Consider the following 243,793-nt stretch of genomic DNA (forward strand, 5'->3'; position numbering starts at 1 on the left):
GGATTTGAACCAATGCCATGTAGGATCCTGGCAGTTGCAAAGCAAAGATTTAGATTTACAAACTGTTTTTAGAAAGATGGTCTGGAGATCAATGTGTTTGAAAACGGTATTTTCTCAGATGTCCTCTTCTGGCAATAATAGTCAATTTTAGGTGTTTCTGGAAGGGAGTGACACCATCTCACTGGCAGCATGTACACTTCCTAGTGGAGAAGAAACTGAGGCGTTACTTTTTTTTTTTTCTTTTCTTTTAAAAAGGTTGACTTCAAGGATAAAGAGAGAAAAGGAGGCCAAAGGCAAGCAGAGATCCAGGAGGTGAGGTTTCTGGCTACAGATTTGCCTGGATGGAGTTCAGGTTTCAGATATAGAAGGGGCAAAGCTGGGGTGGCTTCCAAGCTGCGACTTGTGAGAAGAAGGCGGAGAAAGGGACATGTGTTACAGAGAGAAAGGGAAATGAAAACATTCCTGTGGGTCAGGAAAGGAGCAGCATAACTGGGCAGTCGCTGCTCACCCTAACTTCAGCCAGGACTTGGCACAGTTTCCAACACGTGGCTTTTTTTTTTTTCAAGATAATCAGTGGAAGAAAATTGAGGCAACTGTTCAAGCCAAAAAGAGATTGAGGGGAAACCCAATGAGCTGAAACACAGCAGAGAAGTCTGGGCATTATGACCTTGTACAGAACTTAGCTACTCAGCAGATCCTGGGAAGATCTGTCATTGAAAGGCTTTGTTGGATTCTGATGTTTGTTTGGAAAAAAAAAAATAGAGTAAAAAGAAGAAACTGAAGGGGAAAAAAACACTACTTCTCTACTTATTGAGTTGTTATTTTATATTCCTAGGGATCAAGAAACTGGTGAGTAGGAGGCAAAAGAGTCAGTCTAATTTACCCAGATAGTTCAGTCAGAAATGTTAGTAGCGGTTATGTAACATGCTCCTGATTTTCCAAATCACATTATAAAACATGTTTAGACTTTCTTTACTTTAGTATTTCCCTGTGTAAAAGAGAATTCAAAATATATTTGTTCCATTTTCCTTAAGCATCATGGGAGTATAAAGTGCAGTGCTGAATAATCACTTATAAAAATACTGTGACGTGTTACTTTTTAGTATTCTTGGGGGAAAAAAAAATCTGGTACCCGCTCCCTCCTGGTGAGTAACAGTTTATTTTGAGTGAAGCAAAGAGTAGCAAGCATTTATTTATAGTAATTTGCTGTTATTATAGGAGTCCCTTACTTGCCTCTTTGTTTTCCCTCCTCCTCTGCTGTCTAAAGCTCAAAATCTGCCGAATGCTCCTTTGACACTCTGATAGTGGTAGAATAAAATAGAAAGTGCTGTACAACAGCTTCAGTTTTGTGTTTAGTAGTGTTCATTTCAAAGGCCACCTTGGAGAAGACAGTTGAAACTACAGAAGAAGAAATCCTGGGTTATTTGTGAATTTAACTAATTTAAACTATCATTAACCAACAACAGTGCCATATGCCACCCTTAGATCCAGTTACAATATATGATGGGATGGAGAGTGGAGTTGTAGAAGTAGAATCTAGGATTTGGGGACTCTGTTTTATTTGTAATAATGTAGATGAGTTAAGACTGTTTTCATATTCCCACAAAATATATTGATGTTAATTTTCAGCCTTCTGAAATCCAAATGTTCAAAAACATTTAAAAGCCTAATGTATTCTAGTTATGTGATAAATTATAGATAAATAATGCTGTCCCAACCTGGCAAAGTTCAAGCTCCAAAATAAAAATAAGCAAAAATGTTAAAGTTAGTTCTTTTAATATAAAAATGGTGCATTTCATTATATTTTTATAAGGGAAAAGGAAGAAACTTAAAGAAAGAAATGAAACGTCACCCTTGATCTTTAACACCCAATTTAACTTTTTTATGCATGTGTATATACACACATTTAAGAGTAGTAATTTTGAAATTCTGTAAAATTAATTTTGTAAATTGCTTTTCCCCAGGAATATTTTTCTTGCTAAAGTTTTTATGAATACCTGCATACTTTGAAGGTATTTTAATTTATGATACCATAATATAGCCAGAAACTTTAGAACCTGAGTTTATGCAACATTTCTAATGATTCTGAGAATATGGAGTACAAGTGACCCATTTTTATAACCACTGCTCTGTAGTATGTCTTGAGGTCTGGAATTGTGATTCCTCCAGTTTGATTTCTATTTTTCAGGATAGCTTTAGCTATTCGTGGTCTTTTGTGATTCCAGATGAACTTTTGTATCATCTTTTCTATTTCTGAGAAGAATGTTGTTGGGATTTTGATTGGGATTGCGTTGAATCTGTATATTGCTTTTGGTAATATGGTCATTTTGATAATGTTGATCCTGCCAATCCAAGAACATGGTAAGGTTCTCCATTTTTCAAGGTCTTCTATTTCCTTTTTAAGTGATTTATAGTTTTCATCATAGAGTTCTTTCACATCTTTAGTTAGCTTAATTCCTAGGTATTTAAGATTCATCTCCTCTATTTTAAAGGGAACTGTACTTACAATTTCTTTCTCAGCCATGGAATTATTTGTGTACACTAATGCCATCGATTTGTGTTTATTAGTTTTGTATCCTGCTGCTCTGCAATAGTCTCTTATGAGTTCCAATAGTCTCTCTCTTTTTTTTTTTTAAAGATTTATTCATTTTATTACAGCCAGATATACACAGAGGAGGAGACACAGAGAGGAAGATCTTCCGTCTGATGATTCACTCCCCAAGTGAGCTGCAACGGGCCTTGCTGCGCGCCGATCCGAAGCCGGGAACCTGGAACCTCTTCCGGGTCTCCCACGCGGGTGCAGGGTCCCAATGCACTGGGCCGTCCTCAACTGCTTTCCCAGGCCACAAGCAGGGAGCTGGATGGGAAGTGGAGCTGCCGGGATTAGAACCAGCGCCCATATGGGATCCTGGGGCTTTCAAGGCGAGGACTTTAGCCACTAGGCCACGCCGCTGGGCCCTGAGTTCCAATAGTCTCTTGACTGAGTCTTTTGGTTCTGCTATGTAGAGAATCATGTCATCTGCGAATAGCGATAATTTCAATTCCTCATTTCCAATTTGTATTCCTTTAATTGCTTTTTCTTGCCTAATAGCTCTGACAAGGACTTCCAAAACTATATTGAAGAGTAGCGGTGAGAGTGGACATCCCTGTCTAGTTCCAGATTTTAGCGGGAAGGCTTCAAATCTTTCCCCATTTAGTATGATGCTGGCATTGGGGTTTTAGTAAATTGCTTTGATTGTGTTGTAGAATGTTCCTTCTATGCCTATCTTGTTTAGGATTTTTAACATGAAGTGGTGTTCGATTTGATCAAATGCCTTCTCTGCATCTATTGAGAGGATCATATGGTTTTTATTTTTCAATTTGTTGATGTGATGTATCACATTTATTGTTTTGCGAATGTTGAACCATCCCTGCATGGCTGGGATGAATCCCACCTGGTCCGGGTGAATGATCTGCCTGATGTGTTGTTGGATCCTGTTGGCCAGTATTTTATTGAGGATCTTTGCATTGATGTTCATCAAGGATATCGGTCTTTCGTTCTCTTTTTCTGTTGTTTCTCTCTCTGGCTTTGGTATTAAGGTGACATTAGCTTCATAGAAAGAGCTTGGAAGGATTGCCTCTTTTTCTATTGTTTGAAAAAGCTTGTGTAAGATTGGGGTAAGTTCCTCTTGGAACGTTTGGTAGAATTCAGCAGTGAAGCCATCTGGTCCAGGACTTTTCTTGGTTGGGAGGGCTTTGATTACTGATTCAATCTCAGTGCATTTTATTGGGCTGTTTAGATTGTTAATTGCTTCTTGATTCAATTTTGGTGGATTGTATGTGTTCAGAAATCTATCCATCTCCTCTAGGTTTTCTGATTTGATCACATGGAGTTGCTTGTAATAGTTCCTGATGATTCTTTGTATTTCTGAGGTATCTGTTGTTACATCTCCTTTCTCATCTCTGATACTATTGATGTGTATTTTCTCCCTCCTTTTTTTGATTAGTCGAGCTAGTGGGGAGTCAATTTTGTTGATTTTCTCAAAGAACCAGCTCTTTGATTGATTGATCATATGTATAGTTCTCTTGGTCTCTATTTGGTTGATTTCCTCCCTTTTTTTTTTTTTTTAAGATTTATTTATTACAAAGTCAGATATACAGAGAAGAGAGACAGAGAGGAAGATCTTCCGTCCGATGGTTCACTCCCCAAGTGACCGCAACGGGCCGGTGCTGCACCAGTCCAAAGCTGGGAACCAGGCACCTCTTCTGGGTCTCCCACATGGGTGCAGGGTCCCAAGGCTTTGGGCCATCCTCGGCTGCTTTCCCAGGCCACAAGCAGGGAGCTGGATGGGAAGTGGAGCTGCCGGGATTAGAACCGGCGCCCATATGGGATCCCGGGGCTTTCAAGACGAGGACTTTAGCCGCTAGGCCACTGTGCCAGGCCCGTTTCCTCCCTTACTTTGATGATTTCTTTTTTCCTACTAATCTTGGGATTGCTTTGTTGTTGTGTTTCTAGTTCTTTCAGCTGTAAGGTTAGCTGATTTACTTGGAGCTTTTCTAGTTTCTTGACATAAGCACTGATTGAAATGAACTTTCCTCGTAGCACTGCCTTGATTGTGAAGTGACCCATTTTTAAGTTCCCTTCCTGTGACTCACCTAGCCATTCCACTGAAGCAAGGTAAAACCTTTGTTCAACTTGAATTTAACTATTTCTATATGCTAGGAAAGACTACGAAGGCCAGTAATAGCAGGAAACTCTTGCTCAGACTGTATGTGATGGTAAAATTCAGGTGTCTTTCTATGCTAAGTTGACTTTGAATACGTGAATGCATCTAGTCTCCTTCACTCCAAGATGCTAAGAATAAACTTGTGACAGGTGACCCCGGTAACCTATAAGGGGCTGGTTTTCATGCTTTTTTCTAATCTCCTCATCTTGAGTGTATGTGGGTCTCATGATTTGCTTCTGTCTAACAGAAAATGGTAAAGGTGTCAGGATGCATGCAAAAATGGATCTGGGATTACATTACATGAGAATGTAATGGTTCCTGTTTCTTTGTTGGCTTTGAGGAAACAGGTTGCAAGTACTTATGTGCAAAGTAGAAAGTGGGTGTGACAAGCGTGGTTATGCTGAGATTTCCAGGCAAAGTGTTGAAAGTGCTGCCTGGCTGCTTTTTGGTACTTAAAGCAAAATAATAGTAAAAAGGAGGCAAAATGATTAAGGAGTGACTAAATATATTAGAATCAAAACTTTATGGTTTTGACAGTTCTCAGCCTTTCCAATTGGCAAAAAAATGTTGAAATAAAGAAATGACCTCATTCCTGTGCTGAGCCAGCTTGGGGCTAGGGTAGTGTTGGCTTGTGGGGGTCTGAGGATGCAGGTTTGCAATGAGGCTAGGGGCATGTGGGGACTTGGGAGCTTGCTTCTAGGCAGGTGAAGTGAACCTGGGGATTTCCTCATGTGTTTGGTCCTGGGCAAAGTGAGGAGAGGGTAGAAGAGAGTCCCAGGTCAGCATGCTGCCCTGGTGTGCTGATGGACCAGGCCTGGAGAACTTTAATGGGCCTGGATATTGGATGTGTGGAGGGGTAAGACGCCAAGCCAACACATGCGCCAGAAACTTGGGACTCTGGTGGGCAGGCAGAGCCCTGGACCAGCACACCATCCCATTGGACTTCTGAAGGCTTGGCTGGAGAACCCATGCGCTCTTGGGCACATGGATTGTGGACTGATTAGGGAAAAGGGCAAGAGGATATGGGGGAGTTAGGACCACTGTGGGAGTATGTTGCAGATAAGGAATGACTCCTGAGGGACTCCCAATAACAAGGCCACTGTACTTGCAGGTAAGCAAGGGGGCTGGGACCTGGTGGTTTGGAGGGGAGAGGCTAGAGGAACTTTATGGGTTGGATTGATGTACCAGGCTACATGGGAGACCTGAGCTGGGCACATTTGCATGGAACATTGCTGACCACCACACACCAGTCCACACGAAAGCTAAGGCTGGAGGCCTGTCTGGCAGGGCAGGATCACAGTACCCACCCGTGAATGTTGGAATAGGGGATAGGTAATGTTAGGATAGGCCATGATGCTAACCAGCATACAAGAATCTGAGAATCTATTCCCAGGTCTGGGGATAGATTCTGTGGGGGAATATGTGGGCCTAACTGTAGAACTGCAAGTCCCACTGGTTAGCTTAAGAGTTGGGGTATTGATGGGCCAAGCTAGGTGTGACCATGGAACCCACTGACACATGGATACTGGGATTGGGAATTGGCTGGGCAGGTCCAGGATATAGCACCCATGTGGGCACCCTCAAATAGGGTGTGTGGCAAGCTGGGCCATAACATCTACTAGCTCATACAAAGGCCGGGACGGATGGGACAGCTATGCTGGGTAAAGACTTAGCACCTGCTGGCACATGTGAGATCTGGGTCTGGGAGTGGGCCTGTTGGGGGAACTTGAGAAACTCCTCTGGTGGGCCACAGCTCCCACTGGTGAGCATGTGGATCAGGCCTGGGTGTTGGTCAGGCCAGGAAAGATAGTTCTACCCATTGGAGAATGTGGGTTGGTTTTGGAAAAGGGCAGACTGGGCAGAACCAAGCAAACCTTGGCCCATCAGAATATGCAGCAGCCAGGCTGGAGTGCAGGTCACGCTGGGCTAAGCTATCACACCTGCTGGTTTGCATGAATCAGGGATGGGAGGTGGACTAAGCAAGGCCAGGTTGCAATACCCTCCAATGAACGTTAGGACTGGTGGCTGGCCAATCAGATTAGGTGTAGCATCTAAAGGCAAAGGCAAGGGCAAAGACAGGTGAGGGACTGTGCCAAGCTGGGGCAAAACAATCACTGGCACACGTGATATCTGTGGCTGTTAACAGGTCTGGTTGGGAGCTAAGGGGACACCTCGGCAGGGTTGTGATTCCCACTGGTGAGTGCGAGGCCTGGAACTGGAGCTGCAATCTGGTCTGGACATGACTGTAGTGTCCCTTGGCATGGATATGGACTGGGTCTGGGGTGTGTTAGACTGGGCTAGACTCCAGCGTTCACTGGTGCTCATGAGAACCAGGGTGGGTGTAGGATAGTCTGGGCTAAGTCTCTGTCTCTGCTGAGTCCTAGCGAGCTGTGTCTGGGTTTGGACCAGGCTAGGCTTGACTGTAGCACCCAACAATAAGAATCAGAATGGGTGTGGGATGGTCAGGAAAGGCCACTGTTCCTGCTAGAACAGGGGGCAGATTAAGTAGGGCTGGCCCATGGACCTCTGATGTGTGCTAGATTTGGCATTGGGAGAGTTTCTGATGGAGGAGCTTGGGGAACTCCACTGTTGGGACACAGTCCCTGAAGGTGAGCGCAAGAACGAAGGCAAGAAACAGCCTTGTCTTGACAGCTTAAACCAGGCCAGGCTACACTACCCACTGGCATACAGATGGCTCAGGTCTTGGGGTGAGCCAAGCTGGGCCAGTTCTTGGCAGATCTAAGAACCAGGATGGGGTGTAGGACAAGCTGGGTTGGGCTGCCACACTAGCCGGTTCACATTAAAACTGGTGTGGGGGCTGGCTGGGCTGGGATAGGGTGTAGCCCTCACCATTGTGAGCTGGAATTGGGGGTGGGCCGGGGTGGGTCAGGCTCCCACTGGCAAATGCCAAGGTGGAGTGGGCTGTGTCAGACTGGATCACAGCACCCACCTAGTACACGTGAGATCTGGGGCAGGAAGGGGGAGATGCAAGCTAAGTAGGCAAACTGCGGGAGTCCTCCTGCTGGGCCACTACTCCCACTAGTGAGCATGAGAGCTGGGATCAGGGGCAGACCAAGCTGGACAGAGCTACAACATTTGTTGGCCTGCATGTGAGCTGGATTGAGGAAGGGAAAGCTAGGCCGGACTGACTATACCCAGTGGTGCGTGCATAAGCAAGAGTAGGTGCAGGTTGGTTGGGTTTTACTGCAGCATCAGCTTGCAGGTGCTGGCACCAGGGGCAAATTCTGTCAAGCTAAACTGCAGTACCACCTGGAGAGCGCAAGATTTGGGAGTTGGAGTGGGCCCATTGGGGAAACTATGGGCAACTCTTTTGGGTTGCCACTGCCCCTGGTGAGATGAGAACCAGGACTGGGGCAGGCATGGCTAGTCAGAGTGGCACCCACCAGCATAAGTGTGGACGGGATAGTGGGACTGGTTGGTAGAACTAGACTTCAGTGCCCATTTACATGTGCAAGAGCTGAATGGGATGTGGGATGGACTGACCAGTCTGCTGTATATACTGGCAAGCCTGGGAACCAGGGCAGGGGACAGGCCTGGTGGAGTTATTGGGGCTCAATCCAACTATGCTCCAGCTCCTGCTGTTTTACGTGAAGATTGAGTGTGTGGTGTGCAGTATTGGGCTTGGCTGAAACACCTTTGGTTTGTGCAGAAGACAGGGCTGGAGACAAAACTGACTCAGTAATTGCCACCACCAGTGTGTGCGTAGGCTGATGTGGGTGGCAAACTGAGCTGGACTCTCTATTGGCAAGCACACACAAGAATCAGGTGTGGGATCACCTCAAATGAGGTTTCTTTGAGGATTCCCCCCTACTGAATTACTGGACTCAGGACCTCAACCATGGGGAGAATTGCAGGTTCCATGGTCTGATTATGGAGTACATGTGTCAGAGCTGGGCCTCCTCAGTGGCTTAAAGCAATGGTCAGCATATCCAGATGTGCATGGAGGCTATAGCAGTCCATTGGAGTCTGCAGATGACACCTGGTACCCTAACAGAGGACAGAGGATGGAACAAATTGATTAACTACCCCAACCAGGTGTTGGCAGTGAATATCTGGTAAGATGAAGACTCTAAGATGGACTATGTCAGCCAGTGGATCATGGAGAGATTTCATCATGCTTAGAGCAGCGAGATCACCAGCAATTCAGAACTGTTGAACTATCAAAATCACTTGAGCAAGACCCTTGGAGCATGCCCCACATTGGGGACCCTGGGATGACACTGGGTGGTTGTCCTCCATCCTAAGGTATGGAAGTATTTGGGAGGCTGAGTGTAGCTTCTGCTCTTATATTCACCCTTTCCCTAGATACAGGAAGACAAAAAAAAGTGGAAACAATGGTCTCACCCACTTTCCTCTAACTCTTGACTCTTCCCGCCTGTATCAACTGTGTAAACATCATCAAAAGTAAAATTAAGGAAAAAAAAAAAAAAGAAATGGCTTCTATCAGATGCACTTCTATCTGAGCACTTTCAGAAATATGTGTTCTAAACAGAAAGCCTAGGGTGTTAAGGTATAATGTTTTGTTAAGACCACAGAAAGAGTATAGGATCAATGTGGTCACAGAAGTGCTTTCAAGCGATGAAGGATATGCCTCAAGGAGCATTTCAATGGAAAGAGATCCTCTAAGAAGCCTGAGAGAGCTATTCTTGGGGTTGCTGTTTTTGCATACTGGGTAAAGCTGCCACTTGTGACAATAGCATCTCAAATTCAAATTCAGCTTCCTGATGGTGATCTGGAAAAAGCAGCAGCAGATGACCCAAGTGTTTGGGCACTTGTAAACAAAGGGGGTGGGGGAAAGTCCCGGATTAAGCTCCTGGCTCCTGATTTTTGCCTGACCTGCTCTTATCATTGGGCCACCTGGTGAGTGAGCCAGAGGATGAAAGATCTTTCCTCTCTCTCTCTTTCTCTCTCCAAGTCTGACTTACAGATAAATAAATAAATCGCTTTATGTTTGTTTTAAAAAGTGCTGTTTTTCAGCAGAACCTTATGCTGGAATTTTCAACAGGTCTTTTGAACATGGCTTTTATCCGACTGAGAACTTAGAAAAAAATCAAAGGAAATCCACACAGATTTTGAAAACATTAACTCAGCTAAAGCATTGCCAGTTTCAACGGAAAAGGACAGCATTGAAAATGAAAGAATGTCAGCAACACCCCCCACACCCCTGCTGCCCATTCTATTAATAGGAAGCAGACTGTATAATCATTCCATTGCAAACACATGTTGCTTTTCTTGAAAAAATGATCGACTCAGGATAGAAACAAGAATCCAATGGGCACAACCAAATTATTCTCAGGCCTTGAATCGTAAGCAAGGACCTTCCAATCTTTGCCAGACTAGATTGCAGAATTTCTATGGGCAACTAACTCTTTTTTATTTCCTATTTTCCCTGTTTTTAAATAGGAACACTTATAGCTGTCATATGTGTGTACCACCATTTTTAAAATGTTTGTTTTTTATTTTTCTAAAAGGCAGAGAGAGAAAGGTTGGGGGCAGGGGAGCAGTGGGTGGGATATCGATTTTTTTTTTAATCCACTGGCCCACATTTCAAATATCTGGTTAGCCTAGGCTGAACCCAGGAGCCAGAAACTATTCAGTTCTTCCATGGCAGTGGCAGAGACGAATGTACCTGCGCTATCATTTGCTCTCTCCCTGAGCCCAAATTAGCAGGAAGCTGGATTGGAAGTGGAGGCAGAGCTTGGTGTCAAGTACTCTGATGTGGAATTTCAGTATCCCTAATAATGGTCCACCCCAAATCACCGTTTAAATTTTTTTATTTATTTAAATTTCATTTGAAAGGCAGAGAGAGAGAGAGAGAGAGAAAGAGAAACATGTGCCATCTTCCCTAAGCTTGTTTGCTCCCTAGATGCCCACAAGAATAGAGGTGGGTCAGTTCAAAGCAAGCAGCTTGGAGCTCAAATTGGGCCTCCCATGTGGGTGTACCAGGGATTCAAGTATTTACACCACCATCTGCTGCCTCCCAGGATTTGTATTACTAGGAAGCTAGATCAAAAGTGGAGGAACTTGGACCAGGCATTCTGGTTTGGAACATAGGTGTCCCAAGTGGCAACTTAAGCACTACTTGAAACTGATTGCCCCTGTACCCTTATGTTAGGTGAACATGGAGACCTGGATGTGAGCAGACTCCTCTGAGAAACTAAGCTTTCTGAGGAATGTTTGTGGAGCATGACTAACCACAGTGCTCAGGATGACTCTCGGCAGTATTGATAAGGAATTATGAAAGTGGAATACCAAAGTAAACCTAATGTGTAAATATTCATACATAGAGAATAACTAATGAATGCCTACAAAAGTAGGATGAAGTATAACAGCTGTAGTTTTAACTCTAAATAGGTAAAGCTGAAAATTCAATAGACTGTTCTTTAGTAGTTACCTGGTTTTTTTTTTGTTTTCCACTTTCATGTTTGTTTCTGTTGTTTTTAAAATAAACTTAACTAGTATGTTCCTTTGAATTTTCACACCTTTCTGCAATAGCTTCTGTAAATTTATAGATTGATAAATGGAGCAGAACTAAAAACCCAGAAGTCCCCTCTGCATCTGGCTCTCATTTTGATGAGAGTTTGACTGTAAAGCAATGAAATTCTTAAGTTTTTACAGAAGGGTAAATGTCTGTTAACAAGGAAGACACATGAATCACTCACTGGAAGCCAGAGGGCAGACTGTGGCAAAGAATGACTCTAAAGAATGAACCCATAAACCGTGCCTCATCTGTGTATGCCTTTGTGTACTCCCATCCCTTGAGTGTGGGCAGGATCTGTAACTTGATTCTGATTTGCAAAATATAGCCAAGGTGATGGGAATATGTGTGGTTACATGTAGATGAGGATATTACACGCGTTTGTAATACCACTCTCACTGACTTTGAAAAAAACTAGTGATGGGAACATTTATGCATGTGGAACTAAGAGAGCCTTCAGTCACCAGTAAGAAACTGAGACCCTCCACGAAATCATCCACAAGAAACCAAGTCCTGCAAACAGGGCATGAGCTTAGAAGCAGGTCTCTTCTCAGAGTGACTTCAGATGACACCTCAATTCAAGTTTTGGGGAATTCTAAAGCAGAGGACCCAGCCTACTTATGTCTGGAGTCCTAAACCACAGAAACTGTAGACAAAAAATATGTGTGGTTGAAATTTTATTCAATTATTTGAAAGGCAAGGAGACAGACAGAAAGAGCATCTCATCTGCTGGTTCACTTCCCAAATGCCTGAGACAGACAGGGCTAAGTGTGGCTGAAACCAGGAGCTGGAAACAGAATCTCCCAGTGAACCTCGATATTCCAACACGGACAACAGGCATTTCAGACACTAGCCTACCTGCCTGCACCTGATGTGTGTGGTTAATGTTCACTAAAATATTGTTATATAACAGAATATAATTAATACGAAGCTCAGTAACGCCTCGGGCCTTTACTGATCCTGTGGTATGAGAAATGGAAAAAAACAAAACGAAGAATCTGTCCATGATCCTCAATGGGACTGTTAACCTATCCACTTCTAGATTAATAACCAAAGAAGAAAACATAGCTTTAGCTTTCATTACATAAAGAGTAACTACCAACTTGAGTAATCCACTGTCAGACCAGAGCCCCAGTGAGGCAACAAAGGATACATCTTACTCAAGAAGAACGATTACCCAATAAGGGGGAATATAAGTCAAACTAACAAAACACATGTCTATCAAGAGAACTGCTGGAGGAAGACAGATATCATCTTAAATTTTAAAAATAATAAAGTCTAACTTCCATTAATGGCATAGTAGATTGGTTTGACTTACACTATCACTTATAAAAATCCTAAAATGTTCACTTATACTGTTACATAATGAAAATCATAAAACATTCACAAAATAGGGCCCAGTGTTATAGCCTAGTGGCTAAATTCTCACCTTGCAACCATCACTATTCCATGTGGGTGTCAGTTCATATCCCGACTGTTCGACTTCTCTTGCAGCTCCCTGCTTGTGGCTTGGGAAAGCAGTGCAGGATGGCCCAAAGCCTTGGGACTCCACCTGCATGGGAGATCTGGGAGAAGCTTTTGGCTCTTGGTTTCAGACTGGCTCAGCTCCAGCCGTTGCAGCCACTTGGGGAGTTCTTGGGGGTCCCTCTAGTGGGGATCAAGACTGCGCCGACAAGAATCGGGACATAGGGGATGCAAAGTTGAGATGAACCAATGCATACCTTATTTAGTTTTTCTGGACAGCGTTATGCTAAGATTTTTGCAGAGCAGGGCAGGCAGATAAAAGTTGCTAAAAGTTGCTAGCTAACTGAACAATAGCATTCAAAGCCACTCACAAGGAATTTGGGGAACAATCACCAGATTTCAGAAAACAGTATAAGCAAACATGAGTTACAGGAACCAATACCGGTAAACAAACATCTAACAAGAAAAGGAACGTCATAAAATTTTGTACTCAGATACTCTTAGGCCACAATCACTAAAAGAAGGAAAGATAGTGGGATGCCTTACACCTCCTCAGGCACGCTTCACCAGCAAGACTGCCCGTGTGCCCAGCAGGAAGTCTGCTTCCTGCAGCGTTCTCAGTCAGCCAAGAACAGTTGAGGCTTGGATTCCTGGGGTCTCGTGGTCTGGTTTAGGGGGCAAATCTCCAGAGGGAGTGAACCAGTGAATGGAAGATCCTTGTCTCTGTCTCTCTGTAAATTTGACTTTTCATTAAAAATAAAATGAATCTTTTTAAGAAAAATCACAGAAAGTAATAAGTATCAGTAACTAGAGAATGGTCCAAAGTGGACAGACATTAAGGAGAAGCTGACTCTCGCATAGTGAGCTTTGCCTTAGTCATTTCTCTTCATGGGACCCAAGCCCCCCTCTTTTTTTATGTATTCATTCTCAGTCAGAAATCATGCAGAGTCCCTTGAACTTCTGGGCTTGGGATTGGTTAGTCCCACCCTATGTCCTGCCTTAGCCTGAGTCTTCGTTTCTCTGTGGAGCCAGGATCTCAGTGCTCCTGTCCCATTAGCCAAATCTCTGGCCCAGGAATGTGTCATCTCATCCTCTCCATGGTTGAGTTCTTCTTTGTTTTCAGGGCTGCATCATGTTGTTTTTCTTCTTATTATTTTATAGGATTAATGACAATTTTATTTTTAGCAGCTTTATTGAGATGTCATATAAAAAGTTGTATATACGTAAGGTGTACAGTTTGATATTTTGACATTGTAGTAGGCTACTGCTAGCAAATTCTCAATTACAGCCTTGTTCCTATTTACACCTAAGGAAAGCTTGGTCTGTGGGTAGCACTATCCTGAATTAGTAGAGCCCTACATCATATTGTAGGTCAATGACCTAGTAGGCCCTTCTTTGCCATATGTCCCTTTAACCTCCTCTCCTATTTCTGTCTTTCTGCTTCAACCTCAGCCACACTTGTTTCTCAGCTGTTCATGTTTTTCTCTAACACACAAGAAATTTCTGTTTAAAACTAACAGCCCACCCTCTTTATCATGACACTTCCACTTCCCTTCTCTTAGCAGTCACTATCTAACATGTTTACTGACTTATTTAATTAGCTGATTTGCTTATTCCCCTAACCTAAGATTTAAATGCTATATATACATAGATGGATATCCGAATTTTTCTTCTCTATTGTTTGGAACAATGACTAGCACGTATCATGCATTAAATAATGATTTGTTGGATTTTTCAACTTAACATAAGAGTTTCATTTTCCTATAATAATTTCTCCCATGGAATGACAGGCTAGTACTAAGTTGCAGAGGTGTCTACATGATTCATGATCATGATTTTAATGCTCCAATTCCCTTTGGCTAAAAGAGGCACTTGATCCTAGGTGACAAAGATAGAAAGAAATAGAATATCTAGGACTGCCCCAATGTACCAAGTCATGGATTCCAAATGTTCACTTATATGTTAATTGTTTGGACAGCCTGAATTTATTTTCAGAACACTATTGGGCACAGTTAATTAACTTCAGGGAAGTCTGGGAAGATTGGACAGTGCCAGCACCTGGAACCAGATCTGCCCACTGAAACAGGGCTAGCCCTGGAAGGGCAAGAACAGGTGCACTGAACTCTGAGGGCACTAAGTGTGGTAAGTAGGAGAGGTTTTCCTGAAGGAAGTTTAGGCAGTGGGCAAACTAGAGTGAACCCAGAAAAAAATGGGGTAATCTCACTAGAAAGAAGAGTTTATCACCTGGCAGTGCCTGTGTACTGATGCTTAGGAGATAGGCTTATGAAAAATATTAAGATAAGGCAAAGTTAAGCCACAGAATATATCTAACTCTTATCTCTGATAAGTGATTTGTATCCAGATTATGGAAGTAACTGCTTCAAATCAAAAAGAAAAGACAGACAACCCAATAGACAGCTTTTTGCCCAGACAAGCTAAACTCTAATTCTCACTTCACCATTTACTACCTGGGACCACCTAACTAACGTCTCTGGACCTCTGGATTAATTTTCTCACCTGTTAAAACACATAACACAAAACTTTCAAGGTTTGGCTGGTATATAGAATGATTAATTAATAATGCATTAATAAATATTAATGCATTTTAAAGAATATAAATATTAATATTTTGATAATAATAGTTTTTTTCCCTCAACAGGAGCAAGAAAGATTGGTATCACATGTGTAGAACCCAAACTGGGTCTTAGCACAATGTGAAATGTACTAGGTCAAAGTTGGGGCTGAGCACATTAAACTGAACTCAAATGAGTTCCTGAGTCCTGTGCTAGAGATGGAGGATAGGAGGGTTGCAGATGGTGAGCTGGTCCTGGTGAGATAGTTTATCCATACATATTACGGCTAATAATTGCTCTGTGCATTCTCCTCATATCATGAAGTGGAGTCTATTTTCCTCTCCTTGAATCAGTATTGACCTTGAGACCAATGGGGGTTTTTATTGATTTATTTTATTTGTTTGAGGTACATACACACATACACACACACAGCTTTTCCATCTGCTCACTCACTCCCCAAGTGGCTGCAATGGCTAAGGCTGGTACAAACTGAAGTCGGGAATCTGGAACTCCATCCAAGTCTGTCACAGGGGTAGCAGGGATCCAGGCATTTGACCCATCCTCTGCTGCTCTCCCAGGCACATTAGCAGGGAGCAGCCAGGATTCACACTGCTACTCCTGGACATCCGGCATCCTGGGCGGCAGCTTGACACAGTATACACAGTGCTGGTCCCTATCAGGTCATTTTTCTTTGCTTTTTGGAACTCAGCTGCCATACTGTAAGGAATTCCAAGTTATTCTGCTGGAAAGATAGGTCATATTGAGAGGTCATGGATGAAAGAGCACATGGAAAGAGAAATCCTGTGGAGCAGAACAGGCATGCCAGATCACCAAGGCCCAAGACATGACAGGTCTCTTCCTCCCAGAAACTCACCTACTAGCTGAATTCAACCCCCTGAGTGAGCTTTGGTCAAAAAACATAGAGAATTGTCCCCTCAAACTGCAGATGTATGAGAAATAAATGACCATTGTAATAATTGGGGGCTAGTGTTTCACAGAATCATAGTTAACTGATATTGAAACGGGGACCTCAATGTGAGGTGCTGCTAACAAACCAAATGCTAGTGGCTACAGAATCAGGTGCAGGCTTGAGGGGATGGTGAAACAGCAGCTGGAGGGAGGATGGGGAATGCTGTAAGGTGGCACTAAAACACATGCCTAATGTGCTTGTAGAGTTTGCCAGGGACATTTTCCTTCAGAATATGGAAAGTGCAGTTTATTTTAATGGTAAAGGAAAAGATAGAGATAAGCTAAAGAAAGAGCTGTTTAGTTTTCAAGCAAATTTAGAGGGTTAATTTCTAATCTAGGAAAAGTTGGTTTGGAACACAAAACTTACTCATCCTTAGCACCTGCAACTGAAAAAAAAGTTCTCAAATTAACTAATCTGAAGTGAAAGATCAAATTCAAATGCTTGCAAAACACAACCGTTGGGTGGGATTATAATAAGTGACACTAACAGACCGTTCACTAAAGTCACACAAGGATTAAGATAGGTCCTCATACATCCTTTCACAGAGGGTTTTGAGAACCTTCAGGGAATTATCTTTAAAAGAACAGCAAGTGTGGCTTTTTGTTTGATGAATTGGTTTTGTAATTTGATTTAAAAACTCATAAGGATTTTAAAGGAGCTGTAGCCAGCTGAGAAAAAGGCAAAGAGATTTGGGAGGCTCCGGTTCTGAGCAAGAGCAGAAACAGCTGCAAAAGTTGTTTACTATAGAAAAGGGAAGGCAGTTTAAAGCAGAATTGGGAGCTTGGAGTAGGACCAAGAGCAATGGAGACTACTGAGCCTGTAAACCATATCCAAAGGGCAGACCTGGACTGAAAATAAGGAACTTTCTCTGCCCTGACTTCCCCTGGCACCAGATTGTATTAGTTCATTTCCTTTTTGTTATAATCAAATACCACACACTGATAATTTACAGAGAAGACACGTTTATTTGCTTTCTAGTCCCGGAGCCTGAGAGGTTGTCTGAATCCATTTTGTATGATAACAAATGCCTATGACTGGGGCAGTTATAAAGAGCTGACTCACAATTCTGAATGTGGGAAAGGCCAAGAGCAAGATACCAGCGTAAGGATAGCTTCCGAGTCTAGAAACAGTGCAGGGATCATCACATGGTGAGGAGCATGTCCACAAGACAAAGCCAGACTGGACTTATTACAGATTCCCTCTATGGCGGTCCCAAAGGTCAGAAGCTAAGAGAACAGTGTTGGGCTTGACAACCTTTGGAACAAGGCCTTCCTGTTCTCCCTTCTATTTTCTCACTACAGACACACTGCAGCTTCCTCTTGTCTAATCATTATTGCTGTAAAATTTACTATGAAATAAGATGGCCTTATTTAATTATCTTAAAAAAGAATCTCAGTTCATCCAACTATATGAGGAGCTGTAAATTCATTCAAATAATTTATTGAAATATGTGAGAAGCTGTAAATAGAGCTTATTAAAGGCAGATATTTGGCCAACAATCAAGATGCCCATGTCCCAAATCACAGTACCTGGGTTTCAGGTCTGGCTCCAAGGGCTCCTAATTTGAGCTCTACTAATGCAGACTGGGTGGGAATGGTGATGACTCAGGTAACTGGATCGCTGTCACCATGTGGGAGTCCTAGATTGAGTCCCCAGCTCCTTGCTCCAGTCTAGCCCAGCCCCAGCTGTCATGGGCATTTGAGGAGTGAACCAGCAGGTGAGAACTCCCTTACTGCTACGCAAAATAAGTAAATGAAAGTTGTAAAAGTAGATATTATGATCTAACTCTTTATAATAATTTAACTTAATTTCTAAATTTTGGGGGATTTTTTGTGCTGTTTTTAAAGATTTTGTTGTATATTTTTATTCGAAAGTCAGATTAACAGAGAGAAGGAGAAAGATCTTCTATCCACTGGTTCACTCCCCAAGCGGCCACAATGGCCTGAACTAAGCCAATCCAAAGCCAGGAACAGAGCTTCTTCTGGGTCTTCCATGCAGGGTGCAGGGTTCTAAGACTTTTGGTCATCCTCTACTGCTCCCCCAGGCCACAAGCAGAGAGCTGGAAAGGAAGTGGAACAGCCAGGACATAAACCGGTGCCCATATGGGATTCCAGCATGTGCAAGGCCACTTTAGCCATTAGGCTACAAAGCCGGGTCCTGTTTTTCACTGTTTGTTACACTAGCAGCTATTATCTCTTAAAAAAAGAAGGTTCTAAAATCTTTCTCTGTATTCCAAAATTCTCCCCCCGCCAAAAAAAATTAAAAATACGTCCCTGTGTATACTCCATAATAAATGGCTCTGTTCAGATGTGTATGGCTCATTCATCCATGCACCACCTACTTATTGCTATTCTGAGGTATTTGGGTATATGAACATATGTTTGTATGGATACACATAAAACAACAGTGTGCATGTCGGCCTGCCAGATTATAATCCTTTTTATGGCAGGTTCAATTATTTTCCCCTAAAACATTTATTTATTTTTATTGCCAAGGCAGATCAGATTTACAGAGAGAAGGAAAGGCAGAGAAAAAGAGCCTCCATCCACTAGTTCACACTCCAAATGTCTGCAGCTGAGCCTGAGCTGAGCCACTCCGAATCCAGGAGCTAAGAGCTTGTTCTGGAGCTCCCATTCAGGTGCAGGGTTCCCAGGCTTTGGGCCATTCACTGCTTTCCCAGGATCAGCAGAGGAGCAGCCAGGACATGAACTGGCACCCATATGGGATCCCAGCACTTGGAAGATCAGGATTTAGCCATTGAACCATTGTGCTGGGCCCCAATGTCTGTTTTATCTATGCACATTTACCTGATGTTGGCCTGGTTCCTTGATCATAGTAAGCATCAATTATGTATTTACTGCCTGATACATGTTCTTGGTGTAAATGTTCATGACGAGCACAGAAGCTTTGGAACTGGACAATTTTTTACCAAAATACATTCATTCTTTACCCGTGTAAACTATTTCTTCTTTCAGCTCCCACTTCTACGCATCAGGTTGTGATGAAGTATGCAAGCTTTATTTCATTTTCTCCATGACAAGCAAGCTCAGCTGATGGGGCATTTCAAACAGAGAATAACCCGTAACTGTGTAACATTCTTTGTCCACATTTTCGTCATAAGCACTTAGCCCCGTCCATTCAGCTTATATAGTAGTGGCCGCCAGCACCATCTGAGGTTACAATATCATTCAGGTGTCTCGCATCATCACTTTCCATTCCCTCTGGCTTCTGGAGTCTCCCCTGTTAGCCAAGGGGATCACGCGGCCAGGGTGTCTATAATGTCACTTGTAGAGATAACATTTCTGGTCTGCTCCAACTGTCCAGCGATCCCACTCCAACACCAAGAATCACGTGCTGTGTATGTGATTTAGAATAAGAGGATCTAAGAGGAAGCTTTGCCTGCCACAAGCATTTCCAACAGAAGACGTGAGCAAGACAGTTTGGTGATGTTCAATGAGAAATTTGGCCAAGTTGCCCATTGTAATTATAACCCACATCAAGTACGTGATAATAGAATAAAAAAAATCTTCATGTGAATATCAAAAACTCTAATTATCCTGCAAATCCTCCTTAAATTCTGTCCAGATTGTCATGCAGTCAGTGGAAGTGTGGATTTTAGTAGCCCATGTTTTTCTACCCAAAAGCATGTCTTTATGATCTTTGTTCCATTACACTGTGTTCAGTCCCAGACTGGGGAAATACAGAAATAGAGTCAGACATGCAAGGAATGAAAGCAGTGGAACAAAAATACTTCTTTAAGGATGATACGGATTTTATAGAATTTCCTTTCTTAATAATCCTCAAGATAATCAAAAATAGGTTTTGGCTGTCTTTTTTTTTTTTTTTTTTTTTTGAGTCTTGGATCTTGTAACTTAAACCGTGAGCTGACGAGCAGGGGGTCCTCCACAGAACAGCTGCACATGAACTGTATGAGCTTACATTTGTCAGTCATCTGTTAGTCGGTTGCCAGGTATCTGCAGTGTTAGAATAGTAAACAGTTGCTTCTCAGAAGCAGAGATAGGGTTATCCACAACCTCACATGCTAAATTTAAATTTAATAAAGCTCCTTCCTAACAACTGATATCAGTGATTTTCAGTCAGGGTGAGAAATCCATCTTCGGGGGACTAGGAGAAGGAATCAACAGGTCCTTTGTGAAAACTACCTGTTTGTGACGAGTCTGCATCCCACATCCAAATCACAGCATCTCACTCTCTCTAAGATTTTTTTTTTTTTTTTTTTGGAAAGGCAGATTTTAGAGAGGAGAGGCAGAGAGAAAACAAATTTTCTGTCCGTTGGTTCACTCCCCAGTGACCAGAGCTGCGCCCATCCACAGCTAGGAGCCAACAGCTTCTTCCGGGTCTCCCACATGGGTTCAGAGTACCAAGGATTTGGGCCATCCTTGACTGCTTTCCCAGGCAGGGAGCTGGATGGGAACTGGAGCAGCTGGCACATGAACTGGTGCCCATATGGGATCTTGGCACATACAAAGACAGAATATAGCCACTGGGTCCACAGCATCTCTTCAGGGATCATTGGCACAAGGCTTAGATGCTTTTCCTGCCATTTGCTCACAGTGTTCTTGACATTTTGCAAAGGAACCTCTGAAGCACTCAGGGAAAAATAACACAGGATGTTGTAAATCTTTGGCCACCCTTCACAATGTTGCTCCATGAAGTTTCTCACAGTGATAAGGAAGACACTAAAGAGACTGAAGGGTCTAAGCGGAAAGAGATGGGGATAATTCACTGTTGACGACAGTTGACTGGAAATCTCAGGTTTGACCCAGGGAGTTGCCGAAGATTCACAGCGCGAACTTGGATGTCATCAACCGTGTTGTCCATAATCCTTGCAGAACAGAGATGGCTGTGTAGGCAAATGGCAGTGAAGCCTGGAGCAAAAGACTGAAGTGGAAGCAGCTGTGCTCTTCCTCTGTCCATGTCTCATATACATCCTTCTGCTTAATATCCTGTTCCTAATGCTGTGAGCCTGGGAGAGAGGCTTTATTACTGCAGAAGAGGGAAAGACCAGACATTGTTGATCTGAGTCTTGACCCTACAATCTTTGAAATAAAACAGTAAAGAAGAAAAATCAAAACAAATTTGAGTCTCCAAAATTGTTTGTGATTTTCCGTGTGGCAAGTTATGAAGAATTACACATAACTGTGTAATTTCTTGGTTTGATCATTTCTTGGTTCTGAGACTAACACTCAAACTGGTTGCTCAATGCTACAAATAAAAGACAAAGCCCCAGAATGGAAATGCAGCTATGGGAGATACTATTGCCTAGATAACTCAAGGCTTTGCAAAATACTTATCTGTATCTGTATAAGATCATAGCTACACTGAAGTAGTTCCTAGTGGGATCTGAAGTCTCTTCCAGGTACTCTATGAGGCCAGAACAGTTTTTACAGTAAAAATAAGATGATTTACTTTGTCATTGTTGAAATCTCTTGTGAGTATAGCCAAGTTTTCCTAATAATAATGTCTTAATGAAACAGTTTGCAGGGATACACAGGAAAATTCACCTGTCTAGTATTCTTTGTTGGAAAACACAATCATGTTTCATAAAAATACATCTTTTATGTTAAACTTATGGTTAAATGCAACATGCTTGTTTTATCAAGATGAATTGATACATTATTTTTAAAATATATTCGTTTTTATTTCTAATCTGGTAAATATTGATAAAATGATAAACCCATATTAGTAAAAGCTATTTACGGTTCCCTAATTTTTTGATGGTCCAGAGATTTAAAAAATAGTTTGAGAACTAGTTTGGGAACAGCTGTATCACTCTTTGAGGTTAGACTGAGATTAGCAGAGGGTGGGCTTGGGACTAGAACAACCAGCCTGAGGCTCCACCCAGAGGCCAGGAGGAGGCACTGTTACTGTAGTCTGTGCATCTAACTTGTACCTTGGCATGCCTACAGGCAAGTCAGGGCACCCAACAGCCATTCCCAGTCCCCTTTCTTCTTGCTTGCTTTGTAATGCGAAGAAAACAGATATTTGCTTTTCTGGTCTGCCTTGCAGCTATTAGTGGTTTTGTGTCTTGGCTCTCCTCCAGGAGATCATAAAAAGATGTGGTTGGAGGGTGTTACCAAGATGGTTTTTGCTTTATGAAACCTGCAGCTAGGAAAAATGTGGATGCTGGCATAAGCCATTTCCCTTTCTCTTGCCTTGAACATCAGAGCTGAGACAGCCTTTGGGATGATGGAATATGGGGCCTCTGGATCGTGCAGTGGTAAGATTGACTAACATCCATTGTACAATCTCCACATTCTTTTCGTCATGTCGGAAGAATGAATTCTACTTGTTTGAACCACTGTTAATTCAACTTGTGGTTCTTAGCACTGAAGACCTCTAACAGATAGTTACCTGAGAGGCTCTGATGCCATGATGCTAACTGCTCCATGTAATACAGTCATCCCTCAGCATCCGCAAAGATTGGGTCCTGGACCCCTGATGAAACCAAACTCCTAGGATTTTTGAGTCTTTGTATAAAACAGTGTGATATGCGTATATAACCCATGCAGATTATCTTGTAGTTTAAATATTTTAAAATTTTTATTGGAAAGGTACATTTACAAAGAGAATGAGAGATATCTGTTGTTTCACTCCCAAAGTGACCACAACAGCCTGAGCTGAGCTGATCTGAAGCCAGGAGCCAGAAGCTTCTTCTGGGTCTCCCACCTAGGGGCAGGGTCCTTAGGCTTTGGGCCATCCTCTACTGCTTTCCTAGGCCACAAGCAGGGAGCTGGGTGGGAAGTGGAACAACTGGGATATGAACCAGTGCCCATATGGGATCCCAATGCATGCAAGGTGAGCACTTAAGTCACTAGGCTACTGCACCAGGTCCCATTTCTGTAATTTAAGTCTTCTCTGTACTACTTGTAATACCTAATAAAATGCAAATATTCATTATTCTATATTGTTTAGGAATTATGACAAAAACAGTTCACACATACCTTTTTTTTCTAGAACGCTTTCTTTTTGTGTTTTGTTTTAAAAGGCAGAATCAAAGAGAGGGAGAGACAGAGATAAAGAGATCTTGTATTTGCTGGTTCATTCTCTAAATGGTCACAATAGATAGGGCTGGGCCAGGCAAAAGCCAGGAGTTTCTTCCATGTCTCCCATGTAGGTGCATAGGTCCAAGCACTCGGATCAGCTTCTGCTGCTGTTTTCAGGCCATTAGAAGGGAGCTGGATCAGAAGTGGAGCAGCCAGGACTGGGAATGGTACCCGTTTGGGGTGCTGGCATTGCAGGCAGTGGCTTTACATTTTCATTCCTTGGTTGGTTGAATCTGTGGTCATGGAACCCACCGACATGGGGGCTGACTGCACTGTGAAGAGCTGTCTGTGTGGGCAGCACTTTGCAGTGCTACACTTTGGTTGCCTTAAGAAAAATGTGTTATTATGCATTTTTTTCTTAAATATACTTAAGAGACTGCTGAAAACAAACAAAATGACCATACACACATCAAAATCATGTGCGCATGAAGTGTGTGTGTGTGTGTGTGTGTGTGTGTGTGTGTGTGTTAGTCACTGACTGATGAGTCTGTGGGCTAGAAGCTCAGGGCTTTGCCAAGAACAGTGCTGTCTGGACCCCAAAGGCAGACTGTGCAGCAGCAGAAGGAAAGTGCCTTGTCTGTATTCCACATGCCCAGCCAAATCCTAGTGACCTGGCCATGTGACCTTCCCAATCCAATAACCAACCTTTAAGATGTACTGGTGGGGGCAGTCACTCTACGTAGCCATTCCTCCTCTGTGAACCTCAGTTGTCTTGCTGGAATTTGTGGCTCTGGTTCTGACCTTTAGAACATTGTCTGTGGCTCTAGCTTTTCCAGTTCTGTGTTTGCCCAGGCATATAGAATTCATGGACCTATTACCTTTGCCTTCTCCACTAGCCACTGGACATAAGTTTCTATGAACTTAGGTATAAACCTCTTGATTTCAGCCCTGCCCCAGGAACCTTATAATTCCCTGGAATCTCCGTGGTGATTGTCTAGCTAAGTCAATCTAGCCTACTTGTAAAGGAAGATGGAGGGAATGTGGTCTTCTATGACAAACTAGGGCAACCATTAGAGAAGAATTGATGTGTATGACTAACCAATAACTGAAAACAGAAGCATTCAACTGTTTGTTATCGTTATCATCACAAATTCTGACCTTCAGCAGGTGTCCAGCATTGAACCAGGTGACTGGTGCGCTTGTAATGCTCCAACTCTTTCACATTCCACTCACATCCCTCAGAGTACACACTTTCCTTGGCACCTTTTTTCCCCCATAAGATTGCCCTGAAGCTGACTTTCATTGTGTTTCACCAGTGTAAAAGGCATGTGAGTGAATGCAATGGTACTTCTGCCTTCCCTCAATCACATGCGGTGATCCACATAGCTCTCATTCCGCTTTCTCTTCCCACATGCATACTGAGGAAAAGGTGGGTTAGGTTTAAGGCAGGGAGTTAGTGAAATGCACTGGTTTATATAGAAATTGAGCACAGAATGCTGATCTCAACATCTCTTTGGCCAACCACAATCAGAAATCAGATACCAGGAGTATGCTGAATTTCAGGCCACTGAAATGTCACCTTTGTGTGTCCTACAAAGCTTTCTCTAATTCATTTCTGAGATTAATCTGGACACTGCATAAAGCTATCTTTTATATATAATTTGATATTGATAAAAGGAATTGTTAAAGAAGAAATGATTGGGCAAAAGAAAAAAGATTAAATGATTCCTTCTAGGTTCATGTAAAAGATTGAATAAAAACTAATTCCCGCCCGGTGGCATGGCCTAGCGGCTAAAGTCCTCGCCTTGAACACGCTGGGATCCCATATGGGCACCGGTTCTAATCCCGGCCGCTCCACTTCCCATCCAGCTCCCTGCTTGTGGCGTGGGAAAGCAGTTGAGGACAGCCCAAAGCTTTGGGACCCTGCACCCATGTGGGAGACCTGTAGGAAGCTCCTGGTTCCCGGCTTCGGATCGTCACAGCACCGGCCGTTGCGGTCACTTGGGGAGTGAATCATTGGACGGAAGATCTTTCTCTCTGTCTCTCCTCTCTGTGTATCTGACTTTGTAATAAAAATAAATAAATCTTTTAAAAAAAAACTAATTCCCAAACCTTGGAAAAGATTTTTGTTATTATTATTTTTTTAAAGATGTATTTTTTTTTTTTATTGCAAAGTCAAATATACAGAGGAGGAGAGACAGAGAGGAAGATCTTCTGTCAGATGATTCACTCCTCTAGTGGCCACAATGGCTGGAGCTGCTCCCATCGGAAGCCAGGAGCCTGGAACCTCCTCTGGTCTCCCATGTGGATGCAGGATCCCAAGGCTTTGGGCTGTCCTCAACTGCTTTCCCAGGCCACAAGCAGGGAGCTTGATGGGAAGCGAGGCCTTGGGGATTGGAACTGGTACCCATATGGAATCCCTACATATGCAAGGTTAGGACTTTAGCCACTAGACTACTGCGCCTGGTCCTTTGTCATTATTATTTTGATTATGCACATTTATGGTGTAAAAGCATGATGAATCAATACATGTATTCAGTATATGATAATTGAGTTAGGTTATCATTCCCATGTAAATATTTTTTTATTTGCAAGAATTATAAATATGGAGAATCAAAGAACTTGAAAACTGACTGTTTTGGTTAAAAGTGAAGCAGAAAGGAGGGAGGAAGTGAAGGAAAAGCAAAAGAGCAAAAATAATCAGAAAAGGTAAGAGAAAGCAATGCATCTATTGTGCAGTAAAACCATACTTTAAATATAATCTCTGGGAACACCTCAGACAAAGTTTCTTTTGGGATCTCCCAAATCAAACTGCCAGACTCAGAACCCTAACCATGAAAAGATTGAGGGCAGAACAAGTCAATCAACCACCTCAGCTATATGTTGGCAGTGAAAAACTGGGCAAACGGAGACTCTAAGATGTACTATGTCAATCAGTGGATTCTTCAATGACCTCATCGTGCTCAGAGTGGCAAGACTGGCAGCGATTCATTAACGTTGAACTATGAAAACCACTTGAACAAGGATCTCAGAGCATGCCCCACATCTGGGACCTGGGGTGGATGGGATACTGGGTGGGGCTTCTCCCTTAATATCCCCCTCTACCTCTGATATATGAAGGAAACAATATGGAAATAATAGTCTTACCCACTTTCCTGTAGCCCTTGACCCTTTTTACCCTAATTAACTATGTAAAGATTGTAAAAAATATAATAAAAGTTGGAAAAAGTAAAAAAAAATAAATATAATCAGTCATATGTGGTAATGTGTTATAAATATACATTTGCTTTGGCATGTAATCATAAATGCAATTTATTAGACTATTTGGTGTCTAAATTTAATTAGAAAATATTCAGATCATGTGTATAATTATATGTATTAAGTTAACAATAGCTTTTCTTTTTAAAAATTATTTCCTTTTACTTTATTTAAGAGGGGGAGTGGGGTAGGGTAGAGAGAAAAAGAGAGAGAGAGAGAAAATGAGTTTCCATACACTGGTTCAATCCCTGAAAGCCTACAACTGTTGGGCCTGAGCCATGCTGAAGCTGGGAGCCCAGTCCAAGTCTCCCTTGAGGGTGTCAAGTACCTTACTGTTAAACCGTCACCCGCTGCCTCCCTGGGTACAATAGTAAGAAGCTGAAACTGAGAGCAAATCCAGGACTTGAATCCAGGTGTTCTAATGTGGAATGTGGACATCCTTGCCAGTGGCTCAACTATCAGACCTAACAGTCTTATCAGTAATAGCTTTTAGATATTTATGGAATTAGTAAAAATGTAATTATAAAGATACATCTTTATAATGTGCTATTTGAATATATGAGAATAAGTAAACACCCTGCATTTTTTTCTTCTTTTTAAAAAAATTGTTGTTTGAAAGGCAGAGTTCAGAGAGAAGGAGTGACATGGAGAGAATGAGAGAGAGAGAGAGATTCTCTTGGCTGACTCCCCAAATGACCACAGTGGCTGGAACTGAGCTGATCTGAAGCCAGGAGCTTCTTAGGAGTCCCCCTTGTAAATGTAGGGACCCAAGGACTTGGGTCATCTCTTGCTTCTTTGCCAGATATATTAACAAGGAGTTGGATCAAAAGTGGAGCACCTGGGACTTAAAAGTTCCCGTTTGGGATGCTGCAGTGGGAGTTGAGCTATTATGCCATGGCACTGGCCTCCAAATGGTTCTTCTTTCTAATCTTCTCTCCATTGTTTAGTTAAATTAAGTAAGTTGAGCATTCTGTATTGTCCAACACATAGTACATGCCTTGTAAACATTGACTGTTATGTTTTAAATTAGCCAGTCAGGGCCAATCTCTAACCCACAAGGTTATTTGTAATCTAGTTTGTACATTTAGAGTTGATGCCTTCATCTTCAGTGTTTTCTTCTTATTTTGCCTGACTCCCTAGTGCAATTTTTCTTAAGCAGTTTTCTCTTTTGTTATATGTATGTCTCCCCTAAATTTTTTAAAGATTCATTTTTTATTTGTTTGAAAGGCAGAATTACAGTAAGAGGAGGAAAGAAAGAGAGAATCTTCCATCCACTGGTTCCCTCCCGGAATAGCTGTAATGGTTGGGGCTGGGCAGGAGCCAGGAACTTCTTCCAGGTCTCCTACATGGGCTTGGGAGATCAAGAATTTGGGCCTAAGGGTTTTCATTTATAATAAAAAATGCAAAAGTTGACAAAAAAGCAAGATCAAGATGGAGCTAAATAAGCTTTGGTGCATTATGCTATGGGATACTGTACAGCAACTGAAACGAATGCAATAGTACACCCATATATTATGAAATAGAAAGGCCTTATTATTAACTAACGTTTCCTAAACTTTAAAACTTTTAATAATATTATTTCACTTTTCTACTAACAGGTTCATCTCTAGTCTCTTCTGTTTCTTAAGAGTCCTGAAGTCCTTTCTACACTAGAGCCACAATCTTTTTTACATTTTATTATTATTATTATCATCTTACGATACAATTCCATAGGCTCCTGGCATTTCCCTTATCCCCTCTCCAATTCCCCCTCCCACCTAGTTCCTCTTTATTATTACTAAAATATAGTTCTTCATACACAGTCATATGTCCATCATTGCGGGCATGGACAATGGCAGAGAGTCCAGCCACAATCTTAATTCCAGCCTAAAAACCATGTGCTGAAGTTCTAATCTGTTTTTTCTTCCTTCTCTGCTACTTTATGATAATTCTCCTGGAGATGTGACTTTGCATCCATCATGCCTTTGGTTCACAGTTTTTTTTAAAGCAGTTCCAGTCTTACAGTCTAGTTTTCCATCATTTTATTAGTATTTAAACCAGTTTTGTATGTTCTCTCATTATTGATTTGAGTTACAGTCAGGCTAGGTTTGTAGGATTGTTCTCAATGCTCCAGTCTTACTCCTAGAATTACAGGGATGAGTACCACAGTGGAGGGCACTAGGAATGGAGTTGGAGCCCTTGGCTTCTGTTCTCCATCCACCATTCATTAGCAGAGATGCTGACAGGTGAATCTGTCTCCTTGGGTTCTGCTGCTTCCTGGAGGTGGACAAAGTGAAATCTACTTTGTCAGCCTCCCCAGGTTACCAGATGGAACAAATGATCTGAGTATAATGGTGTTTAGGGAACTATAAAGAATAATAAAGTTGTAAGATTTAATAGCCAAAAGAAATACAGACCAGGGTAGGCCTCCTCAAAGAATCACATCTCAAGCTGTAACAGTCACCTTGTACAAAGTACTTCATTTAACTACCTCATGAAATATTTCTCTCTTTTTAAAGGCTTGTTCATTTTTATTTGGAAGGCATATTTACGGAGTGAGAATCACACACACACATACACACACACACACACACACACACACACAGAGAATCTTCCATTATTGGTATACTCCCTAAATGGCCACAACAGTTGGAACTGGGCACATCTAAAGCCAGCGGCCTAGAGCTTCTTCCAGGTCTCCCTTGTGGGTGCAGGAGCCCAAGGACTCAGGCCGTGTTTACTGCTTTCCCAGGCACATTAGCAGGGAGCTAGTTTGGAAGTGGAGCATCCAGGATTCAACAAATACCTATATTGGATTCTGGTACCACACCCAGAGACTTAGCTTGCGGTGGCACAAAGCCAGTCCCATATTTCTGTTTTCTTTTTTTTTTTTTTTTTTTTTTTGGTAAATATCTTCTCTTCCCATCAAAATTATAGTGTAAGATGTGATTTTTCCCCTTGTTTGTATTCCCAGCCTATAAGACAATCCCTTTCATAGTCCTCTATATAAGGAGTACTCAAATGAATAGGGAAGTTGTCATCAGCATAAACATAAACATTCTCCTTTAATTTTCAAAGTATATACCCCAGTTTGGACTATAAACTATAAATAACTGTAGATTCTGATGATGATAAAAAAAAAGACTCTTTCATGCAAGTTTTCTCTGGATTCTTATTTTTCTCTCTCCCTTCCTTTTTCTGTGTTAAAGTTTGATGTTCATTTTTGAAAGCAAAATGAAACCATTGATCAGTAATTCTTTCCTATGGGAATGTAAATTTATAGTTTTTATTTAAAGTCCAGCAGTAAGTTTGGATAAGATAATCATCTCTGGAAAAACTGCAAAATATTGCTGTTTTCCTGTTGTTTCAGCTGATAAAAGACAAGAACAGAAGATAATTGGCATAAAGATGACCCAGAACAGATTTGACATTCTTTAAGCAACCTGAGCTAACCTTTTGGATCTGGAGGTAAGAACAGTATCAAGTCAGCAGGTGACATGATGAAATAACAATATGGTCTTCTGGTATTTTTAAGCATCATTATAGTAAGTTGCTTAAGGAGGACATATTTTCAGATAGCAATTACTGTTGGTGTCAAAGAGATTAAGAAATTACATTTTTATGTAGTCCCCAAGCAGTCAATTAAGATGTGAGCCACCAAAACAGTTTTAGGATTTAGGTTCTTATTTTGAGTTTTAACAACACAACAGGAGAAATTTCCTTTAAAATAAGCAGGCCCTTTTGACCATAAGCACAGTATATGAAAATTCTCATCTTGGTAGTGATGCAAATCATCTAATCTTCTTCATGCAGAAGTCGAACTGTGACTCCGGCACGTGTTTCAGCACAAGCACCTATGGGTAAAACATTGTTTATCTACATTGTTATGAAGAACATTTATGGCAAACAGTTAGAGGAGTTCTTCCCTTCACCCCCGCCCCACCACACATACCAAGAGATTTCCAATTATCTGTGGACACTAACTAATTGTCCTACAATTTAATTCTGATCTCACATGAATTGGAGTTAGTGCAGACCCCATAGGTTTAGGGCTCAGTCCCACAAAATTTGCCTTTCTTCAGAAGCCAATTGCAAGTCTCAGGTTGTGACTGTCCAGCTGACTAATCAGTTGTAAATGAACCCTTCTTGCTATCCCCTTGATTTGGAAGGCCTGCATCTTCACATTTTATCAAAAGTCACAAAGTCTTACTCCAGTTTGTTAAAAAAAAAAAATCTACCTAAAATGTAGGTGTACTTATAAAATAACAAATAAATATATTGGCCTGGAGAGTTGGAGATCTGCTGGAGAATACAGATCCATTATTTTTTAGTGAATGAAGCTTTCAACACTGGTGCCCTTTTCTCCCTCTCGCTAATACTGCCAGTTCTTCAGTTTCAGCATTTAATTGTGGATCACCCACTCCGTTGTTCTCAGCTCTTACTAGCAGTCTAAGACATTGTACTTGCCAGCAGTCCTTTCGGGTAACTGCTGAGGCTGACTCCTTTCACAATGTTTATGGCTTCTTGAGTTAGATCAGTTTTTTCTGGGTCCTGAGCGTGTGGTTTGTACATAAGCCTCTTATCTGCTGAAACCATATATGGAAATGAAATATTGGCAGAGTTGAGTTCCATAGTTCTTTTTACAGGATCAACCACAGAATGCTTTTGCACATACATTTTGGTTCTTGCTGCACTGATGGGAAACTTCACAATGGAAGGCAGGCCCTACTTGATGCTGAGGAGAGTGTGGCTATTGAGCTTCCCCTAGAGACTATGTGGGTATCCATCGTGTCCACACTGACCACACTTGAGTTCATTGGATTTGGGTATTTCTGCATTGCAGCTGTTATAACGATTTTCAGTGGGTGGCCAAGGACTTGTTATAAGGTTCAGATCTTCAGATCTTCATAGTGTTGGCAGCCTGTGTGTGATGTCAGGAGAGCACCTGGGGACAAGCAGGCAGAGAGGCATCACCTGTTCTGTCATAGCCCCAGTGCTCCATCTAGTCACAGCAAGAACAATTTTTTCATAATCACCAAACTTTAGTTTTGATTGAATTGACACAAATGACTTCATTTTGGTTCTAACAACTTCCACATTCCATTGGCTGTGCATGAGCCTTAATTTCCCACTCACAGAATATTTTTTCTGCTTTTTCCATTCCCTCAAACTTAACTTTTTAGAAAAAGATTTATTTTATTTTTTTATTGGAAAGGCAGAAATATACAGAGAGAAGGAGACAAAGAGAGATAGATTGTCCACTGGTTCACTCCTTACATGGCTGAAACAGGCAGACCTGAACCAATTGAAAACCAGGAGCCAAGTGCTTGTTCCTGGTCTCCCACATGGGTTCAGAGTTCCAAGGCTTTGGGCCAGCTTCCATTATTTTCCCAGGCCACAAGCAGGGAGCTGGACGGAAAGTGGAGCAGCTGGGATACGAACCAGCATCCATGTGGGATCCTACCAGATGTAAGACGAGGATTTAGCCACTAAGCTATTACATTGGTCCCAAATTCAACTTTTCTTTTCCATACACTGTCTTCTACCTCTTAAAAGACTTCTTAGAAAATTATGAAAAGTTTTGACTGAGGCCTTTGGGTTTTTTTGTGCTCTCTTCACATTTTTAAGCAAAATATTTTTTGTTTGAAAGGCAGAGTTATATACAGAGAAATGAGACAGAGAGAGTTCTATCTGCTGGTTACTCCCATATGATTATGTCAACAGAGCTGTACCAGACCAAAGCCAAGAACTTCAATTGGGTCTCCCACGTAAGTGGTAGCATTCCAAGGACTTGGGTCTTTTTCTTTGCATTCCCAAGCCATTAACAGAGAGCTGGGTTGAAACTGGAGTAACTGGGATTTGAACTGATTCCCGTATGGTATGCCAATCTCAAAGGTGGTGGTTCTACTCACTGTGTCGCAATGCTGGTCCTATCTTTCTAAACTTTTCACCAAGAAGGCATAAGTAGACAGATCACTCTTTGTTTTCTTGGGATCACCTCTAGCCATCCTGACTGTGGTACTCATTCATCCAGGCAGCAAAGAGCATGCAACACGTTTCAGTGTTCCTCGGCCTCTCTCAAGCTGTTCTGTGAAAACCCAAGTTGTTTTCTCCTCTAGTCTAATTGTCTTGATGAGCCAATTGAATACAAGTCATGCGGATGGAGCTGTTCTTTGGCAATGTCAGTCTGTGTGGGATATATTAAATGACCAGAGGAAGCAGAATAGCTTTCTGCCTCCCTTCACCGTTGACATGATTACAGGGCATGTTGAAACCCAAGTGCATTTATTAGCTATGACTGGAAGGTAAGCAAGTTCAAGAGGTGTGCCAGTGTAGGAAATCCCATCCTAAAAAAGAAGTGGATGTCTTCCGTGTGTGCTTGGGAATCTCTAGCCTTGACTGTGCTCGTGATCAGCTTGGTGGTAGTATTGGAGTCTTACCTGAGAGTGCTTTCAACTAAGGTACCTAAAGGATTGCTCTCAATGGAGGAAGGGTTGTGTGGCCTCCTAATTGGAGAGTTAGGTTGGGCTGGCTGGGTTCTGTATGCTCTGTTTAGAGAGTGAAAGCCCTTTACCCTCAAAACCTGTGTATATTTATATAATAATGTGGTCGTGAAGGTGTGCTTTGGAATTCAGATATTACTTTGCTGCTAGACATTGCTGGGGGAATCATTAGAATACTTTCACTTGGGGCAGTGAAGGAAGCCCCATCCACTAAAGTGGAGAGAGCAGAAAGAGCAAAAGGAGGAGGTCCTTATAGAGGGAGACAGAAACTGGACCTCACAATGCCCCGGTTGGTCTTAGGATTGCCTGGTTATGTACTGCAGCCTCAACTGCATGGATTAAAAGGCTAATGATGGATTGGCAAGATGTTGTGCCAGTGGTTGAAAGAATAATTTCTAAGCAAACGTTTCTTTGGGTATAGATATAGCTTCAAGCTTCCTTATAGGTTTTTAAGTGTTTTATTTATTATTATTTCCGTAATACAGGTTTTTTTGGAAAAATTAATTTCTTTTTATTTGGTAAGGCAGATCTACAGAGAGAAGTTGAGACAGGGAGAAAGATCTTCCATCCCTTGGTTCACTCCCCAAGTGACCACAATGACCAGACCTGAGCAGATCTGAAGCCAGGAGTTGGGAGTTTTTCTGGATCTGCTATACAGGTGCAGGGTCCCAAGGCTTTGGGCAATCCTGTGCTGCTTTCCCAGGTCACAAGCATGCAGCTGGAAGGGAAGTAGAGCAGCTGGAACATGAACTGGCACCCACATGGGATTTCGGCATGTGCAAGGCAATGTTTAGCTGCTGAGCCATGGCGCTGAGCCTCATGGTACAGTTTTGTAGATATAGGGATTTCTCCCTCCCCGTTCTCCTCCTGCTATTTTCCCCTGCATTATCATAGTAGTACAGTCCTTTAATAGCACAAGTTTAACTTTCTGCTATTTAAGACTTTTGTGGCATTGTATGTGTAGGCAAAGGTAGGATATATAGTATCATACTGCTAAGGTATATTTAACTATTTTACTTTGAAAGTACTTTTATTCAGGAGGAGAGAGACATACTGCAACATATTTTTATATCCTGGTGTGCTAGTCTCCATTATACAGTTCATCTATGAGAATATATGTATATATTTGAGTACCTATATATCTATTTATTTTGTGCTTTTCATGAAGAATGTCTTATAAAAGAGATAACACATGGTATTTGTCCTTTGGGGATTGAGTTTTTTCACTAAGCATAATGATCTGTTGGGACCATTTTGTTGCAAGCAGTAGGTTTTCATTATTTTTTTATGGCTGTGTAGTATTTCATAGGGTAGAAGTACCACAGTTTCTTTATTCAGTCATTAGTTGATGGGCATCTGGATTGTTTCCATGTCTTCATTATTGTGGATTGTGCTGTTATAAATATAGGATTGCTTTCTTGTATGTGGATTTCATTTCATTTTAATATATTCCCTGGAGCGGGACAGCTGGGTCATATGGTAGATCAATTCTCAGTTGCCTGAGTATTCTCCAAATTGACTTCCATAGTGATTGCATTGCTACCAGCAGTGGAGCAGCGTACCTTTCCCCTCATATCTTTGCCAGCAGTTGTTGTTAGTTGATTTACATGTGTAGGCCATTCTCAGTGAAGTCAGGTGGATCCCCGAATTTGCATTTCCCTAATTGCTAGGGAACCTGAGCATTTTTTCATGTTTGTTAGCCATTTGAATATGTTCTTCACAGTAGAGCACTGAAACAAACAGGGGATGCTGGAGAGTGGGAACTGTAGGACTGGATAGGGTGCACATCCATGAAGTAGTCTGGATTATGAATAAGTTTCTTTTGTTGTCTCTCCTTTGGCCAACATTTTTGTACCTGCCATAAACTCATGATTCTCAGAAGTGGTCTTCTGAAGAGGAAACTCAAGCACATCTGAGAACTTGTTAGAAATGCCCAATCCTGAGCCCCTATCTATATCTTAACAAATCCTCCAGGTTATTCTGTCTTGTGTTAGGGGTTGAGAACCACTGCCTGAGGCAAGGACCAAAGTGATCAACTTTAGAACTGAAGCACTTTTAGAAATCATATGATGTACATATGTACATACATTATGATGTCCTTAATAGGAGGAAACTGGGGCAGGGCGAGGCAGAACTACAACTAGAATTCATGTTTGGCTCTCTACTCTGAATATACAGCACCATGTACTCTAACACTTTAATTACTCATAGTCACCTTACCAGTAATGTCAGATCATATTCCAATTTTAAATATGAGGAAATCCAAATACCAGAATTCTTCAATGAGTCCACAAGTGGAACTGGAATTAAAACTAAGGGCTCCTAAATTCCCTATCCGAGGACCTCCACCCAGCCTTCAGGTAATGTGATATAGCCAACAGGTGGGTTAAATTGCATTCCGTTCCTTATTAGCATCCAAAATTAATACTGGCCGGCACAGACAAATCATCCCAGGAAACATGCGATTCGTAGAAATTCAGTCTGCCATTAATGCCAAAGACTTACAGAGTGCTCTTTTTTGTTTTAGGAAGCTAGTATTCTTGAGACACCCTCTATGGACACATTGTGGGTTTCAGCATCCCAACAAACTGACATCCCTGTGTTAACAGTTCTTTAGGAGGCCTGTAATCCGTTGTTCTGTGTCCTCAGGTCTGCCCCGTGCATTCCTGTCATTAAATCACTTTGAAAGCCTTGGCCCTGGCTTATCATTTTTTCCACTCTTAGGCTAAGGCTATTTGTAGTTTCTCCACCTGTCACCATACATGTTAGGCTGCAAAGGCCAAGTGCAGGTTCATTAATAGCATACTACCAGCTCAAGCTCTTTTAGAATACCATGCTTTGTTTCCTTCATGTATCTGAGGTAAAGGGGGATTTTAAGGGAGAAGCCCCACCCACAAACAATGTGGAAATAATAATTGTACCCACTTTCCTGTAGCCCTTCAACCTTTTTACCCTAATTAATTATGTAAAGATTGTCAAAATATAATTAAAAATTAAAAAAAGAATACCAAGCTTCCTTTGAACGTTCCACTTTAGGGACTCTGAGTTTTTATGACTTTTCCATTGTGTGGCCTTCATTGACTTGGATAATACACACTTATTTGCTTATAAAAATTTCGTTATGTAGTTTCATAGACTCAGAGATTTCCCTTTCCACCCTTTCTCTTCTACCCCTCACCCACACATTGATTGCCCCCTAAATACTTGCCGTTATGTATCTCTTAAGTGAGATTTTTTTGAGCTTAAGTGATTCCCATTTTTAAATGAGAAATCTTTGATAATTTACTAACTGCATAATATGTTTGTCATTAAAGAATTCATTATATTTGTCCAAGCAATTAAAATGTCCAAGCAAACTCTAATAGAAGAAGTATCTATGAAAAGGAAACAGAAAATGAGAGGAAACCTTATTTGCAGCTTATGGTGCAAAATAGATTATAAATGCAATAATTAAAATGAAAAATTGGAAAGACTGGGTACAGAAAGGAAATGGGATATGCCATAGATCTAAATATAAAACACAGAACTGTAAAATTCATAGAAGATAAAATAATAGGAAATTTAGATAATCTTGAGTTCAATAATTAGTTTTTAGATTGAAGACTAAATGTTCAGTCTATTAAAGACAAAAAATAATTTGGTTTTTATCAAAATTTAAAGCCTCTTGTTGGATGAAAGATAGCATTAAGAAATGAAAAGACATTCTATAGACCAGAAGAAATAAAGGACTGGTTTCCAAAATGTACAAAATATAAGTGAGCAGAAAATCTGAACACACACCTTAAGGGAATACATAGTTGATAAACAATCATATGAAAAGATATTATTAGAATGGCTAACATACAAAATACATAACAAAATACTAATGACTAACATTCAAATCATTGACAACATTAAATTGTGGTGAGAATGTGGGCCCAGGAGCATTTATTCAAAATGGTACAATCACAATGGAAGACAGTTTGTCAATTTGCTACGAAACTCCCTGCCTGGCCAGGTGATTTGACAGCAGCACTCCTTGTGGTATTTATTCAAGGGCTTCAAAGAGTTATGCCCATACAAATATCTACACAAGAACATATATGGCAGTTTTATTAGTTGTTTTCTGAAGTTAGAGGTATCCAAGATATCTTTCTATAAAGGAATAAATTGTTGTACTTGCATGTAATCAAATATACTTATTCAGTGTTGAAAAAGAAAATAGCTATCAAGTTATGAAAAGATATTGATGGAGTTAAAATACATATTATTAAGTAAAAGAAGTCAACTAAAAATGCCTAATAGTAGATGATTCTGATTTCATGAAATTCTGGAAAAGACAAAATTGTGGAGACTGCAAAAGCTTGTCAGTGGCCAGGGTGTAGGAAAGGATGAATAGGAGGAGTGCAGAGGATTTGGGGCAGTGAATCTACTCTGTCCAACCTCCGAGAACTCTGTAACATATGATGAACTCTATTGGAAACTATAGACTTCAGTTAATGATACATTAATGTGGGACCGTCAGTAATAACAGATGTACTCTATTAATGCAGGAAGTTGCTAATAGGGAAACTTGGAAAGGGCCCATAATGAGAGTGGTACAAAGGAACTTTGTTAGATTTTCTTGTCATCCTAAAACTGCTAAATAATTAGAGTAATAAACTTTAAGAAATGCATATAAGTGAGTTTTCATAATTTTACACCTCCACAAGTTCTCCAAAAATATTAGTGGAATGCTTTAAAGGAGTCTGACACTCTTGTTTTGCACATGGGTGTTGCACATTTGAGCTGGTCACTGGGTTAAAGATGAAGTCCTATTCAGTGGGTATAGTTTCATTTTTGGAAGGAAGCATTTCAGAGAAGGAAGATGGTAATGAATATCCAACAGTGTGAATGCACAAGATGTGACTGAACTGCCCATTTAAAAATGGATATGATGGTCAATTTGTTAGGAGTATTGTGACACAGTATTTAAAAAAAAAAAAGAAGACCACTAATGCTAGATAATTGGAAGTCAGTATTTCTGTAGAATTTTATTTTTATTGTAAAGGCATATTTACAGAGAGAAAGCTCTTTCATCTTCTGGTTCACTCCCCAAGTGGCCGCTATGGCTAGAATTGAGCCGTTCTGAAGCCAGGAGCTAGGAGCTTCTTCTGGGTCTTCCATGTGGGTGCAGGACCCCAAGGCTTTGGGCCATTGTCCACTGCTTTCCCAGGCCACAAGCAGGGAACTGGATTGGGAAGTAGAGCATCAGGGACACAAACCAGCACCCATACAGATGCCAGAGCATGCAAGTTGAGGATTTAGCTACTGGAACAGTGTGCTGGGCCCTAAAACAACCTTCTATTCTTTGAATTAATCCTATGATATGTTCTCCTTTGTACGTATTATTATGTTTGATTTGCTGCAGTTTATCTTAGGATTTTTGAAACTAGTTTACAAAAGATATGTTTTTCATTTCTTGTAATGACTGATTTGAATATAAAATAACAATAACCCTACAAAATGAGTTGAAAAGGTACAGTTTTCTGCAAGAGTTTATATAGAATTGGTGTTTTTGATAGACTTCACCAGTTTGCCCATCTGCATCTAGATTTCTTCTTTGTGACATGTTTTTTTTTTAAAGATTTATTTATTTTTCTTGGAAAGGCAAATTTACAAAGAGAAGTAGAGACACAGAGAGATCTTCTGCCTACTGATTCACTCCCCAAGTGGCCACTACAGCCAGAGCCAAGCCAATCTGAAGCCAGAAACTTCTGGGTCTTCCAGGTGGGTGCAGAGTCGACTTTGGGCTATCATCAGCTGCTCTCCCAGACCACAAGCAGGGAGCTGGATGTAAAAAGGAGTAGCCAGGACTTTAACCGGTATCCATATAGAATCCTAGCATATGCAAGGCCAGGACTTTAGCCACTAGGCTACCATGCCTGGCCCTGTAAAAATGATCTTAAATTGATTTAAGATATTGAAAAGTCTTAATCAGGCCTTTCAGGACATATGATTCTCCCCCAAAGACATTGATATCTTTCAGTACATTTGCCCATTTTATCTGAGTTGCCAGATTTTTGAAATATACTGTTTCATAATTTGCTTGATCATCCTTCCTTATTTATAGAAACTAGCATTCAGGAAACCAATGAGAAAATACAAATTAAGTGGTTACTGCTATTGATATGTGTAACAAAGTCCTTTGTCTCTGACTCAGAAGTCATGTCTTTTGCTAGCATCTCTGAGATGGTAGGTTAATAATTTGCAAATGAATTAAACATTTTCCTCACTTTAATTCTTGGTCCTTTACTTTTGACTTTATTGTGACCTTAAATATTAATTACACTTATTTTAGATAATATCTAGTTGAGTCTCACTTCTTTGTCTAGTCTGATCATTTCTGCCTGCTAAGTGGGAAGTTAAGACCATTTATATGTAATGTGATTAATATGATTAGGTTTAAGGCTGTCATCTTCATTGTTTTCTATTTCTTCCATCCCATTTTTTTTTACTCACTTTTAATATATTCTGCTGAAGCAATTGAATTTCTTGAATTATTCCAATTAACCTCTTCCATTGGTGTTTCATGTCTAATTCATCACTTTATTATTTTAAAGATTTATTTATTTTTATTTGAAAGCAGATTTTATAGAAAGAAAAGGAGAGATAGAAGGTCTTCTATCCACTGGTTCACTCCCCAAATGACCAATGGCACAAGTTGAGCTGATCTGAAGCCATGAGCTAGGACCTTCTTCCTGGTGTCCATGCAGATGCAGGACCCCAAGGACCTGAGCCATCCCGCTGTTTTTCCAGGCTGTAAGTGGAGAGCTGGACTGGAAGTGCAGCACTGGACATGAACCAACACTCATATGGGGTGCTGGTGCCACAGGGTAGAGGATTACCCTGCTCCACCATGACTCAACCTCCAGTTTATTTTAGTGGTTGCTTTAAAGCTTGTTGTACAAAGGTTTTTCAAAATGTAATGTAAAGTTCATATATTGAAAAAGGACTATGCACAGATTTGAAAGTTTTTTTGTCAAAATGAGTTTATACTTATTATAATATGTCTGAACAGGATATAATTTGAGACAGTAATAAGGATAAGACATCAATTAGAAAAGCATTATCAATCCAGCTAAAATTGGAGCAAGGAGACAGATCAAATTTGTTAATAAATAATTGATAGTTTATGAAAAATTTGCTGAGACAGGACCCCCCAAAATCAGCACTTTACAAATGGGTAGATGATGTTAAAGAGGAAGCCTAGTATTCTTGTTTGTGCCCTAATTGAAGGAGACTGATGTTTAGCAGCAGGAACAATAGCAAATATTATGTACAACTCAATTGGTAGTCACATGCTTTAGTTTCCCATATGTGATATGACATTGTTATTTTTCTAGCTTGTTCATTGCTTTTAAAAAGATTTCAATAAAAAAAAGAAAAAATATTTACTCATATTGTAATCTTTCTATAGATTTTAAATTCTTTATGTAGATCCAATTTTCTATCTGGCATTCTGCTTGAAGAACTTAATTCTTGTCAGAGATTCAGTTATTTATTTGAAAGGCAGAAAGAGAGAGGGAAAATGAATCTTCCCCCAACTGTTTCATTCACCAGATGAGGCCTGTGAGGGCCAAAGCCAGGAGCCTGGAACTTCATCCAAGTCCTTTATGGGTGGCAGGGATCCAAGTACTTGGGCCATCTTCTGGTGCTTTGTCAAACACATTTGCAGGGAGCTGGGTTACCACCTAACGCCAGTAAGACTGGCCCACATGAATAAAAGCACCAACAACACTTGCTGGCGAGGTTGCGGGGAAAAGGGAACCCTACTCCACTGCTGGTGGAGCTGCAGGCTGGTACAGCCTCTATGGAAATCAGTATGGAGAATATTCAAACAACTCAAATTCAACATACCGTATGATCCAGCAATAGCACTCCTAGGAATATATCCAGAACACTTGTTTTATGAGAAACCAACATGCACTCCTATGTTCATAGCAGCACAATCAGTAATTGCAAAAACATGGAAGCAACCAAAATGCCCATCAACAGAGGATTGGATAAGAAAGCTATGGTTCATCTACTCCATGGAATGCTACTCAGCTATTAAAAAAAACAAAATGCAGTTCTTTGTGGCCAAATGGGCCAAACTGGAAACCATAATGCTAAGGGAAATGAGCCAATCCCAAAAGGTTAAATACCACATGTTTGCCTTAATTTAAGATGATATGATGTTATGTATAACATGTTATGTTTTGAATGTTATATGTTGTGTATAAACTAAAATTGAAGTGTAGGTGAGGTGGTCACAGAAGGTGGCTGGGAACTCGCATTTATCTTTAACATATTGGTTATTCATTACTATGTCAATTAATTCCATAATGATGTAAATTTTTGCTGATGGTATGTTGGAGCTTTCAATTGACTGGGATGATACTCTGCTGGCTCTGTCTTCAGACCAGAGAGGGTATACCTAAGAAGCCGTTGAACTTGACTGGACAATAAGATGTTGGACTCTATGTTTGGTATACGCTTGCAATGGGGGAATCTCAACTGAACTTGAGCTGTGGTTATGCAACAAGGTGGAGGAATCCACCATGGTGGGAGGGTTTGGGGAGGGGTGGGGAGAACCCAAGTATCTATGTAACTGTGTCACATAATACAATGTAATTAATGAAGTTAAATAATAAATAATTAAAAAAAAATTCTTTGGAGAAAAAAAAAAAAAAAGTAGAGCAGCCAGCTGTGAACCAGTGCTCTGAGGTAGAATGCCAGTATTACAAGTGGTAATTTATGTGGCTGCACAACATTGTCCCTTCAAGGACTCAGTTAATACTTTTTGTTAGTGGTGAATTCCTTTAGCTTTTATATGCCTAGGAAAATATCTACCTTTACTTTGAAAGATGTTTTGGCTGAGTACAGAATTTTAAGTTTATAAAGTTTTTCAATACTTGAAGGTGGTATTGCACTGCCTCTTGGCTTGCACTGGTTCTAGTGAGAAATCTGTTGGAATCGCAATCTGTTTATAACCAGTGGATTTTTTTTTCTTTGTGTATATCTCATTCGCTCACCCAATTTCTTAAGGTTGAAATGTGATCCATTGTTTGCATGCTCATAGCTCCTACTTGTACTTTTGCCTTCTGGGTATTTCTTCCTTATTTCTTGCTTACCTGTGCATTTATGAAAATGTTTACAAATATTTCCTCAGTATTTTAATTTACTTATTTTGTTGAGCTTCCTTCAGTTCCTAAACTATCAGATAAGTTTTGACATTGCCCAAATGAGACAATGGATGGTGGAAGCATGTGAGAAGACTTCCCATTATCTCATAAATCTCACGGTACAGGTAATTATCTCTTTAAACCAAACCTTTCAACTTCTCAAAGTATTTTCTATTATCTGTAGTGTCAGAGCTATCCTCCCTATAAAACATTGCTGTTCTTCGGTAGTGAACATTTATAAAATTATTTTGCCTATACCATTTCATTTATTTTTTATAGTATTTCTTGTGAAGGTAGAAATTATTTCTATTTTGCAGTTGGGAATCTGAAGCTTAGGGGATAATGTTTCCAAGATCACAAAGATACTAGTGGTAGCTCTGATTTTTTTTAAAAAAAGGATTTATTTTATTTTTAATGCAAAGTCAGATATACAGAGAGAAGGAGAGACAGAGAGGAAGATCTTCCATCAGATGATTCACTTCCCAAGTGACTGTAATGACTGGAACTTTGCCAATCTGAAGCCAGGAGCCAGGAGCTTCCTACAGGTCTCCCACATGGGTGCAGGGTCCCAAGGCTTTGGGCCGTCCTCAACTGCTTTCCCAGGCCACAAGCAGGGAGCTGGATGGGAAGCGGGGTCGCCGGGATTAGAACCAACACCCAAATGGGATCCTGGTGCACTCAAGGTGAGGACTTTAGCTTCCAGGCCACTGCGCCAGACCTAACATTGATTTTTTAATTTAAATTCTTAACACCTGTTCATGTATTTATTAGATTATTTATATATCTGACTATCCAATCTATATTTTTTAATGCTTAAAAACAGACTAGTTAGTATAATTAGAGGTTTTATGATCGATATTGTAGTACAGTGGTAACCTTGTTAAAATGGATTCTGAGTTCCTAAGCTGTGCTGTGTAAAACCTTCCAAATGAAGCTGTAGATCTGCAGATGACAGCATTTGAAGTTATACGGATTCAGTAGGTTTTAGCCAAATAAACAAGGAGTTACAGTGTGAGGGAGAGTGAACTGTGGTTAAAAATGTGCTGAACCAGGTAAGGACAAGATAACAATAGGCACTGATTTTAAAAACAAACAAACAATCAAGCAAACAATAACACTGGTAGGATGGCTGGAACTTGAGGTGACAGAATATTTTGAACCTGAGCCCAGCATGATGACTCAATGGCTAAATATTCACATTGCGTGTGCCAGGATCCCATATGGATTCCTATTCATATCCCAGCTGCTTCGCTTCCCATCCAGCTCCCTGCTTGTGGCCCAGGAAAGCAGTAGAGGACGGCCCAAAATCTTGGGACCCTTCATTCACATGGGAAACATGGAAGAAACTCTTGGCTCCTGGTTCCTGGCTTCAGATCAGTTCAGCTCCAACCACTGCGGCCACTTGAGGGGTACCCTTATCTGTAAATCTGCTTTTCCAAAAATAAATTAAAATAAATCTGTAAAAAGAGAGAAAAAAGACATTTCAACCTATGTTTTTCCTTTTTAACATGTATGGAAATGTAACCAAAAGGTAAGGAGAACTGCCTGGGGTTTCATAATAAACAGGAACATAAATTGAGTCAACCTGGCTCCAAGGCTACAACTGTTGTGTCACTGACATTAGTGACAGTGCTGGGGCTACCCTGTTCATTTCTCAACCTCAGTATCTTCAAGATGAGAGAGTTGAACATCTCCACTAAGATTACTCCAATACTTGCTGCAAGTTATGCCTCCTTAATTTCCCCAATTGGAGAAGAGTAGAAGATGATGAAATGTGTTCTTGTGCTGCTATAGACCTTGACATCTAAAGAGCTTACCCAAGCACAAACTGGTTTACAAAATAAAATGTCGATTGGGAAATGTACCCTGTTCATAGTTATAAGAGCTCTCCACTTCTCAGACTCTATCAAATGAGAAAATTCTATGGCCCTTAATGTGTGGCACCTGTCTTATTTTTGGCTGAGATGCTGCCAGGACAATTGTAGGCGAACTTGGAATGTAGCTTCTTTTCTGTAATAAAAAGACTGAACCAACTAAAACTCATCATCAAATGCTTTTATCATGGTCAAATGGCCCAGGAGAAATTTTAATAGCTCTTTTATAGTGGTCTTTTCTTTCCCCAAAGCCTGACTTGCTCCTATTTAGACCCTGAGACCCATTAGGAAAAGTTAAAAAAGAGATAGTGTGGAATTGATCTTTGGGAGATATGTTTGAAAATGCCTTACCTTGGATAAAGGAAATAAACCTTCCTAGTGATTTTGGAGTTTTCCATAAATCGAGTGCTTCTGTATGAACATTCGTAAAACAAAGAAAGGGAAAGTATGTTACCCAGTACTATATACAAAATAGAGAAAGCAGAAGACTAAAATAAAACAGTAAAGATTCAGGCTTTCTGTTAAACAATAACAACTAAACTTCCAGTGGATTCAGTAGGTCTGTGCATCATAATTACAATTTCAAAATACAGGTAGCTATTTTTAATCCCCACTCATTAGTGTTTGTCCTCCCAGCGGGCTTTGTCCTGCGTAGAACTTCATCTATGCAGTCAGGCTTGAGTAGTGCATTCTCAGTGAACAGTCTCATTCATTCCACTTTTCGCTTTCCCACCAGATCACTCTCCTTGCTGCAGATTTAATGATTGACGATGTCCCTAAGCTCCATTTGCCATCTTTCCTGCACCTTCTCCATCTTCCTAGACAGTTCCTTCTGCTCTGTTGTCTCCAAGCCGTTATACCCAGTCACTAGCCAGATCAGGAACCTAAGAAAAAGGCCAAAGTTCTCTTTTTCTCAATCTTCATAACACATTTTTTCCCCCTAAAAGTTCCCTGTATCCACTTCCTCTGTTTGTTTCCCTACTGGCACTGACCTAGCTCCCTCCTTATTCTTTGCGTATTAGGATTACATTTACAAACAGTCCAATCATGTGTACTTGAGCAGATACTCCAAGTCTGTTTTTGAGTTTTGGGACAAATATGCACTGTTCAGTGTGGCCCACCGTGCTTCTCATGGCTTGCAGTAGCTTCTGTGCCAGTGTTTCTTATTTCATGCTGTAGCCCACTCTGCCACCTCGTATTAGACGTTCAAGCTCAGGGCTCTTTGAGGCCTTCATGCCTTTGCATGGGAGTCTCCTTCTTCCTAAATACCGACCCAGTTTAAGAAGCTGGGAACTCCTATGCTCTCTCGTATCTCAACTCAAACCCCACCTGCTCCGTGAAAAAAAAAAAAAAAAAAGAAGCCTTCCTGTCTCACCTAATCAGACCTGAGTCTTATGTTTCCATACACCCTCATACTTGAATATCCTTCTTGTATAGCTACGAAATGGTAGTTCTAGAGCTCTTAATCTGAGTGAATGTTTCTCTCTTCATTGGCCTGGTAGCTCCTTGCAGGTGAAAACAGTTCACTTTCATCTTTATATCACCAGTACCTGCCATGGTGCTTAGTAGTTAGAGTATCCTTAACAGTATTTACTGAATAGAGAAACGATTCTACAATAATTGATATGCATCTTTAGCACTCCCTTTAAAATTTATAATTGATTTATTTATGTGAGAGGCAGAGAGACAGAGAGACAGTGAAATGGATGAGAAACAGTGCTTCAATCAATCGATTTAACTCTCTCCTCCCCACCCCCATGCCTATAATGGGCTGGGCTGAAAACAAAATCAGAACTAGAAATGCAATCCAGGTTTCCTATGTGGGTGACAAAAATGTGATTACACTACTACCTCTAGGGGTCTGCAGTAGCAAGGAGCTGGAGTCAGAAGCCAGAGTCAGGTAAAAAACCCCAGGTACTCTGATATGGGATATGGACACTGTAACTGGTACCTTAACCATTGGGCTGCCCCTAGCACCGTTTGTCTAAACTGAGACAGATGGGATTTGAGGAAAGTTTTAGTAATTTTCCATTTTAATATGGAAATATCTCTGTTGGAATGGCCCAGAGAGGTGAGTCATTCAGGAATAAGAATTGAACCTACATTCCCCTGTGCATGAGTTTGGAAGAGAATCATTGCATTAAATTAAAAAATTGCATCTGGGGATATTTGATTAATGTACATCAGAATTAGTCAACTAAAATTCGATAGACTGATATTACTGCCTTTGAGATAAACTTTAATTTGACAATTTTTTTAAGTGGCCTTCTGTGTCCCAGGCCTTGTTTTAGATTTGGGAATAATGAGATCTAACATTAAGAAAGCAATTAACACTTGCCTGATAAATATCATGACTTCAACATGTGGTAGATATTATTAGCAATTTCTGATATCCATAATTTAAGTGTTGCTATTCCAAGGAACCATAATACATACCAGTAAGATAAGAGATGTTTTAAAGGAAATAATTCCAGCCTCTATCTTTGCGCCAGGCAAAATTCTGAAATATATGAAAGTCTTCACTCAACTCATTCACTTTCTGCTTCTCTTCTAGCATTGTGTTCTCTCCTTTATCTTCTAACATCCTGCATCCCACCCTCCATTTTTTTTTCAGAAGTTCCTATTAGATCCTTTTACCTGGAACTCAGACTCAGATTTATCAAATCCATCCCAAACATTGCCTTAATAAAACAGTTGGCATAAATGGATGTTGATAAGTGACCAAATCTTACCATGTGTGTCATTTAACCTCTCAATCCCGACATGAGTGTCAGAGTGCTCTCCTGTATACATCCATCTGACAGCAACATTAGAAACCCAGGGGGAACCTAGATGCTCTCACTGCCTTCCTGTACTTCCATCTATTCAGTTACATTATCCTGTTCTTTTCCCATCTAGTTGAGGGTAGATCCTAAAGGACAAAACTAGTAGAAACCTGAAGGTTCATGGTTTCCCAAAATGGACCATATGGAAGGTGGAGTCATGGAGAAGGGAAGGAGTCCAAAGACATTGCTGGAAAATGAACAAAGAATTGAGGCAGATACTGAGATGGAGTGAAAAACCAAGGATGGAGGAACTGGGGAGTTCATATTACAGTCTAGGGGAACTGAGCTACTGAGAGGAGGCTGTCAATAATTGAGTGAGTCCTGCTGCTCAAGTGCTTATTGGGCTGTGATGGGAAGGTCCTTTCCAGAAATAGCCACATTCTAAATTAAGACTTTGCTAGTCCAAGTGGCCCCCAATTAGTTCAATGATTGGAACCTAATTTTTGAGCAGACTTCCAGTATACGTTGTTTCCTGAAATTTCAAGGGATCCATAGCCTCCCTCTCTTTCCCTTCCTGCCACCCTTCTAACTACAAAATGCAATGGTCCAGAAGTCAATCAGCATTGCTGAGTCAGTACTGCCTTTAGTGAACGACCTGCACTGGGACTGGCACCATGGTGTATAGAGTTAAGCCTCCACTTGCAGCGCCTGCATCCCATAAAAGCACTGGTTCATGCCTGGCTGCCCCACTTCTGATCCAGCTCCCTGTTTATAACCTGAGAAAAGAGCAGAAAATGGCCCAAGGCCTTGGGCCTCTGCACGCACATGGAGACCTCAAAAAAGCTCCTGGCTCCTGGCTTCAGATTGACTCAGCTCCATCCGTTGTTTTGTCTGTTTACTTGGGGAGTGAAATAGCTGATGGAAAATATCTTTATCTGTCTCTCCTTCTCTCTGTAACTCTGCTTTTCAAGTAACGATAAAATCAATCTTTAAAAAAAAGCTGCGTGCACTGATTTAGAAAGATACCAAACATAGTGTCACTAGTGTCACATAAAAAATGAAATTGCATAATAGTTTATACAGTATAATTCTATTTTTTTTTTTACAAAAATAATACTTTTATGTGAATGCACATAAAAATTCTGTCATGGTTTACAAGAACCTCTTTAACTTTGGTTGTGTAGAAGATTAGGGAAAAGTACTAGGCTTATAAGTGTGTATTTAAAAAAAAATAGAGTTGAACATCCATAAACACTATTAAATAGTTGTATTTGCATGCTGCTCACCTATACTTTTACACATTTGAAAGAGGCTCTGAACCCAGTGGCAACTCAAGAAGGCCATAAACATCATCACAATAACAAAGAGAATGTGGGTTGATGTGAGCATGAGTGGTGAAAATGTCAAGCATTTCCTGTTGCTCTAAATCTGTTCTTAACAACAATAATAATTGGATTGAATTTTATCTTTTATTATTTTACCCACGCTGTTGTTCTCTGTAAAAAAGATCTAGGTGTCTTAAGCGACAGCTAGTTCAATAGACGCTACTGTAGGCGGACAAAAAAATCCAATGCAGGATTGAATTGCATTAATAGAGGTGATGTTCAGTTGTTGAAATGTTTCGTTCTTTGTGTTGGTAAGAACACAGCTGGAGTAATAAAAGGCATCATATATTATAAACATAAAATGTACCCACTGTAAAAAAACAAATAGTTGGAAATCCTGTGAAAAACGTAGCGGATGTTGCTCTATCTTCCCACTCCTATAACTGTTAGTAATGGTTCTCTGAACAACATGGAATATTTTATTCTGAATACAAACATTTTTACAAGCAAATATTATTTTCTTGTACAAAAGAAATCATTTTTGCAATAAGCTTTTCATTTCTAAATTGCAGCCATTCAAAGAGATGTTCCATAGCTTTCTTAGCCACTCCTTTACCCATGGGCACATGTCTGTATCTGTATAGTAGTTTAAAAAATCTAAATTTCTGGGTCAAAGGACTATCATTACAACTGTTAATAAGTAATAACCATTTATTTATGAATATGTTACATGAGAATCACATTTTAGAAATTCTGCTTCAGGGCCCAGCACGGTAGCTTAATAGCTAAAGTCCTCACCTTGTACACTCCAGGATCCCACATGGGCATCAGCTCTAATCCTGGTTACCCCGCTTCCCATCTAGCTCCCTGCTTGTGGCCTGGAAAAGTAGCCTTGGGACCCTGCACCCACGTGGGAGACATGGAAGGGCCTCTGGGCTTCAGATAGGCTCAACTTCGGTCATTGCAGCCACTTGGGGAGTGAATCAGCGGACAGAAGATATTCCCCTCTGTCTCTCCTCCTCTCTGTATATCTCACTTTCCAATAAAAATGAATAAATCTTTAAAAAAATGCTGATATAGTAGTATGTCCAGAAATAATTAGGAAGAAAATACTACGCAGCTGTTAATTGTATGGATTTTGGAATTATCTGCCTCATATTTGAACCGTATGATGTTGTTTTGTCATCTCTTCGTATCTGAACTCCCTTATTTGAGATATTTGTAAGAAATAGCATTCTTCCCTCCACAGTGATTGTGCAGATTAAATGAGATAATTTAGGTAACATGATTATCGCTGTGTTGGCTACATATTAAGAGGTCTTAATAGGTGGTGAGCAATCTGGAAAACAGATTGTCTTAAAATGTTTAAATCACAGTAGACATCTCTGGAGCTCCAGAAGACAAAAGGAGCTACTGATAGGCAGAAGTTATAACACTTCTTCTAAAACCAAGATGGCCTCAGGGTCTAAAATTATTCAGTTTGGTGGGATTTGCTTAAGAAAAGAGGATAAAAAATTATAAACTCTATATTTGCTGCAGTCTAGGCAAGGGCCATGCGAGTGTCTGAAACTTGAGCTTTAGTAAATTCAGATCAATGTTTTGTGAGACAATGAACCCCTGATGCAAAGTTATATTCTATTTTTTGTAAAGCCATCTGTCATGGCCATAACACCCATGACAGATGTCTGAAAAGAATAATAATAAACATTTTTTAAGGAAAATTTAATTATAGTCTTTACTATGTAACATTTAATAGTTCTTAAATTTCTGAGTTACCCTGAAATTATTCATATATAACAAAACACCTTAAATATGTATTTTTTTTTAAAGAGTTGTTTATTTTTATTGGAAAGTCAGATTTACAGAGAGGAGGGGAGACAGAAAGATCTTCCATCCACTGGTTTACTCCCCAAGTGGCCACAATGGCTGAAACAGCTGATCTGAAACCAGGAGCCAGGAGCTTCTTCCAGGTTTCCCATGAGGGTACAGGGTCCCAGGGCTTTGGGCCATCCTCAACTGCTTTCTCAGGCCACAAGCAGGGAACTGGATGGGAAGCGGGGCGACCTGGATTAGAACTGGTGCCCATATGGGATCCTGACACATGCAAAGCAAGGACTGTAGCCACTAGGCTACAGTGCCGGGCCCTAAAATATGTTTTTTTTTTTTTTTTTAAAGGAGAGCAAGTAATTTACAACAGGAATCATTATTCCTTAAATAATCAATAGTTCTAAAGACTAAAGTTTCTTTGAGGAATGAGAAATGGGCCAAAATAATGCAGTGGCAGACTGGAAAGGGAGTTTAGAGGCCCCGAGGAAAGATGAAAAGAAGCCTGAATATAGGTAAAGTAGAAGGAAGGCTGCTAGAGGTCAGCAGTCAAGGATGGGTCATCTCTGACATGGAGGGGTCTCATAGACAGGCAAGAATACTTCAGAAACATGGAGAGATTCTGACTTTTTATATCTGACTTTCCAATATAAATACATAAATAAATAAATAAATAAACAAACAAATGAATCTTAAAAACAACAGCCCTGGGTTCAAGTTCTGAGTTTTACTAACTTTTCAGTTGCAATGCTGATGTTGGGCAAGTTAATCTCTCTAATCTTTTTTCTTCATTGTAAATGGGATGGTTATGTGAATTCCAGTTCTATATCCTCATTAACACTTGATATGTTCTGACTTTTAGGTTCCAGGCTTTTTTTTTTTAAGGTTTGTTTATTTGCTTGCAAGTCAATGATAGAGCAAGAGGGAAAGGCAGAAAGAAAGAGAGAATCTCTCATTTGCTGGTGTACTCCCCAAATAGTTGCAATCGCTGAGGTTAGGCCAGACTGAAGTGATGAGCCAGGAGCTTCATCCAAGTTTCCCTCATGGGTTGCAAGGGCTCAAGTACTGGGCCATTTTCTGCTGCTTTTCCACAGACCAGATTGAAAGTGGAACAGCCAGGACTCAAATCGGTGCCTGTATGGGATGTACCAGTGTCAAAGATGGCAGCTTTAGAAGCTAAACCACAGCACTGGCCCCAGATTTAGTTATTTCTAGAAGTAAATCATGATATCTCATTATGGCTTTAATTTGTATTTTCATAATGACTAATAATATTCATACATATTGCTGTGGGACTATATTAATTAGCATTAAACATTTCCCTATGGTTTCTGGCACAAAATAAGAGTTTAATGAATATATTGGCTATATTTACTATTTATCTGTATTTGTTTTTGTAGTTTTATTTATTTTTATTTGAAAAACAGATTTATAGAAAGAAGTTTTATTTTAGTTAGGCACTTTTTTGCACCAATTGTAATGAGGACTCAATTGTTTAAGATCTTTGTTTTCCAAGAGTGTTTCACTTACTAGGGAAAATAATGTATAAATATTTATAATTCATGGCAGTAGTTTAGTGACGTATAACTGGTATACTAAAAGTTTCTAGAATATGGAAATGAGTCACTTCTAGTTGGAATTATAAGAAATTGATTTAGAGGAGAAGACATTTCAGATGGACCTGTAAAAATGAGAAGAAAATTAAAAAATTGAAATTTAGGCAGTGTACTAAAAGAGCTGCCATCTGTGAGTGTTAAGCCAGTCCAAATTGTTAGGGCAACAAAGAAATACATAACAAATTAAAAAAATTTTTAGACACTCACACAGAATGAAAGAGCATGTATGCTTCTGTCTGCCAGCTCCTCACATCTCCACAGTGGCCACTGCCTCCGGCTAACACTGGAGCTTGGAGTTGAGTCCTGGTCTCCCATGGGGGAGCCATAAACCCAGTTCCTTGAGGTGTTACTGCTGTTTCTCAGAGCTTACAGTAACAGAAGCTGGAATGAGGAGCTGGAGGTGGGCATCAAACTGGACATTTTAGTGTCTGGACCATACACTCGCTCCCACAGTTAATTTTTCAACTGTTTTGTTGAAATATAATTCACATAAAATGGACTGTGTATGTTTAAATGTATAATTTGATTGTGAAGTGTGCATACATCTGCAAAAACTAACTGCAATCAGGATAATGTTTCGGGTAGTCTGCAAAGAATGAGGCATTCTTGGTTCTAATGTTACACAAAAGAAGAATTTATGTTGATAATTCAGTGATCAAAGCGAGATATTTTAGGTCAGAAACCTCCTGCCACAGTGGTCAGGAATGGGGGACCAGATCGGTGGTGGGAGGGGGTGTGATTCAGAGAGAAAGACTGGAAAATGTACTTGAAGTAGAGTCTTTAAAAAAAAATTATTTCTTTTTATTGGAAAGGCAGATTTACGGAGAGATAAGGAGATAAAGAGAGAAGGATCTTGCGCCCGCTAGTTCACTCCCCAAGTAGCCTCAACTGCCACGGCTGAGCTCATCTGAAGCCAGAAGTCAGGAGCTTTTTTCAGGTCCCCCACACAGGTGCAGGGTCCCGTGACATTGGACTATCCTCTACTGCTTTCCAAGGCCACAAACAGGGAGCAGCCAGGACACAAACTGGCGCCCATATTGCATCTTGGCGTGTGCAAGTTGAGAATTTAGCCATTGAGCCATCATGCTGAAGTAGAGTCTTTTAAGCACAATTTTTTGGAGAAAAATTGAAAAGCAGCTAACAATCAGCTAAAACTCATCCAAGGACTAGAATTGGTAATCTTATCTAGCTTGTTCAAATCAAAGGCATCATAAGGGGTGATAGAGCTGAAAACTCAGACACTGGTTTCCTTGCTACTCCTTGATAAAACTGGCAACTCACAGGAGTAGGATTCACATTTTGAAAGTTGCCTATCAGTTGTATTCTCATGGTAAAACTAGAAACTCAGAGGAATGACATTTTGATCTTGCTAAATGCAGCTTTTGGGGAGAAATATGCATTTTGTACACTTTTAAAGAAACTCCCCATTCTCATTCCATCAGGAACCTGTTCCTGTCTGCCTATTAGCCAGTCTAACTCCTTACAATGATGAATATACCCGTCATCAGAAAAACTTTCTTATAACACTTACATTATAATATCTGGATTTTTAAGAAACCATGAGACTGTTTTCTAAAGATGTATCATTTTATAGTTCCATCAATAATGTATGTTGTAGATGTATGCACAAATTTATGGACTCTAATCTGTCCCATTGATCCACATGTCTAATTATATGCCAATACCACTGTTTGAATTATACTTGCTCTGTAACATGTCTTAAAATTTGATATTGTGCTACCTCTAGCTTTGTTTTTGTAATTTGAAATTGCTTTAGCTATTCAGGGTCTCTTATGTTTCCATATGAATTTTAGCATCATTTTTCTATATCTGAGAAGAATGCCTTTGGTATTTTGGTTGGGATCACACTGAATCTGTAAAGTTCTTAGGGTAGTATGGATATTTTGATAACAGTAATTTTAATATATGAACATGGGAGTTTGGGGGGTTTGGCTTAATTTTTTCTCTAGGTCTTTGATATACATTACTAGATCATTTATTTGATTCCTTCATAATTTATTGATGTAGATGCTTTTCTGCTATGAACTTTTCTGTTAACTTCGCTTTTGCTGTATCCCATAAGTTTTGATGAATTGTCTTCTTTATTTGCTTCTAGAGATTTTTTATTTTCCTTTTGATTTCTTCCATGGCCACTGTCCATTCAGGAGCATGTTATTCAGTGTTTGTACATTTTCTACAGTTTCTTATGTTGGAAATTATTCCAGTTTTATTTCATTGTTAAAAAAACACAGGATGATTTCTTTTTTTTTTTAATTACTCGAAACATGCTTCACAGCCTACTGTATGGTCTATTCTAGAGAAAGTTTTTTGTCTTATTATTATATTATTTCAAAGTCAAAGTTAGAGGAGAGAAAGAGAGATCTAGTGATTCACTTCGTAGATGACTGCAATGGTGAGCAATGTGCCGGGCTAAAGTCAGAAGCCAGAAACTTCATCTGCGTCTCCCAAATAGCTAGGACACGTGTTGCAGAGCTGAACCACTGAGGCATGTTGGCCTAGTCTTTGATGTAGACTGGAAGAACGGTATCTGGGTCTATAAAAGAGCCAGTTTGATTAGCCTGATTTGCCAGTATATATGGATCTCATAACTTTGAAAAGTTGTTGTATCCTTTCTTGCCTTTTGGAGAGGCATTTGAGGTCTTCTCTTGGTTCTGTGGAGTAAGAAGGCTTATCTTTTGTTTGTATCTGAGTGTGTTCCTCTCCTTTTCACAAGAGTCTGTAAAGGTGGTGGCCCCACATGCCACGGTGTTAGTTGAGGTCAAGGCAGACACGCACAGGCTATGATCCCTGGGATCATAGATTCCAAGGTGTCCAAAGCCAGCTGAATGTGAAAGCATGGGCTACCTGCCAATGCCAAAGACCATCAGTGGAATTGAGAGCAAATCTGATAAAGGCAGGAGTTCCTGGAGGGCTCAGATGATCAGACTCTGGGGCTTGGAGTAGATACAGGGAGCAACATCTCTGTACGACTCCTGCTCACACACAGCTCAGGCAGTCCACTGGCCAGGTCAGCCAGGTCAGCAGGGCCATGAGAACTATGGCCTTCATGTGACACCAAGGTGCCAGGAACTCCCCTAGTCTTGTTAGCCTCTGTATACAGTCCAGGCCATTTCTTGCTCTTGGTCAGGATATATATAGAGAAAGGCAGGCAGAAAGGAAGGAAAGAAATAAAGGAAAGAAGGAAGGATGGAAGGAAGGAAGGAAGGCAGGCAGGCAGGCAAGCAGGCTGGTTGGCCAGTTTTTGTCTTAAAATCTGTTTTGTCTGATATTAGGATAGCTATTCCTGCTTGTTTTTTATGAAAAGATTTAACAACAAATTAAGTTGAGGTAAACGAATGAATATTCAAACTGAAGGCAAAACTTTGGAAACACCTCAACCCAACAAACAAAACAAAGAAAAATTCAAAACAGAGTTTACTACTTATGGGATACCATCAAATAACCCAGTATATGGGTCTTAGGAGTTCTTGAAGAAATGGAAAAACAAAATGGCTTAGAAGATTAATTCAGTTAAATAAATTACCATGACACATATTGATCAAACTTTCAAAGGTTAAACATCCTAAGAAGAGAGCAATGTCAGATTACCTTTAAAGGACCTCCGATTAGATTGGCAGCATATTTCTCTCTCTGTAGGCTTGGAGAGAATGGAGAGATCATATCTAAATGCTAAACAAGAAAATTGTCAACCCAGAATATTACAATCAGTGAAGCTTTCATTTATAAGTGAGGATTAAATAAAGGCCTTCTAAAACACAGAAATTGAATTTGTCACCACCCAACCAACTTTACAAATGATACTTAAGTGTATGCTAAACATAGAAACAGAGAAGGATAATCAGCATCATGAAAGAATGTGAGGGCAGAAAACCTCTCAATAAAAGGACAGAGAAGATCCATTACAAGCAACAGGAATAGTTATGAAAAAAATAGCAGGACCAAGTTGTTTTTCGTCAGTGATAACCTTGAATTTAAATGAACTAAATTCTCCAGTTAAATATGTAGACTAGCTGAATAGATTTAAAAATAAACCATTCTATATACTGCCAATAGGAAACAAACCACGTCAGCAAACACATACAAAGTGAAAGGATAGAGAGCTGAATTTTAGAAAACAGTCTTATTTATTTATTTTTACTTATTTGAATGAGAGAAAGAGGAGAAAAGGAGAGAGAGAGGAGAAAAGGAGAGAGGGAGAGAAAGTCAACGAGAATATTTCTATCTGTTGGTTCCTTTCCCAAATGCTGGCAATTGTCAGGGTTGAGCCACTCTGAATCTGGCAGGTGGGAACTCCATCCAGGTCTTGCTTTTGCTTGTTTTGAAAGAGTTAATATTATTTCATGTGAATTTCACATCAATACAAATAAATTTCAAGGGAAAAATTAGTGCAAAAAATATCTCAACAAAAAAGAAAAAGAAAAAAATGACATCTAAAGGGTTTTATATTTATTTACTTATTTATTTGAAAGAGTTACAGATATAAGGAGAGGCAAAGAGAGGAAGACCTTCCATGTTAAGTTCACTCCCAAGTGAAACAACCCTGGTTGTAATAGATAGAGCTGAGCCAATCCAAAACCAGGAGTCAGTAGCTGCTTCTGGGTGCCACATGGGCACAGGGTTCCAAGGCTTTGGGCCGTCTTACACTATTTTCCCAGGCCACAAGCAGGGAACTGGATGGGAAGTGAGGCAGTTGGGACACAAACTGGTGCCCATATTGGATATGGGCAGCTCTTGGAGGTATAGAATTAGCCGGTTGAGCCATCACACTGGCCCCTAAAGTTGTTCTCAAACAGTTTGAAGAGGGAGCTAGCTGTTTTTGAGAGTCTGAGAGCCCAGTATTGTGGCACATTGGATTGTGCTACTGTCTGCGACCCTGGCATGGATATCAGTTTGAGTTATGGCTGCTTTGTTTCCAATCCAGTTCCCTGGTAATGTGCCTTGGCAAAGCAGCAGATGGCATGTGTATTTGGGCCTTTGCCACCTGCATGGGAGACCGGGATGGAGTTCTTAGCTCCTGGCTTCAGTCTAGGCCAGCCCTGTGTCATTTAGGAAATAAACCAGGAGATGAAAGATTTCTTTTTTCACACTCTCTCTGTAACTCTGTCTTGTGAATAAATTTTTTGAGAATCCCATCACATTCACCTCTAGCTGTCTCTAGTTAAACCACACTTGATTATCCTTCTACTTGATAACTGGAAAGTTCTTACAATGCTGGGTTCTCAACACTGAACACAAATTCTGGACTGTAGAATTAACTGTAATTTCCCTTCCCTGGCAATTTCACTTCAAGTTGGAGCATTATGGGTTCAAGGACCATATTTATGAACTAAAATTTAACTCATTCTCTGTTAATTTCCTAAAGACAGAGATTGTGCTAAAAAAAAAATGCAAGATATTTGGTGTTGAAACTACAGTCCTCTAATGGACCCTATTACTCATGGGATTAAAAGACTTCAGCTCCAGCATTTTCTTCTTTTTATTAATTTTTTTTACTAAAATAATTCAGATCCAGTGAACTCGTTAGGGAAGGGCATTATCGAATCTGACTAAATCTGACTCAGGTGCGACACTGAAAATCTCTAGCGTTTGCTGCCCCTCTTTGGCCCTCTTCTCTGGGTACTGTCATAGGAATACTAACTACTTTGTGCCATCTAATTCTGAACATGATCTCAACCCAGGTAGTCCTCCAGTCCTCAATGCTGTGATCTGGAAATTCAAGGATTAAGCCAGGCAACACCAGAAATTCCCTCTTTGGTTTCCGTCCCACAAGATCAGTGCTTGTCACTACTGAGATCCAGCACTTTAAAAACTGTTGTCTCATGTACATACATACATATATCCATATATGTAATGTATTCTGTCCATATATACATATATAAATAATTACTCCTTCGGTAGAGAGGTTTATTCTGGTTCCAATTACTCCTTCATGGCTGGAAGTGGAGGTTCTCTTACTGATTTCTTTACATTGGATGATGCTTCCTCAAGTATTTGTTCTGTTCTCCTGTGTCAGGAAGTCTAGTTAAACACTATGAAGCTTCTTGAAGGTTTCCCATGGCTTACTTCTTTTTTCTCTTTATCTAGTTGTTTTTCCTATTGCTGTATCTTTAAGTTTACTCATCTTATGCAATGTCTACTCTATAGTTAAGCACATTTAGAATATTTTTAGTCTCAGGCATTGTAATTTTCATGTCTAGATATTCACATTGATTTTTTTTTTAAATCTTCCACATCTCTTAACTTGTTCAGGGGCTCTTCTGGTTTCCTAAGTATAGAGAAGACAGTGGTAATTTTCCTTTTAATGTTCCTTTCTGCTGGTACTATCCTCTGTCAGTTCGGGATCAGTTTTGGCTTACTGTTCTCCACATTATGGGTCATACTTGCTTGCTTCTTTGTACACCTGGTAATATTTGATAGGTGAACTCTTTCTGTAGAAATTGTAGATGTTAGTTTGAGGGTGTTTGGGACTTCTAAATTACCCAGAACCAGTTTTAACCTTCAGGACTTGCTTTTGAGGTTCTACTGGCAGGACCAGCACAACATTGCATGAACAGCTCATTTCTCCCCTCTTGTTGAGTTCTCAGATGCTCTGTGAATCATGAGCATTCCACCCCAGTTGATAGAAACAGGACCATTTCTCGACCTTGTATGAGCTCCAAGGACTATCGATTCTAGTTCGTTTAGGGGCTGCTTCCCTTGGCCTTGGGTATTTTTCTTACATGCATTCACTGACTGGATTCCAAGGGCACACTGCAGATTTCCAGGATTCTGTCTCCCACAAACAACTCTCTCTTCTCCTGTAACTGGCCTTGCAAATTATAGATGCTTTGATCTCTGAACTTCCAGTTTAGGACACCATTAGCTATACCTAGTTTCTTGTTCATGCTATTGCCTCTTAAAATATTTCTGCAGGCAGTAGAGCAACCATCACATTTACACAATTTATTTCTTGCCTCTCAGACCCTATTGTGCTTCCTTGCCTGACTGCCATATTTTGAAAACTTGTGTTTCAGGGATTGGCATCATAGTGCAGCCTAGGCTACTGCCTGTAGCGCTAGCATCCCACATGGGCAGCAAGTAACTCGTGTTCTGGCTGTTCCACTTCTGATCCCAGTCTTTGAGCCCCCAAACCTACATGGGAGACCCAAGTGGAGTTCCTGGCTCCTGGTTTCCTCCTAGCTCTGCCAAAGTTATGGCAGAAGTAAGCCCATAGATGTGATCTCTCTCTCTCTCTCTCTCTCTTCCTCTCTAATTCTGCCTTTCAAATAAATAAATAAATAAAATATCTTAAAATAGAAAACTTCTGTTGCAGATATCCCCCCAACCCTGATTTTAGTTGCCCTGAGCAAGATGCTAGATCTGGTGTCATTTATTCCATCTTATCTGGAACTTGAAATCCTCACTGTTATTTTTGAACACTGTAGTACTTTTTGGCAATAGTCTGTAATAGCTAACATTTATTAAAGAACTTGTTCAGAAAGGATGATTTTTAACCCCAAATGTCAAAATGTATCTTTAAATTTTACATTTAAATCCAACCAAATTAATTTCCAAGGATACGTCTTCCTTCAACTAGTTGAGCACTTTACTATGCAGTAGAAACACTTTTAGCTGCTAAGGATGATAGTTGTGAAAAAGTCCTGCCCTCCTGGCAGTTCATATCTAGTGAGAATGTCCCCAGACAATAAAAGGAAACAGTGTTAAAAATTCTAAATTTCAATTCAAGTATGCCAACATATTAGTAGCCCTGAGTCACGATCTTGTAGCATTAGTGGATAATTTGTATTCAGTTCAGATGCACACTTCAAGGGAGACAGGGATCCCATCAACTCTGCTTTGTAGCCAGGCACTGAATACCGGTTTGATTTACAAAAAAAAAAAAAAAAAAAAAAAAAGTCATTCTGCATGTCCCAAAGATCCTTGCTTTGCTGGCCTGAGAGGCCTGAGGGGAACAGCAGGAGAGGTATGAAAAGTGGAAGAAGATACAACAGGGGAGGACCACATGGAAATGTGATCTGAAGCTGACTGCCTGTCCTCCATTGTCAAGTTCCTTAAATTTATGACTGGCAGCTGAGAGCTGACACTTCCTGCCTTTGGTCTGGTTCCTGACATTTTCTTCCAGTTGGTTCAAGTTCTTTGCCTTCATTGCCCTGGAAGACAGAAGGCAGGAGTGTATTTTGCAATTTTAAACTTTATTCGTGTGTGTGTGTGTGTGAACGAGCCATGAAAAAGGGAGAAAACGTGGAAAACGTGACTGTACGAATGGTATCTGGAAAACTTGGCTGTGTCTGAGGTGGGAAGCGACCCGGGCCCGCTAAGGGGTCGCTCCCGAGGCCCACGTGCACCGATCACGAATGCGCCCGCAGGTTGCCCCCACCTTCAGCCATAAGGGAGCAGAGTGGGTGGGAACGGGGACTGCACCGGCATGCAGCACTGGGCGCTTTCTCAGCGGCCTCTGCGCGCGTCCTAAGGGCAGTTTGGGGGCAGCAGAGACCATGGCACGCGGGGAGGCGCCAGGCGCCCCTACTCTAGCACCGCTCTCGGGGTGGCGGGGGCGGGCCGGCCCGAGCGGGCGGGGCGGGGGCGCGGCCCGGCGACCACGTGATAGGCAGCGGGGCTATTAAGCAGCGCGGCAGCGGCTCGCATCCCGAGCTGGTGCTTCGCCCGCGACGCAGCGCCCAGGCTTGACGCCCCTCGTGGAGCCGCGCGAAGGTCATCCCGCCAGCCAGCCCGTCTGTCCCGCATCTCCGCCACACCCGCCGCGCCTCCGTGGGTCTGTCCGTCTTCGCCTCCGAACCCCACGCCCTGCGCCACAAGCCCCGGCCGCCCGAGCACCATGAATCAGATCGAACCCGGTGTGCAGTACAACTATGTCTATGATGAAGATGAATACATGATCCAGGAGGAGGAGTGGGACCGCGACCTACTCCTGGACCCAGCCTGGGAGAAGCAACAGAGGAAGGTCAGCAGGTGCCCTGTGCCGCCGTCCATGGGCCGGGCCACGTGGCTGTGGGTTCCCTGTACTGCTTCCACATCCCCAGCTACCCCAGCCCTTGAGCATCCCGGGTCCTTGGACCTGCCACAGGGTGCTGAATGGAGTTGCTGTGTGATCTTGTGGTCTCGCAGCCCTAGTGGGTGGGGGTGGGTATCAGAAAGGAGAGAACAGGTGCAGGGTGCCAGGACAGGCAGGACGCTGGTCGTCGTGTGTGTGTGAGCGCGCGTATATGGTTAACATGAGGGTTGCAGAATGACAATCGTTAAGGGAAGAGCAGCTGGTTGTTAAGCTTGTTCCTGTTTCCCCCACTGACTAGTGTTAGAAGTGGCTCTGAAAGTCTCAGGTCTGCTGCTGAGGCCACTCTTGGCTCCATGACCTTGCCTACAGAGTTAACGCTTGACTGACCTTAATGTGTGGTCCATGGCCCAACCCAAGTCTCTCCAAATGAAAGAGGTAAAACGACCACCAGGATTTTCCCCCAAGAGTAGTGGAAGGTCATGTGTGGGGCCTTTTTAGCAAGGGATGCTGTATGATCACTGTGTATTCATGATCAAGTAATAATTATTTCACACTCTATTTATAGTTCATTGAGGTAAGCACATAGGGTCGAAAGAGTCAGCCAGCTTCTAAAAGGTCCTGCTGGTTGGCGCTCTCTGGAGGTCCAGTGGAACATTCCACCATTTCGAGATTTCTCCTTGATCCTCTTGGCTAGAACAAATAGGGAATGCTCCCTGGCAGGCTAAATCTGGCCTCCTATTTGACTGGGTTCGGAGCCTGGCTGAGCAGACATGACCACAGAGACCTGCTAACCCAGCCGGAGGATGACAATGTCACGGCAAATGCCAAGTGCCCCATCTTTTGCCTTCTATTTTCATGGGCATAGGGCAAGGTGGATTTCCTTTCCCAGGGCCTGCTTTTAAGTCGGTAACCGCCTGGGAATCTGTGTGTAGCTGCCACTGTGGGTGACTGTGTGATAGTATATGGTGAATGTGTGATAGTGGAAAACACACATCCCATGCTTCTTTCCCAATAGTGTCAGCTGGAAGGACAGAGGTCTCACACTTAGATAATTTTCAAATAACCAAGCACTATTTTTCTATCAGGGTCTCTCACTTCTTGTTTACCCTTTTGGGAATTACCATTTACCAGCAACTGAAAGCTCTGATTCAGTTGCATCTCAGTCTCTGCCTAGCTTCCCAAGGCCTCTGCCTCTCTTGGAAACAAGAGGATAGGAATTACAAAGAGAAGCCGAGTCTGAAGCAAAAATGTCAAACCCTCTCTGATTTTTTAAGGGCTTATTGTGAGGGAAGCACATGGCCTAAGGCTTACGAATGCGACAGCTGAGTGAGCTGATGCATCATCAGACAGCTAGAAACTATAAAGCAACTTCAGTTTTTAGCATGGAATGTTCTTAAAATTTTTCTCCGTGATTTTGGGGACTGCCTTTTTCATAGATGAGCAAAGAATTTCCTTGGTGTTTGTTTCAAATTCTCTTGTATTTTGAGGAAGTTTGACAGACAGGCTCTGTCCAATTCCTGTCTTTCTTTTTCTAAAGCTATGGTGATTTCTATCGATAGTTTTTTTTTAAATACAGTACAATGGCAGGCTAGAACTATCAATTTCCCAGAGGCATATTGACACATATCGCCTGCCATATTTATCCTTGTTGTCCTTTTTTTAGGTTTAAGGAGTCCTATGTGACTGTTTAATCATATGTAAAGCACTTGAATAAACATTATTTTTAAAAGACATCCTGTTCCCAGTTCAACCAACTGCTAAAATGTCTACATTTTTTTTTCTTAAGACTGCTGAGTATTGTAGGTGCTGGGATGCAGGGGAACCTAAAATTTCAGAAGGATGCAGAATTTGAATAGACCCAGAAGATACTCTCTTTCTACTTTTGGTATAGAACCTGCTCGAGTCAGTAAAGTAACGCTGAACTGTGAGCTCAGTACAGCCAGCACAGGGACCTCTATTTATGTCCTATGAGACAAGCTGTTGGAACAGGGCAAGGATAAAATGCCATTGTTTCTATTGTGGGCTACCTTCTCCACATTTGCCATTTCAGTGATATGCTGGGTATGAGATCTGTCAACAGATGCTGGCAGCACATGATGACGTCCGCAGCGTTCTAATGGATGTGGTACCTAATTATATCCCCAGTTCGGGGGCTGTGGAAATCCCTGTCCTCTGGTGTGGAATGCCTTGCTGCAGGCAGACTTAGTAAGAGTATAGTGCCTTCTATAAAAAGAGGCAATCCAGAAGGTATTGGGGTTAGCATGAGGACATACATGTCAGGATGCCTACCTTTCCTTTCAGGGGTGTGTTTAGTTGGGAGATAGAAGCATAGTTGCATTTCCTATAGAGAAGGGTGCGTTTAACTTCATGCACAGCTCATGCATAGAACAACTTCTGCAAAGTTATAGATACTTAACAATGGCATGCTATGAAGACTGCAGTGATGAGGCATCCTCTCCCATATAGGACAGTTCAGGAGAATCAATTTTGAAGAAACTGAGCTTGACTTCAGGGGGCTGTTGAAACTTCTAAGAGCTTCAGTGTCTAAAAACAGGCTCCTTCTTGATCAAGGGACACATTCAGCCATTAGCTCTGCTGAAGCCTAATCTGGAAGTGACTTTTCCAGGCAGCAATGCTGAGCACGTGTACTATCTCGCAAGCACAGCACTCTGTTCTTAACCACACAGGGAGACCAGAACAGGCCTTTTAAGGCAATGAGGTATCCCTGTCAATACCTAAATGGTTCTTTATATCCTAAATCTTTGTGACTTGTTGATCCACACAGTTTTCTTAGAGGAACTTTGATTGTCTTTAGTGATCCTTAAAAAAAAAAGTTCTCTGTTCTCTTCACCTGACTCACCTTGAAGCACTTCTGTCTGACTGACATCAGGGCTAAGATGTCACATCACCAAATGGAATTAGGCCACAAGAAGGGGTGTGTGTGTAGGGGGAGCTACGCACAAGGTAGAGATTCAGTCGAGAACCCGGGAGCCCTCCCTGTCTTCGGGGATTGGGGAAGTAGCTGCTAATGTAAGGGCATGTGGTGAAGACTCATTACCCTGCGTGGTGAAACACGCTCTAGCATGGAATTGCGTAGGAGACAAGAACATCAATTGTTTGCTCCCACCAGGTGAAAAGTGAATTAAAAGCTTGTGAAATTTCTCAGATTCAAGAGATCCAGATGAATCAGCTTTGTTTGCAACTGTATGTGTGCCCACAGTTGAGTCACTAAACTTTTTTGAGCTATCATTTATTCATTTAGAAAATTAAGATAAATTCCTGTCTGTCTTGCTTCACTGATGGGTTTCTGCCAGATGAAATGTTTATACTGGCTTCTGTTGAAGGGAATGTGTACACTGCAAAGTCATCTTTAAATGCTTATATGTCACTATTATCTTGTGATATTGCAGCAAATATTTGTTAATTTTATCAAGTGGTCCAATGAATACTACTGTCAGACTTGTGAAGAATGATGAAGCACAATATTTGATCCTTGGTGACTATCATACTTTTATATTGTAAAATATACATAATCCAAAACATACAGTTTTGACTATTTTTATGTGTACAACCCCATATCATTACTTAAATTCATGTTATTGCACAACCATCAATTGCTTTCTGACTCTTGAACTTTTTCAACCCAAACTGAAATTCTGTGCTCATCAAACACTAGCTTTCCATTTCCCCCTGCTCCCCTGAGTGCTTCTAAAACAGGATTGACACACTGGAACACCTAGAACCTAGAACATAACAACTTGTCTAAGATTAAGTGCCAGATGCTTACATAAAGAATAAGTCATGCTAGGTCAGAGAGGATTATTGTGGGTGGAGAACAATGAAAAAAGACCTGTAGGGAAGTAGAATTGGAGTTTGGTCCTCATTTGAGAACTAGCTATTGGATGATTGGCAAGTTGTAACAAAAAGCAGTTTTGGCTAGCAAAATAGTATGAAAAGCTAGTGTGTGTGTGTGTTTTGGGGGGAGAGGGAAAGAGTGGTAAGTGTAATATTGTGTTAACCTTGCTAGTACTGTCAATGCCCCTCAGATCCACTACTGTGAGACCCTATGGAAGAACAAGTTCAGAGGGAGGAGTATAAAAGATCAAAGTCACCACAGTGGTCCAGGCTGTATCCCTGGTGTGCCTTCTAGGGTATGTCTGTGGCTTATGTTGTGTTTGAGGAAGAGTGAATAGGAAGGGGGCTTCTGAAGCTCAAGATCACGTATTTCAATGTAGAGAGACGTAGAGTAACTACAACAGGGCCAGGTTACAGAGGACTTGGGATGCCAGGCTGAGTATGGACTTGTTTTTTTCAAACGGGACAGAGCTTAATTTTGGAAGAACCAAGCTTGAAATAGTTTATTATTTGCACGATAAATCCTAGTAGGTGAGGCCCTGAGGCTGGGGGGCCAAGGGCAAAAAAAAAATTCACACGAAAAACTCATGATGGAAAAAAAACACATGATGGGACACTATGCAGAAGGTGGTGGGAATTAGAATGTGAGGGCTCACAGAAGCAATTGTGAGGAAGGCATCAATTTGAGAATGATCAGGAGGGATTAGGAATATTAAATAACCACATGACATACGGTAGGCTGGTGTATAAATTCAGTTAAGCAGACATGATCCAAGGCATCAGAGCTCCTGACTAAAAGCTCAGGACAGGGGCACCACAAATGACAAAACTAATGAAAGGAGTGTGTTTATCCACAGGAGATGGTGTTTAGATGGGAAGCTAAATATTTACAAGATATGTCATCACTTGGTGCAGAAAAATGAGTGAGTGATTGTGCTAAAGTGTCTTGTCTGGCATCCAAGAGGCATTGCTCAGAAGGAGAATTGGAGTTTCAGGTAGCATTTGATGGCCAAAGAAAGTTTTTGATGTGCAGGAATGTTAAGGAAGAAAGACTGCCCTAGGAAACTGATGTCCATGAAGGGGCTGTTGTGACAGGTGACATGCTTGGTGGGCAGGGCAGAATCACAGGTGCCGTTGTTAAAAGATGGAAAGATTACTGTTGTCTTTGTATCCCGTCTGGAACACCATGTTCTGTGCAGAATCTGCCTTACCCTTCAGCCACATCTATTGAACAAGAAATTTGAGCCCAAAATAAGGTTTTCCTTGAGTGTGGGAAGAGGAATCTAATTTTTTGCAGGGAAACATAATGAATACAGCCTCAGAAAACTGTCAGAAAGCACTGCGGTCCGTTGCCGCAGCTGGGAGACACCTACAGACTAGGCGCAGTGGGTGGGGGAGTCACTGCGAAGAGCAGAGGAGTTCACGTGAAATACGTTGGAGGACAGTCAGAGTTCCACTGCTGTTTCCTGGGGAACGGGACTCCTGCTTCCAGAAAGAACTGAGAGCCGAAGATCGGGAAGCAAGCTTGTGAAGTAGTCTGCAAGACACATTTCAAACGCAAGAAAATCTTAAGTGCAAGAATATCATCTTTGTAAAGGAGTTTAAGAAGAGCGATTTTTGTATGAACAGCGGAGTAGATTTTTGTTCTGTCTCCCCCACCGCAACCCCCACCTCCTTCCCACTGTTTTCCAGTTCAGAAGCTAGAAGATGTTTTTACCTGCCCAAGTACAACTGATTTTCACTGTCTCATTCATTTGGCAAACTTGTCTCATGGTCCTTCCAAGGGTGAGACAAGAGAATGGTGCTAACATAACCCTGGCCCCTGAAGTGCTTATAGTCTAGTGAGGAAACAGAAAAGCTTGGTGAGAAGCTTGGAGAAGGGACTCTTGGTTAGCTGGGCTGCTGGAAGGAAGCAGAGACTATTCCAAGGTATTCCTCCTGCTTGCTTCTGTGTCAGGCCGACTGAAAGCATCTTCTGAGGCTACTGGGCCAGACACTGGGCAGTTACCTGGGCTCTCTGTGCTACACATCTCAGCCAGTCACTCAGCAGCTCTTGTGGGGGCTGCCTCCGGCATGCCTCCTGCCCCTCGGCTGGGCTGCAGGGACTTCAGGCTTTTCTGGTTTTCCTCCTAGATCAGGGCTGGGGCCTCAGGCTCGTCCGCACCCTTTCTTCCGGGATCCTGGGTAGAATGCCCTTGATAAGACACAGGTCTGGTTGTAGAGTTTCCTGCTCAGAGTATCTCTGAGACTCTTTGGCATTCACTTGGAAAATAAGAACATTGTTGGATTTCATAGAAGCCCAAAGTGTGGCATTTGGAGAGAGTATTTGATATCTAAGGGGAACACCAAGGAGAAGGATGAAGGCTACAAATCCAGGTACAGGAGTGGATCTGCTTATATACACGGTGGCTGAAATTATGAGAGAGAGAAGTGGAAGAGGAGTTACCCAAGAGGCACTAATATGCACTAAGATTAGAGGACTCCAGGAGGCAGTGGTGACTTTGACTGTGGAAGCCTTTGTTTTGCTTTTTTCCTGGATGAAAATGTGCATATACTAGACAGTTTGGAACCACTGGACTGTCAAGACATCATTGGTTTTTCTATTTTTTTTTTCTGGAGAAATCTTCCTCTCTGTATTCTGTTGGAACTTTGCCAAGAAGCCTAAATCTGATCCTTTAGTCAGTCAGCTTGCTGGAACAGAAGCCCAGAGCTTTGGTGCTGTGCAGTGAGATATCTTTTAGCTTGTGAAACAAGTTTTATTTTCAAAGCTGTAAGTAATGATTATTGTGGGGATTGTGCTCACGTTTGTAATATTGAAAAATGTTTTAACACGGAAAGACCAATAATTGATTTTATGGAGGAAAAGGTAATTGAAAATTTGTGAGGATTATCCAAAAAGTAGAATTTACTTGATATGAACATACCAGGTGTAGAATTTAATCCCAAGGTAGGTTTTCCTTTTTTTAAAAAAAAAAAGTTATCATTTTAAACTTAAGACAGTGATTTGAATTGTTAACTTCCTTGAGGTGTTTGGTTTAGTGGAGACTATCAATTGTGAAAATACTAAAGGCCATACACAGAATTGCAGGAAATTTAAACTCACCTACAGAGAATTACACTTTTCTGTTTTGAAACACGTTTTTGAGGAAGGGCATTTCCTGATGACGGACAGGTTGAGCTGGGATGTAGGGAGAGGGCTACCATTTTAAAAATGCAAACCATGTGTTTTATATAGACTGTAACATTTCTATTCTTTTTTTAAAAAGATTTATTCATTTTATTATAGCCAGATATACACAGAGGAGGAGAGACAGAGAGGAAGATCCTCCGTCCGATGATTCACTCCCCAAGTGAGCCGCAACGGCCTGTGCGCGCTGATCCGATGCCGGGAACCTGGAACCTCTTCCGGGTCTTCCACGTGGGTGCAGCGTCCCAATGCATTGGGCCATCCTCGACTGCTTTCCCAGGCCACAAGCAGGGAGATGGATGGGAAGTGGAGCTGCCGGGATTAGAACCGGCGCCCATATGGGATCCCGGGGCTTTTAAGGTGAGGACTTTAGCCGCTAGGCTACGCCGCCGGGCCCAACATTTCTATTCTATTGACCTTTTGTGAAATATAAAATGACTGCTTATTCTATTACATATTTTGGCTTTTGGGATAAGATTTTGGAGCACATAACTTTTTCTTTAAGTAATCAAAGAGGTAATTCTATTCGGACACTATAACTGATATTTTAATTCATTGTTGCAGCAGATTAAAAAAAAGGAGGTGGATTTTGGCATATTACTCCTATTGTCTCATACTAGTCACTGTATAAAGTAGAGAGGCAACTATTAAAATTTCCAGGGACTTTTAAAACCACAAATATCAGTTGGTCTTGACCATTTTGAAAGATAAATATTATTTTTGATTTTTTACATAGTTTTGATTTTTAGATAGTTTTTCAAAAAAAGATTTATTGGAAAGGCAGATCTGCAGAGAAAAGGAGAGACAGAAAAAAAGATCTATCCACTGGTTCATTCCCAAGTGATCACAACGGCTGGAGCTTGGCCAGAGCTAAGCTGGTCTGAAGTCAGGAACCATGAGTTTCTTTCGGGTCTCCCATGTGCGTGCAGGGTCCCAAGGCTTTGGGTCATCCTCTACTGCTTTCCCAGGCCACATACATGGAGTGGAGCAGCAGGGATAGGAACCAGTGCCCGTATGGGATCCCAGCTCATGCAAGGCTAGGATTTAGCCACTAGGCTATTGAACTGGACCCTATCTAGTTTTTAAAAAAACTTTTCCAGTGCTGGTTGAGGTTGTAAAAGTGGTAGGTAGCTGGAAAATTCTTTTGGAAGCAAGGAATGTGTGACTCTAACTCACGATTGAAATTTTGTTAGCTAATTGTTTGGTTGCATATTCTCAGTGAGTGGTAGAGTTGGGTTTCAGATCCAGGCTGTTTAAGGGTAAGGCTTTTTGATACTGTCTCTGTTTTTGTTACCTTCTGCTCAGTTTTGTAGCCTACAGGACTGGGCTTTAGTATTGCTAATTTTTTCACTTATCCATACCCTCATACCTTTGTGGATTGGTATACTTACTCTGACTTTTTAAAAATTTCTAAGGTAGTGAGACTGGGAACATCAAATAAGCCAGTGTGGTAGCCTAGTGGCTACAGTCCTCACCTTGTGTGTGCCAGGATCCCATATGGGCGCCAGTTCATGTCCCCACAGCCTCAGTTCCCATCCAGCTCCCTGCTTGTGGCGTGGGAAAGCAGTCAAAGATGGCCCAAAGCCTTGGAACCCTACACCCCCATTGGAGACCCAGAAGAATTTCCTTGCTCCTGGCTTTGAATCAGCTCAGCTCAGGCCAGTGCGGCCACTTATGGAGTAAAACAGCGGACAAAGCTCTTTCTCTCTGTCTCTCCTCCTCTCTGTATATCTGACTTCTCAATAAAAATAAATCTTTAAAAAATAAATAAGAGTGAGAAAACTCAGTTTTCAAGGAGGAAATGCTTTGCCAGTCAAAGGAATCTGTAGAGGTTAAGCTCCCGTGGTCTCTGTCCTATTGATAGATATTCAGAGCAAGAGAAAAGGGGCACAGGAAGTGGCAAGTGAAGTTCTGAGGGAACTGGGGAGGACATACCAGGAAGGCCACGCCGTTGGAATTCGCGGCTGCAGTGTCTGATTCAGTTCCAAAAGAAGCCGGAGTTCAGGATGCCTAAGCTTCAGGATGAGCCAGCTCTTTGGGGAACAAGAAAATGAGACTTTCCAAGGCAAGAGCACAGATGGAAATCACCCTCCTCCAGGCACCTCCAGGCTTTTGTCCGCTGGACCACTCTATACTTGATCTTAGCCAGAAGATGGAGAAGTGACCCGCTGGATCACTCTAAGATCAGAACTGCATGGGAACTGAGCCTGGCAAGATGAGAATTGGCAGTACCAGGAACTCACTGCATTTTTAAAAATGCTGGTTTAAATTTTAATTTTTGAACTTTTCATGATAGGACTCTTCAAGCCTAGGGAGAGAATATAATGGAGTGCCTGGAGCTCAACTGGCTAAAGCAAAGTCAAGTCTTAATGAATGGGGCGTGTCTGGTTCTCAAAGGAAAAGTTTTCATAATTAATAAATGCTTTATTATGAAAGAAAGTAGCACGTGGCAAAACCACAGCTAGCCCATGAGTCCTGGTTGATAAGTTCTCGCAGTGCCTCAAGTTTCCTGTGCCCACTGAGGCCACTTCCCTTCAGGCTGTCCCCTGGCCCCATCCCTCACCCCAAACACCACCTGAAGTCCCAGAATTCTAATGATTTCCCATGCTCTTGACATCATGTCTGCCTTTTCCTATTAAACAAGATTCCTAGTACCTGCCTTTCTAGGGATCCATGGATAATCATGGAACTTGCCTTTCTCAGTCTGTAACTATGTGATCTGATTGTAGAATTCCAGGCCCAGTGAGAGAGGAGGAGGGATTGTGCTGGAAAAAAAAAAAAAAACCTTTGGCAAAGATGAAGCCTTTTAACATCCGTCAGCATGAGCCCCCACATGTGACGTCAGTACCTGTAGAATTTACCTTGTGGCTAAGGAGCTGCAAACTTAGTTGAACCTGTGCACTGACCCTCATCTCTGACAGCCTTGTTGTCTTGGGGCTCTCCTAGCTCCCCCAACTGCTGCTTCTATTGCTGTGGGTACTGAGCTTGAATTTGAGACAGGAAGTGGGAGCAATGTCTGAATTTGATACTTCTGCATTTTTATGTCCTCCACCACCCCCAGAGGACAGTCAGAGGAGGGAGCCAGACATTGAAAGTGTTCTTCTGCACAGGTTATTTTTAGGTCCTGTCTTGCCAAGACTGCTTCTGCTTTTATTTTGACACAAAGCAGACCCTTACCTTCTCAGGTGAATTTCCAGAGTAACCCCCCAAAACTGATGGGGGTGGGGGACTTCACATACATGAAGATTCTGGGTCAGCTATTCTTTTACAAGACTTATTTTAACCTTAAAAGATGACAGTTGGTGTGAGCAGTAAGGCAGAGGCGCATTCCACTGGGCGTGTGTCAGTTTCCTGGTCTACATACCCATCTCCAGCTAGCTCCAACCCATTCTTGAATAAGGTGTGTCCATACCCTGACCATAGGCCAAGAGTAGCTCAATGTGACCAATATATGGCTTTTCCTGGGGTGGCAATTGTGAGAACCACTCCCATTGTGTGTTGTGTGTAAGCAAAACAACAGTGCCTATTCAGAGCGCTGGGCTGGCAGCGAATCAAGATAATTACTGAGGGCAAGAAGCCAGAACTCCAAGCCAGATATAAGTCCAACTGCGATGTGCTGAGTGGGAACTGCCTATGCCTCCCTAGTCCTGTAACGTGCTGTGCAGCTCCAGTCAGAAAGCCAGTAAGTGGAACTTCTTTCCGCTATGCTGTCTCTCTTGCATTGTAGTGTAAATCTCTGCAATGTACCTTGTCTGGGTTCTACGTTGGCCCGTTGTCAATTCCCGCTACAGGAAAATCAAAGAACCTGGTTTGGTAAAGCAGCACAGTATCCCCACCATTCTGGGCACATCACAGCCTCTCCCAGGATCTCTTTTCTTTATGAGATGAGGAAGGGAGGTGGATAAAATTCAGAGAGAGCGTGGACCCTACATTCCCGTTTGCCCAGAACAGTCTCAGTTTGTAGCTGGTGTCCCAGAGAAATTAAAAATAGCATCTCTTCTGACTCTCCCAAGATGCCCACTTTATACTACAAGCTATGACCACCATGTTTCAAAAAGCTGCACTAGTCAATCTCCTGGATGGGTAAAATGCTATTGGTACAAAATAACTTACATATGCCTGTGGCCTAGTTCTGAACTTTAAGCTTGTTGAACTCATTATTTAGTAGGACCATTAAGCTTTTGACTATAATGTATATTAAAAATATGCATTTCAGGGCCTGGTGCAATGGCTCAATTAGCTAAGCCCCCACCCCTTTTAGCACTGGCATCCCATATGGGTGCCAGTTCATGTCCTGGCTGCTCCACTTCCCAGCCAGCTCGCTGCTTGTGGCCTGGGAAAGCAGCAGAGGAAAGCTCCACTTCCCATCCAGTTCCTTGCTTGTGGCCTGGGAAAGCGTCTGAGGACGGCCCAAAGCCTTGGAACCCTGTACCCGTGTGGGAGACCCGGAAGAAGTTCCTGGCTCCTGGCTTCGGATCGGCAAAGCACTGGCCATTGTGGTCACTTGGGGAAGTGAATCATTGGATGGAAGATCTTCCTCTCTGTCTCTCCTCCTCTGTGTACATGCTCCTTTCCAATAAAACAAATAAATCTTTAAAAAAAAAAAAACCCCAAAATGAACATCTAAACAACATGATGATGAATCCTGTAAGATTTCTTAAATTTTGACAAATGTGTCTTCAGATGTCTGGTGATTTCTGAATATCCTAATTCATGAATCTTTCAGACCACTCACCTTGCTGGAGGCCTCATAAAGGCCAGATTGCCCTCTGTAATGCCATTAAACTTTGATGTTTTGTGTGCTATGTGTATGATTTTATAAATATTGCATACATTTACTTTTCAGACAACTTGATATTAAAAGGGCTATGTGTTTAAGGTTGTTTATATTGTATGTGTAAAAAATTAAGGGTTAAACATTATTTAATTATCTGAACCAATGATCAAAGTAGAGTCTCTGGGTCTACTCTTGTTATAGTGTGTCTTTTCTCAAAATTTTAAGGATTTACTTGTATGTTCACACACTGGAAAATCTGGTGATAATTGTATTTCTTTACTGTGTTTTAAAGTCATGTGTAATTTAAAATTTCCCTCACATCTCTAATGAGACATAGGTGGGACTCTTACCTTTCAAGTCTTTTAAGGACTTGGTAGGGATGCAGGAAAAACAGCGTCAGAAATACCTGGCATGTTACGGTGGCTTCTGTTGCTGCAGCTAGCTTGTGGGTAACTGGATATGAAGGACTCTAAAGGATTTCACTTCTGCCGTCCTAGAACTTGGACAATGTGTACCTTCTCCACTAGGGTTTCAAAATATGATGTCCAAATAGGGATTTCAATGTGGAACTTTAAAAAAATCTTAACATTGCATTTAATTAAGTGATTATGTCAGTCATCTAGTATTCCAGATTATGGTGTTATTCCTCTTACTTAGGAATATAGAGGGTTGATGAAATAAAGCCAAGTAGCATAATTACAGACAAACTGGGAAGGGCAAAGAAAATAGGTCATTCATCTAGCCTAACAACTTGTATATAATTTCCTGAATTATTTAATTTTTAATTTGAGAAGCAGAAAGTTGGAGGCGGAAGGCAGATGAAGAGAAAAAGACATTGTAACAGAAGCAGAGATCTTCTTTCCAGTGATTCACTCCCTAAATGCCCACAACACCTATGGCCCGGTCAGGCCAAAGCTTGAAATTCATTCTGGGTCTCCCATGTGGGTGACAAGGGCTTAAGTACCTGAGCTATCACCTGCTACCTCCCAAGGTATGCATTAGCAAGAAGCTGGAGTTGGTAGCACAGGTGGGACTTGAATCTCCAGTATGGAATGCAGGTGTCCCAAGATGCCAGCCCTCCAAATTACTTTTTTAAAACACATTTTTAAATGATTCATATAAAGAATACATGCTCATTGTTGGACGTGTAGGTAAGAAATAATGAAGTTACAGCCCGGAGACAGTGTTAGCTTTGTCTCATATTGCCTGCTAGTTTGTTTTATGTTGTAATAGGAGAGGACACATTTATGAGTTGCATGAGTAGTATCTGATTGCTTGAAATGGCTCAGAATGCAAAGCTTTTATTGTATCTTTATTATATGTTTTCTTTTTTGAGCAGGAGAGAGAGAGAGGGAGAGAAGGAAAGAGAGAGAGCGAGAGTGAGAGCTCTCCCATTCCCTGGTTGGCCCCCACACATCCACAATTGCTGAAGGTTGCATCTCAGAACTGGAAGCTGCACCCAGGTCTCTTTCTCCCAAGTGCGTAGCAGGAACCCAATACCTAAGCCATCACTGCTGCCTCCCAAAGTGCTTATTAGCAGGAAGCTGTAGTCCAACCCAGAGCACAGAGTCAAGCCTGCTCAACTTGGATGTGGGATATGAATGTCCTATCTGGTATCTTGACTGCTAGGCTCAATGCCTGCCCCTGTTACATATTTTCATGAACGTTTTCCAATCAATATGAGCAAGAGGGAAGAACTTGATGGAAGAGATCCCAGCTGGTTCCCTCTGGTCAGCAGGAAATTTGGAACTGCCTGGCTTCCTGGTTTTTTTCTTCCATATGTTAACTATAGCTCACACATATGTAGAGGAAAGCTATAGAGTGAGATACCAGTGCAGACAAGGAGGTGTGTTACAGAGAGCTGCTTCAGTTTACACCAATGCTTTCATCCCTATGTTTAGGCAGCCATTTATTTGGGTCCTTGAAAATAGTAACAGTATGGTGAACTTGAATATTTATTTTTGCTATCTGTGTGGGACAAGCTGCTTCCCCAGTTGCCGGATGGGCTAAGGAGGAAAAAGCATGGTGTTTTCCTTTAAGCTTGAGTTCCCCTTCAAGAAGAGAATGAGGAATTATGATAAGTGTTGCCATAGCTTAAAGCTAAGGAACACTGGGTATGCCCTGCCACAGAGCCCACACCTTGCACATAATTAGCCAGACTCCAAGGAAACAAGTTATTTCGGGCAGCATAGCTCAGGATCAATCATAGGCTGTTTGTTGGGAACCTTCCTGTGGTTGCTTGCCACAAAGTCCTCAAAGGAATTCTCCACATAGTTTGTGCCAGCTTAGGGGAGGTAGGTGCAACCCGGAGGAGCACCCAGCTTGTGACTTCCAGGCTCCTGGCTCTGAATGTCTTTAAGCTTGGATCTCTCAGGTGATTCTCTTACTGCTTTGAATATTTTTAAATGTATTTTTTTCTTTTTAATGTAAAAATAAATTAGACTTTGAAGATATTTGTTTTTGTTCATTTAACATATGCTTCCAACCCCAAAATAGTTTAAGAATCTGAATATTTTTAGTCTTAACTGCATTGGATTTGACAGTTAAATCAGGAAATTTCATCAAGATAATTTATTAACTCTGCTTTAGAAAAGAGAATGCTGTATTTTTTCAATAATAAAATTTTTGTCTCAGGAATTAAAAAGTCCTTCTTGGAAAAGAGAAAAGCTAGCTCAAGTTGCACAGTAGCCCAGGAATATTTGCTGTGCTGCCTGCATTGCTTAACTTGAACTTGAGGATTATGAAAAGGTAGAGTTGAGTAACTGTAGCTAACAAGTAAGAATGTGGAGAATGATAAAGACTCTGGTTTGTGGTAATAAAATATGTGTGGGGAATTTTCCTGAGCAGGGAGGAAATTAACAGATGGGGATTTGACTTTGACTTCATGATAAATGTAAGATATTTATAAAATAGAAAAATGTGCTAAGTAATTTGACCCATATCCAGGATTATTTATGGTGATCAGGACAAGAAGGAACATTGAGACACAAACAGTGTTAAATGGGGCGTTTGACGTGGAGATGGAATGCATTAAGCCTGGATTTAGGACAGTTGTCCATTTCACAGACAACAGAAGCACACTCTAAGATCAGCAAATGATGGACTTGGGTGAATTTGTTATCATTCTTACAAATTCCTATTTGTCTTCATGATATCAATGAAATTTTGATCAGAACAGTGAATGTTTTAACTTATTCAAATGTTGACTTCTTTTCAGAAGACTAAAAGTATGTACTGAAATGCAATTCTCAAATAGAAATCTCATAAGTATGCATGCTCTTCAGAAAGTTCATGGAAAAAAATCCTAATTTACGAAAAATTACAGACAGATCATACTTTTTTGGCACCAATATAAACTTATCTTTCAGATCCATTTTTCACCAAACTTTCTGAAGTCCCATTGTATAAAGATTGAATATGTGTTAGAAATGTGACTTAAACTCTTTAATGTGAAAATTGGTAAAGCAGCATCACTGTTCCAAAAGACAGTTCAAAGTATGCACACATTTGTTGATTAGGAATTTTGAAATAAATGTCCAAATGAAGACACACTTGTTCTGTGGGAAAATGGAGGTTGTCTCACTGGAGAGACTTCGTAGGCATGTGTGTGGACAGTCATTCTGCCTTGCTGTCAGTTGTCCGTGACTTCGAGTTGTAGAGGAGCCTAGAAAGAGTGCCATGAGCAGTGGCCAAGTTTCCCATGGGAGCACAGCTTTTTCCCTATGTAAAACAGCCCTATTAGCAATTTTCCCCTTTCCAAATGCCATAGCTTTAATCTGTTCCACCCTTTCAGGAAGTTATAGGGAAGATTATATGTAACAGGGAGATCAGTCCTCAAATTGAAATTAGCCTGAGGTAGCTTACTTAGATGAAAAACTGAAAGCATTTACTCTTTTCCTAGCACTTTCCGTTTTGTATTCTGAACAGCCTGTGGACTGAAGAGTTGTATTCTGAACAGTCCATAGAAGACAGTCTGTGAGCCTGAGAGAAAGGCATGGTTCAGAATTTCTGATTAAAACCAGACCTGGATAAGATTATCTTTGCAAGTGCTGAGAGAGCCAGCTTTAACCTATCCACTTAAATTGTCATCCATTTAGTTTGATGCTATTTTTAGACACCCTCCTCAGTGGGTTGCCTGTTATTTTTACAAGGTATCTCCCTCTCTCTTTCTCACTCTGTCTCTGGCAAGATTACCAAATCTTAACATTTAAGGATTCTATAGTTAGGTTTGACATGATAATAATTTTTAAAACTCTGGAACTTGAGCAGAGATCCATTTTTAGCCTCTCAGTCTTTTTAATTTTCCTATCAAGGAAAAAGCTATCTTCCTTACATCTATATCAGAAAGTCTGACACACTATCATATTCAATAGTTATTAAAAATATTTATTTCATTTATTTGAAAGACAGAGCTAGAGAGATCTTCCATTTGTTGATTGACTCCCCAGATAGCTGCAGTGGTTGGTTCTTGACCAGTCAAACCCAGAAAGCTGGAACTCCATCCAGCTCTCCTATGTGAGTAGCAGAGGACCAACCACTTGGGCCATTTCCCACTGCCCTCCCAGACACATTAGCAGGGAACTGGAATAGAAGTGAAACAGCCAGGATTTGAACTGGTACTCATAAAGGATGCCAGTATCACAGGAGTGGTTTAATCTACTGTACCTCAATGCCAGTCCCTAACAGATAGTTATTGAACACCCCTGTGTTCCAAGCACTGTCCAGAAGACCAAAAGTCCTGCTTTCCCTTATATTGCTTTTACCAGCATTTCTTAGAATTTTCAAGTAGTAGTGATAATGGTGCCTTGGAAAACCCTTGAGTTATCTGTGAGCTTTCCTTCTTCTTGAGATTCTTAGGGAGAGTACAGTGGCAGGTATTTCGGGATTTTGTTGGGTATTTATAAGTAGCCCTAGAACTCAAGTTAAAAGCAGTGTTTTATACAGTTGAGGAAGTTCCAGTTTATTTATGACTTAGATCAACACAGTTTAAACTTGGGAGTATTGATACTTTGAATGGATATTAGCTCTGTGTGTGAACGTAGATTCTTACATGCACAAGAATGCTTGTGGGTCCCTATAGAAGTGAAGAAGACAGGATTGGTGGGTATGGCATTTATTTTTGGATCATAATTTTTTATTCATAATGTGTATGTATGCCTGCAGGCACTTAAAGGCCTGAGAAAGCAGTTGTGGGCTTTATTTTACAGTGGAATGCAATGGACTTGCTTTTTTATAGTAGTAAGTTTTAAGATTCTTTACCTGTTGTGTTATGAACCAAGTCCTGGTCAAATGTAGCTCATTGCTTTGTTAGGTTTTAACCACCTTTTATCAATCAGTGTTTTTTGAAAATTGCATGGGTAAAATGTTTTTATACCTTGTTGACACAACCTAATGTTCCGAACACCTTCTACCCTGAGGTATGTAAGATATGCTAACGATGCTCTCCATGCTCTGAACTGTGTGTGAGCACTTGTGACTGACCTGGAAAAGATAAAGACTTCACAGCCCCTGGATTAATGGATCCCAACCCTTCTCACCACCCCTTTATTTCTGTGCAGCAACATGCTATGATTGTGCTAAGCAACAGCAGGTTTAACCTTGGTTATAGGAGGCGGACTATCTTCTGTGCTCCAGTAGGCTTAAACTGTGACCATGGGCTCTCCTTATTTTTCCTGAGCAATCTTGCCTTGAGTGAGCAAAGTTCTGGAATGACTTAATTATTTCCTTTTACACCTTTTTCAATGCTGAAGCCTTGGAATTTTTCAGATCAGATGGTTATTCAGTCCTCATTATCCTGAACAAGTAGCTACCAGGGTAGATGACTTTCCTGAGAACTTCCTTGATGCTAGTGTAGATGTCTGTGGAAAGACCTTGAAAATGTCTGCTGAGAAGGATCTGACTATTTAAATCAAAGGTCATACCACTGGTTTCTGACATGGTTCTGGAGTGGCCTGTTGGTTGGGATTTTGTGTTGTTTATGAGGGTCACCCAGTGTGGATCTTCACATGATGTGTGTGCCTTTAAGGCCTTCCTAGCTGGGATTGTAAAGCTTTGTAGTAAACTAGGCTTTTCTGCTTTTGCCAGATCCAATCCTATGGAATGCAGGAATGGAATTTTTCCCCTTCCAGAGAGCCAGGATACACTACTCTGAGGACAGAATTGCTTTTCTTTTTCTTCCTCTGTCTTCTTCCTTCTTTTCTGATTTGTTTTGTTTATTTGGAAGGCAGAATTAGAGAGAGAGAGAGAGAGAGAGATGGGGGTGGCGGGGAGGCTTCCGTCCGCAAGTTCATCCTCAAATGGCTGCGACAGCTGGATCTGGGCCAGGTCAGAGCCAGGAACCCAAACTTCATCTGGGTCTCTCCTGTAGATACAGGTGCCCAAAGATTTAGACCACCTTCCACTGCTTTCCCATACAGAGTTGGAAGTGGAGCAGCCAGGATTCAAACTGGCACCCTTTTGGGATGCCAACATCACAGGTGTTGCCTTTTCTTGCTATGCTGCAACACAGGCCTCAAATCTCTTCTTACTAAAGCTGAAAGTATTTTAACTTCAGAGAAATGGATCTGGCCTTCCTCTTACGTCAGTAACCTGAGATTGCAAAAAATATGCTGGAGCCATCTCCCAACCTGCTTTTCCAAAATCTAATAAAAACCAGGAAAGTGATTAGAAGTCATCCTGGCAAATTGAAAATTTGTGAAGTAGAAAACACTGTTACGGTGATTATTGTAAATAGAGAAATAAACAGAAAATCAGCTTAATGTAGCTGTGATTCTCAGTGGTTTTACACAAGTGCAACAGTTTAGGTGGTGTTGCTCAAAGAACTTTTGCATTTCTTCTCCACTTGATAACCTGTTGAACTATTTCATAAAGCTGTTTCCCACCATGTCAGTCATTTCTTTATAGCCAGCAGAGCATCAGGACATGAAGGACAAATAATTGCATGGTGTCAGAGGCAGAAATAGAACTTGAGTTCTGAGCCATGACTGCAGGCCAGACCAGGCGTGCATGTCCTCCCTGTTCCCTCCTGGGGAGTCAGTTGTCCCTCCCTGTAGGATCCAGGGCAGGACAAGTATCAGGGTAAGTTCAGTATCAACAGTATGGGCCTCTAAATGTCTTGATTCCCTGAACAGTAAGTGATATGCAACCTAAAAAATTGAAGGTCGCTGAGTGCTCCCGGTTGTTTCTGACCTGACCCATAGTGCCGTATTATAATTGATGGATGTAAACACCGTAGGTTTGTTGGACTGCCTCCTCTTGAGCTTCATCCTGCCACTCTGCCTCAAAGTCCCAGGCCTCCATACACCGCAGCCTGCTTCGTTCAGAGAGAGCCTTGTGTCAATCACGAGTTTCTGTTTTTAGGAAATGTGATCTGAAAGGAGGATATTTTTGTAATTTTTACAGAAAAGACTACTGTGAAAAAAAGCACAATGAAAATGTATTGATGTGTTGTCAACATTTTTGTTGAGAGAAAATGGAAAGGTAAAACTTGAGCTGAGAATCTTTCTGCAATCAGCCTGAACTTAGAACCTGACTGCTAAAGACTTTAGAAACTACATCATATACATAATTAATTTATTTTATTTACTATTGTATTTGTTTGTTTATTTTGGTTCTCATTTGTATACCCAGGTAACAGTCTATTTCCAGATAGATTTGTGCATGTGGTCAGAGAGGTATGATATGATCACAGAATCTTTTCCATCTTCACCCTGTGGGATAGTCTACAATGTAAGTTGCCAGGACTGTAGGCTTAATTGGTTTGTAAAGAAATCAAATAGAGATGTACAGCAGTTGAATAACACCAATTTCTCAATAATTCAGTAAGAACATACATAACTTTCTTTCTATTAAACACATTGTATTGCTTGTCCTATTAAAATACAATTTCACTCAGAAAAAGGCAGAAGTCTTACAGTTCCCATGGAACGTTTACTCTGCTAGTAAGTCATATTATGAAAGATGGGATGAGGCTAATTCCTGCTATTGCATGTTCCTGGGAAGCTCCTCCGAATGATGTTTTTCCCTCACTCATGTTTCATGGGTTGTGGAGAATTTGCCAGGCCTCTAGAGAACGTTCGGGAGTGTAACAGAGGCTGAGACTCCCAGGGGTTGGAGTTGTCTTCAGTTTCAACACATGAAAGTTACAAGTTGCTGGAACATGGACCTCTTCTCCACACCTTGCTTTTCTGCTTCCTCTGCATGGAGAGTTTCCATCTATATCCAGGGAAGGCCTGAACAGGCAAAAGACACCATCCAGTCTTTCTCATCCTGGCACTAGTAACTCAGAAGTTGGGATTTCTGTATTTGGGAAGATGATCCTAATGTTTGCTCTATTTGTCTAAAGAATGTATGTAGTAAGAAAGTGTCTTCCACTGCATTGCTGTCTTTTCTCTCGGCATCTTGAACACTCTTTTCGTTCACTTTATCTATACTTCTTTGGAGAGTGAAAAGGACTAGAGACATCAGTGTTTCCTTTCTGGGGGTGGATGATTTTGTGCTTGCTCACTTTGGTCCTCTTTGTGTGGCTCCGACAATTTGCATGCATGTGTCTTGTTGAGATTTAAACCATCAGAATCTGCCACTAGGTGCAGAGAGACAGAATCAACTGTCTCCCAGAAGTCAGGTAGATGGAGGTCTGCCTGGAAGCAGGAGAGGATACTGGAGGATGATCACGCACCAGATTTGGGGCCAGCTTGGCTTCTGTCCTCCATAGCATGTGTCTGGGTCACAGAGCACCATTGCCCTTTAGAAAGGCTATCTGGGTTGATCGTTTAGTTCTACCCAAGGAGTTTATGTCTAAAATCATGCAGGCCTGTATTCATTACCTTTTGAGTTCTCCAAGGTTTAGATCCTGTGGGCCTTAAAAATGCATGCTGTTCAACCAGCTAGGAAGTCCACAAATTGACCTTCTGATGAAAAGTGTGGGGTTTTGTCACTGCTGTTAGTGTTGTTTTATCTCCTCCAGAACTAGCAAGTGTTTCACAAAATCGGAGAGAAATGCACAGGAACAGTCTCCTTCAATCATAGTAATTAAATCTGTAAATAGAATGAGAATCAAACATTCCAATAAAGCTTAAAATTCCTGCTCAAAGTATACTGGCCTCTTTGCAAGCAGTCGTCATGCAACAGTTGGAGTCCTTCTCTGTGTTTAAGTCGATTATTCACCGCTCTTTTTGGCTCTAAGGAGTACTCGTTAAAGACAGAGAAACTTCATTAGACTTCACTCAGCTAAGTTAAACAGACCTTTTAAATTAAATTTGTTCCCTAGATTTGTACTACTAATTACCTATGGTAAATTGCCTTCATTGTATATATACCTACAAAAAAGTAGTATTAAATGGATCCACAGTATTTGAAAGCCAGGAACAGGAGGTGAGCAGTTTGGTGGCTAAACATAATAAAAAGAGATACTTTTATTAGAAGCGATTAAAATAAGATTGCAACATGTGATGACTTGTAGCAGCAATATATTCCCATTTAAAAATAGGATCTAAATAAAAATGAGTCTATAAAATCTTTATATCATTTTTCTGTCAATTACTTATTATCACAACTTGCTATTCTCTTATGCCTTTTTCAAATCTCAAGTATATAACGTCATGTGAAACAGTGAACAAATATCCCTAAAGTAGTTTTACTTACTGAAACCTGGAATTTTTTTTTACTATAAGAACTTAATTATCTGGAAACAATCTAAATGTCCGTCAATAGAAGATAGTTGCATAGAATAGAACATATAGAATACAATAGAATACTACGTAACTATAAAAGGTGTGATACATACAGGTATGGAATACTCTATGCTATAATTTTTTTAAAGATTTTTTTTTTATTGGAAAGTCAGGTATTCAGAGAGGAGGAGACACAGAGAGGAAGATCTTCCATCTTTTGATTCCCTCCCCAAGTGACCACAACAGCCAGAGCTGCGCTGGTCCAAAGCCAGGAGCCTGGAGCCTCTTCCTAGTCTCCCACGCAGGTGCAGGGTCCCAAGGCTTTGGACCATCCCTTACAGCTTTCCCAGACCACAAACAGTGAACTGGGTGGGAAGCGGGGCCGCTGGGATATGAACTGGTGCCCTTATGGGATCCTGGCACGTGCAAGGTGAGGACTTTAGCTGTTAGGCTACTGTGTCAGGCCCTATAATATTTAAAAGGTTTATTTGAAAGGCATAGTGACAGAGAGTGGGAGGAGTAAAAAAGTGAGAGACAATGAGAAAGCTTGATTTTTCATACTCTTTTTTTAAAAAGATTTATTTATTTTTATAATAAAGGCAGTTTTACAGAGAAAAGGAGAGATAGTGAGAAATATCTTCCATCCTCTGGGTCACTCCCCAAATGGCTTCAATGGCCAGAGTTGAGCCAATCTGAAACCAGGAGCCTCTTCCAGGTCTCCCATACAGGTGCGAGGTCTCAAGGTTTTGGGCTACTCTCCTCTACTTTTCTGGGCCACAGGCAGGAAGCTGGATGGGAAGTAGCGCAGCTGGGACACAAACTGACAGCCATATGAGATCTCGGTGCTTGAATGGGGAGGATTAACCCATCAAGCCATTGCACTGAGCCCCCATACTGTACTTTATGCAACAGCTGGGGCTGAGTCAGGGCCAGGTTGTAAGCCAGAGACCAGGACGTCCATCCAGGTCTTCCACGTGGGTTTAGGGGCCTAAGCACCTGGACCATTTCTGCTGCCTTCCCAGGCATATTAACAGGAAACTGGAATAGAAGCAGAGTAACTGGGTCTTGAACTGGTACTCTTCCATGGGATGCTGACATTTTAAGCAGTAGCTTAACCAGCTACTCCACAACACTGGCCCCTCTGGGTTATAATTTTTCAATAGGTTAAAAAAAATGATGTACAGAATAATGTGTATAGCATTTGTATTAAAAGGAACACCCCCAAAATCTGTGTCTCTGTGTTAATACATGTATGAAAGCTTTTGGAGGGATACATGATATACTGAAGCCCCTTGGTTCTTTCTGGGGCAAGACATTGGATAGATGGGAAACAAGGATAACAGGAAGGCTTTGCATTTTATATAGTTTTGTAAAGCCATTTGGATTTTTAACTGTTTGAACTATATTTTTCTCTTTTAAAAAGTAACTATGAATTTAACATTTAAGTAAATAAATAATAGAGTCCCAAAGGAATGTTACCTTCAGCAAAAAAAAAAAAAAAAAAAAAATCAAACGCAGTGATTTTAAATGGTTCTATCTGGAGCCAGCACAATGGCTCAATTTGCTAATCCTCTGCCTGCAAACACGGCATCCTATATGGGCACCAGCTCATGTCCAAGTTGCTCCACTTCCCGTCCAGCTCCCTGCTAATGCACCTGGAAAAGCAATGGAATATGGCCCAAAGCATTGGGACCTTGCACAGGCATGGAAGACCTAGAGGAGGCTCCTGGCTCCTGGCTTCAGATCAGCTCAGGTCAGGCCATTGTGGCCATTTGGGTAGTGAACTACCTGATGGAAGATCATTCTCTCTGTCTCTCCTTCTCTCTGTGATTTTGCCTTTACAATAAAAATAAATAAATAACACTTAAACACAGTAACCACAGGCACATGTGACTTCTGAGTGCCTGAATGATAGCTGGTACAACTGCAGAGCCAAAAGTTACATATCCTTTCATCTTAATTGATTCCAATAGTTGCTACCAATAGTTCAACAGGGGCTACCATCCATACTGATTATTGATCCAAACTGTATAGAGTATCTTTTCTGTTTAGATCTGTTTTGGTTTAAAGAGTTTATTTCTTTTAGGAAAGACAATTATTATTAAGGCCCTCAGTTATTACTGCAGATACAAGAAAATGCTTGCATTTCCTGCTTGTCTTTAACTTTAATGCCATGACATACTTCTAAAAGTCAGTGACTATTAGTCAGACTTGACAAACCTCTTTATTACCCAGAAGAATCAATTGTTAAGGACACTTTGTCCTATTGTAGTCTTACGTGGGGGCAGTCTTCTCATTTTGAATGAGAATGGTTGGTCTTCTCATTTTGTACACAAACCCAGTTTCTCCAACCCCTGTCCCTCCACCCTGGAGTGTCACGTGACAGACACTTTGTTCTCAAGCCCAGCAGCTGTCGGAAGGCAAAGGGACAGTTTGCATTCTTAGCCAGCAGCTGCTAGAGTAATTTCTAATCTGGTGCTGGCAGGAAATAGTGCACAAGTGGAAGCTGAGTTAAAAGAAGCTTGAAAAATAAACAGAATGACTTTGAATGCCACTTAATATATCATCCATTTACCACTGAAGATTGCTCCCAGTAATTGGTTAACACTGTGTAATTGTGAGCTCTTCTAGGCTAGGACTCCATCTAGTCATGAAGTCCAGATTCCTGTTCAAGGCTTAGGAAATGTGAGTTAGGGTATTGGTGTCATTAAAAAAAAAATCGTGTATTTAAAAAATCAATTCAGTTACAAGTTTAAGGTTATTGATCATCTGAGGTAAACTAGTTGTAGATACTGTTACGTAATGTCAGCCTCCCTATGGTCTAAAGTAAGGCATTTTGAATAACATTCTTTAAATATTATCTATCCATAAGCTTATTTTTGTTGTATGCAGGAAATAAAACCCATGCTAATCTAAGTTTTACTTCCCCACAAGAAGAGAGGTTTTCAGAAATCTGTAGGTTATAGAAACAGTGCTGTTTTTCTTACAGAGCAGAAATTAGATTGGGATAGCAAATAAATGAGATTTGTCTCTACAGAGGAAATTTTGCTAAAATCTTATCTTTGGGTTTTTAGTTCTTCATTCCACCATATTCTGCTTTCTTTTGAAGGCCTGAGCAGCTGCAGACCCATGAAGTATGGTGTGTCAAGTGCCGAGTGTAAGAAAGTAGTTTGACCTCTCATCGGCCTGTGCTAAGTAGAATCTGGTTTTCATTGCAGACCTTCACTGCCTGGTGTAATTCACATCTAAGGAAAGCTGGCACCCAAATTGAAAATATCGAGGAAGACTTCAGGAATGGTCTTAAACTCATGCTACTGTTGGAAGTCATCTCAGGTTGGTGTTACACCCCAAGCACTTCTTTGTGTAATCAGTAGTAAGCCTCTATTCAAAAATGACTGTATAAACATTCCCTTTGAACTTAGCTGGGTGAGAACATGGTATAATTGGTAAAACAAACAAACAAACAAATAAATTTTAAAAAAACCTTTACAAAGAGCAGTTGGCCTGGAATTACCCTATTTAGAATTGACTTATTAAAATGATGTTTAGACCTCCCAACCTCAAGACAATATGAGACTTTTTTTTAAAAAGACGTGTGTATGATCACCAACCGGGCTACTGGCAGTTCAGCTAGTGTATATTCCAAAGTTATTGTGTATCCAAGATGCCACTATATTTTTCAGCAAGACCTGGAACATATGAATTAAAATCTGTTGAGGCTATGATTTACCCTGAGTTTCAGTTGGCTGGTTTAAACTTGGACTAGAGAATGGATCACTGTTGGAGAAGTGTGCCTGGGAAGGATGATAGCAAGTCTGCCCTGATCCATATATCTTCATAATCAGGTGTCTAAGATGAACCTTGGCAGCCAGCTTGGTGATTTGAACTAGGCCATCAAGACTTCCTCCAACAGCTAGTCAGCACCTCCAGGGAAACTAAACAGCTTCTCTCTTTTCATTGGTAAATTGGCCTGTGGGCCAAATCAGACTCTCTGAAGCATATGGCTTATACAGCATGGCTTCCTGTGTGGCCCATTTGATTGTTAGGTTTTTGTTGTTGTTATTGTTAATGTTACCTCCATGCTGTGATTGAGAGGAACTAGGACACAGCAGAAACAGGGAACTGTCTCTGTTTAAGGAGTGTGTGCTCTGAATATTGCTGCCTTTGGACTAACATTTTGTTATGTCTTTACTGTTTTCTTCTTATCCTGTAGGGGAGAGGCTGCCCAAACCTGACCGAGGGAAAATGCGGTTCCACAAAATTGCTAATGTCAACAAAGCTTTGGATTACATAGCAAGCAAAGGGGTGAAACTGGTGTCCATTGGGGCAGAAGGTGAGAAGTGTGAAGGGGTGGCTCTGTCTGTCATACCTGACTCCATATTGCAAGAATGAGGCCTGTAGCTTGAATTTTCTTCTTCCTCCCTCCCTTTCAGCAATACAGAGCTTACCTGGTGTTGGATTCTCTGTTAAAAATTAGAACCATGTTACTGTGACTAGAAAATCAGGTGTGAGAGTTACTTGTAAAAACAGAGTCATCGGGCCCGGCAGCATGGCCTAGCGGCTAAAGTCCTCGCCTTGAATGCCCCGGGATCCCATATGGGCGCCGGTTGTAATCCTGGCAGCTCCACTTCCCATCCAGCTCCCTGCTTGTGGCCTGGGAAAGCAGTCGAGGATGGCCCAAAGCTTTGGGACCCTGCACCCACGTGGGAGACCCGGAAGAGGTTCCAGGTTCCTGGCTTCGGATCAGTGCAGCACTGGCTGTTGTGGTCACTTAGGGAGTGACTCATCGGACGGCAGATCTTCCTCTCTGTCTCTCCTTCTCTCTGTATATCTGACTTTGTAATAAAATAAATAAATCTTTTAAAAAAAAAACCAGAGTCATCTACTACAGCAAGGAAGAATTTATACATTTCAGTGACTCTTAGCAAGAACCCGTTAATATGAAGGAAGTGGCCTCTTTGTTCTGTGTAGGAGGTTGGAATTCTGTCAAGGTTGGCAGGAACTAGGACTGCCTAAATCTGGTAATTCAGCCTTGCTGTCCCCACAGGGAGCGTGTTGAGAAAGACCAGGGCAAAGATGAGGCTGTTCTCCGAATTTTGTTCTTTTTTCTTTTCTGTTTATTTATTTATTATTTATTTTTATTGGAAAGTCAGATATACAGACAGAAGGAGGAACAGAGAAAGATTTTCCATCCTCTGGTTCACCTCCCAAGTGGCTGCAATGGCTGGAGCTAAGCTGATCCAAAGCCAGGAACCTGGAGCTTCTTCTGGGTCTTCCATGCAGGTGCAGGGTCCCTAAGCTTTAGGCCATCCTCTACTGTTTTCCCAGCCCACAAGCAGGAAGTTGGATAGGAAGTGGAGCAGCCTGGACATGAACAGTTGCCCATTATGGGATCCTGGTATATGCAAGGCGAGGACTTACCTACTAGGCTGTTATTTTAGGCCCTGTATTTCATTCTTTAAACACCTTAGTTGATACAGTCAGTCCTAAAGCTTTGGAAACTCTTTAGTAGATTTTCCTGGTAATGCATATGCAAGATTTGTGTTTATTATTAGCTCAGAATTAATTTAAACTGAAGACATTTGGTTATGAATATCATATTTATACTCAAATATACTGTGATGCTCATAAAATATAAACTTGTTTTTTCATATGTATAGTTTCCAGTAGCTTTGAAGTTAAAGTAATAGGAAAAAAATAGGGCAAAAGGCATATGCCAATGATGCTTTTTCTCCATTATCTCACCATTGTTTTTCTTACCTGTAGAAATTGTTGATGGCAACGTGAAAATGACTCTGGGTATGATCTGGACCATCATCCTTCGCTTTGCTATTCAGGATATTTCAGTTGAAGGTAAAACACATGGATAAGAATCTAATTGCATTGGTTTAAAATTTATCTGAAATTATGATTGAATAGCATATCATAAAGATGAACAACTCACCTAAATGATGGGATAAGAGGTATGTAAACCGTCTTTTCCTCAATTTTATATTGGTATGGAGAAAAGATTCCAGCAACGCTGTTTCATTCACGGGGGTGGAATCATTTTGAGAAAGATGAGCACATGTTCAGAACAGAAGTTGCTTTTCAAAATGAGCGTGCACTGAGCTTTGCTGCTTATTACACTAGTAAATTCACCAGGAGGACAGAACTCTAGACTTGCAATGGAAATATTTTCTTTCTTTCAGGTGCAAAAAATAATCCGTTGCCATCCAAGTTTGTTTTCTTTGCCCCCTTCTTCCTTCCCACCTTGCCCCACCTCTCACTCTCCCACCCCGCCTTCTCTTTGTGGTTGCTTTGCCTTCCAGCCTAGCAACAGTTTATCATTGCAATAGACTCATAATTTTTGGCACTGCTACCAAAGATAAAAATCTTTAGTCTCTTACGCCCACTGCAATCCCAAATATTTTGATAATTCAACACTATTGAAAAGTGTCAAACTAACATTTGTAAAATGTCTTTGCCTGGTTTGGCCCATGAGTCACAAAAGATGTAACTGCAGAATGTGTTTCACCCTGCTCTGAATTGTCCAACTAGTCATCCTGCCAACCAGGCATGCAAGTGTAGAGGAATGGGGTCGTTTTTTCTAAGTCTGCCCCCGGTCAGAGCACCCTCTGACTGGTCTTTGTGAGTGGTCTTTAGTTATTCATCAGTCAGCATTCAGAACCACTGTGGTGCCTGTTATTGTTCCAGGTGACACGAAGCCTGTGGTATTTACCCTTAAGAAACTTCTAATTCACTTAAGATTATTCCTTTTCAGCACTGAACACCCATTTATGTCATCTAAAAAGAAAGCTAAGATATGATGGCATTAAAACCTCAATAATTCAAACTCAAGAATGACAGCTTGAATTAAGAAATAGTCTGAATTTGAAAACTTTTATACATCATAATTTTCTTAAAATATATTCTCTATTGTTAATGAAGATGTTTCCTAAATTTTCCATTTCAAACAAATAATAATTTATGGCAACCTTATTCATTTTATAAATTGTTTTGTTTAAATATTACAACAGTATACATTTTCTCTAAAGAACAAATGCTGGGGTTGGTGTTTGGCATGGAACATTCACATCCCCCATCAGAGTGCCTGGGCTGAAGGCCTGGCTCTGCTGTCCAGGTCAGTTTCCTGCTAATGTGAGGACTCAGGTTCTTGAGTCCCTACCAGCCATGTGAGATACCCAGATTGAGTCCCTGGCTCCTGGCTTTGGCCTAGCTCAGCCCTTGCTATTGTGGGTTTTTGAGGAGTGAGCCAGCAAATGGGAGATTCCTCTGTCTCTGTGCCCGTCAAAAGAAATGACATCAAATAAAACAAAATTTAAAAATAAAACAGTTAAAAAGAAAAATGCTAGTTTAATAAAATATTTTCTTACTGTTGCATTTGCTGGAATAGCAAGTCTTTTTCTGCCAATATTATACAGACGAATTTGACTTCAGGCTTTTTTCTGATTGGTTAATTTTATTTTTCCTTTTGAAAGTTATTTATTAAGGAAGAAAAAGAATGTGCATGCATTCCAACATGCTGGTTTACTCCCCAAATGCCTACATTGGCTAGGACTGGACCAGGCTGAAACCAGGAGCTGAGAACTGGATCTAGGTCTCTCGTATGGGTAACAAGAACCCAGTTACTTGAGCCTGCTGCTTAAAGGGGCTTGTGCTAGCAGGAAAATGGAATCAGAAACAGAGCTGGAACTGAAATCCAGCCATCCTAGTGTGGCCTGTGAGTGTCTCAAGTGGAATGTTAATCTATGCCAAATACTTACCCAGTTACAAATTTTTAAAAAATGGTAATATGAATTAAAAATCTAATTGTATTTCAAATGCAGCTAAAAATAACATTGTTCATTGAAATTTACCTCCATATTATCATTGTTGTGCCCAAAATAAGGTGGTCTAATCAGTGTTTTGTAAAATGTTACAATGAAAGGATATATTGATCTACTCTTCAAAAGATTAAGAAATTCAAGATTACTGATTTCAATACAAACCTCCCAAACCTTTTAAAGCATTTATTCTTTAGTGTTTAGATGTTATTTTGCTAACATATTTTTACTTTGTTTTTATACCACTTAGTTTCTATATCCACAAAAAAAATCTTTGTTTTAACGATGTATATTATGCAGAAAAAGACTTCACTTAGAATCAAACTCTTTGAGGACCTTGTTTCCTTCAAAAGAATGATGGGTCCCCTACAGGCAAGAAACTGAGAGATTAATATGCCTGTTGAATGGACAGTTCAAATGTAGATGGGGTTCCTTGGAGTGCTGTGCAGTTTGTGTGATAGAATGACAAATGGCACTGCCAGTTTATAACATGCTTTTTATAAACATGCCAGGATTTTGTGTGAGGACATGAACATATCAGATGGTCACATTTCAGGCTCCCCTACACCTGCACTTGGTACAAACTTGTTAATCTCTTGCTGAAGGTCTAAAAACAAACTTGGGGTTGGAGGACTTGGGTTGCCATTATTGCTCAGATCAGCCCAGTAAGTCACTGAAGCCTCATTCAGTGTCCAGAACCTAGGAGTGTTCAGACATACTCCAGTCAAGACGAGGTGAAATTCATTGACATGTACATCTAAATTTCTGGAGCACTTTAGACATTCTCTCAATCTGCTTTACCTGTGTTTACTTTTCTAACCAAAATTTCATTTAAACTTTAAAAATAGCTCATTATATCTGCCAGATGCACTCTTGTTTATTAACTGCTTAGGTCCAGGCCATGAGGATAGATAGGCAGGCACATAGCTAGCAGAACAACCAGTTATAAGGTTCCATATTTTAGCATCTACATCAATTGATATTTTAATTTAATCTAAGAACTTTGAGTCTTTTTCCCTAACCTGTTTTTCCTAGATAAGACATATGAAGAGAAATCATTCTGGTTATTCCTAAAGCTCATGAAACGTTGGAGTAGTATATATTTCATACAGGTTTTAAGTCAAAGAAAAGTCTGAATTACAGTGAACAGATTAGGTGAATGATTACTTTGATTTGAAAAAAAAAATCAGCTCCACATCCTTCATATAATGGAAGGCTCGGCCGTTACAGCCATTTGGGGGGTGAACCGGACAATGAAAGAGCTTTCTCTATGTCTCTCCTTCTCTCTGTAAATCTGACTTTCTAATAAATAAATAGTAAATCCAAGGTCAGATTTCTGGCATGGTATGGTTCTGGTGAGCTACTTTGTTTTTACATGATGGGTTGCAGGGGTACAGAGAAAGCATTAGCAAGCACTCTGTTGTCTTTTTTAAGATTATGTGCATATCCCATCACAGGGCCCTTCCCTCAGGATCTCCTCTAATCATAATCACTCCCAAGGCTTCCTCTGCAATACCATCACACCAGGGTTTAGAACGTCAATACATGAATGTAGTGATGGTAGTAGAAAGGGAACAATAATATTTAACCCTTAGGAGAAGTATAGTAGATTTCTTGGCAAAAGACCCATAACAGGGTGAAGGGGAAGGAACAGAGGATGGCTGTAAAGTCTTTCAGACCCAAGCTCTAGGCTGATACTGGAACCGAGAAGGGGGCAGGGAGAGGTTTGGAGTACAGGTCTGAGAGGTTGATTCAGCTGTGCTGGTGAGGAGTCCTGTGTCAGCTGAGGCAGGAGAAGCCTCTAGAAGTGTGGCTTCAGTGGCAGCACTGGAGCAGGGATACACCAACGGGCAGCCCTGTACTCCCAGCTGCGGGACATCTCAGCAGCATCTTCATGGCTACCACAGGTTTCTTTTAACCTGCTCAGAGCTCAAATGGACAAATTTGAAGTTTATCGTAAAAATCTTTGGGGGTATTATATAATCACTGGGTATGGAAATAACTTCAGGATATTGTGACCCCCATGAATTCCACCTTGCTGAAAAATCTGGATTATATATGAATTAAGTGACAGGCTGTTGTAACTGCACACAGATGTTTTCTGGTGTGGATTGTACTCTGGACTGCTCTCATTTTTTTCGTGTTTGTGTATTTCATAATTATATGCAATCAACATTAAGCTAATGCAAAGGATGAAGCTGTGCCCAGTTCTAAGCTTTACTAACATGTTAATGATGCCAGAGAGATCCTACTAGTCTGCCAAGCACATCTTTTCACGCATCACAGTCACTGTTCTAGAAAAACAAATGTCCCCAATATTTTCTTACCTAGGAGTGAGCCCACACTTTTAAATTATTGCTTTCATTAAAAGAAAGAGAGAGTGAGAGAGAGGAAGGAAGGAAGAAAGGAAGGAAAGAAAGAAGGAAGGATAAGAAAAGAAGGGGAAGAAGGAAAGAAAGAAAATGGCCAAGTTGCCAGTCACTCTGAAGTCTGGTCTTGTTAGATTTTTGTTTGTTTGTTTAGATTTATTTTAATTGGAAAGACGGATTTACAAAGAAGAGACAGAGAAAGACCTTCCATCTGCTGTTTCACTCCACAATTAGCTGCAATGGCTGGACCTGAGCCGATACAAAGCCAGGAGCCAGAGGCTTCTTCCTGGTCTACTACATGGGTGCAGGACCCAAAAACTTGGACCATCATCCACTGCCTTACCAGGCCACAAGCAGGCAGCTGGATGGGAAATGGAGCAGCCAGGCCATGAACCAGTGCCCTTATGGGATCCTGGTGTGTGGAAGGGGAGGATTAGCCAATTGAGCCATCATGCAGGGCCCAGTACTTTTGTTTCTAAATGTGACTTTGGGCCGCTCCAGCATCATTCTTTTGTAGTCCTCTGAGTGGCTACAGAAGCTAATCAGGGTTGCAGCTCCCAGGCATTTGCAGAGGCCATGGGGAGAGGTGAAGCATTTGGTGCTCAATCTTTCTGGGAGGTCTGCGTGAAAAGCATTGAGGAGTTGGGTGACCTGAGCAGTAAGTATTGCCTATGGACACTGTTCTCGGCTGTCATTCCAGAAACGTCTGCCAAGGAAGGTCTGCTACTTTGGTGTCAGAGGAAGACCGCTCCTTATAGAAATGTGAACATTCAGAACTTCCACACCAGGTGAGCGTATGGGATTCTAGGGGACCTTTGGGTCTCCCTGGGACCAGGGTTGACTGGGAGAATGGTGTTAGTTGAGCACGGTGTTGGCTTCCTCCTGTCTCAGAGGCATTTTATATACACTGGAAAATAAAGGCTAGAGAATTCTAAGAGTCTCTCCAGGGCAAACATTTGACCCAGGCCTAGAATGCTGATGAAACAATTCTGACTGCCTATATGAGAGTGTGCAGGGACAGAGCATGGGGCTAGAGGACTGCACTTGGCCATGACTTTCATGTGGCACTGAGAGAGGATGCAAGAGTGGTCGCTGCTTCTCAGTGAAAGAGACAGGCCCAGTAGAGTCTGCACACTCTCATGGTAGCTACACCATAAGCCCTGGGTCCTGTGGAAAACAGGAGGACACTTAGTCCATCAGCCTTCCTCTGCTGGAGACCCAAGGGAGCTTAGGAAGTAAGATGGATGCAGACCAGGAATTGTGCAGAGGCATGGCGCTGTCACTTACTTCAGTGTTTTGTCCATCCCCAGTGTTTTTGTCACTATTCTAAGTAGCAGAATTGGTTCCATTTTTGTCCTTTGGAGGGGAAGGTGGGTCCCTTACTGGCTGTGGAGAATCAGGAGGAAAGGATGCACTACAGAGACAAATTGAGGAAGTTCTTCCTGTTAACAATATTTTTAAGGTGTTTTGCAAGTGTCAGGGCTCTGGACATGGCCTTTCTTGTCCATGTTACAGACTATTGGGCAGCTGAGAGGAGAGGGACAGCTGAGCCCTTCCACCAGTGTCAAGTCGGAGCTCCCAAACTGGCTTCCAACCTTCTTGCTTTTCTTCCTCTGGTCATGACTGGGCTCACAGCTCCAGCAGTGTGGCCCTGACACTCTCCCCAGGGTCCCTCTGTACCTCTGACTCCTTGAGGAACCTAGCTCACACTGCCGGCTTTCCTTGAAGCTGCTGTCAGGCCCTGGAGTATTGAGTGCTGGCCTCTGTGAAGAAGTAGGCTGGATCACAAGATGCCCTGCTTTTCGTGTGACCTCCCTCATCCTCATGCCTTTGCCTTTTAAAATAAAGAAATAAAGAACTTTAAAATAGAGGCAGGCATGGGAGCTAGCAGTGGTGGCTTTTAATGTGTCTGAAAGACTTTTGGAGAAAGCATGACCCTCACATGGTCAGTGTAGACAGTCACGTGCATGTTCACTGGGCAGACTCAGGACTAAGGGCCTGAATGGGAAACAGGTAGCTTGTCCCTGGGAAGCAAGGATAGCAAGAGAGGGATATCTCCTGGTGAGGCCAGGCATTGTGCTGGCTCTGGTAAGGGGAGAAGCAGAAGGTGGAAGTTCAGAGTAGACCCTAGGAAAACAGATGGGCATTCAAGGGATCACAGACTTTCTTGGGGTACCTGGGAGGGGGAGGGCTTGGGGAGAAGGGAGAAGATACATTCTTGGAGTCATACTGAAGAGAGACCAGCCCAGGCAGAGAGCATGGAGCCTGGCTGCTGCGTTCCTTCCACTAACCCATGTTCCTGTTCCTCTGTACGGCGGTGAAGCTGGAAAGATGGCCTTGGGCTCTGTGCCCTTATCCACAGACACCGGCCTGACCTCATCGACTACTCAAAGCTTAACAAGGTTATTCTGGGTAGCCCGGCATGCCCTATCCCCGCCTGTGTGCACCCCAGCATGCCACCCTGAGAATCAGCACATCAGCACCCAGTGACATAAACCTTGGCACTCCCAGCAGGAAAGACCACTGAGGATAGAAAACAAAAAGACAAAAACAAAATCCACCATGTTCTTCGAGCTCGCCTTTTCATGATGCACATGTGAAGGGTGGCCAGGAAAACACTTGCTTGATAACTTAGGGAGGACAGGAGCACAAGTCTTGCTCAGAATAAACTAGGTTTTTCATGTGGCTGGATTTCTCATGAAGGCTTTACATGTGATTCTGAAGACATTTGACGTTTCTGGATTGTAAATAAGAAAAGTGAAACCTAGGAGAGTGCTTGAAAAGATCCATGGAAACATGGAGTTAAAACTTTATTTTGTTATAGAGTTGTTTTTGGAATCCATGTGTGGTTTCTTCTTTCACATTTTCTGTGAATTTTTGAAGGACCCTTTGTCTTTGGGGGGAAAGGAAGAAAGGTTCAAACACTCCAAAAAGTTTTTAAATTTCTTTTAATCTTGGAAGTTGTAGTTGATAAACTTATTGCTTACATAAGGGATACTTCGTAACTGTTTCATTATTGATGTAAGATATTAGATGTCTATAGTGGGTTTGGTTTTGCTCTCCTTCCCACTGCCTCAGAAAATTCAACTTATACAGCTTATTCCTTTAAACCTAGGCTTTTGTGTGCATACATCTTAGATTGGTACTCAAATTCTTTGTTTTAAGATAGCTAACCTGGTGGCTACGGTACCCATGCCCATGATTAGAGTGCCTGCACATTTGATTCTTGGCTCTGGTTTTTGGCTCCAGCTTCCTGCTGCTGCAGGCAGCAGTGATGGACTCAAATAATTTTTTTATGTCTAGATTGTATTCCTTGCTGTTGGCTTTGGTCCCAGCCCAACCCTGGCTGAGTAATTGGCCTGTGGGAGCACTCTGTCTAGTTCCATCCTGCTTTCAAATATAAAAATGTAGTCAGTGATGGAAAAAAGAAATCAGTGCCCCATTTTAATCTTGTGGTGGATAGTATATGTTGCCTTTGGAGTAATAATGCAAAGCCTGAAGGATGAAGCATGACCCTCCTGTGGTGCCCATTGCCATGGTTCCACAGCATGTGATCTCCCAAGCGCTGGTGTGCTTAGCTGGCTGGTCACATTGTGTTGCTGTGTTTTGGTGAGGAACCTGGTCGTGCTGCATGCTGACTTCACCTGTGTGGCATGGATATCATAGAGAAAGTTCTGGCTTCTTCCACCTATTTAGTGCATCACCTACCCACCTCCCTCTTCCCTAGCCTGTCTCCTTGACTATGGAGCAGCACATGAAGGATTGACATGCATCCTAATGATTATAACATCATGCTATAAAGTTGCCTAAGAAGGTGGGGTGACTGGAGCTACTCAACTTTTCAATGCATGTACTTTCTTACGCTTCAGGTTTCTTTGGAATGTGTCAAACATAAAGACTGTATTTTTTTCCCAATTAATCCTTATTTGCAAAATGAGGATGTTATTCTGAATAAGCCTCGTTTCAACCACAGTTAATAGTGGTCAATTTTTTATAACCTTTGATAATTGGCCATCCAAGATAACTAGGAAAAATGTTAATAATATGATAAAAGCTGATACTCACATAGTACTACATCAGACACACTATTATATATCAACATGTATGTGTATATATGTGTGTGTATCTATGTATACATGTTCATTCACGCTTCACAATACTCAGGAACCCTAGAAAGTAGGTGTGTAATTTTGGTTCTACTTAGGAAGAAAGTAAAAAGCTCAGTAATGCCTCCAGGGTCACACAGCCAGTAGTAGAGCTAGGAAATACTTAATTGCCACATTTTATCTCTTCAAGTTACAATCTCTGTGAGATGGTTTCCACAAAGCCTCAGAATCACCACTCTATGTTTTAAATGTCACAGTCATTCTTGAATACTTAGTTGAGAAAAAAAGCTTCTACTGAGATATTTGGCTTCATAAACACTTGGTATAAAATGCACAGTAAGCTCAATGATATGCTGCTTTCAATCAAATGCAATTTATTAAAATGCTGTTTAAAGTGACTTTTGCTCGAGATAACTGTAGACTCTACAATGCCAGATGGCTTGGGTTTCCTAGTTGAGAGATATGAATGTATTTTTGATCCTGGCACTTTTCAGATATTTCAGTGTCAAGAAGAGTATACCCATTGCTGTTTCCAAAGTGTATCGATGGCTTTGCTATTAAAATCCATGAAAGTCTTCCCTAGATGAATGACACTTTTCCTTATGATTTTTCTGGTTTTTTAAGATTTATTTATTTTTATTGGAAAGGCAGATATACAGAGAGGAAGAGAGATAGAGAGAAAGATCTTCTGTCCGCCGATTCACTCCCCAAGCAGCCACAACAGCTAAAACTACTCCGATCCGAAGCCAGAAGACCAGAGCTTCTTCCAGGTCTCCTACATGGGTGCAGGGTTCCAAGGCTTTGGGCCGTCCTCTACTGCTTTTCCAGACCACAGGCAGGGAGCTGGATGGGAAGTGGGGCTGCCCGGATTAGAACCAGCGCGTTCGAGGCAAGGGCTTTAGTTACTAAGCTACTTCTCCGGGCCTGATATTTCTGTTTTAATTCCCATCCAATTACAGAGTCACAGTATTAAATTTCTGTAATCAAAGTAAAAAATGCTGAATATTTCAGTGTTATCTTTGATGAAATTTCAGAGCACGTGTATTTAGTCAGTTTTATAGGAAATAACTAATTGTGAAACAAAAATTCCTTAATAGTTTACTGAAAATGCTAAGATTAAAAAAAATTCTTCTAGCCTTTCATGATACAGGAACTTAATTGTTATTGTTTTTAGCCATCTCGTAACACCCTTTCATGAGCTACAAATTTCACGTATCTGCACATCTCTTTCATCTCTCTGTCCACCAGCTTTCTTGTACATAACACTCAGGTTTGGGAGTAAATATTCTCCACAATCAACTCCATCCAGACCTGGAAAGTTTTATTTTTAATGTTTTCTTTTAGAAGCATTTTGAGTTGTGTAAAAATAAACTCTGATGTGTCCTTTCTTGACAACAAGAAAATCTCTAACAACTTGCTTCCTGTGTGTAAAACATTTGTTCTGCTAAACCTTTTGCTTCGCTTTTGTGAATTAGAGTGTGCATGGATTGTGTGGCATCTGTGGTTTTGGTGATGGTCTAAACGTTTAAAAAGCACAAGGCCTGGGTCAAAGTATTTTTCTTTAAATTGGTTGTGTTTTTTAAATACAGGATGACCCCATAGGAAATATTAACCTGGCTATGGAAATTGCAGAGAAGCACCTGGATATTCCTAAAATGTTGGATGCTGAAGGTGAGATGAAAAATGTGTTTTTGGAGTTAGAGAAAAGTATGTAGACTATAAGTGCTACAGCTATGTGTGGAAAACTTTAGAGCTATAAAACTTTAGAGCTGGTTTTTTTAAATAGTATGATTTGTAACAAGTTTCTGTCACTGCCCACATGAGTAATAGAGAATTTCATGTGTACCTTGTTGATGCAAAGAAAAATATAAAATTCTGTTCAAAAGCAAGCCAGAAAAACTACAGGGAAAATTGGATTTGGCTAAAAGTTCATATTTGCTTGTAATTTTCAGAAACACTATGCATTGTTTTTACCGATGATAAACAAGTTCAGTAAATTCCTTTGTGACATGCTTAAGGAAAACAAAAATCCTTTCCAGCTAGTAAGTTATAGAATTGAAATCTAGATGGTGGACTAGTCAGCATATGTGTACCTCACAAACATCCACATTTCTTTTAAGTTTCTATTTGTTTTTATTTGAAAGGCAGAGTGACAGAAGCAAGCATAGATCTTCCACCTGCTGATCCATTTTCCAAATGCCAGCCCTGTCTGGGTCAGGCCAAGGCAGGAGCCTAGGTAGGACTCCATCTGGGTCTCCCACATAGGTGGCAGGGACCCAAGTCTTTGTGCCATCATCTTTGTATTCTGGGGTACCCGTTAGTAGGAAATTGAGGAATTGGAAGCAGAGCAGAAACACACACATTAGATATGCTGACATGACAGGTGAGAGCATCTCAAGTGGCATCTTGACCACTATGTTGCATGCCTGTCCCTGAGGTTTATTTTTAATTGCTCTAAATTAAAACTTTGGAAGTGTATTTTGTACTTTATCATTACACATTCTTAGGACTAATTTCAAGTATGTTATACCCTTTTTATGTAGTAAATTATTGTGAATCATCTGACACACCTTTTAAAGCATAGGTAAGACCATTTATTCATTTCACTTATTTCTGATTTACATATCCCTCCACAGAGATATTATATTAAGCACCTACCTATACAAAGCACCTTATTCTTATATGAATAAGACCCTCTGCCAGGTACTGCAGGAGACCTCGATATATATGAGGTGCACATCCTGTTCTCAGGGAACTTGAATTCATTGTATTGCTTCAAAGAACATGACTATCGTCAATCATTTCCCATTTCTCCTCTTCTTTTTTGGTGTCTGTTTAGGGTTACTGGAAGAAATAACCCCAAACGGGGTGGCTTAGAGAGACTGCATTTCTCCTGCATTTCGGGAGCTGCAAATGAAGGTGTTGGCAGGGCCTGCAGCCTCCAGGAGCCCTATTCATTAGCCTATGGCTGCATTAATCCAACTTCTGCCTTGATCTTCACACACCCTTCTTTTCTGTTTGCCAGTGTCTCTCCTCTTCTTTCTTATCAAGGATACCAGTCACATAGGCTTAAAGACCCTTCCTATTCCAACATATTCACATCTTCACTCGATTATATTTATTAAGACCTACCTTCCAAATGTGATCACGTCTACAGGTTAGAAGGACTTCTGCAAATCTTTTTGGAAGAGTTACAGTTCAAACTGTGATGGTGATTTTTTCATTAGGATTCTAATATCGACTATTTGTTCATGTAACCATTTTATTAAACACCTATATAATTGGGTGTTAACTCTTACATACTATTCAGGATTTCCAAAAGCTCTTTAAAAGGGGAAAGCAACAAAAAGAATGAAGTAGAAACATGGAACATTTATTTTCCCCTGTGTCCATCTGTCTTCTCTAAACTAAATTTGTATTTGTATGATCTTTTCTTTGACCTTTCCATACAATAAATAACTACTCAGTTTACCGATTGAATTAATAGCCAGAATTAAAGAGAGGCTAAGCAGCACTGAGTAAATTAATCTTCTGGTTCATTAGTACATTTTTAATATCCTAGACATAAAGATGAGTTTAGTATTCACACACTCATATATGATCTCATCATTGTCACTTTGACCTTGTTAGCATTCTTCTCAGTTCTTCAGTTTTTCTCTTGGTTTCTAAAGCTGGATCTAAGCTTACATTCACTCTTTTTATCCTTTGTGGCTGATGAAATCTGTTAGCAGTGTATTCATTTCCTCCTATCTTCTATTGCATTTCTTCTTGTTTCCTTTTGAATGCTCTTACACTGTGTTGTTGTCTTGGTGGAATCTTCTGGTGAGCAGTTAGAAACTTGGGTGTGGAGCATGATGTGATGTGACTGCCAAACAAGTGTACTGTGCATGTTGCCTTGTAGCTTTGCGACCCACATGTAGACATAGCATCAGTGAAGTATATGTAACCATGGCTCTGACTTCTGCTGTGCTTTCATTGTGATGTTAGGTTTATATCCCCTTCTGTCAGATTGTTACTGCCTCTTCGTGAATCCTTCCTTGCCTTCCTACCTGCTGCTGTTGACCTTAAAGTGGTTCACTGGCCTGTTCACCCAAGAACTGTCATCTGAAATAAAAACTGAGGAAACTTCCTCATCTCCACTGTCTACTGTGCTTTTAAAAGCCTGTAAGGGGAAAAAAAAATGTTTCTCCATGTTGTTTCGTGAACCTTTTCCGAGGTGAATGTTAGCCTTAAATCCGTGGGCTCATGTGTTCTACGTGGACTTGGAGAAAGGATCCTGTTAACCTCGGGATCTTCCCTATACATTGTAACAGAAAGTGCTGGAAATGTGCTGTTGTGTGCATTTTGGAGGCCTCCTTGTGGCCATCAGCATGCCATTCTTGTCGGGCTGTTGTGGGATGGCTGTGCACTCCTGTTTGCAATCCCTTTATGTCCCATGGTGGTGCTCAGAAGTGCACAGAGAGTGATGACATTTCAGGTGTGATTAAAAAAAATGAGACAAAAGTTTACAGCACAAGTGTATCGAGGTAGGGGTGGAGGATTCCTGCCTCTGACTTCTCTGAGGAAGCACTTAGCACAAGCCTGCTGGTAATAGGACATCCAAGCAGTTAACCTTCTTCTCTCCACACAGATTTAGTCTGCACTGCCAGACCTGATGAAAGAGCCATAATGACTTATGTTTCCTGTTACTATCATGCTTTTGCTGGGGCCCAGAAGGTGAGGAAGCAAAGTATGAGTCACTGCTCACCTTTCATATTCTGTGTCTTACTTTCTTTTTCAATGATTTTCCTCTTTATTTCCCTCTTCCCTGTGAGCGAGGAGATCCATCTGGTTCTAAAGAGGTAGCTGTTTGTCTTTCTAGTTTTCTTTGAAACTTCCTTTTCTGTCCATGCAGTGATATGTCATTCATGTTTGTCTTCCAGAAGATTCCATGCAGTTACATAAACCCACATCCTTTCTGTTTCTGGAACCCAGTGACTAGATTTTTACCATACGGAATTATAGTGTATTGTTTCACCTTCATTCTCTCTGTTGACTGACCCAAGAGTGTGAACAGGCTTCAAATAAATTCACCCAAAGTGATGTTACCAAGTTAGAGGGATAAAGGATACATTCCCTCAAGGTTGTATTCCTCTCTTACTCTTCCTAATTTCAACAGCTCAGACAAATGGTTGTAAGAGTCATGATAAGCAAAAAGGATGTAAGTGCTTCTCTGTAGATGTTTTGTTACTCTTTGTGATTTTTTAAGTGTCCTGGTAAGTATGTGTAGAAGGTATTAAGAGACATCTCCTTTAAGGGAAACTGCATTTCTGTACAGTGTAGGAATCCCCAACAGTTAGGAGAGTGGGGAAGGGGAAATAGCAGGACAGATGGTATAGTACATCCTGCTGGTATTTCTAGCATCTCCTAAAATGATACATCGAAAGTTCATGGAAAATACATATTTTAAAACTGTTTTATACCAAGATAAATGTACCTTTTAATTTCATTTTCCATGAACTTTTTGAAGACCCCCTGTATTTCTTATCGGAAAGCTAGGGTGGAGGGGGCAGGGCACCTGAAATAGTCAAAAACGTGGGCCTCATGAGTCACAAGGAAGAAGTTACAGCTCTGATATGAAGTAGTCAGGTTGCTTTATTAACGTATTGGATGCTATTTTAAAACTCATTGAAGGGGTGGGGAACAAAAAAAAGCCCTCAATTTGATTGGGAAAAAAAAAAAACCATGCTGGCTCCAACCATGCTGTTCAGGAATCATTTTAACGCCACAGAATCTCACTGAGGTGCAGGTCTGCGGGCCTTTGAAACACACGGAAGATTGGTCAGCACAAACCAGTGTGTTCTTCCCTTTGTTGACCCTGGTTTCTTCTCTTCATCTATGTGCGTGCATGTGTGTGTGTGTCTGTCCTGTGTTATTTTCCCCACCTCAGACATTGTGAATACTCCCAAACCCGATGAAAGAGCCATCATGACTTACGTATCTTGCTTCTACCACGCTTTTGCGGGAGCAGAGCAGGTATTCAACACTTGTCCATCCAGCTTGCCGTGCCACACTTCTGCACTGATTTTAGTTGCCTGTGCCTATGTGTACCTGGGTGTGTGTTTGTGCGCTTCACATCTTACTTTGAAATCTAAGTGTTTTATAATGATCTAATATGAAAAGTCCCAGATCGTGTGTTTAAAAACAAAAATGACATTAACTTTACACAGTTTTTTGAGAAGTTTTTAATCTACCTTCCTTCTAAAGTTATTTCCTTTATTATATTAGTGAATTACAAGAAACATTTAGGAAAAAACTGGGAGCATGAAAACTTGAAAACATGATGAGAAAAAAATGAATGCCTTTCCAATGCCTAGTTATTCACCTCTGCCTAGAAATTATCTTCATTATTAAGTAGTTTATTCTAACTTCTTTCAAAACTGATCTTACTTTAAGTGAAAGGGATAATAGGGTTATAACCTGCAGGTATTGCCATCCGTTGTGGGAAGATATCCTTAGCTTTCCGCATAGTTGCCTTGTTTCTATTATGTAAAGAATGCTGATAGGCTGGGGTGGACCGATGGGTTTTATCTGTGAGCTCTTTAAAAATCATCGTTAGAGAATGGTGAAAACTGGAAATTGACCTATAATCATGTCTATTACTGCTTTAAAAGTGAGGCTTTGGGACAAGCTATGGTCCCAGAGGTTTCTCTTCTTGATTCATCATATTGTGATTCAAATCACTTTGCTACTCCTGGCCCAAGTTTCCCCCAAAAAAACAATAACAGAAAAGAATTAATCACCTCAGGGACTTTATATGTAGATTAAACAAAGCACAGGCCTGTGGAAGGAATCATTCTAGAAAGCTCCACATATTGGTTGGGCTGCTAGGAGCAGCTCTCTCTCCCTTTCTCCCCCATTTCTCTAAATGCAAGAAGAAAAAAGGAGATTGGAAACAATTGTCTCATCTACTTATTCCCATTCCTCAAATGACTCCACCCTAATCAGTGGTCCACAGGGGCATATACCCTCCTAACTATGTAAACATTCTCAAAAATAAAATAAATTGTTATTTAAAAACAGGAAGCTCCACATATTCATTTCAGACGAGGTCTTTAGTGAATTAAAGTATAAGGATATTTATATAAGAGAAAAAAAGTCTTGGGAAAGTGGAATTAAAAGATGAGTTTATTTTGCTCCCCGCCCCCCAAAAAAATTGCAATCCATGCCTAGACGAGGTCTTCAGAAAGTTCATGAGAAGTATCCTATGAAAAAGCTATGCATGGGTTTCAGACTGATTTTCCATCAAAATAAACTCATTTTTTAAAATCCATTTTTCCATGAACTTTCTGAGGTCCCTTTGTATATTCAATTCCTCGATAATTTTTCATTGATTCTGAAAGGGCTAATGTTGGGATTTTTCACCTATAATCAGGAGATCCATGGACTATTCAAGTAGACCCAAGATATTGGTTTCCTTTACCCATATTTTTATGTTACTAACTTGCTTGATGTTTTCCAAAGCGTGTGTTTTAGACTAATGGTATCTCCGCATTATTCCCTACAGTATATTCAGCCTGCCGTGTAAGTCTGTGTGAAAACTGTAAAAAAGGTGTGAAATGATTCATAGTATTAAAAAGCCGTCCCCTCAATCTTCCACCTTGATCTGGAATTTGCACCATTTACAGCACGCCATCTCTCTCGTCACCTCATCCCCTGCCACGTTCAGTTTCGTGTGTGCACCTCCCCGTCGACAGAGCTGTCCTGTTTACCTATTGTGTTTTACAGGCCGAGACAGCAGCTAACAGGATATGTAAGGTTCTTGCTGTGAATCAAGAGAATGAGAGGCTGATGGAAGAATATGAGAGGCTAGCAAGTGAGGTAAAAGATATTGGTGACCCCAGTTCTGTCCATACTCACCCAGGGGGTGAAGCACAGAGGGTAAAAATGGATCTTTGGTGTTTTCTTTTTGCATTTCTCATCTCAGAGGAGGAAAGTAGGAAAACACACTTGATCTCAGAAGTTGTTCATCCTGTAGCAACAGAGGTATTGGTGCAAAGGTCATGCCCTTGGCCTTCCCAATGATCCCATAGCAGAGAGGTGTTTGTTTGTTTTAAGACTGCAGAATGGGATTCCATTCTCAGTTCTGCAGCCAGGCTGACTCCCCAAGATGGCGTGGCATTACTTGGTTTTTCTTTTCTTTTCTTTTCTTTTCTTTTTTTTTTTCCCGCTTCATTGGCCACCCATCCCACATGGGAACTGTGTCATGTTCAGAAACTTTGTTCCCCAGAGGGAGCCAACCTCATAAGAATGTGTGCAGCCTATTAGGGGAAAGTTGTTTAGCCTGGTGTTCCTGTAGTAGTGCCTTGGGCTAATGATGAGGAGGGTAGAGCACTCAACCTAAGTCATTTGTGTGTGGGTTTTTGTGATGCCTTTCCACAGAGCTTAAGCTAGGTACCTGGTTAAAGTACCAACTTTTCTGTTGCTCCTCTTTTTGTTCCGAGGTGGTCTCTTCATTGCCTCTGCACATTTTTTGCCTAATACAACAATGGACTGTGTAATGCTCACAGCCTCGTGCTTTCAAACACAGTGACACATGTTCAAAACCAAATGATTTTTCCTCTGAATCAGCTAAAATTTAGTCAATACTGGGAAAATATATCAGGTCACTTGGAATAAATCTTCCTAAAGAATGTTTTATTTTTTCAACTTTTGTTTATTTAATTTGAAAGAGACAAAGCTCACATTCCCAAATGCTTGCAGTGACCCAGGATGGGCCATGCTGGACCAGGCCAGGGCCAGGCCGAGGACAGGTGCTTGAAGTTCAAGCCAGGTCTCCATTGTGAGTGTCAGGGAGCCCAAAGGCATAAGCTATCAACGCTGTCTCCCAGAGTCCATATTAGCAGGAAGCTGGAACTGGGAACATAGCTGAGATAAAAAACCCAGGTAATACCATACGGGATGCAGGAATCCCAAGTAGCATCTTGGATATTATGCCAGACACCTTCCCTGAGCAATTTTATTTTAATTTAGTCTAATCATGTGGAATTTATGCTGTTATGCTGTTACCATGGAAAAATTTGATTTGATAGCAGTTATGTCTCTGGGAAATCCCAAGACTGTAGGGTGACCAGAAAAGAAGGACAGGTGATTCTCACTTATTATATCTTTCCTTTTCTTACTTGGTCCTTCATTTCCTCTCCTAAAACCCCGCAGATTATCACCATTTTCACTTTTTTTTTTCTGATTTTCTGTCATCTTCCATGTGATCAGAAGATGTCAGTGCAGGTGATAAAGCTTTTATCAGTTAATTTCTAAGATCTCTAGATAGTAATTCAAGAGAAGGGTATGCACTTTATCCCTAGGAATTCACCACCACCACTTTTGTTTAGGTCATATAGATTTATCTCAAAGCAAAATGAATCCCAGGTTTACCATATACCTGTTAAATAAACAAATTCTGTAGATTTAAACTTATATATACATATATTTTTAAAATGTATTTTAAGTTAAAATCAATTCTTTACTGAATGTACCACACTGCATTTCTGCCACGTCAGGTCTTTTTATTTTTTACTTTTGCATTTGAAAGCTCCATCCAGCATTTGTCTGCTAATGTCTGGTCCCTGAGTTTCTTGTAAATGTCATATTTTTTGTAAAACATGACTTGACGTGCTGACTTCAAGCTTTCTACCTGTGTATGGTATCATTGGGGTGATTGTGCTCATGGGTGGACAATGAAAATGCCATTTGTGCAATTATGTATAGAGGCACCATTCTGTTAAGTCATGGGCATGATAATCACACTTCTGTAATATTAGGAACATTGAGTTAATCCATTCCAAATTATCAAGTGCCTCTATCTTTTTTGTTTTTAACTGGGGACAGTTTGCTGGTATTGTTTAGCAATGTTTTTGTGTCTTGGGAGCAGCTTTTGGAATGGATTCGTCGCACGATCCCGTGGCTGGAGAACCGGACGCCTGAGAAGACCATGCAAGCCATGCAGAAAAAGCTGGAGGACTTCCGGGATTACCGTCGGAAGCACAAGCCTCCCAAGGTGCAGGAGAAATGCCAGCTGGAGATCAACTTCAACACCCTGCAGACCAAGCTGCGGATCAGCAACCGGCCAGCCTTCATGCCTTCCGAGGGCAAGATGGTGTCGGTGAGTAACCCGCTTTCTAAACTAAAGACTTTGATCTAGGTCCCTTCAAGCTGTTGAGAAGGAGGCACTGACTCCTGAATATTTTCAGTTATATGGATATGATTTTGGCTCTATAGCCAGTTTATCTTTGATGTTTTTCTCTTGACCTTCATGCTCTTCTAGATTCCAACAGCCATTGGCATGGTACCTCCCCAAGAGCAGACTTTTAGGAAATCCTGATGTGTAGCTCTTCCTCTCCTTTGCCTGCCCCCACTTCCTCCTGATCATGACCCTGCTCAGATATGTCAAGTGCCCAGATCACATGCCTTTTCCTCACAGCTCTCACTGCCCACCATTTCACATTCTCGGGGTCTGGATCTCACATTTACCTCCCTGTCCTTCGCATCATTATTCCCTCCCCTTTCTCAGTTATGAGCATTGGAATCCCAAAAGCATTCTAGAAGCTGCCAAAGAAAAATCACAGCCTCTCACTACTGGCTCCCTCCATGGCAAATCATCTAGGAATTCTGGCTGCCTTCTCTTTCTCTGTGTAGTCGCTGCTTTGATTCTTCAACCTGCAGGATCCTGGCTTTTGTCTCCTGATCAACCTGAATGTGTTCCCATCAGAATCACTGATGTCTATGTTGGCAAACTGATCAGCACATTTATTTTCACTTCGCTGCATGACTCAGTAGCTTTGACTCTGTTTCCTGTTAGTTCCTTTTTGAAATCCTTCCTAGCGTTCCCTTCTCTTACCCACAAAGTTTTCTCCATCACTACTCAAGGCCTCGATTCCTCTACATATATATCTGTAAATGTTGTGGGCTCCGCATCCTGGCACCTGTTAAGTGATCGAGGCCCTGTAAATACTAATTTTATTAGCACCTGTGATGCTTATGTTTCTGCACTTTTGTGCCTCCAGCTCTCGCTTTTTACCTACTCCAGACCTGTATGTCTCCCTGAATAGCTGAAAAAAGATTTCAAACCAACATATCCAAAAGAGTCCTCCTACAATTTCTTCTATCTCAGTAAATTGTTTGGCCCAAGTTGCCAAAACCCCATCATAATCAGCCTTCACTTTTTACTTTGCTTTTCTGTCACTTTCTCACATCCAGTTCCTTAGCCAGAATCACTGGCTATCCTTCCTGACTACACCTTGAAACAATACTCTGCTTCCACCACCGCTTCCCGAAGCAAAACCTTCCTACCCCTTTTTGGACCGCAAGTAACTCCTAAGTGGCTCCCTTTTTCTCTCTTTTGCCCTTAAAATGCAGCTCTAGAAGAGCAGCATCGTCATCTTTTATAATCCATCAAGTATTTTCTGCTTCCTTCTCCAAACCCAACAGGGACCTCCAAAAGTATTTAGTGTACAGTCCAGGCTCATGACCCTGACCCACAGGATCTGGGAGTCTGACCTTTGCCAACCTTGCTGTTGCACCTGTTTTCCCCTACCCGCAGTTCACTGTGGTGTGGCTGCCCTGATGCACCTTTGCTCTTGCAAGGCTGAGCACATCTGCTTCTCCGGGCTTCGAACCTGTTTCCTTTCCCAGAGTACTCGTTCCCCCACTTCTTTGTGATGGCTTCTTCCATCATTGGGGTTTTAGCCTAAGTGCCATCTCCTCAGACATGTCTCTGAAGAACCTACAGAAGCCACCTCATCTCAATACCATCAACCCCGATTTATTTTTTTCCTTCATGGCATCTATCACTATTTGAAACAAACTTGTTTGTTCCTGAAAATTGTGTAAGGAAACTTACGTGTGTTTTTTACCCTTACTCATTTTCTCACTAGTGGCAGCTGCATGCCAGATACCAAGTCATTATTTGCCTTGCCAACGACTAATGGACTGATTCTTCCAAGTCATTGAATCAGAGTTCTCTTGAATTGAGGGGTTTTGGCATTGTGTCTTTTTGTAGCCTTGAAGTTGTTAAAGTTTTTTTAAGATGTATTCTTACTTATTTGGAAGGTAGAGGTACACAGTGAAAGAGAGACAGACAGATTTTCCACCTGCTGGTTCATTATCGAAATGGCTGTAACAGCCAGGGCTGGGCCAGATGAAAGCTAGGAGCCTGAAGCTTCTTCCTGATCTCCGACATCTGTGCAGGGACTCAAGCCCTTTGACCATCCTCTGCTGCATTCCCAGGCACATTAGCAGGATATTAATCAGAAATAGAGTGGCAGGATCTCAAATCAATGCCCTTACACAATGCTGGTGTTGCGTGTGGCAGCATAACCTCATGTGCCAAAACACCAGCCCCAACAATAAAGTTGAACCTTTGCTCATCTTTGTCCACATCTGGAGAAGTGACAGATTAGCTGATGATCACAACTATGTGCTAAAAGATCCTAGTGATGATTAAGACATTTTAGAAGCCAAATTAGTTGAATGAATGCTTAGTGATGGTGGGGGGACACAGTGAAACACATTATGGAGGGGATTCATAGGAGAACCCAAGGACCTTTGTAGAAGGACTTGTGTGATGAATGTGCCTTAACTTGTCCTTGAACCATTCCAGGATATTGCTGGTGCCTGGCAGAGGCTGGAACAGGCAGAGAAGGGCTATGAGGAATGGCTGCTCAACGAGATACGGAGACTGGAGCGTTTGGAGCACCTGGCAGAGAAGTTCAGGCAGAAGGCCTCAACACATGAAACTTGGGCTTATGGTAAGTGGCCAAGACTTGGATTTGGTTTTTGAAAACTCAGAGTTGAATTGGATGCAGACGCAATGCATCATTATTATCATCTAGGGAGATGCCGTGGGCAGCTGTCTCACTTTTCTCTGCTGTCTTGCGTCAGTGTTAAATTTCTTCAAGAGGGAAGCATGAAGATTAAGGTTGTGCAGATCATGTGGTACTTAACATGTTCTCCATGTACTTACTGCATAAGGTCTGGCCTCCTCCTGTCTATATATACCTACATATAATCAAATATGTAAGTATATTTGATTATACAATTAACTGTTTATTTCTTAATTGTGAGTTAGATATCCCTGAGCCAGCTTCCAGTTTCTGCCAAGAGAATATGTATTAAATGCCACCGAGCAGCATAACATCCTACTTACAGCATCTGAGTTCAGGGGAAGAATGCAACATATTATTTTGTGGAATCTAACTTCCTTATCACACTTTGATTCACTTACTTCTTTCAGATCTTACATAATACCTGTTTTGGTAGTCATCACAATATGAACCCAATATATTTTTTCTTTTTTTCTTTTCGATGATGCTTACATAGTTGATCAGAGTGGAAAGGGTCAAGGATTAGGGGAGAATGGGTGAGACCATTGTTTCCAATTTTTTTCTTCCTCTTGTATCTATGGGAAAGAAGGAAGATAAGGAGAGAAGCCTCACCCAACCTCCCAAACGCCTTAGTACCTGGGGATGAGGAATGGCCACCCAGTATCATCCCAGGGTCCCTGATGTAGAGCATGCTCTCAGGATTCTACTTAAGTAGTTTTGGTAATTTGACCCAATATTCTGTGGCTTTCTACTACTCTAAGTAGCTCTTTTGCCAAGATAGAAGAGCAGAACATCCCCCCATCACATGACAATCTATTTGGAGAGGGATTGGACAATTGCCCTTCATTCTCTGGCTCTCTCTCGCTGTACTAATGCTTGACTTTGAATACTGTGTAGCAGGTAATTAAAGTGTAGGTGCTGGAACCAGGCAGCAGGGAGACCCAGTCTGATGCTTCAGAGCTGAAAGCTTTGGTCATGGTCTTGACCTCTCCTGCCTTCAGGGTCCTCTTCAAGATGGGACCACTCCTTGTAGGACTTAAGTGAAGATTTAATGAGTTCCTCAAGTTTTCAGTCAGTATCTGGCACATCAGTGCAGTGCTGTCATTGTCAAATATATGGACATTTGGTCTCCATTTCCAGCTTTAAAGAATTAAACTCTTATAAGGGGAGAAGCCAGAGATCCATGTGACTTCAGTTAGAACCATGGCAGTTGCTCAAGTGAGAACATTTGGTGGGGAAATACAAATATACATGGATTCCAATTTTTTGCATCAAAATATACTTTTTTGATTTTATTTTTCACAAGATATTTAAAATTAAGTAGAAGTTCAAGAAAGAAAATCCGTACTATTTATTATCAGGGAAGAAAACAATGCTTCTGCTACAATTAACAACAGAATTTTAGCAGCAAGAATTGGAGCCAGAATAGAACAGAGGAGTAGAGTGTTAGCTCACCACCCCAGGTGGCTTTTGGCAGTAATTACTAACCTCCCAGAGTACCCCACTGGGAAGGCAGACACTTCCTACTCGGAGTGATAGAAAGTACAGCTTTACTTTTCTGTGTGCTTTCTCCTCCTTATTTGAAGGCTTTAAACCCCTGGAGCACTGGGGCAGCCTTACAAGCAATTTCACAGAGATGCTTACTTGTGTCTTCAGGTCAGTGGTCCTTGGCCTCTTGCTTCACTGGGGTCTCGATCTTCCCTGCACACTTAGGTGGCACCAAGAAGCCGCTGCATGGCACAGACATATTTATCCTCCATTGCAGGCAAAGAGCAGATTTTGCTACAGAAGGATTACGAGTCGGCGTCCCTGACGGAGGTGCGAGCCCTGCTGAGGAAGCACGAGGCCTTTGAGAGCGACCTGGCGGCACACCAGGACCGCGTGGAGCAGATAGCAGCCATTGCGCAGGAGCTCAAGTATGTGCCACCACTAACCTCTTTCCTACCAGGAGCCTATGAGCCACAGCAGCCATGCGGGCACGGAATGTAGCGGGCAAGTGAAGCTGACCTGTCTGGCCATGCTAGCGTTCTGAATAAGATTCTTATTTCTCTAAATACAAAGACAGATTCTGCTTTGCTTCTCAGGTTTTAGGAGAATCCCCAACCCCAGCACAAGACAACTCTGCTTCCAAGCAGATGAGGCCTGAGGCTGGAAAAGCATGGAAAGGCATCCTCTCCCAGGCTAGGTTGTAGGACATGGAGCCTAAGGCCTTTCAGGAAAATAAAGCACAAAACTGAATTCACTGCCTCACTTCTAAAGGAAAAGATATGAAGACCCTGCTTTTGTTTATCACCCAATCAATAAGTGCTGCTTTACTTCCATGCATTTTGTTTCCTGTGAAGAACTGGCAGCAAGCTCTGCAGACGTCCTCTGGTCCCTGTTCTGTGCCCGGGAAGCCCAGGAGTGGCCACTCCCAGCAGAAACCCCTTAATTAATATGGTTTTCAACCTTGCTCATATAGAAACTGTTTATTATTTGTGATCTTTATATCCAGTTTGCACGCTGTATTGGTGATCTCTACACAGTTTCATTTTTCCTACTTCTTGCATATTGGCTGTTGAGTTCCTCATTAACAGTTATAAGTAAAGGGTTGAGGAAAAACTCAATTTTTTAGTGCTGTAGCATAGCTTCTTGAGTATGTGGAATGATTTTAGAGTGTTACTCATAAAATGTAAGTAATAACTTTGTATTCCTAGCATTGCTGGTACCCATGTATGTACACAGATCAGAGATGACCCACATATAGAATTTGAGGTCTGTGTTAATTCCTAAATACATTTTTGAATGTACAGTTCTCAAAATATAGACCATTGATGCAGTTAGGCCCACCTTATCTCCTGGCGAGCAGACATGTGCAGAACCATCGTGTGCAAGGTGGAGGAGGGGGAGAGGTGTCCTCCTCCACGCTGAGAATTACTGTCCAAGATGAGCATTTCTCTCCAGGACATATCAGTAAGGTTCCTAGAGGGGATTTTGTTTTTGCTTTTATTGAGAAAAAGCCCTTTTAAGCTCTTTTTTTTTTTCCTGTGAAGATTTATTTAGTTTTAGTTTTCTTTGAACAAGCAGGGTTACAGAAAGAAAGATGGGTGGCAGAGAGATCTTATATCCACTGATTCACTCCCGAAAGGGCTACAGCCACTGGGACTGGGGCTGGGTGAGGCTGAAGCCAGGAACCAGGAGCCAGAAGCTTCATTTGGATCTCCCCTGTAGTGCAGGCGCCCAAGGACTTGGGCCATCTTCCACTGCTTTTCCAGTCACATTAGCAGGGTGTTGTATGGGAAGTAGAATAGTTGAAGCTTGAACCAGCATCCATATGATATGCTGGTACTGCAGGCGGTAGCTTAATTTGCTGCAACGCAGTGACAGCCCCTAACTTTCTACTCTTTAATATTAGCATTTTGGAGATCCTGACCTTTTTGATTTTTTATTCTAGTATGTTTTGGTAGTTTGCATTTTTCCCTACTTAGAAAGACTTTTCAGTCTATTAGTGTCTAATATTATTTACATTCAATCTGTGCATATAAGGCAACCCGCTGTTTTGATTCATAGGGAAGTTTTAAGGAGGTGATGGGGAGCTCCTACCGAGAACCACTCATACCTCCTTTGTCTAGTTACAGAGCAAGAATACTTCATAAGCATTAACTAATATTATTCAAGAAAAGAACCAAAGCAATGAACCATCGCTGTCCTAATGTAAGAGAAACAAGCAGAAGCTTCCCAGGAATGGGGGTAGGAGGAGATGTCTTGAAAGTTTTCTTACCCTGGTCTAGTTTTGAACAAGTCCCCAGAAGATATCTTTATACCCTCAGCAGTCTACCTTTCATCTTCATTTCAAAGGTGATTAACTTTTTACGGGATTCAAAGTTTGGTTCCTGAAGATACTGAATTAACTTTCTAGTTACGAATTGGTTTAATGGTAAGTTCAAATTGATTCACAAAGATCACAGCAGGATACATAGATGGGTCTGATGAGGAAAAGTACTTAGCAAGAAATCATTGTATTCTTGCTTGTCACACTGGTGGCCAGAGGCAAGTCAGAGACCGTTGTTGTCCTTAAGCAGCTGAGCTGTGTTCTGCTGCCTTTTGGTGCTAGGCAAGGTCACTGCCTCCTTCTGGACGTGATGCACCACCCAGTGGCCAGATGGGTGCCTTTCCCGGGCAGCCAAGGACACTGTGTGTGCAAGCTGACACCTCCCTTCCCTTTTCACTCATTTTGCGACTCCAGTTGCCATGGTGCAGCCTGGCCCTGAGCACCGTCCTCAGGTCACATTGTTGGCTTCACTTTGCAAGGTTCATTGCCACTTAAACATCATGCCTGGGGGGCAGGGGATGGGGGTGGGATGGTTGAGAGCAGGAAGGTTCAGGGAGAAAAAGAATAGAGAATAAAGTCAGCCAAAATGTTGAGACATCTGGAGACCAGTGTGAGTTTTACTAATTCTCATTACTTATCTGACAAGAGTGATAGTGTTTATGATGGTAGGATAAGCAAAACACCAAAAAACCCTGCCAATCCTCTGATCAGATTTCTGTTTTTAAATCTACCAGTGTCTGCTGAGCCCGTGTGTCCATGTCCCTTGTGTAATCTGGAAAGGTTAATCTTTAATTTCTTGTCCCATTTGACAGTGAACTGGATTATCATGATGCTGTGAATGTCAACGATAGGTGCCAAAAAATCTGTGACCAGTGGGACCGACTGGGAACGCTCACCCAGAAGAGGAGAGAGGCCTTGGAGGTGAAGTCTTGAAGCCACCTTGGCATGATCTTTTTTAACAGAGGTTCTTAAATTAAGTCTTTGGCCCTTGGTATTAATTTTCTGTTGCTCTGTGACCGTTGGTCTATGAAATTACAGATTTTTTGGTTAAAAAAAAAACCTCTAAAGAGAGCTCAAAAAAGTGGAAGTAGATGGGAAATGGAAAATCGGTAGCTTTGTGCTATAATTTACTCATGTAGCGGTGAAACATTCTTTTGGATAAAAACAAAAGCCCAGGGGTAGTGAGATTATGGCATAAAGCCACTTTCCATCAAGTAATAACTACAAAGAGCTTCCCAAAGTCCCCCTGAATGAATACATTTGGTCAGAACAGCAGAAGAAGCCTGATTGAGATGTGCTAATGAAAAAGAGCAACAGATATTGCAGGACATCGTGATATGAAAAAGGATTGGGATGAATTTGGCCTTACCCAAGGGAAAGACTTGGGTAGATGGCGGTAGGTAGCTGGTGTTTAACTGTACCTAGTTTAACTGTCTCTCACCTGTGAAACAGTCATGGGATAGCAAAGAAAGAAACTGTGTTTTAGTTTTTGGAGTCTTTTCACCTTGTTTGTGATCTATCAATTAAAATACATGATCTCAGGCTTCCTAGATGGCCACTGACTGTGACGTAACTACCTAAAGAAAGAAATGTTGAGAGATAGACAAAGGACCAAATGTGTACCAGAAGCAGCATGAGCCTTTTAGAATGGGAGGAAACGTGCATCTAATGGAGGCAAACATAGAGATATGGAATGCTTTCCCTGGCCGCTCCCCTTTGTGCTCACCCTGGGAGACAAGCACAGTATGCTAGTTACTGAAGCCTTGTGCTGTCGTGGAACAGAGAGGTGAGAGAGTGTGTTAAATCCTGAAAAAGATGAAAGGAAATTTACCAATAGGTCCTCCTGTGTTCACCAAATGGATGACTTTGGGGAAGGCATGCAACTTCTCCCTGTACCATTGACTGTAAAATGGCAGAAGATGCCCAGGTGGGGAATCATTTCTCTAGTTACTGTATATTTGAAAAATGTAGTTGCTTTGGCTGTTGTTTAATCCTTTCTTTTTTTTTTTAATTATTTATTATTTAACTTCATTAATTACATTGTATTATGTGACACAGTTACATAGATACTTGGGTTCTCCCCACCCCTCCCCAAACCCTCCCACCATGGTGGATTCCTCCACCTTGTTGCATAACCACAGCTCAAGTTCAGTTGAGATTCTCCCATTGCAAGCGTATACCAAACATAGAGTCCAACATCTTATTGTCCAGTCAAGTTCAACGGCTTCTTAGTTATACCCTCTCTGGTCTGAAGACAGAGCCAGCAGAGTATCATCCCAGTCAATTGAAAGCTCCAACATACCATCAGCAAAAATTTACATCATTATGGAATTAATTGACATAGTAATGAGTAACCAATATGTTAAAAGTAAATGCGAGTTCCCAGCCACCTTCTGTGACCACCTCACCTAAACTTCAATTTTAGTTTATACACAACATATAAGATTCAAAACATGACATGTTATACATAACATCATATCATCTTAAATTAAGGCAAACATGTGGTATTTAACCTTTTGGGATTGGCTCATTTCCCTTAGCATTATGGTTTCCAGTTTGGCCCATTTGGCCACAAAGAACTGCATTTTGTTTTTTTTAATAGCTGAGTAGTATTCCATGGAGTAGATGAACCATAGCTTTCTTATCCAATCCTCTGTTGATGGGCATTTTGGTTGCTTCCATGTTTTTGCAATTACTGATTGTGCTGCTATGAACATAGGAGTGCATGTTGGTTTCTCATAAAACAAGTGTTCTGGATATATTCCTAGGAGTGCTATTGCTGGATCATACGGTATGTTGAATTTGAATTTAATCCTTTCTTAATCCTTAATCCTTTCTTAATCCTGTTTAATCCTTTCTTAATTCAGACGGTACCTCAGAGGCCTGCAGAGCTCAATCTGATCTTCTTGTAAGCATCACACAATCTTTTGCAGGCATCTCCTAAATGTCAGATGCTAGTTTATTATTCCAGAGTACCTGTTTCCATTTGGATATGTTTCAGAGAATTTACTTAATCCATGAAACATCTGTTTCCATTTAACTTCATAATCTTCAGAGAACCGAGAAATTGCTAGAAACCATTGATCAGCTTCACCTGGAGTTTGCCAAGAGAGCTGCTCCTTTTAACAACTGGATGGAAGGTGCTATGGAGGATCTGCAAGATATGTTCATTGTTCACAGCATTGAGGAAATCCAGGTAAACCTGCACTCATGTGGTTTATTTATTTGAAAGGTAGAGAGAGAAAGAGATTGATCTTCAGTCTACTGACTCACTCCCCAAATTACAACAACCACTGGATTGGGCCAGGGTGAAGCTAGAAGGCAGGATGTCCATGCAGGTCCCCATATGGATGTTAGAGCCCAAACACTTAGTGCATCTTCTGATCCTTTCTGAGGCACATTATCAGGAAGCTAGATGAGAAGCATAGTATCTGGGACTCAGATCTGCAGTGCAGTATGGGATGTGGCTATTCCAAGTGGTGGCTTAGCCTGCTGGACCACAGTGCCCACCCCAAACTACTAGTACAACGTTAGAGATTGTTACTTAAACTTAGAATTCTATTTAGGTTTTTGTCATACTTTACATCTGCTTTTATAAGAAAATGTGGTTAGAAAGCCCAAAATTAATCTTTGAATCTTAACTTAAAAATGTATGTGTTGCTCTTGGTTACAACTAAGTTAGTTGCTGAGTTTGAATTGATTATCAATTAATTGTTGGTTTTCAATATGTGTGAAAAGATCTGCTCTTTAAAGACAAGTACTGAATCACTCAGTAAAATCTCCACATATAACATTGAAATTATCCATGCAAAGTTAAGAGTTTGTTGTCTGCTAAGTTAACCACTTTGCAAAGGGTGTGACTATTACTGTTCATTTTTCTACACAAAGTATTGCCAGAGGAAAAATCCTAAGACACCTCAAATTAGTCTAAAATGTCCAGCCTGTAACTTCTGACACTTTACGATTGTAAATAAGGTTTTCATGGGGTGAGGAAAGAGAGAAGAGCCTTTCTTACATAGCATGATTCGATTTATATAGAGACCATCATCCGGGGAATTTGATGTATAAAATGACATAAAGAGAAAATACTTGCAACTTTAATAGATATGCCATCAGTAAGAATCTAGCAAGAAATACTGAAGCCCTACCTTACTGCAAAGGAATTGTCTAGATGGGTTTGTGCCTGGATTGTTGGGGTGGAAGGAGCCATTACTTCCTTGATCATTGCAGTATCAATGAAAGAGGCTTAGGCCATGTTTCTTGGATGGGCCCAGGCTAATACTCTGATTTGTTTCTTTCTTTTTTCTTTTTTTTTTTTTAATAAGTGAAACTTCTAGTTGTGCCTTGAAAGTCACTCTTTGTTTCACAAAGGTCTGTTGGGAGCTGATCTGTTGTAGCATCCAAACTGAACAGTCCAGTTGTACTTAGGGTGGTATACAAAGCAGGGGGCTTATTTGAGCAGCTGGTCCCACAAGGCTGCTATTTTAGACATGAAGGTCAAAAATAGGGTCAGTAAGTACAGATCTTATGAAGCCTTCTAGATAAAGGGAGTTGGTTTCCTTGGCTGTTTGTTTGGTTGTTTTTGAGTAGGAAAGTACTGCCTGCTTTCCCTTGGTACAAAGGCAGCAGATGTCAGATACTCTTTTGTAGGATTACAAAGATAACACTGATTATTTAGAAAGGCAGCTAAGTTCTGTTCATCAGCAGAAAGTGAGACCCGAACAAAGCTGAGGATTGCAAATAATAAAAGAAACATATTTTTTAAAAAAAAATAATTATTTGAAGACTCTGGATGAATAGTTACCAGATAGTCATCATGACACTGGTTTTCTTCCATTTTCAAGGAATATTTTTGTAAACCAGAAAGCTTTTTCTAAAATATACTTTATTTCCCCCTGAGATTCCTGCTACTATAAACCCATTTGCATTTATGAGGAAAGGAACACCAAAACCAGCAAAAGTAACACTAAAATTTACCAGGTTGGATTTTCTTCACTTGTGTCTCTGGTGTAGAGTTTGATCACTGCTCATGAGCAGTTCAAGGCCACACTCCCCGAGGCAGATGGGGAACGCCAGTCCATCATGGCCATCCAGAACGAGGTGGAAAAGGTGATTCAGAGCTACAGCATCAGGATCAGCTCGAGCAACCCGTACAGCACTGTCACCATGGACGAGCTCCGTTCCAAGTGGGACAAGGTGGGTAGTGGGGACCACGTGTGTGAGGAAGGGGGCATCTTTGAAGCAGGGCTCAGAACAGAGGTTAGCAAATTGGGGACCTGGAGTCACTGCCCAATTTGGCATCATGACCAGCATTTACCTGTATCCCAAATGTCACAGGCAAAATGGATTAGATTCTTTAAAAAAAAAAAAAAAAAAAACAACTTATTTATTTGAAAGGTAAAGTGACATAGAGACAGAGGGAGAGAGATCTTCATCCACTCTCCAAAATGGCCACAGTGACCAGGCCAAATCCAGGACCCAGGAATTCCGTTCAGGTCTCCCAAAGTGGGTGACAGGGGTCTAAGCACTTGGGTCATCTTCCTTTGCTTTCTGAGGCATGCTATCAGGAAGCTGAATGAAAAGTGAAGCAGTCAAGACTCGAACACATGCTCCGATATGGGTTGCCAATGCTGCTCAGTAGTAGCTTAACCTAGTGCTCCACAGCTGGACCCTTTGTTACGTTGTTTTCTTAATGTTTTATTTCATTTTCCTTTGAAAGGCAGTTATAGAACAGAGAGGAAACAAAAGAGATCTTCCACCCACTGACTCACTCCCCAAATGGTTGTAGTGGCCAGTAGTAGGCTAGTTCAAAGCCAGGAACCAGGATCAGATTATACTGGGTCTTTCTTGTGGGTGTGAGCCCAAGGGGTTGGGTTCTCCTTTGCTGCCTCCCTGGGAATATTATTAGCTGGGATGTGTGTCAGAAGTGAAACAATTGGTATTCAAGCTGATGTTTTGATATAGGATGCCCATGTTACAAATGGTGACTTAACGTGATACACCATGATGGTAGCCCCAAAGATTGTCTTTAAGCAAAATCTTAACAGATGTTAGCAAAAGCAATGCAAATTATGATACTTGTAAGGGAAACAGTTTTTAAAACCTGAGCTGAAGATTTGAGAAACCAATTTGCTTATAGTACTTCTTAAAAGAATTTTAGGATATAGGATAGACATCTCATCAGTGTGAGTTAGTTGTGTTTTTTTTTGGTTTTTTTTTTTTTTTGGTTTTTTTTTTTGAGTTTGAGACATACATAGAGAAACACAGAGGGTTGGTAGAGGAAGGATGGTCTGCTGGTTCGATCCCCAAATGCCCAGGAGACAAATATAATCCAGGACTTCCCTTTGGGAGACAGGAATTGAATCCCAAGGTCCGTATTAGCCAGAAGCCAGAGCTGGGTATAGGAACCAAGCATTCCAGCGTGGGATGGAGACATTTCAACTCCAGACAAAAATGCCCGCTCCCTATATGAATTGGAAATGCAGAAAAGTCGCTTAGAAAAAATAAATATATCTGGGAAACAAAATGTTTCTACTAACTTTCTGCCGCTTAAATTTTGGGAACTACCCACAAGTTTCATTTTGAATCAAGCAGGATTATTTGTACCCTTTGTCTCATTCTGAAAAGATCATTATTTTCATGTATTAAATTATAGCATAATTCATCATCCCAGTGTGCACATTGAGACTTGAGGTAGCTTTCCATAAAAATATACACATAGTACATTAGTAACAAGCCATAAGCAGAGGAAGAGCTCATTTGGGAAGAAGAATGTTCATCCAGAGATAGTAGTTAGCTAGTGAATTATGGCTTTACATTTAGCTCTGGTCTTCCTGACAGCCAGAGTGATAATGGAAACACACCAGGTTAACGGGTTTTCCTGAAAATGTGGCAGGGAAAGGGAAATAGATAATTTTTTAAAATGAGACAAGCTTTTCTCCCTTGTAGTACATTAGAAAGCAAATTGACTTTTTATTAGGCTTTTATAAAACAGATACTGAATATTTTTTAGCAGCAGCTTTTCAGACGATCAAAAAATAAGGATTTGTGAAATAGTTTTTGTTGTTGTTGTTGAATCAAAGAAAACTAACACATAATATGCAAAGGTAATTGACAAACAGAATTGGAAACATGCAGGGCCAGGCAGAGTATTTCTGAGTGACTCGACACTGTGTAGAGTCAAACTGAAGAAACCAACAAGGCTTCCTCAGTTTTGTGTATCCTGGAGCCCCCAGCAGTCCAGCAAAGCGCACAGTTCCGCAGATCTTTTCTTATAGTGTTTGTGAATGCAAAAGTATGTTGAAGATGGTGAAAGAAACACGTTAGAGTAATATGTAGTGATCAATAGTTTAAATTTTGAGTGTAAGTGTTGAAAACACATGCTACTGGAAAATGCACTTGCTGAACTGGTGCCTAGAATGCCTTGATTGCTGTTGTGAGAAAGTCCCAGATATAGGGCCCGGCGGCGTGGCCTAGCAGCTAAAGTCCTCGCCTTGAAAGCCCCCGGATCCCATATGGGATGAGAAGCTCCACTTCCCATCCAGCTCCCTGCTTGTCGGCCTGGGAAAGCAGTTGAGGACGGCCCAATACATTGGGACCCTGCACCCGTGTGGGAGACCTGGAAGAGGTTCCAGGTTCCCGGCTTCGGATCGGCGCGCACAGGCCGTTGCGGCTCACTTGGGGAGTGAATCATGGGACAGAAGATCTTCCTCTCTGTCTCTCCTCCTCTGTGTATATCTGGCTGTAATAAAATGAATAAATCTTTAAAAAAAAAAAAAGAAAGTCCCAGGTATAGCTAAAATATTCCTGTGTGTTTGCACATTCATGATCAAAAGAAATGCTAACTTATAACCAAACTCATCCAAGTTCATAAATCCATTGCACTTAGGACCCAGCCCCCATGGGTCTGGTAATTAATATAGGCCAAGAGACTCTGGCTGGAAGAATGACCAATGTCCCTAAAGTGGGCTCTTAAATACCCTTCAACTCATCCAGCCTTTCAGCGGAGAATTAGTTGCACTGGGTGGCAATCAAAGCTACACCGAGCTGTCCCCGTAGTTCCTGGGGTAGGGATTCCTTTGCTCTCCTCCCCCACTCCCTGCCCTGCAGTCATTTCTTAGGCCAAAGCTGGCCTCTAACCTTGGTTGTCCTTGGGCCCTGACAGGTGAAACAGCTGGTGCCCATCCGAGATCAGTCCCTGCAGGAAGAGCTGGCTCGCCAGCACACTAATGAGCGACTGCGGCGCCAGTTTGCCGCACAGGCCAATGCCATCGGACCCTGGATCCAGAACAAGATGGAGGTAGGTCGGCACCTGCCAGGACCTTTTCAGAAGCCTTGAATATGATGCAGCAGCGATCTCTTTTGTGCTGTAGTTTCTGCTCTCCCCACTCAGTGCTGTGGTGACACCTTGTACACCTATCATCTGGACTGTTGTGGATGCATGTGCTCAGGCCTTGCATGATGTGTGTGTGTGTGTGTGTACACGCACGTGCAGGACAGGGGACACTATTCAGGCTGGGATGGAGTGGGGGTATTCTTGCTGCAGTCTGCTTGGTTTGTCCTTAGAGGCTATGGCAGGGATCTTTATTGGTGTTCAGCCTCTATAGTACCTACATTTTAATCCATCTGTCCCTTGGAAGTACATGTGAAGGCTTACAACGGATTTGCTTTTTGAGAATATTTATGTATAATGGTCTTTGAATGGGATCTGGGTTCATTTTATCCCTAAGAACAGCCAGGACACTTTTGTTGGCTCACTTATCTCTCCCCTCATCTCTCTTTTAGTGATAAAATGTTTAAAAGGGGGGAGGGGGGAAGGAGTGGACATTTAAAATGACAAGAAATCTTGTGGTGAAGGAAGTCCCCAGGGACGGTGAATGTGCCTGGCTGCTCTGCCAGAACAGGAGGACAGGGCAGTTCTCCCCAAAGGGGTTTCCTCTGCTGGGCAAGAAGGCCGAAAGGACTAATTTCTTACTGCTCTGGCCTTTCTGATTTCCATCTGCATCTCTTCCCATTCCCCATTCTCTAGATGTGTTACAGATAGACCATGTTTCTTGAGTCTGCCCATTTCCCAGTGCTTTGGCTGTTGCCTAGATGCTGGCGTAGCACCTAACGCACAATTAGAAATTGTGCACCCCATGTAGCTATCTTGGAGGCTAGTTCCATTCCATTCCCATTGTGTTCCCCTTTGCCTGCACCAGGAGATTGCCCGCAGCTCCATCCAGATCACAGGAGCCCTGGAAGACCAGATGAATCAGCTGAAACAGTACGAACACAACATCATCAACTACAAGAACAACATCGACAAGCTCGAGGGAGACCATCAGCTCATCCAGGAGGCCCTGGTCTTCGACAACAAGCACACGAATTACACCATGGAGGTGCGGCAGCCTGACAGGCCCATGTGGCCCTTGTTTCCAATGGTGACTTTGTCACCATCCTGGAGTATTTGCTGCATATACTTGTCTTCATTTGTTTATTGAGTTCTACAAGTATAAAAGTTAGGCCTCTGTAAGTAATTGTAGTTGCTAGTGTGGCAAAACCTTGTGAATTCTGTAAACAGTTGTTATCGAGGTTAACATCAGTATTGTTCCTACCACAAAGAATTCATCCCCCTTCATCAGAGACTGTATCAGAAACTGGACTGTTGTATTTCTCCTAGTTTGAGCAACTGGATCTCCTTGGGAGCCAGCAGGGCCCATTCTGCTATTTGGTAAATTGAGAAGCTATTTTTAGTCACAGACTATGTTTAATCTGCAAAGTGCCAGTTGACACTGTTAGAACCCTGGTGTTACTTCAGAGTACTTCTCACCATTGGATCTTGCTAAATAAACAAACAGTGGAGGGACATCTGTAATAGTAAGCCCAACTTCTCTCCTTTGGGGTGAGCTCCCCTATTAGGAAGATGAAGAAGCAAGGCCGACATGCTGGGAGAACCTGGGGCTGATCATTCCCGTTGTTTCCTTGCAGCACATCCGTGTTGGGTGGGAGCTGCTGCTGACAACCATCGCTAGAACCATCAACGAGGTGGAGACCCAGATCCTGACGAGAGATGCAAAGGGCATCACCCAGGAGCAGATGAATGAGTTCAGAGCCTCCTTCAACCACTTCGACAGGGTATGACTGGGGATGGTAAATGGTGCTCCTGAAATGGTGCTGCCCACCTGTGATGTCTGAGTGTCACCAAAAGTTCACTGGGAAGAATGATTAGTACAAAGGAAAATAGTCACCAAGGCAGAGTGGACTAAGCTCTGCCATGGCTCTTGGTTGCTGTTCCCTGCAGTTCATTGAATGAAGGCATTTGCAGTTGTTATCAAAGCTTGATTTGTTCTCTGTGAAAGTGCATCCTTAACAAAATGTGGTTGTTGTTCATTTTCTAAAGACTGAAATGCAAAATTCTATGTACTTTCCCTAAGTAACTATTTAGCTAAACACTAATGAAAACTTTAAGCTATTGTCTCAACATAAAACTCAATTTTCATTTTGTGAAATTGGTTCATTTTGAAAATCAGAATTACAGAGAGAAGGAGAGATGGGAAGAGAAAGAGAGATTCCCAGCTTGCTAATTCGCTCCCCAGATGGCCACAATGGTCAGCACTTGGCCAGATTGAAGTCAAGCGCTTCATTGCAGGTGATAGGAGCCCATACACTTGACCATAATCCACTACCTTTACCAGGCTGTTAGCAGGAAGCTTGATTGGGAGTGGAACAGCAGGGACACAAACCAGCACTAATGGAATGCAAATGTCACAGGCAGTGGCTCTACCTGTTATGCAACAGTTCCAGCCTCTGTTTTTAGTTTCAATGAACCAAGATAGACTCATGAAATAACAGCAGAAAGCTGATACAAAATTTCATAGTATTGTTTTTAGAGTGTTATCTAGTATTCTGATTTGAATAATACTGAAAAATAATTTTTTATGAAAGTTCACAGTTTATTAATGACTTGGCCAAAAGAGACCTTTAAGGCCATAATCTTATCATTAAATAACATTAGAAAAAGAGTATTCCATTGCTTTGCACAGTATTACGACTTACGAGTACCAGCAAGGAGTTTCTGAAATGCCCCTGGACTCAGCCCACAAAGGCGGACCCACTACAGAGTCTAGATGATCTATTCGTAACAGGCCTAAGTGAAAAATTATATACAGAGATGGATATTAACATTTGCATGGTTACTTCCCAACTTTATTATTTAGAAACATGCTATAATGCTGGCCTGACTTTATCCTCTGAATACCAAGTCAGTTTCCTCTAAAGCAAGGAAATAATCATTGTCCCTGCACAAATCCACCTTTGTCTGTTGAAGGACATTCTGTCTCATTTAGGCTATCTTATAGGAAAAAGGACATTGATTTGATTTCAAGGTGATGAGGCAGTCTTTTGCAGCACAAATGCAAAGGAAGACAATGGAGAACCTGAAAGTTTAAGAATTAGTAAGTTGATGGCTTGTAGGGAAACGGAATTTGGGGAGAAAGGGAGAGGTGGCAGGAATGCAGATCTCTTTGGCTTCATCTCATTCAGCAATGAAGTCGGAAGTGGAAAGAACGGGCAGATCTGAGATGGAGACAGACATCTGTGCACAGAATGTGACAGGTGATGGGGAGCTAAAAAACCTGAAGTGAAATGGTGAAAGCTCCAAGTCGTGAGGACACAGGAGGGCCAAGGCCTGGAGGAGGGAAGAACTCGGGTCTAGAGCTTAGGGCTTCAAGCTGCAGGATGCTGCATGTCATGGGCTTCTGTGATGAGAGAACTTGGAGAGCAAGAAGAGAAAGAATGCTAGGGAGTGTCACACGGAGCCAGAGAGGGAACTCTAGGGGGTCGTGGCAGGCCCAAACAGCGGCTGAGGGCTAAACACAGGACTAAGAACCAACACAAGGAGCTTCCATCCACAGAAGCAACCTGCATCATTGGCTTTCCGGGTTGGCCATGTTGTGAGTAAATGAAAACATCAGATAATAACGTGTTAGTAATTGGCTCGGCCAGTACAAGTTATTTCTTTAAATCTATGCTAACGCTTCAATGCTAGCCATCTCCACAAAACCCTCAAGAACATCTTCAGCCAGCTTTATGCCTCCTGTCATGCCCAGGGCTCTGTTGACAACCCTGTTTCTATGGAGTTTGGGTCCCGGTCTTAAGCTGGCCTTTTTTCATCTTGCTGACCTGCCCCTTGGAAAAGTCATTGCAGCCTGGTCCAAAGGCCTTAGAGTTGTTATAGGGTAACTCTTGAGTGATTCAGTTCTGTGGAGATGGATTTTGCAACTAATGCTTGTAATATATCATATCACCAGTAGGCGGCGGAAGTGGGCTCCTGGCAAATGCCTTCTGCTACTTGGTTGAATGTGGTCTTCTTTCGTTTTTTGTCTGGTCTTTATAAACCACCCTCACTCCTTTTTCCTTTGAAAAAAATATTTTGTAACATCTTTCTGTTTGTCTGTGAATCTCAGGTGACCTTGACAATCTTGGCAGAGCCTCAAATGCTCTTTTCTTACCAGATGTGCACTTGGTCAAATGGAGCTGCTCAACTTGCCTCTAATTCTTACCGTATCCAATTCTTTGTATTTGCCAACAGAGGAAGAATGGCCTGATGGATCATGAGGACTTCAGAGCCTGCCTGATTTCCATGGGTTACGACTTGGTAAGACAGATATGAAGATGTTACTAAGATATTTTATTGATCTTGGGTCTATAACATAGATGACTGGTTTAAACTAAGGTATCAAATTTGGTATTGGTAATTTTTTTTGAAAGTACACTTGTTGGTATATAAAAATAAGTGTACTGCATCAAAGCATTTTTTCCCATATTTTGTTAAATAACGTTTTCTGGAGAAGGAATCAAGAACATGGGTTATCATGATGTCTATATATTTTTTAAAGGCTTACTTATTTTATTTGAAAGTCAGAGTTACAGAGAGAGGAAGATCATCCATCCGCTGGTTCATTATCCAAATAGCTGCAGTGGCCAGAACTGAGCCAGTTCAAAGCCGGGAGCCAGGAGCTTCTTCAGGGTCTTGCACATGGGTACAGGGTCCTAAGCACTTGGACCATCCTCTGCTGTTTTCCCGGGCCACAAGCAGATTGTCAGATCAGAAGTGAAAGAGCCAGGTCACGAACCAGCACACACAGGGAATGTCAGCACCTCAGGATGGGGGATTAATGTGCTAAGCCACCACACCAGTTCCCAGCCTGATGGTTTTTAAGCAGCTGAAGATTGAATTCACATACTAGCATTCTCCCTTTTAAAGCATACACTTCACTGGCATTAGTAACCTGATGATTTTTAAGGTCCTTTTTCTTTCATATGTTTCAAGGTAAATTGTTTTTAGTAATAACTCAGCTAAGAAAAACAGCTTTCGGGCCCGGCGGCATGGCCTAGCGGCTAAAGTCCTTGCCTTGAAAGCCCCGGGATCCCATATGGGCACCGGTTCTAATCCCGGCAGCTCCACTTCCCATCCAGCTCCCTGCTTGTGGCCTGGGAAAGCAGTTGAGGACGGCCCAAAGCTTTGGGACCCTGCACCCACGTGGGAGACCTGGAAGAGGTTCCTGGTTCCTGGCTTCGGATCGGCGCATACTGGCCCGTTGCGGCTCACTTGGGGAGTGAAACATCGGATGGAAGATCTTCCTCTCTGTCTCTCCTCCTCTCTGTATATCCAGCTTTCCAATAATAATAAAATCTTAAAAAAAAAAAAAAAAAAAAAGAAAAACAGCTTTCCCTGTGGGCTGTGGTAGTTCTAATGTGCCTGTGTTTGTCTGTTACCCAGTTATACATATTTGGACTTGACCTGCCTTGATTTCCTACAGAACTCTAAAATCAAAAGTGTCTTCTCTGAACTTCCTTTTGATTTAGCTGTATCACTTTGCTCTGTGACAATCTGAGGCAAGACCCAATTCTCACTGTGTGTTACTCTTCCCTAAGTGGGCTGTGTGAGCTAGGCAAGCAGCATGTCACAGGGAAGCAGGAATCTGACGTCAGGAGTGCCTGACTGCGGCAAGTGCCCCACTGCGATGGGGGTGTCTCCTGGAAAGGCGCTGACAGGAAATACAGGGAACACTAAAGTTCACAAACTCAAAGCAACTTGCCGCCAGTAGGGGAAAGAGCGAGATTAGCATTGAGAAGGAGGTACTGTGGAAGTGACTGTTTGTTTGCCACCTCCTGGCAGGGCGAAGCTGAATTTGCCCGCATCATGACCCTGGTTGATCCCAACGGACAAGGCACTGTCACCTTCCAGTCCTTCATTGACTTCATGACTAGAGAGACGGCCGACACGGACACCGCCGAGCAGGTCATCGCCTCCTTCCGAATCCTGGCTTCTGACAAGGTCTGCTCTGCTGGAATTTCCTCTCCTTCAGCAGTAGGCCACTGCATTGTGCTAACAAAACAAACAAATAAATAATAGAAAGGAAGAAAGAAACAAGCAGCATTGCAGATAGCAAAAACTGCTTTCATGCTGGTGTCTCACACAATACCAGCACTGAATCTGGACAGGAATGAGCAGGGTTAAAGGTAGGGTCCCCAGGACATAGCAAACAGACATTCACTCCTGACATTTGCGCTTGAGACACATACTGAGGTTCCCAGAAGAAGGACCAACAGTGTGTATTGTGTGTGTGTACATTGCACATGGATAGATCTGACTCTGCAAGAAGAAAGCACAGAATTCAGATTCAGCTGTGATGATCCTGGGAACCTTTCCCTGAGTGTCAGCAACCCTGACTTGGTTCCCAGCCACTGGAGCAAAGTTAAAGATAGCCATTCAGTCACTTAGCTCATTGGCAAGGCATTCAACACACTTAGCCAAGAAATTTGGAATTTAATGCTAAGCCCTGGACTTCTGTTACCCCTTAAATGACAAAAACATCCCAGGAAAGAGAAATTCAGTTCGAGCTGATACTGTTTTAGTCTGTGTTTTGGCTGAGAAGGTAAAGACTGGTAACACCAAGAGAAGTCTGAGTGCTGAAACTTGCGAGTACAGCCTTGTTTGACCTTAAACGTCCAACAAGGTCAACTAGCTGAAAAAGCATAGCAGGTGTGTTTTGAAAAAGAATCTTTTGCCCTGGGGATAAAGGTGGAGGAGAGAAAGCCCAAATGACTGAGAAAGTAACTAAGCCATGTCTCATCCAACCGCCGAGACTCCTGCCTGTATTATGGCGAAATGTTTGTGATTTACTTACCTTGACTCTTTCCAGCCAGCATTGTCTTATTTCCCATTGGATGTGTGACATTAAGAAACAAAACAAAATGAAAACCCACCATAGTTAAATGTCAGTTTTATTTTATCTCAGAGACAGTGAGCTTCTCTAGTAGTCACATACTTCTGGTTTTTAATAAGCCAAACAGGAAAATGGTTTCTTTCTCCCCTTCTGTTTTGAAATAAATATACCAATGATGTTAAGTTAAATATCCCTATTTAATATTCCTCAGTGTATGATATGAAACAAATGTCCTTTGTTTTTCTAGTGAGAAATTTCAAGCACAGTATGTATCACTTGCATTATGGTGCATGAGAAATACTGAGGACAATATATTAATAAATACTGCTCCTTTTGCCTTTTGGGTCATACTAAATTTCTTGCTGACCAGAAAGGGGAGATTACCTTTTAGACAAGTTTTTATCAATAAAACTGTGCATTTTGTTGTTTGCCTGGTACCATGCTCTGTAGAGTCTGCCTTTAATCATTTTTAAAAGTGAAGCCAATGCAAAAAAATGTGTAAGGATCAAAGTTGGTTCTGCTCCTATGTTTTCGACTCCTGACTGTGTGAACCCTCCTGTGTTTCTTGCAGCCATACATCCTGGCAGAGGAGCTGCGTCGAGAGCTGCCCCCTGATCAGGCCCAGTACTGCATCAAGAGAATGCCTGCCTACTCAGGCCCAGGCAGCGTGCCTGGCGCCCTGGATTACACCGCCTTCTCCTCTGCGCTCTACGGGGAGAGCGATCTGTGATGGCTGAGTTTCTGTAATTGTTGATCCCAGCAGAACACAATAAAGGCTAAAGTCACAGTTTGTTTCCCGGAAACTTTGACAAGCTTTGTTATGAGGGAAAGCATTTTGCAGCAGCTCAGTAATTGCTAGTAATGTAACAAGGTTGAAATGAAATTTCTACAGTAGATGATAGAGTGTGCTACATAAATAGGGTCCTTTATTCTGAACTTGTAGTTAAATGAAACGACAGCTTGACTTCCTTCCTTGAATCAAGCCAATCACTCAAGTAATTTGAAATTTGGAGGCTCTGGGAAAAAAAGGAAAGTGAAAAATACAAATCCAAATTACCGAAGATTCAAGACCAGAACAGGAGGGCAAACCACAAATTGGTAATTTATATTTTTCAAATACATACTTCCTATTGAATATACTTACATGGGTATTGCGAAAGGAATGCATTTGAGATTCTTATGTTTCATGTTTTTGCTTATCCGAAGCTGGGCTCAATTTCAGGATCAATGGCACAATCTTTTCTTCAGCTGAAGGCATTGTGACGAGATGGGACGTCCAGAGAAGAGAAGCCTCAAAGTTCTTTAGTACTTAAAAGAAAGTTTAAATAGAGTGTGTAGTCAGCTCTGCATCATTTAAGACTGGATGGTCCCATTATTGGATTTTGAGTTCATGCCTTACTTATCTTCTGGAGGATACTCTGAGGAATTGTGGGAAGTTGAATGAGGAAATGTGGGAGTTAGCTGAAACTGCCAGAGAGGAAGATGGGGTCAGCGGGTAATGTGAATTTTTAAGGGTTGTCTATTGATTCCAGTTCCCCATGCTTTTTCTAAAATGTGTTAGTAGAGGCTCCCAGGAGATGGCCAGTTTAAGTGATCTGTTTTGAAATAAACTGGCTTCTTAGTAGTCACTTCTAAGAAGAGACAACTGGTATACCAGTAGCTCTCCAGAAAGGACTTTCTTATGCTTTTAGTATTAGGACCTGTTAAGGAGAAGCCAGAATTTGTAGAAAAGGGCTGATTCTCAACCATGGTAGAGGTAAGTGCTCTCCCTTGCAGAATCCTTCCATGTCTTTTGGGTGCCATCCTATGGTGTGCTAGAAGTTGCGGGGTAGTTTTGCCAGCGGCCCCTTGGATTGGATGATGTACCCTATCAAGTCCAGAGTCTGGCTCTGTGTGTGTGGGTAGAGCTGTGCTCTGGGGCAGAAGAGGCCACATGTGCTCCTGTCATCACAGCCTCATCTATCGAGTGTGCATTTTTTCTGCTTGTGCTTAATGTGCGCTGTAATCCCCCCACCTGTATTTCCATCTTGTTGACAGCTTGTAAAGAATAAAGCAGGACTTCTTTTTATATTCGAGTCATTAATGACCAGGAAAAACAATTGTAAACAAAGATTAAAGTGTTCCATGAGAAGCAGGAATGTGCTGTTAACCACAGTGTGTTTCCTCAGACTTTTAGAAATTTCCACCAACAGCTGGAAATGTGATACTTTCCATCCGTGACTGGTAACCTGTTCCTTTACTACTTTGGCCTCTTTAGAACTTTAAGCCTTTATTGGCTTTATCAGTAAATAGATTGTGGTTTCTAAATTACTGGAATATATGAATCCTTGAGTTTTATGCCAGACACTTTGGGGCTGGTGTTTAGATGAATTGTGGTTTGTTTGTTTGTTTCCAAGCAGGTGCTATATTCCCATCCACAAATATTAAGGATAAGGCATTTGGTGGATTTGTGGTATTTTAGGATGAGTAACTCATCTACCTACATTTTTAACTTCTTTACAACACTCAATGACAGATTGGATCATTACTGACTGCTAATAAATGAAGAAAAGAAATAAACTTTGAAAAATAACAAATGTGTTTATATTCTTATTTTAGAACTTGTTTTTTTATTTCTGAAGCAGAATTATCAATTAAACTTAATTTATGAAAGAAAAAGATCCCTGTTTTTATTTTAAAAGAACAATTGCATGCTTTGATTAACTGCCACTAAAGCTGTCATAGCTTTAGTACTTACCTCCTTGAATGAAAGAGACTGGTTTGTTGGGTAGAGAGTGAATTTGAAACAGGGAGCTAGGATTAGCTGAACTAGAGATGAGTGATGAATGGGTTAGAAAAAAAGTGTTTAACTAGCAGATCATTTCAGAATCCCTAATTTGATTTTTAAATGCATGTGAACCCAGCCATAACCCCAGAGATCCAAGTTGCGAGGATCTGGATTAAGACCTGGACATTTGTTGTTGTTTAAAGTTCCTTGGAGATTCTAATAACTCGCGATTGAGAACCACTAGGTTAGAGGTAAAGGAAAATCCTTACTCATCAAAATGACCAAAGCCAGGAGACAACAACTTCCTGGAAAACTTGGTTTAAAGTTGGAAAATACAAATGGGCAGATGACAGCTTGGGCTGTCTGGCTAGTACTACAGGAATGGTTAAGTTTTAGAATGGAACATTTTGGTTTGGTTCATGAAATAAGCAGCTGGGTGTGCACACTATAGCCCTTCTGTGAAAGAAAATAAGCCTAAATGATACACAGGAAGAAGTCTTCATGAAGAAGTTGCTAATTAATATTTAAATGACAAAGAGCACAGTTTTGTAGGATTATTTGGGAAGACAGTACTTGAGTGTCATCACAATTTCCTTGAGCTTTCCTAAGTACCTCATTGCTTCAGAATGCCTAAATTGCCATCAGAGACATATTTTTAAAGTTTTTTTTTGAAAGGCAGATTTACAGAGAGAGGAGACACATACACAGAGAGAGAGAGAGAGAGAGAGAAAGGTCTTTGATCTCCTGGTTCAGTCTCCAAATGGCCTGAACAACAGGAGCTGAGCCCATCTGATGCCAGAAGCTTCCCCACCCAATCTTCCACGTGGTTGCAAGGGCCCAAGAACTTGAGCCATCTTTCTCTGCTTTCCTAGATTATTTGTAGGGAGCTGGATGAGAAGTGAAGTATGGGATACCAGTGTCACAGGTAGAAGATTAGCATGCTACACCACTGTGCAGACCCCATCTGAGGCATTCTCATTTTACATGTGAGATCGGCAGAGATAGAGTTTGTTTTTCACTTTGGGATTCATTCATTCATATTTCAATGCTTAAGCAACTGACAAGCCATCGTTTTTTCTAAGCTTGGAGCTGGGAAGAGTGATTTGGCAGAGTCCTTAGCTATAAATTGCCATGGACTGCAAGTCTTTTTAGAAGTTAGCTCTGCAGTAGTACAGATGTCCCATTGGTAAAACAGAAGGGTAGAAGCAACGCTTGGGAGCCAGCAGGGTCTACTCACAAATTCTTTTGCCAAAGCCAAGAACTCCTGGAATATCCAAGTGACAGATATTCATAAAACCAATCATGATAGATCTTCATAGATCTCCTCCAGAAAGCTCCTAGAGAAGGAGAAAGATTGACTCTGTAAATAGAAGTTGTAGAGCACAGCAGGGAAAAGGCCCCAGAATACCTAGTATTCTCAGTGAAGTGGTATAATGGGGGCCAGTGTCTGGCCTAGCAATTAAGGTGATTGCAAACTAAATCAGAGTACCCACGTACCCATGTTCAATCCTCAGCTCCAGCTCCTCACTCTAGCTTTCTGCTACTATACAGCCTGGCAGGCAGTTATACCTGCCATGCGTGTGAGACCCAGATTAAGTTCCCAACTCCCAGTTTTGCCTCCACCCTCAGGAATTGAGGACATTTGTGGGGTAAACCCAAAAGTGGGAGTTCTCAGCTCCCCCAAGTCTTGACCCACCCGGAGTAAATTTCCCTAATGGTAGTATGATTAGAATTTAATTACATAATTGCAAAACCAGAAAGTTGGCCTAAACAAAGGATAACTCTGATCACATTTAGAGCAAAAGAACTGAATGGACATTTCTCCAAGGAAGACACAAAAAAGCAACTGAAAAGGTGATCACCATCATTAATTCCCAGAAAATACAAATTAGAACAAGTAAAAGATGACACTTCATACTCCTTAGGATGACTATCATTAAAAAAATGTAAAGATAGCATGTTGGTGAGGGTATGGAAAAAAGAAAACATGGTACAGCCACTAACTACAGCCATAATCAAAAATTGCAAATAGAGCTACCCTGTGACCCAGCAGACCCTCTTCTGGGTGTATACCCAAAGCAAATCACCACCTCATCAAGATCTCAGCAGTGCCATTTACAGTAGCCAAGATGCTGAGACAACCTAGGTGTTACCGGTAGATGGATGACATAGATACAATGAAATGCTGTGCATCCCTGGAATAGAAAATTCTTGCCATTTGCTACAATGTAGGTGATTCTGGAAAGAATTATGCTAAGTAAAATAAACACAGACATAGAAAATTGTGTGGCCTCACTTGGGGAATCTCAGCAGTCAGATATGTGTTAACAGAACAAAACTAGCTACCAGAGGAGGCAGGGAGAAAGGGGAGGTCAGAGGCTACCAAGGAGCAGGTAGCTAAGAGAAACCATCCAAGAGGTCTCCTATACAACCAAAGGACTATGGCAATCAAACTGCAGTAGGTGGATTCATGCTCAGTGAGGAGTAGTAACTGCTCTCGCAATGGAAGCAAAGGGGTGAGTTCATGCATGTGTTCATTGACTTCACTGTAGTATTAGTCTTACTATCTATATACAAGATATGAATCAGATTAAAATAGTTTAATTATCCTTCCGAGCACACTCCTTGTACCACGTGCCCCTGTCAGCATGTCCCAAGAGCCAAAAGGATTTTTTTAAATGCAGACATATTTTACTTATTTTTAAAGCAGAGATAGAGTTACCAGCTGGTTCACTAGTTCACTTCCCAAATGGTTTTCACCACCAGGTCTAGGCCAATCTGAAACTAGGGGCCAGGAACTTCCCACATGGGTACCCAGGTCTCCTGCATGGGTGCAGAGGCCCAAGTGCTTGGGCCATCTCCCGCTGCTTTCCCAGGAGTGTTAGCAGGGAACAGGATTGGAAGTGGGAAGGACCCAGAATTGCAAAACTTGAAACAGCACGTAAATGTGTTATAGTGTTACAGGCAGCAATTTAACCTGTTACACCAAAACGCTAGACTATACTTTTACTTTTTTATTTTAAAGGCTGAGATGGAAGCAGACAGAGGTCTTTCATTGGCTAGTTCACTTTCTAAGTACGCACAACAGGGCTGGACCTGGCTGAAACCAGGAGCCCAGAACCCAATGTGTGTCTCCTGTGTGAGAGGCAAGGACTCAAGTCCTTGCGTTATCCCTGCTGCATGCCAGGATGTACATTAGGGCTGAGATTTACACTGTCCACTGTGATGTGGGATGTAAACATTCCCAGAGGCACCTTAGCTGCTGCACCAATGCCTGCCTCCAAAGGGCCTTTTCATGGAGCATTGGCCAAAGCACTTCCTCCCTAAATCATGTTTCTGCCCTAATGTGTTCCTCTCTGGAGTCTCCACTCTGGGTGTGCATGATATTCACTAAAATGGTTTTGTCAAAACCCCAAACCACTTAAATGAAGTACTAGGAAGCAGTGGGAGTCAAGTGGGAATACCGCATCATCTGTATTAGTCTGTCCAGATAAGCCTAAAAAAAACTGTCCCATCAAATGTAAACTTTGCTCTGTGCCTCAGGACTCAGCTGTCTGTTTTGTGACCTGTTAATGAGATAAGCAAACAGATGGAAGGACATCACTGTATTAATGCTTTGGTTTAACCTTCTCCATGAGGGAATATGTGGGTATCCCCTCAGGCCTGTTTCCTCTTTGGCGAGACCTTTGTAGCCTCACCAAGTCTTCACAGGCTTCCCTCTCCTGCTGGAGTTGCTACTCCTTGCTCTGGCTTGCAGCTGGTCCCATGCTGTCCTGGGTTAGTGATGTGCAGCACCAGCCCCTTTGCCCCCTGCTGGAATGATATCACCTGCATCCTGGACCTGGCACCTGAGAAGTAACATCTGGAAGGTAGGGAGCAAGCACTGAACCATGTTGCAAGCTGATGTGAGCTTGAGCAGTAGTGAACAACACCCACAGGAATGAGAATGGGCAAAACAATCAGGCCAATGGGTTGTCCTGAGGTGGGAGGGAGAAGATTTCTGGCTGATGAAAGACAGGCTAGAGGTCTTCCAACTGGATTGCCTGTGCCCAGGGAGTATGTGAGGATGTGCAAATGCTTTGAGACAACAGGTGCTTTTCATGCATTTCTAGATCTTCAACTTCTATGTGTACTTTTTTCTAATGTCTCACAGTTTCTCTGTCACCTTTATTTGCACCCTCACCTTCCTCAGATCTTTTTTTTTTTCCTTTCTCACCTTCTTTTCTTCTTTTTAAGACTTTGCTCATTTATTTGAAAGAGTTACCGAAAGAAAAGCAAAGAGTGATGTTCCATCAATTGCTTCACTCCCCAGGTGGCTACAATGGCCTGGGCTGAACTAGGCTGAAGCCAGGAGCTTCCTATGGCTTTCTTGTGGTTGAGAGCTCCAACCACTTAAAAGACCTCTTCTGTTCCTTCCCCCAGGCATTAGCAGAGCATTGGGTTGAAAATGGAGCAGCTGGCACACAATCTGGCATCCGTATGAGATGGTACATTGCAGAAGGTGGCTTTACCCACTATTGTAACCTCACTAGTCACCCATCTCGTACTTTTTTTTAAAGTAATTTTTTTATTCATTAATTGCATTGTATTATGTGACACAGTTTCATAGGTACTGGGATTCTCCCCACCCCTCCCCAACATCTCGTACTTTTAAAAAACAAAATGGGGAGAATCAAGATGGCGGAATAGGGTAAGGACACATTTTTGCGGACGGAAAACATTTAAACAGGATGAAGCAGAGAGGACATATTTCATGAACTAGAAAGGGACAGAACAACAGCAGAGGGGTACAGGAAAGCAGCGGACACAGCGGTGTGGTGTTGCAGAGACTAATACTCCAGCACGGCAATCTAAACTCCAACAGCATCCAGAACGCCACCAGGAACCAGGTGGGAAGGGACTTTCACTGGGAGCTCGGGTGGTGAACCCAGACAAAGAACTGTCCGTTCTGCTGGTCCATTTGATTTGACCAGGTGCAGAGACAGAGCAACAGGTCTCAGACAGGCAGTGCGAGAACAGAGTGGATTTCACAGCCCAGTCAGCTCCTTAGAGCTGAATTGGGCGCCATTTTGCATAAGGAGGCAAAGGGCAAGGGAAGGGGCGGAGCATACGCTGAGCTGGGAGTGAGCTCATTTCTGTCTCAGTGAACTGCAGGGACTTGGCATTCTACGGATTCCACCTAGGACAGGTCTGGGTAGCTCTCAGATCTGATGGGCAGCAGATCAAGAACTGTAGTGGTTGTGTGTCCGGCGCCATTTTGGGCACTGTGGCAATAGCTTTGGGACTGCAGGGGACAATAGTGAACTGCGCATGTGCTGATCTCGCGAGAACTTGCTGAGGTCTGTGATTGCACAGGTCGCACGGGAAATTAATACTGATTCTGGCAGTGTAACGGTCAAAATAGGTCCATGTGGCACCCAGACCTAAAGTCCTACAGGTTCTGACAAGATCAGCACCACCAACAACCTAATTATATAGGACACCTGGTGTCTCTCTAATCCTGGGACCTGCTCCAACCGGAAGTGGGAGAAAGGTTGCAGTGACAACAGTGCAGCCTCAGCACAGTATCACAGGAGGTAGAGAGTGGTGAGCCAAGAGCTGGGGCTGTGGAGACCACGGTGGAAATCTGACATAAAAACCCAGACCTGGAACTCGCTGGAGGTTGTGGCACAAGTGGCTGCAAGCAAAAAGTTGTGTACCAACCGCAATAAGTAAAATTGCATTGTAGACCTGTGGGTGACAAAGCTTAGAAACCTGCCCCAAGGAATTCAAGACTCTGCTAACCAGAAGTACAATGAACAAGAGCAAAAGAAGAGACAAAGGCACAATGAATATTACCGAATACTTCCCTGCAAAGGAGCAAAACCCTTTGCCAACCTCAGAGTTAACTGAGGAAGACATCGAGAACATGGGGCACACAGAATCCATAAGACTCATATTAAAGATTCTGATCAACAATGAGAAGCTCATGCAAGAGTTCAAAGAATTTAAGGAAGCAATAAAGCAAATCAAGGCTGGTATATCAGAAATTAAGAACACAGTAGAGCAAATTAAGAGTACAGTGGAGAGTCTCCAAAATAGAATGAAGAAAGCAGAAGAAAGAATCTCAGAATTGGAAGGTATTTCCTGTCATCAGGGGGAAGCAAACAAAAAGCTGGAAGCAGAGCTGGATCAGGCCAAAAAAAGTATTCAAGAATTGAAAGACACTATTAAGAGGCCAAATGTAAGAGTTATGGGAGTCCCAGAAGGTGCAGAAAGAGAAGCTGAGTTTGCAAATGTATTTAATGAAATAATAAAGGAAAATTTTCCTAATCTGGAGAAAGAATTGGGAAACAAGTTCCAGGAGGGGCACAGAACTCCCACCAGGCTTGATCAAAAGCGGTCTTCACCACGACATATGATAATCAAGCTCTCTTCAATTGAACATAAGGAAAAGATCCTGAAATGTGCACGTGAAAAAAATCAACTGACATATAAAGGAAAGCCAATTAAGCTCACAGGAGATCTCTCACAGGAAACTCTACAGGCAAGAAGAGAATGGAGTGACATATTCCAGATTCCAAAAGAAAAAAATTGTCGGCCTTGGAGAACATATCCAGCAAAGCTTTCTTTTGTCTTTGAAAATGAAATAAAATTCTTCCACAGTAAAGAAAAGCTAAAAGCATTTGCCTCTTCCAAACCTGCCCTACAAATGACACTTCAAGAAGTTCTCTTGACAGAAAAGAGGAATAGCACCCACCAAAACCAAAGGCAAACAGGAAGAACATCCCAGTAAAATGACAACAGAAGACTAAACCAATGAACAACCCATTCCTAAAATGACAGGACCAAAGTAACACCCATGTATACTAAACTCTGAATGTAAATGGCTTAAGCTTAATCAAACGTCATAGATTAGTAGAATGGATTAAAAAACAAAACCCATCTGCTTATTTTCTGGAGGAGACACACTTCAACAAAGATCAGCGGGAACTATATCACATGGGTTTTGTTTTCTGTTGTTTTCATCTCTTAAAAATACTTCCTTCTGATTAAATCATTCAATGACTCGTAGATCATGCAGTGGCATCATTTTCTTCAAGAAGGTTCTTGATTTTCATTTCTTCAGCTACACATTAGTCAATTAATAGCATGTTATTCAACTTCTTGATGTTGTTAACTTCTTTTTTCTTCCAGATGTTGATTTTGTTTTGTGGCTCTTCATTTAAGGGGATGTATAGTAGCCGTGTAATGGAAACTGCCATATCTACTAACATGTCATTTAACTTCATGGCATTGTAAATTTATTCTTTCTATTGTTGATTTTGAATCATGACTTTTCATTTAAGGAGATGTACAGTAGCTGTGAAATTGAGACTAACATTCAGATGTGAGGATATAGTGTGGTATGCGTTTCTACTTTCAGACAAAGATGGACTTACAATGAAACTGTTCACTATATCTTGACAATAGGATTCTGGACTCTCTGCCAGTGTCTATGCCCGCAATGATGGACATATGACTGAGTATGAAGAACTATATGTTAGTAATGATATAGAGGAACTTGGGGGGAGGGAACTGGGGAGGGGATAAGGGAATATGAAACTGTATTATAAAATAATAACAATAATAAAAAAATGTATTAAAAAACAAAATGCCCCCGCAATCACAATCATGTCTGAATCTTGCTTAAAATAACTTAAGATGCGCTGACCAAGGCTGGAAACAAAGAGATCATTTGAAATATTATTTTGGGGAGTTCCTTTTCGAGATGTTTAAATCACCATAGACCCACTCTGAAACTTTGTTTTTCTATCTTAGCAGAAAATTTAAGTCAGATTCTTGAATGTATTGTTTATTCATTGTTTATTTGAGAGCCACACAGAGCTAGATCTCTCATCTGCTGGCCCACTCCCCAAATGCCTGCAAAGGAGGGAACTGGAGACAGGGGCTGGTAACTCAGTGCAGGCTTCCCCTTTGAATGAGCATAGTCACTTGGGACAGCACCTTGGCCTCCCAGGGTTTGCATTAGCAGGAAGTTAAATCTGCAGTCTGAGTTGGGAATCAGACTCCCATGTAGGACAGTGGCATTTTAACAGGTACATAAAATGCTCACTCCAGATTTTTCTTTAATGACTGAAAATGTGATCTAGTTCATTTAGACCAACTGATAAATAGACCACAAGAGGGATGTTTCCCAGTTTTTCAGTGACTTAACTCTTCAATTCCAATGTTTTGATGAAAACATCATGATATAAAAACATTTTATGTTTTCAAAATATTGATAAAGGTACTTTGAAATACAAATTTCCTCCTAACCCTTCCTGAGTTCATGGAATTCAAGAGAAGAACAGTGGGTACAGTGAGTATTTGGGAAGCACAAAGGACTGGCACTGGCTACAGCTCCCAAGAGCCCTGAGCTCCTGTTTGGTTCATGGAGCAGACTGAACCCGATTGGCTCAGCCTGAGACTGTCACGTGGAGAAATCTGAGCGCTTGTTCTCCACAGCGTCTGTTACAGACGCCTGGCTGTTACAGCAGCCTGGCTCTATCCTAAACAAGGCAAAAGGAACTTGGACAGCCTGCTGACCAGGCTCAGCACTTAGCCTGCTCTGGGTAGACAGGTACACTTACGATTTGCTTTTACTAAACATTCACTTTTTTTTTTCTCAGTTGTTCTTTATGTGCATTTTCATGATGGAAGACAAAATCTTGTACCAAATTGGGCTCATTCAGTCATTCGTTCATTTGTCAAACACGGCAGAGCATTTCATTTTAAACAGTTTTCCCACACCTGGTTTTTCTCTTCCCAGGTTTGTCCCCCCCCCCCCCCCTTCTCTGACTCTTTCCCATTGAGGTAAGTATGAGAGTTTGTTTACAGTTATCGTATCCCTGGAGTGGAGATTCTTTGTCCCTTCCTTTTCCCCACCCACGCATATTATCCTCAAGATATATTTAATCAGCTTCTGTGGGAGTCCACTTTTGATTCCGGAGTAGAGATGCATACTGCAACTTTCTTATCAGCAGACCAACAGATAACATCAATGAGGAAGACCTTTGGCCAGTCATGCCTCACTCCTTGTCATTTCATTTTTTGATCCCTAATCATCCTATGTGTTTGGGACGCTCGATATATTGACACAGCCTAGCAAACATACTCAGCCTGTTAGGCTTGGCTGCATTCAGCCTAAGATGAATGATGGTAGAGCCCTGGTGAAGCAACATGTTCCCGTCTTCCTTGGAAAATAGCCTTTAGCTGTATGCAGGGACTGCACCTGGAAAAGTCAGACTCCTTGCTTTCCAAGGCTTGACTTCTGCCTCATCACTCAGTGGAGATACCAAGAACACATGTGAATTCCTTTCTGCTAAAGAGAGTATTGACGAGGCTACTATCAAATTATAGGTGGGATGGTAGGAGGCATCAAAGTTGCTCTAAAGCCAGGCCTGGTACAGTAGCCTGGCAGCTCAAGTTCTATCCTTGTATGCGCCTGGATCCCATATGGGCACCAGTTCTAATCCCAGCAGCTCTGCTTCCCATCCAGCTCCCTGCTTGTGGCCTGGAAAAGCAATTGAGGACGGCCCAAAGCCTTGAGACCCTGCACCCACGTGGGAGACCTGGAAGAAGTTCCTGGCTCCTTGCTTCGGATTGGCATGACTCTTGTTGCAGTCTCTTGGGGAGTGAATCATCAGACAGAAGATCCTCCTCTCTATCTCTGCTCCTCTCTGTACATCTGACTTTCCAATAAAAAGAAATAATTTTTTTTAAAATTGCTCTAAAGCCAAACTTTCCATCCGTCATAAACTCCTACACAGTTTCCTACACTTAAACATAGTGATGTTTGTTTTGTTTTCCATGAGCTACACCAAAAAATGGGTTTACATTTCACCTTTTCAAATGCTCCATTCTGTCCCTCTAGAATAACATCCTCTTTCCTTGAGCTGCCCTGGCTGAACTGGCATTCTTGCTTGACAAACAGTAACTGAGCATCTAAGAAGATTTATGGACGAACCCAGCTATCAACGCCGGCAAGTCCCGTGGTTCTTCAGGCCTGGTTTGCCAGGGCCTTTGATTTCCCTCTTGACTATGTATTTCTTTCTTCCGTCACAGATTGAATTTTATTCTCCTTTCATGGCTTCCACCTCCTTCTTGGCTTGGTTCTGAATAAGCTAGACTACTTCCCCTGTTTGTTTTGGTATTTTGTTTATTTTCTCATCTCTCTACTGCACAGAGATCCTCCATTAATCTATTCTTTCTCAACAGATTTTCCCAATTAATATTCAATCCAATTGTAGTCTGGTGTAGTTTTAACCCAATGTTATTTACTTATTACTTTCATCTTAAAACAACACACTTATCTAAAAGAACAGATTATATTGCCAAAAACTATATGGGAAATCAACATCACTTTATCATAAATGTAAGGTAATTAAATATAAATATAAATATAAATATAAATATAAATAATTTATTTTGTTAATTAATAATAAATACAAAGGTACCTGCTAATAATTCACCATTTTCTGGACAATGTTGCCACTACTGCAGAGTGTTCTTGGTCCCAGAGTACAGCATCATCCTATCACTACGCATCTTTTGCAATTAGAAATCGATCATGAAGTTTAAGGCTACTACCTTTTTCCTCCGTACCTTGCCATACAATGGGCCATGAGGTAGACCCAGCAGTCCCAGGGCTCAGAGGAGGGGTCTGTCCATAGGGTTTTCATGCAACCTCCTGTTGGTCACCAACATGTCACCATGCATTAAACTTTTATGTCTTCTTCCTACATAGGGAAGCTCCCAAATAGTAGTCAGAATATTAGCTGTTCATTACCTTGCTTCATTTGAGCAAATCTGGAAGGGACCACAGTAAAGGCTGTACCATGCCAGCCTCTAAAAGAGTCCTACTAAGGTCTCTGCTGAGAGTACCACCTACTGGGTTGCCAATCCCAAACTCTCTCTCAAGCAATCTGCACATCAATGGCAGAATGACTGGTAAGTGAGAACTCAAACTCCCTATTTTGATGGGCCATTTGAGGCCCAGAAGAGAGAGCCAGAGCAAGACGAAGAATCCATTTGTCACATATCTATATAATTATTAAATTACTCACGTCTTGAGCATCTAGAATCAATCCAAAATGAATCACACAATTAAATCTAGGCTGTATTGCTATGGTGATGCATTTTCTATGTCTGGGATCTTAGCTAATTTTCAATAGCTTTTTTGTTTTGTTTTGTTTTGTTTTGTTTTTTAGAATACCTAATCTTTCTTTTTTAAAGATTTATTTATTTTATTGGAAAGGCAGATGTACAGAGAAGAGGAGAGACAGAGAGGAAGATCTTCCGTCTGATGATTCATTCCCCAAGTGGCCGCAATAGCCGGTGCTGCGCCGATCTGAAGCCAGGAGCCAGGAACTTCTTTCCTCCAGTTCTCCCACGTGGATGCAGGATCCCAATGCTCTGGGCCGTCCTCGACTGCTTTCCCAGGCCACAGGCAGGGAGCTGGATGGGAAGTGGAGCTGCTGGGATTAGAACCGGCGGTGATATGGGATCCCGGGGTGTTCAAGGCAAGGACCTTAACCATCACGCTATCGCGCCGGGACCTTCAATAGCTTTTGTTATTCAATAGCCAATCTTTTATTATCATTCTCTTTTAAATTATTTAAGCATAGATTTGTAAAATTTTTAAGGTCAGTTTTATCCTTGAATGGCCAGCTAGTATTAACAACTTTTATATAAAACTCATTGTAATGTTGAGGATGGTTGACTTGTGCTATCAGTAGTGGACCACTTAGTTCTGAAATATTATATGTTAGATAAGCCCATTTCTGTGTCTAAGCGTTCTCCTTCATTTTGTTTGCTTTTTGCTGCATTAGTGTTGTTTATGCCAAATTTACATAGTTAGAGCTAATAAGAAACAGGCTCTGATTTGCACCTATACAAGCCTGTTTCTGAAAAGGAACGTCTTTCTGATATTATAATACCTCCCACTAAAACACTGTAAATGAGTGAACAAAATAAAGCTTGTGAAAAGACATGGCAATTAAAGAGAATGTAATCCTGATAGTTCAGCAGGAGGTCACCATTCAGCAGAAATTATGCATCCAGTTTCTAATTTATAATCCAATTTTGATTGGATTGGATTTTGCGTTTTAAAATCTTTGCAATTTGAATGCATCTTATAATTGTTGGCATCTTACACTTGCTGTTTTTCAGGTGGCAGTCATAATGTAATTATGTGAAACCTTCTATTGATACCTTTGATAAGATATTTTAAAAAGCACATATGAAAGTGTTTCAAATTCAATGCAAGGTATTATGTAGGAATCACAGAAAAAATGAATTGTAAGTTAAACAATCAATCCATGGCAGAGGAGGAGAAATTGCTTTTGAAAAAGAATCAGGTATTGAGAAAAGATAAAAAACCACATATTATTAAAAATATTTATTCATAATTTTTTTAAAAAAGTGTTTACTTATTTTTATTGGAAAGTCAGATTAACAGAGAGAAGGAGAAACAAAGATCTTTCATCTGCTGGCTCTCTCCCTAAGTGGCTGCACCGGCCAGAGCTAAGTTGAGTGTGTGTGTGAGAGAGAGGGGGAGAGAGTATGTGTGTGTAGGAATTCACTTCCCCTTTAAGCATTGTATATAATTTAAGCTTTTTATTATCATTTTATGATCACAATGCTGAAATTAGTCAGCTTGTTTATTTTTAAAAGATGTATTTCTTTGGAGAGCAGGGAGAGAGAGGAAAAGAGAGAAGCGAAGCAATCCATTTTCAAATGTCCACAACAGCTGCGGCTGGGCCAGGCTGAAGCCAGGAGCCCTAGAATTTCATCTCAGTCTCCCATATGGGTTACAGGGATGTAGGTATTGGGCTATTAGAAGAAAGCTGGATCAGAGGCTTAGATGGGAGTTCATCCAGGGCATTTGATATGGGACACTAGTGCTGCAGGTTGTGGCTTGACCTGCTGTAGCACAGCACCTGCCCCGTGGCTTTGGTCAGTTGTAGTGAGAAAGTAAACTTTGATGAGTTGCTAAAAGCAGAGTCTGATACACAATTCCTATAGTTTGTGTCCAATAATAGATGAAGAGGTACCAGAAATATAATTTTCCAGAAAACTAGTGCTTATAATTTTAACATCTTCAGCTATTTAGGGCATTTCATCCCTCACAAGCTTTTCCTTGCCTCATTCTCTCACTTTTACTTCTTATCAACCCTCCCAAGTATGCCTATTTTTGGTTAAGATGCTATAGGCATTAAAAGCTTTTTTTGGATTTTGAAAATTGCAGGCCATGTGGTTCACCTAAAAGGTAGGATGCCTGTACTCAGCTCCCACCTTGGGCGCTGGGAGCCAGCAGTGATGGCTGAAGTCATTGGCAACCTGCAGGTGACTTGGATTAAGTTCCATCTTCCGGCTTCACCCTCAAGTTCAGCCCCAGTTATGGGGGGAAATTTGGGGACTGAATCAAAGACATGCTGTCTTTCAGATTAAAAGAAAGAAGTAAAGAAATTGAAGTTTAGTGACATGGAGTAATGAATGCAAGTTTGTGTCTTTGAAAAAGACTCATAAACTTCTTTATTTGGTCTGAATTTGATTATTTTTAAGATTCGTTTACTTGTCCTCTCTCATCTACCACCCTCAGCCTTACAGGGCTGCCTTGAATTGTCAAATTCTTTGATACTGCTCTATTTTACCCAATGAGCTTCTTCTGATTGGAAAAGTCTTGAAACATACCTACTTTAAAATCCTACCCTCAACCCCAGCATGCTTAGAAGCCAAAGTTCTTTTGGAACATGTTGAATTTTTTTGTTTCCTGTTCAATTATAAATCTATATTGTGAATTCCTCCTCTAAGATATTGGGACTGTGTTGTAACTTTTTTCTTTGCAGTCCAAATGCACAGCATAGTGTTTGACACTGTCAAGAAGTGACCATTAACATTCAAAGAAACATCCATTAGCATTCCATAGCTCATTCACAAATAAACACAATTTCATTTAATCTACCATACTCCTATAAAATAGTCATCTTGCCATCTATCATTTCCTGCATGGCATGTGGCATGATGACTGATATAGAAGTATCTGGTCCATCATGATTCAACAGCAAGGCAGAACTAGAATTGGTCTTATAATCAATTAATTAAAGATTTCATTTTTATTTGAAAGGCAGTTACAGAGGGGAGAGATACTGAGAGGTCTTGCATTAACTGGTTCACTCCCCAGATGGGACTAGGCTGAAACTAGGTTGAGCTGAAGCCAGAGTTACAGAGAATTTGAAATCAACACAAAAGTGACTGGTTCTTGTCTCACACAAAAGGATTTTCATGCAGACAATTTCAGTGAGGAAAGATGGAAACCTCGAGTCTCAACATCAGGAAGGGGTTTTCAACAAAAACTTAGGAAAGTGGTGGCCCTGCTGTCTTCTAAGCACAGTTCCGGTGAGCAGACCAGGGCTAACAATCAGCGAGAGGGACAAAGCCCATACAAGGTCACAACTGAATCCCGTCTAGCTAGCTCATGATGAAACAAAAGTCAGGTTGACTTGTGACTTTTTCCCATTCTTATAAGCTAAAAATTGAGAGGGTGGAAGCATTTGGTCTTACTAAAAACAGCTTCTGGGCAGACGCAAGAGCACTGATCTTTTGGGGAGGGGTGGTATAATATTTATTTTGTGTACTTTTAAAAAGACTCCCTCTTTCCTCTTTCCAAAAGGGACGGGACCATAACATCCTATTAGCCCATTCAACTGTCACACCAGAAGCTTGGAGCTTCTTGCAGGTCTCCCATGTGGGTTCGAGGGCTCAAGGAGAGGACCCATTTTCCGCTGATTTCTGAGGCACATTAGCGGGGAACTGGATGGGAAGAGGAGCAGCAGGGGCTAGAAGGAGCTTACTGTGGAGTGCTGGGGTAGCAGGTGAAAGCCTAGCCTAACACACCGTGACTACAGGTCCCCGGCTCAGTCACCACATAGCTTGTTAAAGACAGCGCGAGGGCTTGGCAGCGTGGCCTGGTGGCTAAGGTCCTTGCCTTGATCCCATGTGGCCGCTGGTTCTAATCCCGGCAGCTCCACTTCCTCTCTGTCTCTCCTCCTCTCAGTATGTCTGACTTAGTAATAAAAAAAAATAAATAAAAAATAAAGACAGCGCGAATCTGGTCCCGACCCTAACTTGAAGGGGACACTCAGGTCACACTCTGGAAACTCCGAGCTAAAAATCTCAAGACTTCACATGGGGAACTTCCGACCCAGGACTACGTTTCCCAGAGAGCTTAGGGATAAATCCTAAGGTGATTGGTTGACACTGATAACCAATACAGGTGCGAGGAGTGGTGACGACCAATCACAGTCTGGAGGGGGTGGGCACTCCCGCGCCGAGGCCAGATTGAGCGAAGAAGTAACGGCGTTCTGAGCCAGCTGAACCTCTAGGGGCCTGAAGGCCGCGCCCGGGCGTGGACACCGCGTCGGCCTCCGCTGTGAGCCCGCTCCGGAGCCTTCTCAGTAATCCCGCCTGACTCTCGCCGCGCTCCCGGCCGCTAGGTGACCGGAAAGGAAGCACGTGCCGGAACAGTGGGCGCGTGGTGTCCGCGTGGCCTCGCGCCCGGCTGGACGGAGAGTGCCTGCCGTGGCGGGCCCTCTGCTCCCTCAGGGATCCTAGGCGGACGGGCCTCCCCTTGCCGACTTGACCTGGCGCGTGGCCGGCACCTGTGCAGAGCACGTGTTCCCTGCCGCGCCCCCGGCGGGAGGAGCCCCAGCAACAAGTCAGCCGCGTTGCAAGAGCTGTCAGGATCCGGTAACGCTGCGGCCCCTCTGCTCGGTTGGGTTGTGTGTGTAGTGACCCGTGCTGTGGCGTCTTGACCCCTGCGGCCGTCCTGCCAGACACCAGCCGGGATGTCCCCGTGGGCGGGTGGCACCTTTTGAACTTGGCCCAGTATCTCCCTACTGCCACGTTTTCTTCTGGCTCCATTTGTTATCTTAGTAACTTAGGTCCTTTTCTCAAACAAATCAGGAAAACCTGAAAAGCATCCCGCTCGCCATTCGCTGGAAGCACAGAGGTGACGTCAAAGTCAATAAATATTGCAGTTCTGTGTGAAATATTCCAGCAGGAGCTATGCAGGTTTTTACGTGATGTAACTTGTTGTTGTTGTTTTTTCTTTTAATTCCGTAAACGTTTGCAGGATACTTTCTACTGAAAAAAAGTTCAAGTGGTGAGAGACAGATAGGGAAACCAAGACAACTGTTTTAAAATTGCCTGGAACCTTGATTTTCTGTGCATTCACACACTTCAGTGTGCTTAAAATCAGTGTTACTAATCCCTAGCTGCAGATGTCTCGTAGCTTGGGATGATCTGATGTTCATGGCTCTGGGATCAACTCTAGAGAGTGAAATTTAGCTAAGAATGGAATAATCTAATTTTTATAATGAGCTCTGCTCCTTGATAACGTCAAATCCTGATTATGACCTATGCACAAACACACAAATGCTATCACACCCGTGAGGCTCTGCACAGTGGAGCAGTTGCTGCCCTGTGGTAGAGGGAGAGGTCCTGTCTCTCGGAGACAGCTCACTGGGCTCATCTTGGGAGTGAACCTGCCTTTCAAGTACATCAACATAGATGAACTTTAAAAAAACAAATCAAGTGTGGTTCCTCTTGGAGGATGATTTATTTATTCTATGGGAAAGGCAGATTTATAGAGAGAAAGAGATAGAGAAATCTTCCGTCTGGTATTTTTCTCCCCATATGGATCCAAAGTCAGGAGCTTCTTCTGGGTCTCTCTTGCAGGTGCAGGGTCTCAAGGCTTTGTGCCATAATTTACTGCTTTCCCAGACCATAGCTGGGAACTGGATGGGAAATGGAGCAGCTGGGACCTGAACCGGTGCCCGTATGGGATGCTGTTGCTTGCAGGGGAAGGATTAGCCAGTTGAAGCATAGCACTGACCCTGATTCTAGGTATTTCTTTCGGCAGCAAAATGCCTCTGAATATTTAGAACACTTTGAATGGAGAAAATGAAAGATCATCTGGTGTTTGTGTCTAGGTAAATTTAAATCCCAAATATGTCAGAGGTTGATTGGTGACCCATGAGGTTTCTGGAGTCCTGATATGTGAGTCTTGAAACTAGTACAACTGTGATTGAGAATCACATCATTGTTCTCTGAAAGCTTTATCCTCACAGAGTCATCATAGAAGAAGGGGATGTTGGTGCTTGTATTGTAGTGCAGCAGATTAAACCATTGCTTGACCACCTGCAACCCATATGGGAGTGCCTGGGATCTAGTTCTGCCCCTGCTGCTGTTCCAGCTCTGCTGATGTGCACTGGAGAGGCAGCAGGTTCTGGTTCAGATACTTGGATTTGTGCCACTCACCCAGAAGGTCTGGGTGGAGTTCCTGGCTTCAGCCTGGCTCTGGTTGCTGGTGTGTTGTTAGTGAGTACATCAGCTGGCTCACTAAGAAGTAACCATAATGGCCAGGGCTGGACCAAGCTAAAGCCAGGAGCACAGAGCTTCTTCCAGGTCTCTAAGTGGGTAGAGACCCAGTCACTTGGGCCACTCTGCTGCTTTCCTAGAAAGATAATCAGGGAGTTGGATTGGAAGTGGAGCAGCCAGGGCATGGACTGGTTCTGATATGGGATGCTGGCATCGCAGGATATGGCTTAACCCCGTGCCATGGTGTTGACCCCTTAATGGAGTTGTAAACGAATTGGGAATTCTTGAATCTTTAGGTTGGGTTTTAAGGCTGAATGTTCGTGATCTTAGACAACATGTTTGTGTTCCCTTGCAGAAGGCTGATGGGATAGCAAATATATTTTTGTGTGTGTCATGAAGTTTTTATGAGTAACTTTTTTAAAATTTTATTTTTTTGACAATCTTTACATAGTTAATTAGGGTAAAAAGGGTCAAGGGCTACAGGAAAGTGGGTAAGACTATTCCGCATTGTTTCTTTCACGTATCTGAGGTAAAGGTGGATATTAAGGGAGAAGCCCCACCCAGTATCCCACCCACCCCATGTTCCTGATGTGGGGCATGCTCTGAGGGTCTTGCTCAAGTGGTTTTGATAGTTCAACGTTTATGAATTGCTGCCAATTTCGCCACTCCGAGCACGATGGGATCGTTGAAGAATCCACTGATTGACATAGTACATCATAGAGTCTCTATTTGCCCAGTTTTTCACTGCCAACATAAAGCTGAGGTGGTTGATTGACTTGTTCTGTCCTTTGTCTTTTCTTGGCATGACCTGTGCTCCATCCTGATTTCTCATTTTGCTTGTGGGCTAAGGATTGCTCATTCCTGCCCGGTCTACCCCGTTCCATTACCAATTCACACATTAGCCAGCCATTGGAGCTACTCTGCCCAGCTTGTCTGGACCATGTGTTCACCAGCGGGTGCTATGGCCCACCAGGGGAGTTTCCCAAGTTCCTCCAGTTGATCCACTCCCAGACCCAGTTCTCATACATGCCATTGGGTTTTAGGCGAGTGTCCGGCATAGTCCTGCCTTCCATTTGGCCGTATATGAGCTGTTGAACCTTGCAGCCCATCCCACCCCCACACCCTATTTAGGATGCACATTTGGGTGCTGCTGCCTTGACCAGTCCAGACTGTTGTGGGCTCCTTTACCCGTGAGTGATGGCAGGCTCCTTGGTCACACCTAGCTTAAACTATCACCACCTCAACTCTTGAGCTAACCAGTGGGGCTAGAATTTCCATGGGGTTTGGCCCACTCATCCACCAAAGAATCTACCCTTGGATATGGTTCTCTCGTGTGCTAGTTAATGTCATGGCTCTACCTAATGTGACCTGTTTCCTGATCCATCATCATGTCAGGTAATAGGATATGATCCGGCTAGACAAGCCCAGAGCCTTAGCTTTTGAATGGACTGGTGTTCAGTGGTTAGTATTGTTCAGTGATTACAAGTATTACAGAAGATTTAAAGGTGTTTGGTATATTAGTCTTCTCCATGCTCGTAGCCCTGATTCCAGCCACTGTGTACACATGGTGACCTGTCCCTGGGCCTGCCTGAACTCTAAAGTCTGCTCCCTTCATGGTGAATACACTGAAGGGGGAAGTTCGGAGAGCTGGGCGGGTCCAGGGGGCCCCACCCGCTGCCATCATTGTGTGGAGGATGGGACTGGGGAAGGGGCGAACTTGGAGTCTGGGGATTAAAACTTCCAGCAGCCTGTTGGCTGGTGGTGGGTGCCAGGCCGGGATCGTCTCCATGCTCGGAGCCCCGATTGTAGCCATCACGTACACGCTGTGAGCTGTCCCTGGGTGCCAGACTCTGCCTGCTGGCCGTCTGGCAGCCAGCTATGGGGTTTTGGGGCTTTGAGTTGCTGCTTAGGTGACTCCATGTTAAGTCCACTGTGCTCTGGCATGTCGATCAATCCTAAAGACTCCCAATGACAGAGTAACTTTTCCTTTGAAGGTAAGCGTGGGTAATGAGACCTGGTAAGTTGGAGGAGAGGGAGCAAATAAGTCTTATGCGAAAATTTTAGCTATAGATTCTGAAAGTTTTGTCTTAGATTATACTATACGTGTTATCTATAATTCAGTAAATAAATGGTTGATGACAGAATGAATAAAGGATTCAGTGTGTTAATACCAGCCCAGGGAATATGGTATTTAAAAAAATCGGAGTAATACTCAAAGAGATGGCTACAAAATGTTAGCAAACTAGTACAGACTAGAAATCAGATATCTAAAGAAGTAGGAAGTATCTTGCCAGGGGCTTAGCGGGCAGTAATAAGGTCTTTCTTAATAGAGTGAAAGCAGGCAACTGCTGAGAAAGCAGCAGGGAACATTTGATTACAATCTGTAAAATAACAATGTCTTTCCCTTTCTGTATGTGTTCCCCATTTAGCATGGAGGAAAGGGGAGACCTAGGTAAAGTGAACCAACATAGTGTCACTATGTCTCCAGAGATGTGTTCCTGACACCATACTCTATTACTTAACCCCATTTTCCAGGCATTTTTGGCTTCTGCCTTCATCTTGTCATTCTTTAGGAGATTTCCTCAATGTGATGGTACCATCTGATTTCAGCATCTGATCGCTGCTTTACCTAGTTAATTGCATATTTATTCGTTTTTCTAATTTTTATTTATTCAGTTTAGAGGCAGAGACAGAAAGGAGAAGGAAGGAAGAGTTCCCATTCCTTGGTTCACTCTCCAAAAGTCTGCAGTGGCTGGGCCTGAAGCAGGAAGCTGGGAACTCAACGCAGGGCTCCTGTGGGGGTGACCAGAACCCGGTTACTTGAGCAGCACTCTACCTCCTCAGGCCTGAATTAGCAGGCAGCTGGAGTCAGGTGCTGGGTGTGCAGCTCAGGTACTCCATTATGGGATGCAGACATCTTGACTGCTGGGCCAGACACCCATACCTGTTTATTTTTTGCAACGCTTACTGTGAATCAAAATATTCACCAGAAAATTAAGTGCTAATGACAAGGAGCAAATTCAACAAAATATGTTGGCTATGATTCACTCCAACTGGAGAAAATGTCATAGACCCAGTGCCCTGAACAAGTTAAATGTGGTGTTTTGTTGCATGTTCTACATGGAAAACCGGTATTTCAGTGAGTGCCCATTCTTTCAAGGCGATTTACTCTGATGGTAACTAGAAGCCAGTGAAAGCATCCTGCTGGAAACGCTGAGAGAATACAGACGCATGAGTGCACTGAGCACTTGATCCCACAAGTCTCCTGGAGGAAGCTTTCTTGATTTCCATAAAGGAGAAAAAATACAAGAATAATGTAGAAGTAATGGATTTTAAAGGACCTCAGTTGTAGTGGAGTTTTATATTCAATCCACATAATTCCTATGCATTTTTTTATTGTATGTTCTCTTATATCTATATTTCCCATTCATGATTTTCTTGCTTCCTCAGACAGCCTATTTTACAAATGTCTGCATACCATATGTTTTCTTGCAGCCTCTAGTCTGTGTAAGTATCTTTAATTTATATAAGTGTTATTTTGGTAGTTAACCATTTCCAACTTTTTATTTTATTTATTTGAGAGGCAGACTCTCTCTCACACACACACATACACACACACACGTATACAGAGAGAGAGAGAGAGAGAGAGAGTCAGCCACACAGATAGAGACAGAGAAAGTAGTCTCTTCCATCTGCTGGTTTACTGCTAAAAAGCCTGAAATGACTGGGGCTAAACCAGGCTAACGCCAGGAGTTTGGAACTCAATCCATGTCTCCCAAGTAGGTGTGGCAAGCATTGAATTGCTTGAGCCATCACTACTGTCTCTCAGGTTTACACTGGGAGAAGCTGGAGTCAGGAGGCGGAGTTGTGTATGGAACCCAGGTACTCTGAGGTTTGGGTACCTCTTTTAAAAAAAAATTTATTTTTTGGGCCCAGCGGCATGGCCTAGCGGCTAATGTCCTCACCTCGAATGCCCCGGGATCCCATATGGGCGCCGGTTCTAATCCTGGCAGCTCCACTTCCCATCCAGCTCCCTGCTTGTGGCCTGGGAAAGCAGTTGAGGACGGCCCAATGCTTTGGGACACTGCACCCACGTGGGAGACCCGGAAGAGGTTCCTGGTTCCTGGCTTCGGATTGGCGCGTACCGGCCGTTGCGGCTCACTTGGGGAGTGAATCATCGGATGGAAGATCTTCCTCTCTCTCTCCATCTCTCTGTATATCTGACTTTGTAATAAAATAAATAAATCTTTAAAAAAATATTTATTTTGAAAGTCAGAGTTAGAGGGAGAATGAGATCTTATATGCTTTTGGTTACTCTCCAGGTAATTGCAAAGGCTAGGGCTGGGCCAGGCTGAAGCCAGGGCCCCGGGGGTTCCTTTGTGATCTCCCATGTGGGTAGCCATCTCCCTCTGCTTCTCCCAGACCATTAGCAAGGAGCTCAGTCAGAAGTGGAGCAGCTGGACATGAATCGGTGCCCATACGGGGTGCTGGTGTTGCAAGTGGCGACTTTACTTGCTATGCCTCAGCACTGGCCAGCATGTCTTCACCAGTGTCTTAGCTATTGGGCTGGACATTCATTAGAGCCAGCTGTGGTATATCTGGTTATCTGTAGTATTCCATAGTGAACTTTGTATCTCTCATGCAGTAGATGTTAACAGATTGATGTCATTGAGGTTTGTTTTAAGTAACTTGTATTGACTTTGGTAGGCAGTTGGGAGCTGTTGAAGGTGTTAAATTTGTTTCTGTCAAGAGTAATCTGATAGTAGTGCATTAGATGGGTTTGGAACACAGGGTGATCAGGTATGGTAGTGATGTCTTATCAAAGGCAGGACATTTGATAGCTTACTTGTATATTATTTGCACCCTGAAGCTCCAAGAGGGCTTCTGATAATTGTCATGTGCCTGAAGAAAGGGGTTTACACTTAGGTTAGAAAGTGGGTCCAGTGTGAATGTGGCATTTTGATGGCCAAATGTGTAAGGCTTGGAATGTGGGTGGATGTTGGTTATGAGGGAGAGTAAAGGAGTGAGATAATATTGAGATTTCAAGGTTAGACTTCAGGGAAGGATTTTACTGTTCACGGAAGCAGGAAGATCAAAGGAATTTAGCAAGTTTGTTCCTTTGAAATCTGTATTTAAGGGTCAGGTGTTCTGGAAATTAAGCATTTATGGATTACAAATTAATGGTAGTGGTGGAGTAGGGCACTACATTAGGGAGATAAGGAATCAGTGGGTGGTGTGGTATAATAACTGGAGCGGGGGAGCTGAGGGAGGATTGGGAGCTGGGATGGTGGTGATCATGTGTTCTTCCCTAAGCAGAGGGTAAGAGTGGGCTGAGCTGCAAGAGCATTTTGGGATTAAGGTGGGTTGAATCTGGGGAGCTCCCAATGGAAGATTTCCTTACAGGATTAGGCTAAATCACTTGCAGAGTGAAAAGGATGAGAAGGATTTGGTTGTTAAAAAAAAAAAAGAGGTTATTTAAAGTGTTTAGGACAGTCAAGGGTTAGGTTTGGAGGTGTTTAGGGCAGTCAAGAAAACCTGAAGAGGCTCAACATTGTGAATTTTCAGTGACTGCAGCCAACAGTGTTTTTTGCTTTCCATAGTTCCTGGAGCCCAGAGAGTAGATCTGGAAGGGTTAGAAAGTGGGGCATTTTTAGGACCAAGAATTAGAAGTCAAGAGCATGAGGAGAACTGAAAAGTTTGAGGGTGTTACTCAAACTGGTTACTACTTCACAGATGGAGCAGAAACCCTGCTTTCTGGCTCTTGTTATTCCTGACAGTTGGTGAAGGAGATAGCCAAATCTGACACTTTCAATGATTGTTTGGAATTACTGATGGTTTTTAGGTATCTGTTAAATTCTTCTATTAAGGGAATAGTTAACAAAAAAGAGTCTCAAAGTCTTTGTTATTTTGCTCATTGCTCTCTTGTTTTTATCATCTCTGAAATAGGAATAGCCAAGTCCGCTTTCATCGTGGTTTGGTGCTTCATTAGTGATTTTGTACCGTGTACATGTTTTGTTTTATTAGGTACTGTCAGTACTTAATGCACACCATTTTGGGGAGGCCATTTGTAATGTATCTTTTATGAGTTCCACCTACTCCCTATTGTCAATAACTATGTTGCTCTAAAACCCCTCCCCACCACAAAGCTTTTTCATGTTGCTTTATTAAGCACTCACTTTCTTTAAAGCAGGTATGAAGAATACTGTACGGGATGATATTGAAGCCATTTTGCAGAAGAGGATTATGGTGCTGGATGGAGGGATGGGGACCATGATTCAGCGGTACAAGCTCAGTGAAGAACACTTCCGAGACGAGGAGTTTAAAGATCATGCCGGGTCCCTGAAAGGCAACAATGATATTTTAAGTATAACTCAACCTGACATCGTTTACCAAATCCATAAGGTGCAGTATTCTTAACATTCAGGTTATTCCTGCGTCCAAGGTCAGACTGCTGTGGTGGGTGTTTCTAGAAGAAAGAGGGAGTTATTCAGAAAGCAGCTCTTAGGCACCAAATAAAAGTTTTGTTTTCTAGTGGGCATTTGGTTTTTCTGACCTTAAGGTGTTTTAAGCTTCAGTGAAGAACAAAAAAATTTATGGACAAATTCAATATTTTACATTTAGTGTCTTATTTAAGTAACTGAAATAGCCTTATGAAGAACTATGAAAAGGTGGTGTCTTGGCTCAGGCTCCCATGAAACCACAGATTGAGCGGCTTAAATAGCAGACATTTATTTCTCACCGTTTTGAAGGAAGGCCACGCCTGAGACCCAGCAGACATGGTGTCTGGTGAAGGCCTGCTTCCTGATTTACAGACAGCCATTTTCTCTTGTTTCCTCACACTGTGGAGAGCAAACAGAGAACTCAAGATGTGGAAAGATGTGTTAGTCAGCTCTTTGTGGGAGGAAGAAGGTTCATTTCAACTTCCAGTTTGATAAGAGCTTCACAAGCCAAGATTGGGTGTCCCCATAGTTCAGCTGGTCCGGAGGGAGCGCATGTGGATGGTTTCACATGAGGAGCCAGGGACATGACGCAGCGGGCACATAAAGTAACCCCCATACAGTCTCTGCTTTTGGTGTTAGCATGGTTTGGCTTTCTGAGGCACATAGGGAGTTGGAGCAGCCAGGACTTGAACCAGCATCCAGATGGGATGCCAGTGCCACGGGCAGAGGCTTAATTTACTGTGCCATGGCCCCATTCCCAGATTTTGGAATTTAAATGTCTGCATGAGTTTGGGGTGCCAAGTTTCGTTCAAGCCCTAACAAAGGGATGCTGCTATGGTCTCTGTCAGCGTTTCCCAAGATTCCTTTTTACCCAGTACAGTATCAGATGTGTTACGAGAGGCCCTTATCAAAGAAGCCCAGAGGAGCTTGTTAACCGCTCCCACTATGAGAGAACACAGAAGCAGCCATGTCTGACGCAGGAAGCCGGCTCTCACCTGTCAGAAAATGCTAAGCCATAACTGTCATTCACATTGTTAATATTATTTAATTTATATTTTGATCTGATTTCCTATACTTTGTATTTTTTTAAAAAATTTTTATCTGAAAAGCGTTTTCTAATTACTTGAATAGCCATGGCTGAATGAAGTGGAAATTGGTAGCCCAGAACTGCATTTGAGCTTCCTACGTTGGTGAAATTTAAAAAAAAGTTATCTTGGGTCCAAAATTTTTTTAAAAATCCATTATAGTAAGCATTTTCCATCAAATTTTTAAAGTATCTTTTATTGTTTTGTGATTTGTATTTTGTAACTTATATTAGCATTGAATAATCTGAAACATGGCTTTGTGATTTTAGTAAATTTTAAATGTATCTACATGTCTATGTATCTTTATATCACCATTTACTTAACAGCTTATTCCTTGGTATTAAGATTGTTTTTAATGTCTTTTTTATCTTTTGAAGAATATTACATTTTAATTAATTCATTTGTAAAAAACAAACCCATAGTGCCCAGTGTGATAGCCTAGTGGCTAAATCATTGCTTTATGTGCACCAGAATCTCATATGGGTGCCATTTCATATTCTGGCTGTTCCACTTCCCATCCAGCTCCCTGCTTGTGGCCTGGGAAAGCAGTTGAGGACAACCCAAAGCCTTGGGACCCTGAAACTGTGTGGGAGACCTGGAAGAAGCTCCCGGCTCCTGGCTTCGGTTCGGCTAAGCTCTGGCCATTATGGCCATGTGGAGAGTGAACCAGGAGATGAAAGATTTTCTTCTCTGTATCTCCTTCTGTATATCTGCCGTTCCAACAAAAAATAAATATGTCTTAAAAAAAAACCATAAATAAGAATAAATTCTGATTTGATTGCCCACTCCAAATTGCTATTTTCTTTGCCAGAGGTAACTACTATTACTAGTTAGTACAGTCTTTCCAGATCCTTTTAAAGATGTTTTTGTGAGTATATACACTTGTGTGGGTAGAAAGCTTGTAGAACTGTTCATGTGTAAACTTAAAGATTTCATGCTTTCCGTTTTTTCTATTTTATTTTTAATTCATTATCTTCCAGCATCAGCATATATAAATGTATGTATTATACTGTCTGTGACATGTAACAAAATAGATATGTTAAAGTTTTTCCCTGTTAAAAGGTATTTGGAATGTTTGTGACTTACAGTTTATTAAAAACACACACACATATATATATATATATATATATATGTGTATAGTTTTTCATTTCCTAGTTCTTATGCAAGCATTGTTCATCAGCTTAGGGACACTTGTATTTATTTGCAATTGTTAAATCAAGAGAGTCAGATTGAGATTAAATTAATTCATCAGGTAGTGCATCTAAAGTGAAACCAGGAAAACTGATTTCTAACAGCAGGGCACAAAATGTCCGGGGTTTTGTAAAGGTACGATAAGTGAAGGTCTGGATCACTGGGGAGTGAAAAAGATGTGATCAGGATTTAAGATGTTAGAGACAGTACACTTCTCAGTGTGCATACTGACAGGGTAGGGGCCCAGAAGTAATGTTTGTTGCATGCCCCTGAAATGGCAGACACTTGTGTCATCTTGAGCAGCCTGCCTATTTTTTTTTTTTAAGATTTATTATTATTGGAAAGCCGGATATACAGAGAGGAGGAGAGACAGAGAGGAAGATCTTCCTTCCGATGATTCACTCCCCAAGTGAGCCGCAACGGCTGGTACGTGCCAATCCGAAGCTGGGAACCAGGAATCTCTTCCAGGTCTCCCACGTGGGTGCAGAGTCCCAAGGCTTTGGGCCGTCCTCGACTGCTTTCCCAGGCCACAGGCAGGGAGCTGGATGGGAAGTGGAGCTGCTGGGATTAGAACCGGTGCCCATATGGGATCCTGGGGCGTTCAAGGCGAGGACTTTAGCCGCTAGGCCACGCCGCCGGGCTCTGAGCAGGCTGCCTATTTGTACATACTTACACATATGGAGGTTGAGGCTCGGTTTAGGGAACTTTACTCAGTGTGTAAAACCTTAGTTGTGGTAACTGTGCCTGAATTCAGGTTCTGTGCTGTTATTAACCCCATGTCTTTCTGTGAAATACCTTGTGTGTCTCTTGCTGCTCTAAAGTTGACTTTTCCATTCCATGTTGTAGGATTATTTGCTGGCTGGAGCAGATATTATTGAGACAAATACTTTCAGCAGCACTAGCATTGCCCAAGCTGACTATGGCCTTGAACATTTGGTAAGAATTATGTTTTTCTTCATATGTAAGAAGTTTGTGAGCATTTACTGCATTGGTAATGGCCAGTAAGAAAACCACCTGGAGCTGCAGAGGCAAACTAATGCCTCATTATCTTTATTTTTGTTGTTGTTGTTGTTGTTGTTGTTGAGACAGGGAGAATAGTTTTAATTCTTTCTTATGAACAGCTCATTTATTTCCTAACAGGCTGCTTCTATGGGCAAGAAGTAATCAAATAAAATTACTTATTATACAGTTACTTGCTAAAGATATAATCTTTGAGTGCATGGTTTTCTGAGGCCTATTAAAATATTGGTTGGCAGATTGTTTTGAACTGGAGTAAAATACGTATAATATTTATTTTCTCAACTATTTTTAAGTGGAATTCAGTGACATTACATTGTTTTGCTATCATCACTGACTTCCATTTGTAAAACTTTTTATTTTGTAAAATGGAAACTTTATTTTTAAAATTTTTATTTTGTTAATATTATTTACACAGATGGGGAATGCCTGCCTATGTGGTCTTCACATCAGCGTGGGGGAGAATAGGGTGGAGGAAGATGGGTGGGATAAATATTTCGTTTTTTTTTAATTTGTGGGAGGGAGGAGGAGAGAGTATCACACATTGCTATCAAAACTGCGTCATTCAGTGATGCCTTAAAGACCTTGATTGGGAAAAAATATTCTGAGGGTACTACCTGAGTGGATTTGGTAGTTCTGAGACGTCAGTTTCATTGCTCCAGGGTTGGGAAAATCTTGTCAAAGTCTGTTGGTTGACAGTATCTACCTTAGTGCCTTCACAGTCCCAGATACTTGTTGCAAAGCTTGACAGGAGAGCTGTCTGTCCTGCTTGTATTCTGTCCTAGGATGTGGCATTTGGTGTCCTCTGCTGGCCTAGATGAGCTAGCTGTCATGTCTCCCGAGTACTTAGGGGCATACTGTTCACTGCATGTTCCCTCGGTTGCATGGCCAACCGAGGATGGCTCAGCCCTGATACGTGAATTCCAAAGTCATACCACAAATCATGTAATTTTCTCTGTAGCCAGGGTTGAGTTCAGTGATCTAGTTGTGGAATGCCCCAAGAAACCTCACCTGGGATGACTTCTAACTTGACTGTTGTGTGCACCAGGCAGTGCAGGGTCAGGTGAGGTCCTGCACCAGCCAATGCACATACTGGTGGATGCACTGCCTAGTTAGATCTGTCCCCACACCCCATCTCGACATGAACTAGAGGATACTGTGGCCTGGCCTACCCACCACAGTCTAGTCTTCACTCACATTAGCAAGTTTCCGTAACCAAGTTGGGGCGACCTGGACCAGGGGACATTTCCCCACCAGGTTCACCCCCAGCCCTGGTTTTTGCATGTACAGACATGTGCTACAGTTTAGCCTGCTCCATCCTGTGTGCCATGTGGCTCTTGACACACCCATGGATGTTGTGGCTTAGATCAGTCTGCCCCACCTCCAGACCCAGCTCACATGTATGCTGATGGCACTGCTGTCTTGTCCAGCCTGGTCTGCCCCCAACGCTTGCAGTGAGAGCTGCAGCCCACCAGGGGAGTCAAAACAGCAACTTTAAATACATTGAACAGTAACTCCCTTTTTTTTCAAGTTCACTATCCTTGGCAACCACCATTCTAACTTCTGTCTCTTTAAGATTTATTTTGTTTTTATTTGAAAGCAGAGTCATAGAGAGAAGGAGAAAGACGGAGAGGTTGGTCTTCCATCTGTTGGTTCATTCCCTGAATGGCTGCAAAGGCTGAAGCTGAGCTAGTCTGAAGCCAGGAGCCAAGAGCTTAGTTTGGGTCAACCACGTGGGTGTGAGGGCCCAAAGACTTGAATCTCATCTTCCGCTTCTTTCCTAGGCAATAAGTAGGGAGCTGGATCAGAAGTGGATAAGCCGGAACTTGAACTGGTGCTCAAATGGGATGTTGGTGCCACAGGCTGAGGCTTTACGATAACATCATGTTGGCCTGGTTTCTATGAATTTGAATGTCTTTGTACTTCATATAATTTAATCATGTATATTTGTCTTTTTATCTGGTTTATTTTACTTAGAATAATGTTATGATTTATCCATTTTGTAGAACATATGAGAATTTCCTTTTTGAAGACTGAATAATGTTCCCTTATACATGCATACCACATTTTCTTTATGTATCTATTTTTGCCAGTGGGCATTTGTTTTGCCTCTGATCATTTACTAATGTAAACGATGGTACTACTATAAATATGTGTATGCAGGTGTCTGCTTGAGTCTCTGCTTTCAGTTTTTTTGCATACACACACAAATAGAATTATTAAATCATATACTTTTATTTATAGTTTTTGAGAGGCTATCACGCTTTTTTTCTTTTGCAGTAGCTGTACTATTGCAAATCCCACCAACAGTATACAGAATTCGAATACACACATTTACACATTATTACTGCTTGTTATTTCCTGTTTTGACAATAACTATCCTAATGGATTTGGTTGGCAGATATGGTTTCCTCTTGGTCAACATGATGCTTCCATATTAAAATTTTGTGAATTTTTAAATAAAGATGTATTTATTTTTATTGGAAATACAGATATGCAGAGAGGAGAGACAGAGAAAGATCATCTCTCTGCTGGTTCATCCCCAAATGGCCATAGTGGCTAGAGCTGAGCTGATCCAAAGTCAGGAGCCAGGAGCTTCTTTTAGGTCTCCCACATGGGTGCACGGTGCCAAGGCTTTGTGCTGTCCTGACCTGTTTTCCCAGGTCACAAGCAGGGAGCTGGGTTTTCAGCACATGAACCAGTACCCCGATGGGATGCCAGTGCTTTGGAGGCAGAGGATTAGCCATTTTTGCCATTGTACTGGCCCCAAACTGTAAAATGTTAAGGATAGAAATACCTTGTAGACACTAAAGGCCCTATTTCTGTGCTGGATTTTTATAGAAACCTGCATCTGTTTCCTTGTAAATTTCCTGAGTACTGTGACACTGATTTCTCTCATATTATTGGGATCTTGTGAGATCAGGTGTTTCTTGAGTTACCAAAAGAAAATGAAGTTGTGTTTTAGTTACTTCTACAATATTTCAAGGCAGCGGTTTTTTTAAAGGACTGGGAGTAAATACCTTAGGATTTCTTAACTGCGTATGCGGTCTCGTGTAACTGCTTACATCTGTGATATGTAAATAATGGCTAGGACTGTGTTTTGGTTAAGCAGAACCAAAGATACAACAGCAAAAATCTACAGGTACTTGATATGTAAATAATGGTCATAGCCGTGTACCAGTAAAACAAAATTAAAGATATAATAACAATAAAAGAAAACAGAAAATTAATACTTTGATGAACACAGAGGCAAAATTTCTTGATGAAATAATAGCAAATCTAGCAGCACATGAAATTCATATACCATGATAGAGTGGGATTTATCCAAGGAAAGCAAGGATGGTTAAACATTTGTAAATCAATAAATGCCGTAAGTCACATCAGCATAATGAAGAACACAATCCATAGGATCTTCATTATAAAAACTGAACAAATTAGGTATAAAAACAATGTGCTGGGGTTGGTACGGTGGCAAAGCATTCTGCCTGCATTGTGTTGCTGGCATCCACAGGGACACCAGTTTATATCCTGGCTGATCCACTTCCAGTGTAGTTCTCTGCTTATGACCGAGCAAAACAGCAGAGAATGGCTAAGTCTTTGGGCCCTTGCATCCATGTGGGAGATTCAGAAGAATCTCTTGGCCCTGGCTTCAGATTGGCTCAGCTCTGGCTGTGTGGCTATTTGGTGCGTGAACCAGTATGTAGAAGATCTTCCTCTCATTCCTTATCTCTCTTTCTCCGTTATTCTGATTTCAAGCAGAATAAGAAAATCCTTATTAAAAAAAAAAGAAGAAATTTTCCTCATGCTGTAGTGTAATGAGTGAAGCCACTGCCTGCAGTGCCGCATCCCATTTGAGTGTTGGCAGTTCAAGTCCTTGCTGCTCTGCTTGATTCAGCTCCTTGCTAATGCACCTGGGAAAGCAGCAGAAGATGGCTCAGGTGCTTGGGCCCTTGCAAATTCTGAGCTTCTGACTTTGGCTTGGCATAGCCCTAGCTGTTATGACCAGAGAGTAAACCAGCAGATTTACTTCTAGCAGTTTGAAGACCTTTCTGTCTCTCTGTCTCCCTGTCTCTCTCTTTCTCTCTCTCTCTGTAAAACTCTGCATCTCAAATAAGCAAATAAATATTTAAAAAATAATGCACTCCCAAATAATAAAACTATATATGACAGGCCACTATTATACTGAATGGGAAAAAGCTCAAATTTCTTCTAGGATCTGAAACAAGACAAGGACGTCCACTTGCAATACTGTTACTTTTGGCACTTAATCAAGTTTTTGGGAGGATAGTAATCTATGAAATGTTCAAAATCCCTGATTCTAACCATTGTGCAGTGAAGGAAATCAAGACCAGAGGAAGTTGCTATGAGAGCCACTGAGTCAGCACAGTGGCATGACTGCGGTTCACAGTAACCTATTACATATTTTCTAAGGAAATAGAAGAGAGGATCTTAAAGGCTTCAAACACAAGTAATGAGAACGCAAAGAAACATTAATTACCTTGACAGTATCAGACATATTTTAGACATTGGAACATCACATACATAGTTAATTATAATTATAAAGTGTTAGTAAGTTTTTTAAAAGAAAAGCTCAAGGGAATAAAAGTGGTATCTACCCTGATTTGATCACACATTAAATACATGTAATGAATTGTCACACTGTAGCCAAGAAATATGTACAGTTAAAATAATTACACTTTAAACATAGGCAGTGGTGTAGATTTGCCTTCTCCCCATTTAGGGGGTTCTCATTTGTTAGATCCCTGACAGTAGGATACAAGGCACATAGGGTTGGAAGGACTTGTGAAGATCACAAGTCCAGGAGCTTTTGATCTAGTCTGTCAAAGATTTTTCAAAGGTCCATGAGCCTGCTTCAATTCAAGACAATATTTGTTGCAGTGAGAGGTTTCTTTATCAAATTGTGGAAAGGTTACCAAATTACAAAAAGTTGAGCATCACTGATTCCAGCCATTATATAGGGAAGGAAATCAAGTCCTGGAGGAACTTTTGGTAGAGCTGCCCAGGAAGGCAGTGACAGAGCCAGTCTTAGAGCTCGGGTCTCCTGCTCATTTTTTCTGCATTATTCTGCTTTCTCCTTGATCACCTCAGTTCACTGTGGTGAGAGAAAAGAGTCTAAAAGTGCTTTCCAAAAACTTTGGTCTTTCCTTCCTCCCTTTGAAGACTACAGCAGCTGATTTCAGATTAATTCTTTTTTTTCCCCTTGTTTTAGTGAATAAAACTGGGTAATAGATGGGCATATGTTTCTTACTGTTTTTATGGAGGGCTGAAGCATCAGCTGATGTTGGTGGTTGATATTCTCAGGCCTACAGGATGAACAGGTGCTCCGCGAGATTGGCCCGGAAAGCTGCTGAGGAGGTGACTCTCCAGACAGGTCGGCAATGTTCCTTCTGTTTGCGTGGGCAAATCCTTTCATTTCTCCCCAGTCACCAGTGTGCTAGAGTTATTGCAGGCTTTCCTTATGCGATCTTTGGCTACCAGTAATGCCACAGACAGAGCATTTTGCTCATTGATGGGTTACCTTTGCAGTCCTGTCACCAGGCCCCCATTGTGTCTGTGAATTGATGCAGCTCTGGGGCCCTGGCCTCCAGCTGTGCTCTTGCACCGAGCTGCTGGCTGTGACTTGACTTTGCAGTGAGATGTCCAGTTTCCCTGTGTGTTCAGAGCTAAAGTAATATGTATTTCTCTGGAAGCATATTATCAAGCTACTAAAGTAGCAATAGGCTCTTTTGATTATAGTCATGGTTTTTAGTCTTCCTTTTAAAGGTGCCTTTCTTGCTATGATTGGCTTAGTCAGATAGAAAGCATGTCCTTGGGCCTGGTGTGGTAGCCTAGCTGCTGAAGTCCTAACCTTGCATGTGCCAGGATCCCATATGGGCACTGGTTCTAATCCTGGAAGCCCTACTTCCCATCCAGCTCCCTGCTTGTAGCCTGGGAAAGCAGTCGAGGACGGCCCAAAGCCTGGGGACCCTGTACCTGCGTGGGAGACCTGAAAGAGGCTCCTGGCTCCTGGCTTTGGATCAGCTGAGCTCTGGTTGTTGAGGTTACTTGGGGAGTGAATCATCGGAAGGAAGATCTTCCCCTCACCTCTCTGTATGTCTGACTTTTCAATTCAAAAAAATCTTTATTAAAAAAAAAAAGAAAGCATGTCCTTTCAGCATTTTGCTCTTTATGCTTCTGGTGTCCTGAAGACCCTACAGCACACAGAAGCAAATTAGATTCAGTCTTGCTGATATGGAAATAATCTGGCTGGCTGTCATCAGAATATCAGAACACTTGGGCCCTGGCTTTGGAATAGAAGAAATAAATGGAGCCCCTTAAGATTTGGAAATGTGAAGTTATTGGCAACAGCAGAGATATAAAGCAAAGTTACAGTGAAGTAATACACAGCATACTAATGAAGACTAAAGCAATTTACTGGAATTTTGTTTCTGAGCGATAATGTTTAAATCCATAGAAATTCATAGACTAGTATTTGTAGGTCATGGGATGTTTAACCAGGTAGTACAGGGAGAGGAAAAGACATTTTTCTTGTGTTCACATTATCACTCTGGGGAAGGCAAAGTTTTGGACCTATATAACTTTTTCAGAAACTGGGTTATCAGGTAGCTGGTAGTTTTCTCCAGTTCAGCTGTCAAGCATAGCCCAGTTATAGAGTGGTTGAAATCACTAAGGCTTATGAACAGTATGACCCCTGGCTTGTGCTATTGTATATAAATGAATGGAATTTCTCAGACTGTTTTAAAAGCACCTGGACGCTAAACCACAGGGAAGGTTATCAGAGTTATTAAAATAACATTTGATCTGCTTCATACTTCCATTTCAGGTTTTATAGTTGTTAATATCAATTTAATAAGTCCCCCCAGTGAAGAGCCTACTGTAAAAGTACTAGAGAACATTTTAAGTTGAATGCTCTTGTGAGACACTTTTGCAGAACCACTGTTCAGTTCAGGACCTTCAAGATTTCCACATACAGCTGTGTCGATAGAAAAGGATTACTTACTGAAACAGTTTGAGGTCATCTGTGTGAGAATTCAGTTTTATGCCTGATTGTAACATGTATCTATTTTCTCTTACGTGTTTCCCAATAGGTCTGGATTAGTTTATGTGATCAGCAAAATTGATGAATCATCTCTCTCCACAGGTTAAGGACTGCAGATAGCTTATTGTTAGTTCAGTAGAGGTCAAGTGTTATTGTCAAATGGATTTGGGAGAAAATTGGGGTCTTTACGTACTTTCTGGATTTCAGAGTTGTGAATAAAGGATTGTAGATGTAATGTTCTAAGAAAAATCTCATAGTCTAATGATTCACAACAACAACAAAAATGTAACTGTCAGGACCAGTGTTGTGATGTAGCAAGTAAAGCTGCTGCCTGCAATGTCAGCATCACGTATGGCTGCTCCACTTTCTATTCGGCTCCTTGATAATGTTCCTGGGAAAGCAGTGGCAGATGGCCCAAGTGGCCTGGATCCACTTGGAGACTAGGGAGAAGCTTCTGATTCTGGGTTCGATCTGGCCTGCTTCAACACTTAGCAGCTATTAGGGGAATGAGCTAGTGGATGGAAGAGCTCTTTGCCCCTTTCTCTTTGTGCTACTCTGACTTTCAAATATATAAAATAAATCATTAAGAAAAAGGAACTATTAGAGATTTCACATTTGTTCTTGTTTTCTCAAAGGAATAAAGAGGTTTGTAGCAGGAGCTCTGGGCCCAACTAATAAGACACTCTCTGTGTCTCCATCTGTGGAAAGACCAGATTACAGGAACATCAGTGAGTATTTGTCATATTTAATCAATGACGTTGGAAATCTGTAATTTTTAAATGTGTAAAATGAGATTAATAACAGGGTATCTTTAGGATTATTGTGACTTCATCCATATAAAAATTCATAAAAGACTTTTTTATTGTTCTAATTTCCTTTCAGATATACATAGTATATCAAATCTCCTTTATCAGCTTTGGAAGTAAACAACTGAAATTAAGCTTTAAACTAAGGAGCTGAGAAAAGTTAGATACCAGACGTGGTTTATTATTTGGTAGCTCATTAATTTATCAGAATGCAGTCTAAAGATATAAGCATTATAAACTTGTGCATTTGTATAAGCCTATTTGATTCAAAGTTTGACCAAAAAATTCAGAAATCTTAGTTAAGCCTGTAAAAGCAACAATTGAAATGTTAGAGCTAAATAAATAATGCTACTGTAGTGGTAACAGATTTTATGTACATGAAAAGTTTAGGAAAATGTCATTTGCAGACTTTTGGTGACAGATTTTTGCATGTTGTGGCACCATGCTTTAACTCAGTGTTGTTTAAGCTGAGCTTATGTGTGGTCGGTGTGTTTTGGTCTAAACCTGACTCTTACATAGCGTGAGGCGAGAAACAGAGCAAACATAAATTGGTTGTTTAGAATGTCTTGATTTAATAACTGAGCATTTTTTTCCTTTCCTGTTTTGGTTGAAAGCTGATATAGAGGAAAGGATTACTTCTTAGGTGGACATAGATAAATGCAAATTTTACCTGGGAGTAATTGAGTACCTTTTGTTTGAGATTCACAATGCCCGTTGGGCAGTTTTCCTTTCTGACAGAGTTTGTGTAAGGGCAGGAGCAAAATGCACTGCAGCCTTGGCACAGAGATTAAGGGTCTTTGACTCAACTTGTGATGTTTCCAGCTTCTCACACTCATCTCTTAATGGCTTATTAAGATGATCTATGATGAATGATCCATTTTTGAGTTGTTGAGATTAAATGGTGTAGTGCAAGAAATTCCCACACCTTCCTACTCACTTTTCAACTCAAATATGGAAAGTAGAGATTATATAGTAAATATTTAAGAACATCCATATTCAGGGCCTGGCACGATGGCCTAGTGGCTAAATTTGCACCTTGCACACCTGGGATCCCATGTGGGCACTGGTTTGTATCCTGGCTGCTCCAGCTCCCTTCCAACTCCATGCTTGTGGCCTGGGAAAGCAGTAGAGGATGGCTCAAAGCTTTGGACCCTGCATACACATGGGAGATCCAGAAGAGGCTTCTGGGTCCTGGCATCGGTTCAGTTCAGGCCATTGTGGCCACTTGGGGAGTGAACCAGAGGACAGATCTTTCTCTCTGACTCTCTTTCTCTCTGTATATCTGACTTTGTAATAAAAATAGATAAATCTTAAAAAAAAAACCACTCTGCCTTTCCAATAAAAAAAAAAAGTCTTCAAAAATATTCATTTTCAGTTTACTTGTTAATCTTCCATCACAGGCATGTTTTTTTCATTTGGTTACTTCTGGAAGGTAGTATTGTCCTTTAAGTATGCATTGTAAGCCAGCAGTAGTTCCAAGGGGCCAAATCAGAACTCCACTAGCCTAGAATCATTCAGAGATACTGAGGAACTAAATGTGATTGATTTTTTTGCAGCTTTTGATGAGCTTGTTGAAGCATACCAAGAGCAGGCCAGAGGCCTTCTGGATGGCGGGGTTGACATCTTACTCATTGAAACTATTTTCGATACTGCCAATGCCAAGGTGAGTTGAAAGAACAGAACAGCACAAAGCTGGCATGTGGGCTGAGAGGTGTTTCCCAATCCAAGGAGAAGGTGATAAAGTTAAATACACTTCCTGTGTTTGCTCCATTTTGCTCTTAAATATTTTAAAGGCTAGCAAAATACGAAAAATTTAAATGTCAACCATCTTTTTAGCTTTTAAAACATTTTTCTAAGTATGAATATACAGATACAATATATGTGTGTACATTTATAGGTAATAAATGTATACACTAGTAAATTCAAAAGCTGCATAACTATGTGGAGTGATATGTAAGGACCTTTTCTTCTGCTAATCCTTGGATGTGCAGTTGTCTTCCTAGAACTGCTATTAGAGATTCGGGTGCTGACAGAGAGTCTCGCAGATAAAAACCTGTGTTTGTGGGTATGTAATTGTGTTGCTTACATGTATGCAAAAGTGCATGGGTATATGGAGTACAAAGTTCCTTTTTACATATGTCTTTGCACAGTGTGTCTAGGTGATAGATGATACTGTGGAAATTGCTGAGGGAAAGGGCAGATGTATTGTTCATTTTACCCTTTCTTTACACTTTTATCAGCAAACGGTACGTTAGTGTAGATTTTATTATACCCTCTCTCATACCATGTATTCTTTTTTTTTTAAAGATTTATTTATTTTTATTACAAAGTCAGATATACAGAGAAGAGGAGAGACAGTGAGAAAGATCTTCGTCCAATGATTCACTCCCCAAGTGAGCGAAACGGCCGATGCTAAGTTGATCCGCAGCCAGGACCCAGGAACCCCTTCCAGGTCTCCCACACAGGTGCAGGGTCCCAAGGCTTTGGGCCGTCCTCGACTGCTTTCCCAGGCCACAAGCAGGGAGCTGGATGGGAAGTGGAGCTGCCGGGATTAGAACCGGTGCCCATATGGGATCCTGGGGCATTCAAGGCAAGGACTTTAGCTGCTAGACCACGCCGCCGGGCCCCATACCATGTATTCTTAAAGGTTTTAAACTTCCAGTTGAAAAAGTGAAAACTATTACCTCACTATGATTTTCCCTTTTGTTTTCTTACTATAAATGATATTAGGCGTCTTTAGTTTTTGAGGCATATGTAATTCCTTTTCTGTGTTTTATGGCCTGTGCCCTTTATTGTGTTATATTTTTGGTCCTTTTAAATGATTCTTTTACTAAGGAAATCAAGACTTTTCGAAAAATGAGTAGGAAATACTGTCCTCTAGTTTGTGGTGGGAAATGGTGCTATTGTGTATTTAATGATATAGGAGCTTTTAGAATTGATTTTATGGAGTCTTTTTTTCTTATGAAGGAGTTTAGTATGGTACTGATAGGATTACTCCTCATTCCTAAGACAAGGAGAAAAAACTGGTCTTCCCCTACACCCAGTGCTTTACAATTTTACCAAGTCTTTAATTATTTTATTTTTATGAAAATAAGACGATAAACCCAATTTTGAACTTTTTTTTTAAAAAAGATTTTATTTTTATTACAAAGTCAGATATACAGAGAGAGGAGGAGAGACAGAAAGGAATATCTTCCGTCCGATGATTCACTCCCCAAGTGAGCCGCAACGGCCGGTGCTGCGCCGATCCGAAGCCGGGAACCTGGAACCTCTTCCAAGTCTCTCACGTGGGTACAGGGTCCCAAAGCATTGGGACGTCCTCAACTGCTTTCCCAGGCCACAAGCAGGGAGCTGGATGGGAAGTGGAGCTGCCGGGATTAGAACCGGCGCCCATATGGGATCCCGGGGCATTAAGGCGAGGACTTTAGCCGCTAGGCCACGCTTCCTGGCCCAATTTTGAACTTTTAAGAATAATCATTTGTTAACATTCTTGTATGTAAGAAAAATTCAGGAAGCCACTTCCCATCATCAAAAGCTAGATAGCTGCCCTGTCATATTTTTTTTTTAAAGGTTTATTCATTTTATTATAGCCAGATATACACAGAGGAGGAGAGACAGAGAGGAAGATCTTCTGTCCCATGATTCACTCCCCAAGTGAGCCGCAATGGGCCAATGCTGCACCGATCTGATGCTGGGAACCAGGAACCTCTTCCGGGTCTCCCACGCGGGTGCAGGGTCCCAAGGCTTTGGGCTGTACTCGACTGCTTTCCCAGGCCACAAGCAGGGAGCTGGATGGGAAGTGGAGCAGCCGGGATTAGAACCGGCGCCCATATGGGATCCCGGGGCTTTCAAGGCGAGGACTTTAGCCGCTAGGCCACGCCGCCAGGCCCAGCCCTGTCATATTGTTAACACATCTATTAGGTTGTATTTTGTGCATCTTTTCAGAGATATTTTTGTGACTCTCTAGCATCTAAATTATACTTTGACCATCAATTCAGGTACATTTTGAAAACAAGGACAGTAACACACAAGAAATATGTAAAAAAAAAAAAAACAAATCCGTCTTGTTTGGTCTAATAGGGGGGTTATGTTCACGTTCCAAATTGCAGTACTTAGACATAATTCCCAGTTTGGGCTCTTGGCTCCAGCTACCTGCTGTTTTAGACCCGGAGAGGCATCAGTGATGGCTGAGATGGTTGGTTTCCTGCCACCCACATGGGGAACCTGGATAATTAGTATTTACTGTAATTGGCTTTGACTGGTAGCAAAAGCCATTGTTGGCATTTGTAGAATGAGTCAGCAGATGGGCATCTGTCTGTCTTGCTACCCATCAAATAAATAAAATGAATTTTAAAGAATCAAATAAATATGAGGGTTTAACAATAGAGTATGTGACATACTTTTTTTTGTTTTTAACATTTATTTCTTTGAAAGACAGAGTGGCATGGATGGTAGTTGGGTTGGGAAGAGAGATCTTCTGTTCTCTACTCCCCACATGTCTATAACATCTAAGGCTGGGCCAGGATAAAGCCAGAAGCTAGGCACTCCATCTAAGTCTCTAGTATAGGTGACAGTCACCCAAGCACACAGGTTGTCGATTGCTGGCTCTCAGATACCTTAGTGGGAAGCTGGATTAGAAGTCCAGGTGAGGGCCCAACATTGTAGTCCAGCAGCTGAAGTCCACTCCTTGACCACGCTGGAATCCTATATGGCCACTGGTTCTAATCCTGGCTGTCTCGCTTCCCATCCAGCTTGCTGCTTGTGGCCTGGGAAGGCAGTTGAGGACAGCCCAAAGCCTTTGGATATTGCACCTGCGTGGGAGACCTGGGAGAGGCTCCTGGCTTCTGACTTCGGATTGGCTGAGCTCTGGCCGTTGCGGTCACTTGGGGAAGAAATCATAGGACAGAGGATATTCTTCTCTGTCTCTCCTCCTCTCTGTAAATCCTAAAAAAAAATGCAAGTGAGACTATGTGAGGCACTCTGATGTGGGATGCCCACTTCCTACATGTTGGGTGAACTCTCTTCATCACAACACACTACCTTTTTGAAAACAAAACGTAACAACAACAACAGCAAAAAACACTCTCTTTGGGTTACATTCCCTAGATTATGGAAGTTTCCCTTATGACACATTTGGGGTTTATTTTAGCATGGAAAATCGGGTAGAGATCTGACTACCATTTTTTTTTCCTCTATGATCATCTGGTTTTTCTACTAACCATCTATTAAACATCCTGCTTCCTAGTGAAAGGATTGGTGTATTCATCATCCTAAACTCTGGAGAGCATTTGAGTCTAGTTTTTTTCCTATTGATTTTCTTGTTAATGTGCTAGCACCATACGATTTATCATAACTTTAGAATATGTCTGAGTAACTGGTAGATCTAGTTCCTTTTTGTTAGCAACTTCTCTTCCTTTTCTTCTAAGACTTTTCAGGGTATTCTTAAGTGTTGTTTTCCATGAAATCTTTAGGATACATTTATCTAGTTCCAAGAAGAAAATTCTGATGTTAGTCTAATAATTTTCTGATAATAATTTAATCATTACTAATAATTTATTTAATTATTTAATTTTCCATCATAGGGATTATTAATGACAGGTTGAATTCTAGTTTTAGAAAATCAATTGCGATAGTATGCATATTTTAGAAGCAGGAAATATAGTGACTGAGTAAAAGGAAATATCCATTTTGTGGTCTGACCAGCATAGAGTTATGTGGGATCAGTACCTTCACAACCCACTGTAAGATCACGTGTTTTTTTGGGAAGTAAAGCTATGTTAAAAGGAGGACTCCCATTGAAACAGCTAAATGTACCTTGACAGTATGATATTAGATTTTTTGTCTTTGCCTATACCTACAATGCCTTAAACTTCTAAGTGTTACTGAAGGATGATGATGCTGTGATGATATGGGGAGGAAATGGTGGCAGAGTAAAAAGGGGAGAGAAAGGCGTAGGGAGGAATCTCAACATCTACAAAACTGTATCATGGAAAAAAGAGATCACTTTTTTTTTTTTGTCATGACACACAGTTTCATATACCTAGCATGTCTGTGACAAGGTGAGGAAGGCCAGGACTGCTGATTTATTCATTTGTCTTTTGATTGAAGTTAGGAAGAATAGGCTGTTCCGTGCCTCCTCAGAGGCAAAATTAGTTGACAGCGTTTGCCTTGGTTTACTTTGTGCAGTAGTTCACTTGTGAGAAGAGCATGGGGATTGAGTGTGTTACAGGGAAGAAGTGCTTCAGTCATGGTCTCTGTGTCTATCTCATGCTCAGTGTCTATCTTTTTTTTTTTTTTAAAAGATTTATTTATTTTATGGCAAAGTCAGATATACAGAGAGATGGAGAGACAGAGAGGAAGATCTTCCGTCCGATGATTCACTCCCCAAGTGAGCCGCAACGGCCGGTGCTGCACTGATCCGAAGCTGGGAACCAGGAACCTCTTCCGGGTTTCCCACGTGGGTGCAGGGTCCCAAAGCTTTGGGCCGTCCTCGACTGCTTTCCCAGGCCACAAGCAGGGAGCTGGATGGGAAGTGGAGCAGCCGGGATTAGAACCGGCGTCCATATGGGATCCCGGGGCGTTCAAGGCGAGGACTTTAGCCGCTAGGCCACGCTGCCGGGCCCGCTCAGTGTCTATCTTATGAAGACATCTGGGAAAAGGGCACATTCTGATCAGGCAGTTAGACTGACCTCGGACATAGTAGTTCCTTAAAACTGAAGATGTTCTTCCTTTTCTCCCTGACAGGCAGCCGTGTTTGCCCTGCAGCAACTTTTTCAAGAGAAGTATACTCCCCGGCCTATCTTTGTAAGTTTTACAATGTTTGCATGATAAAATTTGTATTTTGTTAGTAATTGTCATTATGAGTATAGGACTCCTTTCCACCCCTTCTTGCATAGCGAAATATTGATAATATCTTTTAGAAACTGTACTGTAATTTCTTCCATTGGCCTTCCTTCCGCCACCACTTCTAATCATTAGCAGATTTATTTCTAGAGAGACAAGGAAAACGAATCTAGAAGTTATTAATAAGAGGCAGATTGTTCATCAGGTACCTGACTGTATTGGTTTCCTGCCCATTGTTTACATTCTCAGTCTCATTAATGCCCATAGAGGGATGGATTTGCATATTGACTGGTGAGTTCTCAGTGCTGAAGACACTGGACTACAAGTTTGTTAACTTTATCTGCAGACCTTTTTGAGAGTCCTGAGATTGCTCAGTGAGAAGGGATTGGATCATCAAAACGGAAGATAGTAATAAATTAGATGTTTAACATCAAAAGGTTAGGGCAAGCGAAGGCGTCTCTGGGAAAGTGCCTTCACTGGGGCTTGATCTGTGAAACTGAAACCTGATTTTGGCATTGCATTTGCATTAGTCCTTTCTCTTCTCTAATGGCTTACCGCCTCATCATGCCCCACCTCCAGTTCCTTATGCTTATTCTGACCATTAATATAAAGTGCTGTCTTTGAGTCTCCTAGTTCTCTACCTCATAAAAGAACAAAGAAAGCTTGTTCATTTTGTCTTCGTGACTGTATTCTTAATTTGTCCCTCTATCAGTATTGTTGACGTCATTTACTCTTTTAATTCAGATTTCAGGGACAATTGTTGATAAAAGTGGACGGACTCTCTCTGGTCAGACAGGGGAGGCATTTGTCATCAGCGTGTCTCATGCAGACCCCCTCTGGTGAGTGTTCAGTCTTTCCCTGGGCCCCTTCCTTTTGGGAGATCTCTTCTTATGGCTACAGAGAGAGGATTGTTCCACGTATTTTCATTGTGCTCTTTGTGTTGATTTTCCCTTCAGTACTCTCAGGCTTTTTCCCCAAAGGCTTGACGAGAAGGTCATTGCCTAAATGGTTCAATTAGAGGGGCTGGTAGAGTTCTTAGGACTCCTGTACCCGTAGTATGCTTCTGTTTCAGTCGAGCCCCTAGTAGTATGAGATTACAAGCAACACTTTAAAGCGATTAGCAATTACATTTTTATGGCAGTATTTTGCACTTTTTAAGGCTTTGCTTCTTCCTGTTTCTTCACCAACTAGAAGCAGCCTAATGTGGTATAGATGGGAATTCTTTATTCTTTACAGAATGAGAAAGAAGGAGCAATCAATAGATGTTCCAGTTGCTGGTTCACTCCCCAGATGCCTGGGGTAGCCAGCACTGGGCTTGGCTGAAGGCAGGAGTCAGGAGTCTCCTATAGGTCTCCCATATAGATGGATTGCAGGGATCCAAACACTTGGGAGTTTCTCCCAGGTCTCACTCGTGAGTGCAGAGCCTAAGGACTAGGGCCAGCCTCGGTTGCTTTTCCAAGGCCATTAGTAGGGAAGAAAATTATTAATTTCTAATAGATCACGAATGACCCCCTTAGTGGACATTGGATGTGGAGCAGCTTAGGGCTTGAACTGGTGCCCATGTGACATGTTGGCATCACAGGCAGCAGCTTAACCCCTAGGCTGGGGCTAAGCAATGCTGGCCTTTAGTTGGGAATGCTAAAGCTCTCTTTATGTGTAAAATTACCATGGCTTGAGGCTGGCATGGTAGTGTTTCAGCCTAAGCCTCTGTCTGTGAAGTTGCATCCCATATGGGTGCTGGTTTGAGCTCTGGCTGCTCCATTTCTGATCCAGCTGCCTGCTTATGGCCTGGAAAAGCAGCAGAGAATAGATCAAGTCCCTGGAGTCTTGCAAAGAAGCTGTGAGTAGTCTTTCTATCATCTTAATTTCCCTTTTACGTATTTTTAAAAGGTTGTTTATTTGGAAAGCAGAGTTATAGAGGAGAAAGAGAGCGAGGAAAGTCTGCTGAGTCCCTTCCTGAATGTCTTTAGTGGGCAGGACTGAGCCAGACTGAAGCCAGAAGCCAGGAACTTTTGAGTTTTCTTTGTGGGTGCAAGGGCCCAAGCGCTTGGGCCATGCTCCACTGCTTTCCCATTGCTTTAGCAGAGAATTATTGGAAAAACAAGAACAACTGGGTTGGAAGTGGAGCAGCTAAGTCTGGCACCCATATTGGGTGTGGTTTTACCTGCTGTGCACCAGTGCTGGCTTCTATTCTTTAATGTTTAGTGGAATCTTGGCACGTAATTGAAGTCAATAAATATTTAACAGAAAAACTGATGATAGGAAAGTATTGGGCTCTTTAAAGATTTTTTAATTCTAGTTTATTTTATTGCCTTCCTTCAAATATTTCAAACATTTCTTCCTTCATTTTCTTTCTTTTCTTTTCTTTCTTTGTTTCTTTCCTTCTTTCAACCTTGTTTGTTAAATCTTAGTTTATCTGGCTATATCTCTTACATGTTAGATAAAATTCAGTGTGATCTCAGTTTTTAATTTTCTAATAGTTCACAAATGTACCCTTAGTGGACATTTTTCTTGCTCTTGCCTCACTTATAGGAGCTCACAGATGAAATCTTGTTGAGATTCTAAATATTTATTTTATTGTTCCTAAAGCAAACATGCAGTTAATTCTGTGTTTTCATACACTTGATGATTTTTGTTTTTCTAGTGCTGTCTGTGTTTTCAACATTTTTTTACAGTCTACTCATAGAATGTGTTTGGTCTCAAGTTTGTTATAAATCTTGCTGAAGGGTAGATAGAAGGAAGTAGGCAGTATGTAATGAGTGTGTGAGAAACTATTGCTCACTAAGTTGTGATTGTACAGGATTTTCTCTTATTAACAGCAATGTAATTTATACAGGTGTAAGGCAGTCCACACTAAGAGCAATAAGTAAGTTAAAATATAAAGTGATATATGGAAACATAATGGCAATGGAGGCAATGAGTAGGAGTAGTGATGTCCTTGTAAGACTTGGAGATGCCTTAGTAGAGGGTGTGAGGATCACAAAGTGGTGGAACGGAGCTCTCCTGAAAGCCAGAAGACTAGGACTCAACCCCTGTTTCATATGTGGAATCCATTCTGTGCTACAGGGGGGTTTTCTGAGGCCTTTTGGGATTCAGTAATCAACTTTGGATTACTGGACTATGTGATCTTCTATGTTTTCATGTTGTACTGCTTTTCTTTTATTATGATTTCTAATTGCTGTGTGGTGTCTGATATTGTATTCCGGAACAGACAAATGGTAGCAGTGGAAAAACTTAAAAATTTCCAAAAGTCTGGAGTTCAGGAAAAAAAACAGTCTAGAGTTCAGTTAATAATAATATGCTCCTGGTTTTCATAAAAGCATTATAGTTATATAAATTGTTAACATTAGGGAAAAGTAGATGAAAAGTGCCATTGCCTGTGCAGTGTGAACAAGGTTGAAGAGGGAAATTGACATGCAATGAGTTAAAGAAAGTCAGAGACACAATTGATGGTTGTAGAATTGAGTGCCAGAGGGAGCCTCTCCAAAAAGGAGAGGGATGCTGTGATCTCTTCCCAGGGGCTATTCTCTATGGTATCAGATTTATCTCTAGGCTTTTGTTGAAGGTCACATCCTCATTGCAACTGCTGGCTAACCAATGAGACCTTGAGGAGGTCATTGCAACCAAGAGGAGGAGAATAGACTCTTTTGCCTAGTATGCAATTGCCCTGAACTTGTTATCTTTGGATCACCTGCACCCAAGGCTTCAGCCTTTGACTTCACATTACATGCAGAACACCCTAGCAGCATTTCTTCCTCAAACCCTCAGTTCAGACCTATTTCCCTCCTTCTCAGGTTGGTGCTATTTTTTCTGGATATTCTTTGGCAGAGAAGTATTCTTGAAGCTTCTGTATTATCTTTGTTAATTTTATGTAAATCAGTAATTATTCCAAAATAAAAATTGTGTTTAACAAATACCCAACATTCATTCAAGGTAAATCACCTAGCAGAGTAGGAATAGAGGGGAATTTCCTCAACTTAGTAAAGACCACCTATAGGAACCTTCCAGCTAATAACATTCTTCATGACATGAAGATGGATGCTTTCTCCCTAAGATAAGGAATAAGCCAAAGATAGTCATACTCATTTCTTGTTCGCATCATACTAAAAAAGTATAAGGTGTATAGACTAGAAAGAATAAAACTCATTGTTCACAAGCAGTATGATCTATGCAGAATTTCTCAGAATCAGTAAAATATCTGGAACTAAGGCTTCAAAATACAAGATGAATATGCAAGAGTCTATGTTTTCCTACATTCCAACAATGAACAAAGAAAGTTAAAAATTAAAAACACAAAGCGTAGGCTGGAACGGTGGCACAGCAGGCTGATCCTCCTCCCTAGGATGTTGGCATCCCGTAGGGTTGCTGGTTTGTGTCCTGGCTGCCCACCTCCCATCCAGCTCCCTCTTATGACCTGGGAAAGCAGTAGAGGATGGCCCAAAGGCAACTGCACCCATGTGGGAGACCAGAAAGAAGCTCTAGGCTCCTGACTTCAGATTGGCTAAGCTCTAGCCATTGTGGTTGTTTGAGGAATGAATCAATGGATCTCTCTTTGTCCTTCTTTCCGAAGATCTGCCTTTCAAATAAAAATAAACACATCTTTTAAAAAAATCTGCAAAGCTACTGAACTAGTCCCAAACATGAAATACTTTGATGTAACCCTAACAGTATCACAAACCTAATACGGCGAAGACAATCCAGTATAGAAAAGGCAATCTTTCTAAAATAAAGTGCTGGAACAACTGACATTGATGTTTGAAAAAAGCGAATCTAGACACAGACATTGCACACTGTTTGCAAGATGTGACATGGGTTAGAGATCTGAGTAGAAACTGCAGAGTTGTTAAAATTTTGAATGATAATACAGAAGAAAATAAAGGCTATCGTAGGTTTTGCAGAGAGCTTTAAGATAAAATATCAAAAGTAGAATATATAAAAAAGAAAACAAAAAATGAGGTGCTGGGTTTCACTAAGATTAAAAACCATTTAAAGAATTAGTATCCGAAACACAGATTTTTTTTTTTTTAATTTATTTATTGGGCCTGTGTGGTAGCCAGAGTGGCTTAAGTCCTCGCCTTACACATGCTGGGAACCCCATATAGGTGCTGGTTTGTGTCTTGACTGCTCCACTTTCCATCCAGTTCCCTGCGGTTGAGGGTGGTTCAAAGCCTTGGGACCCTGTACCTTCATGAGAGACCCTGAAGAAACTCCTGATCCAGGCTTTGGATCGGCTCAGCTCTGGCTGTTGTGTCCACTTTAGGTGTGAACCAGTGGACTAAAGATCTTTCTGTCTCGGTAAATCTGACTTCCAATAGAAAATAATAAGTTAATCTTAAAATAATGATAATAATTTCTAAAAAAAAAGGTATAAAAAAAAGAGATGCCAAACATTGAGTTGTTAGGGAATGGGATATGCCATTATACACTTATTGGAATGACTGAAATCCAAAACAGTCATGCCAGGAAATGCTGCTATGGATATGGAGCAATGGTTATACTTGTTTACTGGTGGTGGGAATTCAAAATGATAGGGGCACATGGGAAGAGAGTTTGACAGTTCCTCACAAAACCAAACAATAGTTACATTCCTTATCATTTATACAAATGACAAGTCAGAATTTTACACCCACAAAGAATGTGCACATGAATGTTCATGATAGTTTTAATTGCTAAAACTAGAAAGTAATGAGGATGTCCTTCAACATGAAACTATATGAACCATGGTACATGCAGGCAATAATATTTAGTGCTAAAAAGAAACAAATGATCAAACCTGAAAAGAAACAGATGATCCCTCAATGCTGTGTATTACTAAGTGAAATAAGCCAGTCTGACAGTGGTACATATTGTGATTCCAACACCTTCCAGTAACTGTGAAACTGTACGGATAGTAAGTTAGCATTCAGCAGGCAGGCAAATAGGATGAAGTGGAGCCATTATGTATCCTGCCTTTCTTTGTTTATGAACTCTAGCCATGTTTTTTTTTCAAATATTTATTTTTATTTTAAAGATAGATTCACAGAGTCAGAGAGATAAAGGTCTTCAATGCAGTGGTTCGCTCCCCATATAGGCATAATAGTTGTAGCTGAGCTGTTCTAGAGCCAGGAGCCAAGAGCCTCTTCCAAGTCTCCCATTTGAGTGCAGGGACCCAAACAGTTGGGCATTCCTCTGCTGCTTTTCCAGGCCATAAACATGGAGCTTGATTAGAGGTGGAGCAGCCAGGATGTGAACTGCTGCCTGTATGGGATGCTGGCATTTGCAGGTAGAGGATTAGCCTGTTGACCCACTGTGCCAGGCCCTCCCCAGCTCACATTTTGAAAATCTGAATCAAATGTCACATCATCAGTGTTTTAGGAAGCCAGGGTACCTCAGTGAGATAGCTTTGACAGTAGCTGAAGGTGCTTGAATTAGATCTATTATCTGCCTGGTTTTAGATATAATTTTCTTTGTTATACTTCTTACAATATTTTTTAAAAATATATTTGAATCACACATGTGCACACACACACAGTGCTTATCCGTTGGCTCACTCCCTACATGACTGCAATGGCTGGGGCTGGCTGCAGCCAGAGTTGGGGGATCTCAACCTTCACTTGGGTGGAAGGAGTCCAGTTACTTGGACCCTCTACCTTGCTTTCCAGCATCTGCGTTGTCAGGAGCTAAAGCCATTTCTGGAACCACAGAAGTCTGACATAGGAAGCAGACATCTCAACCACTAGACTGAATGGTTGTCCTTGTCATGACTTTTATGTGCATAGATATTCTGAGTGAACAATATGCTTGTAATATCTTCCTTTTGTTTTTCCAGCATTGGATTAAATTGTGCTCTGGGTGCAGCTGAAATGAGACCCTTTATTGAAACAATTGGAAAATGCACAACAGCCTATGTACTCTGTTATCCCAATGCAGGTTTGTGTTTCTAGGGGATCACACATGAGGAGATATATTCACAAGCCATGGAATAGATGGGGTAACACAGATTTGAAAAGTTTGTGTTTCAAATGTTGGTATATGGTTGACCACATATTGGTATATGGAGGTTTCCAAAAGAAGATGATTTAGGATTAGAGCAGTGTTTCCTGTGAGACCTGCAGAAATGGTTTGCTTAAGTGTGAAGGTACAGCATAGGACATACTGTGAGGAAATGCACGTAGACACATAAAAAGAGCACAGTTTAATCGTTTGTCACTTTGGTGATCATACCTACCACGTGGTAGTGTCTAGTGAGACAAGCACAAAGAAGAGAAGAGGAATCTGCTCTGTTAGCAGAAGCAAAGGAAGAAAAACATCTTGTATATTGTTGCTTTTCTTCCTCTTTAAAATCTAAGACTTCTAGTTTACTATATGCAAAAGTGCTGATGGTATTTGTAGACACTAGATCCAATTAAATAACTCACTCTAGGCTAACCAGATTTCTAGATGAATGTTTTGAGCACTGCTCAGATACCTTATGTCTCCACATACACATATTTTAGTGACTAGTAAATTTTATTTCCCACCGTAAGCAAAATAACTGTAAAGTGATAATAAAAAAAATGAAAAACTTCAGTTACAGCTAACATGTTACTTGGGAAAATCTATTTGAAAGGAGATTGGTTGTCTGCTTTTATTATAAATCAAATGCTCATGAATTCAAAAGATAATGTAGTACTACCTCCCACTCCCGAGCTACTAGGTAACAAAGGTGGATTTCCTTTATGAGAAGTTAGTGAGGTAGGGAATTGTGCACCTTGTAACAGTGCATTTCTCCTTTCACATGGAAAACAAATGGTGAAGGCTGATTCTTTCCCAGTGTGTTTTTTTCTTTTTTTTGGTGGGGGGTGTGGTATTTCCTTACTATGTAAATATTACGTATTATTATTAATTTTTATAAGTAATCATGTGCTATAAAATTTGATAACTTATATCCTATAGCCTTTAAAAATGTAGGATATATTTGTGAAGGTAATCTCCAGTAATGGCTGCAATATTTTTTCTCAGGTCTCCCAAATACCTTTGGTGACTATGATGAGACACCTACCATTATGGCCACACACCTTAAGGTCAGTGATTCTCTGTCACTTGCGTTTTTAAGAGAGCATTTTGGAGTTAAAATATTTAGAAGCAGAATTTCCCCCTCAGATATGTAAAAAAAAAAAAAAAAGTAGTTTAACTACTCTGAATTAAGGCAGTACAGGTGTGAGAAGCATCTTATCCCTGATTGGCGCTGGTGCTTGCTGGAAAATTCCGAGTGAAATCTATTCAGGTTTGCCTTTCTTCCCCCAGTCCCTCACAGCTTGTAGTTCAACTCTAGATCCATGATATCTAATATGTAGCCACTCCTGCCTGTGATAGCTAGAATACTTGAATGAGGCTAATGTGATAGAGAAACCGAAATTTTCACCTGAAGAATTTTTAATTTACATTAAGAAGTTAATATTCAGTTTATATGTAAATATGTAATGTAGCTCACATTCATTTATTTCAACCTGTGGGTAAATTATTTTAATGGCGTCAGATAGCAAAATGAATTTCCTACTACAGTTTATAGGATACAAAGGAACTCATAGAATATGAGCTACTCTGTTTTTTTATCTAAAGCACATAAAATTTTAAAAATCTTGATGTCTCGAGTTGAATATGTTTAGCTGTCTTTTTACTATGATTTTATTCAGGAGATGCAAATGGTTTTTATTCTGAGTTGATAGTGGTGAGTATAGAATTCAAATGAATTTGCTGAAACCTTTATCTTTTCTAAATATAGGATTTTGCTATGAATGGCCTGGTCAATATAGTTGGTGGATGCTGTGGTACCACACCAGCTCATATCAGGTAATAATCCCCTTTAAATACCTCTTACTATGTGCAGAATTGTTTTCCACTACAATTCATTTATTGGAATCATAACTCCCAGTATCAGAATGTAACTGATGAAGTTGTAACCCCTGTTATCTCAGAGCAAAACTTTTAGAAGATGAGTACGGTCAAATAAGATCCTGTGGGTAGATTTTATTTCTGTGTGATTGACGTCCTTATGAGAAGAGGGCACAGATGCACACCCCAGAGAGAAGAACCCATGATGATACTGGAAATGGGTGTTTGCAAGCCAGGAGAGAAGGTTTTCTGAAAGACAAACCAGCCATCTTGGTCCCAGATTATGACACAATAAATTTCTGTTATTTCAGCTACCCTCTCTGTGGTAGATTTTGTGATAGTCTATTATAAACTATAAATAGGCATCTATATTTTTAAAAAATGATTTAAAAAGCAGAGAAATAATAGAACCTTTGTGTGCCTATTATAATATTACTATACTTTTTAGTCTTTTGCTATTTTTGCTTTACATATTCATAATATTTTCCCTCTGAAATATTATAAGAGAAATCCTAGATACCATAATATTCTCCCCTGAAATATCTGTATAGTATTTGAATGCTGAAAGATGGACAACTTGTATTTTTTTTTAAGATGTATTTATTTATATTGGAAAGTCAGATATACATAGAGGAGGAGAGACAGAGAGGAAGATCTTCCGTCCGATGATTCACTCCCCAAGTGACCACAACGGCCAGTGCTGCGCCAATTCAGAGCCAGGAGCCAGGAACCTCCTCCAGGTCTCCCATGCGGGTGCAGGGTCCCAAGGCTTTGGGCCGTCCTTGACAGCTTTCCCAGGCCACAAGCAGGGAGCTGGATGGGAAGTAGAGCAGCCGGGATTAGAACTGGCGTCCATATGGCATCCCGGTGTTTTCAGGGCAAGGACTTTAGCCACTAGACCACGCCACCAGACCCGACAACTCATATTTTTTATAGGTAAATGCATGTCCCACTAGGTTTTTTCTTGGAAGGAAAAGGCAGAACAAGAATCTTGAGGTCAAGAAAAGTATCTTGCCTTTGCTCAGTGCATAGTCATTGCTTAATTCACCTTTTAAAGTGAGTTAAGGGGCCTGGCGGCATGGCTTAGCGGCTAAAGTCCTCGCCTTGAACGCCCCAGGATCCCATATGGGTGCTGGTTCTAATCCCAGCAGCTCCATTTTCCATCCAGCTCCCTGATTGTGGCCTGGGAAAGCAGTCGAAGACGGCCTAAGGCTTTGGGACTCCGCACCTGCGTGGGAGACTCGGAAGAGGTTCCAGGTTCCCGGCTTCAGATCGGTGCAGCACCGGCTTTTGTGCTCACTTGGGGAGTGAATCATTGGACAGAAGATCTTCCTCTCTGTCTCTCCTCCTCTCTGTATATCTGACTTTGTAAAAAAAAAAATAAATCTTTAAAAAAAAATAAATAAATTAAGTGAGTTAAGAAGGAAGGGGATGAAACAGGGTGTGACCATGTATGTGTTTAATTCAATGCAGTTTTGGGGCTAATGGCAAGATTGAGTTTCAGTGGAGCAGAACATAATTTAGGACTGTCTCTTTGTTTTTTCCCCCAGAGTGGCTGATGATCATATTTTGAGGCAGGCTCCTCACTATTCCAAATGTTTTCATGCTAATAGTTTAATAGTTTAGTTGAGTTCCATGATGTGTACCTTAATAAACACAATTTTAAAAAATCATTCAACTAGTGTCTGACAGCGTCTAGTAGTTGAATATAGTTTGTCTTCAGATCACAGACTCCTATTGCTTGGAAGATTATTTTCTCTTTCAAAAACAGTTGTTTTAAATACCTCTCTTTGTATATGTGTGGTGTCATAATTGGTGCTTTTACCTAGACACTCACATTAATTTGGAGGGTCAGTAGAGTAGTAGTTCTTACTGAGCCTGGTGAGTTTATTAGAGTAGCCAGATTTTTCCTGATTGAACAATAACATGATTTCTTGCAGTGTTTTATAGGTAATTATTTTGGAGTGTTAATGCGTTATTGCTCTGTATCCTTCTATACAGATGATAAAAACAGATCTGTGGACCTGATTCCCTCCACTCCCAGCCCAACTATTGCTGTCTGTCTCTCCTTCAAGCTGAAGTCTTTTTTCTGTTAAAGTGTTCAGTTGGAAGCAAGGACATACTTTGGGTGTGAATTTGATAGACATCTGTGAATTTGGAGAAAGGATATGAATGTTTGCTGTTTGCGTTTGCAAAAACTGTCACACAATTCCAGGTTCAAATCTTTGGGAGTAGAAAGAGCATAACCAAGTCACAGCCAACTGGGCAGGCATATAAAAGTTTAGTTTATTTCAGATTATTTTTCTGAATTACCATGAAAATTAAAAGGCAAATTGTGATTGTGCATTTGAAAGTAGGTATGTAGTTATTTGATTAGTTATAGTAAATAGGTTTGATTTCATTGCTGTAATTAGTTTAATTAAATTAATTTTATTCCGGGCTAATGGGTATAGTATTTTTTTTTGTAACTTAGGGAAATCGCTGAAACTGTGAAAAATTGTAAGCCTAGAGTTCCCCCTGCATCTCTTTTTGAAGGACACATGCTACTCTCTGGTAAGTCATGAAGATACAGTGTTTATGGTTTGAGAGAGCACTTCTTGTTTTTAACAAAATTTACTAGTATAAAGAGAACTGATTTTATATATTCCATAAGATAAAATATTAAGATTCCTGTATTTCCCTCTCTCCTTCCATTCCTCAAACCTCTTCCTTACTTTCTTTTTTTTTTCTTTAACCATTGCAATAGCATACTTTTGCTTTATAATCACAGGTTTAATCACCAGCTATAATGTTTAACAAATAGAAAGTAGAAACAGTAATCGAATCATAAAACTATTTACAGAATGTATTTACTGTGTTTATTCTAAGGGATGGTGATGTATCTGCCAAATAGTTTGTTTATTACATCAAAGATTAGTTTGGGAACTTAAGTAAATTGTAATGAATCTATTAGTCTGTGAGTTTGGGCAAGAGGATATCAACTTTGAGGTAATAGTGAATGAATGAAGGCCTGCGTGGTTTGTCCAGGTTACAATGAGATCTTCATAGCTGTAGATCTGTTGTGCTCTGTTTTGTTTTGTTTTCATTTGGAAAGGCAGATGTACAGAGAGAAGGAGATACAGAGAGAAAGCTCTTATGTCCTCTGGTTCACTTCCTGAGTGACAGCAATGGCCTGAGCCAAGCTGAGCTGATCTGAAGCCAGGAGCCAGGAGCTTCTTCTTTGTCTCCCACAAGGGTGTAGCGTTTCAAGGCTTTGGGCCGTCCTCTACTCCTTTCCCAGACCACAAGCAGGGAGCTGGATGGGAAGTGGAGCAGCTGGAACACAAACCAGAGCAAACTGCTGCATGCAAGGCAAGGATTTAGCCACTCACTAGGCTATCACTGGACCCTGTGCTCTATTTTTAAAATGTGCTTTTGGCTGTAGCCTAATAATTTTAATTGAGAGGTTGGTCCTAGTTAATGAAAATTACAAACTACCAAGGCTTAGTGTTTGGTGATGGTAACCGCATGTTCCTTGAAAATTTGATTTGCTTACTAAATACTATTACAGTAATCTTACTATTTACTGTGTATTTATGGCTTAGTGAGGAGTTTTATATTTACTTTTTGTTTCATTCTCAACAATGCTGTAAGGAAGGCAGGCTCCCTGTTTCAGCATGAGTTTTGATAGTCCAACAAGAAAGGTTTGCAAAATAGGTCATCGTTCCAACCATTAGAAAGCTTTAAATTTCATATTCTTGCCTTAGTATTTTGCTGGAATATTAGATAGTAGCTTTAAGCAGAATGTGTGGTTTTTCTCAGAGTCTACAAATAACATGCATGGAGAGTAGAGCTCCCTAATAACTTAGAACTTAAAATCTAAAATGGAAATGTATTTGTTTCTTTTGTTCTTCATTTTTTTTTTAAAGATTTATTCATTTTATTACAGCCAGATATACACAGAGGAGGAGAGACAGAGAGGAAGATCTTCTGTCCGATGATTCACTCCCCAAGTGAGCTGCAACGGGCCGATGCTGCACCGATCCGAAGCTGGGAACCTGGAACCTCTTCCAGGTCTCCCACGTGGGTGCAGTGTCCCAATGCATTGGGCCGTCCTCAACTGCTTTCCCAGGCCACAAGCAGGGAGCTGGATGGGGAGTGGAGCTGCCGGGATTAGAACCGGCGCCCATATGGGATCCCGGGGCTTTCAAGGCGAGGACTTTAGCTGCTAGGCCATGCCGCCGGGCCCTGTTCTTCATTTTTAAATAGAGATTTATTTTGAATAAGGGTGAGAGAAAGAGAGACAGAGAAATCTTGCATCTTCTGCTTCATGCCCCAGGTGTCGCCGGTGGCCCCTTCCGGGCTGGGCTAAAGCCAGGAGCTGGGAGCACATGGGTATAGGTGTGCAAGCACATGGGTATAGGTGTGCAAGCACTTGAGCCGTCGTCTCCTGCTTTTCTTTTTTTTTATCATTATTATCTTTTTTAATTCCATGTATTTTTTAACAGAAGATTTATTTATTTATTTGAAATAATTGCAGAGATAAAGGGAGAGATTAAGAGATCTTCAGTCGGCTGGTGCACTCCCCAGATGGCTGCAATGGTTGGGGCTAGACTAGGCTGAAGCCAGGATCCTGGAGGTCTGTCTAGGTCTCCACAGGAGTGACAAAGGGTGCAAGCACTTGGCTTTGTTCTACTGCTTTCCTAGGTACTTCAGTGAATGTGAAACAGCTAGGACATTTACCAACACTCATATGGGATGCTAGTCTTCCAGGCAATGTCTTAGATTGTGTGTCACAATTCCGGCCCAATTTTGTTTTTCCATTTTGTAGGTGAAGTGAGATTTGTGATTTATGATACTGCCCACTCTGTTAAGAAAGTGGCTTTTGTCAGAAGTGTAATAAGCAAGCTAATTTATTGCATATTTAGAACTTAGATCTATGCATTACTTTACCTGGACAGTATCAGTGAAAGCAGTCAACCTCTGCCAAAATTGAAACAAGAAATCCATTTACATATGATTTTTAAGAAAGAACTTATTTGATCAAATGAAAGAATGCTTTTTCTCTCATTTGAATGTCATGTTATTCCTAAATTACCCTAACAGTAGCCCTCAATTAGATTTTTTTTTAAGATTTATTTATTTTTTTGTTACAAAGTCAGATAAACAGAGAGGAGGAGAGACAGAGGGGAAGATCTTCTGTCCGATGATTCACTCCCCAAGTGAGCACAAAAGCCGGTGCTGCACCGATCTGAAGCCGGGAACCTGGAACCTCTTCCGAGTCTCCCACGCGGGTGCAGGGTCCCAAAGCTTTGGGCCGTCCTCGACTGCTTTCCCAGGCCACAATCAGGGAGCTGGATGGGAAGTGGAGCTGCTGGGATTAGAACTGGCGCCCATATGGGATCCTGGGGCATTCAAGGCGAGGGCTTTAGCCGCTAGGCCACACCGTGGGCCCCTTCAATTAGATTTGTGAAAGATTGATAGCATGCATACTTTTAAATTTTTTTTCTACAACTTGCAAATGTGAAGGAAATGTGTTTTTTTTTATACCAGAGACTTCACATTGATAATAGATCATAAATGCTTTGTGTGAAATGCAAGGGGTATCATGGGGGAAATCTTTAGCTTTTACATGTTCACATTCCTGCTTGCCTGTCCCGACCTGCAGGACACAACGCTCAGACCCTGAGGGTGGACTGGCAATGCCAGGCTGGTAGCCCCTGGCTGCTGGCCCAAGAAACACACGGACACTCGTACTTGGTGGAAAAGAGTGCCTCTCTATTTTTTACTCCTCATATATATACCTTCTTCTCTAGGGGAGGGGGAGAAAGGGAGGGGTTTCCTGGGAGTAATGATCTTCACTGAAGCAGGGAAGGAACTAATCAGCTATGTTGAAACAGCGGAGGAACTAATTATCTGAACAGGAACAAGGGTGGAGGTTGTATTCTGCTTGCTCTACAGAGGATGTTTTGGCCTAATATCCTGCTTGCTGTAGCCCTGCTTGCAGGCTTTTGCAATGCAACAGGCTGTCAGGTAGGCAAGTCTAAGGCCCATAAATCTGTGGCTCCTAACACTTGCCTGTCCTGTTAACCTTTGCGTTGTACTTGGGAGCAGGAATAGCCTGAGTCTAACCTGGAAGTCTGGAAGCGTGGGAATCACTTCTGGAGGGGAGGAGATCATAAGCCAACAGTGGTGCAGTGGTAACCTGGGGTAGTTTATAGTTACCTGGCTTATGTTCAGTATTTTGCTTGCCCTCTTGTTTCTTCCTTAATGTGTGCTGTGGTAAAGGACTCACATCATATATATAGAATGCTCTGATTGCTAGTGCTAATTTTATGTTTGTCATTGTTACCCAGTTTCACACTTATAGTAATATTTTAAGATAGACACTTTGCAACCTAAGTTTTGTAAACTCAGGGGCTGTGTGGACAGTTGCCCTGGGTTCATTAAGGTTCATTAAGGTAAGTGATTTGCACCCAAGGCTGTCTGTCTCCAGAGCCTGCCTATAACTAAGTAGGACACTGTGTCTGCTAATACTTAATTGTGTGAATAGCACAAAAACATTTGAGAGTACTGGTTCTTCATACTGTATATTTCTCTTTATGTCAGTAGAAAAAGTATATCCATAAGTATATATGCCCCTAAATTGGCCTTAATCAAGACAGATGTCATTACATCTTGACAAATAAAGAAGCACCCACAGTCCAGTTGGCTAGCCTAGAGTCAGCTGATTAGTGGTGGATCTGCCACAGTGACTCATGTTTCCTAGGATTCAGCCAGGTCCTTGCTGTTGTGAATCTTCGGCTTGTGGATCCAGGGGATGAAGGAAAGCTCTGACCTCTAGACAGCTTGCTACCATCATGGTGATGTCCACAGGGACATCCTTGCAACAGTCATCTTATGATTCTTAATAACTTTTGCCCCAGATTCTTGGTTAATCTATTATGACCCATTGTTCTTTATATAGACTCATATTGGACCAAATATATACCACTTACGGTAACTGTGAAGCATTATGCCATTGAAATGTTCACAAAGTTGAAAAGTTGTGAATTCATGGTTTAAATAGGGAATAAGATAATGATTTTTCTATTTTCTCAGAGATGGTGTAATTTGCTCCGTTTGGGTTATTTACAACACAAAACCCTGAAAATATTTCTTCTTTGGAGAGTTCTATTTATAAATATATTTGCATTAAGTAGTATGTTTGTTGTTGTTTGGATCTCCCTAGAGCTTAAGACCATGGTCCTACTTCCACATTGGATCATGTGTGCACTCAAATGGGTCATGGCACAGTACTTTCTTTTTCTTTTTTTTTTTAATTCATTACGTTGCATTATGTGACATGGTTTCATAGGCTCTGGGATTCCCCCAATCCCTCCCTGTGCCCTCCCCCCACGGTGGATTCCTCCTCCATGTTGTAGAATTACAGTTCAGCTTAAGTCAAGATTCTTTCTTTGCATATATATACCAAGCATGGAGTCCAGCATCTTATTGTCCAGATAAATTCAACGGTTTCTTGGGGAGATCATCTCTGGTCTGAAGGTAGAGCTGGCTGAATATCATCCCGATCAATTGAAAGCCCCAACATAACATCAACAACAATTTACAACATTATGGAATTAATTGACATGGTATTGAGTAATCAATATGTTAAAAAAATGCAAGTTCTTAACCACATCCTGTGACTACTTCATTGACATTTCAATTTTAGTTTATACACAGAACTGGCTGCTATACACCTTAAAATGGCTATAGGGTATTATTCAGCTGTCTCGTGTCTATTTTCATTTTAATATTTAGCAGTTTATAGTGTTGAAAGCACAATTTTGCTGAACTTGGCAGATTTTAGGATAGTCTAAACTGGCTTATAACTCTAACAAGTTATTTCTTACAGAAACATTTGTATCTGTCTTTCTCATGTCATCCATATGTATTTGCAGATAAATGCTCAAAATGCTTCTCCTTTTAAGGTCTGGAACCCTTCAGGATTGGACCATACACCAACTTTGTTAACATCGGAGAGCGCTGTAACGTTGCAGGATCAAAGAAGTTTGCTAAACTCATCATGGCAGGAAATTATGAAGTGAGTATCTTAGTAAGACTCCTGAAGTATCTGCCATGTCTTTGGCTAGGCAGCATGTAAATGGAATGTCTTTCTGCGTTTGATAGTGTTATTAGCAGAGCTGCTGGCAAGTGTGTGGTCATGGTAACGTGTGTTTGCTCCCGGCTGAGTTAATGGGAGGGTAAGGTTTCAAAAGTTAAAGCATCTATTGCTAATATTTGTCAAAATGTACTGTATTTGGAGCATAAAATGGGAAGAGTTGGGAGGGATTCAGGTTTTAGCTGTTTATTAAAGGAGAAAGGAGTTAAAAATTTTGGAAATGTTCTTTATTTCAGCTTCTCACAAATTTATCTGGGAGACGTGAAAGCCAAGCTAATTCCTCTTAAATTGTTCATAATTACATCAAATGTTGATTGATGAGGGTTCTGTTAATTGTAAGCTAAAATAAAAGTAGGTTTTTGCCTTGGAAAGTTTATATGGTGGTTTAACCACGGTACTATTAAGCTCAGTCAACACCCAAATCAGTCAGTACAATGCCTACTCGGGATGTGTGTGTAGGTTTTTGTTTTCTTCTGCAGATATTAAAACTGGAGGTTATGATGATTAATTTGATCATCCAGGCTTTTCTTGCTTTGAGATTTTGCAGCCTTTGGGAAATAGACCTAGAAATCAGAGCAGATTAACTTTTCATCACAAAGATAGGATTCCTTTATCACCCTTTATGGACCTGTTAATTATTTCATGGCATGGCCTGATGGTCTGTCTTGCTTCTTTTCACTCCCTCAGCTGATAGTTATGACAATTGACAATTACGGGAGCCTGCTTACTCTGTTCTTGATTGGCTCTCATTAGTCTTATTTTAATGTTTCATCTTCTTCTTTTTCTTCTTTTTTGTAAAGGATAACATCAAGTTGCCTCACGCTGTCGTTCTATCCTCTTCATTTATTCACCCAAGTTCCTTCTTGTTATTTGAACATTCTTGACAGAATTTCTATTTGTTTGGTTCTTATGTCCATTCTATAAGTGTCCCTTGTTGGATGTGACACTGAGAGCAGAGAATTTTTAGGAAGATGCAAACAGGTGAAAGTAATAACACCTGTTATATTTTAGGTCTTCATGCCATTCAGTTTGCTAAGCATTTACTTTGTTACTTATTTCATCCTAACAGCTACGTGAATTGGGTACTGTTCTTCCCCATTTCACAGATGTGGAACAGAGGCTGAGGAAGGTGAAACTACTTGCCTGTTGTTTCACAGCAAGGAAATGATAAAACTTGTATTTGGCAAGCCCATTGCTGTTAACCATCTGCTTACTCTGCTTTGACCATGGTTTATCTCCATGACTTAGTGATCCCTCAACACTCTGTAATTTCATGAAAGTAGTTTTAATTTTATATTCTTGTTCAGTTGGTACACCTTTAAAGAAACCACTCCATCTCTCTAGGCCTGTTTGACAAGGTTGGACCTTCAGGCTGTTATTCTGTGATAAAGGCCATGGGGCTGGCATTGTGGTGTAGTGGGTTAAAACATTGCCTGTGGCAGTAACATCTCATATGCGTGCCAGTTTGAGTGCTGGCAGCTCCACTTCAGATCCAGCTCCCTGCTAATATGCCTGGGAAAGCAGTGGAAGACGACCCCAGTTTTGGGGTCCCTGCAGCCACCTGAGATATTTGGAAGAAGCTCCTTGCTTTTGGCTTCAGCCTGGCCCCACCCTGACCAGTACTGTCATTTGGGATGTGAACCAGCAGATGAGAGAACACTGTCTCTCCCTGACTCTGTAACTTTATGTTTCACATGAATGAATGCATGAATAAGTGAATAGTCTTAAAAAAAAAAAAGAGGGAGACCAGACTCTGTCATCTTGTAACTCTTTGCCTCCTTGAAATCATCTCCCATTTGGCAGCTGAGGATTCTCCTTCTTAACCAGATTTCTCCATTTTTATCTATGGAACCCTTCCTTTTCTGAATGTTGAGATCATCTTAGCATTTGATATACATATTGTATAGAAATGCCCAGTAACATTTTATGGGACTACATCAGGTTCCTCCAGTTAGATGAAAACGCTTCAAGAACTGGGATTGTTGAGTTATACTGATATTAAAGAACTTGCTGGCTTGCTGAGTAGAGCTGTGGTCTTTTTCTCCATGCAGCTTTGGCTCAATATGGACGGTTTTGCCTTGTGTATGCCAGAGTGTTCTATGCCTGTTCTATCATAATTTCTGATTCTGTTGGGCTAATAAATCAGGATTGCATCAACATCTGTGATTGATTTGTACTTCGCTTATTTTATTATGTTGCGAAATGTACAGAAAGAACGTTATTGAAAATCTCCTAATTCAGTCAGTTTTGTCTTGATCATATACATTATGATTGTTGAGGGTGGGCAATACAGAACGCTACTTGGCAAAGTAAACTAGTACTCATGAAATCATGAAGAAATGATGTTCTCATAAACCATGTAATAATTATGATGAGAGGCCACAGATAATTGTGGAGTGAACAGTGTTTCCCTAAATGTGTTCTCTGAAACACTAATCCTGCAAGATATTCCTTATGGAAAATATATCATAGGATGTCCACCTTAAAAAGGTGCAGTTACTATAGTGTATTAAAGGAAGTAAAAAGTCTTCCAGTATAAAACTCTGCTTATTTGTTCAACAACAGTTCTTTTCATGTGACTCCTGCTAATAGCTTGCAATGGATGCATTACATGTTTAAGCGAAGAATTATGAGATTTGGAAGGTTTTTCTAAGAAACTTATTGGTAGAGATGAGACTTGAACTGGATTTGAAGCAACATGGAAGAGAAAGAGATTGCTTCCAAGCAGCAGGCACAGTGTGATCTGTGGCACAGTGATGGAAACAGAGTTGGATAGTGAAGGGTTTATGGGGACCAGTGGGAAGTTCAGAAAGTGGGGCTGCCTCAGAGGGCTCTAAACACAAGGCTGAGAAGTTTAGATTCAGTATCACAGGAAAAACAACCGTGGTATGTCCCAAGTGTGAAGTTAAGTGATGGAAGAGATGTTGAGAGCCAACTCACAGTCAGGGGTCGGCTGCTGGGGGTGTGAGGGATTACTTTGTTTCATCTCATGAATCACCATCTCCTAATGCCACTTTCTCCCACATTCTTTCTTCAGGAAGCCCTGAGTGTCGCCAAAGAGCAGGTGCAGATGGGAGCCCAAGTGCTGGATGTCAACATGGATGATGGCATGCTAGATGGTCCCAGTGCAATGTCTAGATTTTGCAACTTAATTGCTTCTGAACCTGATATCGCCAAGGTTGTACAAAGTTTGTGTTCAAGAGATTTTATCTGGCTCACTGTGTCTCATTTTTCTCTTTATTTATCCCATTGCTCTGTCAATTCTTGAACTGGTTTTCTATTTTTCTATTTTTCTTTCTTTTTTTTGAAGATTTATTTATTCTTGTTGGAAGGGGGAAATTCAAAAGGCTGTAAGTTGCATTGACTGTTGGGCTAAATGCCCAGTTCCAATTGAGCATTCCAGTGTATGGGCATGTTTTCAGTAGATTAGGCCCCAAACTGTCAGCGAGCTAGTATTGTTTTATCACTTGGTCATTTGCCTAGCAAAATTCTTATTACTAGCATGCTTAAAAAGTTAAAAATTAGTGTAGTGCTTGTTTGTTTTGGCCCTCCTTTGGACATTAGATTAAGATATTGCTTACTACCCACTCTTTAGCTGAAATGTTTACCTTCCCAGGAAGCTGTGCCTAGATTCTCTCACCAGGCTGATTTTAGTGCTCCTGGAGATGCTCTCATGACAGTCTGCTTCTCTGGTCCACTAGCATTGACAATACTTCTGTGTCATTACTTATTGAATCATTTATCCTTGTAAGCCTGGGGAAGTGAGAGACTGTCTGCCTTACTAATGTTCCTGTATCCATTTGTTGAATGACTTTATTAGGTCATAGGGCCTAGATCCATTTCATTTCATTATACTCATCTAAGCTTTCCTTTATGTCTTTCCTTTTGCCTTTTCTGGAACAGAATCATTAATTAAAAAGGAGCCTGTTCTTTTCTGTGCATTTTAACTTTGTCATTTCTTTTAGTTGCATTTCATGAGTGTTACATGTGTTTTCGATTTCTAATATTGTAACTTTTTTTTTTTTCCCAGTAAGGAACTTGGTTTTGCAAAGAGAAAATTGAATTCTAGTTACTTGGCTAGGGGGCTATTCCCAAAAGGCAGTAAGGCTAAACAGTAATCTCTGAGTTGAATCAGTGGTGTCTGAATCCTGTTTGAGTTGTTTGCCCTGGGGTCTAGACACTTGAAAATGCACATTGGTACTGAGGCTTGCTGTGAGCTGATCTCTCTGATTGCTACCTGATGTTTGGCTGTGATTGTAGAGCTATAAATTTTTGACCCATATATGGTATCTGTTGTAATGCTGAAATTACTCTAAGTATTTGAAGCTTTAAGCAAAAGTGTATTAAGCTCCTTTCTCTGGGCCTGGTGCAATGTTTCAATTGACTAATCTTCCCCCTTCAAGTGTTGGGATCCCATGTGGGCGCCAGTTTGTGTCCCGGCTGCTCCACTTCCCATTCAGTTCCTTGCTTATGGCCTATAAAAGCAATCGCTGATGACCTCAAAGTCTTGGACACTGCACCTGAGTGGTAAACCCAGAAGAACCTCCTGGCTGCTGGCTTCAGATTGGCTCATCTCTGGCCATTGCAGCCATTTGGAGAGTGAGCCAGCCAATGAAAGGTCTTTTCTGTGTCTCCTTCTCTCTGTAAATCTGATCTCCCTTTCCAATGAAAATTTTTAAAATCTAAAGAAAAAAATTCCTCTCTCCGACACACTACCATTAGTTTTTATTGTTTCATTAAAGAAGAGGTAAGGAATCTTTGGGAACTGATGGGAAGGAATCTGTGGTGACTTGAAGTCTGTCATTTTCTTGGTTTTCTGTCCTCAGGTGCCCTTGTGCATCGACTCTTCCAATTTTGCTGTGATTGAGGCTGGGTTAAAGTGCTGCCAAGGGAAGTGCATTGTTAACAGCATTAGTCTGAAGGAGGGGGAAGATGACTTCTTGGAGAAGGCCAGGAAGGTCAAGAAGTTTGGAGCTGCTGTTGTGGTTATGGCTTTTGATGAAGAAGGACAGGTGAGTGATTTCTTCTGAGTTCATTGCATTGTGCTACCCAGGTTATATAGCAGTGGGAGAAAATGAAGTCTGAAATAGCTGTATATGCATATATCTGTTCTCCCCCCGCCCACCCCGCTTTAAGATTTATTCTGTTTATTTGATAAGTAGAGAGAATAGAGAGAAACAGCTCTTCCATTTTCTGGTTCATTCTTCAAATGGCCGTACCTACTGGGGCTGTGCCAGGTTAAAATCAGGAACCAGAAGCATTTTGTGGGCAGCCCATATGGATGCTTGAGCCTTTTCTTGCTGTGGAGGAAGAGTATCCTAGGCAAAGGGAGCCTGAAGGTGAATACATGCTTACCATGTTTGAAAACCAGCTTGGAGGCCAGAGTAGCTGGAACAGAGGGTAGAAGATGAAGGATATGAACTTGGGCAGCAAATCATGCAGTGCCTGTCGTTTTGGTCAGCGTTCTTGACTTTGCCTCCAGCCCTGGCCTCAGCCATTTGCAGCATTTGGGGTATAACCCAATAGATGAGATCAGACAGTCTACCTGTCTGTCTCTCTTCCTGTCAAATAAAAAATTTAAAAAAATTTTGTTAACTTTGGGTGGAGAAGCCACTGAAGCAATATGAGTGATCAGACGTAGAGTTTTTTTCTTGAAGATTTATTTATTTTTATTTGAGAGGCAGAAGTAGAGGGAAGGAAAGACAGCTAGAGATCTTCCATCCACTGGTTTATCCCCAAGTGGAGACCAATGGCTGGAGCTCATTTGAACTGAAATCTGAAGCTAGGAGCTTCTTCCAGGTCTCTGACGTGGGTACAAGGGCCCAAGATGGGCCATCATCTACTGCTTTCCTAGGCCATAAGCAGGGAGCAGTTTTGGAAGTGGAACATACAGGACTTGAACCACTACTCATGTGGGATGCTGGTGCTGCACTCAGAGGATTAGTATGATAAGCCACTGCGCTAGCCCCTTGATTTAGATGATTAAAAACCCCAGTGATTCCTTGTGGAGATTGGTGTGTTAGAGAGAAAGCAATAATACTGGAGTTTATTGCTGCGATTCAGGTGAGAGATGGTAATGGTTAGGGCTAAGCTAGAAGCAGTAATGTATGTTAAAAGTTACCTGTTGCTAGATGTACTTCTAAGTTGAGCCAGCGGGATTTGCCTTTTCATTTGATTTGGCTCGTTTAAGATGTGTGGACCAGGGTGTCAGAAATCATCTCAGGATTTTGGCTTGGGAAGTTGAAGGCATGGAGCCACTGAGATGTAAAAAAACTAAGGGAAAGCAGGTTTGGGATGCAGAGAGGGTAAGTTGAGAATGTGACTGCATAGATGAGTTTGGATTTTGTGAACAAAGTCTGGCTTGAAGATAGGATTCCCTTTCTTGGGATTGTGTGTGTGTGTGTGTGTGTGTGTGTGTGTATAGATTATAATTAGTGTGATGAGACTGGCCGAGCTTATCTGAAGGAATGACTGTAGAGAAGTCTAAGACTGAGAGTTTGAAAAAACAGTGCTTTGTGGCTGGGGAGAAGATAGTATCAGAAGGATTTGAGAACAGCTTGTTTGTTGAAAGGACAACCAGAAAAGAGGGTTTACTCGAAGCCACTTGAATAACAAATGGGATGATCAACTATTTAAAAAAAGCCATGCATCAAGTAGTAAGACACCCAAGAAATTACCACTGAATCTGGAAATGGAGTCATGCATGATTTTGCTGGAATGTTTCCACGGAGATAAAACCTTCATTGGAGTAGGTATGATAACAGAAGAATGGAAGCAGCAATTTTTTGGAGGAGTTTTGCCACAAAGATCAGAAGTGGAAGGACTGGGGATGGGAGATGACATTATGAGATTAAGAAAAGGTTTATGAGTGTGTGTACAGATGATGTGACAATATGTTTTGTAAGCTGATAGGAATGATCTGGTAGAAAGAGGGAGGACTTAATGCAGGGGAGAATAAGGGCATTTACAAAATACATGACCTTGTGAACGGAGAGGGTTGGCAGCCTGGGAGTGAAGCAGTTGACTTTAGATCAGGAGCTGGAAGTTTTTTCCCAGTGCAGGGCAGAAGGCAGAACGGAGAATGCAGAGGTGCACACATGCTGGCCTATGTCCCTGGGGGGAGTCTTGGATGATTTCTGTTTTTCCCAGTAATGTTGGTGATAATGTCAACTTCGGGAATGAGAGTGGATGTTGGGCGCTTTGCAGACACTTGGGACTTAACACAGGAGTATTAAGTCGAATCCCTCTCGAAAGGCAGTTATTGACTAAACTTTCAAAAAATACGTACTTCTGAATTCTAGCTCTGAAGTTTCTGACTCTTTTGGTCTGGGGTGAGATCCTGCTTCTGTAATTACAAAGCCTTAGAAGTGATACCCAGGTATACTGTGATTGAAAACCACCAGATGAGATGAGCTGTTTTACTTCTTACTATAGCAAGCAACACACATGATTGTCATTCTGTTTTACAGTTAGCCAAAGTCAAGACATAAGGAAATGAAGTGTTTTACCCTTGATCTGGGTGTTTGAAGACTGATATTCAGTGTTTGTCCCATGCTTTGTTCATTGACACTGCATAGTGCTTGACTTTAAGAACAAGTTTTCCCAGTTTAGATTTGAATCTGACTACAAATGAAAGGTAAATGTAGGTTAAAAAGTTAGCTTGACAGTTTGGAAACAAATAGGAATTATAGCAATAGTAATGTCTGGACAGATGTTTGGCATAGGGGCTATGATGTGAGTTGGAATACTTGCATCATAGAATGGAGTGTTTGTGTTTGAATCTTGGACCCTCTCTTGATTCTAGCTCCTTTTTCTTTTTTAAGATTTATTTTATTTTCCTTAGCCAGATATACAGAGAGGAGAAGAGACAGGAAGATCTTCCATCTGATGATTTACTTCCCAAGCAGCCACAATGGCTGGAGCTGCGCTCATCCAAAGCCAGGAGCCTGGAGCCTCTTCCAGGTCTCCCATATGGGTGCAGGACCCCAAGGCTTTGGGCTGTCCTCAACTGCTTTCCCAGGCCACAAACAGGGAGCTGGATGGGAAGCAGGGCCACCGGGATACTAACCCACGCCCATATGGATTCCCAGTGCATGCAAGGTGAGCACTTTAGCCACTAGGCTACTGCGCTGGGCCCTCTAGCTCCCTTCTAATGTGTACCCTGCAAGGGCAGTAGTGAGGGCTGAAGTAGTTGTGTCCCTGATACCCACATGGTAGATCTGGGTAGAGTTTATGGCTCCTGGCTTTGGCTTGCTTAGTCCAGCCACAACTGTTGTGGGCATTTGTAGACAGGACCAGTGGATGGGAGCTCTCTCTATCTACCTCTCATTCAAAAATTGGTAAAGTAAAATATTTAGATAATGTTTATTCTTTCTAAATTGGTAAAAGAAAACTTAAGGGCCCGGCAGCGTGGCCTAATGGCTGAGGTCCTCGCCTTGAATGCACTGGGATCCCATATGGTCGCTGGTTCTAATCCCAGCAGCTCCACTTCCTCTCTATCTCTCCTCCTCTCTGTATATCTGACTTTGTAATAAAAATAAAATTAATCTTTAAAAAAAAAAGAAAACTTAAGAATGATCAAGATTAGAGCAGGTATAGCAATGAAAAGAAGCCTCGTATGTTGGGAATGGAGTATAAAGTGATACCTTTTCAAAGACAGTGATACCCATCGAGGCATTATTTGTTCATACGTTTTGAACAAATAACCCCATTTATGGAAAATTATTCCAACAAAAATTTTTAACAACACAAGAATATGAATACATTCAAAGTTTTATATCAGTGTGCTGAAAAATCTGAGAAGCAAAATGCCAAAGGGAAGAGAAATAGATGGGTTATATATTTCTATGGGGATGTTATCTAGAACTCTTAGATAGTTTGTCAGTTATGGAATACATTGTCAAATTAATTCATATTGAAAATTGTAGAAAATGAAGCAAAAAAAAAAAGTCCATATACTAGCAAGTTTCAGAAAACAATACAGGTGTTTTGATATAAAGTTGAACCTCTTATTGAGTTCTCATGTTATTGGATGAAATAGTGAAGAGTGAGAATTTGCTTTGCTTAGATAATACTATTTGTTATAAAGAGAAAACAGCTACCTTAAACTGATAAGAATAGATACTACACTTGATCTTAGCCGAAAGGCCGAGAAGCGATAGCTACCTTAAATGGAAAGCCACTGCTATACACACATAGTTGCAGTTTCTCCTAAAGGTGGCATTTGAAACAATGATTTTTTAAAAGTGCAGAAATTTGAGGCAGGTGTGTTGGCCCTTCACCCGTGTTAGATCCAGAGAGATTGCCCCTAGTCTTGCTTCTTTAATGTGTGAAACTATTTCCTCCTTGACCCTAAATGGGAAAGCCTGCTATTGTTTCACTAAATTTCTGTTTTGGACTGTGAAACCAAGCATGGTTGAGGCTTCCTCATGTGTTTGTTTTTAGCCCGGGCTAATAAGTAAGACAGGGAATCTTGGAGAATGTAACACAGAGGCCTGTACAATAGTACATTGTTTTGAGATTAACGTGCCTCTTCAGCAGACAGAGGCTGGCTCTGTGTAAATGTGGCAGGTCCTGTCCTGGATACTGTGATGGCAGTTTGACATGGCCTTGTCATAATGGAGGTTATAGTTGATGACTCCTTTCTGGCTCTCAGGATTGAGTCCTGCCACTGAGGGTGCTCGTGAATGTCCCCCTGGATTTTATGCCTTGGTCTGCAGCTGGACTTCACATCCCAACCTCCTGTGTGTGACATACTCATCCCAGGCTGCCCAACAAATGATCACACAGAGATGGAAATGGCCAGGACCTTGACTACCACCCAACCTAAATAAGTAAAGACAGCTAGTATCATGGGCAACCCCACCCTCTTTATGCCTCCTCTTCTAGTGAGTTGACCCTATTTGGTCTTCTGATGAAGAGTGAATGAAATTAGCTCTACTGACCTGCTTTTGACCACTGTTTTCCTAGGCCCACATCTTAGTCTCAGCTTCTACTTTATCACTCTTAACTGAAGGTGGAAGAAATAAGAAGCTGTTGATGAGAGTTTGCTGCCTCCACTAGAAGGTGGAGGAGAAGTACAGCTGTAAAACTTGCTCCTGTCTTCTGCTGAATTGTGAGGGATATTTCTAAATAGGAAGTGATATCTAACCCCACCAGGGAGAGATTAAAGAGAACAAAGAATCATTGAGAAAATAAACACCAAACTAGCTAAGTGATGGAAAGAATATAATAGAGTGATTTCCTGTCATTTCCCGCCGCTCTGCTGTCTGGAGGACGAACTGTCCTGGAGTCAGGTAGGTTCCTGGGACAGCTCCCTCCAGAGGTCAGGAAGTATGTGATCAGAAGCTAGGACTTAACCAAGGTGTTAGTACCCTGCACGGCCAGGTCAGTGTGTCCTGGGCAGTAGCAGTAATACAGGGAAGGACTGTGAAGCGTGAGCAAGCTTGGTGGGTTTCAGGAACACCAAAGGAATAGTGTGGTGCACCAGGGGCTGAGGAGAGGGCAAATGGTGGGAGATGGCACTGCAGATGGAGGCCCAGATTCTGAAGATGATAGGAAGCAACTGGGAGTACAAGCTGTTTTGAAGGGTTTTGTACATTTGACGTAAGTCATCTGTTAACAAGCCAACACTGTGGTGAGTGGGAAATAAATAGGTGTCCGTGAATCAACCTAAAACATTGTGAGGATCAGGAAAGGATGACAGTGTTGCCTGGGAGACGGGCTAAGATCTTTGCAGGAAGGACAAGGTGGCAAGGGCACTTATTTTTGTTTTAACCTGTTCTTTAACAGTGTTTAGGTTTGTGTCAAATATGTATACTTTTAGAAGTTTCTTTATTAATATGCCATTTGATTTTTATGAAGCAAGTGTAATTGTTGTGTTGATATTGTTACAGGCTCCTCTGAGATTGCTTGATTAAGTTTTAGGGACTGTTTGGCATTTGTATTTCTATGAAATCCAAGCATTGACTCTTGAGTACTCTTGACAAGTGAAGTTGCCCTGTTTTCATAGATAAAACTTAATTTTTGTATTTCAAATTGGGTCTCCTTTCCCTAGGCAACAGAAACGGATGTTAAAATCAGAGTATGTACTCGGGCCTACCATCTACTTGTGAAAAAGCTAGGCTTTAATCCCAATGACATTATCTTTGACCCCAATATCCTCACCATTGGTACTGGGATGGAAGAACACAACTTGTATGCTATTAATTTTATCCACGCAACAAAAGTCATTAAAGTAAGTATGGATATTTTCTTTTACCTGAAATGTGGCTCAAATTGATTACATGACTTCAGTGAATGGTTGGGGCTAATATAACGTTGACATTCCTGTTCTTAAAGATTTAAGGACTTCTCTTCTTTTAATTGTGAAGTATGACCCATGTAAGGGAGAATGTATAAAATTGATTATGAAGCATATCATAGCTTTCATTTAGTCCAGAGTGGAAAACACCAGTCCCCCATGTGTCTCCTTTTCTGATTGTACCCCTTTATAAGGCATCCATTGTCATGATTTCTATACCACTTTATTGTATATCTTTATAATGTTATCATTTGTATAAACTTTTATTTATTCCTGGATTTTATAATTGCAAGATTACATACTCATTAAAACTTGTGGTTCCCCCAAATCAATACTAATGTTTTGCAGTCATTCACAGACATATGCAAAGTGCTAAAGAATTTGAGTGGCCTAACTCACATGAACCCAGATGAGACTGAATAGGCCAATGGTAGATCTTGTTTTAGCCCTCATTATTTTTCCTACTGTGTACCCTGCCTGCTTTTTTTTTTTTTAAGTTCATTAGTGAGTTTGCTTTTTTCCATGGACCTCGGTGTGGTATTGAAGTGCTATTAGTGTTCTTGAGTACAAGAAGGCTCTGGTGAGCCTTATGGGGAAAGTCTGTGTACTAGATAAGTTTTGTCTAGGTATCAGTTATAGTTCTTTTGGTTGTGAATTTGGTGTTAGCAAATTGGCAATTCTCTCATTTGTTAAATAAGGTTATCTGCAATAAAACATAGATTATGTATGTGACCAAAGGTTCCCAGGAGCCTATCTATATTTTTCCAATGAGCAGTGTTTCAGTATTCCCTAACTCAGTATTTGCAGTGACTCTGTAGAACATAGCTGACAGAAAACAGTGAGAATTAACAAAATAGCTAAATTATGCTGTTTAGTTTTGTCTGGTTTTGAGCTTAATGTAACTGGAATTATCAGATTCTTATTCCTTATTTAACTTCATTGCAGAGAGTCATCTGTGTTCCTGTATCTGTCATTTACTTTATTAATGTATCACATTTCATTGTATAACTTTATCACTACTGAACATTATACTATTGGTGGACATCTGGTTTGTTTTCAGCTTTTGGACATTATGAACAATACTGCTTGCTATAAACATTTTCATGCATTTTGTATCTTAAGCACTCCTGACTGGGTTTCTCTGTAGTATGTACATTGCAGGAATGGTTGGGTCATAGGAGAAAATGAAGAGCTATTTAAGTGCTTGAGTCTGTTTGATTTGAAACCAATAGTAAATGAGAGTCCCTATTGTTGCACAAGCCTGCTAAGATAATATAATCACAGGTATGAACAATATTGTCACAGCTATGGAATCTCAATTTTGTTTTGTTCTCTTATAATTGGTCAAGTTTATAGTGAGGTAGAATGTTCATTTAAGCATGGGAATCTTGTGGTAGCTTGTACTTCAGCAAGAAATTTTTGTGTGTGTGTGTATATGTTTTTATCTGTTTGTCGCTGTCTCTTTATAACTTACATGTACGTAGTTGATGGAACACCATGTATAACATGTATGGTGCCCTTATCATTGGCACTATAGAGGTATATAAAGTACATTTTTGTGTTTTTCTTAGGAAGTTTAGTGCCCGTTGGGAAAAGTTATGCAACAGGTCCTCTGTCACACCAAAGGAAAGTCTAGATCTGTGTCTAGTAATCTGAAGCTGTGGACTGTTTTTGAAGTTTGTTTTTAGTTTCCATTAATACAGATAAAGCTTAAAAAGTGTTATTGCTGCTGTTGGGGAATATATTCAGATTTTTAAATTTCTTCCAGGAAACATTGCCTGGAGTCAGAATAAGTGGAGGCCTTTCCAACTTGTCCTTCTCCTTCCGAGGAATGGAAGCCATTCGGGAAGCAATGCACAGTGTTTTCCTTTACCATGCAATCAAGGTATGGTAGATGCTCTGTTGTCCTGTTGAAGCAGGAGCTTATAAACTGGAGGCTCACTGTAGCATGCTACATATGTGAGTAAATAAGGATCTGTCAGGACAGGCCTATACCCATTGATTTATATTTGAATTTATATGAGTAGCGGTGGGAGGGACTGTGGCCTGAGATGCTTTCTTAAAAAGTGGGGAGCCAATCCCAAAAGGTTAAATACCACATGTTTGCCTTGATTTAAGATGATATGATGTTATGTATAACATGTTATGTTTTGAATGTTATATGTTGTGTATAAACTAAAATTGAAGTATAGGTGAGGTGGTCACAGAAGGTGGCTGGGAACTCGCATTTACTTTTAACATATTGGTTACTCATTACTATGTCAATTAATTCCATAATGATGTAAATTTTTGCTGATGGTATGTTGGAGCTTTCAATTGACTGGGATGATACTCTGCTGGCTCTGTCTTCAGACCAGAGAGGGTATACCTAAGAAGCCGTTGAACTTGACGTGACAATAAGATACTGGACTCTATGTTTGGTATACGCTTGCAATGGGGAAATCTCAACTGAACTTGAGCTGTGGTTATGCAACAAGGTGGAGGAATCCACCATGGTGGGAGGGTTTAGGGAGGGGTGGGGAGAACCCAAGTATCTATGTAACTGCGTCACATAATACAATGTAATTACTGAAGTTAAATAATAAATAATTAAAAAAAAAAAAAGTGGGATTTTGAGAGTGAGAGAGGATGAGTGTGTGCTGCCATCTGCTGGTTCACTCCTGTATTTGCGCATTGGCTGAGACTGGGAAACATCCATGCTCCCGTCCTGGGTATGCACTAGCAGGAAGCCAAGAGGCTGAGTCCTAAATCTAACCTGGGTTCTCCGGTTGTGGATGTGTACACTGATGTCTTAACTGCTAGACAAGATTTATGACATCACTGCACACCTCGCTTTTTTTTTAATTGTCCTTAGTTTGGTATGGACATGGGAATAGTGAATGCCGGAAACCTCCCTGTATATGATGACATCCACAAGGAACTCCTCCAGCTCTGTGAAGATCTCATCTGGAATAAAGACCCTGAGGCCACTGAGAAGCTCTTACGCTATGCCCAGGTAGAAAGAAAAGCTTTCACAGATAATGTGATTGTTTTTATTTAATTCTTGAATTTATTGCTCACAATTATCAGCCTTACATTGTTGAATAGAAGTAACTGTTGAGTTTTGACTTTAGAGGACTGAATATTTACATAGCAACTTACAGGAAAGGCATGATGGAAGTGAGGAAACAGATCGTACCTTGGATGCTTTGGTATTCTAAACCAAGGTTTCTTTTAAATTGTGTTGAAATGTTGAAACTTAATTTTCTTCTATCAAAGTGATGTCTTACCTCTGGAAAATTAATGAAATGCAGATAAGCACAGGACAATAATAAAAGTCACTCATCCTACTAGAAGTAACACTTTGAAATTTTGTTAAAACTGCTTAGTCATGTGGTCTTTCATGTACTCACAGGTGTGCACGCATTCACATTTTTTTTCTTTTCAAAAATAGAACTATATTCTAGATGCTCTTGGTAAGATCTTTTGCAGCATGTTGGGAATATCCTGTCCTTTTTATTAGATATTTTCTGTTTCATCATTTTTTGTAATGTTTGGGATTTTCTTGCATGGCTGTGTTATCTGTTTCCCGTTGTTGTATGTGTAGGTTTGTGTAGGGTTTGGTCTCTGTGTGTCAAAGTTCTGCAGTAAAAAGCTTGAGGTTTGTATATACTTGACCTGTAAAAGTGGGAATAAATGTGGCTAATTAGAAAATCAGTTCCTTATTTCCCACTTACTTTATGTTAGCACATTAAGTATCTATTATGGTTGCTGTATCCTACAATTCAGTTTAAGAAAAGATGAGATCTTTTTCTCAATGAAACATGCACTTTCATCTGGTTAGGAGAATAGGGGCAAAGGAAGACGTTTTCCTAACAAGGTCTACTGGAAAAATGGCGGTATGGTTTTGCGAAGAATGCTTTTTCTTATATTGCCTACTTTGTCAGTTTTTTCCCATGTTAGAATTTGAATTTAGTTTTGATGTAACTGCCAACTTTTCCTGTTCTATAGAATAATATTCTGGAAGAAGAATAGGACAATATATAAGATTAACTGTATCCTTGACTTGTCAGGTTTAGCGGCAGTAAGACTTAGATTTCTGAAGGTGTTTGTGAAAGTCATAGGCTCAACAAAGCTGTGACAGTGCACAAACCCTAGTCCTCTCACTTCGCGTTACACATTTCAAGTTTCTTGTATGGACCCATGATTGTTGCAGGTATTAACCAAATGATTGGCTTCTCAGCTCATTGCATATGAAATAATCTCTGGAAAAAATTTCCCTTCTCCCAGTTTCTGTGACTGTTTCTGCAGTTACAGACAAAATGCTGATTAGTCCTTCCTTACTCTTTGAACACTGAGACGTGAACATTAAATACTATCTGGCTTGGATAGTAGGCCCTCTTTGACCTGGCAGGGGGCCTCTCGGGGCCTCTCATTAGTAACTTATTAAGATAGAGTTCTGTTGAAGGCCAGGGGACAGCATAGCTTCTGTATCATGAAGTTGTAGTCTTGAGTTCTTTCTGAACCTGTAAAATGATGTGTTATTTTATTTCCGCCCCCCAACTTGTCTAGAGGAATTTGTCCCAGGAAAGGGAAAGGTCTTTATTTGTAAGACCGTTTCTATTTAAGATTTTGTTGACACTGTGTTTTGCTGGATGCCAGATATGCTTTCTAGCGAGTTTATGTTTCTGTATTCATTCTGAGCTGCTGAGAAGTTTTGCTTTTGGAAGCGCACCTGAACTGAGGGAAACCTTTTTGTTTTTTAATATGGAATTTAAAAAATATACTCATTTATTTATTTATTTATTTAAGATTTATTTATTTTATTACAAAGTCAGATATACAGAGAGGAGGAGAGACAGGAAGATCCTCCGTCCGATGTTTCACTCCCCAAGTGAGCCGCAACGGGCCGATGCGCGCCGATCTGATGCCGGGAACCAGGAACCTCTTCCAGGTCTCCCACGCGGGTGCAGGGTCCCAAAGCATTGGGCCGTCCTCCACTGCCTTCCCAGGCCACAAGCAGGGAGCTGGATGGGGAGTGGAGCTGCCGGGACTAGAACCGGCGCCCATATGGGATCCCGGGGCATTCAAGGCGAGGACTTTAGCCGCTAGGCCACGCCGCTGGGCCCAGACTCATTTATTTTTATTGGAAAGGCAGTTTTACAGAGAAAAGGAGAAACAGAAAGATCTTCCATCCACTGTTTCACTCCCCACAGGGCTGCAATGGCCAGAGCTTAGCCAATCCGAGGCCAGTAACCAGGAGCTTCCTCTGGGTCTCCCACATAGTTGCAGGGTCCTAAGGAATTGGACCATCCTCCATGGCTTTCCGCAAAGAGCTGGATCAGAAGTAGAGCAGCTGGAACATGAACTAGCATCCTTATGTGATTGCTGGCATTGCTGACGATTATCCAGTTGAGCTATGCTGGCTCTGGGAATTTTTTTTTTTCTTATTCTGTAAAATTTATTTACAGGGATAGAGTGTGGGCAGAGTGGGGAAAATGGGGGGAGGGAGACGCTTTTACTTCCATCTTTAAAAAGTTGTTTTTTTTTTTTTAAGGATTTTTAAAGGATTTGTTTGTTTATTTATTTCAAAGGCAGAGTTTGCCAAGAGTGAGAGATGAGAGGGAGAGGAAGAGGCAGAGAGAGGGAGAGGAAGAGGCAGAGAGAGAGAGAGAGGTCTTTCATCTGATTCTCTCCCCAAATTTCTGCAATGACCAGGGCTGGGCTAGGCTGATGCCAGGAGCCTGGAACTCCATGCAGGTCTCATTGTGGATGGGTGGCATGGGCCCAAGTGCTGAGCCTTCTGCTGCTGCCTTCTCAGATATATTAGGAGTGAGCTGGGTTGGAATTAGAGCAGCTAGAATCTAAACTAATGCTCAGTGGGTTGCTGGTATTGGCTTAACCTATTGTGTCACAACACCAGCTCCCAAACATTTGATCTTTCATTTTATATACTCTACTGGAAGCAAGACAAAAAAATACAAAGGTTATTTTTTTTTTTGCTGTAAGTAGTTTAGTAAGTGACTGATTGAGCTCATTTTTAAAATTCTAATTACAATGCAGACTCATGGCAAAGATGGAAAAAAAAATGTCCAGTCTGATGAGTGGAGGAATAATCCTGTTGAAGAACGCCTGGAGTATGCCCTTGTGAAGGTGAGTTGTGTGACTTGAACTGGTTGCCTGATGCTGCAGGGAGCGTGCAGGCAGGGAGTGGTGACAATGGTTGGAGAAGGAGAAGCCCTAGATCACTTGGATTACCTGTCACTCCTCTCCCAGACACATTAGCAGGAACCTGGAACTGAAGCAGAACAGCAGAGACTCAAAGCAGTGCCCATATGCGATGCCAGCATTGTGGGGTTGACTTAACCTGCTATAGCACAATGTTGGCCCCTTAAGTTTTTTTTCTCTAGAATTGAATCTAACTCTTGGGCCTTTTGATATTCACGTGGTTGGATTTGTGGTAATAGCCACAACCAAGCATCCCTGATTGGAACCTGGAGGAGGGATTCAGTGAAAGCCAGAAAGGTCAGAGCTGAACTGGTTCATGGGCTGGCCCTTTAGTAAGGGCTCTGCTTGTTGTCATTCCTCCATAGCCCTGTAACATTATGGTGAAAAAGTGTATTTATTTGACCAAGATGTTTATTAACATCAAATATTAGTGTTGAAATACTGGGATACAAAGTGTTTGCTGTTATGAGTTTGAACTCGTGTGAGTTCATTGCTTTCCATCCATAGTGCCAGTGAGCCTTTTAGATGGGTTATCTCACCTAATCATCCTCCAAACTACTCTGTGGTAGATGATTGAGTCACTCTAACTGAGGAGACTAAAGCTTAATAAGCCATCCAGATTAGACACAGGAGCTGGTGTTCGTACAGAGGCAGTCTGACTACAGACCCCGTGTCTTCAAGCATCCTGTGGTTCCTTTGTTGACCACCGTTTGGATTAAACCAATTTGTGTGTGTTTTCCTCTTTTCTTTCTTTTGTTTTCCTTTGGTAGGGCATTGAAAAATATATCATTGAGGATACTGAGGAAGCCAGATTAAATCAGGAAAAATATCCCCGGCCCCTGAATATAATTGAAGGACCTTTAATGAATGGCATGAAAGTTGTTGGCGATCTTTTTGGAGCTGGAAAAATGTTTCTACCTCAGGTTGGCAAACAATAAGAGGACATTTTTGCAATGTAACATTTTTCTTTGTCTTTTATGTGTTATAAGTTAGGAATCATCTGGAAATACTTAGCATGGTAATCTAATCTTTGTTAGCATATTTTGTGTCACTTCTTGTCTCTAATGTCTAGACAACCCCAAGTTAAATGTGACATTAACACTGTTAAGATTTGATCTGACCAGCCAATGTCCCACTTTAAGGATGTGTACTCTGAAGAAACATTACTGTTTTCAGTAGTCACGTGTTTCAGGTAAACCAGAACCCTTTGGATTTGTAGTAGTTACTAACCACAATAGTTGAGAAATACATGTTGAATATTAGGATAGGGCCATGAGACATGTGAAAACTAAAATGCCTTCTTCAAGTAATAGCTTAAGTCTTAGTTTTAGGTGAGTTGGAGTGCTGGAGATGGAGAAGAGAAGACTCGGAATGAGGTCATGGTGGAGAAGTTTGGAGCCCAAGGACCGGAGGACTGATAGAGTCCTTGTAGATAGAGGAAAATAGCACAGGCAGTGGCTCTGGGACTGAAATTGCAGCACTGCGTTTCAGTCTTGTTCTCCTTCTGCTGTGTCTCATTCATTGGCTTCCCTGCAGGGAGACAGCATCTTTTTTTTTACTGTCCTGCTCTCTGACAGAGCAGCCTATGCTGTACCTGGCTGAGGTTACTGCATTCTAACCAATTCCTATGTTTCCCAGGTGGCCGCTTAGCAGCCAGTTGATAGTGGGGTGAAGATGCCAACTCTGCTTTTTCCCCCAGGTTATAAAGTCGGCTAGAGTCATGAAGAAAGCTGTTGGCCACCTTATCCCCTTCATGGAAAAAGAAAGAGAAGCAAACAGAATACAAAATGGCACCTTAGAGGAAGAGGCAAGTCTTTTTGTTCAGGCCTGTGAGCTCTTTAAGGAGTTGGTGTGGAAAACTGTTTCTGGGTTAGGGATAGGGGCAATCAGGCTAGCCTGTGTTTGTCATTAAATGCACAGTAGACAAATGAACCAGCCATCATATTACCTGGGGCTTTCTTCTGAATGTTGCCTGAAGAAATTTTTTGGTTAGTCATAAATTTTCAATCAAATATTACAATTTCAGACAAAACTGGATCATTCTTCATTGGCTGACTATTTGCAGAGCCCTTACTGTGCTAGGCAGCTTGGCAACATAGATCTGTCCCTGGGATGCAGGTAAAGGAGTAACATCTATTTTGGAAAACCCAAAACTCAATATTGTCTCTGTACAGGTGATGGGCTTGGCACTTCTGGATTCAATTTCATTCTTTCTTTGGCTGCATCACCAGTACAATTGTTCATCTTTTTGACCTTGGGTAGATCCCTGTGGAGTTCAGTCAGTGCTGGCCCTTAGGATTCTGAATTCTTAAACTGCTGGGAGTTTGTGAATGGCCCAGGCAGACATGCTATTTATAAAATCCCTTTTGTCTTTTTTCATTTTTAAGGGAGGAGGGTGCTAACAGTGCATAGAACACTTTTGTTAGAGAGATAATCAGATACCCTCCGCACTGGCCTGGTGCGATTGTTTTTCAGTTTCTGTTGCAATATATACAGTTAGCCAACTCCTTCCTCTCAATCCCTCTCCTTTTATTATAAAGAGTAAATATTTGGCAGGTGGTTTTGGTGAAATAGAGGATATAGTCTTTAGTTGTGGGACTATTTTGTGTTTAAATTCTTCTTTGGGATTAGGAGACCCAGGATGTTGGTTGAAGCCCCTTGGGTTAACCAGCTGAGTGGGCTTCCTTTGACCTGCTTGGGCTTATCACGGTCTTCTGCAGAACTCACGATTAGGTTTCATGTCTGTGGTTGTGTGACACCGCCTGTCTGGTGCTGGAGAACTGATACTGGATCAGTGCTCAGTGATCCCAGCTGTACTTAGTTGCTTGGCTTCTTTCCAGGACCCTTACCAAGGTACTATTGTGCTGGCTACTGTTAAAGGTGACGTGCATGACATAGGCAAGAATATAGTTGGAGTAGTCCTTGGCTGCAATAATTTCAGGTGAGTTAACGCTTCACCTCCTTCAATCCCTTTTCTGTTTATAACTGAAAACTTTTCAACAGGGTAATTCTCTATTGTGAAGGAGAGGTAGTGAATATTAAAGGTTATTTTTTACTTCCTTTTGCTTATTTTCAAGTTTTCTATAATAAAAACATCTTTTCAAATAAAATAAGTTAGTAATTATTTGCCTATTTTGTGTTCAGTAGTGGGGTCAAGTAAAACTGCTTCCTGCTGTATCAAATCAGTATTTATATAGCTCATTGCAACAAATCAGCTCTTTTTTCTAGAAGAGAATGGACTTTAGCTATAGCTGTAGCTGTACCCTCTGAGTTCTCTTCTCTGTTGTCAAATGACAGTTACTCTCTAAGCCCCTTTCTTACTCTGATCTTTTTATCCAGCTCTGCCTTAAAGACCAGATAAATACAGGTTGGAGCTGTTCAGGAAGTCTGGAAAAGAGAAGTGGAGTGAGGAAGGCTCCTTTCCACTCCAACCATCTTCTCAGGCACTTCTGTTAACCTTCTCCCTCTCTCAGTCAAGCCTCAGCATTTGGTGGTGGTGGGGGGGATATGGATCTAAAGGGAGTTTGGCTAACAGGTACCAAATCAGACTTAAATTGAAGGAATAGGGTAGGGAGAGACTAGAGGTCTTAATACATTAGTATATATTTTATAAACAAATAGAATCTCTAAAGGGAAATGTTGATTATCTTCATTTGATCAGTACAATCCAGTACATATTGGATGTATGTGTGAAAATGTCAACTGTAGCCTATAAATATGTACAGTTATTGTAATGTAAAAATGGAGCCAGCATGGTAGGGTAGCAGGTTGATCTTCGTCTGTGGCACCAGCACCCCCTATGGGTTCTGGCTCATGTGCAGGCCACTTCCTGTTCCAGTTCCCTGCTAATGGCCTGGGAAAGCAACAAAGGATAGCCCAGCTCCTTGGAGCCCTGCACGCACATGGCAGACCCAGAATATGTTCCTGGCTCCCTGGTTTGAACTGGCCTCGCTCTGGTTGTAGTGACTGCATGTGGGATAAACCAGCAGATGGAAAAACTGTGCTGTCTCTCCCTCTCTCATTGTAATTTTGACTTTCAAATAACATAAATGAATCTTATAAAAAATAAAAAATAAATTAGAAAGACAACAGTTTCTCATTCTATGTATTAATACTATTTCTGTTAGGGTATTTTGTGTGTGTATTTTTTAAAAAGAAGATAATCTCGGGGTTGAATGGTTGATTCTTCCCCCACTGCTTTACCAGGCATATTAATGCTCATATGGGATGTTGTCATCGCGGGGAGCAGCTTAACTCATTGTGCTACAGCTGCAGCCCCAGGAGCAATTCTTGAGATACCGTTGTCACATGCTTTATCATTATTTATTTTGATCAGTGAGTGATTATCTTGGAAGAGCATATTGAATAATATTTTCCTTCTCAGCAAAGGTATCTTAAGAGGATAGGGAAAATTATGGCACTGCTCCAGAGTGCTACTGGAGCTGAATGTCAAGCTCTGAAGGCTGCTTGTTAAACACAGTGCTTTCCTGCAGTACATCTAGTTCCTGTCCTGTGCACTGATGTTTTGCTTATCTTTGCTAATAAATCTAAATGGGGAAAGATTTTCTGATGAAATTTTTTTTTTCTGATGAAATTTTAATTTCTCTTACCAGAAAAAGTAAGTGTGAACATGCAGACTTCCTAATCAGAGTCAAGCAGCCTTTTGGCTAATATCTCATCATGTGGTCTCTTACACTGAGGAGTTTTGTTTTACAGTGTTAGTGAGTAGACAGATGCTTTATGCAGCTAGGTGCACATTCTAGGGCACATTCTAGGAGCAGCAGCGCGATGCTGGTATGCTTGTATGAGTCAGCTGGTGAGTGGGTTCCTAGATCAACCACTTTCAAATCTTTTCCCTTAGCTTTCTCTCACTGATGCAGTAAATCTCATGAAACAACAAAAATGTTTCTCTGTCAGGAAGAAAAGTGACACTAAAAATGATAGTGTCTGTCTAGACAGAAAGCTCAGGTTTTGTGGGGAAGGTGATATGCTGCAATTGAATTAGCAATTTCGAGGGTTTGGGTAGGTCTACGGATGAATTTACCAAAGCTGCCAATGCCTCACTGCTGTTCACCATTTGCAGTGTGTGCAGGGCTCTCATGTTCCTGAACCATTCCTTCCTTTCCTGATTTTGTTCTTGTTTCTGCTTTGTGGCTCCTTTACTTTTCTAGTCTTTGATCCTTCTTTTGTTTGCATGATTTTGTTTCTGCCTTGCTGGCTTTGGATGCATTTTTCTCAATTTACAGATGGGAAAATGAACTGAGAGAACTTACCACACAGCTAACAAGGTAGACCAGACTCAGGCCTCTGATTCTAAAAGCTGAGGATTTTGTATTATTTCACTTTACCTTTCAATAGACTTTTAAAAAAAAATTTCAAACAACTTGAACTGTAGTATCTAATGTGAATATTCTAAATTCCGTATAAGAAATAGTATATACATATTTATAAATATTTTTACTATCTGTTATACTTATTATAAAAACAGTTATACTATGAGATGCTTGGTTATGTTAATTTTTGATTTAATATAACTAGAAGACATCTGGACTTTAGTATACACTGTTAAGAAAAGTGTGGTATATCAATAAATTTCAAAATTATATATCACATCTATTATTGATCTAATGAAAAGAAAAATGAAACATATTTGTATTTTAACCAGTTGTCTTTTTTTAAAGAAAATTTATTTGAAAGGTAGAGTCACAGAGAGAGAGAGAGAAAAAGGGAGAGAGGGAGGAAAAAGAGAAAGAGATTTCCCATTCTCTGGTTCACTCCCCAAATGGCTGTAACAGCCAGAACTGGGCCAGACTGAGGACAGTACCACATGGGTGCAGGGTCCCAAGATTTTGGGCCATCCTCTGCTGTGTTCCCAGGTGCATTAGCATGGAGCTGGATTGGAAGAGGAGCAGTTGAGACTTTACCTACTGCTCCATAATGCTGGGCCCCATTAGTTGCTCTCAATTTCCTTGTCTGGCATGAATTAAAAAAAAAAATGCAGTATATGGGTGTGAATGGAAATGTTGTATAATGTACTATTCAGCTGAGGTTAAAAATAAGTAGGTAAGTTATGGACATATTAATCCCATCTTTCACATGCTCACTAGCAATTGATTGTTTAAAAGCTTTTTATTTGTTATATATTAAAGGAGAAGCTTTTTAAAATTTTTTTTAACTTATTGGTATTATCATTTTATGATACATTTCCATAGGTCCTGGGATTTCCCTTTCTCCCTCCCCAGTCCTCTCTCCCTCCCACTGAGTTCCCCTATATTATTACAATAGTATAGTTCTTCATAAACAGTAGTATGTCCATCATTGAGGACATGGACAATGGCAAAGAGTCCAGCATCTGTACAACTTTTTTCCCACTTCCGGTTGGAACAGTTCCCAGGATTAAGGAGATACCAGGAGTCCTATATAGCTAGGTTGTTGGTGGTACTGATCTTGCTGGAACCTGTTGGCTGTTAGGTGTGGGGGCCACATGGACCTATATTGACCCAAAGGATGCCAAAGTCGGTATTATTTTCCCTGTGGGACCAGTGCATTGCAGAGCTCAATGAGTTCGCTCCCAGCTCAGCACATGCACTGCTCACGTTGTCCCTATAGTCTTAAGGCTTTTGCTACACTGTACAAAATGGCACTCCTAGAGTTCTTGATATGCTGGCCATCAGGTCTGAGGGCTACCTGGACCTATCTTGGGTGGAACCTGTAGGATGACACGCTGTTGCAGTTCACTGAGCCAGAATCAGTTCACTCCCAGCTCTGTGCATGTGCAGTCCTGTCCCATAACCTTTGTCTCCCTATACAAAATGGTGCCCAACTTGGCTCTAGGGTGTGGACTGGGCTGTGAGATGCACCCTGTTCCTGCACTGCCCGTCTGGAACCTGTTTCTCTGTCTTTGCTCCTGGTCAAATCAAACAGACCAGCAGGATGGGCAGTTCTTTGCGTTTACCTCCTCAGCTGCTGGTGAATGACCCTTCCCACCTTTTTGATGGTGGAGTTCTGGCTGCCGGTGCAGGGTGCAGTTCAGATTGCCCCTCACTGAATGCTGCTGGGTTATCAGTCACTGTAACACCGCATCATTGTGTCCGCTGCTTTCCTGTGTCTGTCAGTCTCCAGGTACCCCTCTACTGTCGTTTTGTCCTTTCCTATTTCCTGGAATGTGCCCTCTCTGCTTTACACTGGCTAATATTTCTTTGTTTAAATGTTTCCTTACCCTATTCTGCCATGTTGATTCTTTCCAACCTTAGTGTTTTTTAAACTGAGCTGACCCCAACATCTTGCGAACACCTCTCTCCTTGTTTCAGTAAGTGACAATTCCAGTTTTATTTCCCAAAGAAACGATCGTGAGTCATTTTGACTTTTGTGATGTATTCTCATATACCACATATAATCCAAATCCACAGCTCTGCCATCACAGTGTTGGATCTGACCACTTCTCACTCCCTACACAGCTTCCTGCCGAGGCTTCTGTAGCAGCCTGGCTGACGTCTTCGCTTCCACCTGTGCTTCTTTCATTCCAAAGTGAATCTGTTAAAACTTCAGTCAGATTTCTTGTTGCAGTGACTTTCTCTCTCAGGGAAGGCCAGAGCTCTGGTAGCAGCTTTGGGAACTCTTTGTCTGTGGTTCCCCTGGGAGCTGCTTGGGCCCCACCTATGGCCAATTTAATTACAGTGTCTGGGTGGTGGTATTCAAGCTTTAGTTTGAACTCAAAAACTGCTTCTGTGATATTGATGGTCCTCTTCCTTGAACTCATCACCTACAACTGTCTCCTTTCCAGTTTCTGTTTCAGTCACAGCAATCTCTTCTCTTTCTTAAACAAAGCAACCTGCACACACATAAGATGTTCATGAAAGGGCCTGGCACGATAGCATTGTGGCTAAAGTCCTTGCCCTGAACGCGCCGGGATCCCGTATGGGCACTGGTTCTAATCCCATAAGGTTGGCTTCCCACCCAGCTTCCTGTTGGTGGCCTGGGAAAGCAATCGAGGACGGCCCAAAGCCTTGAGACCCTGCACCTGCGTGGGAGACCTGGAAGAGCTCCTGGCTTTGGATTGGCTCAGCTCCAGCCATTGTGGCTGCTTGGGGAGTGAACCATTGGATGGAGGATCTTCCTCTCTGTCTCTGCTCCTCTCTGTATTATCTTCCTTTGCAATAAAAATAAATAACTCTTTTAAAAAAAGATGTTCATGGAAGAGGCAGTGCTGAAAACAAGATGATTTCTTGCCACCAGATGATTTTTAATTGAATTTGAAAAATGTCTGCAGTGTTGAAAAAAAAATGCATGCCTTTTTGTATTAATTTAAAAGCAGTATTCTATTTTGCCAAATTTTATGTGCAACAGTTTTATCCTCAGCTATTGTTGAACAACAAAATATGTTGTTGTTGATGTGCTTACGTTTTTTCAAGAAAAGTGTCCTGGTAGCATTTTACTCCTGTTAAAACCTGTAGTGGTCATACATCATTAGTGTTTTTAATATTTGTTTGCTCCTGGGTTCGCCCCAGCAAAGCTAAATTTGGTTATCGTTGTTTTGAAATTGTCTTGCCTTTTTTGAGGAATCTATACCTGCTTGCTTTTTTTTTTCTTTTAAACCTTTTTAAAAAAAATGTGATGTGGTTACAACCTAAGAATCCGCTAGGCCGAAAGTTGATAAGGGGGAAGCAGGTCTGCAGCGCTGGTGTCCAGTGACCCATCAGGGTCCTCTAGTGTGTCCTAGGCACTCTTTGTTTTTATTTAACCGTCCTTACCTGTTTAAGAGTTGTTGACTCATGAAATAGGTGGGAATGCATGACCTATTTTGTAGTCTTTTAACAGATGCTCATAATCAAATTTCATTGTAGAAATGACTGTGAATACTCCCTAAACCTAAAACGTGGAAGTGAAAATGGAGATCATTTTCCAGGGCAGACATTTCCTCTTCTCTGAGTTCCAGGAGGTTTAGTTCACCATTGATTGATTGATGTTACTTTATTTTCTCAGGCTATACTCCAGAGAGTTTTCTGCCCCTGTGCCGCCCTCTGTCTTGTGTGTGTGTGTGTGTGTGTGTGTGCGTGTGAGAGAGAGAGAGAGAGAGAGAGAGATCTAGAGTTTGCTTTTCCTTCAAGTTTTCCTCATCTTTCTTGCTTACTTGTTCCCTGAGTCATTCTCCCTCTTTGCCATGCTTAAGTAGCCAGATTTCCTCATTATCAGCCTCTTCTGTACAGGAACAAACCTTTTCTTGATTATTCTTCTCACTGACTTCCATGTCTTAACAGGTACTTATTAAACGATTTCCCAATACTCTTTCAAATGTCCCAAATGGATGAAATAATGGATTTTGGTGTCATATACTGATTCATCTTCTCACACTGTGGATGAAATGTGGGACGGGACAGGTTGCTTGACTTTTCTGTGCTCTTCCTCAAGAAAATGGGGCCATAGCTGTATTTTCATCCCAGAATTATTATGAAGGGTGAATAGGATGGCCTACCCAAAAATCTGTGTGTAGTGGAAATAACCCGAGTATGTTTCAGCAAATAAATAGGCAAACACTGATCTTTAAAAAAGGATGGAATTTTGACATATGCTAAAACATGAACATTGAAGACATTGTACTAAGGGAAATGAACTAGATACAGGAGGGCCAATACTTTGAGATTTCACTTAGAGAAAATATATAGTGTAAGTAAATTTATAAAGATCAAGCATAGAGATTACTTGGAACTGAGTTATGGGGAGAGTGGGAGAAAAGCAGAAATTTACAGCTTCTGTTTAGGGTGATTAAATCATTTTAGAAGTAAATAGTGATCATTATACAGTGTTTAACTGTAATCACTGCCGTTGAATCTAATACTTGAAAATGTTTATAGTGAAAAATAATGTATCTTTGCTACAGTTTAAAAATACTAGAAACCACTGAATTACGCATCTTATCTGTAAGAAACGTGAATTCTATCTCAGTAAAGCTGTCCTGGAAAAGCTTAGTTATAATGCCTGGATATACTGAGTGCGTTTTAAATGGTAGCTAATGATAGTATTGGCTCATATTTATTGAGCATTTCATTGTGATTCCAGTTTATGTTAGAGTAATTTTTAATGACAGAAATTTTAAAAATGCTCATTTCAAGTTTGTGTCTAATGGACTCTCATTAATTTTTCTCTCATCTCATTTCTTTACCACAGAGTTATTGATTTAGGAGTCATGACTCCCTGTGATAAGATATTGAAAGCTGCTCTTGACCACAAAGCAGGTATTGTATGACTACTTTTGGACATTTCACTATATCATTTTTCCCTAAGAGTCAGTTTGCCAGTAAAGAGTAGTATCCCAGCCCAGGATATGTGGGATATTGAAATAGTTGCGTACCAGGTCCTGCATGGGGCTGTTGTGGCACCTTCCTTTGGGGGTGATGGAGGGGTGTGATGACTGACCATGGAACCTTTTTCAAGCTCGAGAGGCAGGTAATAGGACCAGGTTTTTTGCAAGGGAGTAGTCATATTAGATTTTTTTTCCCCACTTCTATTAAGCCATTTTATGCTTCTTTGAAAACTGTGGCATATTCAAGTCTGGGAAACCATGAACTAACCTTGTCAAATGTTGCATGGCTCCCTAAGACTAATTAGTGCATTCTTATAATTTTAAGTTCTTAATTCTATTTACTACCAAAAGTAAAGAATAAATTGAAATCCCCAGACAGAGAAGATGTCTTGGAAGTAGAAATCGAGAACTGATGTTAGGCCTTGTGCCCTTTATTACAAAGCATTTTACAAAAATGTCTTTATACCTTTCTCTTATCCTCCTTCTCATTCTTTTATATCTTGTTTCCTTTGTTAAATAACAGATATAATTGGACTATCAGGACTCATCACTCCTTCCCTGGATGAAATGATTTTTGTTGCCAAGGAAATGGAGAGATTAGCTATAAAGATTCCTTTGCTGATTGGCGGTGCAACCACTTCTAGGTAAGTCACGTTAATGAGCCTTTTGCTCATTTAAATTCTCTTAAGTAGCAATGTTTAAAAAAAAAAAACAGGAAGAAACCTGATTTGTTTTTGTCCCTTACACTGAGCACATTGACTCCTTATTATATAAACATAAGAACTCTCCCATCTTGACCTGTGCCAAAGCTATAAAAAACTTGGAACATACCTCTCACATTGTATGACTTTTTGGGCTTTTCTGGATTCCTTTGTGTTTTTTGGATTCTTCTTTCTTACAGTTATTATCTTACTGTTTTCACTTTCTATTCAGCTTCTGGGAGTTCTACTAAACCTTTGTCACTTTAAAAACTGAACTGAGTAGAAGAGGTGTATTTTTTGGAACAGAGATGTTGCTTGAACTTTGGCCCACTCTGTTGTGAGGCAGGTGTCTGACTAAACAAATACAGGTTCCCTTGAAGAAATTCTAACCTTATAACAGTTGAAAGATAGAAAACTCAGAAGCCGGAATGAGCTAAAGTACCAGTTTGGTGAATTGTTTCTGGGAAACTTTTTGGGGTAGAAGCTGTAAAGAGAAGAAAATGCGCCTGTGATCATGTGATCATTATTTGATTTTTCAAATTTTTCTTAGGATCCTAATCATGGTGATATTTGATAAGATATATATTAATTATAGATACTAGACTTTTTATGTCATGTATTGTCCACCTTGATAAGGAACAGTAGAAAGCTGGAGTGTTGACTTGAAGATTCCATGGCATCCATTTGCTTTTCTTTTTTTTTTTTTTTTTTAAGATTGATTAATTTCAAAGGCAGAATTACAGGGAGAGGGAGAGGCAGATTTTCCAATTGCTGCTTCACTCCTCAAATGACCACAGCAGTCTGGGTTGACTAGGCCAGACTGAGCAGCTTTATCCAGGTCTTCTGCGTGGGCAGCAGGGGTGTGGGGACTTGGGGTATCCTCGACTGCTTTCTCAGGCCTTTAACAGAGAGCTGGACTGAAAGTAGAGCTGCTGGGGATCAAACCAGCACTCACGTGGGACACTGATGTTGTAGAAAGCAGCTTACCACTGTGCCACAAGTTTACTTTTATGAAGTAAGAATGCAATAGAGGTTTGGTCATAGGAATTCCAGAATTCCAGAGAAACAGAACCAATAGGTTGTGTTTATGTAGAGTGAGAGATTTATTTAAGAATGGGCTCATGTGGTTGTGGGTGTTGGCAAGTCTAAAATCTTGCTGGAGCCCCAGGCAGGAGTTTATGTTGCAGTCTTGAGTCTGAGGCAGTCTGGAGTCAGAACTTTGTTTTTTTCCTTGCAAACATGGGTCAGGAATTGATAGAGGACCTCAGTCGTTTAAGGCCTTCAGGTCTTAAAAGGATGAGGCTCACTCAGGTCATGAAACATAATCTGCTTTACTCAAAATCTACCATTGAAAAGTTAATGACATTTTTAGAAGTACCTTCATAACAACATTCAGATTTCAGCTTAATCACATATTGTATACCATGGCCTTGGCAAGCTTACACATAAAATTAACCATCATACCAAATTTAATTAGAAAGTAATTTTTACAATTAGCTATGGGATTTTGTGTCTTTTGTCTATTAGCATCTCTTGATACTTGAGAGATTCCATATTTGGAATATTATTGCTTACATCAGAAAAGTGAGTTTGTTTTTTCTCAAAGAGCATATCTAGTACCATTATGACAGCACTCTTTTTAAGGGATTATTTTCTTCAGTGGATTATTTATTTATTTTAAAGGCCAAGTTAGAGAGAGAGAGGAGAAGAAACAGAAAGATGTTACATCCTCTCCTTCAGTGCCCAAATGGGTGTAATGCTGGGACCAGGACTGGCAAAAGCGAGTATCCTGGAACTGTGTCTGGCACCTTGTACTTGGGCTGTCTTCTACTGCTTTCCTAGACCATTAGCAGAGGGTTGGATTGGACGTAGAAAAGGTGTAACTCAAATTGGTGCTCCTATGGGATGTTTCAGACACAGTTGTAAAGTAGAATAAATAATTAAATGGGCAGATGCATTAAGATACATTATGAGTTGTATGCATGTGAGCCTGGCTTCATAATGAATTTTTTTATATAGTAGGACACTTAACACTCAAGTTTAAGATTTGGAATTTACTACCTGTGCAAGTTGGAACTTGACCAAATAGTCCATTATATTATATCTATTACCAGAGCAGACATTACAGAAAAACAAACAGAAAAACCATTCAGAAACAACATGACTGGCCTCTCAAGCTATGCCATTGACAAGATTAGCTTGCTAATAGTCATTTAAAGTTATAGCACATTTATCAAATTAGAATGAGATAATTCACCTACTGTGCCTTCAATTATTGTAAAATGTATGTTCTCATTGTCTGTGAATGTGTTCATTCTGAAAGCAGAAAACTGGGTCCCATCACCTCTTTAAGTTTCTTTCAACTGTCTAATTTATTGATGGGCTGTACTTTTCTGGTTTTCTCTCTTGGTGCCCATTGTAGTTTTTGGAAAATAAAAGCCAACGGGAGTGTTTCCCAGGAGCCATTTGCTTCACTGTGTTGCTGGAGCATTCTTTGAAAAGCACATGTCATGCAACCTCCAAGAATTTTAGGATATAATCTCCTAATCTGACTCTATTCTAAGTAATGACACTGGAAGAGAATCTTGCTTCAGCAAGTTTTTTTTTTTTTTGAGTAAGCACTTCTTTTTTTTTTTTTTTTAAGATTTATTTGTTTGTTTATTTATTTATTGGAAAGGCAGATATATAGAGAAAAGGAATACAGAAAGATCTTCTATCCACTGATTCATTCCCCAAGTGGCCGCAATGAGTGGAGCTGAGTGAATCCAAAGCCAGGAGCCGGGAGCTTCTTCTGGTTCTCCCATGTCAAAGCAGCATCCTAAGGCTTTAGGCCGTCCTCGACTGCTTTTCCAGGCCACAAGCAGGGAGCTGGATGGGAAGTGGAGCTGCCTGGACATGAACTGGCACTGATGCGGGATCCTAGCGACGCAAGACGAAAATTTAGCCACTAGGTTATCACACTGGGCACATTGAGTAAGCACTTCAACAGAGATGTGTAACAGCCATATAGAAAAGTAACCCAAGTCATATGGATATATGAATTGATGAATTTTTTAGAAGATTTATTTATTTGCTTGAAAGGCAAAGTTGCCAGGGCAGTGGCGGGGAGGAGCAGGGAGAGGGAAAGAGAGAGAAGGAGGGAGAGAGATCTTCTGTTGGCTGGTCCCTCCCCAAATGGCTACAATGACCAGGGCTGGGCTAGCCAGAAGCCAGGATCCAGGAGCTTCATCTGAGTTTTCCAGGTCAGTACAGGGGCTCAAGGCTGCTTTCCCAAGCACATTAGCCAGGCTCTGGATCAGAAGTGGAGCAGCTTGGATTCAAACCAGCACCCCACGTGCATGCCAATGTCCAGATGATAATTCATCTTGCTATGTCACAGCGTTGGTCCCTAAAATTTCTTTAATATTTATTTTTATTTATTCAGATGATGTGGAGATAAAGAGACAACAGTCTGCCATATTGTTTCACATCCCAGATACTACCAATAATAAGGGATAGACCAGGCCAAAGCTGAGAGTCAAGATTCAGTTTGGTTTCATACCTGGATGGTAGGGACCCAAGTACTTGAGCCATCACTCCTGCTTCCTAGGGTACCTGTTAGTAGCAAACTGGAATTGGGAGTGGATTTAGAAATCAAAGTGTCGTACTCCCGTGTGGGATTTGGACATCCCCAGGGCATCTTAATTGCTTTGTCAAAAACCTGCCCTTCCTCCCTAAGTATTTTTTAATTGGATATTCTCTTTTATTATTATTGATTGATGTGCATTTTAAAATTTGGAGTACAGGGCCTTTGTAAGAAATATAACAAGTAGATTCTTCCTACCTGTTTTGCACTTTTCTCTCTTAGGGTAGACTTTAGTTAATGCAAGTTCTTAGAATCCACAAAATCTGGCTAATTACCTCTTCGTTTATGGTCAGGGAGTTTTGCATCCAGATAGGAAAACTATTCTAGGAGAGCCAGCTTTGGTAGGAGTTTGAATGTTTCAGGAGGCTAAAGGGGGTTACATCTGTCCCTAGTGGATAGATCCTTGGAGAAGTTGAAAGGGAGTCAAACATGCATAGAAATATGCTTGGATTATCCCCCTTAAACCTGTTGCTATTAGAAAATATAAAACCAAATGTTCTTTTATCTGTAATATATGTGGTTTTGGTATCACAAGGTATAAATGATATATTTGGAGTCAAAGACCAGTAAAAATGTGCTTGGAGTATCCTGTTTAGCCTGGCTGTCTGTGTAGGAGTGAATTTTTAATCTTCTCTGAAAAGCTTATTAAAATCACACTCACACATTTATTATAATTTTAATATTCTCTTGGTTTTTAAAGATTACTTAAGTAATCCATGTTTATTAGACCATGCAGAACAGTTCAGAGAAACATAATTTAATCTCTCCCTTTCCAATTTCTGTCCCAGTAAAATCAGTGTTAACCTTTTAGTATATATTCCTTCTGTTTTTTCTAAATATTCACAAACTTAAGTAGAAGGTTGGTTGGTTAGGGGCAGGTTGGAGGTAGTTTTGTTTTGTTTTTTCCTTAAATTGTATAATATTACTGCAATCTTTATTGGCCTCTTTACAATAAATAAATTAATAAATTAATTTATATTTATATTATTAATACTTGATCTTTGTTTTTTAAAAACAGAATTTCATTAAACATCATACTACTTAGTTTCTTTCTCATATAATGGCATGTTCTGAACAACATTCCAAATAAAAATTTTTTGGCGGGGGGGAGAAAAATGAAAACCCCTGACTTGGGGAAGAATACCTACCATTTCAGAGAAGAAGGAGTAAGGAGAGAAGATAGGAAAGTACATCTCATCTTTGGGGCAACTGTTGTTGGCTACCCTTCTAAATGGGATTAGAGGCACTGGACACTTCTGTCTTTGGGGCCCCAGAGGAGGCTGTGTACGTTTTTACTTCTCACTTTAAGTTGTTAGAATCTATAATGAAATGATAGTTATGCGGCATATGTTATTGTTTTAAACATTCAGTGACCAGAAGAACAATTTGTTTCACACTTGAGTTAACTAAATAAAGAATTAAAGGGTTTTTCTTCTTGGTACCAGGGTGTTAATAGAGATCTGAGGTTTAGCCAGTCTTTTTTGTAGCTTTCGCTTCTCTCTGCTGCTTTGTGTGGAAATGTGGGTTTGAGCTTCCTTTCACAAGCACAGGATGAGGCTGTGACTGAAGAGTGCTGGTGTCTCCCCCAGATGCAAGGTTGCCAGTTGGACAGTGTGTCCTGGCACTACCGCCTGGTTCCTGTTTCTCGGGGTCCTGGCAGATCTCCCAACTCATTTTGAGGCTAGAACTCAACTCAGCCTTAGCAGCAGTTGAGTGTGATTCCCTGCGACTGTGTTCCCCCGTAGCTCAGGTGGGCTGCTGTGAGTACCAGCTTGTCAAGAACCTCAGGACAAGGACTTTCTCATTCTGTCCGTGACTTGTTTGTAGCCTATCACTTTACAGCTTATCAAATCATTTTACCTTCTTTCTCCATCTTAGAGTGGGAGAAAAAGTCATTCTTATTTAACAAGGGAATTTGAAGTTCAATATTTGTAAGTAAGTACCTTGAAATCTTTCTCTGGAAAGCACCATAAAAATACATTATCTCTAATGGTTCTGAACAAGAGTTGTATAGGATCTGTTAGCACTGATGGACATGCTTTTCTTCCTGACCCCACTTTCCAGAACTCACACAGCAGTTAAAATAGCTCCAAGATACAGCGCTCCTGTAATCCATGTCCTGGATGCGTCCAAGAGTGTGGTGGTGGTAAGTGTGAGCCTTCCATTTTCTTTCAAATATCTATAAAAGCAGAACAAAGAGAGTATTAAGAGTTAAGGATATTATCCCAGAACTATTTATTTTTGTTTGTTTCTGCTAAAGAAAGCTAATAGAGCAGTACAAGGCTTGTAGTGTGTCACTGCAGGGTCAGCCTTGCTGGCAGGAAATCTTGTGCTTTCAACTACACCAAGGCACTGAGTAGAGGCAGATGGGTGGCACCGGGACACCATTGACCTGCATCCCTACCCTGACCAAGATTTCACCCATTTATGGTATGAATAGGGACTTACTGACTCCACTGCCAGAGTTACAAGAAGTGTTAGGATTTTTAAAATAACCTTTTTCCAGATAGAAAAACACTTAACTTGAGAATGAGCCAATTGAGCTGACCTAAAGACAGAAAAATATTCACTAGATTTTCAAAACCCAGGATGGTAGAGTCTTAGGGCATGTAATTAAAAACGTACCTAAAGTTTTTTCTGTTTTTTTCTCCTTCAGTTAAATCTGATATTCTATCTTGTTAGATATTTCATCGTTTAGAAATCCAAGAGACTATATTAGAGTCCAGTGGTTTCCAAATTAGTTTTGGTTTTAGAACCCTTGGCTATAAATGGATGCTCCCTTGGAACTCAGTATGCTACAGAAAAGACCCGAGGAGCCGCTTATATCCTTCAGTTCACTCCCTTTTTTTGGAAAGAGTGGTCTTAAAAACCAGCAGTGTAACCGAGTTCTCTCACTCTGCAAACCAGCAAAGTCTAGTGATGGGACCTGGTGATCTGGGAGACTTCCAGTGATATCATGCACCCTAAAGTAGGTGATCCTCATTTCCTGAGTCTGTTTCCAAAGGAATTCTTTTAGATCTGTGGATTTATCTATTTGAGAGTTATACAGTTATCACTGCCACTGAAAACTTAGAGTGAGCCAGAAACTGAGCTAAGGGTTTTCATGTGAGTTACTTTATTTAATCCTCAAAATAATCTCATGATATAGGCTGTTTTATTATATTCCATTTAATGATGAGGAAGCAGAGGCATTAAGAAGTTAGTAATTCCTGAAGCCACATATCCAGCTGGTAGCAAGTGTAGAATTTGAATGCAGGTGATGCCACTGTCTACTACATTGAACATGTTTCCATTAATATTTAACAATTCTCCTTTATTAAACAGAGTAAGATTAAATCAGGCTGGGGTAATTAGATTTTCAGTTTTTGAAATTTTACCACTGACGTAGACTAACTTGTGAAATGTCATATGTACATATTCAAATTTTAGAATAAATTTTTAATCTTATTTTTGGATTGTGTTTCATGGTTGTTTATATCGTATCCATGGTGTGTTGTTGCTATTTTCGAATGCTGATGAATGGCCCTGAACATTTCCATTTGGAGAAAAGGTGGTTGGGTATTTTTTTTTTTTTATCTTTTTTTTTTTTTTTAATTATTTATTATTTAAGTGGTTGGGTATTTTTAAGTGTGTAGGTTAATGTTTCCCCTACAGGAAAGTGAAGGAACCAGTGCTTTAATTCCCCGTTTGGAGGTCAGAGTCCTTCACCGTCTTGAAGAGTTTCCAAAATTCAAGCAGAAGGCAATGGTGTTGTCTAGAGTGTAGTCCCACCAGGCAGTGATAGTGCTTAGACTTTCTCAGATACAAAGAAATGGCCCCCTTTTTGAAGGTGTTCACATATATGTCAGATGATGACTTTTACAGGTAATTGCTAGTGACACTTTTCAGGAGAAGGTGGTGCAATTTGTTTTCAGGAGAAGGTGGTGCAATTTGTTTTGGTTGGTTGTTATCTTTTGATCTAACTGCAGTGAACATGAAACAGAACCATGCTGTAGCTACTGTGTGATGCATTTGAAAGATCCCAGAAAAATGAAACAAATGCTTAATGACTGGAGATTCAGCCCTGTGGATTCTCTTTGCTTTTTCTTTCTTGTTTAATAAAAAAAATAATAAATTGCCAATATTTAGTTCTTGCTCATTTATAAAATACCTTGTAAGCTATAATGTATCTCTGTGGCTGAATGAAATTACATGGTAGACTTTGTTACTTTTGTGAGAGGATCCTGTACAGTAGTCCTTATGTTGACCATGAGCTTGTGTCCATCATCAAGTTAGACTGGACAGGAAGCGGCCAGTTACTGTTGTTTTGGGAACAGGCTCCCTGGCTGTGTGGAAGGTGTCAGCAAATATGTTCCTGGCTCCCCAGTAGTACCTGAGTAGCATTATAGATTATCTTGATGTTAAAATCTGGAACATTGTTTGCATCTAAGTCAGGGACCTCAGGAGTAGGCATCCCCATCTTGTTTTTCTGTTAGCTCTGCTGGGTTTTCTAAAGGAAAACTCCACTGAGGTAAGTTTAATGTGAGGCTGGAAGTACTTTATGCTATGCACACCATTTGACTGCCATTTTTTTTTTGTCTGTCATCATGTCCTTTTCTGATTACATTCCTTAATAAAATGATACTTTTGTACTAACTTGTAGGTGATTGGATTGCAATTAGATATATTACTTGGAAAACTCATATAATATTACAGATTCTCAAAGTTGCTAGATGCCATAGCTGTCATCTGGTCTTGCTTCCTTATTTCAGATGAAGATACTGATTTCACTGGTTTTATTTGTTTGGTATCAGGGAATACAGGCATGGAGCCATGCAATGAATTAACTGAGTTGATTTTATTTATTTATTTTTTTTGTAGTTTTATTTTGAACCTTGATGGTAGGTATTAATCTACCAACTTGATGATCATAAACAAATAATATTTAGCTGAACCTAGTTTTGTGATATATTGAATAGCTTCACTTGTTCTCTGATTAGCAGTATGCTTTCATATTTTAGCGAAAGCTTACAGTTGATCATGAAGATCGGCCTCATTCCTTCATTAAATATTTAGTTAGGATGCAAGCCTATACGTGCCACTGAGCCTAGGCTTCGGGCATGCCTATGGTTAATGTATGAACCATCTCTCAAAGGGCCCATCCTCTAGTAAGGGAAGTCAGTGCATAAAGAGGTTCTAAAGCCTGTGCTAAGTGTGGTGATACAGAGATGAACAGACGCCTTTGAAAGTACTACAGAGGGATCCCTGATTCTGTGTGGCAAGGTTCCTAAGATTACTGTCAGATTCCATGATTCATTTGGAAGAAGGACTCACAGAACTTAAAAAGGCTGTGAGACTCAGAGACCATATTGTCATGACAGGATACAGTTTAAAATCAGAGGTCAAACAAATACAGTCTGACGCAAGGTGGTTAGCATAAGTCACCTATTGGCATAAAGCAGTTTGGCCTGAAGCCCCAGGTATACAGTGATACATCAAGCAGAGTTTCCCAACATCTTAGAGTTTATCTCCCAGATGCTAGTCAAGGACCACTCTGCTTTGGTAGAATTTTAACATCCAGACCCCCTTAGTTTACTCTTACTGCACTCCCAGGCAGGAGTTAGCCCAATCTGTGAGGGGAGAGCAAATGATGTCAGAGAGGGCTCTTGAAGGTGGTATCACCAGAGCTGCCCATTGCTACAGGGTTCACATTGTCTTTTGCTGCTTTATGGTTAGTGAATGTTATCTTGAATTTTCAGTGTTCTCAACTGTTGGATGAAAATCTAAAGGATGACTACTTTGAGGAAATCATAGAAGAATATGAAGATATTAGACAGGACCATTATGAATCTCTCAAGGTGAGTGACAGAAATAGGTCATTACTTATTTGGGCAATGAAATGATCCCACATTTTTAAATGTGACTTTATTTACTGTTTTGCGGAAGGGTTATGGCTGAGGATCATTTCAGAGAAGTATTTTTGTTCTAGTTCAAATTGCAGTTTTTCGGTGTTTGAGTTCTCAATATTTTTTTGTTATATTAAAATTAGTTTGATTTATTTAGCGAAATATGTATTTGCCCCCCAGTAGGTGTTAGTTAGGTGCTATGCTAGACACCAGAGTTATGAGAATGAATAAAACATGAGCTTCTACCCAGCAGGGAAAAAGGAGCTGAAAGAGCGTACTGAAATGACGCTCACAGATCCCTGTTCTTAAGGAGAAATGTAAGAAATGGAGATAATAGACAGGACTATTGTAAGCCTTTCTCCCTGATTGCTCCACAAGACTGACAAAGTGATGTTTCAGGGATTGTCGCATCATAGACAAACCTCAGGGAAGTCATATAGAGTAGAAACAGTGATTCTTTAAAAGTCTGTGGGGTAGCTTGCTTTTCCTGGTTATCTGCCTTCCTGGCTTTTGCATGTGGAGACTTCCAGAAAATTGCTAGGCAAGGGACATGAGATAGCCAAGAGCTTGATGAAAGCATGGTGCTTTATAGCCAGTTAACATTTACTAAAGTTCTAAAAATACTAGCATCCTTACTTCTGGTTCTGTCTAGAGCTGACCTTAATAACTAATGTAGATTTATATGTCTTTGCTATTCCTTGTTCTGGTACTAATGTGGATAAAATCCTACTGGAAGGAAAAGGAAGAACTTTTTAATAAACGATTTGTTTCCTTGCCGAGGTTATACAATGACTTACTGGATATATTTTCATAGGAGCTATGGAAATATAAGAATCCCTTAACTAAATAATTTTCTTTCTTTTTTTTAAACAGGAGAGGAGATACTTACCCTTAATTCAAGCCAGAAAAAATGCTTTCCAGATTGATTGGCTGTCTGAGCCTTACCCAGGTCTGTTTGTCTCTTTGCTAGAGAGAGACTGGGCATGATAACTGACAATGCACTGAGGAGACACTTGCATTTATGTGGCTGCAAAATGAGACTGGCTTCCAGTTACTCTGAATTGTGTCAAATAATGAGTGAGCCTGATGACTGCAAATAAAGCAAATGGGTACCACTTACAGGGAACCTGTGGTGTGCCAGATACTGTCCTCAGGTGAACCCACAGTAGCTCTCTGAGTTCTTGAGATAACTTATATATGAATGTGGGTCTTATCTCCATTTTGATTCCAGGAAACTGAGCTTTGTCTTATAACTTGAAAAGCTTACTGGGTTTTTATCTCAGATCTGTCTATTCCCCATGATGCTTGGAAAATCCCTGTGGAGACCTGCATAGGTGGAACTGTCGTTGAGGTAGTCTGGGTCTCAGGCAGGCCCAAGGTCAGAAGTGAATGCCTGACATTGAACATGCACTTTAAAACACTGCTGCATCGCCTGTCTCTTACTCTCTCATTCCCTCTCCGATGCTCCCCTTTCTCAGTATTTCTTTTATTGGGTTTCTTCTTTTTTTTCTCCCATTTCTAACCGCCTTTTTGTTTTTTGCTTGCCTCACATAGGTATTCACGTGGGAATAAAATGTGTAAGATGTTTTGACAGGCACAGAAAGATATAAGATACAAATGCAAAACTGAGGGTGAACAGGGGTTGCATTAATTAAATCCATATTTCCAAGGTGATATCTCAAATCAGCTTTTATTGCTCCCGACATCTGTAGTCTGCACATGCTCGGCAGAGTTGCAAGGATTAAATTGGAAATGTAGGTGTGCTTGGTTCTAATTTCATTCCTGCTGAGCTCTGTGTGGTTCAGTGGAAGGAATGCCACAGTAGGAGCTGGGAGGCCAGGGTTCTCATCCCAACATGGCTCCTGGCTCTGGTTCACTAAGTGATCTTGAATGTCTTTCTTTCACACTTGACACTTTATGGAAATATTGTAAGGGTAAAAGAACTTATTATATGAAAATCTTTGAAAACTTAGAAATTGCTGTATAGTCCAGCTCTGAATATTTGTTCATTTTCTCTGTGAAGTTGGTCACAAGGGCATGTCTGTTTTGATCATGTCAGACATCCAAAATATGTATTTATAGGGATGGTCCTAGGAAGGTCAACAGTGCCTGATAGCAATGGGGACTCTGATTTAATATGCAGTGCAGGCCCCTTCAGGCTCTGACCTTTTGCCTGAGGGCTGTGGGGCTCGTCATGAAGAGCCCTGAGCAATATTTCTATGGACAGGTCTTAGATTAATTGCAGGAAGTCAACTAAGGAGGTCTTTTCTCAAGGGCCTGCTTCATAGAACCTGGAACAGCTCCAGATCTTAGGGGTCAGTCTTATCAAGAGCATCACCCCTTCCTTCCTCAACTGGAGGACACATGAACCGGGAATCTCACTAGTTGCCATTTGCTTTCTCTACTAAGTGGACTATACTGGCTGTGATTCCAAACAAATAAGCATAATAAAAGATTTACCAAAAAAAGGAGCAGCTTGCATACTAAAAACATGAGGCACAATGGGGAAGATTTACTGAGTCAATGTGCTAAGCACAGTTGCAGGCAGTCAATAAGTTAGTCCTCTAAGTCTCCCTGTACTCTCAACCTTGCACTTTTACCTGTCCGAGGAGAGCCCCTGAGATTGGTAGAGTAGAGAGAGATCAGCAGGGGGATCCACAGTGGGTTAACACCTTAGAATCTGGCTTACGCTGCTGTGGCGTAGTTGACTGCTGTTGACCTAGATGGCCTGCCAGTGCCATCTGTTTATAAGGCCTTTGGCATTAGGTAAATTATAAGTTTGAAGACTTAACTAGATGTTAAAAACAATCTATGGAATATCCATACATATCCAATAGCCAGCTGAAGAAACAGACACCACTATTTAATAAGCAACAACAAAATAAAATAATATGTGTTCGAGGTTGTGTGTGTGTGTCCCTTCCTTCCGTGAAGAAATAACCACAGTCCTGATTTAAGACTTCATCTGCATGCATTCCCTTTTTCTTTGTATGCTTGTATCAGTAGGCGATGTAGATGGTTGTTTCATGTTTTTAAACTTTATATAGGTGGCCTATTATATGTGTTGTGATCTTTATTTTATTCTTGTCTTTCTTGGTACAAAAGAAAATTAACCCAAGTCTGTCTTTTTTTTGTTGGTGGGGGTAGGATGCAAGCACTGAGGGAAGTTTCCAAGAGTGGAGTAATCAATCACCTGCAATGGGAAGAACAGTTTTATTTAAGAGTTGGTGTAGAATTACTCCTTCTGCACAGTAATTTAAAGTTCCCCTGTATATAAGACAGCTCCTACGGGTGACAGGAGGGAGGCAGAGCGTGGGAGTCAGCGCAGCAGAGAGGAGTTGGCAAGGCGGCCTCTGTGAGGCAGTGTGCCAGCAGGAGGAGCCTCAGCCCCAGCCTGGCGTCAACACTGGCAGCTGTCCTTCTTTCTTGTAGTGAAGCCCACATTCATTGGGACCCAGGTCTTTGAAGACTATGACCTGCAGAAGCTGGTGAACTACATTGACTGGAAGCCTTTCTTTGATGTCTGGCAGCTCCGGGGCAAGTACCCAAATCGAGGCTTTCCCAAGATATTTGACGACAAAACAGTAGGTTAGTTCAGTAGGTTCTTCCTTCCTGCTTCTGATATTCAAGATGTGGCATTGTGACTTTGAAGACAGGAGAGGTGATATGCAGTAGATTGAGTTCTGCAGGGGATAGCTACTTTCAGATTGTTTATCTGTTGAACCTCTGGGTGGGTTTTAAACTGCTTGGTCACTACTTGTTTTACCCAGTGAATTTGACCTTTCACTTACCCTTTCCATAAATTGATCTTACTGCTGTTGGGATACAAGCTAGGGATAAATAGAAGACCGTGTAATCCATGTCTTTTTTACCTAACTAGCTGGCACAGCCCTGTGAACACAAGAGGAGGAGATAGAGCTCAAGCTGGCTGGCTTCCTGGGATAGAGGGCATTTAAATGCTTTTTGAGTTACTGAAACTGGGACTAGGTTTATGAGGATAGCATTGAAGGAAGGGGTCTTCCAGGCAGAGAAGATGGAGTACAGGATAGCACTTTTTGCTTATTCGAAGGAACTGTAAGAATTTCAGGGTCCTGGGGCTCGAGGAGAGGAGTGGGATTTGGAATTACAAACTAGAAAGGAAAATGAGTCAATAAATTGCCTTTTGCAAATGTCATTTTGAGCTTAACTCTCAAAGTCTGCCCCTAGAGAAGTGGAATCAAAATGTAAAGCTCTTCAAGGGATTGGGTAACAATTAGATCAGAGTAAGACAAAGGGGTAGGTTAGTGGAAGCAGGACGTTAGAGCTGAAGAAAGGCTGGGAAACCACTGCTTTGCCAGTGTCCTAAAGGGGTCCTGATGGGAGTGTGTGTGTATGCTGAAACTCAGCAGCTCAGCCTGGAGCACAGTGGTGGCAAGGGTTTTCTCCCTGTACTGCTCCTGAGTCATCACTGGTGAGCAAAGGGGAGAGTATAGGATAGGCTGCTCATGGAGAGTGGGCTGCTCTGAGACCCCGAAACAGGAATCAAGACAGGGAGTCAGGAGAACAGGAGCCTCGCTCACTTGTGCAGGTGGTGAGAGTGTCCAGGCACAGTGCAGTAACGGCACTGGCATGCCCCCAGAGGCCACTGTGCAGCCAGTGGAGTCTTGCGTACATGACGAATGTCAGTGGGCCAGGAATCTGGCCTGCTTTGTCTCACCCTCTGACAGACTGCTTTGGGGAGCCACTGCTTTGGCTCTCTGCCTTTTGTTAAATGGAAAAATTTAAGTCTCTTGAACTAGGGGAAGAAGACCGTGGGAGCTTCACTTTGCAGGAACCACTAAGCCCTGGCTACTCTGCCTTCAGCTACGCTGATGGCAAGCACTCAGGAGGTATTTGAGGAGAATAGAAGAGTAAGGAGAGAAAATGGCTGAGGACGGGGTAGCAGCTTTAAAAAGAAATGTATTTTTCTGGTTACTGTTGGCATCTTGAATTGAATTCTAAGTACATTTTTCTAATAGGTGAAGAAGCCAGAAAGGTTTATGATGATGCCCAGAATATGCTAAACACAGTGATTAGTGAAAAGAAACTCCAAGCCAAAGGCATTGTCGGATTCTGGCCAGCGCAGAGTGTCCAAGACGATATTCACCTGTATGCGGAGGACGCAGTGCCTCAGGCTGCGGAGCCCATAGCCACCTTCTATGGGTTGAGGCAACAGGTATGAAGGGTACATTGGCAGGGAGCGCGTTGTGTTTACTTTTGGGTTATGGCTCTAAAAACGTCAGTGAGAATTAAATAAGAATCCCGAGCTTTGTATAAAGGATGGAGTCTGCTGCACCTCATCTACAATGGCCAGTCACAGGCCTGAGTCCACAGCATTTGTGAGGGTGATGGACAGCAGGCGTCAGCACAGGTGTCAGAGACAGGGCCTTCCAGGCGCCAGTGGGAGTGAGTTACCATTGTGCCTGCAGATGGACTGTTACATTGCTGTTGCCTCAGTAGTGGACACACTCCTATTCTCAGTTGTCTTACTTTCTGAGCAAGAGAACATTTACTTGTTAAAAAGCACTTGTTTATGTACATTGTTAAAGTAGATTGGTAGCCCTCTTTCTGCAGGGAAGGCAGGCAGAAACAAATGGTAGCTAAATGTGTACCAGGTGCCAGTGGTTAAGAAGGTGCTTGCTGAGCTATCCTGTTTAAGTTTTACACAGTGCTTTAGCTAGGCAGTATGCTGCCATTCCACAGAAGAGAACATGAGGCAAATGAAGAGGACGCTGTACTCCATGGCATGTAAAGATGAGCCCTGCCTGTGCACAGCCCCATAGCTAATCTTTCAATACAGCAGGCTCTTAGCACAGCTCCCTCTCATACCCCAACTTTTAAAAACACAAATAGCAGGGCTAGTGCTGTGACCTAGTATGCAGGGCTCCCACCTGTGGTACCAGCATCCCAAATGGGTTCCAGTTTGGGATGTGGCTGTTGCACTTCTGATCTAGCTCATTGGCCTGGGAGGGCATTGGAGGATGGTTCAGGTCCTTGGGACCCTGCACCCATGTGGGAGGTCTGAAAGAGGGTGCCTCCTGGCTTTGAATCACCTGTGCTTTGCCTGTGGAGACATTTGGGGTGTAAACCAGCAAATGCAAGATCCCTGTCTCATGTCTGTAGCTCTGCCTTTTAAATAAAATGAAATAGATATTAAGAACACACACACACAAATGGCATAGTGCTATAAAAATAGTTGTCCTGACCAAGAATTGGAACCAAAGTTCACCAGAATCAATGAGAATTAATTTGCAATAAGTGATTCTTTCAGGTTCGTTACCATTTTCAGGCATTTAAAAGTGATAGTGTTGCTTTAATCTCCATCATGGTATCATCCATAGTGGTATAGTTTGACCTTAACAACAGCTCAAGGAACTCTTCAATCGGAAGCCTTGAATGATTCAGTAAAGCATTTAGTGAGGACTACTACATTCTTACTGTTCACACTCAAGCTTCTACTGTATACATGCAGACTTGGATACTCTGGAATGTAAACAATGGGGTTCCAGGGTTAAGTGCCAGTCTCCCTCACTAGGACTCACATGGTAAATCCTCTTATGGGTATAGTCAAGTCTAAAAATTCTACCCTTGACTTAGTCCTTTACATTTTATGTCTGTGTCTTCCCCGATCTCTCTTTACTTCCAGTACTATTCATGTCCAGGCAGTGTATGGCAATGCTGTACTACAGCATGGACTATAGTGAACTCTCAGAGTTTGCCTTTTTAATAGTCCCTGGAAAGGGGAATTGGACCATACACGTCTATGACCTAATCATATTTCTAAGGACATGTCATCTCCAGTACCCTCCGGAAAATTCTAGCTGCCATGCCTTATTAGTGTGGCAGTCTTTGTTCTGAGTGAGTTGTGACTGCTTTCTCTTCAAAGGTGCCATGGGGCTGTATGACCTGTCCCTCCTGTGCTGCTGGGAAGCTTTGTAGCCCCTCTGCCTTTTGTTAGCAAAGTGGATTAGCAGAGTACAACTGGAAATTGCCCCTCTGCATGCAGCTCTCCCCAGCTCCATGACATTTACCTGCCCTGTTATCAAATACTTCAAATGAACTTGCCTGCAGCACCCGACAATTTTATGCCCAGTGTCAATTAGGCTCTTCTGGCTTTTGGGGCCAGCAAATAGCTCCGAAGCTTCTGGATCAGCCATTCAATGATTATCTGAGCATCTCCTGCAGTAGGAGCTTCTGCTGTCATATCAGTTTGCTGATTCTCAGCCAGTGGATTAGTTTCTCTGTACCTCAGGTTTCTTGTCTGTAAAATGGAGCTGATGGGGGCCTGGCACAGCAGCTTAATGGCTAAATTTCTCACCTTGCACACACTGGGATCCTATATAGGTACCGCTTCTAATCCTGGCAGCCCCGCATCCCTTCCAGCTCCCTGCTTGTGGCCTGGGAAAGCAGTCGCGGACAGCTCAAAGCCTTGGGAACCTGCGCCTGCCTGGAAGACCCAGAGGTCTTCCTGGTTCCTGGCTTAGGATCTGCTCAGCTGCGACCTTTGCAGGGGTCATTTGGGGAGTGAATCAGTGGACGGAAGATCTTCCTCTGTCTGTCCTTCTCTTTATATACTTAACTTTCCAATTAAAAAAAAGATAGGTCTTTAAAAAAAGACACAAAATTGAGCTGATGGTATATACTTCACAGGGCTGTTGCAAGAGTTCAGTTAGTAATTTGTGTAAAGCACCAACAGTAGTCATAAAATGAGTGCTTGATAGATATTATTGGCACTTTTCTTACTTCCTTAGCAAGTATTTTTCTGATTGTGTACCAGGAGAGAATTTCAGAAAGTGCATGTAAAACATGTCCTTTGAAAAAAGTGCATGGATTTCAAATTTTTCACACCAAAATGAACTTTTATTTGTTATTTATTTGAAAGGCAGAGTCCAAGATAGAGTCTGACAGAGAGAGAGGGAGGGAGAGAGAGAGAGAGAGACAGAGGTGTCTCAAATTTTTCATGCCAAAATGAACTTTTATTTGTTATTTATTTGAAAGGCAGAGTCCCAGATAGAGTCTGACAGAGAGAGAGAGAGGGAGAGAGAAAGAGAGAGAGAAGGGTGTCTCTTGACAGTTTCACTCCCTAGATGGCTATCAAAGTTGGGGCTGGGCCAGACCAAAGCCTGTCCTGGTCTCCCACCTATGTGACAGGGGGCTCAATTACCTAGACCATCTTCCGCTCTTTTCCCAGGTACATTAGTAAGGATCTAGATCAGAGTAGAGTAGGCAGAACTTGAGCCAGCCCTCTGATGTGGGATTCTGGTGTCACAAATGGTGGATAACTTAATGTGCCACAGCGCTAAGCAGACTTCAGTTCCATTTTCCCACCAGTGGATCAGACTTTGTCAGTTTAGTAGTAGGGAAGTTAGTCATCAGCTGATTGTTGGGAAGGCACTTGGACCTCTTGCAGGGAATCAAGAATCAAATTCTGCTGAATTCTTGATTTGATTTCAAGATGACCCTTGGATGTCTTTGCTGTCTCTTGTACCATCACCTATAGAAGGCAGCACTTGGCCATGTGTTTTTTACTTCAGCCATTTTATCACCTGCTCCTACTGATGCAAAATTTAGTGGACCCCTTTCAAATAAGCACTAGGACTTGATCTGAATCGAAAGCACTTTTGGAAAACCATTTTTAAAAAATGGATGACTGGGGCTTGGCGGCATGGCCTAGCAGCTAAAGTCCTCGCCTTGAACGCACCAGGATCCCATATGGGCGCCGGTTCTAATCCCAGCAGCTCCACTTCCCATCCAGCTCCCTGCTTGTGGCCTGGGAAAGCAGTCGAGGACAGCCCAAGGCTTTGGGACCCTGCACCCGCGTGGGAGACCTGGAAGAGATTCCTGGTTCCCGGCTTCGGATTGGCACGTACCAGCCGTTGCGGCTCACTTGGGGAGTGAATCATTGGATGGAAGATCTTCCTCTCTGTCTCTCCTCCTCTCTGTATATCCGGCTTTCCAATAAAAATAAATGAATCTCAAAAAAAAATGAATGACTGGAGGCAGCTGTTTGGTGCAGTGCTTAAGATGCTGCTTGGGATGCCCACGCCTCATAATGGGATGCCTGGACTTGAGCCCTACTTATTCATGACTCCATCTTGTTGATGCACGTCCTGGAAGACAGCAGGTAATGACTGACATACTGTGTTCCTGCCACTTATATGGAATACCTGGATTGAGATTTAAGCTCTTGGTTTCAGCGTGGCCCATCCCTGGCTGTTGCAGGCACTTGGGGAGTAAATCGGTGACGGAAAATCTGTCTTTGTTTCTGTTTTTCTGTGTGTGTGTCTTTGCTTTTCAGATAAAATTGAAATAGGTAAATTCTTTTTTTTCCTTTTTTTTAAGATTTATTTTTATTGGAAAGGCAGATTCTACAGAGTGAAGAAGAGACAGAAAGATCTTCCATTTGCTGGTTCACTCCCCAAATGGCAGCAGTGGCCAGAGCTGATCTGATCTGAAACCAGGAGCTTCCTGTGGGTCTCCCACATGGGTGTAGAGTCCCAAGGCCTTGGCCCATCCTCCACTACTTTCTAGGCCACAAGCAGGGAGCTGGATGGGAAGTGTAATAGCTGGGACAAGAACTAGCACCTACAAGGGGAGGATTAACCAATTGAGCCACCGCACTGTGCTCAAAATAGGTAAATTCTTAAAAAGGTTATGTTTAGGATTCAAATTCCCAGCACAGAGCCTGTAGGAATTCAGCCTGTATTGGGTTAGTGTGTGAATGAGCCTTGTATGACATGATGTGTGTATATATATATTTTTAACCTTATTTAAGTATCTATTGATTACTCACTATATGTCGGACACTATTGTAAGTGAACTAAACAGGAAGCTCTCCCTTTATCATGAACTTTGGGTTCCTTTGAAGATCCCAGATTGTCTTCCACAGTGTGCTGGTGCCATGTGTGTGCTGACATCCCTTCTGTTCATGTTTGGATTTTAAGGCTGAGAAAGACTCCGCCAGCACTGACCCATACCACTGCCTCGCAGATTTTATAGCTCCTCTGCATACCGGCGTCCGTGACTACCTGGGCCTCTTTGCAGTTGCCTGTTTTGGGGTGGAAAAGTTGAGCAAGGCCTATGAGGAGAATGGAGATGACTACAGCAGCATCATGGTCAAGGCGCTGGGGGATCGGCTGGCAGAGGTAGGACTACAGCCATATACCATGGCCCTGAGGCAGGTTCCAGGTGCAGGGGTCCCATGATGCCAGATCAACCTTTGAGTTACATGGTGATGGCTTTCGCATTTCACGTACTTCTAAATTGTGTTTCCTTGGACTGTTCTCAAGTATCCTCTTTCTGTCAAAGAGAACCTTCAATGATGCCATAGTTGGCTATTAACCCTTAGATGGTTGGCTTCTTTGCCTTATCTCCGATGACTTCCTTTGATGCAGTGTGCCAAGTAACCTCTTCCTGATTAAAAGCAAATTTCTGTTTGAGGATCCTCTCATTCAAATGTTGTTTTCTATAGATTCTTCATCTTTCCTTGCGTAGAATGTGGTACCTGAGGCTCCTTTTCTTATAGTGAAATATGGCAGCAATGATTTTACAATGAAAAAGGTTTAATAGTGTCTCTACTGCCCTTGGCAGCTAGTGTAGCTGTGGATTGTTCAAGGAAATGTTTCAGGGAAATGTTTAAGTTAAAAGACCTAGCATCCTCAGGTCATTAAATATGGACATTTCAGAGCCCAGGTGAGGCCGAAACTAGTGGTAGAGCAGTTAATGAGGGTACAGACAATTCAAGAAGCCAGCCTATCTCATTTCACCAGATTTGCCCTAGCCTGGCTGTGGTCCAGGTGAGAGGCTGCTCAACCTGACTTTGATTCACTGGGTGGAGGTGACACTGATGCTGTGCCCTCCCTCTTCTGCCTGTCTGCTAAGCACCCTTGGGGCTCTGAATTTCCAGGCTTTTGCAGAAGAGCTCCATGAAAGGGTTCGCAGAGAGCTGTGGGCTTACTGTGGCAGTGAGCAGCTGGACGTTGCTGACCTGCGTAGGCTGCGGTATGAGGGCATCCGTCCAGCTCCCGGCTACCCCAGCCAGCCTGACCACACTGAGAAGCTCACCATGTGGAGACTCGCCAACATTGAGGAGTCTACAGGTACGTGCTTTTGGAGTAGTTTCCTGTCTTGTCTTTTTTTTTTTTAAGTGGTATTACTGCTTTCATTTAAATTTAATTTAAAAGTTGAGATCACAGGTACACTTGGGACATATTTAGAGGTGGAGAGAATTGGGAAGGAAGGGAAGAAAGGAGAGGAAGAAATGTTTTTGTCTTCCATTCTGTGTTTGTCTGAAGGTAAAGAGATTGCCTTTCCATGTTGCCAGTCATCATGATTTTGGGAAGAGAAGTGGTTTCATGAAACTAGTCGAGATCCCTTGTAAGGGGAAGTATGTTCTGGCCCAGGAAGCCCCAAAATACTGGCTCTTTAGGCCCCTGGCCTGGTTTATACCCAGCCCTGGCTCTTGAATGCCGGCAGGTGCAATGGTCTGGCCCAAGGAGGCCTGCAGCACCGAACCACTCAGCCTCCTTCCGCCCCACCACCATCCCCAGTTCTTATGCTCACTCTTGTACATGTCAACAGGTACAGTAGCCTGGCCCATAGAGACTCTCCAGGTCCTCTACCCAGCCTGCCCCCCCGCCCCTGCTCTTGTGTGTGCCTGTGTATACAGAAGCTAGGGCTAGGGAGGAGCTTTATGATTTCTGCTATGCCCACTCCAGCCCCAGCACTTTGCATGTGCCAACAGGGACAGTAGCCTGACCTTAGGAAATTGTCTTAAGATCCTGTGCCCAGCCAAGCCTGTGGAAACTGTGGGTTCCTCTGCCTGGCGTGCCAGCCAAGACTACCAGCACTAAGTGTATTGGTGGGTCGCATGGCTTGGTTTATGGAGGTACATGGCTGCAGCTCTACCCACATCAAAAGTCCTCAGTGACCTTGCACCTCAGCCCGGGGACTCCAGCAAGTGAGTGGCAGTGGTTTATTCACTCCTCCCATTGCTGATTTAAAATAAAGAATAGGGAACTGTGCTAGCATAGTGGTATAGTTAACACAGAGTCAGCATGAACCAGACACAGAGTGCCAGCCAGCTATTGGCTGCTTTTCTCCCAGAAGCATAATATTTGCCTAGGTACAGGCAACCTAAGCAGTTGCCTGGAGGTCTTTCCTTACTTCTTGGGTATACTTTAATAAAAGTAATGGCATGCATGATTAATGATTTTTAAAAATTGGTAGGGTTTGTAATGAAACAATTCCTTATCTTGTCCTTTCTCATTTTTAGCTGTTTATTCTGACAGTTTACTCCCAAATGATTGAATCCGGTTTTGGATTTATCAGGTTAAAGTTTTTCCTCTTGACATGTAACAGCTGGGACTTAGCTTACTTCCACCAGCACTGCCTCTCCAGTTCCTGTCTCTGGTCAGTGACATCCTTTCTCCCCCGAAAGGAACGGGGGTGTCCTGTTAGAATTCCCCTCATGCTCTTATTGCTTGTTAAAGTGTCTTTGGGCACTAGTTACGTAGAACGGCCACCTTCCCTCCCTCTCTTCTGTTTGCTTTACACTGTTATTAGCATCTGTGGTCTTGTGTAATCATAATTCCTCTTTTTTTGTACATATGTTGATTGTGAGAAGTCAGCATGTGCCTTTTTGAGACAAAGGCCGGGACACCCAACCTCAGTATCCTGGGCCCAGGGCAGAATTGCTCATGGTTCTTTGTTGGTTGTTGGATGCAAGCTTCCTCTCTAGTCCTTACTGCATGGTTTGTGTAAGCAGATGAGATAGGCCCAGTTTGTAGTTTTCACTGATGTCAAAGCTGAGAAAGGAATTTGTATGTATGTATGTATGTATGTATGTATGTATGTATATACTTATCTATTTATTTGAATTTGTATTTAAATGAGAAACTGTGAGCCCTGGTGAATTTCTTTATATATACTAGATTTTATTTTATTTATTTTTTAAAAGATTTATTTATTTTATTACAGTCAGATATACAGAGAGGAGGAGAGACAGAGAGGAAGATCTTCCATCCGATGATTCACTCCCCAAGTGACCGCAACGGCCGGTGTGCGCCGATCCAAAGCCGGGAACCAGGAACCTCTTCCAGGTCTCCCAAACGGGTGCAGGGTTCCAGTGCTCTGGGCCGTCCTCGACTGCTTTCCCAGGCCACAAGCAGAGAGCTGGATGGGAAGTGGAGCTGCCGGGATTAGAACCGGCGCCCATATGGCATCCCAGGGCGTTCAAGGTGAGGACTTTAGCCGCTAGGCCACGCCGCCAGGCCCATAGATTTTATTTTGATAACCTTTACATAGTTGATTAGGGCACAAAGGGTCAAGGGCTACAGCAAAGTGAGTAAGACCATTGTTTCCCCATTCTCTCTCTCTTTTTTCCGAGCCCTGTTGAATTTAAATAGTCAGAAACAACATATGATTCTAGGAGTCATGAGTTCTGGATTCAAATCCTGTAATACATTAGCTAGCTGGGACACCTTTGACAAAAAATTCAACCTTGGTTTTGTTCTGTTTCTTTGTTTCCTTGTACACAAGTACTGGCTTAGAAGATGCTTTGAGTTCTCAAATTCCAGGAGCAAATTTATCTGCTTTCTCAGTGCTGTTGCAGGCTCTTATTACATTGGAGATGACTCTTTGTCCTCCCTAGTGTCAGTATCCCATAGAACCCATGGAGGGCCATGTAGGTGGTGCTCTCATCTCTGAGACCCACACAGACTTATGGCCTCCACATGGAGGATCTTGCATGACTAGGGTAAGAGTAAAGATCATCTCCGTGTCTGCCTCAACAGGATTAGAGAAGGTCTTCATGACCTGAATGTGTTCATCTGCCTGATAATTTGCTAGACTCATCTGGTTAGAGCTTTCATGCTAAGTTATGAGAAGGATGAGTTCACTTGTTCATCCATCCACTTATTCAAGGTGACTTCACTAAGTGCCTGCCAACTGGTAGGCCTTGTGCTAGGCACTGAGTGTTTTCCTCTCTGTTGCTCTCTTCAGGCATTAGGCTAACAGAATCATTAGCCATGGCACCTGCTTCAGCGGTATCAGGGCTCTACTTCTCCAACTTGAAATCCAAATATTTTGCTGTTGGGAAAATTTCCAAAGATCAGGTAAGTTAACTGTTACATTGTGTTTCACTTTCCTAAATGCCTGTTTATTGTTTAAAGTGTAACTCTGAAACCTATTTACTGTGAATGTGTGTGAGTTAAATGAAAGGGTGAGGAAAATATGAAGAAATTTATTCCAGTTAATAAATACACATATACACATACACACACTCTATAGAGACACACTTTCTCTCTCTCTCTCTCTCTCTCTCTCAGAGCACCTAAGCACCAGATATTTACTGTGTGTTTTTCTGCCCAGAGAACAAGGCAACATGATGGACAGTTAGGTATCTGTCTCTATTTAGCTCAGCAGATTACTGTTAAGACAAGAAATTGAAGGCATTTAATGTTTCTTTGCAAAACCTGTGAAAACTTTAGTCCTTAAAATCTTATCCCTTTGGTTTAATATGTTCTTTCTAATTTTTTGCAGATTGAGGATTATGCTCTGAGGAAGAAAATGTCTGTGGCTGAGGTTGAGAAATGGTTGGGGCCCATTCTTGGATATGATACAGACTAACTTTTTTTTGTTAACTTTTCTGTACTTGATGATCTTTAAAGAAATACATAGAATGCCTTAAAAACCATAAGCGACAACCAGCCTGGGAGCCCTGTGTTTTCAGTGCCTTGCTTCTGCATTTCAAAGACCTCTGTGGAATGCAGCAGGGGAGCTGGCTCTTTAGATGGTCTCCAAAGCAAGCACCGTCCTTGGGGACCCTGAAAAGAAGAGCAGCCCTGGCCAGTTGAGCTCTGCAGATGTCTGCTCCCTTGGGACAGGCTGGAGCTAGAGGTCTTTTGCATTTCAAAACAAGTCTACCTGCTTTCTTTTCACTTTTACCTGGGATCTGAGCAGATTTATTTATAAAATTGGGTTTTATACCTATCTTTCTTGCCACCAGTGATCTCTTAATGAAATGTAAGATCCAGTGATTTTTCTGATGTTTTGCGTTTTAATTCTTCCTCTGTGCTTTTGAACAGTGTAAACTCATTTTTTAAAGCTCTTCTTTTCCCCTTCTCCTTGACATTAGTCTCTAGTTAACCTTCTGTGTTTCTGATCATTTCATAGCCACGTTCATATTTTCTCTTGCTCTGCTCACTTGCATCTTCATGTCTCCAAGGATCTGTCATTAGTTGCTTTATTAATCTGGTTAGTTTCAATGGGCAGTCTGACTTAGTGTCTCCAGGGAGCTCCATCTGAACTGTTGTCTCTTGAGGAACATAATATATATCCAGTAACTCTTCTAAGAGGACATGCAAGTGTGCAAAGCCAGTGTGTCCTAAGATATTGTTATTCTTTAATTCTTGATATATTCAGTGATAAAGGATGCCACCATTCCAAGTTGGCACATAAAAATATACTTGTCCTACTTTCATTGGGATGGTGGTGGAAAAATTCAGAGAAAACAGTGGATGAGACCTGATCTGAGACTTGGAGGATAATAGAACAAGAAGCAAGGAGGGTAGAGGGGTGCAAATTAAAAACAGTGTGCTGAAGATTTAAGAAGTACTATATTGCCCCAAATTGATCTGTAGGTTTAATGGCATTTCTAAGAAATTGAAATAGAGGTTATGCTAATAAGCATATATTTAAATTTACATGGAATAGTGAAAGGCCTAGGCCCTCCTGCCTCCTCCATGTGCACGGGACCTCCCGTGTCTGCCTTAGAAGGGGGGCTTCAGGAAGGGGCCCACCACTAGCCCCTGGGGCCTGATCTCAGACCCATTCTAGGATCCGGGGCTGGCTTCTGAGTTTCTGTCCAGTCCTGAGCCAAGTTCTGTGTTA

The 243,793-nt window shown here is 41.4% G+C and overlaps 2 protein-coding genes and 2 pseudogenes across 2 annotated transcripts; 2 read left to right on the forward strand and 2 right to left on the reverse strand.

Annotated features, from left to right (window-relative positions):
- Positions 1 to 30,776: 30,776 nt before the first annotated feature.
- LOC101527190 (PRELI domain containing protein 3B-like) lies at positions 30,777 to 31,458 on the reverse strand (annotated as a pseudogene).
- Positions 31,459 to 60,205: 28,747 nt separating this feature from the next.
- Positions 60,206 to 130,832, forward strand: ACTN2 (actinin alpha 2). Its single transcript, XM_004578515.4, has 21 exons — positions 60,206 to 60,531; positions 85,291 to 85,405; positions 86,286 to 86,405; positions 87,839 to 87,925; positions 92,968 to 93,055; positions 94,591 to 94,669; positions 97,963 to 98,044; positions 102,303 to 102,388; positions 104,141 to 104,233; positions 106,284 to 106,514; positions 109,011 to 109,158; positions 110,999 to 111,149; positions 113,857 to 113,965; positions 116,100 to 116,240; positions 118,058 to 118,240; positions 121,209 to 121,343; positions 122,245 to 122,424; positions 123,014 to 123,160; positions 125,616 to 125,681; positions 127,206 to 127,364; positions 128,828 to 130,832. The coding sequence occupies exons 1-21, from the start codon at positions 60,406 to 60,408 to the stop codon at positions 128,984 to 128,986; spliced, it is 2,685 nt and encodes an 894-aa protein (XP_004578572.2). The 5' UTR covers positions 60,206 to 60,405; the 3' UTR covers positions 128,987 to 130,832.
- A 15,565-nt stretch (positions 130,833 to 146,397) lies between these two features.
- On the forward strand, positions 146,398 to 243,029 carry MTR (5-methyltetrahydrofolate-homocysteine methyltransferase). Its single transcript, XM_004578514.4, has 33 exons — positions 146,398 to 146,794; positions 154,614 to 154,828; positions 157,989 to 158,078; positions 163,482 to 163,551; positions 165,855 to 165,947; positions 167,582 to 167,688; positions 172,770 to 172,829; positions 173,613 to 173,707; positions 179,677 to 179,777; positions 180,849 to 180,910; positions 181,612 to 181,679; positions 184,195 to 184,274; positions 189,674 to 189,786; positions 192,902 to 193,042; positions 194,691 to 194,876; positions 200,921 to 201,100; positions 202,935 to 203,051; positions 204,021 to 204,161; positions 207,209 to 207,298; positions 208,144 to 208,296; positions 209,073 to 209,180; positions 210,214 to 210,314; positions 217,538 to 217,605; positions 218,197 to 218,317; positions 224,064 to 224,145; positions 227,738 to 227,836; positions 228,758 to 228,833; positions 231,317 to 231,472; positions 232,882 to 233,078; positions 237,847 to 238,047; positions 238,809 to 239,001; positions 241,904 to 242,016; positions 242,444 to 243,029. Exons 2-33 carry the CDS (start codon positions 154,619 to 154,621, stop codon positions 242,528 to 242,530), a joined length of 3,759 nt encoding a protein of 1,252 aa, XP_004578571.2. The 5' UTR covers positions 146,398 to 146,794; positions 154,614 to 154,618; the 3' UTR covers positions 242,531 to 243,029.
- LOC118759201 (U2 spliceosomal RNA) lies at positions 198,906 to 199,023 on the reverse strand (annotated as a pseudogene).
- Positions 243,030 to 243,793: the final 764 nt, after the last annotated feature.

This window comes from Ochotona princeps, chromosome 10 (assembly GCF_030435755.1).
Source record: "Ochotona princeps isolate mOchPri1 chromosome 10, mOchPri1.hap1, whole genome shotgun sequence".
Lineage (NCBI taxonomy): Eukaryota > Metazoa > Chordata > Mammalia > Lagomorpha > Ochotonidae > Ochotona > Ochotona princeps.

Coding starts and splice junctions, on each gene's coding strand:
- MTR (XM_004578514.4), top strand. CDS start 154,619: ATGAAGAATACTGTACGGGATGATATTGAAGCCATTTTGCAGAAGAGG. Junction 167,689..172,769: donor TCGATACTGCCAATGCCAAG/GTGAGTTGAAAG, acceptor TCTCCCTGACAG/GCAGCCGTGTTTGCCCTGCA. Junction 209,181..210,213: donor ATGGCACCTTAGAGGAAGAG/GCAAGTCTTTTT, acceptor GCTTCTTTCCAG/GACCCTTACCAAGGTACTAT.
- ACTN2 (XM_004578515.4), top strand. CDS start 60,406: ATGAATCAGATCGAACCCGGTGTGCAGTACAACTATGTCTATGATGAA. Junction 60,532..85,290: donor GGGAGAAGCAACAGAGGAAG/GTCAGCAGGTGC, acceptor TTTTCATTGCAG/ACCTTCACTGCCTGGTGTAA. Junction 106,515..109,010: donor CCGAGGGCAAGATGGTGTCG/GTGAGTAACCCG, acceptor GAACCATTCCAG/GATATTGCTGGTGCCTGGCA.